A 269,846-nucleotide genomic window follows, 5' to 3' on the forward strand; every position below is an offset into this window, starting at 1 on the left:
AAATCTCTAAGCATTTGCTTATCTGTAAAGGATTTTATTTCTCCTTGACTTATGAAACTTAGTTTGGCTGGATATGAAATTCTGGGTTGAAAATTCTTTTCTTTAAGAATGTTGAATATTGGCCCCCACTCTCTTCTGGCTTGTAGAGTTTCTGCCGAGAGATCTGCTGTTAGTCTGATGGGCTTCCCTTTGTGGGTAACCCGATCTTTCTCTCTGGCTGCCCTTAAGATTTTTTCCTTCATTTCAACTTTGGTGAATCTAGCAATTATGTGTCTTGGAGTTGCTCTTCTCGAGGAGTATCTTTGTGGTGTTCTCTGTATTTCCTGAATTTGAATGTTGGCCTGCCCTACTAGGTTGGGGAAGTTCTCCTGGATGATATCCTGAAGAGTGTTTTCCAACTTGGTTCCATTTTCTCCCTCACTTTCAGGCACCCCAATCAGACGTAGATTTGGTCTTTTTACATAATCCCATACTTCTTGCAGGCTTTGTTCATTTCTTTTTCTTCTTTTTTCTTTAGGTTTCTCTTCTTGCTTCATTTCATTCATTTGATCCTCAATCGCTGATACTCTTTCTTCCAGTTGATCGAGTCAGTTACTGAAGCTTGTGCATTTGTCACGTATTTCTCGTGTCATGGTTTTCATCTCTGTCCATTCGTTTATGGCCTTCTCTGCATTAATTATTCTAGTTATCAATTCTTCCACTTTTTTTTCAAGATTTTTAGTTTCGGCTGGGCGCGGTGGCTCAAGCCTGTAATCCCAGCACTTTGGGAGGCCGAGACGGGCAGATCACGAGGTCAGGAGATCGAGACCATCCCAACATGGGCTAACATGGTGAAACCTGGCCGGGCGTGGTGGCTCAAGCCTGTAATCCTAGCACTTTGGGAGGCCGAGACGGGCGGATCACGAGGTCAGGAGATCGAGACCATCCTGGCTAAAACGGTGAAACCCCGTCTCTACTAAAAAATACAAAAAACTAGCCGGGTGAGGCGGTGGGCGCCTGTAGTCCCAGCTACTCGGGAGGCTGAAGCAGGAGAATGGCGTGAACCCAGGAGGCGGAGCTTGCAGTGAGCTGAGATCCGGCCACTGCACTCCAGCCTGGGCGACAGAGCGAGACTCCGTCTCAAAAAAAAAAAAAAAAAAAAAAAGATTTTTAGTTTCTTTGCGCTGGGTACGGAGTTCCTCCTTTAGCTCTGAGAAGTTTGATGGACTGGAGCCTTCTTCTCTCATCTCGTCAAAGTCATTCTCCGTCCAGCTTTGATCCGTTGCTGGCGATGAGCTGCGTTCCTTTGCAGGGGGCGATGCGCTCTTATTTTTTGAATTTCCAGCTTTTCTGCCCTGCTTTTTCCCCATCTTTGTGGTTTTATCTGCCTCTGGTCTTTGATGATGGTGACGTACTGATGGGGTTTTGGTGTGGGTGTCCTTCCTGTTTGTTAGTTTTCCTTCTAACAGTCAGGACCTTCAGCTGTAGGTCTGTTGGAGATTGCTTGAGGTCCACTCCAGACCCTGTTTGCCTGGCTATAAGCAGCAGAGGCTGCAGAAGATAGAATATTGCTGAACAGCGAGTGTACCTGTCTGATTCTTGCTTTGGAAGCTTCCTCTCAGGGGTGTACTCCACCGTGTGAGGTGTGGGGTGTCAGTCTGCCCCTAGTGGGGGATGTCTTCCAGTTAGGCTACTCAGGGGTCAGGGACCCACTTGAGCAGGTAGTCTGTCCGTTCTCAGATCTCAACCTCCATGTTGGGAGATCCACTGCTCACTTCAAAGCTGTCAGACAGAGTCGTTTGCGTCTGCAGAGGTTTCAGCTGCTTTTTATTGTTGTTGTTTAGCTGTGCCCTGTCCTCAGAGGTCTATTCTTTTTTTTATATATACGGAATTTCACTCTTGCTCCCCAGGCTGGAGTGCAATGGCTTGATCTCGGCTCATTGCAACCTCTGCCTCCTGGGTTCAAGTGATTCTCCTGCCTCAGCCTCCTGAGTCGCTTGTATTACTGGCACCCTCCACAACGCCTAGCTAATCTTTTTTTTTTGTTGTTGTTATTTTTACTAGAGATGGTGTTTGGCCATGTTGGCCAGGCTGGTCTTGAACTCCTGACCTCAGGTGATCCACCTGCCTCGGCCTCCCAAAGTACTGGGATTATTCAGAAAGTATTCTTATGTTGTGATTATAATTTTGCATTCTTATTCATTTCCTTCTGAATACTTTTTTATATTTCAGTGTAGTTTGTAGTTAAAAGCTTAATGGGGCCAAGATGACAGAATCACCTGAGGCCTGGAGTTCAAGACTAGCCTGGGCAACACAGTGAGACCGTATCTTTACACAAAAATATTTAAAAATTAGCCAGATCTGGTGCCACGTGCCTGCAACCCCAGCTACTCTGGAGTCTGAGGCTGGAGGATTGCTTGAGCCCAGGAGTTCAAAGCTGCAGTGAGCTGTGATTTTGCTGCTACAGTCCAGCCTGTGTGACAGAGTAAGAGACCCTGTCTCAAAAATAAAGAAATAAATAGAAGTGTAACGGATGCATAACGTTTCATTCACTTACTCTATTCTTTTTTGTTTTTGTTTTTGTTCTGAAATAGCGTCTCACTCTGTCGCCCAGGCTGGAGTAGTATAGGGGTGGGATCTTGGCTCACTGCAACCTCTGCCTCCCGGGCTCAAGAGATCCTCCCAGCTCAGCCTCCTGAGTAGATGGGACCACAGGTGCGTGCCACCACACCCGGCTAATTTTTTGTACTTTTGTAGCGATGGAGTCTCATCATGTTGCACAGGCTGGTCTCGAACTCCTGAGCTTAAGCGATCTGCCCACCTCGGCTTCCCAGAGTACTGGGATTACAGGCATGAGCCACTGTGCCTGGCTCACTTACTATATTCTAACCTACTTAGTCATGTCCTTTATGTCTACGGCACTTTTTTTTTTTTTTTCAGGCTCTCCAAGTTGGAGTGCAGTGGTGTGAATCATAGCTCAACTGCAGCCTCAAACTCCTGGGCTCAAGCAATCCTCCCACCTCAGCCTCTAGAGTAGCTAGGACTACAGGCACGCACCACCACACTTGGCTAATTAAATTTAAAAAAATACTGTAGAGACAGAGTCTCAGTATGTTGCCCAGACTTGTCTTGAACTTCTGGCCTCAAGTGATCCTCCTGCCTCAGCCTCCCAAAATGCTGGATGATAGGCGGGAGCCACCGCTCCCAGCCTATCTAACAGCATTTCATATTGTGATTTTTCCTCTGATGATAAGTGTCAGAGAGCAACCAATTTCCCTTTTAAAATTACCATACTATCCAAGGGAAAGGAAACCATGTCCTATGCACAAAGTTTTACATAACAATGTTCACAACAGCATTGCTCAAAATAGCCAAAATTAGAAATAATCCAAGGGCCATGGCTCACGCCTGTAATCCTAGCACTTTGGGAGGCTGAGGTGGGTGGATCACGAGGTCAAGAGATTGAGACCAGCCTGGCCAACGTGGAGAAACTCCATCTCTACTAAAAATACAAAAATTAGTCGGGCGTGGTGGCACGCACCTGTTGTCCCAGCTACTTGGGAGGCTGAGGCAGGAGAATCACTTGAACCTGGGAGGCGGAGGTTGCAGTGAGCCGAGATCATGCCACTGCACACCAGCCTGGAGACAGAGCAAGACTCTGTCTAAAAAAAAAAGAAAAAAAGGAAAGAAAGAAACAATCCAAATGCCCATCAACAGGAAAATGGTAAATAAAAATGTGGCATTTTCTTACAAAGGAATATTGCTTAACAATAAAAATAGTTAAACTACTGATACATGTAACACCATGGATGAATCTCAAAAACACTATGCTGAGCAAAAGAAGCCAGATATAAAGGAGCTTATATACTGTACCGTTCTGTTCTAGAACAGCCCAAACGAATCTATAATTTTAGAAATCAGATCAGTGGTTGCCAAGGGCAAAAGAGGGCAATTTGACTGCAAAAGGGTATGAAAGAACAGTGAAGTGGATGACAATGATCCAGGTTGTCATTGTGGTGGTCATTATATACACACATATAGTTGTAAAAGCTGCAAACCTAAAATGTGTGCATTTTCTTTTATTTATTCAACCTCAAGAAAGCCGATGTTTTAAAAACCCTCCTCCCAAACATGACAAATCCAAAAGCACTAAGGATTTTGAACGTCAATTTGGCAATGCACAAGTGAGTCTCCTTATCCCCATCCTCATCAGAACAGAAATGTCCCTTTTTTTTCCTTTCTTTTTTGTTTTTTTGCCAGCTTGGTTTATTTTTTGAATTTTCGTTGCTCTAATTTGAGACTTGAAACAATGATTGGAGTTACCAAGAGGGAAGAGAGCAGGTGAGAGAGTGGGTGGATCGGGGAGCTGGAAGGTCTGTGCAGCTGGAGCATGTGATAGGTCGGAGTGGCCAGACTTTATGTTGAAGAGGTTGGCAGGAGACGGAGCCTGCAGGGCATGAAAGCCAGGCTGAGGGGTTCACTAGACTTAGGAAGTGTTGGAGAGAAATGGAAAGATTTTAAAAGGGGTTGGAAAGACATAACCAGATTGGTTCTTTAGAAAGATCGCTCTGTCTGAATGGGAAGAATGGGGAGGGCAAGGGTAGGAGAGTAAAACTGAGAAACCAGTTGGAGCTGATGCAATGGTTCAGGGGTGAGATGATGGGGACCAACTCCAGATACCACTTATCTATCAATCTGTCTATCTATCGATCTATCTATCGATCTATTATCTATCTATCTATCTCTATATCTGTCATCTATCTCTATCATCTATCTATCATCTATCTATCTCTATCATCTATCTATCATCTATCTATCTGTCTATCATTGATCTATCTCTATCATCTATCTATCTATCTATCTATCTATCTATCTATCTATCTCTATCATCCATCTATCTATCTATCATCTATCTATCTGTCTGTCTGTCTATCTATCTATCTATCTATCTATCTATCTATCTATCTATCCATCTATCTATCTATCTAAGACAAGGTCTCACTCTATCACCCAGGCTGGAGTGCAGTGGCACGATCTCAGTTCACTGCAGCCTCCGCCTCCCGAGTTCCAGCAATTCTCCTATGCAGACTCCTGAGTAGCTGGGATTACAGGTGTCACCACCACACTTGGCTAATTTTTTTTTTTTTTTTTTTTTTTGCATTTTTGGTAGGGACAGGGTATTGCCATGTTGGCCAGGCTGATCTTGAACTCCTGACCTCAAGTGATCCACCCGCCTCAACCTTCCAAAGTGCTGGGATTACAGATGTAAGCCACCATGCCCGGCCCAGATACCATGTATTTTGAGGAGAAGCTGAGCATTGTGTGGGGAGAGCACCATCATTAGACCTGGACTACTGGGGCCCCGGGATTTAGAGGGCCCCACATATCACACCCACCTGCACACCCACACACACACAACAGTTTATTAAATAACAGATAAGCACCTCTGTCCTTTGGGATCTGGTGCCTGGTACTGGCACAGTGGGATCCATATCGCTAATCATTCTGTTTCACAACCAGCACATATAGAGGAAACAATCTCTACATGTGGCACTCGACTCTGAAAACAACAGGTCAAGTGTCCTCATACTTCGCAGATGATGCCACCGCAGACATAGGAGACAGACACTGCTTCAAGAGAGGATTTGAGCGAACTTGAACTCAGAAGTAAGAAAAAAGACAAATTAACATTTTAACTCTTCCCTTTCTGCATAAATGTCAACAAAAACTCTTGTTTTGCCAGAAACACTGAAAGTCTATTTTCTTGCAATGTGTGGTTAGAGAGCCTCCTGAGTTAGAAATAAACACTACTTGCAACAGTTGTACATGGTTGCTGAGAAACATTTGGCAATATTGCATCATTATTACTCCTAAATGTGTGTGTCTGATGTCTTTAGAATGGTGTCCACATACAGCCTGAATCTAGTTATTTTTATTTTTATTTTTTTGAGACAGAGTCTGGCTCTGTCACCCAAGGCTGGCGTGCAGTGGCACAATCTTGGCTCACTGCAACCTCCATCTCCTAGGTTCAAGCAATTCTCCTGCCTCAGCCTCCCGAATAACTGGGATTACAGGCACCCACCAACGCGCCTGGCTAATTTTTGTATTTTTAGTAGAGACGGGGTTTCATCATGTTGGCCACGCTCGTCTCAAACTCCTGACCTCAAATGATCCGCCCACCTCAACCTCCCAAAGTGTTGGGATTACAGGTGTGAGTCACTGCGTCCGGCCAATTGAATCTGGTTCTTGATATGGGCATTTAGAGGCTGCATGCTAGCCTCGTGAATAATTTTTAGTTGTACAACTCTTTTGGACACCATTTAATTAATTAATTAAATTTCTAAAACTTAAATGTAAAAATGGCAGTGTCATTTAAAATACTTCTGATTTATAACATTCAGGCATTTAGGCCAATGGTCTGGGGTCTCCATCTGCTCGAGCGCAGAAATCCCAGGTGTAGCCTGCGCAGGGGAAGGGTGAATAAGGAGAGCTACTGCCTTCCAAAGCAGAGCTGAGAACTGTGAATGCAATGCAGAGGCACTTCCGAGTGCCTCTCCTCTGCGAGAGTCAGTGGTCTTCAGTGTCCTCACTGTCCCTCAGGCTGCCCCTTGGGGATCTCACTCTCCACCCGAGACTATCCAAGAAATTCGTCCAAGCTCATCCAGCACCTACCCTACCACCGTACAATTTTCTCCATCTCCTAACGTTTCAGATATGCTTGAATGCGTCTAAAGACCGAGGCTTTAAGTAGTCCTTTCTCGCTTGTCTGGCCTTATCCTCCAACTGGCCCTGGCGGAATGTCAAGAGAAGTTAGGCAGGAACGAAAGAGAGAAAAAAGGCCTCAGGGCAGGCAGTACAGGCTGGTGGTGAAACGCAAGTTGCTGAACTTCTCTGCGCCTCAGTAGCTCTACCTGTAAAATGGGAATAATAGTGGTACCTACTTCACTGGGTTGTTATGAAGATTAAATTGGTACATAGTTGTAATGCTTGGTTTTAAAAAGTTTTTAAAATTTTTTGGTAGGGATAGATGGTCTCACTATGTTGCCCAGGCTGGTCTCGAACTCCTGGGTTCAAGTGATCCTCCCACTTCAGCCTCCCAAAGTGCTGGGTTTATAGGCGTGAGCTACCACACCCATAAAATGCTTGTTAAATAAAATAAATTTGCTCGTAAGGGTCTTCTGATTATAATAACTATCGCCGTCAGTTTAACCATCCCCCAGACAAGCTGGGATGGGGGGGAAGGAAGACTCCTGCATTGCATGTGTACTTCAGTGATTGCAAGCTACATCCCACTTTTAAAGATATCAAAATGTGAAAACATGTCCATCCTAGGCTCAAGAAAATAGGACATTCCCCCCATTATGTAGAGGAGGAAAGAAGTGGCCCAGAGAGGTGAGGCAGCATGGGAAAGGTCACACAGCAGGTGAGCTGGAGGGCATCGGGGAAATGCACCTGTCTGAAACACTTTATTTCCTGAAGAAGTCACATTCCACCTTTCTTCATTAAGGCCAGAGCCAAGGTCTGTGTAAGACCAACTTGTGACCTGCTTCCACATATACATAGGCTGAGCAAATTGTCCCCATGGGGAACTTTGTGGCTAGGCTGAGGAAAAGACCCAAAAAGATTTTCTCAAGTTCAAATCCTGTTTTGTGATCTTGGGCAACTTAAGCAACCTCTTTGAACTTCAATTTCCTCATCTGAAAAGCCAGGGTTACAACATGTGTCCCACAACATTGTGCATGAGATGAAAACATGGGATCACATGCACGAGATCGCACCTAGCATGCCACCTAGTATGCCGTCCGGGCACAAGACATTGTAGCCATTATTATTCTGAATGGTGCTATTTTTGGGTTGAACCATATGAAACTGGGTTTTACAGGTCCAAAAGCAATTGGATATTATTTATTTCATACAGGTCACTCTACTGTTATTGAACAATAGTCCTTTTTGTGGCTGGCAAGAAAGGCAGAGCATATCGGCCCCATTTTGCAGAGAGAGAAACTGAGGCCTAAAGAGAAAGAATGACCTACCCAGGGCCATGTCCCAGTCAGGAACTGGAATCTGCCTGCAAGCCTCTCCTTTTCTTGCTCTTCTTTTCTTCACTGTCTCAATCCTGGGCTGCTGGCCATCATAGATTGTGACCATAGCTAGGGTTTGATTCATTGTGAACAGGGCAAACACAGGCTGGCCTGGGCTTTCCCCTGGAGCTGGCCCAGCCTGGGAAGTTCACCTGGCTGTTTGCTGACACTCAGTTGTGCAACAGGAGATTGGGAACTGTGGGTACTGCCAGTTTAGGAAGAGTTTCCTTCTGTCCCCGACAACCTCCTATCTGCCCCTGATGGGAATGAGCTGGCCCAGCTCCAGCATCCTCACTGGCCCTCCTGGGATTGGAGACCAGGCCGAGAGTCATGAGCATCACAGTTCTAACGTGGCTCCTCTTGCTTTCCCTCTCTGGCCCTTCTTGCTGGCTTTTTCAATCTCTACCCATGTCTTCCAGGCCTAGCAGATGCTGCTGAGGCCCACAGAGCTCTGAGTGTAGTGCAGACCTCTCTCCTTTCCTCGCAGCGCAGGCAGCTGCCTCCTGGAGGGATGGCTCTGCTCCAGGGCCCCATGGCAGTCAAACCCAACTTGCCAACTCAGACCTCTGCTCATCTGTGCAAACCTGTGACTTGTCATGTTCCCAGCTCCATACCACAGGCCTCCTCACCCTTTCCTGTAGCATGGGACCACTTATCATTCCCAAATGCACAGGGCTATCTTTACCTCTGGGCCTTGGCAGGCACTGTTCCCTCTCCCCCAAGTACCCTTCCCCATCTGGCTCACTTCTATTACTCCTCAGCTTGAGGAGTGTGATGGTTAATTTTATGTATCACCTTGACTGGGCCACAGGGTGCCCAGATATTTGGCCAACCACTATTCGGGGTGTGTCTGTGAAGGTGTTTTTAGATGGGATTAACATTTGGGTAATCCCATGGGTAGACTGAGTAAAGCAGATGGCCCTTCCCAGCGTGGGTGGGCTTCGTCCAATCAGTTGAAGGCCTGAATAGAACGAACAGGCTGAGTACGAGTGAATTCCTTCTGCCTGACTGCCTTCAAGCAGGGACAGGTTTTTTCCCGGCCTTTTGGACTCAAACTGAACCATCAGGTTTTCCTGGGTCTCGAGGCTGCCAGCAGCCAGTCTTAAGGTTTGTCAGCTTCCATAATTGCATGAGCCAATTTTGTATAATAAATCCCTTAATATAGCCTATTGGTTCTGTTTCTCTGGAGAACCCTAACACAGGGGGTCACCTCCTATCTTCCTCCTGCTTTCATCAACTATACCCCCCACTTTTCCCCCTCTCAGGCACATGGCCTCCCCATCTCCAAGCCCCTAATCACACATGGCCCAACCCCTCCAGCTGCATCCACAGGGCTCAGAGCTACTCAGACATGCTGCCAGATCCGTGCCCGTACCTCCAGTGCCCACACACAACTGGGCATGGGGAAGGTGCTCTACAAACTCATGTGGAGGAAATAAAGATAAGAGTTCCTGAAGGCAATTGTTTAACAAGTGTGAGTACTGAAAGTACTCCATAGCTGTAGCAGAGAACTAGGTGTGTTCCTTGCTCTCACAGAGCTTGCTATTTATTTATTTACTTATTTAGAGACAGAGTCTCACTCTGTCACCCAGGCTGGAGTGCAAAGGCACAATCTCGGCTCACTGCAACCTCCGCCTCCCAGATTCAAGCAGTTCTCTTGCCTCAGCTTCCTGAGTAGCTGGGATTACAGGCGCACGCTGCCATGTCCGGCTGATGTTTTGTATTTTAGGAGAGACGGGATTTCACCGTGTTGCACAGACTGGTCTCAAACTCTTGAGCTCAGACAATCCACCCGCCTTAGCCTCCCAAAGTGCTGGGATTACAGGCATCAGCCACCGTGCCTGGCCTCTCGCAGAGCTTTCTATGGGGGAAAACAGACATTGCAGTGACAACTTTCCCATCTACAAAATGAGAAGCATTCTTGAACAGCTAGGGGTGACAATGTATGCCAGACCTCAGGAATGGGCCATTCTGGCTCAATTCTATTTCTGATTGTCAGGCAAAGAAATAAGAAGAACATTTGTATTGCCCCTGCTTCCCAAGTTTTTGAAACTATTTTCCAGCCTTAGGAAGCAGTGCAGTGCAGTGCAGTAGTTCTTGGGACTTTAGCACGCACCAGAATCTACAGGGGCCTTGTGAAAAACGGATTGCTGATCCCATCCTTGGAGGTTGTGATTCAGTAGGTTTGGGGTGAGGCCAAGAATTTGCATTTCAAAGGAGCTCTCAGGTCTGCTAGCTCTAGGGTCTGATGCATGTAACAGTGCTGTTAGCAGTCATGGGTGTGAATTACAGCTTTGCCTTTCTCCTTTTTTTTTTTTTTTGAGATGGAGTCTGGCTCCCTCCCCCAGGCTGGATGCAATGGCACGGTCTGGGCTCACTGCAATCTCTGCCTCCCAGCTTCAAGCGATTCTCCTGCTTCAGCCCCCCAAGTAACTGAGACTACAGGTGTGTGCCACTACGACTGGCTAATTTTTGCATTTTTTTTTTAGTAGAGACGGGGTTTCACCATGTTGGCCAGGCTGGTCTCAAGTTCCTGACCTCAGGCGATCCACCCGCCTCCAACTCCCAAAGTGCTGGGATTACAGACATGAGCCACTGCGCCTGGCCTGAATCACAGCTTTGCCTTGGCCTCACCTGTGATCACGGGCCCTTCCTTGGGCTTCGGTTGCCCTCTATGTAAAATGGGAGGGTGGGCACCAGGCCAGGATACTCAGATATGTATACATTTAAGATAAACAACAAATAAAAAAGATTTTTAGCATAAGCATATCCTCAAAATTGCGTGGAGCATACTTGTACTAAAAAGTAGCTATTGTTTATCTGAAATTCAAATTCATCTGGGCATCCTCTATTTTTATTTTTTAAGTCTGGCAACCCCATCTCCCAGACTCACACCCACTGACTTCTTCCGTGGCAGGTACTATTGTGACCTCTCAAGAATATGACAGGCAGGGATCACTCCTTTTGAAGCATTATTCACAATAGCAAAGGTAGAAATAGCCCAAAAGTCCGCCAATTTGGCTCAAATGTCCATCAGCTTATGAGTAGGTAAACAAAATGTGGTTTATCCATACAATGGAGTATATTCAACCATAAAAAGAATGAAGTACTGATACACGTTACGACACAGATGAATCTTGAAAACATCAAGCTGAGTGAAAGAGGCCGGGGTCACAAAAGGCCACATACTGTATGATTCCACTTGTATTAGGTTGGTGCCAAAGTCATTGCGGTTTTTGTCATTTAGAAGTAATGACAAAAAAACCGCAATGACTTTGGCACCAGTGTAATATAAAATGTCTGGAGCAGGAAGAGCCGTGGACACAGAAAGCAGGCTGGTGGTTTCCGGGGGTTGGGGGAGGGTGTGACTGTTAAAATGGGTACAGGTTTCCTTTAGGGGTGATGAAAATAACACAAAATTAGATCATGGTGACACTGCACACCATTGTGAATGTACCGTCAGGAGTGGCAAATTTTACGTTACGTGTAATTAACCACAATCATAATAAAAACAAATTGCTCATGTTAACCTCAATGTACCTCCTCCCTGTGTATCAGGAGTTGGATTGTGTCCCCTCAAAAGATATGTTGAAGTCCCAGCCCCCTGCACCAGTGAATGTGACCTCATTTGGAGATAAGGCCTTTGCAGATGAAAGTAAGTTAAGGTGGGATCATGAGGGTGGGCTCTAATCCAGTATGACTGGGGTCCTCATAAAGAGAAGATGGAGCAGAGAGACACATCAGAACACATGTGACCACAGAGGCACAGACCGAAGTACTGCAGCTAAAAGCCAAGGAATGACTGGGGCTACCAGAAGCGGGAAGAGACAAGGAAAGATCCTCCCCTTGAGGCTTTGGAGGGAGCATGGCCCTGCCAACACTTTGCTTGTGTGAACTTCTGGCCTCCAGAACTGCGAGAGAGACTGTTCTGTGTTGTTTGAAGCCACCAAGTTTGTGGTATTGGTTACAGCATAAGGAGGGCATCCTCTGAGCATCTCCTCCCACTCCCTGTCCCAGCCCAGCCAGAAACTTCCCCCCTGAGCTTTGAGAAGCAGCACAGGACCACAGGTATGTCATTCCATTGCCTCAGTTTTAAATATTTATTTAAAATCCAGAGGGGAAAAGGAGAAACGGAACCCACTGGGGTTTTAATACACTGACATGTGGACAGACGTAAACGAGGACAGCAGGAAAACCCAAGAATGAGACAGAGGCCAGTGGATTCTGGCGGCAGGAGGGATCCGAGCGCTGAGATGAGGCCCGAGCTGCTACAAACATGCACTTCCACGCAGCGCGTCCAGGCTGGGGCGGGGGGGGGCGAGGATACAGAAGGGGGGACGGGAGAGGGGACGGGCCAGAGTGAGGTATTAAATAATAAAGATCAAATCCAATTCCCAAAGAGACACAACTTTAGGAGAGAAATACACAAACAGAGCCTTTCACATACATTTTCCCCTTCTATAAAAATAATTCCATGGTTAAATAACCTCAATTCCTAGGTTAAAATAACCTCAAAATCCAATTCAAGCGCCGACTTGTTGGCTGATGTAGCACAATTCAGAGGACGCTGAATGTCACTATGGTGTCGAACTCTGAGATTCCCATTATTATTCTGTCTCCTTGACCCAAATTTACACTTGGAGCTAATGACAATGGGTTTCTACAGAATTTAATGACAATGAAAAAGCAGGAACGATGATTGCATCTTGCAAGGACAGGCTCCTGGAAGTGAGGGCCTTGGAAGAGGTGATGCGGCTTCCTGAGATGGTTCCATGTTGATGCTTCACCTCCAAGGCTAGCCCTGACCCAACGCTGCTTTTGTGATTGGTTTCTTCAAGGTCAAGTCTTCACCCAAGACCTCTCCAGGGCACGCTTTCCAAGGCCAGCCTCACCTCCCTCCAGGACCGTGAAGGGCCAAGCCAACATGCTTCACACCCAGGCCTCCCTGCTGCCTTAAAAGGACAGACATTTCAAAGTCCATAAGTTATAAGGGAAATCTCTCTACTTCTGGTTTCTGGTAGGGTTTTTTTTTGTTTTGTTTTGTTTTGCTTTTTTTTTTTTTTTTTCCTTTTTTCTTTTCTTTTTTCCTCCTTAGCAGATTACCTGATGAGCACAAGGGCGATGCTAAGAAAATTGAAAAATTCCCCAAACTTTGTCATTTGGAGGAGAGAGAAAGATGTGGATGATACGCTACATCCAAAAGTTTCTCCAAAGTCTGTGGCAAAATAATGGTAGCACCTTCAGAATCTTAAATAGGGTTGTTTCTTTTTTTTCCTTAAAAAAAAACACATACACTATGAGAGACGATTGCGAGCACCAGCGATTTCACAGTGGGAGGTAGCAAACATGGGCACCCCCAGCCCGAGGATCTCGCCGCTTCCCACGCCTGGCTGCTCCTTCCCATCCTCTCACCTCTTTCCCGGGTGAAAAAAAAATAGTAACGCACCTTCTTTTTGTTTGTTTAAATAATATATATATATACTTCTGTCTTTCCTTTTCTCCTTTTTTCATGTCTCCTTTCTAATATTGCACATCAATAGCTCCCTAGCAGGGACCAGCTGACGAGATGCCCCCTTCCCTCAAGTTGGCTTGAATGTGGGGCTCTTTGGGCAGGAAGCTGGGGAGGGAAGGGGGTGGCCGCAGAGCTGAGAGGCCATGGGGCTCAGGCAGGTTGCAGGTCCAGCTTGCTCTGGCTGGCTCTTTGGTTGGTCTTTGGGGCTAAGCTGGGATCCATTGTTCCCAAGGATACCCTATCCCCTCCTACCCCCACCCACTTCTACCGGGCAGACAACAGCTGGGGTCTGCCCAAGGACTCTTGGGCAGGGGAGCTGCCTCTCCTGGAGCTATCTGCCCCTCGGTACCCTCCCCTTGCCTCTTCCTCTTCCCTCCTCCATGAGGCCTAGAGGGGCCAAGAGGTCAGAGGTCAGAGGAAGCACGCAGGTCCAACTTCCAGGCGGTACTGCTTCCCTGATGAGGCAGGAGGGAGGTTGTCCACACTGACGATGGGCAGCTGTTGGGGGTCTTGGGTCCGGAAGGTGAAGAGTGTCTGATGCCAGCGGCCGTCTTGGACCTGAAAGCGGAAGGAAAAGTGCACACGTACATCCATTGTGGTTCTCATCATACATCATGAGCATTTTTCCTTCCATCTTTCCTCACAATTTTTAACGGCTATACCATATTTCACTGTAGCAATGACCTATATGGCACATTTAGATTGCTTCCACTTTTTTTATTCTTATAAGTAACGCTGTCATGAACATCACTGTAACTAAACCTTTGTGCACATTCTTAATTATTTCCCTAGAACAAATTCCAGAAGGATTGTTCTAAAATTGCTAGACCAAAAAACAAGTACATCTCATATATATATATATATATATATATTTATTTATTAAATATATATATATTTAATATATATATATATATTTATTTCTTCAATAAGTTTTTGGGGAACAGGTGGTGTTTGGTTACATGAATAAGGTCTTTAGTGTACACGGTACCCAATGTGTAGTCTTTTATCCCTCACCCCTCTCCCACCCTTTTCCCCAAGTCCCCAAATTCTGTTGTACCATTCTTATGCCTTTGTGTCTTCATAGCTTAGCTCCCCCCAAAATAAGTACCTTTCTAAGGTTTTGGATATATATTAGAGCTGCTATCCAGAAAGCCTCTACCAATTTATTTTTTTCCAATAGCTTCATGCAAGATTGTTGGTTTCCCCACATCCTCATGAACACTGTGTGGTATTATTAGTTTTGTTTAGTCCTATAAAACTGATTTTTGTCTCCTCTCAACTTTCTGTCTTCCCTTCCCCTGACAACCCACCCTGTTCAGGGCATTTGAAAATGACCAAAACATACATTGAGAAGAAACTAGCCTGACTAGGGTGGTAGCAGGGAGAAGAAACATATCTTCTTTGAAAGAGCCTTGCAAGTAAGCATAACATCTACCAGCCCGAAGAATTTTTACCAGCCCAGACCTCCCCTCAGAGCTTCCCAGAGAGGAAAGTGAATAAAAACGGTTTTAGAAAACTGTTATATTACACAAAGATAAAATTATATCTATCACATTAATGTATTATAGTATAAAATGTTAGATATGATCTTATAATAGAAACACTCTATTATAGAAAAATTTCTAAAAAATAGAAATTTTTCCAAACAGGTGTTTTTCCAGTTGTCCCCACATGAGGGGTCTAGGAGGGGCTCTGAGAGTTACCTTGCAGCCATCCATGGACACCTCGGGCCGGAACTGACCCCCAGCTTCAAAAATCTGTCCGTTCCAGGCCCGGAAGCGCACGGCCTGCTTGGCTGGGGTCTGCCCAGTGCCCTCCTGCCACACAGTCATGTTAAGGCAGTGGATGGTGATATGCTGGGTCACCTCAGAGCTTAGCAGGTGCAGGAAATTCATCTGGACCCGGCTGATGGCAAACTCGACCTGTAGAGAAGCAATGGCAGTGAGCAGCTCAGACTGCCTGCCCCCTGCAACACACACACCAAGAGTTCCCTGCTTCTCTAACGAGGGAACAGGGATAGGCCCCTTCCGGGCAAGCATTTCCTGAAATGCTCCCAGACGTGTGCCCCCTTGATAGACAGGGAAACTAAGGTCTGCGTGAGCTGGTCTCACAGGTTCTTGGCTGTGTAAGCGGGAAGGGCCTGCCTGAGTCCAGAGCTAGAGCTTCAAAGGTCTTGATGTCATCTGATCCACTCCCCTACTGTATCGGGGGTCTTTGGGCTGAGCCAGGATCCAGGGGCTCAGCGAGGGAGAGGGTTTTGCCCAAGACTGAGAGGCTCATGGAGTGCAGAGGAAATAAGAGGTGCTTTCTAGACCCTTCCTAAGTCCCAAGACCCCTGTGAGGCGGGGTGGGGTGCTGCCGGAAATGGCAGACCTGAGAACAAACAACAGGGCAGGATTTACGGCTTCAGCGCTTTCCCACACAGAGCCAGGGCCTCTCACTGCCATTGTTTCTGATGGGGAAGGTGACCCAGTCGGGCATTCATGCTGCCAACCCAGGCGCCAACTCCAGCCTCACCCCTCTGCTAGGCAGGTTTGCTGCGTGACCCCAAAACCTTCGAGTCACCAGGGAAGAGAGCCTGTGGAGGCCACCAAGTCCCTGCTGGACAGTGAGCTCTGGCCGAATGGGCAGTTTCGAGTCTGACTTCCCTGTCCTGGCTGAGGGCCTGGCACATGATAGGGACCCAGCAAAGACCTGGCAGCTGGCTGGCTGCCTCTCCTAGAGATTCTCAAACTGCCAGTCTAACCCAGTCAGCGCAAGGCATCTCCCAGGGGGTGTGGCTGATGAAATGGGAGGATTCCTTTCCCCTGAAGCCAGAGCAGCTTCTCATTGTGGCATAAATTGCCCCCAAATTCAGAAGGCTTAGTGGAACTACAGACCCACAATCCACTGAGGACCCCTGTGCGAGGGAGCTGTCAGGTCCCACGTGCCACCTGCCTTGGTGTGTTGTTCAGTGACCCTCTACCACCTAAAATGCTCAGCCCAGAAACAGGCACGTGGCATGCAGGCACTGAACATGAGTTAAGTATCTGCATACACAATTCATGCAACATGCTTCAGCTGAACATCACGCTAGTTTTCTCTTTTATTTCACGCAGATGATTATTCATGGTTCCCCAAGCCAGGCCAGCTTGGCCAACTGCTCTGCTTTAGAGATTAGGCAGAAGATTCTATTTGAAGAAAGAATCATCAGCATCATATGACTCGAAAGGGTTTGGAAACCACAGATTAGTCTGACTCACTCCCAATTTATAGATAAGGAAACTGAGTCTCGGAAGGAGGAGAAAACTTTCCCAAGGGCATGCAGTAAGACAGGCACAGCTCGGAACAGAACCTGGGTTGGCTGTGGCCAGGGCAGGCTGGGGATAGAGAGAGACAGCCTGAGGGGCAGTGCGAGAGCTGATGGGTACCTTGGAGGCCGTGATGGGTTTGAGACACGTCTGTCCACCATGCGTGAAGTTGCAGGAGACTTCAATGGTGTCGGATGAGCAGCCAAGGTTTGGATCCACCCAGTAGGTACCTGCAGGCAGTGTGGGATGGAGGTGATGTACGTATCTGGGGATGAGCCCAGACCTTGGTTCTGCAGATGGACCCTGCATCTTGTGACCTGCCGAGCCCCAGGTGAGCATGAAGTCAGCGTGGGTGGGCAGAAAAGGGATTCCTCCAACCAAGAGATCGAAGGAAACCTTCTGGGCAGAGCTCAGAGCTGGCAGAGCCCCAAGAAGGGGGTCATAGGGCTAAGTACTTGCCTATGTTGCTACTGGGAGGTATCCATTTTACAGAGGAGACAACTGACATTGAGAGAGGCTGGGCCACTTGCACAAGGGACTGGGGATCATCTAGTCGAATGGATTCTTCAGGCCTAGGGCTCCTCCTAGGGCCGGCCAGGGGAGGGTAGGAGTCCGGGCTCCCACCCCATCGGGCAGCGCTGCTGCTCACATATGGCTCCCCACTGGCCTTCTCAGGAAGCCAAAGGCTTTGCAGCTCAAGAGTGGAACAACCGGCCATCTAGACCCAGCCGCTTGTACAGAGGAGGTAAGGGCGGCCATGGCTTGCCCCAGCTCACAGACCCAGTGTGAGGCAGGACTGACATTGGAACTCAGGTCTGTCTGGCTCAGCTTGTCCTTCACAGCACACCAGCTCACACATGAGAGAGGAGAGTCCTCATGCTCAGAAAGGGGGAAATCCTGGCTCGCCCAGGAGCCTGTGACAGGATGGGCCCGGGGGTGAGGACTCTTGTAGCCTCAGGGGCTTTTTCTGCCAGAGCTCTTGTCTCTTTGCACTGAAATGGTCATTCCCAGCATGTGGATCTGGGGGCTCTGGAAGGGTGAGACCACTCCTCTGTATTCCCCCCACCCCAGGAAGCACAAAGTTTGGTATATTGTGAGGCTCTGTGACTGTCGAGTGAATAAATGACTGCCAGTGTGTCTGTCTCACCGAGGACAAAAACTCAGCCAGAATGAGGCGGAAATCAAATACTCCACCTTCCCGAGCTCCCCGATGCCAGGTGCTCCCACCCCCGGCAGGAAGCTTTCTCACCATCCACCATCTTCTGCTCACAGTCCATGAGGTCCCTGCAGACCCGGGCGGGGTTCTCTTTGGTGCCCAGGGGCGTCTTAATGCTCTGGATGAGGTTGCTGAGGTAGTGTAAGGTTTTAAAGATCTCTCCTCCCTGGTCAAGCACCAGCCGGTCCGGATAGCTGTAACCCTGTCATGAGGAGAGGGTGGCCACTGGGACCTTAGGGTCCTGGTCCAGCCTGGGGTCCAAGCCTCCACAGCCCCAGTTTCTCATGACCTGGGAGATATCTCGGTTCCACGGTCATGGCTAGAGCAGGGGTTGGGCTTCTCTCTATTTTGCAGATAAGAAAATGGGCCAGGATGGCCGGGCGCGGTGGCTCAAGCCTGTAATCCCAGCACTTTGGGAGGCCGAGACGGGCGGATCACGACGTCAGGAGATCGAGACCATCCTGGCTGACACGGTGAAACCCCGTCTCTACTAAAAAAAAATACAAAAACTTAGCCGGGCGAGGTGGCGGGCGCCTGTAGTCCCAGCTACTCGGGAGGCTGAGGCAGGAGAATGGCGTGAACCCGGGAGGCGGAGCTTGCAGTGAGCTGAGATCCGGCCAGTGCACTCCAGCCTGGGCGACAGAGCGAGACTCCGTCTCAAAAAAAAAAAAAAAAAAAAAGAAAATGGGCCAGGGACAAAGTGCAGGAGGAGGGGCTATCACGATGGCTCAGAGGCTTGAAAAGAGCTCAGGGTCAGACCATGTTCTCTGATACGGGACAGGCAGAGCCCTGTGAATAAGGCAGGCGAGGGTGCATGGAACACTCGGCAGCGGCCCCCAATCTCTATCTGCAAAGCGGCCCCCAATCTCTATCTGTGGAGGAAGGTGAGGTGCTGGGGGGAGCTTACTTGGGAGGCACACAGCCCCCACTGGGCTCCCCTAGGGTGGGAGCCAGGGTCTCTGTGAGGCACCAGGAGACGGGACTGGGGCCAGCAGGCACAAGCGCTGGGAGGACTTCAGCTCAGAGAAGGAGCAGTTCTCCACTAGGGGGCAGGAGTGGACAACGGATGCTAAAGAGCCGGCCATTCAGGGTTACCCTGGCCAGAATTCTCCCTTAAGCCTCAGCTTCCAGAGCTACAAATCAGAGCTAAATAAACCCTTCTTCCACTGGGGGTGGCAGAGGTCACGTGTGTGTGTGCATGTGTGTGCACGCATGTGTGGACGTGTGTCAGAAACCAGCAGCCGCTCACCCAATCCATTTCTTCTGCCTGGACAGACGACATCTCCAGCCTTATTTGTACTCTAGCCAACGGGATGGAAGTGGAGTGATGCCAGCCCCATAGAGGTCTGGCCCAGAGACCCTCCTGCACAATTCTCTACACTCTTTTTCCCTGATGGTGCCTCCCCCTGGTGTGGAGTGACCTTGGGGGCCATGAGTGGGAGAGGAAGAGGGCAGAGCCCCTGGCAGGTAGCCGAGGTCTCTCATCAACACGCCAATTAACTTTTATGTGCATGAGAAATAAGCCTCTATTCTACCGCCAATGCAGAGTGGGTAGGAGATGCTTGATAAATGGAGCCACTTTCCTTCATCTTGTTAAGGATGTTGCAGATCAGCGCTCTCCTGTGCGGCATCACTGGCCTCTAGAGATGGAAGGGAATGCTTCCCTTTTCCAGCCGCACTGGATCCTGGGCGTCCCCCTCTCTTTCCACAGGAAAGAGTGGACCTCCCCGGATAGATGGTAAGGGGCTCATCCACGCTGTCCTCCACCCTAGACTGTGAGCCCTCTGAAAGTCAAGGCTGTGACTGGCCATCCATCTGTCTCAGCATCCAGCACAAGGAATAAGCAGAAATGTTCGTAGGCGGTCTGAGCTGGGGGCAAGTTCCCCATCATGTGGAGAAGGCAAGGCCGCAAAGGGGGCTCCAGACCAAGGCTGGACTAGAGGACATAGGAGTCCCTTCTCAGCCTGGAGTCTTGGAGCTGAGCTGACCACAGGCCAGGGTCTTAGCAGAGCCCCATGGGCTAACCATGAGCTGCTTGCTCCTGAAGAAACGTGGGGGTGAGCCCTGGGAAGCTGCTGTGGGCTGTGGGCAAGCTTCTCTGCCTGACTCCAGCCAGCAAGAACTCGGAGACTCTGAGAGGCCTCCGGGGAAAGCTCAAGGGCTCAGGGCCTCTTTCTGGCCTTGCTCTGCCTGCACTGGCCATGGGACCTTGGACTCACTGCCCACTCTGAGCCTCAGTACCAACCCCCATTTGTGGATGTGAGATGCCACCAAGACCAGGACTCTGAAATGCTCCATGCAGGCCACGTGGAGGGCACTGACCACACGTGGGGCCATTATCTATTTGTGTTTCTCCCAGGAAGGGATCCCGTGTGGGGAGAGCCCCTGGAGATACCTCTGGTCTGAGTGCTCCACTGGTGTCCATCCACGTCTGGAAAGCTACCCCAAGATCATCTTGTTGCTGGGCAGGGAAAAGACAGGGTATGCATCGTGGCCCCCCAGGGTTCTCCACACCCATCAGGCGGGAGCCCCAGGGCCACATTCCCTGGCAGGATCTTAGCCAAGTCATATGTCCTCTTTTCTTGGTCTTTCCTCTCTTTGCAGATAGTCAAAGCTGATCCTGCCATTCCCTCCTCAACATGGTTATAAGACCCAGTTTGAACACTGTGGCCTTGAGCCATGTATGTCTCTTTCCTCTCCCTCATATGTGCTCTGGCACCAGCCGCACTATAGTACTTCTAAGTTCCTAAATACCATGCTCCATCTGGCCATGGGGCCTTTGCTCATGCTGTTCTCATTGCCTGGAGGACTTCTCCCTCCCTTCAATGCACCATCTGGCTATCTCCTCTACCAGTGCTTCTCAAGGAGAGGCCATGATGCCCCACCAGGGGATATTTGGCAATATCTGGAGACAGTTTGGTTGTTCAAGCTGGGGGTGGGGGTACTACTTGCATCTCATGGTTAGAGGCCAGGAATTCTGCTAAACATCCTCCAGGACAGTCACTCACAGCAAAGAATTATGCAAATGTCAGTTGCACTGTCTCAGAAAACCTGCCCTAGACTCATCCTACAGATGTCAGTTGTGATGGGAAGCCTCTCCCGAAGCTTCTGACTCCAGGCTAAGACGAGGGAGGCCCCTTTCTCTATGCCCCCAGTCCCCATGTTTCTCCTTTGGCTCGCACTCTAATGGTCTAATATAACTTTGCACCCCCAATTGGCCCTGCCACTGGGCTTGGCAGAGACATAGCTGTGTTCTTGCCATGAAAACAGCAAAAGCCCAGGCCTGGGGTCCAGAACCGGGGACTCTGGAGCTACTCCTCAGGGTCACATCCCAGACCTGACACTTACTAACTGCGTAATCTGGGGAAAGCTACTTAACTCCCTTCCTCAGTTCTTTCATCTTGAAAATGGACCTGATAATAAAACTCCCTCACAAGAACTGCTGAAAGGGACACATGAGTGAATACATGAAAAGCACCTGTAACCCGGGCGCGGTGGCTCATGCCTGTAATCCCAGCACTTTGGGAGGCCGAGGTGGGCAGATGGCTTGAGGTCAGGAGTTCAAGACCAGCCTGGCCAACATGGTGAAACCCCGTCTCTACCAAAATACAAAAATTAGCTGGGCGTGGTGGTGCGCGCCTATAATCCCAGCTGCAGGAGAGGTTGAGGCAGGAGAATTGCTCGAACCTGGGAGGAGGAGGTTGCAGTGAGACGAGTTCATGCCACTGCACTCCCGCCTGGGTGACACATCAAGACTGCGTCTCAAAAAAGAAAAAGCACTTCTAATGGTGTCTGGCATTGAGCAAGCACTCAATCAGTATTAGTAGTGATTATTCAAAAAAAAAAATGCAAAATCCTCTAATTTTCTGTTTTTCCTGGATCTTTTCACTTTCCTTTCCTTGCCTTTCTTACTGATGAGAAGGACAAGGGAAGGCTGCAGAGGAGAGGCCAGAGCTGTCACTCTGTCTTTCAGGACGGTGCAGAGGGAGGGGCAGTGAGAGCAGGCATGAGGAGAGCAGAGCTTCTGAGTGACACATGGCTCAAGGGCTCCTGGCCCATTCAGTCTTTCCTCGAGGCCATGCCCTGGGACGCTCTCGGGGCTTGATGATAATAGTCGTCTAGCTACCGTGCAATAGTGAAATGTGGATGGACTTGTCACAGGGCTTGGGAGGTGTCATGCTCTCAGACAGTGCCACAGTGGCCACCAGGGAGGAACGAAGGGGCCTCAATCCGCCCCCTGGCCCGACTCTCTTTGTTTTTTTGTTTTTTGTTTCTTTTTGAGATGGAGTTTTGGTCTGTTGCCCAGGCTGGAGTGCAGTGGCTCGATCTTGAGTCACTACAGCCTCCTCCTCCTCCTGGGTTCAAGCGATTCTCCTGCTTCAGCCTCTCCTGTAGCTGGGATTACAGGTGCCACCCACCATGCCTGACTAATTATGTATTTTTAGTAGAGATGGGGTTTCACCATGTTGGCCAGGCTGATCTCGAACTCCTGACCTCAGGTGATCTGCTTGCCTCGGCCTCCCAAAGTGCTGGGATTACAGGCATGAGCCACCATGCCTGGCCCCAACTCTCTTTGGATTCACAATCTGAGATGTACGCACCCTTGCGATCAGCCTACGTGTACGGAGTACACAGGTAGGGCCATGAACCCAGTGGCTGGAGCATCTTCCCAGATTCAGTCAGGGGCATGTCAAAAACTTAGGTTTCCTGCCTCCTGGCCCAGGGCTCTTTCTGTTACTTCCAAGTCCAAGTCTCCATTATGAAGTGACAAAAGGACCTGGGCATCCCTAGACCCAGCTTAGGGCTCTAGCCACCAGGGCCAGAGAGGGCCAGTGACCTCTTCCCCCGAACTCCTCAGGCCTTACCCCAAGTAGGCAAAAGAGAATGTTTCCAACTTACCAATTGGATAGGACCCCCTGGAGGACCCTGCAAAAGAAGACAGTGGGTCAGTCAAATGACGCGGACAGTGTGCTGCAATCTGGAAGTGTGTCAGGAGACCAGGGAGGCCATCAAAGCATGCAGGACCTGCCAAGCTGGCCTCTGCTCTTCCAGAGGCCTGGTGGGCCCCACTGGGCTGGTCTATGCTTTTCTGGAGGCCTGGCCCCTAGGCGTTACCCCACGTAGGCAAAAGTGAATGTTTGGGGGATGTCCTATACTCTCCTAGGAGTCTTTGGGCTACAAGAAGCATGTGAACCCTGTGAGGTTCAGGGTCAAGGCTTAGTCTGCTGGTGAAGCCTTGAGTCTCCTTCAAAGAAACACCCCAGGAGTCCAAGATGCACCCAGCACTCAGTTACCTACCGGGGGGCCGGGCCGCCCTCTGGGGCCAGGAGGACCCTGGGGGAACAAGAGAAGAGGAGTGAGCCCTGGTCCACAGGGTCTTCATCTCTCCCCATCCCAGTCCCTCCTCAAGCAGACCTGGGCCCCTGGGACAATGGTTCCTCTGGCACAGACGGGATGACGGAGGTCCGGAGGGAGAGAATGTGCCACCGGGAGGAGAACGCAGGCTGCCCGCCCCGTGCCCTGCCCCACAGCCCTCATGCCCAGCCCACTCACCCTCGGACCTTGCAATCCCTGGAGGGAGACAGAAGCAGGGGAGAGAGTTAGGGAACCTGGCTGAGCCATGGCCCCACCCTGGTAGCCCACCCCTCCCCCACCCCTGCAGTGCTGCGCCCCTCAGCCCCAGCCCATCCACTTACCCAGTCCCCACGGCTGCCTTTGTCACCCTTCGGACCCTGCAACAAACCACGGCCTAGTGAGACAGGGCCCAGAGGGGAAGCCCCATTTCCAGATGGGGAAACTGAAGCTCAGACTGGCACTGAGTCACACAGTCAATCCGGAGCCAGGAGTCTTCCTGCCCAACCCCTGCACATACCGGGAGTCCCGAAGGTCCCAGGATTCCGAGGGGCCCGATGATGCCTTCCTTTCCCTAAAGGAGACAGAAAGGCTCATGTGTCCTTGTTCCAGGGCCTGGGGAACAGACACCGGGAAGCGTGTGGAGAGCGGCCCGAGCATCGCAAGGGAGTGGAAGGGAGACCAGGCCATGCATCTCCTGAGCCCCTCCTGTATGCCTAGGGGTGGGCTTCAAGAGTGGAAGGAGGGAAGGATGGGGGCCAAGCTGGCGGGAATGGCAGGAGTGAAGGTGGGAACCAAGCCTGTGGGCAGAGAGGACTCAAGAATCGAGGAGGATGAAGATTGGGCCTAGAACAATCATCTCTGCTGCGACAGCAGGAAGGGGACTCACCATCAAACCGGGTGGCCCCCGAGGACCCTGGATGCCTTTGAAGCCGATGTCTCCAGGGGGGCCCTGTGGGAAGCGGAGAAAGGGCTGTCTGTACTTGGCAGCCGCTGGGTAAAGGGCCCCCACAGCTCCCTCACTCCTAGGGTCTGCCAACCTCTGCCCTCCCTGTCAAGAGAGGCCTTACCTGAGAGGCCCCAGAAGGAGTAAGAAGCACCTACAATTATTCAGCAGGTACCAGCAGTGTGCTGGCTCGGTGCTGTGCGGCATATGCCTCTGGTCTTTATTTTTGCAAGTCTTCTACTGTCATTGCTCCCATTTTACAGATGAGGAAACCAAGGCTTAGAGAGACTAAGTGACTTGCACAAGGCACAGAGCAGGTAATCGTGTAACTGGGCTTGGAACCTAGATCTGCTGGAGTACTGGGGGATGAGGGTGTTCGTGCCTGACTCTGGCTGTGTCCCAGCCAATGTTTTCAGTGCTCCATAAATACTTGTTGAATGAATAAATGAATGAATGGGGTGGATGGATAGGACCCCAGAGGAACAGTGAGCACTGGGAGTCCGTACCTTAGGTCCGAAGAGACCTGCCATTCCTGGGAAGCCCATCTCACCAGAGTCGCCCTGCGGGGAGAACAGGAAGTGATGGAGCAAGTGAGGTCATGGCGAGCGTGTCCCGCCAGCCACCCAGGGCCTCAGGGCCTGCCTTTTCCCTCCCAGCCTCTCCAGGGATATTGGTGACTCCTCTGTGAGGCAATCAAGTGAGTGTGAACAGCCCACAGAATAGCTGCCAGTCCACCTGTGCTCCAAGGGGAGCCTGTGATCCGTCAGATGAGAAAGCAGAGCCCGGCTCAGGGGTTCCACAGGGGAGGCTCTGCCACACTCAGGAGCTCCTGTCCCAGGTCTTCAAGGGACAGAATAACAGGACCCGCAGCCTCCTCCCACGGCCCTGAAAAGCTCTGTTAAGGAAGGATCCCCTAAAAATAACCCAGTTCGCTGAGGGCCTGTTATGTGCTGCATGTTTTGCCTGTACCACCACACTTCCATGCTCCCACATCAACCCAGGGACACACCATATCCCCTGTTCACAGATGAGGAAACAGGCTCAGAGAGGGCAGGAACTTGCTGAAAGTCACACAGACACCATGTTGTGGACTGCGCTAGATTCAAACCCAGTGTGAATAACTTCAGGAACCTTTGGCCTCCTCTCCTGACCTCTGCTCCCAATCTTGCAAAGGGTTAAGAGAGCCATTGGCAAGGGGGGATGCTGGGGCCTGAGCCAAGAAGGGAGAGCTGGGGCCCCCTGGGGACAGAGGAGCCTGCCATTCTTGCACATTCTTGGGACTTGGCCTTCAAGCTCATGAGCAGAAAGCCATCAGTTAGAACCTCCTAGCCCTTGTATTATAAGATCAGGAGAAGTCGCCTCCCTTTCCTGAGCCTCAGTTTCCTCATCTGTAAAATAGGATACTCCCTCCCAAAGGGGCTGGAAGGATGCAATGAGACCAGGCAGGTCAAGACCCAGTGCTGAAGGAGGTAGGCTGAGGGGTCAGGGTTCAAGAGGGTCCCATTTAATCTAAATTCTACCTGTTCATTTTTAAAAGATAATAGCTTAATTGAGCTATTGGTGCTTCTCTTGGTGGCTTTGATTTGTCTTATAAATGCTTATTGGATATTTGTGTATCTCCTTTGGGAAAAAAATGTCTACTTGAATACTTTGTCCATTTTAAATTTGGATTGTCTTTTTATTCTTGAGTTTAAGGGTTCTTTATATATTAGAGATACATGTTCCTTATCAGATATATGATTTGTAAATACTTTCTCCCCTACTGTGAGTTTTTTCACTTTCTTGATGGTGCCTTTTGAAGCACAAAGGTTTTTGATTTTGATGAAATCCAATCTATGTACTTTGCTTTTGTTGCTTGTGCTTTTGGTGTCATAGCTAAGAAACTAACACAAGTTTATAAAAATGTGTTTTTATGTTTTCTAATAGTTGTACAGTTTTAGCCTTTACATTGGTCTGTAATTCATTTTTAGTTGATTTTTGCCTGTGGTGTGAAGCAGAGGTCCAACTTACTTCTTTGGTATGTGATATGTGACTGTGTGATCGTCTCAGCACTGTTTACTGAAAAAAAATTCTTTTCCCATTCAATTGCCCTAGCACTCTTGTTAAAAACAATGGACATAAATGTGAGGTTTTATTCCTGTCTTGATTACTATACTTTGGTAATAAGTTTTGAAATTGGGAAGTGTGAGTTGTCCAACTTTGATCTTCTTTAAAGATCAACATTTGGGTATTCTGGGCCACTTGCATTTCCATATGAATTTTAGGATCAATTTGTCAGATTTTGTGAAAAAGTCAGCTTGGATTTTGATAGGGATTATATTTAATCTGTAGCTCCGTTTGTGGTAAGTACAGCCATCTTAACCATACTAAGTCTTCTGATCTATGAATATGGGATGTCTTTGCATTTATTTGGGTTTTCTTTTATTTCATCAACATTTTGAATTTTTCAGTGAACATGCCTTGCACTTTTTTTTTTTTAAGATGGGGTCTTGAACTGTTGGCCAGGCTGGACTTGAACTCCTGGGCTCAAGAGATCCTCCCATCTCAGCCTCCTGAGTAGCTGGGACTATAGGCACATGCCACCATGCCCAGCTTCTTTCACTTCTTTTGTTAGATTTATTCCTATTTCATTCTCTTTGATGCCATTATAAATGGAAATGTTTTATTAATTTCATTTTTGAATTGTTCATTGCTAGTGTATAGAAATATAATTGATGTTTGCATGTTATATATGTAAACAACATTTTTTGTGTATTGATCTTATATCCTGCAAACTTTGGTTTATTAGTTCTAATCATTTTGTTCAGTACAATGTTGAATAGAAGTGGTAACAGTGGACATCCTTGGCTTGTTCCTGATCTTGGGGGAAGTGTTCAGTCCTCTACCATTAAATATGATGATACCTGTGGGATTTTCATAGATATTCCTCATCAGGTTAAGGATGCTCCCTCCTGTTCCTAGATTGTTGTGTTTTTTTTATCACGAAAGGGTGTTGGATTTTGTCAAATGCTTTTTCTGCATCTATTGAGATGACTGTATAATGTTTGTCCTTTATTTTATTAATAGTGTATTACATTGATTTCCAACAGTTGAACCAGCTTTGCATTTCTAGGATAAATCTCACTTTGTCATGGTGTAGAATCCTTTAGGCATATTGCTGAATTTGGCTTTCTTCGTATTTTATTAAAGATTTTTGTATCTGTATTCATAAGGCATATTTGTCTGTTGATTTCTTTCTTGTGACACCTTTTTCTCGTTGGGGTATCAGGATAATACCGGTTTCACAGAACCAGTTGTGAGATGTCCTAACTGTTCATTTTTGCACTCTGATGGCTGTCTCCTATACACCCATCAGGTGCAAAGAAGGGGTAATTTTAAAAACAGTCTTACTAAAGTGAAACTGAAGATGATAACTGTACTATTTAAATTGTATAATCTGATTTGTTTTGACATTCTGTATACACACTTATAATTGTCACAGCCAAGACAATAACATCCCATAGCCCCAAAGTTTCCTCACACCCTTTTATAATCTTTCTTTCCTGCCTACCCTCCCATCTCCAAGAACCACTGATCTATTTTCTTTCCAGGCAGATTAGTTTGCATTTTCTATAATTTTATATAAATGAAACCACACAGTCTATACTATTTTTTATCTGAGGTCTTTCACTCAGCCTAATTATTCTGAGAATCATCTATGTTGTTGCATATATTAATAGTCGATCCATTTACTGATGAATTGTATTTCATTGTATAAATATACCACACTTTATCTAGTCACCTGCTGATACACATTTGAGATTTTTTCCAATTTGGGGCTATTATAAATAACGCTGCTAAGCCCCTTCAAGTATACTCTTTGTGTGGCCGAATGCCCTTATTTATGTAGGGTAAATATATATGAGTGGAATGATTGGATTACACAGTAAGGATATGCTTAACTTTCAAAGAATCGGCCCAACTGATTCCATAGTGATTGTACCACTTTAAATTCCCATTATCAGAGTGTGAAAGTTTCAGTTGCTCCACGTCTTTGCCAACACTTGGTATGGTTAGTCTTCTAAAACTCTTCACTATTCTAATAGGTGTGCTGTAGCATCTTACTGCGGTTTGAATGAGCATTTGTCTAATGACTAATGATATTAGCCTTTTTCTCATGTGCTTATTTGCTATCAGTATACTTTTTTTGAAGTGTCTATTCAAATCTTCTGCCCGTTTTTAAAAATTGGGCTGCTTATTTTTATTATTGAGTTTTGAGAGTTCTTTATAGGTTCTGGATACAAATCCTTAATCAGATATATGATTCAGAAATATTTTCTCCCAGTATGTGACTTGTCTTTTCATTCTTTTAATAGTGTCCTTTGAAGAGAAAAAGTTTTAAATGTTGTTGAAGTCTGATTTATCACATTTTCTTTTATGGGTCATGTTTTTGGTATCATATCTAAGAAATCTTTGTTTTATCAAGTTCTTGAAGATGTCCTTCTATGTTCTAGAAGTGTTTTAATTTTCAGTTTTACATTTAGATGTATGATCCAGGTTGAGTTAATTTTTGTACATGTTATGAGGCATCACTTGTCTGGCACCATTTGTTAGGAAAGACTATTTTGTACTTGCTGAATCATCTTTGCGCTTTTGTTAAAAATCAGTTGTCCAGGCTGGGCGTGGTGGCTGATGCCTGTAATCCCAGCAATTTGGGAGGCTGAGGTGGGTGGATTACCTGAGGTCGGAAATTCGAGACCAGCCTGACTAACATAGAGAAACTCTGTTTCTACTAAAAATACAAAATTAGCTGGGTGTGGTGGTGCATGCCTGTAATCCCAGCTACTTGGGAGGCTGAAGCAGGAGAATCGCTTGAACCCAGAGGCGAAGGTTGCAGTGAGCCAAGATCGTGCCATTGCACTCTAGCTTGGGCAACAAGAGTGAAACTCCATCTCAAAAAACAAAACAAAACAAAACAGTTGTTCATATATGTATGGTATATGTCTGGGCCTTTTATTCTGTTCCTTTGATCTATTAGTTCATTTATGGCAATACCACAGTTTCGTGATGGCTGCAGATTTGTAATAAGTCTTGAAATCAAGTGCCATTAGTCCGTCAACTTTGCTCTTCTTTTTCAATGTTGTTTCAGTTATTCTAGGTCCTTTATATTTCATATGTATATTAGGATCAGCTTGTCATTTTCTACATGAAAACCTGATAAGTTTTAGATTGGAATTGTGTTGAATCTATACACCAATTTGAATAAATGTGATATCTTAATATTGAGTCTTTTGACATATGCCCACAGTATATATCTCCATTTATTTAAGTCTTCCTCAATTTCTCTTGCCAGTGTTCTATAGTTCTCAGTGTACATATATAGTTGTCAGATGTATCTCTAAGTATTTCATGTTTTTATGCTATTATAAATAGTATTGCTTTTTAGATTTCCATTTCTTATCATTTGTTGCTAGTGTACAGAAATGCAATTCATTTGTGCACATTGATTAGTGTATAGAAATGCAATTCCTTTATGCATATTGCTTAGTTTATACAATCACAATTCATTTGTGCATATTGATCAGGTGTCCTGTGATTTTGTTAAATTCACTTATTCTAGTAGCTTTATTGTAGATACCAATGGTTATTCTACGTAGACAATCATTTCTTCTACAAATGAAACGTTTTAATTCTTCCTTTTTGATATGAATGCCTCTTATTTGTTTTTCTTGCCTTATTGCCCTGGCAAGAATTGCCAGTACAATGTTGAAAAGAAGTGGTAAGGACAGATATCCTTGACTTGTTTCTGCTCTGCTCCTTGGAAAAAAGCATTCAGTCAATCACTATCAAGTATGATGTTGACTAGGTTTTTCATGGATGTCCTTTATCAAGTTGAGGAACTTCTATACCTAGTCTATTGAGAGTTTTTATCAGAAGTGGAGTTAGATTTTTGTCAAATGCATTTCCTGCAACTACTGAGATGATCAAATGGGATTTCTTTTTGAGTTTGTTAATATAGTGAATTATATTGATTTATTTTCAAATGTTATACTATCCTTGTGTTTCTAAGATAAACTCCACTTGGTCTTGATGTATTATCTTTATATATTCTTAGGTTCGTCTAACTAAAATTTTATTGAGAACTCTGGTAGCTATATGTATGAGGCATATTGGTCTATTGTTTCCTTTTCTTGTAATATCTTTGTCTGGCTTTGACATCAGCCTCAAGGAAAGAGTTGGGAATTATTTTTCTCCTCTTCAATGTTCTGGAATAGTTATGTAGAATTGGTATTATTACTTTTTTTCTTTCTTTTTTTTTCTTTTTTTGAGATGGAGTCTCTCCCTGTCGCCCAGGCTGGAGTGCAATGGAGCGATCTTGGCTCACTACAACCTCTATCTCCCAGGTTCAAGTGATTCTCCTGCCTCAGCCTCCTGAGTACTGGGATTACAGGTGTGCACCACCACACCCAGCTATTTTTTTTTTTTTTCATATTGTTAGTAGAGACAGGGTTTCACCATATTGGTCAGGCTGGTCTCGAACTGCTGACCTCGTGATCCGCCCACCTCAGCCTCCCAAAGTGCTGGGATTACAGGTGTGAGCCACCACACCCGGCCGTTATTATTTCTTTTGTAAATGTTTAGTAGCATCTACCAGTGAAGGCATCTGGGCCCAGAGTTTTCTTTGTGGGAAGCTCTAACCACAAATTCGATTTCTTTAATAGATATAAGGCAATTTAGGTTATCAGTCTCTTCTTGAGTGACCTTTGGTAGTTTTGTCTTTCTTTTTTTTTTTTTTTGAGACGGAGTCTTGCTCTGTCCCCCAGGCTGGAATGCAGTGGCGTGATCTCGGCTCACTGCAAGCTCCGCCTCCGGGGTTTATGCCATTCTCCTGCCTCAGCCTCCTCCTGAGTAGCTGGGACTACAGGCGCCCGCCACCTCGCCCGGCTAGTTTTTTGTATTTTTAGTAGAGACGGGGTTTCACTGTGTTAGCCAGGATGGTCTCGATCTCCTGACCTTGTGATCCGCCCACCTTGGCCTCCCAAAGTGCTGGGATTACAGGCTTGAGCCACTGCACCTGGCCAGTAGTTTTGTCTTTCAAGGAATTTGTCCATTCCATCTAAGTCTTTTTTTTTTTTTTTTTTTTGAGACGGGGTCTTGCTCCGTTGCCCAGGCTGGAGTGCAATGGCGTGATCTCAGCTCACTGTAAGCTCTGCCTCCAGGGTTCAAGTGATTCTCCTGCCTTAGCCTCCCAAGTAGCTGGGAGTACACGCACCTGCCACCACGCCCAGCTAATTTTTATATTTTTAATAGAGACGGGGTTTCACCATGTTGGCCAGGATGGTCTCGATCTTTTGACCTCATGATCCGCCCACCTTGGCCTCCCAAAGTGCTGGGATTACAGGCATGAGCGACTGCACCGGGCCCATTTCATCCAAGTCTTTAAATTTATTGGCGTAAAGTTGTTTATAATATTCCCTTATTATCCTTTAAATTTCTGTCATATCTGTAGTGACACTGCTCCCCTATCCCTGATCTGATATTAGTAACTTCTGTATTCTCTCTCTCTCTTTTTTTTTTTTAGTTTCCTGATAAGTCTGGCAAGAGGTTTATCAGTTTTACAGATCTCAAAAAGCTAACTTTTGATTTTCCTTTTTTTTTGGGGGGTGTTTATTTTTGATCTTCTTTATTTTCTTCCTTCTGATTACTTTGTTTTAAATTTGCCTTCTCCAGCCCCAACCCTGTTTCTTAAGATGGAATCTGAGACCATTTATTTGAGACCTTTGTTCTTTTCTAACACAGAAGTTATTACTATAAAGATCTCCCTATATATCAACAGCATTTCGCCAATTTTTACATGCCCTTTTTTTATTTTCATTCAATTCAAAATACTAACTTCCCTTTTGATTTCTTCTTTGACCCATGGGTCATTTAGACATTTGTTACTTAGTTTCCAAATATTTGGAGATTTTTCAGATCTCTCTGTTACTGATTTATAATTTAATTTCATTATGGTAAGAGAACATTCTTTGTGTGATTTGAATCCTTTTAAATTTTTAAAGAATGTATTGATAAAATATTTATTTATACTATTAAGTAAATTACTTAATATTTATATTGTTTATATTACTAAAATATTTTATTAATAAAATTTATTGATTGATTTTAAGGTTCAAAATAGTGTCTGTCTTGGTAAATGTTCTGAATGAACTTACAACGAATGTGTATCTTGCTGATATTGGATGTGGTGTTCTATAAATGTCAATTAGGTCACGTTGGTTGATAATACAGTTCAAGACATCCTTACTGATCTTCTATTTGCTTCTGTTCTACCCATTAGGAGAGAAATATATTGAAATCCTTGGGTATAATTGTGATTTTGTCTATTTCTCCTCGTAGCTTTATCAGTCTTTGCCTGACTATTTTGAAGATCTATTGTTAGATGCATAAACATTTATGATTCTTACACAATTTTGATAAGTTGGCTTCTTTGTCATTATGAAAATACACTCTTTATGACTGTTAGTAGTCTTTGCTCTGAAGTCCGTTTCATCTGATATCAAAATAGCTACTCCAGCTGTTTGGGATGAATGTTAGCACAGTATGTCTTTTTCTATATTTATCTTTAACCTACTTGTATCTTTATATTTGAAGTGGATTTCTTATAGCAGTAGATGTAGTTGGGTCTTGCTTTTTCATCCACTCTGACAATCTCAGCTTTAACTGGGGTATTGAAATGGCTTGCTATGTGTTTTCTATTTGCCCTGTTTATTCTCTGTTCATTCTTCCTTCTTTTTCTAGGCGGGGTGAGCTGAATGTAGCCTCTGGGACGGGGATGAAGGCAGCAAGGCACAGAATGAGCACTGGACTGAGAGTCAGCAGAGCCCACCTTCTGGTTGTGATCACCCTCTCCTCATTCTGAAGGGACCACTCAGATCTCTTTCCTCAGCCTCCCCCACCACCTGGTTGAGGGGTGGCAGAATGGTACCTGGTACTCAGATTTCATCCCCTGTCACAGAGCAAGGAGGTGGCATCTGAGTCAGTGTGTTAGTGTGTGTGAGTGTGCATGTGTTTGTACATGTAGGTGGATGTGAGTGTGTGCATGCTTGTGTGGGCATGTGTATTCTTTGGGGTTCACTCACCGGCTGGCCTTTGGACCCAGGCTCCCCCTGGTTTCCAGGGAGCCCCGTTCTGCCCTCCGTCCCTCGTTTGCCAGGGGGACCCAGCTGTCCGGGTAACCCACTCTCACCCTTAAAGAAACACAAAAAATCACCAAAGTGGGAAGGGGTTCTAAGGGAGGAGGAGGTGGAGGGGGCCTAGGGCAGCCAGAACAGTGATTCCACAGGGTACCCGAGATTGCAGAAAGCTGGGGCAACAAATGGAGGCCTGGTGGAGTGGGGGTGACAAGACTTTCACCTCCCAAAGAGGAAGGTCTCTGCCTCTCCCCTCGCATTCTGGGCCCTGCCTTCCCAGCTCCTCTCCTGCAGTTCCTCTCCTCCTTATTGCTTTTCCCCAACAGCATGCAGTTCCCTCCTCCAAACCTCAGCTCACACCCCTAGAATGCCTCCTCCCCATTTATTTATTTATTTTTATTTTTTCAGACAGAGTCTCGCTCTGCCGCCCAACCTGAAGTGCAGTGGTGGGATTTCAACTCACTGCAACCTCCGCCTCCCCAGTTCAAGCGGTTCTCCTGCCTCACCCTCCTGAGTAGATGGGACTACAGGCACCTGCCACCAGCCCCGGCTAATTTTTGTATTTTTAGTAGAGACGGGGTTTCCCCATGTTGGCCGGGCTGGTCTCGAACTCCTGATCTCAAGTGATCCGCCCGCCTCAGCCTCCAAAGTGTTGGGATTACAGGCGTGAGCCACTACGTAGCCACCTTTTCCCCTTCTATTCTCATTCAAATCTTCTCTGGGTCAAGGCCATCGCTCCCTCTGCCTCCTATGTCTCAGAGGGTTCCAATCTTTCCTCAATTAAACCTCGAGCCCAGGAAGGGCAAAAACCACATCTGAGTCATTCATCTACATCTCCCCTTCAGAGTCCAGCCCTTGGCTCTAACGGATTCATGGCGGCCCCCTCCTCCCACGCTGCACTGGGAAGCTTTCTAAGGATGCCTTGGGGATTCCGGCTGCAAGCAACATCTGTTGTTCCACAAATGTCCACGAGAGGGCGCCCGTGGACAACTCAAAAACCATACTGGTATGGGCGGTATTTATAGTTACCCCAATGAACTATCAGTCTAGTTCAAGCTTGGGGCAGGACCCCCGAGAAAGGTCAACAATATGGACTCCATTTTCACACAGGCCCTGGGACATGGGTGCCCAAAGGGTCGGAACCACTAGAGTCTGCATCAAGGCAGGAAGGGCAGAGGGTGGGTAAGTGGATTAAGAGGTATCTGACCTTGAATCCTGGGGGTCCCTGTGCTCCAGGTAAGCCGGCCACACCTGGATTTCCTCTCTTCCCAGCAGGGCCCATGGGGCCAGGGTCCCCATCGTCTCCCTGCTCCCCCTGTTAAGAAAGCAGGCAGAGGAGGGTCTCTTGTGTTTCATGAAATAGCCAAGGAAGCAGATGGCTCAACGCCTGGGTGAACCCTGGGTGTAGCTGGAGGAAGGGGTGACACTCCAGGATGGAGGTCAGACGGCCTGTGTGTGACGTGGCTGGACCAGGAGGAGCTGAGGATTGTGAGTGGGGAAGGGCGGGATTCTGAGTGAGGAAGGAGCGGACTAGGAACCCTATCCACCAGGCAGGGGAGGAAAGGACGGTCTTTCTGGGTGCTGACATCCAGGAGAGACAGTCAGAGGGTCCACACTCCCAGGTGCCAGGGGATGAGACGGTTGCCCACCCCAGGGAAACTCCTGGATAGTTGGTTCTGCCCATCCAAGTTTCTAAACGGGCTCCTCTGGCCCATGGCCTGGGGGAGTTCCCCCACACCTGGTCCTGAATGGAGCCACCATCTGTTAACACTAAGCCCCACTCACCTGCTGTCCCACTTGCCCGTCCCTGCCAGGAAGCCCATCTGCTCCAGCGATGCCCTCGAGGCCCTGTCTCCCCACCACGCCCCGGGGCCCTGGCAGCCCCTGCAGGCCCTGGTGGGTACATAAAAAGCTGGTGAGGGCATTTGGTGGGGGAAGGGGGAGAGGGTGGGTGTGGGGGCGGGCAGGGAGGCTGGCTGGAAATAGCAGCCGTAGTCACTCACCTGGACCCCCCTCCGGCCTGGGGCCCCCGCCTTGCCTTGCTTTCCCTTTGGTCCCTGAAAAATCAAGGGCCACATGATGGAGGCTGTCTGGTAGAGGTGTGGGATGCTAGGGGCTCTGGAAGGAGGGACTGAGAGGATTGTGGGCCTCTGGGTGAACACCTGATGCCAAAGATGTGCCCAAGTACTCTGGCCTGGAAGCCTGGGGCCAGGGCTGGCCTTGGAACCTCCCGGGGCTGTCACTGAGCCTGCTCTGGGCCCTGGTGTCCCCTCATTGGCACTGGCAATTTCCTGGGAGGAGCCAGAGGCCACGGCTCCACCGGATCCTTTAGAGACTGGGTATCACTGAGGCGTGCAGGTGAGGGGTGCACCCGGGGGAGGGAAACAGCATTAAGAGGGCACTGGCCCAGCCTGGGGTCTGGGGGAAGGCAGGGGCCCTAGGGTAGAGGCAGGAAGTGGCTCCTCCTCAAGCACCCTGTCTCTGCCTCCTCTTCCTCCAGACCCCCTCAATTGACTTCTCCCAGTTTTCTCTCTACAGTGTGGTGTGGGGGAGAGAGAGGCCAGCTTTGGCTCTTGACTGCCCTGGGTTCAAGTCACTCTGGTTGGCCTCAGGCAGGTGGCTCCCCTTCTGGAGCCCCGGTGAAATGGGGCTAATCGTCCCTCCTCCCTCAGGCTATTTGAAGGGAGATGGGGTCATAGCCAGAAGCAGCGTGCCGGGCTCCTGGTGGGATGCCCCCCCCTGCCCTGCCCTGCCTCGCAGCCTCTGCAGCCTGCATTTGGTTTGCTGTGTGACTGTGGGTCAGGCTTCCCTCTTCCCAGGACTCAGTCTCCCCGCTGAACCCCCGGCCCTCTTACCTCTGCGCCTTTAGATCCTTTGGGTCCCGGCCGCCCCCGGGGTCCCGGATGCCCCTGCAAACCAAGGTGAGATGACGCAAGGCAGCCCCAGGATTCTCTCCCGGGGAGGGTGGCCAGTCTCCGCCTGGAGGGGGAGGGGTGGGGAGGGGTTTGGGGGTGCAGGTTCTGGGGGTATCCCCAGGGTCAGGGCAGGAGAAACAGAAATGGCTGCCCCAGACCCTCCTGCAGGGAGGGTCCCTTTAAGCTTTAAAGGGTCCAGTTCTTTCATTCCCACTGGCCGCCCCCCCCCACTCAGGGCGGGAGGCAGGGTGGGACAGGAGGCACCACTCACGGGTTGGCCCTGCTGGCCTGGCTTTCCACGGAGGCCTTGCACACCCTCCTGTCCCTGGAAGCCAAAGAGAGACAGGTGAGGGGGGCCCATCCTGCAGGGGGCTGGGAGGCAGCACAGAAGCCTGGGAAGTTCTTGTTCTTTCTAGACGTGTGTCATCCCCCATCTCCCTGACATGCCTGATCCTGCCAGCAGGTAGGAGCTCTGATACTTACAGGGTACCCAGGGTCCCCCGGTTCCCCGCGGTCTCCTCGATCACCCACAGGGCCCTGAATGACAAAGACAACAGCAAAATTTGGGCCACCAGGTGCCGAGGATGCCAGCCCTGGGCCCTGTTAGCCATGCCCTCTGCGGAGCTCTCAGGGACCTGGCCCCTGATCGGCCCACCCCTCTCCATGCAGCGGGAGGCCCAGATTCCACCTAGGACTCCCCATGGTCCAAGGAGGGAGGGGGCTTACCCGATCTCCAGGTGGCCCAGGGGGCCCCTCGGCCTTGCCGTCCTCGCCCTGCTCCCCCTGTGGACACAGAACCAGCTTTAGGGCAAACCGCCTGCTCCTGGGGAATGTGGGGAATTCCAGACAGAAAGCGCCTCGTCAGAGATGAAGTCTAGCCTGCTTAGGGTTACAGATGGGGACGCAAACTAGAGAGGAAAGGGTAGGTGTGTTCGAGCCAGACCCAGGCTGGTGTGGAACCAGGACTGTGGAACACAGAACAGTGCTTTGTGCCCTCCAGACGCCCTTGAGCTGTAGGATCCTGCAGGAAGTCAGGGAGCTCAGACAGCTGGGTTCACATCCCGGCTTGCAAAGGATCAGCCGCGTGGCCCTGCAACACGTCCCTTCCCATCTTTGAGCTCCTCTCCTCAGCTGGGGAATAGGGGAGCAGAGCGGAGTGGGGTGGGGGGAAGGGGGCAGCGCGTGATGCCCGTCAAGGAGTGGTGAGGACTCCATGGAATGATGCGCGACGCCTGGCAGGGAGTAGCACCAACTCCAGCAGCTGGCACGCATGGGCACTGCTCCGGGCCAGACACAGGCGGACTCATGACATCCGCAGCACAGCACTGTGAAGCAGATGCGATTGTTATCCCAATTCACAGATGAGGACACTGAGGCTCGCAGAGATGATGGGACCTGCTCAGAGTTCTTCACCCTCTATCTGAGAGTCCCTGTCTCCGATCCTTGCTGGGAGCAACCAGCTTTGGGGTGAACCTCCTACCCTCCATGGTAGCCCCAGGTGGCACTTGGCAGCCAGTCAGCATGGGGGTGTATCCATAAGACAGGTTGCTATGTGCAGAGCGGGACTGGAGCGCGTCCTGGTGCTGTTCAGAGGACTCGGTGAGGAAAGGCACAGGAGCCCTCAGCAGGCTGCTGCCCATGTAGCAGGGGCTCAGCAGATGGCATTAAAATTGCCGTAGCCGGTAACAATAGCAGCAGTGAGACTGTGTCACATGGACATGGCCAGAGATGGGGGTCGGGTGGGGAGCAGAGTTTAGAGGTGAGATCCTCATGCCATGGCCACCCCAGGCCTTGGTCCACCCGCAGGACAGGTGTAGACGCCACCTTTCAACTACAAGGAAGGTGTAAGTGGAACGGCAAATGGCAGAATCTCAGGGCTCAGAAGACTCCAGCCCCAGAAAACTTGTGTCACTCCTCTGGGCACAGGGCTCAAGCCAGGCACCCCTGGACCCCTTTGTTCATAGGGACTGAAATGGAGCCGGAAGAGGCTGGACAGAGGCAAAGCGTCCCTGGGGCTGGGACACATCCCTGGCCGGAGTCAGTTCTAAAGGTTGGTGGTGATCAGCCACCAGCCTGGGGCCTCTGTGGTTCCTGTGGGTGGAGGCTGCAGGCTGGCAGGGACTAGGCCTGAGGTCTAGAACCAGCTGTACCCAGAGGGGTGGCCCAGGGAGCGGGGATTCCTTCTCGTCCCTGCCCACCCTCTATGGTTCTTTGATCCAGTGCTCAAGTCCCACTGTGGACAGAGGCAGCTGGACTTGGGGACTTTGGGGAAGGGGCCTGCCTGTGTCTACCCAGCATGTTCCATGTGCCAGGCATTTTGTGAGGTTTGTTTCATCCAATCTGCACAGTAACCTATGCCGCTGGGACTATTGTCCACACTTAATGATAGGAAACTGAGAGGAAGGTCTTAGCCAAGGCCACTCAGGAATCGGGGCAATCTGGGCCCAAAGCCCAGACTGGATGGGCTTGGATGGTCGGGGGCCCTGCCCGCCCCATCCTGGATCACCTATACTGACGCCCCGCAATGTGAGTGTAGTTTGGGGATGCATTTTTTCGCACCAGAAATCTGGTAGGATACTGTCCCTCCCCTGTCCAAGTCCCAGAGTCTCATCCCCTCTCTCTGGCCACCAGCTTTGTAGTGAGCTCACCCCCACGGTGAGCGGGGGTGGGCGGTTCAAGTTCAAGGCGTATGGCTTCCTTATCTCGGGTCTGCTTTTGGTTAGGGAAGTAGGCTCTGGCATCAGACAGATGGGGTCTAAATCCTGGCCCTGCCACCCTCTTACTACAGATCCTGGGCTAGTCTCTGAGCCTCATGGGGACTCAGTTTCCCCACCTGTCCTGTAGAACAGTGGTATCTCTGCACTGGGGCTGCGGTGAGGATTACGGGAGGAATGGCAGGGAAAGAGCTCTGCATGTGGGCGTGTGCTCAGTGTCTCCCCAGTAACCTGCTCTCTCCTCCCCAGCACCATCCAGCTTGTGGCTGGCTGTTCATTCATGGGACTCGCCCTATTTTTGAGACCTCTAAGGGCATCATTCGCAGCCTGTAGCTCAGGGCCTGGAACACACTACATCCTCCATAAATACCTATTGGAGAGCTGGAGGAATGAACGAATCTGATAATGCCTTCTAAGTCAGAAAAGGCATCTGGCTGACGTATATGTGATGCCCCCCCCAACCTTGGCCTCTCATTCCCGAGGACCTCCCACCTGATGAGGCACTCAAGGCTCAGGGAATCCTGGGGACCCCCCAAGGCCCCTGCAGCCTTAAGGCAGATTTGATGTCAGGGTCCCATTCTCAGCAGCCACAGAGACTGCTTCTAGAGCTGCAGATGGCCTGGAGCGGAGGCCTTGGGGCGCACCAGGGCCTCCTTGTTTCAGGGTCTGTGTTAACCCCTTCTGTGCCAGCGCTGGCAGGCTGCAAGGGCCCAGGAGGGACCCGGGGTACTGAGTGGCACCTTCGGTGGCTTCCTGTGGAATTGGCTGGGGGGGGGTGGCCCTCTTTGATGGCTGAGCTGTCCTCCTCCAGCAGGAGGAAGGGGTCAGCTGGGCAGCACGCCGGGCCAGTGTGAGTCATCAACAGCAGGATTTAGTTAGTGGGGAGCTGACTCAGCAAAAGAAAGGCGTGCTGGGGAGGCAGGGGGCAAGCGGAGCATTCCAGCTGAGCCAGCAGGGGAGAGGGGGAGGAGGAAAGACAGAAGGGACTCAGGCGACGAAGGAAGGACTCAGACACATGGGGCCAGCTGGGTATTGCCTTGGACGTGACATGGCACCAATACCTCGGACCTTCTGGCACTCCTGGCCCTCCACATCCCCACCAGCATGGTGGGGCAAGGGCCAGGGATCAGCGAGGATCCTTCCAGTGATTTCTCTCCTCTACTGAATCTTGAGCCAAGGGGTGGGGAATGAACATGCCTTCTCCTCTGCCTTGGTGGCTCCTTCCTTGACCACTAACCACTGGGGCTCCTCACTCTCCGTCCTAACCCTCTCCTGCTCAGCGTCCTCTCCCCACTCTCGCTGGGTGATCTCATTCACGGGCAAGGCTTCAATTCTCATGTCAACCCAGATGATGGAGTTACAGTTTTAGTCATTACCAGATTGATGTCCATTTCTGCTTCTTGGTTATAAGCCCCGTGAGGGCAGGGATTGCATATTTTCATTCCAGCACTGGGTACAAAGATGACACCCAGCACATACTGCTGAATGTGGATCTGATGGCTCCTGCCCGCTGGGCACGGTGGCAGGGACACCAGCCTCGGCTGCTGCAGGGGGTGAACCCCCACAGGCTTCTCCAGCCATGGCTACCCCAGGGGCTTTCTCCTGCTGGCCCCGGAGCTGACCTCAGCCTCAGACACGAGGGTGCAGCTGCTTCCCCCACAGCAAACACCCACCTTTTCGCCTTTTGGTCCAGGAGGTCCGAGGGGTCCCACAATGCCTTTGTGTCCCTGCAGGAAAACAAGAAGGAGGTAAGTCAGAATGAGGACTCAGGAAGGACAAAGGACGTGGACTCTGAGATGGGGACACTGGGCTGCAAAACTGGGTCCCAGCTCTGCCCCAGCTGGCTGTGTGGCTCTGAGTAAGTCTGTGTCTGTCTGAGCCCTGGCCTTCCAGACCGGCCATGCTGGTCCCAGACACACCCCAAAGGGGTGTTCCAGCTTGGATGGTCAGGGGCCCTGCCCGCCCCACCCTGGAGCAGACCTGGAACGGTATCTCGGGAGAACCAGCTTTGTCCTCCAAGCCAGGACCAGGGACAGGGGCAAAATGCTTGCCTCAACAGACCTTCCCAGGCTTTGGCTAGGCCTGCAGGTGCGGACACCCACCGTGGGCTCCTCGCAACATCCCTCCAGGTCCTGTCTCGCCTGTTTTCCTCTCCCTCTCCTCCCCTCCCTGCTGTGTCTCTACCAAACACTGGATCTAGAGCCTCGAGGACCAGAGCTCGGATTCCACCTCCAAACTGAAGTGGTCAGGCCTCGTGCACCTCTCTATCCTCCTGAGCCTCGGTTTCCCCTTCTGAGTAGGCACCGTACCCCTCTGAGCCCTGTTCTCTCCAGATGTGTAACATGGGTTTGGCTCAGCCATGTCTAAGAAGGTGCCAGACTGGATGCAAAAATGGTCCCTTCCCCAGACAGCAGACAAGGCATGCAGAGCACCCACCCCAGGCAGGAAATACCCAGGAAGGCTTGGGGTGGCTCATTTTGATCTGGTGGCCCCAACCACACCTGTCCCATCCATGATCTTCCACCCCCACCACAGCTCTGGGCCCAGGGCTCCCTGGGGCAGGTGAGACCCCACATCTTCAGTGTCCCAGGGGTCAGCCTTCAGCCGGGAGGTGGTGGGGCAGAGGCTGGCGTGGGCCTGTGTGTCCAGGCCTGCAGGACAGAGTTAGGGGGTGGGGTGAGGTGATATCTGCTTACATCATAACCAGCCAGTCCCGGTTCTCCTTGGGCCCCCATGCGTCCAGGAGCACCCTACAAGAGGAGGAGGCCCTCGTTGGTATGGAGTGTGGCTCTCACAGCAGGGACACAGCAGTCTCCCTGCAGGCTCCAGCCCCGCTCCACCCAGCAGCCTGGCTTCCAGGCTGCCCATAACCAAGGTGTGTGAACAAGGCAGAAAGCCAGTGACATCATCCCTCCTCCCTGGAAATCCCCACCCCCGCCCCAGCCCTCCTTCTCCTGGCTCCAGTGGTTCAAGACAGCTGATTGCTAAATTCTCAGGACTTTTACAAGCCAGTGAAACAGAGCCGTTATTAACAATTCCATTTTATGGACTTACAGTTAAATTAATTTTACTAAAAACCAAGATAGAGGATACTCAAAACTCATCTCCTCCTAGCCGTTTTACTACATTTTCCTCCTCCCTACTCTCATGAAGTTATTTTGGTCTACTGCATCTGTGCGTGTTGGTGGAAACACTGCCTAAGGGAGGGCTGCTGTGTAACTCCAACCCACTCTGCATTCAGTGATGTCATGTCAGTGGCTTGAAACCAGCCACGGAGGGAGCATTTACACTGCAGAAACTGGCAAATACCACAAACCAGCCTGGTTGCTTAACCTTACACACAGCCAGCTTGGAGCTGCTGTGTCACCCTCTTCAGCCTCCTTCCCTTGCTTCCGCCTGGGGTCTTCATGTCCTGCAGGTATCAAAGCCCTCTGGGCCCCTTCCTTCAGGGCAGCCCAGCAATGCTCTGGGACACCCCCAGAGTCATCCAGGGACCTGCAGGAGCATTGCCCTGTTCCTCCCGAATCTATTTCCAGGGAGAAATCTCCTTGTTTGATAAAAACAGTCCTAAGAATCGGGTCCTTTCTCCCCTGATGCTAATAACAAGGCTTATTCATTTGGGTCCATAGAGGGCTTCAGGGGACCCACACACCCCTTCAAATTGCAGGAAATATTCTGTGTGGTGTATACTGTTCCGGAGGCGGGGCTGCAGCTTCTGCAGGTTACCAGAGCGATTCATGATTCAGAGAGGTGGCTGGGACAGCGAGCACCAGGTGTTCAGCTAATAGCTAGGGTGGGTGACAGCAGCACAGAGAAGCCTGGTGTCTCCTTTCCTGCCCTTGGTTCCCTCTAGTCCATATCTTACTCCCCGACCCCAGCGAGAGAGTCCTCACCGTTGGTCCCAGGCTGCCCCGGGACCCTTTAGGGCCTGGAGTGCCAGGGGGTCCGGGGTCTCCAGGGACGCCCATCTCACCCAGCTGTCCTTGGTAGCCCTTGGCGCCCTGCAACAGGAGGAGAGACAAGCTGTCACCAGGCCCCAGCAGGACGGAGGGGCCAAGGAGGGGAGGGACTGGGGACGGGATGTGGGGGAGGGACGTGGGCCCATCGAGGCAGAAGGGGGCACCTACCTTGGCTCCAGTGCGGCCCTTCTCGCCTTGCTTCCCTGATTTTCCTTCAGGACCCTGAAGAGAGAGGAGGGAAAGAGCAAGAAAAAGATGAGAGAAGAGAAGACATTGAGGCAGATTTGCAAGGTGGTCAGACTGTCGGCTCCGGAGGCAGATGGCCCGGTTTGAAACTGATTCTGCCACTCAGTACCCGTGTGACCTTGAGCCTGACCTAACTTCCCAGGCTCAGCGTCCTCTGCTGTGTAGTGGGGACAGTGTCACAGAACTTAGGGATTCGACTTGGCGATGCAAGAACGTGCTGACAGCGAGGCCTGGGTGCAGGGGTGGACGCTGGGTGTGGCTTCTGCAATGGCTGGCTTCACTGTCGTCATGGTTACTGTTAGGCATCCAGGGGTGTCCTACAGGGAACAGCTCTCTGCACTGAGCTCTCTCCAGCGCCAAGTACTGTTCCACCCTCCCAACGACCTTGAACGTTAGGCCCCAATGAGACCCGCTTCCAGTTGAGGCAGCCAAGTTCCCAAAGATACAGTGACTTTTGCCCAGGGTCCCAGCTGCGCCTTGCAGGCCCTGAATCAATCCCAGCTGTGTCTGGCTCCATGCCCAGGGCTCTTTCCACCCCCTGGCTCATGGTCCCCATTGATGACACGAGGTGGCAAATGGAGAGGATTTATAGGTTCTTCCCTATCTCTGAGATGTTGTGCGTCACTTGTGAGCAATTCCTGGGGCATGTCCCTCGCACAGGCCCCTCCTCTCTCAGGCACTGGGCTGGAGGAGCCTCTTCACAGTAAGGAATTGTGCTGGAAAGGTCAGCTGCCTTCTCCCACTTTCCTTGGGGTCCCCAGGCCATTGCCTCTGACAGGCCACTCTGCCCCTGCCCCACAGGGCTTCCCAAAGAGATGCTCTGGCCTGCCCTGCCCTGCCCTGGTGTTGGGTGGGGGGGGCCCGCAAATTCAGCTTTGTGTCTGCAGTTGTCAGAGAAACTGCACAGCAAGGGTGAGTGAGTGTGTGCAAGTGTGAATGTGACAGTAAGAGACAGACACAGAGAGAAAGAGAAGAGAATCAATCCCGGGCCATAGGTCGGGATGGAGGGAGTGAGGCAGGCAGCGTTTCTGGCCTAGAAAGGACTTCTTGACTGCAAGGCTCAAAGGATCTAGAAAGAATGTCTATGCTCTTGGTAAGCACTAAGGAGCTGCTTTGATGTAATCCCTCTGGTTGCATTAACGGAGGCACCAGATGTAGAATGAAGGAGGTGATGTCCCATTCGGGAATAGGTATTGTACTTTAAGAAGAGGCACTGACTAATTGTGATAGAAGAGGGACAGGAAGAAGAGGTCCTAGAGGAACAAGGAAACATCTGGACCAACCCAGAGGACTTGGTTCCCGTCTGCAGATTTCTGCAGCTGTTGTGGGGGCAGGGCCAGCCATGTTCTCTAGGGTGGCCAGTGCATGAAAATTATGGGGCAGCTGGCTTTGATTCAGCACAAGGGAGAAATGTCTGCTCTAAAGACATAACGCAGCATCAGTTATGATGCCAGAAAAGATGATGCTATCCCAAAGGGACACGCCACTCAGACCACCCTGTGGTCCTCAGAAAGGCAGGAACAGTGGCCTGGGAAGGACCTCAGCACAGACTGCCTGCATCCCAGTGCCTGAGTCCACATGTACCCCTGGACCAGTCCTGCTCTTTCTCTGAACCTCAGTTTCCCCACCTCTAGTATGGGACTAGCCCCGTGGCCTCCAGCCACATACAGCTACTGAACACTTGAAATGTGGCTACTCTGACTGAGGAACTGAATTCTTAATATTATTTAACTTTAATTAATTTAAAATTAAATTTAAGGCCGGGCACAGTGGCTCACACCTGTAATCCCAGCACTTTGGGAGGCCGAGGTGGGTGGATCACTTGAGGCCAGGAGCTCAAGACCAGCCTGGCCAACATGGTGAAACGCTGTCTCTACTAAAAATACAAAAATTAGCCAGGTGTGGTGGTGCACACCTGTAATCCCAGCTACTTGGGAGGGCCCAGGCACGAGAATTTCTTGAACCCGGGAAGTGGAGATTGCAGTGAGCACTACTGCACTCCAGCCTGGGTGACAGAGTGAGACTGTGTCTCAAAAGAAAAAAAAAAAAAAAAGTAAAAGTTGACACACCCAATTATGTTGTTACAAAACTTGTTTGGAGTAACTTGGGTATATGAACCTACATTTTCAACTGTAAATTTTATGAAATCTCAATACAGATCAAGTATTTCCAGTGAAATTTTATATACAATGAAAATCTAAACACAGATCAGGTATTTCCAATGAAAATTCACATCTGAATTGAGATGTGCTATGAATATATACTACACACTGATTTCAAAGACTTACTACAAAAAGAGTGCTAAATATCTTATTAATGATTTTTATATTGATTATATTTTGAAATGATATTTGGATATATTGGGCTAAATAAACTATATTATTAAAATTAATTCTTTTTTTTTATCTGAGACAGGTCTTTCTCTGTTGCCCAGACTGGAACACAGTGGTTCGATCTCAGCTCACTGCAGCCTCAACCTCTGGGGCTCAAGTGATCCTCCCACCTCAGCCTCCCGAGTAGCAGAGACTACAGGCATGCACCACCACGCCCAGCTAACTTTTTAATTTGATTTAATTTAATTTTTGTAGAGACAAGTTCTCAGTATGTTGCCCAGGCTGGTCTTGCACTTTTAGGCTCAAACAATCCTCCCACCTCGGTTACCTAAAGTGCTGGGACTACCGGCATGAGCCACCGCACTGGCCCTTAAAATTAAAGTTACCTGTTTCTTTTTGCTTTTTAAAGGTGGCTACTAGAAAATGTAAAAGGAGTGGCTTGTATATGGCTTGTATTTCATTTCTATCAGACAGCACTAGGCAATCTCAAAGTCTCCAGCTCTTCTGGTGATAAAACACCCACAATCCCTATAACCCTCACCACGGGCCATGTGCTGTGTTCTCATTCTACATAAATGTTCGTTCAATTCTCACCAGTGTTTGGAGGAAGGGATTATTGATCCCGTTTTGGAGCTAAAGGAACTGAGGCTCAGTGAGAGGAAGCCCTCTGTGGGCCTCCCAGCCAGGTCAGAAGTGACACGCAGCTCCTCTACTTCCGGGGCACCTCTCCTTCCAGGCTGGTCATGGTCAGGCAACGGGGAAGGCATGTCACAGTGACTGGTGGCATTTTCCAGTGCACTGAGGTGGCTGCAATGGCCGACTGATCCCTTGCAGAAGGCAAGATGAGTCAGTGCTGAAGCATCCGGTACAGGGGCAGGGAGACGGGAGGCTGCGTCTCCCCCAGGACAGGGCACCACTTGCTGGGACGTGCCCTCTCCGGCAGAGAGCATACATACAGTGGGTAAGGCTGTGGGCCTGGAATGAAGATTTCTGCTGGGCCCCATCCATATAGATGCATTTCTGGAAAGGCCCCAGTGGCTCATAAAATTCTATTTTTAAATACTCAACGGTTTCCAGGCCACAGAGTGGGAAGTATTTATCCTGATGCCAAAGAGACTCAAGGCCCCTCACTGCCTTATCACTCAGCACACACTTGGCCTGGCCTAAGTGACTCTCTTTCCAATCCCGGCATATGAGAAATGGGAGTGATGGCAAAACATTGACATTAACACAGCTACCACCACCACACCACTACTACCATCATCATCACCATCATCATCACCACTGCCCACACCATATCACCACATCATCATCATCACCTCCACCCCCACCACTGCCATGACCACCATCATCACTTCCCCACCATCATCACCACCATCACCACTACCCATCATCACCATCACTGCCACTATCATTAGTACCACCACCACCATTATCACCACCATCACCACCACCACCATCACCATCATCACTTCCCCATCATCATCACCACCATTATCATCACCATCACCACCACCAACACCACTGTCATCGCCATCACCACCACCACCACTACCCCCGCCATCATCACCACCACTACCACTATCATTAGTACCACCATCACCATTATCACCACTACCATCACCACCACCACCATCACCATCATCACTGCCCCATCATCATCATCACCACCACCACCACTATCACCATCACCACCACCAACACCACTACCCCCGCCATCATCATCACTACCACCACCACCACCATCACACTCACCTCCACTCCACTCCCACCCCCACTATCACCATCGCCACCACCATCATCACTGCCTCATCATCATCATCATTATCACCATCACCACCACCAACACTACTATCCCCACCATCATCACCACCACCATCACCATCGTCACTGCCCCATCATCACCATCACCACCACCACCACCATTATCATCACCACCACCACTATCATTAGTACCACCACCACCATTATCACCACCACCATCACCACCACCACCATCACTGCCCCATCATCATCATCACCACCACCACCACTATCATCACCATCACCACCACCAACACCACTACCCCCGCCATCATCATCACTACCACCACTGTCATCACCATCACCACCACCAACACCACTACCCCCGCCATCATCATCACTACCACCACCTCCATCACCCTCACCTCCACTCCCCTCCCCCTGCCACTATCACCATCGCCACCAGCACCAGCACCACCATCACCACCTCATCAGAGTCACCACTACTACCACCATCATCACCCCCATCATCTTCATCATCACCACCACCAACACCATCATCAGTACTACCACCATCACCATCATTATTATCATCATTCCACCACTGCCATTGCTGCTGCCCCCACCCACACCATCCACTCACCATCACCACCAGCCACCACAGCCTCTAGTCACTTTGTCCTCTAAATTTATAAAGACAATCTTTTATATTTCTGGTGCATTTTATAACATGCTTTCCTATCCTGAGTTTTACTTATTCTTTATAGATAAGAAAACCAAGGCTCAGAGAGGGGCAGTGATTTGCTCAAAGTCACACAGAGAATGGGTTGCTTGAGCCAGCCAGAAACTCAAGTTCAACCTCAGGACTCTGGTTCCATGACTTTTTCTGCCATGTGTTCCTGCCCATTCCACAGCCATGATACTTAACACTCACTAAAAAAGGGTGCCTGGAATGCTGGAGCTCAAAGTGATCTTAGCACACATTCCTTCCAAATCCTCCAAGGGCAAAACCAGAGAGGGCAAGGGGTGGGTGAAAGGTCGCAGACCAAGTTCCTAATGCAGAATCTGGGCCAGGGCCCCTCCTGCTAAATTCCCCTTGGCCCACTTCCCCGCCGCTGAGTCAAGCCCGGGGAAAGCCTCCTGGCTGACTCAGCGCCCTCGTATTCTTCTCTAGTTTGGTGAGTTCATTCTGTTGCAGCTGTTTACGGGGATTGGCAATTCAGTGCTATTTTTAGGAAACAAATATTTTCCCACAACCATAGTTTGTTGCAGGCTAACTTGGATCTGTCCTAGGTTAGTCATGTAAACACTTCAGGGGGGAAAAACAGTGTCAAGAGCAGGCCCGAATCGAACTGGGCTGCTTTGCCTAGGTAACATCGGTCTCTCTGATTGAGGGATGAAGAGCGAAATGGACACCCCAGGGAGACTGGGATGGCAGCAGAGGTGTGAGTTCTCACCACCTGGTTGGCTCAAGGTAGATGCCAGCAGGCTTACGCATTTGGGCATTTTGTCTGCAAGGCCACCTAATCCACGGGTCCCAAGCAGTTCGACTGAACCGACCCAGCACTCCTGGGTCACACAAACTCTGCTCAACCGTACAAGACTACCACCGCCCCCCCACTACCAAGTCAAGTTCCGAGTCATCAGTCCAGTATTTGCGACACTCAGAAATCAACCTTCCACCTGCCTCCAGCCTCATCCTCATAGACCCACAGCCAAGCCCTGGATTCCAACTCTGCCAGAGCCCAGGGGCAGTATGTGTAGAGTCATGCAGGCCTAAGTTCAAATTCCAGCTTTGCCATTTGTCACTGTGTGAGCCTGGGAAGTTTCCTTTACCTCTCAGATTTTCCCAATCCTCAGGGGTTGCTATCAGCATCAAAGAGGGAACCTTCAGGAAAGCACTGGGCAACTTGTCTATACACGTTGAAACCTGTCTATACACCTTTAGTCTCGGAGCACCTGGCCCAGGGAAGATGCTTGTGAGTGTTTGTGGACTGACTAAGTACATTTCTGTTAGGGTAGAAGAGCAGAGCTGCTCTGTCTTCTTAATCAACAAACAGATTTTGGTCACCTCTTACGTGTCAGGTCCGGTTTTTTTTTTTTTTTTTTTTTTTTTTGTGACAGAGTCTCGTTCTGTTGCCAAGGCTGGAGACAGTGGCATAATCTCGGCTCATTGCAACCCCTGCCTCCCAGTGTCAAGTGATTCTCCTGCCTCAGTCTCCTGAGTAACTGAGACTATAGGCATGCGCCACCATGCCTAATTTTTACACTTTTAGTACAGACAGGGTTTTACCATGTTGGCCAGGCTGGTCTCCAACTCCTGACCTCAAGTGATCCGCCTGCCTCGGCCTCCCAAAGTGCTCAGATTTCAGGCGTGAGCCACTGGCCAAGGCACTGTTAAAGACGTAAATGAAGGCCAGAAAAGGTCTTGGTCTTCATGGAACCAAGACATACACTGAAGGTTATGCATGTCCCTGAGGGCTCATGGCCCAGCCTGGGGGCAGGGATGGCTTTTTGGAGGAGGTGATGTCTATGGTGATACCTAAAGGCCAAATAGGACTAAAGCAGGTGACAGGAGAGTGAGGAAAGGAGAGTGTCCTAGACAGAGCACGGACAAAGGCCCAGGGGTAAGGACCACAGCTTGTCCAAGGAACTGAAAAAAGTTCAGTGTGTCTGGATATGGGGGATGGACGAGATGAGGTCGGCAGGGGCCAGGTTTGCACAGGGCAGGGGAGCCGGTAGGATGAGTCACAGATGTTCTGCAGAGCCATGGAACGTTAAGCAGGGAAGGGACATGGTCAGATTGGTTCTCTGGCAAACCACCGGGTGGAGAAAGGACCACAGCAGAAGATCCTTCAGTGGCACTTCCAAAAGACCTCCCGCCCAGCTGCCTGCACAGGCATGAGCGTTCCGGGTACCCCAGAGCCCCAGGCGCTGCAAGCAGCCTGCACACTCACCCGGACACCAGTGACACCAGGGGGGCCGGGGGGCCCGTCCTCACCCATCAGCCCTTCCTGGCCTTTCTCGCCATGTTCTCCATCAGGCCCTGGGTCTCCCCTGTCCCCCTGGGTGGCAGGGCATGAGGAGGGGAGAGAGACAGAGAATAAGTTAGTTGCCAAGTGCATCAGAGGCCCCAAACTGCAGGGCTCCATTCAGACATCCACAGCCAACTGGCCCCTAGGTTCCCGACAGGTCCCTCCACTGCCAAAAAGGCAGGGTGCTGTGACTCGGCTGCCGCGCTCAGTGTAGCCTGAAGCTTGCACAGGACGCATCCCAGACTTAGAGGTTCCCACGTGTCCCTGTCTGGGCCTGGGCCGGGAAAGGCAGAGTGACTCAGAGATAAGCCCAAGTCCTGACTGCACCCACCCCACAGAGTTCACAGGAGACAAGGGCAATTTGTCCCCAACTTAGACACATTGGGAGAACAAGAGTCTTATGAAGCAGTTTTTTTTTTTTTTTTTTTTTTTTTTTTTAGACAGAGTCTCAGTCTCTCTCCCAGAGAGAGATAGTGCAGAGGTGCAATCATAGCTCACTGCAGCCTCTACCTCCTGGGCTCAAGCAATCTTCCTGCCTCAGCCTCCCAAGTAGCTGGGACTACAGGCACATGCCACCATGCTCAGCTAATTAAATTTTTTTTTCTTTTGCAGAAATGAGCTCTTGCTACAAGAGAGCTTGAGCCCAGGAGTTGGAGACGGTTGCCCAGGTGGGTCTCCAACTGCTGGGCTGAAGCAATCCTCCCACCTCAGCTTCCCAAAGTGCTGGGATTACAGGTGGGAGCCACTGCGCCTAGCTGAAAGAAATTTTCATCAAGCAAGAAAATTTACCCAATTCTCCCTCTCAGAACCACTCTTTCCATTTTTCTGAGCTGCATTTTCAATCCTTGATGACACAAAAACAGTGAATAATAATAATAAAGGGTAGGTAACAGTTTGGATGGTATGCACCTGACTCAGGGCAGTGAAGCAACTGACCCAAGGCAATGCATTGGTTCCAGTAAACTAAGCTCTAAAGGCACAATCCCACTGGACTGCAGGTCTCCATCTTTGTTTGTTATAGTTACTGCTTTGCTCTATGGTGAACGTGCCCTCCCGCTGCTCTGGGCTCTGCATGGCGATCATTCTTATGGGCTGCAGAATACTTTCTCTGGGGAATGGGATGGAGCTAACATTTATATGGCACTAACCATGTCAGGACCACAGTCTGAGTCCTTCAACATTTATTAACTGACTTAATCCCCACAAAAGCTTTCCAAGGCTGGTCTGCTTTTAGTCCCATTTTACAGATGAGGAAACTGAGGTAGAGCTAAATCAAGTCATCTGGCCCAGAGGCCCACAACTGGCTAGCGGTGGAGCTGGACTTTGAAGCAGGATCCTGAGCATGCCCTCTTTACAGCGACAGGGCTGTAACCAAGGTCATCTTGGGGCTTCGGGCCTTTGGGGCACCCGGGGTTATTTCCTTGGAAAGGCAACACTTGGCATGGGTTTTTTTTTTTTTTTTTTAGATGGATCTCATTCTGTCACCCAGGCTGGAATGCAGTGGCCTCCACCTCCCAGGTTCAAGCGATTCTCCTGCCCCCGCCTCCTGACTAGCTGGGACTACAGGCACACGCCACCACGCCTGGCTAATTTTTGTATTTTTAGTAGAGACAGGGTTTCACCATGTTGGCTAGGCTGGTCTCAAACTCCTGACCTCAGCTGATCCACCCACTTCCGCCTTCCAAAGTGCTGGGATTACAGGTGTGAGCCACTGCACCAGGCCGGCATGGGTTTTTTATGGTTTTGAAGCAATCAGTGTCACTCTAAGCTTGCCTTATCTCATCACGGTAATCTTTGTGTACTCCGAGAGAGATTGGGGGCAGGTGCGGTTCCAGGATGGGGCATGCAGGATTCTAGGATGGGGCATGGGCCGTCACCCTCATCAACCTTGAGCAGAGGAGGTGTGGAATGCAGCATGGGCATGGCTGCCGAGAGGCGGCGTCCATCAGAAGGTGGTCTCCATCAGGGCTGGCTTAGCTGTGACTTGTTCAGGGAGACCCATGGGAGAGGACATGAAGTCACAGGTACGAGGAGGGATGGGCGAGAAGAGCAGGCTTGGAAAAGCATAGTGAGTCTTTACCAGTTCTGTCCCCCAGTGCCAAGCTTTACGAGGGACACTGATAAACTGGTGTGCATCCAGAGGAGAGACAGCACAGGAAGCAGAGGAAATGAAGCTGGAGCCTGGGGTTGGGCCCTGCCCAGAAGAGAGGCTCAAGAGCGAGACTCATGATTGCTCATTGCTGCAAGCTGGGCCTGCTGGGGCCCGGGCTCCGGGGCAGGAGGCGGGTGTGAGGGAGTTGCTGGGGCAGTTTCTAGCTCAGTTGGGCAGATTTTGCAATGGTGCGGTTCAGAGATGGCACAGATAAAGGCAGGAGACTCCGAGCTGAGGCGTGGGCCAGTGCAGAGCAGATCTGGGCACAGAGTTGTACCTAGATCCCTTCCCGCTGAGAGCCTCAGCTTCTAAGCACAGGCTGGCATGAAGATAGGGGGCTGGCCCGGATAACTCTCCTGCAGACTCCCCTGGCTCTGGGATTCCATTTCTGGCTTGTCGTCCTGGCCACCTGTTCTCCTAACTCTCAGAGGCAGACAGCCTGTTCCAGGAGGCTGGTTGGGTTTTCAGCAAAGGGCCTCACCTGGGCTCTGCCTAAGACCACCCTCCAGGGGTTAACTGGACCCCTGGAGTGGACGTCCTTGTGAATTGCATGCAGAACAGGCTCTGGGGGTTCCTGTAGATGCCCCAAATCCTCAGACATCTGTCAGTGCTCAGAAGAGCCTTGCAAGTCGCCTTCCTTAACCCTCTCCAGTTACAGATGGGAAAACTGAGGTGCAGAGAGGTGGAGACTCCCTGATACCACCGGGTAAGTCAGTGCTGTGTGAACCTGGGGTTCTGGCTCCTTCTAATTCCAAGATTTTCTGCTCAGGGGACGATGCCTCCCTCATCTCTGGGGTTATGCTGCCTAAGTTCAAATCTTGCTACTGCTACTGAATAGTGGTATGACCCTGGGCAAGTTTCCTCGTTTGTAATATCAGAATCAAAGGATTACTGCAAGGATTGAAAGAGATAAACCACGTAAATAGCTTAGCAGCGTGTCTGGCACGTGAATGCTGGATCAAAGCTAATTATTATTGGTCACCACTACCATCACCACCGTCAGCTGGACATCGGCAAAGAGCTAACGGGTGTAAAAGCACTCCATAAACTATAAAGTGCTGTGCATATTCAACACGCAGTTTTCACCACGAGGGGTGATTCCTGGACAAACACCTTAAGAAAATGGGTCTCTCCTGGGATTCATGTAAAGATCGGGGAAGACGCCGTGCATTTGAGCACAAGGACTCAGGTAGAATTGGCTTTGAAGGAAGGGAAAGAGGACGAAGCCAGGGCCAAAAAGCCATGCAAGGTGGAGGCAGAAGACTGCACGAGGCACCGAGGTTGGAAGACCCCCTCCCGCCCACCTCGGTGGACATTCCAAGAAGAAAGGTGGCCGCCCAGAGTGGAGTGAGGAGGCTGCTGCTTCGTGCCTCGGTTTCCTCATCCGTCCAGTGGGGATGGTACTGTATCAAGCTTGGGAGAGTTGCTGGGAAGATTAATTATCAAATGGGTTAATTCACATAACGCCCTTCGGGTCAGTGGCACTGGGCACGTGGCAAGCGCCCAAAGCATTTTAGCCATGACCTTCATCAGCATCACCACGCAGTGTAGCAGGCGCTGGCAAAGGGTGTGGGGGGGCTGTCAAATGCTCCGGGTCTTAGGACTCAGCTGTACCCTAGGATGCAGCAGGGCTGGGGGTGAGGAGGCAGGTGGATGACAGACAGAGGGCGCTCTCGCTCTTGCAAGAAAACGTGAGGAGTCAGCAGGGGCTGGTCACCAAGGCACCCTGGGAGACCGTGGTGAGGGCGTATGAGGGTGGGCGGAGGCCTGTGGATGGGGAAACTGAGGTTCAGAGAAGGGGTCTGCTTCTCCAAGGTCACCTGGAGAGTAGGTGGGTGACAGGGGATACCCCAACATGGCCCTCAGGACCCTGGGCTGGAGAGCTGACTTGTGAAGGGTGACCGGCCAGCCTCGGGAAAAGCCCATGTGTGGGGTCAGAGCGGGACCCGAGACGGAGGCCAGGGACTGGCCTGGCTGGAGATGGGTCTGGAGAGTCAGAGGGCAGTGCCCACCTGCCCACCCGCAGTTCAGGTGAGCCAAGGTGCCTCTTCAGAGTCCTGACACTTGTGGCTGACAGGAGGCTCTCAGGGAGACGCAGGGTCGAGGTAAGCAGCAGGGGCTTTGGCACCTGTGAGCTGTGGGTTTGAATTTTGGATCCTCACTCACAGCCATAGGTCCTGAATATATCTCTGCCTTCCTCTGAGCCTCAGCCTTTTCGCCTTTAGAATGGGTGCATGGTACAACAGAGCGAGCAGATTTGGGTCAAACAGGCCCAGATTTGGGTCCTGGATGTGCCAGTTGCTAGTGGTGTGTCCTTGGGCAAGTTGCTTCACCGCTCTGAGTCTCAGTTTCCTCATCTAAAGACAGAACTCCCATTGCCCTATGGATCCAGCTGGTACAGGGCTTGGTGTTGTACCTGGTATGCGTGTGACTAATCCTCCCTAAATTGTGACTCATAAGTCATTGGTGGTAATTACTATTTTCCTGACCTTCTAGGTTATTTGGAAGATCACAGACACCAAAGACCCTGGCTCTGGGCCTGGCGTAGTGCCGGTGCTCAGGAATCACCCTTAGCCAAGAGAAGCTGATATTTTAAGAAGGGTAGCAGGAAAGACTGCAAGGTGGTGATGGTCCTGGTCCCACCTGAGCAGGTAGTGCAGAGGGCAGGGTGGGAGGTGGCCGCTGGACACTGCTGACCCTTCCCCACCCTGCTGTCAATGGGAGCTGGAGGTCTCATCGCAGATCTCCACGGGAACACAGTGCTTCTGGGAGGAGACTTAGGTCTTGGATGGGAAAGCAATGCCCTGCCAGGGTCCCCAGGCCCTGCCCTAAAAGGGCACTTACCTTCAGCCCATCAGGTCCCATGGGGCCACTGTCACCCTCGAGGCCTGGCTCTCCCTGGAAAGGGTGAGGAGAAAGGGGAGGAGATGTTACTGGGGAGGAGACCCCGGTGTGCTTTTCCTTTCTTCCCCCTCCCTGGGGCAGTGCCCTGACCCACGGATCTCCAGGCAGTGGGACCCTGGGGGCCCTGGCACACAGGGGCTGAGTTAGCAAATGAACAGGAAGGTTGAGGTGACCACCCTCGGCTCTCCAGAAAGGGGAAACAGACCCCCAAGCTACCGACAGCTCCCTCTGCAGGGTGGTGTGGGGTGGGGGCTACATGAGGTCACGAATTTAGAAGGTGCCTGTCATGGATTTGTCCTGGACCTCATCTCTAGGCTGGTTGGCGGGGCTGCGGAGTGGCCTCGTAGTTAAAGACAGGCTTTGACATCAGCCAGACATCAATGCTACTTCTCGGTTTCCCATTCACTAGCTGTTTGACCACAAGCAAACTACTTAGCTCTCATGGGCGTCTGTTTTTTCATCTGAAAAGTGCGGCTGACACCACCTTCTTCAAGGGTTGCCGTAAGGCGCGGTGTGAGCGCCCCACACCTGGCAGCCCTGTGAGATACTATTACTGGAGCTGAAGCAAGCCTTCCTGGAGCTCCTTGGTGGAATCCCACTTCTCAGATGAGGAAAGGGAGGCCTGTCTTTCAACTCTTCTTCCCAGCAAGCTCGGGAATGACAACAAGAACACTGAGTCCCTGGCTGACCCTCAACCAGGCTGGCCCTTCCAGCTCCAGAGACGCCCCTGGACAACAGTTCTTGAAATGGCCATCAAATTAAGTTTGGGTGTCTCTCTGCTTTTAGAATTCATCACTGTTCAGAGTCTGAGCTGGAAAAGGCCTCAGGAGTTGTCAGATGCAGGATGGCAACCATGTACCAGCTGGGTGGTCTGTGATCCTCTTGTACCCATGGCAGGTATCACTTATCAACCCGCTGGAATGCAAGCTCCAGAGACAGGTCTCCGTTACTCACTGCTGTACTCCTTGTGCCTCGAGAAAAGTGCCTGATACACAGTGGGTATAGGATGCATGCTCATCATTCTCTTTCCTACCGAGCCTCGAAAACCTCAGGATCCTTCTTTCTTTTTTTTCTTTTTCTTTTTTTTTTTTTTTTGAGATGGAGTCTTCCTCTGTCACCCAGGCACTATCTTGGCTCACCACAAGCTCTAACTCCCAGGTTCAAGCGATTCTCCTGCCTCAGCCTCCCGAGCTGGGACTATAGGCCACAAAATGCATTTTGACTATAAAATGCCTTTCTCTACACTGTGGAAATGCTGGCCTACCAAGACAGACTGGGCGAGGCTATAGAGGTTCATGGTCTATTTCTGTAACTGAGGAAACTGAGGCTTAGGGAGATTGAGAAAAGCCCGTCTCTTCCCCTGCTGTGCCCACACACCCTGGGGGCTTTCAGGAAGAATAAATCGCTTCAACTTACCCGTTGCCCAATGAGGCCCTGCTCCCCAGGGGTGCCCAGGGGTCCAAGGTCACCCTAGGAGAAGCCGAACAAAAGTCCATGGGGGTGGGTAGGGCCAGCCCCAGCCCTCGCCACCCCTTCCTGTTTCCACCTGCTCTGACTTGGGGTGTGGGAGGAGGAGATGGGGAAGGTCCTTCTTCCCAGGGACCACAGAGAAATCGTAAAGCACCAACCAGAGCTCCTGTTTCAAGTAACCTTGTCCACGGGCTTCTTCTCCCATGCCAGGACAGGAGGATCATTACCACCACCACCACCACCATCATCCTATTAATAACTAACTGTACTGTTCTAAGGACTTTTTTTTGAAACAAGGGTCTCGTTCTGTCACCCAGGCTGGAGTGCAGTGAGGTAATAATCACAGCTCACTGCAGCCTTGATCTCCCAGGCTCAAGTGATCCTCCCACCTTAGCCTCTCTCAAGTAGCTGGGACCACAAGCATGCGCCACAAGCATGCCCGGCAGATTTTTAAATTTTTTGTTGAGATGGGGTCTCGCTACATTGCCCAGGCTGAGGAGGTCAGTTTTTATATTAACATATTTGACTTTCAAGACAATCCTGCAAGGAAAAGTATTCTTTTAGAGGTGAAGCATCAGAGGCATTGGGGGAGTTCAGTAAGGAGCCCAAGCTCTCACAAGACTAGTCAGTGACAGATTCAGGATCTGAAGCTGGGCAGTCTGGCTCCAGGAGGCTTGGATGCAGCAATGGCAACTATGTGATTTTACTCTTCCTTGAGACTTGCAGAGAAACCCAAACGAGGAGGAAGCCCTAAATGAGCAGGAATAAAAGTCACCTGCCCCCTGCATAAAGGCCCTAAAAGGGTCTTTCTTATTGGAGAATTTTCAAGCTATATTCCCTGCTGGTGTCTAGGGACACAGAAGGAGGGCAGAGCTCTGAGCCTCCAGCCCTGCTCCGGTGGAAACAATTCCACTTCTATCAGTTTTCTGTGTGGGGTGGTTTTCTTCACTGGAGTCTGAGCAAAGGATTTTGGGACTAAGCCAAGTCTGACAGCCCCAGGCCTGGTCCAACCCCCTCTCTGAATGACAGGGAGACTTAGGCACAGAAGCGGGTGACTGGACTCAAGTCTTACAGCCCCTCTGCGGGCTCCCCTGGGTCCTGCCTCAACAATGTCCATGGGCTAGCCAGCATCGCTCCTCAGCTCTGGGGCCTCCGAGGGGAACAGCGTCCTCTTCCAACAGCAGCAGAATGGGGAGGGGGTTCTCCCAGAGCCCAGGTATCAATAGGCACCTGTTTCTTAGCAGGTAATGAGAGGCACTGGCACTGAGATGCAGATGGTATCACACGAGGCCAGGAGGTACAGCCACCCCAGCATGGAGGCAGGGGCAGGTGCCTGAAAAAACATTGGCTGGCAGGGGACACTGGTGGGGGCTCCACACTCTACTCTGGCCCTGACCAGGCCCCACTCCCCAGCCAGGAGCACAGAGAACCCATTATCCCAGCCACAAGAAAGGCCCATTTCTCTTCCATGGAGAGGATGTGGCCACCAGCTGGGAGCTGGTTTCAACAAGTCATTTTTCTCTTCTTTCATCCCACCTCACCTTCATCCCAGCTTCCCCAGGAAGGCCCGGTTCTCCCGCTGCACCCGGCGGCCCCTGCAAGAAAATGCCATTGGTCCTTCCTAGAGCAAGAGCTGCCCCTTGGTTGTAAGCAAGGGGGTAACTGAGGCTCAGAGAGGGCAAGAGACACACCCAGGGTCACACAGCACAAGAGATGCAGAGGTGGGAGCAGCCTGTAGCTTCTTGGAGCCTGGAGCTGGAACTAGGGGGCTGGGGGTGGACCCAGGCTGGCTGAGCTTTGGGACTACCCAGAGGCTTCTAGAGCCTTCTCCCAACCCACGAGTGTGGTTTACCACACTAGGAGGCCCTTGGCAAGCAGAGGGAAGAAAATGATTCACATAAAGACGGGGGAGGAAACCATTGGATGCTGTGTTTAGGGCCAAGTGATTCTAACCCTTCTCTCTACAGCTGAGCCAGCATGAGGCGGGTGGGAAGCAGCCCTGAGTTATCACCATGGGCATGGCTGCAGCCCTTGCATAAACCCTGGGGCTTGGTTTTTCCCTCCGGATAAGGCAGGGGTGTCTGAGGCTCCTTCCAAGTTCCTTGCTACATGAACCTTGGGGGCTGGATCGACAGTCAAACCTCTGCTGGGGCAAAGTCCCAGGAAGGTCAAAGTTGGAAAGCATCCATGTTTCCAGTGATGCCCAAAGAGGCAATGCCAGCCCCCACAAGGGTTCTGGTACCTCTGCATCCCATACAATGCCCCTGGACTAGGAGCCCAGCTCCTCAACCTATGCCACCAGGATGGATCTACCTGGTGGTAGATCCTACCAGGATGGACGCCTCTCTGCCAGGGCGTCCACCCTTCTCTGAACTACATGGTACATGATCATCTCCCTGGGCCAAGACAGGGAATGGCAAAGAGGCTCCTGGGGAGGAGGGAAGGGAAGGGCTGATACATTCCCAGCAGCATCATGGGACGAATAAGGGTCTCTCACACTCACCTTAGGTCCCATCTCTCCTGGAGGCCCAACTGGCCCCTGGGGTCCCTGAGGGCCCTGGAAGACAGACAGACACACAGACAGTTGGGAGAAGCCAGCCTGGGCCCTCTTTGGGATCTGGAGAGGTGAGTGAGGGAGCTGACCCCCAGAACTGGGGACTCTGAAGCACACCCCTAGTCCGCCCCAGCCACACCGAGGGTCCTGGTGTCTGCAGCCCCCTCTTCACCACTGTATGTGTCATACTCCCTCCAACACAGCTGCACACTCTGCTATTCACCCACCTAAAGCCCAGGGGCCGTCCCTGATCAGAAACCTCCTAGCTCTCAGTCCTGCTCATCCGTCGACCCTGCCTGGAATGTTCTTCCACCTTGGATCCATGTCTGGAAACCCCCACCCCCCGCCAACCCACCGTTCAAAAGGGTGATTCCTTGGGCCTCAGGATGTGGGAAGGCAGCAGTGGCCTTGAGGATGCGAGCCTCCTGTCCTCCCCTGCCCTGTGCAGGAGTCATCCTCCTAGTGCCCTGGAGATTCTGTCCCCTCCCTGCCATCTCCTGTAGCACCACTCTCTAGCCTCCTCATGGGGCTCCCGGACTGTCCCCCTACACCTGTCCTTCCAGGGACATCTTCTGGAAAGCAAGTTGATCGGCCTTTCTGCCTCAAGCCCTTCCATGGCTCCCTGTTGCCCTTGGGACAAAAAGCATCCTCTCCCCGTGGCCTTGGGCGCCTGGCGCCTGCTGCCTCCTCCTGCCCTTTCCGAGGTCCCACTTTCCACTCCAGCCATGCTGGACTCTGTGGTTCCCAGTCAGCTTGTTGGTTTACTCTTATCTTCCCTCCCTCCCTCCGTCCTTCTGCCTTCCACTGTGCCAATCACTCCCTATACATTTTCACATTTCATCTTCACAACAGAATGGCAAGGCAGAGACAATCACCCCCATTTTCCTGGCAAGAAAACAGGCTGGAGGCCAAGTGAGCTGAGCCTCAATCCCAGAACTCCTGGCTTAGCGCTCGCCACCAACCCCAAGGCCTGGCCCACCGGTGGCTTAGAGGCCAGGCATGGTCCCTTTCCAACTCTTTCCCTTATCTGAGCACCTGGCCCACATCCCCAGGTGCCAGCGGCAAAGAGGCGGAAGAGGGAAGGAAAGGTTCTTACCGGTTCTCCTGGGAGGCCCTTGGTGCCTGGGGGGCCTGAGGGACCCGGGATGCCCTGCAGAGACAAGGCAAAGGTGACCTTAGGCCCTCCATGGCCTTCCCTGCCCTGCCTTGACTTCAAGCAAGCCATCCTAGTGCATTTGGGTCCTGTCCTCCCCCACCGGGTGACAGATGGGAAGGCTGAGACCCAGAGAAGAGGGGATGTGGTGGAGGGGCTTCAGTGCAGGGCGGGTGGGCAACCAGAACCTTCAGGGTTTCCACAGAAGGATAGGAACTTGGTAAAAGTGGTTATTATCCGCACCCCTGCCCCTACCCCACCAAAAGCCCCATGTAGAGAATTTCAAGAACTGGTGCTACTTACGGGAAAGCCTCGCGAGCCCAAGTGGCCTTGCTCACCAGCCACACCCTGGAAGCACATGTGGGGGTCATTACAGGCTCAGATCACAAAGCAGGGAGCAGGGAGGGGGCCTGCGGCTGGCCTGCTTGGCCTTGGCCTGACATACCTGCTGTCCAGGCCGGCCCGGTCTGCCCTGGGGTCCTGGAGGGCCCTGTAGGAAGCAGAGCACGTGAAGGTGGGAGAGGGTGCTTGGGAGGACCGTTCCCCAAAAAGGGAGCCCTCCACATGGGAGATAAAAGGAACCCATTTGAGGCCACGGAGTCTGGCCCCCTCTCTACGGCGCAGATGGGAAAACTAAGGCCTGACAAGGAGAGTGGCTCGCCACCGTCACCAGCTGCTCCAGGTGGAGAACCAAGGACCCCTTCCTAGGGATGGGGCTGCCAGAAGCAGTCTCGACTGTCAGGGGCCTGGTGGGGTTTGGGGTCTGGGGAAGGGGTCCGAGGACATGTATGATCTCCCTCCTCCTTTTCTTGCTTTCTCTTCATTGGGCTTGCAGTGGGGGGTCAGGAGGAGTGGAAGGGCTGACCTCTCAGAAAGAGCCCTGCAGCCTCCATGGGGCTCCCTTCATTGTCCCTAAGGGGCGTTGTTCTGAGGAGGTGTGAGCCTTGTTCGTGATTCCTGCCCCAGTGTTGGAGGAGTGAGGAAGGGCAGGCCCTGGGGGTCGGTACCTTCAGGCCCCTGGACCCTTGCTCCCCAGCTGGTCCGTCCGGTCCTCGGGGGCCCTGGAATAGGAAAAAGGGACTAGCACACCGGACAGCAGGGGTCTCCCTCGGGCCGAGAACCAGGAGGGCGGGGCTGCTCTGAGCCTGGGGCCATCCCCTGCACAAGCCCTGGCCCCCTCCTCCTCCCACTTCCCACATACTCCCCACTGAGGTGGTCACCCTCGTGCGGCACCTTCGAAACAGCTCTGCAGAGGCCGCAGCATGAGTAGACTCAGCTAGAGGCTGACGTTTCCAAAAGGGGGCTGGGGCACTAATAGCCCTGTTCAGAGAGACCTTGGGGGTCACCCAGCCCATCCATTTCACAGACATGGAGACTGAGGGCCGCAATTGAGTTACACGTGGCCACGTCCACACAGCCACCTCTTCAGACTCTGCTGCCACGTGCCCTTCCCAGAGCACACACGGGGCAGAAACAGGTATGTGAGTCACAGCCCTTGGGGGAAACTGACAGAGCAGGACTTGGGAAGAACCTGCATGTCCTTCCCAGATGCGTGGAGCAGCCCTGTCTCTGGCAACGAATGCAGCCCCGTTCACAGAGGAAGACCTGCCATGAGGCAGGGGCAGGCACAGGGCAAGACTGTGCACGAAGGGGTGGGAGTCAGGCTGCGGCTCCCCGGAGCCCTGGGCTCAGGCCTGAACTCTGACACAGGAGTCTTGGTCCCTGATTGCTGGGAGACCCCAGGGGCAGGTGGAGTCCACCCCCTACCCCACTGCACGGATGGGAATACTGAGGCCCAGCCAAGGGAAGTGACTTAGTTAAGGTCCCTAACACATTAGCTGCTCTCATCCCCCATGTGGGCTCCACCCACTGCCCCATGTGTGTCCCTCCAGGGGCGCTCCCACAGAGACGCAGATGGGCTGGGGTCTCCTGGAAAAGACCCGTGGAAAACAAAGCGGGCTGTGTTCTCTAGAGGGTCTCAAGCGGTCTGTGTTGGGAGGACAGGAGTGTCCTGTGGAGGAGGCCGGCCCATCCTGGCCCAGGAGCCCAGGGGACCAGACCGCAATACTCCCCCAGATAAAAGGAACTAGAGAAGTGTCTAGGTGGGGGAGGATGGGGAATGAGAAAACTAAATGAAGAAAAATCATTTCAAAATAGAACAAGGAAGGCCAGATACAGTGGCTCACGCCTGTAATCCTAGCACTTTGGGAGGCCGAGGCGGGCGGATCATGAGGTCAGGAGTTCGAGACCAGCCTGACCAACATGGTGAAACCCCATCTCTACTAAAAATACAAAAATTAGCTGGGTGTGGTGGTGTGTGCCTGTAGTCCCAGCTACTTGGGAGGCTGAGGTAGGAGAATCGCTTGAACCCAGGAGGCGGAGGTTGCAGAGAGCCGAGATCGTGCCACTGCATTCCAGCCTGGGCAACAGAGTGAGACTCCATCTCAAAAAAAAAAAAAAAAAAAATTCAATGAATAATTGGACCAACAAAGTGAAAATTCCTCTTCTCAGCTGCCTGGAGCTCCCTATGCTTCAATCCCACACTGCAGCCTTAAAGAGCACCCCACCGATCAAATAATCCGGGAACAGGGAGCTACTGGGCAAGGCCAGGGCTCAGCTAGGAGATGCTGTTCTCAGCATCCCCAAGCCCAGAGCCTGGGGCCCATTGTGGGGTCCAGCCCTAAGCATTGGGCTGCTCAGAAAATGTGTCTGGGGACAAGTGACTGCTCCTCCCTGAGACTCAGTTTCTTTTTTCTGAAATGGGCACAAGAAATCTCTCCCTCAAGACAGGAGGCGATGCCCACAGGCAGCTCAGTGCCTGGCATGCAGAAAGTGCTTAAGAATGGCTAGTTCCATCCCTGCCAGGCTCTGCAAGAGGAGGCGGCAGGCTCCCCAGAGGCAGGGACATAGGAGTGGCTTGGGGAATCTGGGCACAGTCCCTTCCTCAGGCAGTTCATGCTATGCTGTGCAAAACCAGTTGAGAGTTTTCACAGATTCAAGCTGAGGTTTGATGAACTCCTAAACAAGCCATCTCTAGTGGCCATTACTGGGCTCAGGTGCTAGCCCTAGCCTGTTGCTAGTTTGCTGTGTGACCCAGAAAAGGCCCACCTCCTCTCCAGGCCTCAGTCTCAGGCTCACATGGACACTGTCACACCATGTTATTAGACTTAACACCCGTGATCCATGGGCACAGGCCTGGCGGAGCTGGAGCCACATGGGGTGGGGCCGTGTCAGGTCATGGGAGCCGGGACAGGGGCTGAGCTGATGGCAGATAACTGAGCCCTCCTGAGGGATGATTTCTGACTCTGGGCTCTGTCTCTCACTAAGACATACACCTCCCTGGAAAGGGATAGCTCTGGGAGGGGAGTGGAGGCTCAGAGGTGTTGAGGGCTTGGTCTGAATCCCATAGCACCCTATTTATCCCAGGAATCAAAGGCTTTCAGGGAGAAAAGTTAAGTCATTAAAAAATAAGAGAGCAGAGCAGCCCCCGCAGGAGCAGCGAAAGCTGTTATCCTCCTTTTACAAGGAAAGAAACAGGCTCAGGATGGTGGTGAACTGGCCTATGGTCACACAGCTAGGAAATGAGGGGCCAGAATTTGAGACCAAGTCAGGAGGACATCCATTTTTTTCACCACTACCTGTCACTGTTTTTCAGAAAGGGAATGAGCTCCCTGTCACCGGGAGTATACAAGTCAGGGCCCAGAGGAGCCTGCCAGGAAGGCTGCACACTGGGGCGTGGTGTTGGAGAAGACAGTGTCTAAAATCCCTCTTATCTGAGAGAACTCACTATCCCAGCAGAGCACCAGGGAGCCCGGGAGAAGCTGGCCTGGCTTAAGAAAGAGGAGGAAGCAGTAGTGGGGCCACCAGTCGCCCTGTCTCCCCAACTCCACAGGGCAGAGAGAGGGACGAGAGCAGCCATACACTAACCCTTGCTCTAGGCCACTCAACAGTTCATCCTGCAAATCCCCCAGTCCTGCCGCCTACTTCCCTAAATGAACCCGGGCAGGCCCACTCCCACCCTGCCTGCTGGAGAGAAGCCTGGGTTTCTATCAGAGCCATGTGTCTGCTCTCCTGTATCTGCTCCTGAGGAAGATGTCCGTAGGCAGGTTGGGGGCTGCCCTCCAGCCAGGCCTGGGGTCAGGCTTGGTGGGGAGGAGCTCCTGCCTGGGGCAGAAAATCTGGCCAACCACAGCTCTTGTGAAAAAGGGGCCAATGAACAAGCGGGAAGAAGCGCGCGCCATCACGTGCTGCTGCCCTGCAGCCGGTTCAAGGTGCTCAGGAAGTGACTGAATCTCCGAAGCCAGCCCACCAGCTTCGTTCTGTTCCTCACCCATTTTACGGAGGGAGAAGCGAAGGCTCAGGGAGGGGAAATCAATGGCCCAAGGTCCAAGATCCAAGAGGAAGAGCCTGGATTCAGGCAAGGTCAGCTAAGCTCTAACACCCACAGGCAGGAAAAGGGTTGGCCCGAGGCACTGCAATCTTGGGGTCCTGATGACCCCCTCAGAAGGAGGAATTAAAGTCTCTCACCTGAGCAGGTGGGAGAAATGCTCTGAGAGGTTAAGAAACCGGCCTGGGGTTCCACAGCTGGGAACCGGGGGTGCTGAGACTTGCCGTAGGCCCATCTGACCCCAGAGTCCTCATTCTTTTCACTGGGGCTGGTGGGCCCAGGTTCTAGTCAGCATCCTCACCAACAACAGAGGACGAGAGCCTCCCTTGCCTCTGGCCATGAACCCTCAGTGCTCATTCTTCCTCAGGTGGGCGGTGGGGGGGGCGGCACAGGAAAGCAGGCAAGGCCTTGCAGACCTCCAGGCCCATTCCCCTTGGCACATATGGGGAAACTGAGGCACAGAGAGCCACAAGGCCTTGCTAAGGGCACAGGGCAAACCAGGAGCTGATCAGGACTTGCCCAGAGTCAAGCTCTTTCACAGGCACGGTAGGTGCCTCTGTAGGTTCCCCACCCTCAGTCACCCCATCTAGGAGGTGGCGAAGGGCAGCCTGGAGGTGGCGAAGGGCAGCCTGTTCGGCAGGAGACCCAGGGGGCTGATCTCACAGGTTGTGCATTCCTGACAAACCCAGTGGGGAGAGGGACTCATGTTCCTGATGCTCCCCTCCCGGCTGGGGAGACTTTGACATGGTTGGAAGTCTGGATTTCGGAGCCCAGTGAGTTGAGGGGATCTCAGCCTCGCACCTGAGGCAAGGCAGGGGGCTTGGGCCCATGCAGCTCACCCTCTAGGGAATCCAGCTTCCTGGGGCAGGAGGGGAGGTACAGAGGATCTGGATGGAGCCCGGCTGCCCTTGGGCCAGGGCCTGTTTGAAGAGACCCAGAGGACATGGACACCGGAGGGACCCTGCCGGGCCAGAGGAATGCCTTTTAATCTTCCCTCTTCCAGGCCGGCTGCTCAGGCCATCTGGTTTGGGGGAAATTGTAAAACCACTTGAAATCCAGCCAAGAGGAGAATAATAATCACAGATCACCCATATGGAGCTTGGGTATCAGGCCTGGGCTGCCGGCACTACCTGCATCATCTCTCTTTCTCTTTACAGTAAGGCTGCATGGCCCCACGCCTGTATACCTATTGGTGGCAGACCATCCTGTCAACCCTCCCTGTGTGATTAAAAATAAGGCTGAATTCAGTATGCAAATGAGCCAGATTCCCTGGGTTCAAATCCCAGCTCTGCTACTTTTTAGCTGTGCAACTTGAGGTAAGTGACTCAACCTCTCTGTGCCTCTCTGGGAGTGGAGTGGAGGCTTGGAGGTGTTCAGAGCTTGGGCTGAATCACATAGCACCTAGTTTATCCCAGGAATCAAAGGCTTTCCGGGAGAAAGGTTAAGTAATCCAATAATAAAATCATAATAAATAAAATAAGAATACAATGGGAATGAGAATAGCACCTACATGACAGGGTAGTGTTGAGGATTAAACGAGTTAATGTGTGTGACAGACAGTGTCTGGCATAGAGTAAGTGCTGGCGATTACTCCGAGCGACGGTGCTCAGGACAGCCCTGTTTAAAACCCCCTGCAGCCTCCCACTGCCCTTGGAATATAGCTGTGGCTTTTGAGGCCCTGCCTCGCTTGGTGCCTGCTAAGTCCCGGCCCCATCCCTCTCCCTCGTCCCTCTGTTGACCCTGAGGATCCCTAAACATCCACCTCCTGTATCACCTTCGGGCTTTCCCCTGCCAGTTCCCTGCTGGGAAGCTGGCATCAGCTCAAGCACTGCCCTCTCCTAAAGTCCTTCCTTAGTACCCTGCCCAGGTAGGGTCCTCCTCTGGGCTTCCAGTACCAGGCTGGTACTTCCTCCGTCCATGTGCTGATGACCTGTATTTTATCACCTGCGTCTGCCAAGTGGTTTGATTCACTTGTTGACTGACTCACAAGGGCAGGCAGGAGTCATGTCTGTCCTGTGCACCACAATACCTGCAGAGCCTCCAAGTGTCCACCACAGTAGGCGGACACACAGTAGGCGCTAAATAAGTGCTGGTTGAATACATGAATGAACAAAGAGCTGGTACCAGAGAGCCCGACTGTGCCTGGTGGATAGCAAGACTCAGACATGAGTTGGAAAGAGGGGTGGGGTCCCGCCCGCAGAGCCAGGTCCAGGGTGAGCCTGGAACCTTGCCTCGTGCTGCAAAGGTCACAGATCCCAGAGCTGGGCTGGGGGCAGAGACCAGGCAGTCTCTGGCAGGTGGCCCTGTTCCAAGTGTGCCCTCTCCCACTGGCATCAGCCCCCAAGAGCTGGGCTTGACTTACCCGACGTCCCTTCGCTCCCCTCATGCCTGGTGGGCCTCGAGATCCTGGAGGACCCTGGGAAGAGGAGAAGGAGTTTGGAGAAGCCCCTTTTTAGGAAGTGAGAGCACATGGTGGGGCTGGGAGTGTGGGGCAAAGCTTGAAGGCCTGCAGCCCTCAGACAGGCATGTTCAGAAACTGCCAGGGCCCCAGCAGCCTCCACATGGCAGGACTGAGCACCTGGCTCATTGGGGAAAGCAGCAGGCGAGCTACAGCCTCAGACACAGCCAATGCCCTGGGCCATAGGGGGATGGGCCTCAACCTTTCCTAGGAGTCTGGGGAGTGGGGAGAAGGCTCCCTGCATAATATTTTCTTCTCCTTTTCCTCAAAACCAATAATGAGAAGATACGATGCCATTCATTCATTCATTTATGTATTTATTGAGAGAGGATCTCGCTCTGTGGCCTGGGCTGGAGTGCAGTGCACCCTTGAGCTCCGGGGCTCGAGTGATCCCCCCACCTCAGCCTCCTGAGGAGCTAAGACTGCAGGCATGCACCACCATGCCCAGCTAATTTTCTCATTTTCGTGGAGACAGGGTCTCACTATGTTGCCCAGCCTGATGTCAAACTCCTAGACTCAAGTGATCCTCCTGCCTCAGCCTCCCAAAGTGCTGGGATTACAGGTGTGAGCCACTGTGTCATCTACAATGACATGTATAACAAAAGGTCTCCTCAAATCCTCGTCTACCTTTCTCTCCCCCATCACAAAGGCGAATCTGGTGACCCAAGTTCTGTCCCTCGCCTCCACCCTGACACCCAACATTTTCCTGAATATTTTCCCCCAGGGAAAAGAGGAGGAGGAGGAAGAACTGAGAACACAGGCCCGGGGTGAGCTTGGGAGGCAGAGGGGGCAGAGTGGGAGAGGATCAAGAAGGAGAGAAGGAGGGGGAGAGGCAGAGGCAGAGAAGTGGGTGGGGTGGCATGAGAGGGGAGCAAGGCCCAGCCACAGGCACATGCGCAGCCATCTCAGTTTTGATGAACAGACAAGAGGAGCAAGAGAGGCAGGTTGAGAAGGCGAGGAACCAGGGCCAGTTTAGTTCTTGGAATTCTCAGCACCTGGCCTGGCACAGGTGCACGACAGGCACTCAGGAATCTGTTGAATGATCAAGGAGCACACGAACTGAAGAGGGCAGAGGGCGGGAAGGGAGGGAACGCAGGAGAAGATGGGAAGCAAGCCACGCCTCTGCCTAATGTCTCCCCCGCCCCCACCCCAATTCCAGGCCCAGCTTAAGAGACCTCAAGCGGCAACTTCATCCAGCGGCCAGCCAGGACCCTCTGCCAGCTCCAGGAGCCTCCCAGCTCCTGCAGCGATTCTCGGACTGGGTGTGCTTCTTTTGCAAGGCAGAGCCAGCCTCGTCCCTCCTCTGAATACCAGGGAGAGGCCCAGCCCCATTTGGGGCCTCAGAATGAACTCTTGATGTTCCCATTTCCCTCTCCCCATGGCTTCCAGGGGTGGGAACCCAGCCGCTATCACCCGGCAGACCCTCCAACAGCTGCTGCGGAGGGGCTGGGTCCCAGGCTGACCGTTCGTCAGCAGAGCAAGCAGGGTGTGGACCCAGGCTTGGCCCCATAAAAGGCAGATCTGACTCCTGGATGGTGGAGAACACAAAGACTGGGTGAGAATGGGCCATTTTATAGAGTGATCTCAGAGCTCAGAAGGCATGCAATGCACCACTGGGAAATTTTGGGAGCCAAGTCTCTACATCAAGGCATAGATTCCTGAAAAGAGCAGGCTGTAGCACTGGAGAACCTGGGCTCACATGCCAGTTCAGTCACTTACTAATTGTGCCATTTTAGGCATGTTACTTCAACTCACTGGGCCTCAGTTTTGTCATCTATAAATGGGGATAGAAGAGTCCGTACCTCCTAGATATTCTAGAAGATGAAGTGACAAAGTCCTCAGGAAAAGGTAGCTGCCTGCTCTTGCAAGGCAGGAGGAGGTCAGAATTGAATGCTAGACCCAACTCTGGTCACTGGGTGACCCTGGGCAGGTCCCAGAGCCTCAACCCCAGCCCCAATAATGGGGATAATAATCTTGATGGATCTCAATGTGCTATCAGACAACATGGAGGTGAAAGTGATTGATAAAGTGGGAAAATGCCAATCAGGTGCGAATAACATCACCAGAAACGTCACTTTTAATGGTAGTAGCCTTACTAATAATAGTGGCAACTATTATCTCTAACAAATAGTTATTACCACTCATTAAGCCATAGTTACGCAGGAGGGTTACGAGGCCCCACATCATGCAGTGCACCATTTCTCATGACAATTTCATACTGCAGGTGGCATCATGCTGACTTACAAATGGGGAAACTGAGGGTCTGAGAAGCTATGAATGTTGCCAACAATCCCGCAGCTGGCAAGTCGGGGAGCCAGAATTTCACCCCCAGGTATCTGATTCTGAAGGTGGTTTTCTGGGCCTCTGTGTTAGCCAGCTTCCCCAGTGTTACTGGGGGCAGCTTGCTGGCCAGGAGGAACCCCAAGAGACCCAAGAGACCAGCCCCATACCATAGTAGACGGGGGCCATGGCAACCTTGGGATCAGAAAGCAGCAGCAAGTGACCGTCTGATTTCACCAAGCCTGAGCCAACCCACTGAACAGGGGGAAGCACTGAGGAGATGGGGCGGGATGGGAGGCGAGTGGAGCCAGGGGGGCGACGGATTCAGAAGAGGCCTCCGCCGCCTTCTCTGCATCGGCCTGAATATCCCCACTCTTTCCCCATCTCCCACCGGCCTTCCATTTTGTCCCAGTGACTCCTTTCCCAGCTTTCCTCCTCCCACTAGACAGATGGGGAGACTGAGGCCAGGACGGCTGAGGTTCAGGGGTGCCGGGGGTAGAACTTGATGATGTACCCCCAGCAACCTTGCACTCATGCTTCGGCCCTACTCTGAGCACCCCCCATGCTGAGGGCTCCAATCACTCCATCTCTGACCACTGGGAGGGAGGCTGGGCCCTTGCATTCCAAGCTGGGTGCCTCGGCCAGCCGTGCCAGCCCCCCGACCAGAATGCTGGTCCTCTGACTCCCTGCTTCTACTCCAACAGTCCCACTTCCACATTGCCAGCTCCTCCAGTCCTGGGCCAGACATGACTTTTCCTTCTTCTCATGAGCAGGGCAAAAATATGTCACTGGGAGCCCAGAGTGCTGGCTTCTGCTTCCAACTGTGCTCCTCAAGAACGTTCCGACTTGTCCAAAGAACCATGAGGATGGACAGAGTCCCCCCGTGCTGGTGCCTTCTCCTCTGGATGACGGTCACCTATATCCAGGCCTCTCACCCTTGGACTAGTCCATCCCTCTCCCTCCTCAGCCCCTGGTGTGGCCTGGCACAGAGTAGGTGCTCGATAAAATCTGTTAATGATGGAGAAAATGTTTATACTTGACAGCCCCCTCTAGACAGTGAGAGTCTTAAGAGCTGGATCTCTTTCTTACCATTTTTGTACCTCCAGGGAGGAGCGTATGCTAGCACACAGTAGGTGCATGAAAAAGTGTAGGAGCTGAGTTGGCCTTGCTTCCCTAATCATAGTAGAGAACAGGTTTATGCGAGCTTCCCTTGGGTTCAAACCATGAAAGGCTTCCGGGTCCTTCCTCATCAGACCCCAGGGAACTCCTCAGTCTGGGCTTTGGAGACACCCAGGCAACCTGAGCTCATTGCTCCTCAACCCCGCCTCCGGATCTGTGCCTGGGCTGGTCCCTCTACCCCCACACCCTCCCCACCTCCCCGAAGCCTACCTCGGACTGGGTTCCCAGCCCTGAGCCCTGGCTTTGGCTGAAGCAAATGCCCTTTCCCAGTTTCCATCCTCCATTGGCAGAAACTGAGGGATCTGAAGCAGGTTCTACCTGCTCCAAATGAGAGCAACTCCACCTCTACCCTCTGCACATCACCCCTGGGGAGGAAAAGGGGCTCCTGAACTTGAGTGCTCCTGGCCGCACCCTTCCCCTAGCTCTCCCAGCCTCTCCCACCACTCTGCCTTGAGAGCCTTAGGAATATCCCTGCTTCCTCAGTCGTCACGAGAAGCCCAGGCCCCTGAGGACCCTCAGCTCTGTTTGTCCAGCATTTCTCATCTTCGTGCCTGCTTCTTCCATAACAGACATCACTTATCTATCTACCCTGCCCCCCATACCAGACTACACGCTCCAAAGGAAGGGCCCATTTTCTGCCTTTCCTGCTGCCACATCCCCAGCTCCTGGAACTGCCGAAACCCCATCTCTACTAAAAATACAAAAATTAGCTGGGTGTGGTGGCACACGCTTGTGATCCCAGCTACTAGGGGGGCTGAGGCATGAGAATCTCTTGAAACCGGGAGGTGGAGGTTGCAGTGAGTGGAGATTGAGCCCCTTCACCCAGCTCCTGAAACTCCTCACAAGCACTTATCGCTCAGCAACTGCAGAGTGAATGAGTGAATGGGCAAAAGCAATAATGCTGCTAATAACCAAAATGCTCCCAAGGAACAGACACCATTAGCCCCATGCTTCCATTTAACCCCACGATCACACTATCATGACCATGATTATTTTTTCTGTTTTTCAAATGAGCAAAATTCAGGCTCAGAGAAGTTAAATGATCTGCCCCAGGATTACAGTCAGAGAGTGGTGTAGCTGGGATTCTACCCAGGTCTGTCTGATTCTGAGGCTTGAACTCCTAACCCTTATTCTTTTTCCCTCTTCTCTTGTCTTCTTTCTCTTCTCTTCTCTTCTCTCTCTTCTCCTCCTTCCTTCCTTCCTTTCTCTTTCTTTCCCTTTCTGTCTTTCTTTCCTTCTTTCCTCCTTTCTTTTTCTTTTCTTTTCTTTTCCTTTCTTTCCTTTCTTCCTCCCCTCCCAGCCTCCCTCCCTCTTTTTTTCTCTTCCCTTCTTTTTTTTTTTTGAGACGGAGTCTCGCTATGTCGCCCAGGGTAGAGTGCAGTGGCCGGATCTCAGCTCACTGCAAGCTCCGCCTCCCGGGTTTTTACGCCATTCTCCTGCCTCAGCCTCCTGAGTAGCCGGGACTACAGGCGCCCACCACCTCGCCCGGCTAGTTTTTTGTATTTTTTAGTAGAGACGGGGTTTCACCGTGTTAGCCAGGATGGTCTCGAACTCCTGACCTCGTGATCCGCCCGTCTCGGCCTCCCAAAGTGCTGGGATTACAGGCTTGAGCCACCGCGCCCGGCCCTCTTCCCTTCTTTCTCTTTTCTTCCTTCCTTCCTTTTCTTTTCCTTTCTTTCCTTTCTTCCTCCCCTCCTGCCCTCCCTCCCTCTTTTTTTCCTCTTCCCTTCCTTCTTTCTTTCTTCCTTCCTTCCTTCTTTTCTTTTCCTTTCTTTCCTTTCTTCCTCCCCTCCTGCCCTCCCTCTCTCCTTCCTTTTCTTTTCTCTTCCCTTTCCCTTTCTCTTTCTCTCTTTCTTTCTTTTCTTTCTTTTTTCTTTCTTCCTTTCTTTCTTCCTCCCCTCCCTCTCTCTCTTTCTTTCTCCCCTCTTCCTTTCTTTCTTTCTTTCTTTCTTTCTTTCTTTCTTTCTTTCTTTCTTTCTTTCTTTCTTTCTTTCTTTCTCTCTCTCTCTCTCTCTCTGTCTCTCTCTCTTTCTTTCCTTTTTTGAGACAGGGTCTAGCTCTATCACACAGGCAGAGTGCAGAGGCACGATCTTGGCTCACTACAACTTCTGCCCCCTGGGTTCAAGCGATTCTTGTGCCTCAGCCTACTGAGTAGCTGGGATTACAGGCATGTGCCACCACACCCAGCGAATTTTTGTATTTTTAGTAGAGACAAGGTTTCGATCTTGAACTCCTGGCCTCAAGTGATCGGCCTCCCGAAGTACTGAGATGACAGGTGTTAGCCACCACACCCAGCCACCTAACCCTTATCTGACAGTGGTTTGAGCTTAGGGATCATGAGGGCTTTGCTTACCTGGGGTCCAGGTTCTCCAGGGGTCCCCATACCACCTGGCATTCCAGGATGACCCTGCCAAGAGAGAGAAGAAAAAGGAGGAATCAGCTATGGAAGGTGCCCCTTCCTCCTTCAGTCCCATCTCGGTCAACTCAGCCCCAGTATAAAGCCAGGAGGACAGCAGCTAGGCCTCCTGGACAAAGAGGGAGCTGGTCATTCTGAAGGTCCTGGGTAAGCGGTTGGTGGAGGACAGCAGAGCTGTCACTCAAGGCTGCAACAGGAGAGGGCAAGAGGATGCAGACTTACTCCTTACCATCGACCCCTTGGGTCCAGGCACGCCTGGGGGTCCCATCATGCCACGATCACCCTGTGATGGAGACAGCAATGCAGGCAGGTCACGGCTATGGCTGTGGGGTGGCTCTGTGGGAGGCAGGTGCAGAGGGCCATCCAGAGGCTCAAAGAGAGGTAAGGGTTTGCTCAAGGTCTCTAGAGGGTCCCTGCCTAGTTCACGGCCACATCACCCAGGTGGGGATCTGGGATTTCACTCAGAGGAAGCCAAGACCTCTGGCAAGCCCCGGAAGGCCTCAGCATCCCCTGTAGCGGGCCACGCAGTGAATTTCCCTCCAAGGATGGTCCTGATTAAGGAAGGTGCTAATTACATTGTCCCCTTTGATCCTGGCCCACATCATGTTGGTCCTTATTAGGCCTGGCATCCCCTGGGCTAGGCTTGCTGAGGCAGAAACCGCAAGAGAAGGGGTGTCTTTCACTCTCCTCAACCCCTTTCCAAACCTAGATGAGATGCTAGAGAATCAGAGACATAACTCATTCCCTCTCGAGCAATCCAGACACACTGGGCAGAGTTGGCAGAAGGTAGGTGCTCTGGGTTCGAATCTTGGCTCTGTTTTTATGAGGCCCTGTTTCTTGTATCTGCCCAGCCAGTAAATATTTATTGAGCACCTACTATGTGTCCAACACTATCTGCAAGACTCTGAATATACAGTGGTGAGCAGACCTGCTCCCATGGAGCAAGGCACTCAGAGGGTTGTAGGAGACACAGTGCAGTGAGGGTGGGGGTCATGGTGCTAAGGTGTTATCACTGGGGGACTTGACCCACTGGGGGCAGAGCTGGTCAGGGAAAGCTTCCCTCGAGAAGTCGCTCTTGACCCAAGAGCTGAAGGATAATGAAGAGCATCTGAGCAAAAAGGGTGGAGGCAGATGGGGATGGGAAGAGTGCCTTTGGCCAAGGGAATGGCACAGGCAATGATTTGTAGGTGAGAAGGGACATGGGACATTTGAGCAAGAGCAGAAGGCCAGAGTTGGCTTTGATGTTGCGCTATCATTATATAAGATGCTACCACTGGAAAAAACAGGGTGAAGGGTACTATTTTTTGCAACTTCTTGTGAATCTGTCATTATTTCAAAAGAAAAAGCTAAATTTAAAATTTCAAGACAAAAAGTTGAATTTAAAAGGAGGAGGAGCAGAAGGGGAAGGAGGAGGAGGGGGAAGCGAGGGAGGAGGAGGGGGAGAAAGGCAGAGGCCTGAGGGTCTGGGCCACATAGAGTGATACAGTGAGGCACAAGAGGAGCCTGGAGAATTAGGCGGGGCCAGACTTGGGGGGATACTTCCTCCCTCTGGACCTCAGTTCCTCCATCTATTCAATGGGAATAATATTGGTTCTCCCAGAGGGCCTGCTCTGGGGATCGGATCAACCCATACAAAGGAAGGCAAGTGCCTCCAAGGCCCTTGGTGGGAGCTGGGAGCCAACAGGAGGCAGAGTGTCTTAGTGAGCAAAGCGTAACTAACCTTTGGCGATGAACCTGGTTCAAATCTGAGCACTGCCACTTATTATCTGGGTGACCTTGAGTAAGTCACCTCCCCTATTTGAGCTTCTGTTATCTCATCTAAAACAAAGGCTTAGCAAGGCAACTTCATCCTTCCTCTTTGTAAAAATGAATCTTTTCCTCCCTGCTCTCGTCCACCCCGGGCAGGGCCAGTGGGCAGCCGTGAGGAGCTCAGGTCACACGTATTCGCTGGTTGTCACACAAAAGTCTAACTGTGCTTGAGGCTGATGACAGGAGGGCAGGGATGGAACCCCAAGGGATGCCAAGAAAGGGAACAATGGCTCTTGGCAGGCTCAGAATGCCAGGTCAGGAGAGAGGCTAGGGGAGGGAAGTCTGAAATCCCCAGGTCAAAGGGCCTCTTCACCTTTTTAAAATTTCAAAACACAAGCTCTAATTGTTCATCTGATCCCCTCAATACCACTTACCTTTTCTCCCACGATTCCTGGCTCCCCGACCAGACCAATGAATCCCATAAATCCCTATGAGACACATTAACGAAAGCAAGAGAAACAACGTGAATCCGGGGACCCAGCCTGCCTGCTCCTTCCCTTGAAGCTCATCTCCCAGCGGTCTCCCGCCCGTGCCTGGTCACCCAGCCAGCATGCGGCTGTGCCGGGGAGAGCGCTGCCTCTCTCTGGGCACCATTCTGACTTCCCTCACTCCACCAGATGGTTCTGATTTTGAAGCCAAGCCGTGGGGCCGCTGCCAACATCCCTGGGAGCGCCACACATTCTTCCCGCGCCAGAAGCAGGCTGGGAGGCTGCCACGTTTGGAGAGCTGGGGTTGGGGCGGGGGGTGGCCCTTAAGCTGAGCTGGGAAGAGGCCATCTGTGCCCATCTTTCGGGGCTCTGGGGCTGTTTCAAAGAGTGAAACAAACCCTCTGGCTGGGATAGAAATACCGTAACAGCCTCCGCCAAGAGAACTGATTGGAATCAGGGAGGCGGAGGCCTCTTTACCGTCTTCTGAAAGGCCGTCTTGCCTGTTTCTGAAAGGGTGCACACACAGACACACGCTGTGGCTCCCGCTGCTCTGCTGAACTCCGCTGGGTGACAACTTGCCTCTGGGTTCCAGGGGGTCTTTCTAGGTGGCCCCAGCCCTTGCCATCTCCCTGAGCAGGCAAACACGCACACATGCAGCGAGGGTGGACAGCCAGGAGGGGTCACCGAGGAAGGCCCACCAATTTCTTATTCAGGCCCTACTTTCTTCCCTGCTAAGGAAAATGCAACTGAGTGGGGAGGGCCTTGTGTGGTTCAGGAGTGCAGAAGTGGCTTTGGAAGAACCCAGATTTGCAGCCAAGAGTGAATTAGGAAAGACGGAGGGATGAGTGGATTTCTTCCACAAAATCCGCTCCCTGTCCCCCAAACCCTGGCCAGAGTAGAATGAGACCTTGGGCCAGGAATAGGCCAGAGGTTGTGTACTCAGGCAATAAAGCCGGTCCAGCTGTCAGTCAACTACAGTGAGAGCGTTACCTCTGAGATCCACACTTTCTTATCTAAAGACAGTTTTAAAGTGGTCACTTCAGCAAGGGCCACACGTGTCTTGCTGCTGCAGCCTGGGACGGCAGCTCTGGTTGTGTGGCTCCAAAGACCATGCACCTTCCCCTCCAGCCCAAGGCCTCCAAAGCATGTGGCTGTGAACAGGGCCCAGATCTCCTGTACATCCCAGCTCCACCCTGGCACTACACATGGTGGGTCCTGGGCCTGCCTCTAGTTCCCTGGGCTCAGAGACCTTTCTGAAGTATAAGGTAAGAGGGATGAGGTACTAGGTATGAGGTCACAGCTAACATGTCACAGAAAATAATCAAATATTTGATTTTTGCAATAACTTAATTTTAAAAAATTAATTAGAACATTTTCCAAGTGATAGCAATATTATAACAGCTTGAACATATTGAGCACTTCCTGTGTGCCAAGCCCTGTACCAGGCACTTTATGTCACTGTCATTCAGTCTTCAGGTGTGTGGGTTCTGGGCAAATCAGTCTCTCAGAGCCTCATCTGCAGAATGGGGGACAATAAAGGTACCTCCCTAACTCCTGGCGCTGTTCTGAATACGGGAGATGGCGCACGATGCGTAGAGGTACTTCATACATGTTCGCTCTTTCCCATCCCCTCTTAATTTATTTTACAAGGGCACAGGGGTAAGACAGAGGCCTGAGCTTCCCACAAGGGAGCAGTCAGACATTTAGAGGATGCCGAATGAAGGGAATAAAAACTGCTCTGTTAAAAGGCCCCTGCCTGATTGGCCCAAAGAAACAGAAATTTCATAGCTACTTTAAATTTATGAGATGTTGGGTCCTGGAAGGCAAGCAGGTCATAAACCTCAAACAAGAAGCCAAACAGGATCCTAATGAATAAGAGCCATACAGCAAGTGCCCCATCGCCCAACCCGCACCCCTGAGACCCCCCTTGGGGTACCGTCCCAGAACATCCTGGCAGGCCTGTTCTTGAGGCCGGTCCAGAGAGGCCAGGCCCCGAAGTCCAGGCAGGTCAACGGAGAAGCAGCTCTGAAAGCTGCGGGCATGGCTGGCTCCTCTCAGGTTGGCAAGGCGGGCACAGGAGGAGGCAGCATTGTTGCCCACAGCGGGCACTGCACAGGCGGGATCCGGGTCCCCAGTTTTGGGGAGGAGGCTAGCCTGGTCCTCACATTGCCTACAGATAAAGGGCCATTGTCTGCTATGGGAGGTTTTCTTTCTCCTCTCATATGCTAGGCCTTGGGGATACAACTGAGAATGAAAGGGCTATGGATGCTGAGCTGCACTAGACAGCTCAGTGTGATGTGTACTCAGTGTGATGTGTTTACATCCTGGACGGGGCGTCTTGAAGGCAAGACCCATGCCCCGTCCCCAGCACCTCAACCAGGGCCTGGCAAGCAGTCTGTGCTCTGTTAGAGACATGCCAGGGCTCAGGAAGTCAGCGAGTTTTCAGCCCTCGAGGCAGGCATTGGGAACCCAGCAGACCTCAGTGTCAGTCTTGCCTCTGACAGTGATGTTACTGCCTGTGAGATCTTGGACAAGTTACTTAACTTCCCAGAGCCTCAGTTTCCTCATTTGCAAAATGAGGATAGTAATACTGACTGCCATAGACGATTGCGTAGATAGCATTTGGCACACAGTCTGGTACCTAACAGGGGACTAATGAATGTCACTGTTATTGGGTCGTTGCAAAAGTAATCCCAGTTTTTGCCATTATAATGGTAAAAACTGGGATTACTTTTGCACCAACTCAATACTATGATTACAAGGAGGTCCCGTGGTGTGAGCTTCAGAACTTTCCCAGGGATCCTCTGATTCTGCAGTGAACAGAAAATGCCTGCCCTTTCACTGTGACCACATGGGGTGGGAGCCAAGGGAATGGCTGGCATGGTACCTCCATGTGCCTTACAGCAGCCACAGGGTTCCAGCTCTGCCTCCTTCCTGCTACTGTCCAAGCTGCCTGGGCAGCAAGCTGGGCGCTCTGCTGACCAAATGAGCCTGGGCTGCTCCAGGCGAGGTTCCCACCCCTCCTGGGCCTGGTTCTGCCACTATCCCACTTGGTGATCTTGGTCAAACCTGCTTCTCCTCCATAAATCTCAGATTGCCAACATGGAATCGAATCTGGGGGTTCTAAACCTGGGGTCTCTGTCAGACTCTATGAACAGAATTCAGAGGGTATATCAACTTGAATGGAAAAAAATTAAAACTCTTATTTTCATGAACCTCTAATCGAAATTTACATGTGCCTCAAATATGAGTGTAGGCAACAAACCACAGTAGTATTACAAGGACCTGGGACTGTCCCAGAAAGTGACATGTCACATTACCATCATTGCTGCAGAGATCTCAAAATACATCACTAAGGCTTGGCATTACTTTAAAATTGAGGCCGCTGTTACACTTGCTGCTAGAACTCATTATTTAATGCATTGCCAAAGAAGCATATATATGACTATATTAAATGTTAACATATTTTCATAATTGCATTTCTATATAATCAGTTTCCTTTGTTTTTAATTTTAGGCATTTACAAACTCTATTCTGAGAAGGGGATCCTTGGGCTTTTCCAGCCTGGCAGAGAAATCCAAGGCACAAAAAATGGTTAGGACTCTTAGATACAGTGATTTCCAAGGATGTTTGTGTTCTGACTTCCAAGACCCTGCATATCTATTTCCCGAGGGCCCTACCATTAGCATAACTATGAAATTGAATTTGCTGATCAAATTGCCCTTTTTTTTTTTTTTTTTTTTCCAATCAGGAAATATATCCAGGCCACGGCAGCCTTTCCAAACTCCTGGGCTTCCCACAGAATGCGCTCGAATGTCACTGGAAAGAGTTCAAAAATCCAGGCCTCCCCCTGCTTTAATTCCTTTCTTCCCCCAACAGATGTTGCAGGCCTGGTGAGGAAGCCCATCGTGTGTGACTCTCACGCCACTGACAGGGTTTCGCAGTGCGGCCAAATTCCTCTATGGCCATCCCGAGCATCAGTCGTTCCAGCTTGAGGAAGCCCCTTCCAGAAATGAGCTCCATATTTAAAGGAGTGGAGGAGATGAACACCTCTCCACCTCTGAGCCCTGAGGTTAAGCTTTCAGGAGGCCCCAGGGCTGGGCAGGAAGGACTGAAGCTGTCCGTCCGCCCATCACTCAGAGCTGTTTCTCTGGACTTTAATTGAAGGTCGTGATCCTCAAACCTCCATTTTAATGACTAGCTGCAACCTCTTCTCTTCTTCAGACCTTGACCAACCAGCCAGAGCCACTGGTTTGGATTTCATCTTCTATATAATTTAGGGATGCCTAGACCAACGGCCTTTGGCAAGTGGTAACACTTCTCTGGCCTTTGGCTTCCTGATCTATAAGCTGATGGGAACACGAGCAACGACTGCCAAGGGCTCCTCCAGTTTTAACGTCCTGGGGGAGCAGTCACATAACCTCTTTGGGCAAATGCACCAAAAACCTGTGTGTAGAGTCAGGCTGTGGGAAAAAGCTGTCATGACTCTGATCTACGCCTTTCTCATTTAGAGGCTTCCCTGCTCTGAGGGTCACCGTCCACATCCATCAAAGGGGTAGAGGACTGAACCTTCCTCGGGAGTTGTTCTGAGAATTACACGAGGTGGTGCCTGGAGGGTGCTGGGCAAAGGGCTTGGCACAGAATAAGGGCCCAAGAAAATGGAGCCACTCATTCAGAGACCGTTGCTAACTAACCTGCTCTCCCACAGGCCCTGGCCGACCAGGATCTCCCGGTTCCCCCTGCAAAGAGACAAAGAGGAGGATGGATTAGGATGGGAGATGAAAGTCTAGACCTCCTGGGGAAGTCCCAGGCCTGCTGGCCTTAGTTGCCATTGGTGGGGATGAACCAGGGATCTTATCTCCAGTGTGTGGTCTTGGAGACCCCCAACAAATGGGGCAGAGTCAAAGGGGTACTTGGACAGAACCTCAAGCAGACATGACTCTAGTCACCCACTCCCTCTGAGGGGGCCTTGGCTTACTCAGCACCCAGATGTATATGTCTCATCTAGGTCCTTCAGAAGCCCACTGCATTTTGTGGAGGTGGAAAATGAGGCCCAGAGAGGTGAAGTGACCTGCCTGAGGTCACACAGTGAGCCAGAAGTAGGGCTACAACCGAAACCTTGGTCTGCCCGGTTGAAATGCACATTCCAAGCCAGATGCGGTGGCTCATGCCTGTAATCCCAGCACTTTGGGAGCCCGAGGTGGGCAGATCACCTGAGGTCAGGAGTTTGAGAACAGCCTGGCCAACATGGAGAAACCCCGTCTCTACCAAAAATACAAAAATTAGCTGGGTGTGGTGCTGCATGCCTGTAATCCCAGCTACTTGGGAGGCTGAGGCAGGAGAATTGCTTGAACCCAGGAGGTGGAGGTTGCAGTGAGCCGAGATTGCACCACTGTACTCCAGCCTAGGTGACAAGAGAGAGACTATCAAAAAAAAAAAAAAAAAAAAAAAAGAAATGCATATTCCCACTGCATCAGGCTGTCCTATCACAGGAAGAGCAGGGACATGGGACGTCAGGGCACCAGGGTCCTAGACCTCAGCACACCAGAGCTCTGCTACCAGCTCACAGGTGGCTGGGGTGAGTCCCATCTCTGCTCTGGGCTCAGCTGCCCCAGGTATAAAGAAGGGAAATCAGACTCATTTTTCTTCAAGGCTCTGTCCCACTTTCACATTGGGTGGCCTATCTCGGCCTTGTCTGTCTGTTTTGTCCCATGCTGAGGTGGCTCCTGCTCCTCAGGCGGCCACAGCGCCCCGGTCTCCCCACAGCAGACCTGTGGGATAAATCCACACAAGCGATGTCACCACTCCCACCACAGAAACCCAACTGGTATCTGAGGGAGAGAGGCCGAAACCTCAGACGGCAGGACATGAGCTCGGGACTAGCCAGGAGTTTGGCGCATACAGGGATGTGGCTTACTGCGAGCCCGGGTGGAGCCTCCTCCCCCTTCAGCTCCTCTCCGGACCTCATGAAAACTGGAGGGGCCAGGACAGATGCGTGGGCCATTTCCCCAGAAGGGAAGTAGCTGTGGATGACCTGGGCTCCCCCGGCTCTATCCTAACCTCCTGTGGGTTTGCCCATCTGTAATCTTGACCCGATAATCTTTTGCCCAGAATGGCTAGGAAACTCCAACTCAAGGAGAGTCCTTGGAAAACTATTAAGTGAGGCTGCCCATGGGCTGAGGATCATTACTGTCCCACCTTGGGCCAGGTCTTTTTTGATAATATTTTTTAAAAACCCTATTAATATATGTACTATCTATTTACTATGCAGAATAGGGAAAATATAGAGGTCCACAGAAGAAAATGAAAATCTCCTATTGTCCCACCACCCAGAGATAATCCCTGTCCACTTTCTAGCCTCTGCTCTATGCGTAAAGAAACAGGGTGCCATGTTGGCCAGGATTGTCTCAATTTCTTGACCTCATGATCTGCCTGCCTCAGCCTCCCGAAGTGCTGGGATTACAGGTGTGAGCCACCGCACCCGGCCAGCATGGTGAAACTCTGTCTCTACTAAAAACACAAAAAATCAGCTGGGTGTGGTGGCGCACGCCTGTAGTCCCAGCTACTCAGGAGGCTGAGGCAGGAGGACCGGTTGAACCTGGGAGGTGGAGGTTGCAGTGAGCCGAGATCGCACCACTGCACTTCAGCCTGCAACAGAGCAACTCCGTCTCAAAAAAAAAAAAAAAAAAAAAGAGAAAAGAAAATAAAAAGAAATGGTGCAACCCAGCCCCTGCTACAGGCTCACACTTGAGTATTTCCTTTTATAACCTGTTTCCTCCACCACCCCCACCCCACATTCAGACATCTTCCCATCTTGTAAAATAGCCCAAAACACCATCTAGGGTGGCTGCACTATATCCCACTACTTGAACAATCCCCCACAGTTGGACACTTAGGTTATGTCCATTTTTTTCATCTTTTACCAATACTTTGTTCTAAATGGGGACCAATTTTTTTCTCCCTTTCCATAACTGGTCATGGGATTTGGGGTTTGAATTGGGGCCTGAATATGTAGGACCCCCTCTTTCCTCTTGTCCCAAAGGATCTCCAGGTCCCCTTACCTTCACGCCATCCAGGCCGGGCCTCCCAGGAAAGCCCTTCCTGCCAGGCTGACCCTGCAACAGAGAGAGAGGTAAGTGGGAGAAGCTGGGCAGGGGCAACATTGCTGGGGTCCAGGAGCCCCAAGGACCTGGCATAGGGTCCTGTATGTGGCTGTAGAGCCACATACCCTGGTGGCCAGGGGCATAGAACCCTGAGTCCACCAGGTGGCCAGCCGTCCTGGAATGTAGGCAGGGTTTCCAGCTGCGTGAACTCCGGGAAGCCTCCCCCATCCCTGGGCTGGTCTTCCTGTTGTAAATGAGGATGATGACACCTGCCTTCAGGGAGTGAGGGAAAGGAAGGAACTTGGCAGATGATAGGGGGCACAGGGAAGGGAATGGTTTATGCAAGTGGTCCTCAAAGTGTGGCCTGAGGACTCCAGGGGTCCCTGAGACCCTTTCAGAAAGTTCACGAGGTCAAAATGATTTTCATAATAACACTAAGATGTCATTCGCCTTTGTCACTGTCACTCTCGTGAAAGTAAGTGGCATCATCCCGAGGCTGCATGGTGTGCGATATTGTCAGTGGGCTGAATGCAGAAGCAGAGCTGAGAAGCCAGCTGACTTCTATGAAGCCAGACATTAAAGAGATCTGCAAAAATGGTAACACAACGCCACTCTTTCCACTCAATTATTTTGCTATGGAAAATAGAGTGAATTCTCCTAAACATATTATTTTTATTAACAGGAAATGAGCTTATGATTAATCTTCAATGAATGAATAAATACATTTAAAGTCTCTTGGTTTTAATTACTAATCTCAGTAGATGCAACCCACACAAACAAAGGTCTTTGGGTCCTCCATCATTTTTAAGAGTGTAAAAATCTCTGGATACCAGAAACTTCATGAACTGCTGGTTTATGCAATGGCTGGGATCAAAGGGGGTGTGGGACAAGTGACTTCGGAAAGGCAGCTTGGAAGAGTGCAGAGGGCTCGGGCTAAGGGCCCAGGCAGGGCGTCCCCACTGCCTGGCTGTGAGATGTTGAGCTAAAGCCTTCACTCTCGTTTGCCTCTTCTCTAATGAAACCAAGGAAAGCAATCCTGTGTCATGGGAGAATCAAGGAGAATAAATACTGACATGAAGCACCTGGCATATAGGGGGTGGGCGGTGACAGTCAGTTTCCTGGCTCTTGTCCCTCTCCTTTGGGTCTGTCTTAGTTCTCTCTCTGGCTGGTACAAGGCCCTCACTGATGACTTCCCTCTGGAGCACTGACCACGTTGCCCTGCCTGTGCACAGCTGGCTCAGCTCCCATGAATGCCACCTACCCCAGGCCAGTGATACTCACCTCCAAGCCAGGGGCCCCTGGTGGCCCCATGGGTCCCTCATCTCCCTAGAATTGGGAGACACGAGAGAGGAAAAAAGGAGAAAGTTAATCCAGTTGGACTTGCAGAGATCTTGTCCTGTATGGAGGGAAAAGGATGGACGGAGGAGAGCCCTCCTGGACAAAGAGAAACAGTATCCCTGGCCCACTTGCCTGTCCCCACTCAGGGCAGAGGCTCCACTGGCCATGGCCTAAAGGCCAGGCTACACAGTGACTTCCAGTGAATGGCGACTCCATGGAAGTCCTGGGCATCACAGTTAAACCCCATTGTGTGCTGTGAGGAACAGAGCCTCAAACTGCAGTTCAAAGACATAGGCTCTGAGTTTTGCCATTTGCTCAGTGGCAGACCTCAGCCTCGCTGTGTTTCAGTTTCCCAGAGTGGAGAAGATCATCCTCAAGTATAGTAAGTGGCTTCAGCTGAGCTCCTGGAGCTCAGCAATGATGCCTTATTCTTTCTTGCAGCCACCCCCAAGCATCACTCGGGATGGTGCAGTGTCTAGGGGGTGTTTGGTGAATGAATGAATGAATGAATGAAGACGTGAACAAGTAGCAGGCATACATCTTGAGTGGTAATGTGAGTATATACAGAAGCACGTGGCTGGTGCCGTTCCCTCCTCTCCCCTACTTTCCCGCTTCTGGCCCATGAGACTCTCCTGGTCCCCCCCAATCCCCACAGGCTCAGGGAGCCTCCGAATTGGCTCCTTCTGGTATGCCAGGCCTGACCAAGGGGCTCCCTCCAGAGCCACTCCCCAGCTCCTTTCCCCCAGCTTCCAGGAAAGCAACTCCACGTGGTGGCTCCCAGAGCCAGCGCTGGGACCCCGCCAGACCCAGAGCCAGCCCAAGAAGGGATCCATGTCAGCTGGATGCCCGCCTGCGGTTGCGGTAAATCTGGGCTTCCCGCACCCTCAGCCCAGGGCTGTGTGTCACGGGGGCCTGGCGCCTGAGCTAAGGTAAGTGGGGCACAGGAAGGCTAAGGATGGCCTCATGCACAGGGCAAAATCAGGGGCCCACCCATTTAGTGTCCACCTGGTGCTCCAACAGCCCCATAGAGACCCTTCCCAACCCACTTCATCAAGTGCATATAAATAAGCAGATCGATGCTCTGCCACTCACTAACTGTGCAAGTCAATGTAACATTCTGGAGGTGCCCCCAGGCCACTCCCAGGAAGCACAGTTGACAGCACAGGACGTATGTCATGGGCTTTGGGTTCAAGCAGACCCGGGTTCCCATTGTGGCCCTGCCTGCTACTAACCATAAGACCCGACTGAGTCTCTTTTCCTCTCTGGGCCTCAGTGGCTTCATCTGTAAAATGGGGCTGATAATTCCTACTCCCCCATTAATGTCCTCATAAACTGCTACTGTGAGCATGGCATTGGCAGTAGTTCTGGGAAAGAAAACTCCAGGGTGATGAGGGTGCAGTGGAGGGAGGGTGCAGGGAAGCCACCCTGCCAGGTGACAGCAGGGCAGAGAAGGTCCCTGGAAGGGACCTTCAGGGGAAGGTCCTGAGTCTGGGGAAGCCCTGGGTGGTGTCCTGGCTGAGGGGGCTCCAGCCCCAGCTAAGGCCTTCAGTACCCAGGACAGGGCAGGCTGGGGGCTGCAATCAGGCCAGGATGGGCAGTGGAGCGGGGCCAGACAGTCTCACCTCGGGCCCCAGCTGCCCACGGGGTCCCGGCAGGCCTCGGGCTCCAGGCTTACCCTGGGGAGAAGGGAACAAAAAGGGAGAATCAGAGGCGGCACCTCCATCTCCATCACAGGCTGGCAAGGCACCCCCTGCTTCCAAGGCAGACAGCCAGCCCTTGAGGCCTGTGGTTTCTGCAGAGCTGTCTGCTCCTCCAACTGGAGCTGCCCTGGGCAGGTACTTACCTTCATGCCTTCTGGGCCGTTGTCGCCAGGGGGGCCGATGTCTCCTGGGAATCCCTGAGGGGAAGCAGAGAGCAGGGTCACCCACGGAGGCTATGAAGGGAGTGCTACAGGTATGCATCTTGCAGGGGGACTGACTGGGTTTCCATCTTCTCCTGCTGGGATGGGACCCCAGGCAGGTCAGTTAACCACCTTGATCCTACAGTCCTCAGTTCTAAAACAGGGTGCGTGGTTCCAGCCCTGACACCTCAGAGAGTTGCTGAGACAATACACCGAATGGTGCAGGAAAGCATTAAGGTTGTGACACAGAAGGTCACACTCAAGGTCATTATTTCTCAAATCCGGTGCTGCTACCGGGTCAGAATTATGGGTGTCTGGGGACATTGTTCCCCAGAGGCAGCCATGCCTTGCCCTGAGAAGTCTTGTCTTTTGACTGCAGTAATCCTGCAGAGAGGATGATTTTCTGGGTTTGCTGTGACTTTGAAAGCATTGAAAAGCGCTGATTTAATTAACGTCAGCTCCAGTCTTTGTAAGCTGAAGTCCTTCCTACATCTTGGCCACATGTGTTAGACTCTGCCCCACTCTACCCATGGGGGCTCCCTGCTTCCCGATGAGGGCTATTCTCCTAGGATGACTGTACAATAGAAGGTTCTTCCCGCACAGAGCGGAATCACCTCCCTTCCCTGCAATATCCTCGTGCTCCTCCTTAGGGTCCCACAGAGCACAGGGACTCCCTCTCCCCACAGTGGTCTTTGCACAATTTGGAGACCTGTTACGCGGTTCCCAGAGCCCTGCCCTCCTCCTGTGCGACCCTGAGCAAGTTCCTTAGCCTCTCTGGGCCTCAGCTTCCTTATCTGTAAAATGGTGCCTGTAACACCTCCCTTACAGGGCTGTTCTTAAGTTTAAATGGAACCGGCAAAGTTGCAAGTGCTCAGTAAAAACTGCATCCAAAATGATTTTGGGTCCTGTACCCTGGGAAAAGAACTCTGCCTGGGGTGGGCCCATCTCTAAGTGAGGCCTTGGTAGTCAGGATGCTGAGCAAATCCTGATGCTCACTCGCATCTGACCCATTGATGAGTGAGAGATGATTTGCCCGGGTGCTGGAGAGCTGGAGCTCCCTCCCATGGTCTCTGGGAAAGAAGCAGGCAGGGTGCTGACGCGCTTATCAGCTTCCGCCTTCAGCTGAGCAGAGCTATCTCCCGGCTACGGAGTTGGCCAATCAAAACAGAACACAAAGATGGGAGAGGCTAATGGCTAAATTGTCCAGGGACCCAGGAGAGGGCCAAAGCAGACCTTATTTGCTCTTACATAGCAGAGCGACCCTGAGGAAGCCACTCTCCTGCTCTGTGACTCAGTTTCTTCAACTGTAAACTGGTTGTAGTAATATCTCCCTCATGTGCCTCTGTGGTGATTCAGAAAGTTCTCATCTCAAGGACACTACACAGCCTCCTGGCACCAGGAGGTGCCTAATAAATGTGAGGGAGCATGCCTTCCACCCTCATGGGCCAGAATGCTGGGAAAGCCGGACTCTCAGAAAAGCCTTTTTCCAGTGACCAGAGGAGGGAATTGGGGCCATGGAAAAGAGGCCAAGTCCATTTGTCTAAAGATAGGACTGTGTGGTGGCCAAAGTCAACACAGTGGAAAGTCAGAACTTGTAGCTTTTAGGAAACATTTCCTCATCCATCCGAGTGATAGCAGAAGTGATCCTTGGAAGGGTCCGGCCTATCCACAGAGCCACACTTTTGTCTTGGATGCAGAGACCTCATGGGTGAGCAAGACCTGGAGGCCAGTGATTTGTGGGTGGGGGGGCTCCAACTGGGGTTGGCCTAGGTGCCGATGATCCTGAGAGGGTCAACAGCCCTGGCTCCTGCTCAGCCCAGCTTTCTAGACACGAGACGCATGCTAAAGGGAGTGGGGGTAAAGAGAACCTGGCCAGCTTGCTTCGCTCCATTACGTGTGAATTCCGAGTTGATCATTCAGGTGTAGCCTACCTGTGCCAATGATGACACATATCGGAAACCCTCAGGGTCTCTCCTTACTCAACTAGAGTTATTATATGAATTGCTAAATCTATCCTTATTTCTCATTCTTCATTCAAAAGTCCGAATTTTCATTTACCTCTTGCTCCCCATACCGGGAAGCTCTGAGCCCTGAATCGTTCCAGAGTGGCTGTGGGTGGTTAAGAAAGTTCCAGGGCTTGGAGAGGGAACTCTAAGTGGAGAATGTGGGAAGCTCCTGTGAGGGGCCCAGACAGTGGCGCACAGAGGGCTTTCATGAATCACAAAGCTGCGGTGGCCACAAAGTTGGCAGAGGACTCTGAGGCCAGCTTTTTGTCCCTGTTGACTTTTGAGAGCCCCTGGGTAAGAGCAGAAGAGCAGAAAGGGAAAATAAATGATTGCTGATCTAGGAATTTCTCCTCTCAGCCTCATCTCTCATATCCTGCATGACCTAAAGCAAGTCTTTCCCCGTCTCTGGGCCTCAGTTTCCCAGGGACGAGACCGAGTCCCAGCTGCAGCCAGACACAGAGAAATGGGGCATCACATACCTCGGGTCCAGGGGGCCCGGGAAACCCAATGGATCCTTTGTCTCCAACTTTGCCCTGTGGAAGAGAAAAGGTTGCAGGGAGGCAGGGGTGAGGGCCCCACCTTCCATGAACCCCCCGCGTTACCCCCCTGGCTGTGGGTAGTTGGAAAGTTCAGGAGCATGTGCATAAAATCTGCCTGGACAACTAGAAGGAGCTACCATTCAAACTCTACCTCCTGCACTTACTAACCATGGGACCCTGGGCAAGTCACTTCAACCTTCGGAATCTTAGTTTGCCCATCTGCAAAAAGGGAACAATATTAATTCCCTAACTCCTGGGGTAGTGGGCAGCCTTCAAAGAAACAAAGTTCAGAAAGACACACAGCGACACGCAATAAATGACAGCCATTGCTGTTATTGATAACATCACTACCGTTTACAAGACATCAGGAACCCCAGATCCTCATCAGGGTTTTGTCGGCGAATGAGGCCTGCCTCTGAAGCTGGCTGAGTTACTGAGCCTCTCACAGCGTCCTCATCTGTGAAATGAGCAGATCCCATTCCTGCCCTGCCCTGCCCTGCCCTGCTGCCCCCAGGAGCTCTGCTGCAGGAGGAAATGAGGTCTTGGAGGTGAAGGTGTCCCCGGCCACGTTCCGTGATCAGTCAGAGTGTGAGATTCCGGGGTGCTGGAGGAGCAGGTACTTACCAGAGGCCCTGGCTTCCCCCGTGCGCCGGGGAACCCTGGCAACCCCTGGCTCCCCTGGAAGAGATCCAGAGCAGGCTGGGGTTAGTGAGGAAGAGAAATGGCCAGGTGAACAGCCGCCCAGTCCTCCTGCTGGTCCCAGGCCCAGAGAATGCCCGCCTTGGAGGAGGATGAGCTCCTCCTTCCTTCCTTTCCCTGCTGCGGGCTCGACTTGGATCACACCTGCCTGACACCCCTATAGGCTGGGCCCCAGGAAATGCTAATGAGAAACAGCAGCCCCTGTCCTCACCAGGAAGAATCAGGGACCCTGAGGCTGCATGCAGGCTCCGCAGTGCCTCTGACGCCTGGGGAACTGTGGAGACTGGGTCCAGTAGCGGAAGAGCCAGGCCTGCTGTGGTTCACAACCCGGAGATACCAAGGCTGGGTCAGGACAGGCCAGTGAGGAGGGAGGGAGAGGAAGAGGGAGAGCTGGCCAACATCTGGGCCTCATTGACTGGCCGGGAGAGTTCCAGATGTGGCCACATGATGCCAGACACAGGCAAAGGGGAGCAAGTCTCAGCAGGCCCACAGCTGTGCTCTGGAAGTCAAGGCCACCTCAGTTTGATCCCGTAGTCAGTATGTCATTTTGTAAGGCCAGTTACCTTATCCTAAATATTCAAGATCAAGGGCAGGACCCTGAGCCCAGCTCCATCAGGGCAGTCTGCAGCCTTGTTCTCAGGGAACTCACTGTCCGGCGGGGACTCAGCACAAGTCACCCAAAATCAGAGGAGAAGGATGGCACCACCAGCGAGGGGAGGACATGCCTCTCAGGGCACTTAGAGAGGGAAATGGCCACTTTCTGAGCAGCTGGGGAGATGGCCTCTGAGCAGGGTGGCGTGGAGAGGCTGGGTGGAGGGGTCCCAGGCGGGTAGCAGTCTGTGTGTGTGTACAGAGGCGCACAGCAGGCGGTTTGGTGGGGCTGGAGTGCAGGGCTGTAAGGGGGACAGCAGGAGTGTATCAGAGAGATGCACTCACTGGGGTCCTGATGTCTGGTTAGGGAGCCAGGGTGCCATTCTGAGAGCAATAGAGAGCCATGGATGGTGTGTGAGCGGAGAGCACAGCTTTGCCCTCAGAAGAACAATTGGGTAGCAGTAAGTCACTGTAAAGTCGAAGGAAGAGATGACAAGTGGATCAAGGATGGAGAAGACTGGATTATTTCAAAGGCAGCCGTCTCACAGGTGGGTCCTGGCTCATGATGGGCCCTAGGAAGGAAGCCAGGACCAGGGAACAGCAAGGCAGGGGCAGGGGCAGGGGGAGGGGAAAATCTGATGCAATTACCTTGTCTCCTTGGAATCCGGGATCTCCCGACACACCTGGAACCCCTTGTTCACCCTAAGTACACACCAGCAAAGAAGGTTACAATGGAGACCACATGGGCTCTGGAAGCCTCCCCCACAGACCCCCTGGCGAGGTACAGCTGTGCCGAGGCTGTTTCCCAAGTCGGATCCAGTCAGCAGCAGCCTTGTGAAAGGAAAGGACGGGCCCCTGGCGAGGAAAGCAGGCGGTGGCGGGGGGAGGTGAGCTGGCCGATGTGCAGACTTGCCTGGGGCTGCTGGGATGGCTGGAAACGCCACTAACAGAAGCTAAGCTGCCCACTGCCCAGTGTCAACTGGCCTTGCCTGGGGAACTGACGCAGAGCAAATGAAGTGTTTGATCCTTCAGCCTCTTCATCATCAACTGGTATTGTCACACAGGGGTGAGGGCAGCGTGTGCAAGGGCCTCACACCAGTGTGGGTTCGGAGTGTTTGCGTCTGCTGTTTGATATTTTTCACCATCAGACTGAGCTGTCACTTCCTCCTCCTGTGGGGGTTTCTGTGCTAGCAAGCAGCTTTGGTCTTTTTTTTTTTTTTTTTTTTGAGATGGAGTCTCACTCTGGTTGACCAGTTTGGAGAGCAGTGGTGCGATCTTGGCTCTCTGCAGCTTCGACCTCCTGGACTCAGGTGATTCTCCCACCTCAGCCTCCCCAGTAGCTGGGACTACAGGCGCGTGCCACCACGCCCAGCTAATTTTTATTTTATTTTATTTATTTATTTTTAGTAAAGATGGGGTTTCACCATGTTGCCCAAGCTGGTCTTGAACTCCTGGACTCAGATGATCCGCCCGCCTCAGCCTCCCAAAATGCTGGGATTACAGGCGTGAGCCACTGTGCCCGGCCGATCTACTTCTAATTAACTATTTTAATCAGCTATAGCATGGGAAATCAGATTTCCTGGCTTGTTAAGACTATGTGTAAACAGCGAGTAAATTGGTCTTGACTTAAGTCTGGGTGTTTGTCTTCTAACACGAGGTACTGCACAGGCTTAGTGACACTGATTCTGGCTGCTGGAGGCCTCTTCTCCTCCCTCCCTGTTTTTAGCCATGTTCTGAATGGGCAGTCCAGATTGGGAGCTGCTTCCCCTTAGGGCGGGAACCACCTCACACGGCCCTCACCTCACCCTATCCAGCCCTCCACGTTGGACATTACTGACACGCTGTCGGCCCCAGGATTCAAAATACATTTACAACCCTGGGAGCAGGAGAAAGAATGGGGAGAAAAATCCAGGAAAATGGAGAACCTTAGAAAACCCACACATGGCTAAGGCCATGACCTAACAAAAGAACTTCCTTAATAGAACAAAAGTCAGAATTAAAAAAAAAAAAAAAAAAATTTTTTTTTGAACTTACTTTGTTTTTTCCAATTTGGAAAATCCTGTACAACATCCTGGTGTTTGGGGAACCACAGGACTTTTTTTTTTTTTCTTTTTTTTTTTTTTAAATGTCCAAGAGAGGAGTGAAGGGGTGAAAAAAAAGAGTGAAAATAGAAAAACAAGGAAAGTTTAAAAGGCACCTAGGAAATCAGAACAATGAATTTGAAGGGAGCTGGGCTCGGAGCAGGAGCTTTGCTTCCAGAGTGCTCCTCCAGGCTGAGAGAGGGAGCCAAGCGGTTGTAAGTGGGACTGAGTCCAGGATGGGTCATGGAAAATCTGGGATTTGAGGCAGGAGCAACCTTGGAACATGAAGGGATGGCTCTGTCATCCCAGGGTAGGGCCAGGGGACACGGATGTGTGCGTGGCTGATCGGAACACAGCCTTAAGGCTCCTCTCCACCAAAGGAAAAGGGGTTTCTTTCTCCCCCCGCTCTCTTTTTTCCCCTAAAGACATTTGATTTTCTTAAAAACTATGGGCATGAAAATAATTTCCTCCTCCTTTTTTTTCCAGAGTTTTCACCTCTCTAAATGTCCCAGGCAACTCCCATCAGCAAGCCAGCCGAGTTCCATGTAACACATTTATTTCCATGTTCCTGAAGCAACACTGAGCTGAGACCAGCTCCGCAAAGGGGCCTATAAAAAGCTCACTGCCTACACTCTCATTTTCCCCGGCTTCCTTTCTCTCTCGTTCATGACTTCAACATTTCCAGAGCGCTGATGTCTCAAACCTTGGGATAAACAGGTAGGTGTGGGGAACCCCCCGTCTCCATCAGAAAGCCCCTTCAAAGAGGGAGGGCTCTGGCAGAGGGGTGTAGCAGACAGCAGGGCAAGGGGCGGGCAGAGGTGGGTTGTGGCTAGAGGCTTGGGCATGGCAGAAGGAGATGGAAGAGGTAGAAACAGGTAGAGAAAGGACTGGGGTTGGCATTGCACCCAGCTGGCTACCCAGGGATAGGTTTGCATAATACAATCTGGATATGTCCATTTTCACCCAGCAATTCTAATGTTCTAAAAGTCCAGGGGCCTGCAAATCTCTTTCTCTCTCTGGGTCTTGGTTTCTCCAGCTGTGAGATATAGGCACTGTGAAATATGAACTTCCCAGAATCTCACTAGCTCTGACCTTCTGACCTTAGTTCTGCTTAACAGTTGAGGTCTCTGGAGCCAGGTAACTCTCTACTTACCAGCTGTGTGGCCTCAGGGAAGCTTCTTTTTTTGAGATGGAGTCTTGTTCTGTCGCCCAGGCTGGAGTGCAGTGGCGCGATCTTGGCTCACTGCAACCTCTGCCTCCCAAGTAACTGGGATTATAGAATCAAGCTATTCTCCTGCCTCAGCCTCCCAAGTAACTGGGATTACAGGCGCCCACCATCATGCCCGGCTAATTTTTGTATTTTTAGTGGAGACGGGGTTTCACCATGTTGGCCAGACTGGTCTCAAACTCCTGACCTTGTGATCTGCCTGCCTCGGCCTCCCAAAGTGCCGGGATAACAGACGTGAGCCACCGTGCCCGGCCCAAGCAAGCTTCTTATTTCACAGTGGGTAGGAGGATTAATGGGTGGGTCCATGTGGTGCACTCAGATGGTACCCAGCATGGCACCTGACCTTATGACTCAGGTGTAGGGGAAAGCAGAGGTACCTAGAGACAGGTGCGGTGTCAACTGACCACAGGAGGGACTGAGCAGCAGTCAGTCCTTCGGATGTCTCACGGATACTTGGAATGTTGCCCTGAACCCCTCCTGCACCCCCTTTGGGGGTCCTGGTTTGCCAAGGGTCTGAAGAAGCTAGGCAGGAAGACAGCCACAGAGCAGGGCACAAGTGCTGGGCCCTGTGTCTCTGGTATTCAGATGCTGCTTCACTCTGGGCCCCCAGGGCCTGTCTTCCCACTTCCAACTCTGGTTTGGCACAGGGTGAGATAGGAAGAGCTCAGCAGCAGGGCTGTACAGAGGACACATGGCAAGGGTAGCCATCCCCATGGCAGCAGGAGAAGCGGGTCAGGGGCTCAGAGTCGCATTTCCAGTCGGCACGCTCTCTGGGGTTGGGTTCCCAATTTCACGCCAAGGTGGTCTATGTAGATTTGTTTCCTCCTGTGCCCTCACTGCCACACTCCTTGCTCTGTGGCTTTGCCTTCAAAGCACAGATGCTGGCCTCAGCTCTACTCTCTGGATTCAGAGCCCTGTCTTGACATACCTGCCCTGCTTGCTTCTGAAGACACGACTCTGTAGGATTGATCTCAGAATCTGGAATGTTCTTCATCTGGAGACCTCCACTAAAGTGCTGGAATAAACTTCATAAAGATCCTTATGCACTATCTGCTGAGGTTTTCGGGTTCCCAGAACTATCTCCCTGAGCCCCACCCAGAGTGACTAGGAAGAAGCTGGGGAGCACAGATTTAGGGGAGGCAAGAGGAGAGGCAAGAAGAGTGCAGGGGAGTGGACCTGGCGAGAGATCAGCAGCAGCCTCCGGGCGGAGAGGGGGTTGGCATGCAGAGAAACCACAGTGCAATAAGGGAGTATTCAGATCACCTTATCACCTTTCAGTCCGGGCTCCCCCACGCTGCCCATCAGTCCCTGCAAGACAAAGACCCAAGGCCAGCTGTGATGGAACTCTAGGCCACAAGAGTTAGGAGCCCTGGCTTAAACGTGACTTGCTGCCAGACCGCTGCTCGATCCCCCAACCTCAGTGTTCACATCTATAAAAGGGGGCAAATGACTCCCATGTCACAGGGCAAGGGTATGGACTGAAGGAGCTATGAGAAGAGGCAGTGAACCACAGCACTGCAGACAAATCCAGAGGAAGAAGGCACTGATGGAGAGGGAAGGGCATGTTGGTGAAATTGGGTCGTCCCTGGGATGTGGTCTAGCAGTTTTGGCCTGCCTTCCTGCTGCACGCCCTTCCCACTCAGGGATGGGCTGAGTTCACTGGTTTACATGGTAGTTTCTGTGGCCCTGGTGATGTCCCCTACTGGACTTCCAGTGCTCTGAAGCCTGGAACCATGTCAGCTCGAGGAGGGTGCCTGGCCTAAATGACATACAGATGATGCCTGGCTCTGGGGCCAGAGCTGACAGCTCCTGACCTGCCCAGCTTCCTCCTAGCAGCACTCTGAGCATCCTGCCATCCTCCCTTCTCCTAGTATCATCTAATGTCACGCTTCCTTCTGGGATGAAATGGGTCGGGGGTGCCCACTTGGGATGAGGCCTGAATTGGGGGATGTCCCTTGCTTACCTTCATGCCCTTGGGTCCTGGGTAGCCAATCGGACCCAACACTCCCAAGTCACCCTGTGGGGGAAGAAAGAGAAGAGGGTGCTGTAAGCAGTGACCCACAGGAGGCTGGCCTGGGTGGTGACAACAATCCCCAAGGTCCGTGGGGCTGGGCTTCTGAAGACACGACTCTGTAGGATTGATCTCAGAATCTGGAATGTTCTTCATCTGGAGACCTCCACTAAAGTGCTGGAATAAACTTCATAAAGATCCTTGCCCAAGCTCATTTCTAGATGGCTGCCCCTTCCCTATCCCCATTCCTTTCCATATTCAATATTTTTCTCCTCTGATTCTTTACCCCGGATCAGGGACAAAGGGCTTTTCATTTGACTATTTTGGATCCTCAGGCTCTCTCTATCTGTCCCCCCGGAGCTGCTGTAAGAGTTAAAGAAGGCATCAATGGGAGTTCTGACTCCTCCGGCTACATGAGGGGAGGCACCTCCTGCTTCCCAGAGGCTTGGCTATCTCTGAGGAGGGCAGCAAGTAAGGAGTGAGGCTGTTGATTCCAGAAATCCCCAGAGTTGGCGATGGACCCTGTGGGACACTACAATCAGCTGGTGGATCCTGGACCACAGGTTGGAGACCCAGCTTCAGATCAGATCAGCCGGTCTAAGGTGAGAAAAATGGAGTTCCCAGACCTGAAAAGCCAAGTTCCCTTCACGACTGTGGAGTTTGCAGGTGACAGCTCAGCCTGGCTGAGTGCTGTCCCCACGATGCCCCTCCTGGCCTTTCCACAGCCTGCCTTCCTTCCTCTGCAAGGAAGGCTCTGGAAAGCACTCAACCAGGCTGAGCTGCCGTTTGCAAACTCCTGCAAACTCCACACCGTCCCTCTGTCTGTCTCCCCAGAGGCATTCCACTGCACAGGCCCCGTGGCCCTTCCAGCAGGAGCCAGGCAGGAATGTGATTTTTCATTCTCTGTCCACCCAGTGGACAGCAGACCACTGGGTCCCGCTCTCCTCTGGGACTCACTCATTGTGTGAACCGGGGGAACTTGATGTCTCCACGCCTCAGTTTCCTCATGTGACAAGTGAGGACGTACAGTACTGTCTACCTGCCAGCCTTGTTTCCAGGAGTAACTGATTTAACATGTAAATACTTGGCAATGTCTGGAGTCATTCTTGGTTGTCACAACTTAAGAGGTGCTATTGGTATCTGGTAGGCAGAAGCCAGGGATGCAGCTCAGCATCCTGCAGTGCAGAGAACAGCCCCCTGCCGCAAATAACCATCCAGCCCAAACGTCAGTAGTGCCAAGGTCCAGGAATCCTGGTACAGAGTGAAGAAGCGGCTGACTTTTCTCTTAACCAGCCTATGCTTTTCCCCTCAAATCTCACTTCTGCCCACTCCATCACTCTCTCAGCCACAACCATAACATTAAGTCCGCACTCAGAGAAAGGCAGACCCTGAAAATACCCTCTTCTCTCCCTTGTCCATCCTCCGTGACTGATATGAGCGTCTGGCTGCTGTGTGGTTGCAACGTGGCTGACCTCTCTGAGCCTCTGTTTCCCACTACCTGATCAGGCTCTATGGAGTGCTGGCAAGTGCTCTGAGGTGGGGGCACAGCTCTGAAGCACTGGAGGAACAAAGGCTGCCCCAGGTCGCCAGGCTCAAGAATGGGAACTGGAGTTCTTGTCTGAGCTGCCTGGAGACTGTCTCGGAGGGAGGCCAGGCAGAGAATGAAAAACCACATTCCTGCCTGGCTCCTGCAGGAAGGGCCAAGGGGACTATGCGATGGAATGCCCCCGAGGAGAGAGACAGACAGACAGACAGACTGTGTGGAGTTTGCAGACGGCAGCTCAGCCTACCTGAGATGATGCCGATTCTCACTCTCCCAACCCCAGAGCAACAGGAGTCTGGCCTTGGCGCTTCCTGGCCTGTGTGATCTTGGGCAAACGCTTCCCCTTTCTGGACTTTAGGATTCTCATCTGATTGGATTAAACAAAACCTCCCAGCTGAGTCTTTGCTAAGAAATTCTGCTTTCAGGCCCAGCGTGGCGTCATGGTTCACGCCTATAATCCCAGCACTTTGGGAGGCCTAGGTAGGAGGTTTACTTGAGGCCAGGAGTTCAAGACCAGCCTGGGCAACATAGGGAGACTCAATCTCTACAGAAAATATTTAAAAATTAGCTGGGCATGGTGATGCATGCCTGTGGTACCAGCTACTTAGGAGGCTGAAGCAGGTAGATCTCTTGAGCCCAGGAGTTCAAGATTACAGAGAGCTATGATAGCGTCACTGAACTCCAGCCTGGGCAACAGAAAGATACCCTATCTTAAAAAAAAGAAAAGAAAAGAAAAATAAAGAAATTCTGCTTTCAGGTCCCATCAAATAATCTCACTGAGAAAGTGAGGGCTCAGTTTAACGGGTGTTAATAATAAGCAAATGCCAGTTGCCAGCACTGTGCTAAGCACTTGACCTGCCTTAACCCAGTAATTCCTCCTTCAAGATCAGTCTACTACTGTCCCCATTTCATAGATGAGGAAACTGAGGCTCTGAGAAGTTAGGGCTCCAGCGAAATCACAGAGCCAGGGCACCTCTGGGATTCACACTAGGCAGCCTGTCTCCAGAGCTTCTAGGCTATTCTGAGGTGGTCTCTGGAGAGGAGGGAGAGAAGCCGGATTGGAAGGGAGGCCAGGTCTCTCTGCAGAGAGCCGCATGTCCACAGGTCCCTCTGGCTGCTGCCTCTCTCCTTTCCTGGACGAAGGCAGCCAGGGTGGCCAGCCCAGAGCTCCCCGTGATGCACAAATAAACAGAGCGGGCTCTGCTGGAGGAGTCCTGCTCTGCTGGGGGCCAGGCAGGGTGGCAGCAGAGGGGCCGCCAGCAGCTCGGGAACACAGGCTCTTTCTTCCTCCCTCCAGGCCTGAAGTGGCTTGTTGTGTGGGACTCAATTCAGTACAGGCCGGATGGTCACCTGTGTGGGTCCTCGGGAGTCACAGCACAACACCCCATTCCCCAGGTCCTGCTCGCTGCCTCTGCAGGCCTCTCCGAAGGGGTCTGTGTGTGGTGGGGGCAGGGACCTCGCGTGGGCATCCAACCCTAGGGGAGAAGGAATCTGGCAGAGAGACCCCTGCCTGCAGGCCACACCCGGAGAAGGTGCCAGCTTGCATATGGCAGGTCCCCCTGTGTTGGTGGGACCCCCACATTGGGCTACAAAAGCATTTCCGGGAGGAACAAAGAAAACTCCAGGCCAGCATCCCCCGAGGGCAGCTTGCAGAGCAGCCGTCTCCTGTGTACCAGACGCCCTCCAGACCAGCTTGGCCAGAGCCACTCAGAATGTCATGTCCCCATGAGAAAGAATAATGAGTAAGGCTCTTAATTTGGATCCTGTTTCCACTTTTCTCTAAGCTCCCAGACACCGCACGCCACACTGTGCCCTTCTCACTGACTCCCACCAACAACACAATCAGCCCTGTCTGTCACCATTTAAAGAACGCCCACTGTGTGCCGGATGCACGCTACCCACTTTGAACCCTCCTTAACAATAGCTAAATGTCACTCTGGGCACCTTTGCCATGCCAGGGACGATGCTGGTGGCTTGGACGCTCACCAGCTGCTCACAGTAACCCCAGGAGGTCAGCACCACTGTCAGTCCCACTCCATTTTACAGATGGGAAAACTGAGGCTTAGGGACAGGTGACATAACCTGCCTGAGATCGAGCGATAAGCAGGGGGCAGAGGCAGGACCGGAACCCAGGTCTGTCCATCCATCTGTCTGTCTGTCTGACCCCACAGTCCATGCTCACAAGGTCTGAGTTGGCTGTTGACCAAAAAAAACAAAAGAAAACCACTGACGGCTGCCTTTCCTGTTGCTATGTCTCACCTGAGACAGGGCATCAGGTCAAGTTGGAGACTCGGAAAAACGGAGTTGTACTCCCCTGACTGCCAGCCAGTGGATGCCCGGAGGCTAACGTGGGGAACATCCGGTGCCCATCCTTCATGACAGTTGCTCACACATCTCGCCTTCCTGCCCTGCTCTTCCTCCTTAGCTGTGACATACTTAGCCACTGACGTATCTCCCCAACCCTGGCTCAAGCTGTTTCCTATTCCCAGAGTGCCGTGCCCTCCGCTGGCATTGTTCATGCCCATTTGTCCTTGGGCCTCCAGCACTAACATCACTTCCCTGACCCCAAGACCGGGTCATGCCCCTGCTGTCAGGCCTCAGAGCCCCATGCCTCTCGCTCAGGGCCCTTGACACCGGCCATCCTTTCTGCATGTGCCTATAGGGCCACCGCCTGTGCTGCCTCCAGACCAGGGGCAGGTGCCTGCTCTGAGGACCTCACCTCTGTGGTTCCAGTGCCCAGCACAGGGTACAGCTCTGAGGAGGTGCTTGGTAAAAGTGGCTTAATGATGGTGAAAAAGAAAGCTAAACATGCTCACTTATAATCCCTCTGAGGACTGCCTTTGAAGGCCAACAATGCCAGGTGGGTTAGGGACAGGGAGCTGGAGCTGTGGCCAGTTCTAGTTGCTGTGTGGTCTTACTAAGCACCATCTCTCACAGGAGAACAGCCCTGGCACTGCCCAGTCCATGCTGTCACACACCCGCTATCTCTGTTCAGCACAGAAGTCTTGAGGAGTTGGGGATGTGGTGCAGCAGTGGAGAGTGTGAGCTGTGACAGGCCAGGTCCAGCTGATTGGCTGTGTGACCTTGGGCAGGTGCTTCACCCTCTCTGAGGCTCAGTTTCCTTAAGTGTAAATTGGTGGCCCCACTTCCTACCCTCAGAGGGCTGTTGTGACAATTAAAAACTTGGCACAGCGTTGGGCACAAGAGGATTTGTTGCATGCCAGGTGGTGGGGTATCTAACTTTGCTTTATAAACAAGGAGACAAAGCCAGGTGATCGTTTAGTGGCAGAATAAGGTGGACAAATCCATTGCCCCTCACATGCTGGGTTTGTGGCCAGATCACATGTTCTTTGGGTCTCATTAAATCGTGGAGGAGCCAACATTTCCTCTGTGTCACTCTGAATAGAAAGGACAGAAATCGTCTTTGTTGAGCGGATTCTGGAATCAGGCACAGTTTTCTTGAGGGCCTGCCAAAGGGTTTCAGTTACTCAAAGAGGGCTGTGTGGAGGCCCTCTCACCTCTGAGGCTGCAGGGAGCCACCGGTGGCTTATTGGAATTGAGGCATATGGACCCAGGTGACAAGCCCGACACTTCCACTCTCTAACTGGTGACCTCGGCTTCGCGAGGCCTCCCCAGCCCAATGCATGCGATGCACAGAGCAGACGCTTAATAAATGTTAGTTTGTCCTCTCACGCCCTTCCTCCCGGCTGCAAGGACCCGGGGGACGGAAGGAAGGTTTGGCTTCAGTCTGCATGCAAATTGCTTCAACTGACTAGACAGAGGCATTGAATAAATCTGAATTTCCACTAAAATGATTATCAATACGTGGAATTCCCATTTGCTCAGCTAAAAACCCACATCCTCTGGAAAACCGTAGGTGACTCACAATCCCTCTTCCTCTTTAACTCCTGGTTAGAAAATTCCTTTCCTTTCCAGCTCTCTGGGGAGACAGTTTCTTCCCCCAGGCACAGAGGCTGCTATTCCCAAAAATCCAGGGGGGAAGGAGGCATTCGCTCGGGGAGCAGAGGTGATTTGATGGGCTGAGGCCCAGCCCTGTGACCCCACAGTCACAGGAGAGAGGACATTTCATCTTGGCAGCGAAAAGAATCTAAAAACTGAGGAAGGAGGCTGAAAGTGGCCAAAAAAAGACACAGCATGAAGGGACCACAAGGCAGAACAAATCAGCTCTGGGAAAAGGGGGTACCATGAAAGGCAGAAATGGCCCAGGGCTCTGCCCCCAGCACAGGCTGCTCAGAAGCAAAAACAGGAGTGCCCTGGACTAGGACTTGAGATTCATGGCCTCCATCCTCACCTGCCAGGTACGTGACCTTGACTAGGGGCCTCAGTTTTCCCATTTGCTGAAAGGGTTTCTCCTAACAGACACTGCAAATAGTGTTTCCAGACTGAACAATTAAAATGACAGGAACAGTGAAATTTGAATGTCAGATAAATAATGAGTGACATTTTACCATAAATGTGTTCTAAATACTGCATCTGACATTCAAATTTAACTAGGTGTCATATTTTATCTGGCAACCCTAACAGTGGAGCGCAGCAGAGTGCAGGTAAGAATGAGCTTTGTAAAGAACCAGGAGGTCCCAGCACTTTGGGAGGTTGAGGCGGGCAGATCGCTTGAGCCCACCAGCCTGGACAATGTGGCAAAATCCTGTCTCTACAAAAAGAAAATACTAAAATTAGCTGGGCGTCACGGTACACACCTGTTGTCCCAGCTACTTGGGAGGCTAAGGTGGGAGGATCACTTGAGCCCGAGAGGCAGAGGTTGCTGTGAGCCAAGACCGCACCACTGAACTCCAGTCTGGGAGACACAGTGAGACTCTATCTCAAAAAAGGTAGAACCAGGAGGGCTACGATGCTATAGTCCAAAACCCCAGAATCTGTGTTTATTCCACTAAGCAATATTCTTGCTCCTTTCGGGACCCAACCTAGTGAACGCTGGGATGATGACAAATAGGAACATGTGCCAAGGATGACAGACAGGATATGTAAACATCCCTTCAGAAAGGCTTTGGGATTGGAATTGTTTAGAGGGAGCCCTGGGAAGCACAGACAAAGACCATTTTACACCTCAAACAGCCTCACTCAGGGACAGTGAGGACGACTTGGGTTCGATCCACAGGAAAACACTGAACAATGAGAGCTGTGTAGAATGGACTAGGCTCCCAGAGAGGGAGGGACTTTTTACACTGGAGGTGTTCAATTTGGAGTTTAATCACCATATGACCAAGATGCTCCAGAAGGGATTCCTGTTGGGCTTAGAGAGAGTCAGATTAGAAGACTTCTAGAGAGTTCTCGAATTCCCATGGCAGATATTTCTTTTTCCAAAGCATTTAGGTCAATGCCTTGTGCCAAAGAAGGTGCTCAGCAAAGTCCTACTGAATGGACATCAGGGATGACAAATTTATGACTCATGTGTTGACACTTCCTCAACCCCAGCCAAGGCAGACATCACTCATCAATTGCAGCACTCTCTCCAACCAAGTTCCAATGTGACTGTGAAATTTTTCTCAAGTCAGTAACCAAGATAGCTGCTACCGGGTGTAACATATCACATGTGTATGTAATATAATAACACCAACAATAGCTATTACTATCATAACTAGTACTTCTTGAGTGCTTGCTATATACTAGGCACTTTACATATTTATTTATCTACATCCTCACTCACAACAATCCTCCAAGTTACGTACCAATATTGTTCCCATTTTATAAACGAAGAAACCAAGGCATAGGGTGGTTAAAAATTTTGCTCCGGATTGTGATTAAATGAGTGGTAGAGCTAGGAGATTTGAACCTAGGCAGTCTGGTTCCAGAAACTGTCCTCTGAGCCACTGGACTGGAACGGACTGTGTGTTTCTGTGGTTCTGATAAGAGTGGATACAATGATCCCATTTCACAGAGGGGATCCCCGAGGCTCAGGGAAGTGAGGCCAAGGTGAAGTTCAGTCAGTAGGTAGCAAAGCCAGGATTCAGACACAGAGGGCTCTCACCTTCTGCCCACCCCACCCAGGTTCTGCTCCCACTCACCTGAGCAGGCACAGGTGGCCATGGGGACATTTGGACCATCTTCCCAGGACTGGCCTCCCCTGAGCGATGGGGTCTCCTGCCTACCTCAGGGGCCTCCTCCAGCCTTTCCCTGAGCAGAATTTCTCAGTACAGTTGCTGGAGTGGTAAAGCTGGAAGCTCGTTTGTCAAGCCAGCAGATAGTTTACCTGTGTCCCTCCACGGGCCCCCAGACTCAAACCCCATGAGGAATGACCCAGTGGACAGGGCGGAGGGGGCATCAGACTATGGGAACACTTGGAGTATCATTTCCCAGGCTCTGACCTCTCACTGGCCCCTGGAGCTGGGCACAAGGTTAACACTCACTCCACTGAAAGCCCAGCAGGGGCCCTGGCTTTGGTTAGAACCACTCCTCCAGGCCTACGCCACCTGGATGGAGTCAGGTCAGACCGCCTCCCACCTCCTTGTGTTTAGGCTCTGTCAGCCCTGGGCATTTCAGGAGGTAATAACAAGAATTATTATAACAATATTTTCCACTAGCACTTACTGGGTGCCAGATCCTGTGCCAAGGACTACACATGTGATGCCTCCTTTAATCCTCACAGCCACTCCAGAATGATTCTGCTATCACCTCTATTTCACAGATGAGGAAACGAGGCCCAGAGAGGGTAAGTGGCTTGGCCCAGGTCACACAACCAGGATATGGCGGGCCTGTGACTTGAACCTAGGTGGCCTGGCTCTGAAGTCTGCTTGGAGGAAAAGAGTGCAAAAGACCACCCTGCCGGCTACCTCCTCCCTCTGGACCTGGAACACCTCACCTGTCAAATAAGTACGCCACCACCACTTGCCCACACCTCCTTGCAGAGCAATGGCCATGCACGCAGCAGCTGTGAAAGTGCTTTGGCAATCTCGTGCTCCAAGCGCTCATCTCATTTAACTAATAAGGAAACAGGCTCAGAGAAGGTAGGTGATCCACCTGAGGCCACACAGCAGGGCTCTCCTCCCTCAGCCCGCCCACCCTTCCCCACTCACCTTCCCCACCCAGGTTGGTCTCTCCTGGCCCCCCAGTCCCTCCGGAGGTTTGATGAGAAAGGGGCCTTTTCAACCCCCCTGCAGGGCCTGCTCCTGGCTCCCCACACGCTGGCTCCACCCTGAGTCTCCCCAACACCCACCCGCTGCCCCAGGCATCGGTGTACTTACAATGAGGCCGGGGACTCCAGGGGGGCCTGGCAGGCCCAGTTCTCCCTGCAGATAGACAGACACCAAGGTGGTTACTTGTCCCATCTCCCTCCAGGGCCCCTCCCTCCATGTCATCCTCCACACAGGCACCTGGTGGGGTCTTTCAGAGCTGAACTCTCCTTATTCCTGACCACAGGCTCCAGGGACTTTCCTGAGTCTGGCCTGGAGTTTGGACCACAGCCATCCCCTCTCTGCCATCAGCTTTCCTCGTCTGTCAAATGGGGAGGCCGGACTTCCAAATCCAGTATCTTCCCATTGTAAGCATAAAGGAATGAGCGGAATCGCGATCATGGTCATACAGGTGTGCATGGTGCTTGACATTTCACGCTCATTTTAGAGACAGGAAAACTGAAGCTCCAGAGGTTAAGTGATTCACCCAAGGCCAGGTGCAAGGAAATGACAAAGCCAGGAGGACTCCAAGCTGAGAGCCTCTAAGCTGACCTCCTTCCCTTTCTCAGCCAGGAGGTGCTGTGGCCCTCGGAGAATCCTCCCCAGCACCCCACACCCTCACAGGTCCTTCTTCCAGGGCCCCCCAGAGGCTGGAAAGAGTTCTAGCCTGGGAGTCAGGAGACGAGGCTGTGTGTGTGATTTACCCCCCTACACTTCAGTTTCCTCATCTTAAACATGAATCTTCCATGGCCCACATGAGAAATGACAGGTGGAGGGGTTTGAGTCAAGTTCAAAATGGAAAAGTGAGAATGTCAAACTCCAGGGCTCTAGACATTGTGATTAGTAATGAGAAGTAAGCAACAGCCTTCGCTTCAAATGAGGGGAAGAAACGGACATCAGGTCTTTTCTGTTCCTCTATGCCAGGAGCATAAAGACATCCCTGCCACTCCCCAAGGAAACTCGCAGAATGATACTGCATATCGCTAACAGTTACTCTAACAAGTGATGTATTGAGGGAGAGGCTCTGATTTCCCTCCACCCCATGCCTTTGCTGGTGCCCCTTCCTCCACCTGCAATGTCTCCCCACCTATCTCCTCATCCCAATGCAAATGTTACTTCCCTGTTCTCTTCTCCAAAGAGTCACCTGGGACCTCTTTAATCCCACCCATCCCACTGCCTGTTGTGTGACAGAGGAGAGCAATGGCCCATGAACACCTCAAGGTCAGGACTGTACCCCAGATTACCCAGTATTTTACACAGCCTCGCCCACTGAACCCGTGTGATGAGCGCAACACCTTGGCTGCCCTCCTTTCATTCTCACAACAGCCTTCTTTTTTTTTTTTTTTTTTTTTTTTTTTTGAGACAGTCTCACTCTCTTGCCCAGGCTGGAGTGTAGTGGCGTGATCTTGGCTCACTGCAAGCTCCACCTCCCAGGTTCAAGCAATTCTCCCCCCTCAGCCTCCCAAGTAGCTGGGATTACAGGTGCCCACCACCACGCCCAGCTAATTTTTTGTATTTTTAGTAGAGACGGGGTTTGCCATGTTGGCCAGGGTGGTCTTGAACTCCTGGCCTCAAGCGATCTACCCACCTCGGCCTCCCAAAGTGCTGGGATTACAGACGTGAACCACTGCACCCGGCCTCAGGCTGGAATTGATTCCCCCAATTTGCAGACAAGGAGACTGAGATTCAGGGAGGTGAATGGATTTTTCAAAGCTCACACATCTGACAAGTGGTGCAAGAAAATTCAAACCCAGGTCCGTAGGGCTCTGAGGTCAAGGCTTAATCCCCAAGGGAGCCTGGCTGGGTCAGGCTCAGGGAGCATTTGTGGAACTGAATTAGCGCCTAATCGGGTGCTGGTTATGAATGCAGCAGCCACCACTGGAGAGGGCACAGCTGGCACAGCTGCTCAGGCAGGAAGCCCCAAGGAGAGATGGGGGACCATGAACACCTTCTCCCACCACGGCCTGGAGCCGGGAAGGGAAAGACAGAGTCGGCTCCCCAGGGCAGGCTGACCTGGCTCCTCGTGGAACAGAGCCTGGGCCTCTAATTATTTACAAACTCTATAAACATGCCTGTGGTGGAGATTCCTTTGGAACTCAGCTCTTCCTTTTCTCCAAACACGGCCTGCAAACCGTTTGCTTCCCCAAGCCTCTGCCGGCCCATAAACATTTCTGATGCTTTGTAAGATGGCAGCAGCCGGGGCTTCTCCAGTGGGGAGTGATCCATGAACCTTCCGAAGTCCTGGAAACGGGGTGCAGCCTGGAGCTTTGGACCCAGGGGCTCAGTGGGCTGGGGACTCTTACGGGGGGCGACAGGGCAGTCACAGTAGACAGGAGCCTAGCGTTTAGAGACGTCACGTAATTTGCCCAAGGGTGCCCAGCTGGTAGTTGACAGGGCTGGGATTTGACCCAGGTCTGTCTGACCCTAAAGCATGGACTCCTAAAATGTGCTGTGTGTTCACTCGGAATCTCCTGTTCCCAAGGACTTGAAATACTTACAGGGTTTCCATCCAGTCCGGGAGGGCCTCTTTCCCCAAAGACTCCAGGAAACCCCTGGAGGGCATGAGAGAGAACAAACATCTGTAGGTTAGTGTTTTCACCTGCAGGGTGGGCTTTGATCCAGACCCCCAGGGGGGACACAAGGACAATGTCCAAGCAGTCTCACTCCTTGGTCATGGGCAGACAGTGGAGTCCTGAGGTCACCCCTACCATCGACAAGCACCTGCGCATAAAGAATTTCTCACGGGTCCTTTTCTTTCTACTCAGTCTCTGAAAAGAAAACGGTACCCAGCTCCCCAGCATGAAAATGCCAATCCTCTGTTCTGAGACCTGGTCCTGATGGAATGGGAAGGACACAGACTAGGGGCAGGAAGCTGGATCTAGGCCAGTTTTAAGAGCCTCTGTTTCCCCACTGGTCAAGGAGGGGAAGGTCTCTGTTGCATTTCCCAGCTCAGACCTTCTCTGATTGTGGCATGTTCTTCAAAAGCCACCCAGTGAAATCATGATCCCCATTTGACAGATAAAGGAAGCGAGGCTGTGAAAGAGTTAAGTGGCAAGGTCACACAAAGTCACACCACCAGTGAACACGAGCACAGCCCCCACAGGTGTTTCAGCAGCTCAGAGAGATGCTGAGCTGCCCGGCCCAGGCAGGTCTGTCCCTCCCGCCCCATCCCTGACCCCACTCTGGAGGCTGCTCCAGCTCTGGGGAGATAGGCAGCTGGAAAAATATCAGCTGTGAGGACGCCTTCAGGGGCCGGGGACAGAACTCCATTCCCACTTCAAAAGGAAAAGAAAGTCCTCAAGCTTGGAGTTGGGGGAAACCTGTTCTCCTCCCCTCCTTGAATTCAAATCATTGTTTTTCCAGGGAAATGTAATTTAAAAGAAAAAAACAAAGCACATGTTTTCCTGACCAAGTGAATGCTGGAGCTATGATTCAAATGGTAAACATTCCTCACAGAGGATCATCCTGTTTTTGGTTTCTAATACTATTGGAGGAGTCCAGTGAGCACACTAAACCCAAAGGACCAAACCTATAAACAAAACCCAAACCAGAGTCTCTACTGGTTAGGCAAAGACACTTTGAACTGTGTGTGTGTAACCAGGTGTTTAGCCTGGCCCTGCCCCGCAGCCCTAGTCCCTTCAAATCTCTCCTCTGCCAGGAAGTCCTCTTGGGTTGACATTCACCCCACAGAAGGTGTGGCTTCATTCAGACACCAAAAGGAGGAAATGAGAAGACGATAATGAAATTGAGACCAAGCTAGTCACTTCGCATGCAAGACTTCATTTGCGTTTGATATGTATCTTTGAGGGAAAAGTTATTGGTCTCATTTCACAGACGGGAAAATTGAGGCTCGGTTAGGCAACATCACATGGCCAAGGTCATAAAGCAAGCAGAGCTCAGGTCCACCTCTGGAGTTTGGCATGTTCATATGAGCTATGCATGTGCAAAGCCTGGTATGCAGAGGCTGCTCAAACGTGTGTCCAACTGGTTGCAGAGGGTGGCAGAGGAGTGTGGCAGAGGAGGGTGTATGCATGTGTGTGTGTATCCAGATCATGTCTTTGTGGGAGCATATCTGACCTTCCCAAGCTTCCTCCTCCCACATCTTTAGGGGCTCACCTGCCAAATTCCAGTCTCACCTAAACCAGTCCTTCTTGGTCATGCTGAAGGTAGATCGTCTCACCTCCTGGGACAAGAATCAGCCAGGTGGGCTGTGGCCAGGGGAGCCTTCTTCCTTTTTTTTTTTTTTTTTTTTTCATGATACAGGGTCTCATTCTGTCACCCAGGCTGAAGTGCAGTGGCATGATCACTGCTCACTACAACGTCTGCCTCCTGGGCTCAAGTGATCCTGCCGCCTCAGCCTCCCAAGTAGCTGGGACTATAGACGCACACCACCACGCCTGGCTAATTTTTGTATTTTTGGTAGAGATGGGATTTCTCCATGTTGCCCAAGCTGGTCTCGAACTCCTGGGCTCAAGCGATCTGCCTGCCTTGGCCTCCCAAAGTGTTGGGATTACAGGTGTGAGCCATGGCGCCCAGCCAGGGGCGCCTTCTGAAGGCAATGAGTTCTCACCTGTGGCCTCTGGACTTTGGGGTAGAAGGACCTGGTAGGAGAGGAAAGCAACTCCTTGAGACAAAGGGGATATTGTCTGGTTGGTCACCTGGCTGACTTCACATGGCCTACAAGGAACAGGACTTGAGTAGTCCCTGCTCCATTCTCCAAGTCCAGCATGTGGAGATGGCCTGCGGATGAGCCCTGGCTCTCCTCCAGGCTGGCTGTCTGAACTTGGGCAGGCCCCCACACTTGACCCTCTGTCCTGCTCAGGTTGAGGGTGTGTGATCTCTAAGGACGCTTTAGGACCCTGTGATGCCCAATATATTCACATATAGCAGCCACCAGGCAGGTCTCAGACCCATGGGTCTGCATTCAGAGGCCCTTCCAGGCTGGCTCAAAGACTCCTCTCAGGCCCAGCTGCTGGGCCAGCCTGTCCCATGACAGTCCTGACTGCACCACCCACGGGCCTCTTGGGGCCTCAGTTTTCTTTGCTGTGAGGATGAGCTGACACGCCACATGGAGGGTGCCTCAGTGAGGGTGCCTCATTGCCACATGGGAGGCCACAGCCCCGTGAGGGAATGTCTCTGAGGTATAAGCAAGGGAGAGACGGTCATCAGAATTTTGAGTCAATTTCTGGAGGGGAGTAACCTCTGCAGACAAAATGCAGCCTGAGTCTAACCAGAGGGCGATGATGGTGGGATGAAACAATCATAACAACAGTAAACTCCAACAGCGTGACCACCCAACAGGTCCTATTATTGGCTGCATTTTCGAGATGAAGAAACTGTGATTCTGAGAGGTTAGGAAAAGTTTCCAAAGTCACACAGCCCTGGCGTAGCAGAGATGAGATTCGAACCCAGGCAGTGTGACTCCAGAACCTGTTCTCTTAGCTACAACTGGACACTGAATGAAGAGATGGACTAGAAGCAGCCTACAGGCTCTCAAAGGGCTCATTAGAGTCCTGAGCTAATGTGCAAAAAGGAATGGCATGATTGATGCTAAGGACTGGTTCTGCTTGGACATGCTGAGGGCCTCGGGGAGGCACCCCCGTCTCCATCTTCAATCTTCCTTCCAATGGAGGGGTCAAGCAGATGACCTCTAGGAATCTAGGGTTTGTAATTAAGAGCATAGTGGTTGGAAAAAAGAGCTTTAAAGGTGCTGGAACAAATCTTTGATTGGAACAATCAGGTCTAAGGATGAAAAGACCTGAGATGTTCTTGATGTTCACCACCTCATTACACCAATGGGGAGACAACACACCCAAGACCCCCCTCACCCACTACCTTGCCTCATCCCTCCACTACTAAGTGGCAGAGCCATTTCCAGCAGTCACCCCAGACCTCCCTGGGTCTTAGAGCAGCGGCTGCTGAGCTGGATGTATAGCCCCCACTTCAACCCCATCTGCTTCCCTCTCTCTGGCCATGCCTGCGTGTGTAAGGCGACCACATGGCATGCATGCCCAGCCTGGCCAGCAGCAGGGACCTTCCTCCACATGCCCGAGCTCCTGGCTGCAGCAGGCTGGCCCCAGGCCCAAGGAATGAGCTCGGCTCCCTGCCGGGGCCCCAGCCACGTGGTTTCTCTACTTTCCCAGGTCGGGCCCCTCTGGAGAACTGAACACTTCGTACTTGGAGCAGAACAAGGCCCAGGAGGAGATAGAACAAGGCTCAGGAGTGAGACTCTGCATTCTCTCTTGGCCACAACAACTCAGAGGAATAGAGCTGAGGAAGGGATGGTCCTCGCCACCACATCCAAAGCGGGATGCCGTGGAGAACGCAGAAGGCCATCTCCTCCACTCTTCTGCCTCCAGGAAGTGTCCGCCCCAACGTCTGCTCCGAGGGGTGTGATACAGGGGCAGGGAAGCAAGGAACATCTAGAATCCAAAGTTCCACTCATGCTTCTAAGGCTCAGGTCCCTGGTCTGCAAAACAGTCAGCACTGTCCCACTCACCTGGCAGGGCTGGGCTGAAGAAACGGTGAGATGTTTCTAATCCAACCCCTGGTCAACTCTAATGTGCCATCACTACACTAGTTAGGGTTTATATCAAGAGTGGGAATATTTAGTAACCTCTAGAAGGAGCCCGCAAAAGGATCTCGGAGAACTTCTATCAGGTGGACATTCTCCAAAGCCTGGAAGTTCCTGCTTAAGTCTAACCTGCATCCTTCCTACTGCACTTGAAGCAGACATATTCTTTTCTAGGTGTGCAGGCTCCAAGTGTGCTGACATGGAAAGACCCCTTGAGGTTTCCCAGCACCCTCCTCTCGTGGTCTAAACACGTTTTTACCCTGCTGTCCCGAAATCCACTAGGAAATCTACTCAGGAAAAGTCACCTCAGGGAACAAGGAGAAGACAGGAAGGCAGAGTTCTCTCCAGGATTCCAGGGGCACCAATAGCCTGGGTCAGCTCTGGCTCCCATCTGGGTCACTGGAGACCACACCCCCAGCTCACAGCATCACCTCAGCTAAGAACCTTAATCTGCTTTGGCCTCAATTTCCCTACTTGGAAATAGGAATTCTCTGTCACTTGGCTGCCTGCTCCCTGTAATCTGAGAACTGGAAAGAGCCATGAACTTGAAGCCCAAATGCACCGTGTTAGAAGCCCTGCCTCCTCCCAGAGGACTGCGTGGCCTTGGGCAGGTCCCAATCATCCCTGAGCCACACCCCAGGGAGTCAGTGCCAGGGCTGGGCCCTTCCAGCTCTAAGCTTCAGGGTCTTCCCTCCGGACTCATTGCACGAGGCCAGTCTTGGCAGGCCTGGCCAGCGGCTATGAGAAAAGCTGTGCGTGGCGGCCTGCCTCGCGGGGCCATCCCAGCGGGCTTGAAAGTACATTTGGATAAGACAGGTAGGACTCACTGCAGCATCTTCCTAGCCTGCTCGTAGAGACCCTTGGCTGGGAAACATGGCTCAGTCTCTCACTGTGAGTGACACTGAGCCATGTCCAACAAGCCAGGACAGGCAGGAGAAACCCATTCAGCTCCAGCCAAAGCTGGTAACATTTTCTATCTGGACCCCTCCTCAGAAAACCACAACACATTCTCTTAGCAGGAGGTATGAGGAAGGCTGAGAGCTGTGGACCAAGCTTTCCTCTGGAGGTTGAAGATGGGAGCAGAGAGAAGAGGGAGCCCTGTGGAGAGTACCCTGTCCTGGAAAGCAAGTGTTCTGGGTTCAAGTCTTGACTTTGCCAACAACTTGCTGTGAGACCTCGGGCAAGTGTCTTGCCCTCTCTGGGCTATGTCTGCTTATCTGTCCAAAAAAGAGTTTGGGCCAGGCCATCACGAAGGTTCCTATAGCTCTGATGTGCTTTGACCACCACTGTCTCTTCCTCAGCTCCCGTTAGTAAAAGACTCTCACACATCGCCCTTCCAAATTAGATACTGAGGAGGCCGCAGGCATGGGCCTGAGGTTTTGCCTGCTGGGGAAAGACCGACTACAGCAAAATCATCACCAGCCCTGCCAGAAATGACGCCAGCTGCGATCTGGCATGAAAGAATTCAGCTCATTCCCCTGTCACTTCCTCTTCTTAATAAGTGCCTAGAAACTGCCCGGCCTAAAGCTTGGATAAGGAGGAAAAACCACTCGTGACGGGAGCCCCCAACCCCACCATGTAGTTCAAGGGGTTGGGAGCACCAGCAACAGAGGGATGGCCCTAAAGACTGTCCACGGTCTTCAGGCTGAGAGCCATGGCGGACTCAGAGGCCCAGCGGAGACAGAGACAAAGCTGTAGGGACTCAGCCGATGTGAAGTCCCATTACATACACATTAAATCATATCTGACACAGATCTTGCCGATTTGCTGGCCACGGCGGCTGGAACAGAGTCGAGGGTATTTTCACAGCTCTCAAGGGTATTGCATGAGCCTAGGGCTGAAAAGGTGTTTCTCTCCACCCACATCTGACACCCCGGTGCCAGGGAACACACCTGTCATGGAGGTCAGAGCCTAGTCTTAGAAAGTTAAAGGCAAAAAAGCAAGGAAGCAGACAGAAGTTCTCAGTCGGGCAAGGGTTCAGAGGGTCTATGGACAAATGGCTTTGACAGTCTAAGCCTCAGTTTTCTCATCTGGAAAATGGGTATGATCAATCCCGCCTCAAAGGTTCACTGGGAGAATCGCATGTGGTTCAAATACTATGCACCACCAAGGGCCTCAATACACATTGCTTCCTTTCGCTTGCAGGGGCTTAGGGTGGCAACCATGCCCTCTTCTGGTTATTCATCCTGTTTATTGATCGTCTCTACCCTTAAAATTTGAGCTTCATGACAACAGAGATTTTTGTCTGTTTTGGCTAGTGTTATCCCTAGCGCCTGGCATAGAATAATATATTCAACCAATAATCTTTGGTGGAGTGAGGAATGAATGAGTGGCCTTATCTCACACAGGCAGGATAATGGGACCTCAAAACTGGGACTGCCTTCTAAGCCAGGCCATGAACAGGGTGACTTTCAGCTCCAAGAGGAACACAGGAACACGGCAGGGAGAAGGTGTATGAAGGGGCTGCCGGGAGGGGAGATGAGGAGGATGCAGAGGATGGGGTGGAAGGGGGAAACTGAGGCATGGCCCTGCTGACATTCCTTGTTGTGTCCGGTTGGAGAAGAGGCCATGACATGCCCAGGCTTTCCTGGGTTTTGCCTCTTCCATGCTCAGGAGACTCCGGACCCCAAGCTCTAAACAGCTGCACTCTGGCACTGGAGTTGAAAGCTCTGGCTGTGTTCTAATCCAACTCTGACACTGAGCAGCCATGTGACCCTGACCTCATCATTTATCTCTCTGAGAAGCGATCTCATCTGTAAAGCAGCAATGCCTGGCTCCTCGGATGCGTCTGAACAAATCCCCCAAAGGTGACCCTGGAGGCTGGCCTGAGTGTTGGGGTAGGGCCCAGCTGAGATCACCTAAGCAAGTCAAATGCTTCCACTCTGCAGCTTAAACCATGGGAAACCAGACCCAGCAAAGGTGAAGTCATTGGCTCAGTGTCACACAATACAGAGATCCCCTCAGCCATTCAGGAAATAGGAACAAGGGCTGCTCCATTTATTGAGCACTTACTAAGTGACAAGCACAATGATCTTATGAGCCATACTATTGTCCCCATTTCTCAGAAGAGAAAACTGTGGTTCAGAAAATTTGAACCAAGCCTGCTCCTTCCCCAGGGCCTTTGCCTTGAAAGCCACACAGCTTCCACGCCACCTCATTGAGAGTCTTCATAAAGCGAGGGAGACTTTCTGGACTAACTTATCCAATATCCCAACCCCCAAGCACTCCCTGTCTCCCTATCCTACTCTCTCTCAGATTCAGCACTACCTAACCTTCATTTAATCGTTCATTCTTCCATTTCCCCATTCAGTGACTGTGCATCTGTCTGTCTGCCCCAAGAGAGTGGGAACTCTGTCTCATGCACTGCTCTGCCCGAACGAAGCACAACGCTTGGCCCGTAGCAGGCATTCAACAGATATTCATGGGATGAACAGATAATCACTGGATGAATGAATCGCCTTGCTTAAGGTCACGCTGGCTTGAGGGACAACCCCAGGTGCCAGCCCAGCCCTCTCAGACTCCAGGTCCTTGCCCTGAAGCCGGGAGCATCAGGTGCTGCTCCTTGCCCAGGTCTATGTGTCAGGTGTTGGACCTTAGAGAAGACTGCCTGTCTGGGCCACAAAGGGGTCTGGGTTGGGGGCGGAGGGACCTCCTCTGTCAGTTCTTTGAGGCCAGGACCTGTTTCTTTCTTTTCTTTGTTTTTCCTCTTTGGCCCCCAGAGGGCCCAGGTTAAAGGCTCCAACAGTTAACAGGCCCATCAGTGGCAGAATCACAGAGAGGCTGCTCTGAGCACTCTCGAATGCTCCAGGCCTCCTCTTCATACTCCCTTCCTCACCAACCACCAGCGATGGCAGGCCCGGACTTGGGCTGACCATGGTTCCTAGTCAAGGGGTCAACCTGCAGGGCAGTGGCAGAGGGACCCTGGATATCTCACTCTGCCTCTCAGAGCCTCAGTTTCCCCCTTCTCAATAACTGGAATGAATGACCTTCCTTCCAGGCAAAGAGTCTAGGGAACCTATTTTTATAATATGACTGCAAACTGGGGACCCTGAGAGGCTGCCTCAAGCGGCCACTGAGATCAAAGACCCCGGGCATAGACCAACTGAGTTCGAATCCTGGCTACATTGTTTACTCCTCCTGAAACCCTGGGCAAGTGACTTAATCTCTCCATGCCTTGGCTCTTTCTCCATGTTCTGCACAGGTACAAACAAGGGGCAAACAATTTCCTCCCATGATGGGGAGTCATAGAGAGAGCTGGTGGATTGGGGGTCACTGCTGAGCCCCTCTTTGGGTCATGCCTGTGTGGCCCTGCCCATACACCCCATTGTCCTCTGGCCTGGTGTATGCATGAGCAAACTGGACAGAGCAGAATGACACCCAGACAACGTGGAGACTGAGTGTTCCCTGAGATGGGAGCACAGTCACCTGGCCTGGCCAAGGTCCCCCGGTCACAGCAGACCCACAGACACAAATAGACAGAAGCCCCCAGACACGGAACTGCACTGGAGAGCCACTGCTGCCCACACGGAGAGAGGAGCCAACCCCAGGGAGGCCCAGAGCCCACGGAAGCCCCAGTCCCAGCCGGGCCCCAGTCACGCTGTGTGCCAGCAGCAGGTCCTGTGGCCAGGCAACCCCACATGCGGCCCCCACACTCAAAGCAGGGGGAGAAGCAGAAGATGCCAGGCAGCAGGTGGCCAGGGCAGCGTGGCCGTGGGAGGTGGGGTTCCCCGCTAGAGTCTGCGTAATAGACACGGAAAATCTTTACCGGCATACCCATCTTGCCCCTCTTGCCAGGAACACCAGGAAGGCCCTGCAGGGGAGAGACAGGGTAGACGTCAGGGCAGGATGCCAGCAGGGACAGTCAGGCTTGCCCCAAACCAGTTCAGAGCCACCCATGGCAGGAAGTCACAGAGGGCCTGCAATGTGCGCCATTTGCGTGGCAGCCCCAGTGACATGCATGTCAGACGGATGGCAGGGTCAGGGTCTGTGGTGACCTAAGAGACAGAGAAATGCAATGCCAGTGTTCCTGTATTCAGCAGATGCTTCATAAATGCCCAGGCTCCAGCTGTCCTAAGATTCTCTATACCCAGCTTATGGAGGTTACAACTGAGTTCCCATAGATACGGGCTCAGGTTGGGAGGGGGCGGGGAGGAAGGTCCCAAGGCCACCACCCCAAGGGCTTCTAAGGGACCTCCAGGCTGGGCCAGGGGTCCGTGAGAAGCTCCCACACCATCTTTTGGACTCCTCTGACTTTGATACTTGATCTGGAAGGACAGGGATCTTGGGAAATCTTAGCACCCACTGCCTGTCACCAAACCAGCCCCACCACCTTCCCCAGACAGCTGCTCCGCCTGGGAGTCCTCAGCTCTTCAGAGACCTCAGGGCCCAAGCAGAGACCAGGTTTCCAGCCCAGTCTCCCCTCCCCACTGTCCTCACCTCTACCCCAGTCCACTGCCCCCAGCCAGCTACAGCCACACCATCTTGTTCTCAGGCTGCTGGAATTCCTGCCACCTGCTCTTGCTGTCCCCACCCCTCACCAACACATTTTCCTCAAGTAAACCAACTGATCTGTCTAAAAGAGGAATCAGCAGATGGTTTCTGGAAAGGGGCAGATAGTGAATATCTTTGGCTCTGCGGGCCATACGGTCTCTGTCACACCTACTCAACTCTGCCATTGTAGTGAGAAAGCGGCATTGACAATATGTAACCAAATGAGCAAGGCTGAGCTCAATAAAACTGTTTGCAAAAACAGACAACTGGCTGGATTTGGCCCATGGGCCACAGTTTGCAGACCCCTGATCCATACTATAAAGTGGGCCTGGTGTTCATTGGTTGCAAGTCCTCAAGAGGCTCCGCATACCATCAGAACAGAGTCCCTTTCCTGACCTGAGTCCTGGTCACCTAGGACATTGCCCCAGGGCCCTCTCCAGCTTCAACTCCTACCACTCTCACCCTCTCATGCAGCACTTTGGCGGTGTTGATTGTTAAACTCGCCAAGTTACCGTAAATCCCTGACTTTGCACATGCTGTTCCCTATGCCTGGAACGCATCTGCCTTGACTGGTCCCCTTATCAGACTCCTACTCAACTCAAGTGCACCTCCTCCAGGAGGAATTCCTTGATTTCCCCAGGCTGGTGCCTGGCAGGTCCTGCTCTGCTTAGGCAGGGGTGGCTGGTGGATGGTGAATAACCAAAGAAGCAAACTTACTCGCTCTCCATCAGACCCTGGCAGGCCGAAGAGCCCTGGGAGCCCAATGTAGCCCTAGGAAAGAGAAGAAGTGGGGTCACAGAGGTCAAGCGGTGAGGTGTGGCCGGCCCAGCCTGCCCCAGCCCACCCACCACTGCCATCCCACATCCCGGCTCCTCCTCTTCCTCCCCGATGGCAGTGGCAGCTCCGGTGGCTCCTCGATGACATAGGCCTTGAGGCAAGTGTATATGCCCATGGACTGCATGGTGCTGGCTTCCACGATGTAGTCCAAAGGCACATACCCTCACGCCAGGGAAGGGCGCGGGCGCTCGCCGACAGGAGGCCCGCCCCGCGCCAGGGCTCCAGGATCTGCAGAAGGAAGCTCGCGGCTGGGTTAGATGCTAGCATGGCACCAAGCCCTCCCCACCCCCAGGGATGCTGGCAGGTGCCCGTGGCTCCTGCCACGTCTCCTCCTAAGTCTTCAAGGTCCTGGATGCAGGACTTACATTCACCCCTGGCCGCCTGAGTGATGGCATTAACTAACAGCGGCTACGAACCCGGAGTGCCAACATTGTGCCAGGCACACGCATGCTACCACTTTAGACTCTCACAAGGACCCCCAGATTGTTATCACCCATACTGGACAGATAAGGAAACTGAGGCTCTGTAGATAAAGCAACATGACTAGTCAGTGGTGGAGCTGTGAATTCTCTTCAAGGAATTCCTAATCAGCTCAAGGGTCACCTAAGTCCAGCTGACTCCGCAGCCGGGGCTCACCACCATTCTGGGGTTCTTCCCCAGGGTGACTCTCATCTCCTCCCTCCCAGCCTTTCCTCACTGTGTCCCCTCCACCAGGCATGTCCCTTCCATCCCTCATGACTTCTGAGCCAAATCCTTCAAAGCCCAGCTCTCATGAGCTCTCCTTGGGCAAGCATCCCTGATACCCCAAGCTAGAAGCAATCTCTACCCTCCACCCCAATGCCATTTTTGCACCTCGGTAGCATCCTTCTCCACTTTCTCCCTTGTATCTTCATTATTTGTGTTCACGCTTCATGTCCTCATTAGTCTGGGAACTTCTTTTTTTTTTTTTTTTTTTTTTTTTGAGACGGAGTCTCGCTCTGTCGCCCAGGCTGGAGTGCAGTGGCGCGATCTTGGCTCACTGCAAGCTCCGCCTCCCGGGTTCACGCCATTCTCCTGCCTCAGCCTCCCGAGTAGCTGGGACTATAGGCGCCCACAACCGCGCCCGGCTAATTTTTTGTATTTTTAGTAGAGACGGGGTTTCACCGTGGTCTCGATCTCCTGACCTTGTGATCCGCCCGCCTCAGCCTCCCAAAGTGCTGGGATTACAGGCGTGAGCCACCGCGCCCGGCTAAGTCTGGGAACTTCTTAAGGGCAGCGACCTCGCCCGGGGCTTCTGCCACTATCTGCATGCCACTCTTTGTGCAATGATTTCATAATAACTCTAACCAAAGCTAATGTTTATTGAGCATGAATGACAGGCCAGGCCTGCTGTCAGTGCTTTGCATATATTAAAGCATTTATTCCATCCCCGAGGAAGTGCTATGTTTTATTAATTATATATATAGAGAGAGAGGGAGTCTCACTCTGTCGTCCAGGCTGGAGTGCAGTGGTGCAATCTTGGCTCACTGAGACCTCTGCTTACCAGGTTCAAGCGATTCTCCTGCCTCAGCCTCCTGAATAGCTGATCACAGGTGTGCACCTACTATTTACTTTTGTAGAGATGGGGTTTCGCCATGTTGACCAGGCTGGTCTCAAACTCCTGGCCTCAGGTGATCCACCCACCTTGGCCTCCCACAGTGCTGGGATTACAGGCGTGAGCTACCGCGCCCAGCCACGAGGAAGTATTATTACTCAGCCCCCTGTAGAGGTAAGACCATTTAGGCCCAGAGAGGTGAAGTAACTTGCCTAGGACCACACAGCTGAAATGTGGTAGAACTGGTATTCAAATTCAAGTCTTCTGAATCCCGGGCCTGGGCTCCTAACCACTCTGCATACTGCCTTCCCTCAAACAAGCAACACAGAGGCTCACAACCATCTCTCCTGCACTGGAAGGCCAAGAGGCCACTGAGCCTCCTTGTTGGCATCCAGCATGATTAATATCCATAATCTGAAAGAGTGCCATTTGCTACCATTCCAAATAGGGCTTATCTCCCAGATTTACAGGTGAGAAAATCATTGGCTCAGAGAGGCCCAGTGACTTGCCCAAGGTCCCACAGCTAGCTGAGGGCAAGGCAGGTCTCAAAGCCTGTCATCCCGATTCCAAAGCCTGCCCTCTGCCTACTTCAGAAATATGAGGCTGGTGGTGGCAGGGTTGGAAGGACAGCTTGAGTGACTCACTGCTCACCCAGGCTGCCCATCCAGGGCTGTGCGGCCTGTAAGAGACAGGAGTGCTGGGGCCGGACCAGTCCTCTCCTCCTATGTGGCTTTGAGATGCCACCGGCCTGGCAGGCAAGTCGAGCAATGCCAGATGTCAATAACATGCCCTGTCCTTCTGGCAGATCAGGAGATCAGGACTGGGGCTGGACTGAGAAGACCTTTCTCCCTGGGTTTAGGGGGTCCCTCTGGGGGCACAGCCCATGGGAGCAGCAGAATAAAGGAAGAGGTCCAGCATCCTGGGACAAGAGCCTCCTCAGGCCCTGCCTATCACAGTAGCCTCCTGGGGAATGCACCTACCAGCCCCCACTCCCGCCTCCCCATGCTCTCCTAACAGCCACCAGTCTGCTGCAGGGATTAGGGCTGAGACTGCAACCATTCTGTCCTCTCCCTCCTGCCAAAATATAAATAGCTTTGGCTCAGGAGCAAAGGATACATGATCTGTCCTGACCAAGGACTGTGTGACCCCATTCCTGAGCATTCCTTGAGAGGCAGCAAGTCCAGGCCTCAGAACACCTGGGTCCTCATCCCAGATCCACCTTATGCATGCAGTGTAAGCTGGGGCTATCCAGGCCCCATCATGAACCCAGTTTCTTTGTATGTAGAAGAGAGGATTCCATCACACCAGCTTTAAATCTTTCCAACTCCATTTACCCCATTCAGTCCACCCAGAACCTTCTCTGTCTTCCCACAACCCACATGGGAGTCCCCACCTGTTGGTCCCCTCCTGAGCTGTCAAGTCAGCTTGACATAACCAGGCTACAGGTACAGATGGACATCATGACCATGGTAAAGGTAGGCAAACTGAGGCTGATCACTACTCAGGGTCTGCTCCATGGGGGCCTTGAAGAAAGGGGAGATCTGGAAGCTCCACCAGGCTGCAGGCGTAGGTAGCATTCACACACCGGGTGCCCTCCAAGAAGAGTGGATCCCCCCAGCCCTCAGTTGGGAGCAGGAGGGAGGTCTCTGAAGATTCGACGACAAGCAATTCAAGTGGCCCATACTGGCTCTCTTGTAACTTGGGGATGAGCCAGGAGACACAGCAAACAAATGCCTAGTTGTTTGTAGCTGGACTGTGGCCAAACCCCAGCACAGTCTTTGCTGCCCAGACTTCTTGGCCATGGGGACCAAGCAGCTTACCTGGCTCAAGGGTCTCCCATCACCCAGCCCTCCTGCTGCCCCTCTGTTGTCCGGGAGCGCTCAGGTGGGAGGGCCTTGGCTCTCCTTATAGTTCTGACCTCCCATCAAGCCCACTGGCGGGACAGGTGATGCTCACCTAGAACCCCACCCATGTGGCACTGGCCAGGAACCACTTACCCTGCTGCCTTTGGGGCCGGGATCTCCTACCGGTCCAGGTAACCCCTGAAACACAAAACACAGAGGGGCAAGGACATATGGAGACGCTCTACCTGCTGCCAATCCTGGGGTGAGTCCTTCCTCTTTGGGGCCTCTGCTGCTCTCTTTGTAGAATGGGGGTGAGGTTAGATTAGCAGTCTTTGGCCTGACCCCCACATCCCCAGGATCCCAGGGAGGTGGCTGGTGGGTAGGAGGGATACTGAGTGGGAGGAGCCTCTGGAGCCCCAGCCCCACAGAATCAGACCTCCTCTTACTATGCAGCCTTATCCTGTGCCTGCAAAGACAGGCTTCCTTGGTCCAGCCCCCTGGAAAGTCCCCTCCTTAGGGTCCACCCAGCAGGTGCAGCTCCTTGGCCCCCAGCCCACCGCCTCCCTCTGCCTCGGGGCACCTGTGGCCATCTCCACATCACCATGGCCACAGAGCTTCCAGAAGCCATATACTGCACCTGCCTGCCAGGGTAACCTTTGGCCCCTGGGCTGCCCTCAGGTCCTGGCTGCCCCTGCAAAGGAACAGAGAGAAACATAAGGAAAGACCCTGCCCGGCTCTGGGTCTGGGGACCCTAGGAGACTGGGGCTGGCAATGAACAAAGAGAGGGGCAGGAACGTGAGAGGGAACAGCAGGAAGGGTAGGGCCCCCAAGCCCACCCCTCTGTGAAACCAGTCAGATCAGCTCTGAGGGACAAAACCCCCTCTGCTTGCAGCCCAGGAATAAGAAATCACTGAGGAGGCCTGGCTGGTTCTCCCATGCTGGCAGGGCTGCTGTTTGACTTGGGCCAGGCCAGCCAAAATTCCTGCAAACCCCGTGGTGGCGTGTATAATATCCCCTAACATCGCCCGGAACAGGCCAGCTATTCATGGCTCCAACTGGCGTCGCGCGGCTCATGCCAACATCAGGCCGGCATGGACTCTGGCTCTTTTGGGCAAATGTGGCTGGGGGAGAGAGGTGGGGTGGGCTGGAGTGGGCTGGAGGCCCCAGCAGGGTGAGGGGCAGAACAGCCTGGCTCTAGGCTGGCTCACAGAGCAGGATCTAGGGAGGGGGCCAGAGACAGGTAGGGGCTGGGAGGAGGGACAGCGACCAGGGCAGGGCTGAGGCTGAGGCCCTCACCTGTTCTCCGGGGTGCCCTGCCGGTCCAGGATAGCCCTTGTGTCCCTGTAGGGGGAAGAAGCTGCATCAGGCAGGGAGGACACATCTGGGCCTGGAAATTGCAAGGGCCCAGCCTCCCGGCCTGCTCTGTTCAGCACCGTATGTACTGTGTCCAGGATGGAGCGTGCGCTCAGTAAGCGCTCCCCAGATGGATGCAGATACCATGTGACGGTTCGCATATTCCCAAGGTTTTCTCTCTGCTCCCAGTGGCTCTTAGGCAGAGGACATCATGGGGGTCATTCACTGCTCTGGCAGAGGTGGTGAGACGAACTGGAACAGAGCAACTGTGACCAAGAGACGGTGTATCGCAACCATTCCTTCTGAATCCAGAGACAAGGTGAGACCATCTCTCAGGTATGGATTTGTCAATGGAGGAGTAGACTGAGTAGGACTCAGGTCTGGAACGTGCTGAGCAACCACATCGCACGTGATGCTGGGATTCCCTCCCCTGTCAGGACCTGCCCCTTCTCATAAAGCCCCCATCACAGGCCTTGACCACATATATTAACCCAAATAGCTGTTTCCCTTCTCCCACTGGCCCCAGCTCCTATTCCAGGGAGGAATAGGCCACCCAGATACTAATGAGAAGGACTCTGGCAACGCCCCAGTACCAACTTTGACCCTCTGTCCTGATGGCCCAAAGACCATGGTGTAAGGCATGTCCAGGCCAGGCCTCTGGGTGGGTGGAGAGAACCAAGCTGAGTGTGTGCTTTCAGGTGGCACGAGATATAATCACCTGAGCCATTTCATAAGAGTAAGGAGGTTTCCAAAGGAAACCTCACACTTCAAGTTTCCATCAGCTGGGGGGGCTTCCACTGTACACAGGTTAGCCACACTTATCCATGTTAGACCCTTTTATGCAGGGAGCTCTGGGATTGGTTTAGATACTGTCCCTAACTTACTATGCAACTTTGGGTGGGTACTATCCTTCTCTGAACTTCAGATTAGGGAGTTAGAACTCTGATCCCCTTCAGCTCTGATGTTTTAGAGGCCCAGAGTCTGAAGACTCCTCCAGAGTCTAAAATACACACACCAGACTAGGACACACACACGCCCGCATGCACGCTCAAACCTGTAGACCTTCTCTATGCGCTGCCATTTACCCAGGACTACATGCATAACAGATGACTTCATCTACTCCTTCCAACAGTCAGATGAGCTGGGGTGGGGGGGTGACTGTCATCTCCATTTCACAGAGGAGAACACTGAGTCTCACAGAACTGAAGATGCCTGCCCTGAGTCCCATTGCTAACAAGCCACAGGCACTCACTACCAGATCCTTCTGACATCTGGAGCCACACTGGGAACCTTGCAAACATCCCCAGACATGTGCAGCTCCATGCACACGCACAAACACACACAGGCATACACACTCAACACCCCCCATCGGCCCCCAGGAGGTGGGGACTCTTCATTATAAACAGCAGAGTCAGTTTGATCTAAGAGGTCTGGAGAGTTTACAAGCATTCTTTCTGCACCTATTCATGTCTCAAGAGCCCTCAGTGACATGATTGCATCTCAGATCCAGGGGCCTATGGAGATTGATGCAACAAGGTTGGGTGAGATTCTTCTAGCTGGGGCGTGTACTCTTTTCCCCAGTGGGCAAACCGGGGCATACAACCTCTTGTTTCAGACCCATCTGGATTCCAGTGCTGCTCTACTAACTGGCTGTCTGGGTGACCCAAAGCCAATGACTTCACCTCCGAGAATCTTGTTTTCCTCAATTATAAAATGGGGCTACAAAGTTGGAGCAAGGATGGCAGGATAGAAAGTGTGTAAAGCGCAGTATTTGGCATTGGATTCAAGGGTGCTGTAGAGGTTAGCTGCTGTTATAATCTTCATTTTTCATTCATTCAATAAACATTTACTGAGTTTTCATGCTCCAGCCCCGTTCTAGGCACAGGAAGAATGAGACAGACAACATTCTTTGCCCTAAAGGAGTTTACATTCTAATTAAGGAGGTAAAAAACAAAGTGAACATAAAAATAACATCTGGGCTGCAAGGAGAGAGGAATGGGGAGTTGCTCAGTGGGTACAGTTTCAGTTTTGCAAGATGAAACATTTCTAGATATTGATTGCACAACAATGTACCTAATGCTATCGAACTGGACACTTAAAAATGGTTAAGATGGTAATTTTACATTATATGCTTTTTAACCACAATTAAAATAAAATCCTTTCAGAAACAGGCAGAAAATGTCTAGTAGTGATCAGTGCTGTGAAGAAAAGGAAGTAAGTTATGGACAGAGAATGCAGCACTGGGGAGGGACGGTGAATAGAGGATGGGATCAAGGAAGGCTGCTCTAAGGAGATGAATGGGATGAACACAGGGCCGGCTCCATGGACAAAGGCAGTGCAGGCAGAGGGAACAGCAAGTGCAAAGGGCCTGAGGCAAGAACGCCCTTGAGTGGCTTGGAGGGAACACAAGAAGGCCTGTATGACTGGAAGAGAATGGGCGAGAGAGTGAAGGATGGGGGTGGTTGGAGAAGCAGGAGGCCAGAGCATGCTGGTGGTGATGTGATGCAAAACCACAGAAGCGCTTTGAGCAGGGAGGTACCGCGACAAGATGTAACTAACAGCCATGATCATCATTTTTCCACCTGGAGCTTGCAGATGAGGAAGAACAAGTGAAACCTTTTCCCAGTGAAGAGCTGAATGGAGCCTTGCACTCTTGGTTGTGTGACTCTGTATGGGTAATTATCCTCTCTGAAGCTCACTCTGTCATATTCTACCTGCCTGCAAAGATCCAATGGAGTAACAGGACAAGAACCCCAAGAGAACCATAATGTGGGGTCCAGGGGGCCCTTGGCCATCACCAGCTCCTGTGGCTTCATCTGCAGTCACAAGAACCCTGCTGAAAACCAATTCTTCAGCCCCCATACCTCCCCACAAAGGAAGCAGAGGCATTTCTCCAGTGAAATCCCAGGAGAAGATTTCCAGTAAACCCTCTTACTCAGGATGCAGCTAAATGGAAGTGAATGACCATCACCGGCAGGCACGGTGGCAGGCCCTATGCCTGGCTCAGCACTGAAGCCTTCATATTTCAGTTCACGGACTCCTTGCTATCACCCCTAGAAGGCAGAAATTACCATACACATTTGCCAGTTGAGGAAACTGATGTTCAGAGAAGTAAAGAGACTTCGTTGAGGCCACACAGCTTTCTAGGGGCAGCGCCAGGCCTGTGACTCCAATCCCCCACATCCTTAGCCATCAAAAAGCATGGGATGAGACACGCTCACTGAGGCCTAAGGCCTGCCTAGAAGAGCCACAAAGCCACTCAAGGAGAGATCCCCTTATAGATGCCCTCCCTGGAATGAAAGTTTCACATCATTGCAGCATTATTCAGGCAGAGGTCGGTCATGAAACCCTGGAATAACTGAGTTGAAAGGGACCTAAACCATTAGTTTGGCAATCTCCTTTTTCATTGGACAGACTGAGAAACTGAAGCTCAGAAAGGGGAAGGGACTTGTCCAAAGTTACCTAGCAAGTTATGGCCAAGCCAATACTTTTCCCCGGACTCCAGACCCACTGGGATATACAATTTCTAGGTATCTCTTGATCAAGGGACCCTGAAGGGCCTTGAACATTGCCATGAACACCGCAGTTTCTCCTGGATGGCCAGGAGCAGCAGAGCGAGCATAGCCAAGGTGGGAGGTAGGAGGCAGGAGGTGCTTATGCTCCCTGGAAGCATCTTAACAATGTTTACCAAGCTGGGGCCGGCAAATAGCTCCAAATGACAGGGCCCCAGACCTGCAAGAATCTAAACCATTATCTTGTGCTGCGCCCCACCAATTATGGGGCGGGTGCTGACCGCAAGGTGGGCCCGTGGGCAGTGACTTTCCAGTTTGTGATCGGTGCCTGACTGGCACTAAGGGAGAGGGAATGTTTCGGGGAGCTCCAGGGACCGTGGTGTCTGCAAGGGGCCTCTGGCTGCCCAGCAGGCGGGTCTCCACAGGACCTGTGTTTATAATAGAACTCGGTCTATATTTTGGTTTGGGAGCCAGATTAATCATTGCTTACAATGCGCAAGGAGAAACCAGACATCACCTCACTGTTGCTACAGACCGTCTCCCCGTCTGGCTGGGCTGCTTTCTGGGCTTTGGGCAGGGAGGGGAGGGGTCCTGTCCTTGCCTGGGGGTCCTAGGGACCAATATGTACTCAGACATCGGCTGTCCACCCAGGCTCCACCTTGGCCTGAGCAAGGCCTCAGCTCCTGTTGTAATTGAGCTGAAACTCACCAAGCTTGCTTAGCTCTCTGTGAATCTCTGCTGAACTTCCCTACCTCCTGGGCAGCCCACACCCCAAACTGGGCCATCAGCAGGACATAAAGAATCAAAGAGTGAGAAACATATGACTAGAGTAGAGGGTCTTATTATGTGATGCTGGACAAGGTGCCTCTCTGGGCCTCAGTTTCCCCAGCTGGCCTCTCCAAGTGTCCTGTGGGCTCAGAAACTGTAGGATTCCAAAGTCTGTGGCTAGTCTAAAAGCACAGTCCATCATGACACAGTCAGGTGTCTGACACCAAACTCTGCTCCGTGGATACCTGAGACCGCTCCAGGCAAGAAGGTATATTTTCTGTATGGCTTATTCATTTATCCAGTTGTTCCTTCACCAAACAAATGTCTGCTGAACCCCAGCAATGACCAAGACCCTGTGTTAGGCACTAGAGATACACCAATGAACAGAAAAAACTCTCTACCTTCTAGAAGGGGATGTGGGCATTAAATGCATTTTAAGTGCAATGAAGGAGAATGCTAGAAGAATATAGATGCACCCAGCCACAGGAGGCGGCATTATAAACTGAGGCTTGGGGGAGGAGCAGGGCTTGGACAGGAGACACAGGATGGGATAGGAGGGATGCCAGTGGGTATGGGCTGTAGAAGCAGGGGAGCCTGGAGAAGTTTCTCAGGGGGAACTATATGGAATTGGGGGTACCACACTCAGGCAGAATCGGGAGTTCACAGAAAGGCTGGAGATCGTCTCAGGTGGCCTCAATCACATTTCCCCAGACACACTTCCAGATGACCGCTGTGCTCTCCCATTTTATTACAGCTTCCCACAGATAATGGCCAACTCAGGCAGCATTCCTGCTGGGGGCAGGGTGGGGGCAACAGGAGGGAACTGAGGGGAAATCAGGCTGGAGAGAAGCAAGTCAGGTTTTGATTTGAGTAGCAGTTTTGTTCCATGCATCATGTCTATCTGGGGCAGTATGGTAAGAAAGATTCAGGGGCTGTCTCGGGGCTTGGCCAGAAAGATCAATTCGTGATGCTTGCCAGAGGGGAGGAGCGAGGGAGGTGAATGTGGTCAGCACTGCGCTAAGCCCCAGTGGGGAAACAAAGATGAACGGGTTGGGTTCTGTCCTCTGTCCAGTCTAAGCAATGTGTCGACACTAGTGGGTTGCCCACTAGCCCAAAGAGGCTGAGAAGGGAGGCCAAATGGTCAGAGAAGGGAGGGGTGACTTCTGCCTGGAGGTGCTGGGGAGTGCTCTTGGAGAAGATGCTGTTCTCTAAGAACAGAGCCAAGGGGCAGCCACATGAGGATAAGTGTGGAGGAGAGTGCATGCCTGGGGAGGGCACAGCAGAAGCAAACACAGGGAGGCAGGAAGGCCCAGGGTACACGGGATTGGATGGGGCCAGGGTTTCTACACAGCAGGGGGCAGGGAGGCAGGAAGGCCCAGGGTACATGGGATTGGATAGGGCCAGGGTTTCTATACAGCAAGGTTTCTCAACCTTGACTTTGTGGGCTGGACACATCTTGTATGTGTATGGGAGGGAAGGGTTATCTTGTGCATTGCAGGATTTTTAGCAGTATCTCTGGCTTCTACTCATCAGAAGCTAATAGCACCTCCCTCCCAGTTGTATGTAACGGCCAAAAATCTCTCCAGACATTGCCAACTGTTCCCCAGGGGGGCAAAATCACCCCAAGTTGATAATTACTGGTCTCTAGGAAAGAAGGCAAGATTGTTAGATGACAGAGAGCATGGGAGGTGCAAATGGAGTTCTGGCAGCCTTCTTGGCTAGCGGAGGGCGGTTAGCTGGAAACTAGCAAAATGACTAGCACTACCAGATGGGCAAGACCTTCTTCAGATGCTTCTCTTCATGATCATGATCACTATTCATTCATTGCATAAATGCATACAAAGTGCCTGCCGTGTACCAGCCCTGTGCTGAGTGCAGGGATATTCCATCTCATTTAATCCTCCCAACCACCTCATGATGCAGCTGAGGCCCAGCAAGCTGAGGCGACTTGCCCAAGCTCACACAGCAGGAGAGCGACAGAGCAGGGATTCCACCCAGGTCTATCTAACCTGGTTTGCGTGTCTTCCTCACCTTGGGAACTGGCCAGCAAAGTCCTTCCACAAGCATCTCAGGCAGTGGCAGACAAACAAACCTTCTCACGCAGGCAGGCTCTTTTTAACTGGATGGACACTGTCTTGTCTGAGAAACTGTTTCAGTCAGCCTTGTGGTGACAGAAAGGGCCTGAGGGTCAGAAGACCTGGGTTCAAATTCTAGCCCTGCAGCTTAGAAACCCATGGAAGGTATTTCCATTAAATTGGTGCCTCTCATTCTTCGCTGCAAGTGGGAACCACCTGGAGGCCTTTTAGAGCTACTGATGCCTGAGTCCCACTCGGACCAACTGAGCTAGAATCACTGCGATGGGGCCTGAGCTCCCTAGCTGGGAGCCACTGCTGTAGACTGCAGTCTCCAACCAAAACTCCCTTTCTCTTGCTGATTTTTCTCCATAGTCCTTTCTGTCTTACAGTGTACCTTTTATTTTTACTGTTTTTCTTTGTATTATCTGTCTCCCCACCCCCAACCAGAATGCAGGTCCCAGGAATTTTTGTCCATTCAGCTCAGTGGCTGGCACATTACAGGCATTCAATAATTCCTGTTAAATAAATGAATACATAGGATTATCCATGTTGCCTCAGAATGACACAAAAATTCAATGTGCTGGTGATCACGAAGAGGAAGCTGACCTCACCTCTTATCCACTCACCTCCCTTCTCCTCTCAAGGCTTCCCACAAGAAATAACGCAGAAAAGCCACACTACAGGATCAGAGCCAAGTGGCCGCTGTTGTCACCAAAGACGTGGGTGATAGGAGAGACCACCTACAATGGTGGCCCCAGGCACATTGCCCATGGCAGTAGTTCTCTTCTCTGATCCCTGCCACTGGTCAGGGGTCTCTGCCTTGGGACCTGAGCTCCCCGACGCTTCACCCAGCACCCTCTGTGAGTGGGTGACGCCAGCCTGCCACACACCGAACTCTATTGTGCGTGTCTAGGCCAGGGCCAGAGGGGAACTCAGAGCAACTGGCTTTGCCAAATAGTTTTCCAGCTGCACAGTGGCTCTTCGTTAACTTGGAGAAGCTGCCTCTCCCTGCTCAGGTGAGCTGGTTCCTCTTGGTTGGGGGTCCTTGGCCCCCTGGACATCTGCTTAATGCAAGGAGCCCTGGCACCCCGGGCAGGAGCTGGTTCCAGTCTGGTTTCCCTATCTCCTGTCACCTCTGCTAGGCTGCCACCCCCATGCAGAACAAGACCACCAGAGACTGCTTTATGAGCTGGGACCGGAAAGAGCCTTTTCCACTCACACCTCATCCATCAGAAAGCGCTAGAGCCCAGAGGGGAAGGAAGTGGGGAGTGCGAGTCCCTCTGTGTTCTCTGAGCCAGAAAAGACCATATTTCCCAGCTCACAAACAGCCACTGCTTCCAGGGTAGGCCTCTCAGGTTGGAGGTATGGCCTGCTCTGGCCATGGGGAAGGGAATGAGGGAACAAGATCCTGCAAGGCCCCCTGTGTCATGGGGCTCTCAAGGCAAGAACTGGGTGGAGCTGGGAGACACCCCAGCTGTCTAGATAAGAGCCAGATGGCCTAGAGAGAGTTCAGCTGTGGCCACAGCCGGGAGCCAGGGCAGAAGCTTAAGAAACAGTGGTAGGCCGATGCATTCACCAGATAATCCATCAGCAGTTGGGGATTTTCTTGGAAAAAGCAATTGATCCTTAACCTGCATTGCCTTCCCCCCATTTCCTGAATACCTGCTATGCACAGGCTTCATGCTAGGTTCAGTAGGAAGAGCAACAAACCAGATTTGCACACCCTGGTTGGTGAGGCACACCTGGTAGCTCAAATTAACTAAGCCAAGACAGCTTAAGTGTCCTTGAGCAGAGAGGATCCTCCTGGCCTGAAGCTGAGTGCTCCAGGAGGACTCCCGAGAGTAGGCACAACTAGAGTAGAGTCTTGAAGGAAGGGAGACACAGGCTGGAGGAGTCACAGAAATCCAGGGGGACTGTAAGCTACAGACCCACTACCTAGGAAATGCCAGTCTTTTCCCCACACAGGTGTTTGGACAGGTAACTCCCCAGCATGGCTGAAATGGGGATGGGATGCGGGTGACATAACAACAGCCAGGAAGGTACAGAGAACCCACTGCCTCTCCACATCATTCCCCTTCCCCTGCAGGGCATCAGCGACGGCCACATAGTAGACTCTGAGAGCTCATTGACTTGCCCAAGGTCACCCAACCAGGAAACGGCAGAAGGGGGAATAGAACCCAGGTCCAACTGACCACAGGGTCCACTCCCTCAACTTCTCTGCTCCAGGCCTTGCTCCTGGTCACACAGCCCCAGACTGTGCAGGGTCAGAGATGGGGATCATTGTCTCCATCTCATGTAGGAGAAGGCTGAGGAGCAGAGACAGGACTTGCAGGCCCAAGGCAACTCAGCCAGTGGGCGGTGGAGCCAGGGCCAGCACAGGGTACTCCATCACCACAAGCTTTCTTGAAGGTGGTCTCCCTGGGAGCAGCTTGGCCCCCAAAAGGAAGTACAGCAAACCAAGGATACTTCTTATGCTACCTCATTAACCACGGTGGGAGGCACCTACTGCAAGCCAAGGGATTCCCTGCCCCCAACAGGCACAACCCTTGGAAAGCTCTCTCCCATGTGCCCTGTGCCCAGGGGAGCTGGGCTGGGGCTGGGGAGAGGCAGGTGGGCCCACAGCTCTCCTGCCTGAAACCTGGCTTGCTAGGAGGCCCACTGCACAAGGCAAAGCGTCAAAACCAAACAGTACCTTTCGTCCCGGAGGTCCTGGATTCCCGGACAGCCCAGGCAAGCCCATGTCGCCCTGCAAGACACAGACAAGGCGGGTGAGGCAGGAACACGGGAGCAGAGACACGCTGCTACACTACAAAACTGGAATTGTAACTTCCAATGGCTGGTTATTTCCAAATGAGATTCATGGAGTACTAGAGGCCTCAGAGGAGACTCGGGTGCTGCCCAGCAAGAAGAGTGGGTGGTGTACCCCGCCCTTTCCCCACTCAACTCAGCCGCTCCGTCTGATCTATTTTATATACTGGGATTCAGCAGAAGACACCACTTGAAGAACGGGTTCCGATACTAAAACCATGTTTGAAAACTGTTCCAGAGGACATGTGCCTTATCGGTCCCATATCAATCAGTCATCTCTCCCTGCAGTCCTGAGACACCTTCTCATTGCTGGGCATGCCGCTGGCCAAGCAGGGGGACATTTCTGCCACCACCCCAAGACCTGAGAACAGGCCACGCAGGAGCAGGAGAGAAGCCTGGGCTCCCGGGTGCCGATCTCATTTTGCCACTTACCAGCTCCATGACCTCCAGCAAGCCACCCCTGCCTGGGCCTCCGTTTTCTCATCTGTAAGCTGGGCCCATCTGCCCTGGCTCATGGGGTTCTGATGGGGGTCAAGTGGTGGTATATGGGAACACTCTCCTGGGACCCTGGGTCACCCAGTAAATACGTGCTAAGGGCAAACACCTAGCAGTGAGGATGTGAAGCAATAAGCCACCCGTGTCTTGGGGAAATCAAAGAAAGCAGCCAATTCTAGGTGCCTTTAAGCACAGGAGGCTGGGCTGAGAAGCAGTGTTCAATCCGTTGGATGGCTCTAGGGCTGTGTCCAGAAGGAAGCCAGGCAGACCTGGGCATTGCTTGCAGGGTGTCTGTGCCTAGAAGACTGACACATTGGACAATCTCATGTGGAGTTCTGGGCTCCCCTCTTCCCATCTGTCCTGCACTCTCTCCAAGTCCCTTGCTCAGTTTATGGGGTGGATGCTTCAGAGATGGATGAAAGCCTTTAGCCAAAGTGTTTTACCTTCTGCAGGCAAACCTGGTTTCATAGCCCTTCAGAGTTAGGGAGCCCTGAATCTCCAGCCTCCTAGAAATCCACAGACCCGTCTGCTGGAGTTAACCTCAGGAAAGGCTTTGAGTGTCTATGGGAAGCTTCCTGGCCATGTGCTACCAAGAAACTTCTGGATGCCCACGGTCACCTAGCAGGCCCTGCAGAAAGCCATGCAGGACATTAGGCAAAAGGACATCCACCAAGAGTGTGTCCATAGGAGAAAATCTTTTGTCAGTTGTGTTGGCTGCACTTTGGAAAGAAGGTGGCTGGGAATAACCTTGGGTGGGTTTGGTGTTGAGAGAGGCTAAAGGGCTTCAAGGAAGAAAACCACACCACACCCTGACCGTTCTAGATGTTCCCACCTCACTGCCTCTGCCATGCACGGCCTCTGCCAGGACGGCTAGCTGCAGAGTGTGGTGATTTCACTATTGTCCACTCCCCTCTTCCCTGAGAACTGGGGTCCCTGGAAACCTACCTTTGCCCCATCGTGGGCCTTTCCTGGTGAGAGCCCTGGGTCCCCTTTCTGTCCCTGAAACAAAAACAATTCCACTTTGGCCACCAAGTCATCTAGAGAGGATGTCTGTCTCCCCACAAACTCTGCTCAAAGCCCCGCTCCCTTGCTTAAATGCCTTCCCATCCATCCTCCCACTCACACACCTCCAGAGGGTCTTCTCCAATTCCACGACTCCCCTGCTCTAACACCTTCCATAGCTCCCCCTGACTGCAGGGTGACAAAGTCCAAATTCCTCCTTCTGCTATCCCAAGTCTTCTGTAATCCAACCCGTCCCAGGCATCCTATCTAGACTCTGCTCTCCTTTCAGCAGCCAAACCCACAGAGAGGGTCCCTCTGCTCTATCCTCAAACCACAGCCCACTCCCCAGCCATGTCCCACACTGTCCTGCCACCAGGCTGTTGCTCAGGCAGTCACCTGCACCTAGAAACCCTTTCTCCAACCATCATTAGCCAAACTACAAACATTCTTCAGTTCACAGCTGGAATGTGTCCTCCACATCCTACTTATAGAGCTCTACGCCCATCCTCCAGGTGACCAGTCTCTGCCTGTGCACATGGCCAGGACTATCTCCTGGCTTGTTCCCCTGGGGCTCTCAGGGATTTCTGAGAGACATGTCCAAGAGGCATGTCAATACTTTTTGATTTTCCAGAATGTTGATATCCATCTCATTGGTTTCTACATGAGGTTCAATGCACGAACAGCCACTTACACGTGTGTACGGCCCTTCGCAGTTGACAGTATCCCTCGCCTCACTAGATTCCTACAGTCTAGTGAGGCAAGGGAAGCATTATTCCTCCCATAATATATTTGGGAAAACTAAGGCCAGGAGAAGGAAAGGGACTGTCTAGGGCCTCAAGATGAGGCATTGGCAGAGCTGAGATTATAACCCTGATTGGTGACTCCCAGACCTGCGTTCCGGGATGCCCTGGCTCCGGCTGGGTTAGAATAGGCAGTAACTTGACGAGAAACTGACAAGCAGTGAGTCCCCAGTCAGAGGCAAGCACTCTTTGTTCCTAGCGTAGGGACAGTCCCTGTCGCACAGATCCTGGCTCCAGAGAGCATGGGGCTCAGGAAAAGGGCCCACAGATTCACCAGCCGCGTCTCTCACGGGGTGCTCCTAGCTGCGGCTCCTCTCCTTTGGCCAAACCTGATCAGATGACTCAGGAAACAGCCCTGTGGAAAGTTGGTCCACCCTGTGTCACCTTCTAAGAGGTCCTAATCTTTGTCCCCATTCCTATCCCACCTTGAGCCCTCTCCCCTCCCTGCCTCAGCTGGGCCCAGAGTCAGAAGTCCTGGACCTGCCAGACTCACAGTGGGACCTCAGGCAAGTCACTGCACCTTCCTGAGCCTCAGCTCCCTCACCTTTAAAATGGGGACCACACACGCACACCCGCGCACACACACACACACACACGCGCGCACGCACACACATGCACGCGCGCACCCAAACACACAAACACACGCCAGCTTCCCAGGTTTCCAGGCAAGGAGCCAGTGGGATAATGACCGTGACACATGGGAGGGGTGGTTTGGGCAACTTTAATTAATCCCCACTTGGTTCTTTTCTTCGTTAGAACTCAGATGTTCCAAATCCTGACTCGGTCACCCTCCACCAGATATCACTGCATTCTGAACTAGAAAGTGCCTCTAGGAGGGAAAGGAATGAGCTTTTGCTGCTCACCTACTATGCACAGACACTGAGCTAGCCCCATTCTGTGCACCAACTCCTTTAGTCCTCATAGCACCCATTTGTTCCAAGGAAGGACAAAGGCAGGTTCAGAGAAGCCAAATCCCAGCCTGGGCTGGCGTTCCCTGGCAGGGAAGAGACAAAGGCTGAGTCTGTCCCCAGGCTAGGTCTGATTTCAAAGCCCCATTTGCAAATGGGAGACTTGGGTGCTTCTCCCACACTCCCCCTTCCCCCAGCTACCCAAGGCTAAAAGTCCCCAGAACCCCAACTCTGTCCACCTGGGCCCTTCTAGGTCGTATCTTCTGCAGAACCTCACCTCTGGGATTCACCTTGCACTGCAGCTGCTCCTCCTGGACCCCCTCCCACCCTGGGCTGTTCAGAAGCCCAGCTCAGTGCCTTTTATGTCCATGGTACAAGGCCAGGCCGAGGGCTACCGAGGATTCCAATGGCCAAAAAAGGACAGCAGCTCTTTCTCAGCCAGCCTGTGCCCACCTCGATCTGCAGCTGATAGAGGAGCTGGGCTTAACCAGCTTTCAGGACTGGGCCTTCATGTATCCTATTCTGTTATCTTACAAACAAAGGAAACTGAGATCCAAAATGATGACTTGTTCCCTTGCCCAAGGTCCTTTCCCAGGGCATTTTAGTTATTGATGGATTTCTCTCTGCATTCTCAGCAGCCAGCACAGTGCTTGAGATGCAATGCCTGCCTGAGTATGATACCTCCAAGTACAGATGCTACAAGCCAAGTCTCAAGATGAACAGAAGGCAGGGAATGCCACAGTGGGGAACAGACACACTCGTGACCATGAGGGGCAAACCAGAGAAACCGGTGATGATGATAAACATTAATATTTACTGAGTGCTCTTCTAAGCCCTGGACACATATTAACTCATTTAATCCTCCAAATCCATAAGGCAGCAACGATTACTATCCCCCTTTTACAGAAGAGAAAGCTAAGGCACAGCAGGAATAAGTCACCTGTCCAAGGTCATACAATTTGAAAGTGGGATTTAGTCATTCTATTACAAAGATACATGCATGTATATATACATTGCAGCACTATTCACAATAGCAAAGACATGGAATCAACCTAAATGCCCATCAACAATAGAGACTGGATAAAGAAAATATGGTACATATACATCATGGAATACTATGCAGCCATAAAAAGGAATGAAATCATGTCATTTGCTGGGACATGGATGAAGAAGCCATTATCCTAAGCAAACTAATGCAGGAACAGAAAACCAAATACTGTCTGCTCTCACTCATAAGTGGGAGCTGAACAATGAGAACACATGGACGCATTGGGAAGGAACAACATACACTAGGGCTTGTCGGCGGCAGGGGAGTAGGGGTAGGGAGAGCATTAGGAAAAATAGCTAATGCATGCTGTGCTTAATACCTAGGTGATGGGTTCATAGGTACAGCAAACCACCATGACACACGTTTCCCTATATAACAAACCCACACATCCTGCACATGTGGCCCGAAACTTAAAATAAAAATTAAAAAAAAAAAAAAAAGAAAGTGGGATTTAGGTTCTTGCAGTCTGGTTCCAGAGCCTGAACTCTTTACATTTTGATATACTGCAGATGAAAAACTACAATCCAGTGGTAAGGGGAGGATAGGAAGAAACTGGAGAGAACTTCACCTAAACAGAGGTAAATCCTTAAAGGGAGTTACAGGTTTTGTAAGTTGAGGCTGGAAAAAGACCAGGAGGAACCAGATGAAGTGGCAGCTCAAGGGATGCTCAAGGTACCTCTAAATGGGTGAAGGTATGACTTCTGGGATAGAGCACACTATATGTCTTCCCAGCCAGGCTCCTGCAAATCTTCCAATAAGAAATATAAGTTATATACAAAGTCAAACTAACCATTTACACCTTCACAGGAACAAGAATCTTGTTGTCAGACCAGCTCTCCAGCCAATGAGCTTGTGTGACCGTGACAGAGCCTGTGTGACCTTGAGCAAGCCACTTTCCCTCTCTGTATGTGAAATGGCAGACTCTGCCTGGATTAGTTAACAGAGCCAGGTGGTACTAGAAGACAGATGGGAGCCTTAAGTGCCAAGAACATAGCAGGAATGGGAACTACGGTGAACACCTTTCCTGCAGGTTGGGTTGGGAAACAGAACAGAAGGCTCGGGTGGCTGAGGCCCAGAGATTGGGTGAGACAAGGGAGGAATAAATCACAAAAGATTTGGAAATTCTGGCTAGGCATGGTGGCTCATGCCTGTAATCCCAACACTTCAAGAGGCCAAGGAAGGAGGATCACTTGAGCCCAGGAGTTCTAGACCAGCCTGGGCAACAAAGTGAGACCATGTATCTACAAAAGCAAAAAATTTAGCTGGGTGTGGTGGTGCACACCTTAGTCCCAGCTACTTGGGAGGCTGGGTGGGAGGACTGCTGGAGTCCGGGAGGTTGAGGCTGCAGTGAGCTCTGATAGCACCACTGCACTCCAGCCTGGAGGACAGAGCAAGACCCTGTCTCAAACAAACAAATAAATTAATGAATATTGAGAAATTCCGGGCTGGAAGCCTCCTATATAAGCCATCCTTGGTCTCAGTATCCAGCACAGGGCCTGGCTCAGAGAAGTCATCATAAAATGTTTCACAAATGAGCAAATGAGTGAACAGAGTCTCAAGAGACAATGGTAGGGATAGGAATGGGTCAAATCTGGCTCCAGCCCCAGAACTTTCTCTGAATTTTCACCAGGCCTCCCACTGTCACTACGACTATTTTCATGGGTCTAGAAGTTCTGGACAATGCAATAAGGCAGGAAAAATAAATAAGAACTACTAATCTTTGAGGAAAATGAGACAACAATATGTTCTTTTCTGCAAATAATATGAATACCTATCTATAAAATCCGGGAGAACCAACTGAAATACTAATAGAATTAATAAGGCGATTTAGTAAGGGGATGGTTATAAATTAAATATAAAAATAAAAAAATACAAAAATTAATAGTTATTTTCACTAGATGAGAGTTATCTAGAAAATACAATGGGGAGAATATTCCATTCATGACAGCAGAAACTAAGTATAAACCTAATAAGAAATGTACAGGGCTTATGTAATAAAAACCATTAAAGTTTACTAAGAGACATTGTAGAACTTCAACCAAATAGGAAGACATGCCATATTTTTAGATAGAAAAATATAATATTTTAAAGATGTTAATTCTTCCCAAATTAATATGTGTATTTAATTACAATTCCAGTAAAAAGCCCAAGCGTTTTTTCAAGGAAATTGTTAAGATAGGCATAAGGTTCATCTGACAGAATAAATAGCCAGAAATGTTTTAAATAAAGAGAAGAAGAAGGACACATAGTACAAAGATAGTAAATGTCATATAATTGGCATTTTACTAGCATAAAAATAAATAAACAATGAAACATAATACAATGGCTTGTATTAGATCCTTGTCTATTATAGAGTAACCGGTGGAGGAAAGATGTTTAACAAGTGGTTAACTATTGGAGGAAAAATAATGCTGGAACCCAACTTCATTTCCACCACCCCCATTAAGATGAATTCCAGATGATTTAAATTTTTTAAGAGTACAAGAGATATTATGAAATGACAAGGAATATAATTGAATACCTATCTGATCTTAAAATAGGAAAAACATTTCTAGGTATAAAAGCAAAATAAAGAACCACAGATTTTACAGATCAATAGAGCCCTCCTGAGATTATCTGACATATTTTTTAAAAGGATAACATTTCTATTCGTGAAAATCATCATGAATACTCTTAAGAAGCAAACAACAAACTAGAAAATATTTGTAAGGTGAACAAAGCCTTAATAACCTCAAAACAATGCTTACAAACCAATAACAAATGGCAACATCCCAACCTCCCAAAATAAACCAACTCATAAGTGGTGAAGTACAAATGGAAAAGAGATTTAAGAAAAACATACATCTCATAGATGATCAATGAAGTGAAAATGATAATAAATTATCTTCTTTTAAAAATATCTTCCTTTAATGCTAGCAGGAGCATAAATCAGTTTAACCTTTCTAGAAGGCAATTTGCTAATAAAATAACAGCTAAACATTCATATGTCTCTCATGTGCAAGGCATATGATAAATCATTTGCATATATGTGTATATTGCATGTGTATGTATATACAAATATATCTTGGTATATGTCTCGATATATGTCCACATATACATATATAAATACACATACATGCATGCACATACACACACACATAGTGAGGTATGAACTATGATCTTCCTTGTTTTACAGAAGTGGAACCCGAGGCCCTCCGAGTTTTAAGTAACTTGCCCAAAGTCATGCAACCAGCAAATGGTAGTGAGGTGGGAGATGAGACTTGACTCTGGAGGCAGGGCTTGGACTTGGGACCTAACTGAGGACCAGCTAAAACAGGCATGAGGTAGAATCACCTTTCCATAACACCTGCCCACTAGTGTGCCATGTTAGTTTACCATTGTTATGACAACCTGAAAGTTACTGCCCCTTTCCATGGCAATGACCTGATGACCTGGAAGTTACCACCCCTTTCCTAGAAATTTCTGCATATTCTGCCTCTTAATTTGCATATAATTAAAGGTGGGCATAAATATGACTGCAGAACTGCCTCCGAACTGTTACGGTCAGCACACTGCCTATGGGGTAGCCCTGCTCTGCCTGAGCAGTCACGGAGCTGTTCTGCCACATCAATAGAGCTGTTTTCTTCTACCATGAGCTCGCTCTTGAATTCTTTCCTGAGTGAAGCCAAGAACCCTCCCAGGCTAATCCCCAATTTGGAGCTTGTCTGCTCTGCATCAGTAGAGCCAGGATTCAAACTTGGGCACACTGACTCCTGAGACCACATTAGCAATTCTGTTTTTGATGAACTTATCCTAATGAAATAATTGGAGATATTCTAACATTTATATACAGTCATGTTAATCAAGATAATATTTGTATATTAATTCAAAGTGGAACTGATTTTTTTTACAAATGGAGTAAGTTATATAAAGCTGGGATATTAGTGTTGATAGAATGCCATGAAGCCATTAAATCATATGTGATGGATGCCAAGTGGCTAACACAGGAGAATGTTCACAATAATTGTTAAGTGAGGAAGGCCAGATACCCAGCCACAACAAAGTGGATCCATACTCACATATATGACACACACAGGGAAGACCAGAGAGCTGTGGAGTTAGGGCTAGATTGTCGCCTTGAGGTCAGACAGCCGAGGGTTTGAATGCTTGCTCTGCCACTTACCAGAAATGTGACTCTGGGCAAGATACTTGGCCGCCTTGGACCTATTTCCTCATCTGTGAAATGGGGGTAATAATACCTGCTCTGCAAAGTATATAAAGCTCTTGACCAGGGCCTGGCCCAAAGGTTGCTCAAAATGCTCTCAGAGCTTATTACTGGGCAGGACCACTACAGGTAGCTCACTTTCTTCTTGATATCTTCTGAACTTCTCCACATTTTCCTTGGGTGGCTGAGGCCCAGAGAGGGGATGAGACAAATGAGCACTAAATCACAAAGGATTATAATAGTCTGGGCTGGAAGCCCCCTGTATATTCCATGTCTGATCTCAAGTGCCCAGCACAGGGCCTGGTCCAAAGGAAGGAACATTAGAGGAAGAGGAAAGGTAAAGCTCACACCAGCTCTGCCAGCAGCCACCTGGGCCATGGAGCCTGCCCTCTGCTGACCACTTCTCTTTCCCAGTGTCCAAGGGCCATAGTCATCCTGGCTAGTTCACTGCAGACCAAGTGAACCAGACCAGAGACAAGGTGGCTAGCTGCCCAAGAGTGGGACCAGGAGCCTCATGGCCCAGTGCAGGGAGTACTGGTGGGGAGCACTAGCTTCCCTCTCCAGAAAGAGACCCCCACCTCTGCCCTAGAGCTCCTCATTTGCACCAAGGACCTGCATCCCGCCTGACTCCACCATGGTCCAGCATCAGCACCCTGCCCCAGGGCAGCTCCAACCCTCCTACTGGCCACCAGCCAAGCTCTGCTTCTCAAATGGCCTAAATGACATTTGCAAACCTCATCCGGTCATGTCAAGTCTGCTGAAATCCTTTTCAGGTCTTCCAGCTGCTCTTTGGATAAAGTCCAAAAATCATACCACCAACTGCCAGGCCTGTTGCCCTCGCCAGCCTCCTCCAGCCCCTTTGCCTAGTTGTCCACTATACTTCAGACCTTGGTTCAACCTTCCTGCCCTCTGAGAAGGTGTCCCTCACCTCCTGGACAGGATCAATCCGCATATCGTGGGGTCTCTGAGCACCCCGGGCCTCTCACGTGGAGCCCTAGAGACCTAATCATGGTATAAGTCTGCACTTGTCAATATGGTTGGCTTGTTTTTCTTTCTCGCTCATCTCTACACTCCCCAAGGGCAGGGACCATGCCTGCCTGTGTCCCTGATAGCCCCAGTGCCTCACACATGCCGACAGCTGCCCCTTCTGCAGCACCTGCCACGGGTCAGCACCGCTCTAAGTGGAAACACATCCTCTCAGGGTCCTAGCTTCTCTGCCTCATTCTCAAAGTCCTGGATCCAACTCTGTGCTGGAGCTGACGAGCTCCCTTTGCTGCTGGATTGGAACATGGGATATGTGGGTAGATAGTAGATGGGCAGAGCCTTGGGCTCTGGAGGAGGAAGATGGGATGTAGCCTGGCTCTGGCCTGTACCAGCTGTGACACCCTGACAAAGCTCCTTCTGGAAGGCAAACCCAAGGATCTGAAATACAGTCCCCCCACTGCCCAGCCATGATCCAGGCAAGGTCCCTTGGCCCTCTGAACTTTCACTCTTCTGCACCCTCAGGAGGGATGAGGTCCCTCACCTCAGGTTTCTCTCTTTCTTGGTCTTCCTCAAACCACCCATCTCTCCCACCCTTCAGTGTAGCAGAGGGATCATCTTCCCACTAGGCCATAAGCACCTGAAGGCGGAGATGCACTGATGGGATGACTGCATGGGGCTAATCCAGTTCTGTGCCCCCAGGGCAAGCCCTCCCGGGTGTTACTGATTTATCTGTCAACAGCCCATAGTGGGTGCTCAATACACGTTTGTTGACTGAAGGAGGATGAATGGATGGGTGGCCCCAGACACCATGCACTGAGGTTCCACAGTGCTCTGAGCAGGGCCAGCAGGAGGAGCTGATGGAGTGTCTGCTACCACAGGAGCAGGGAGTGAGTCTGGCGGGGGGAGGAGACAGGCTCCACTGGTCCCAGAGCGGGCTAGGCAGGGGCAAGCCTGGCCATTCAAAACAGCTGCTGATGCTCAGCATCAGGGGCCAGCACAGGCCTTGGGGGAAGCCAGCCCTACAGTCCCACCAGGTCACCTCCCATCCCAAAGGGGATCTGCTGAACAGTGAGGACCCTAGGACCCTCTTCCCAGGGTCCCACCCATTCATGCAGACACACAGCTTTCTCATCCAATCTCAGCCAAGTCATTACTCCCATCCAGGGAGGGCCTCTGCTTTAACCTTTTCCTGGCCATGCCACAGATCAGCCTAGGGCCCTGGCCCAGTTACCTGGGCCTCCCACCTAACCAGCCTCCCTGGAGGCCCCCTCTGTTCACCCTTGGCCTCAGGGCCAAGTGTCCAAGCAAAGGGCAAGATGTTTCCCCCTGGCATTTTATGCAAGTCCCAATGAGAGAAGCAGCCTCTGATTCCAGTGTATTTTATAGAACCTACACCCTTGTCTGCTATACACAGATGTAAACGGGAGTCCTGTCCGTGAGGCCCCGAGTCCGTGGTTCCCAGTCCCACGTGGTGGCAGGAGAACTCACTTGCTAGGGAGAAGCCTCAGTGGCCACACTCAGAGATGTGTCTCAGAATGTGAGGAGAAACAGCTGGCAGGCCCTCCTCCTACCACGGCACATCTGTTAGCAAGATTGGGGTGGGCTACCATGGTGCTGGCACTGAGGTCCCACAGTGCTCTGAGCAGGGCCAGCAGGAGGAGCTGATGGAGCATCTGCTACCACAGGAGCAGGGAGTGAGTCTGGGGGTGGGAGGAGACAGGCTCCACTGGTCCCAGAGCAGGCTAGGAAGGGGCAAGCCTGGCCACTCAAAACAGCTGCGGATGCTCGGCATCTTGATGTACCCATGGCCTCTGCAAAGCGGAAGTCTCCAAATGAGTTCCTGCCTCTCTGCCTGACCCGTGGGAGCAGCTTCCGCTGCCATTTCCTAGACAATGTCTTCATCGACCCGTGCCTGAGTTTCCCCATCTGTAAATGGGTACGGTATCTCCACCCATCTCTTTAGGTCTTTGTGGGGATCAAATGAGACCAGCCACATCAAATGCATGCACAGTGCCTGGCACACAGGAAGGGTTCAGTATATGGCTGGTACTATAACCAGTGTTCGCCCTGTGAAAGCCCAGAGCACCTCCAGGCAGCTGCTAAGCACTGGACACCTGAGGCCTCCACTGCCTGCCTTCCAAAAAGGAACCCAGCCCAGCCCTGGACTTAGAGTCACAGATCTAGAGGGGCTGAGGTCAGTGCTCCTGCACTCTGCTCTGTCCCAAGACTCTGGCACCACAGATCCATACGCCCAGGACTACCACGTGAGACCTCTGTCCAAAGCTCCCAGGCAAGCTGATGGGCCAGAAGGAGTCCTACTCCTTGACTCAGGAGAGCTGGGCTTTAGCGGCTGCTCAGCAGCTCACTGTGCATGGCCTGGAGCCAATCAGTTAAGGGCTTTCCTTAAGCCATTTAACCTTTGCAGCTGGGTTATCAAAGAATGGCCCTGGACCCGGCCCAACCAAAGCCCAGGGGTGCACTTCACCTGGTTACCCCACAGATGACACAGGCTGGGTTGGGAGGCCCCTGAGCCAGGAGCCCGTCTGCCCTCCACAGCTCCTTTGGCACAGGCACTGCTCTTAGCTTCAGGGACTTTAGCATCTTCCTTCCCCTCCTCCTATCTCTCCAGCCATTCCGCAAGCTTTCTTTTCCCATGACCTAAATGTTGCTGGCTCTGGCACTCCTCTTGGTGCTCTGAGTTTCTCACTTCCAATGCAGTGCCCCAACAACCTTGCCCTCTGCCAGAGCTCCAGGAACAGACAGAAGAGCTCAGCAAGTGCTGTTCCCATATCATCAAAGCATCAGCCACTAAGGTCTCATCAAAAGTGAACTCGAGTATTCCAAGAAGACTCCCTGGGGGAAGTGGCATTTCTGCGCCAGCCTCCCGCTGGCTCTATCTCCAGCTCAGAGCAATCCTGAGTTCCATAATATCTGTCCATAAATGATCACTTGACCGGGCTACACGTTTCCACATGCAACATCATCTGAGCCCCCTCCTGGGACCCAGTTCAGTCCCCAAGGCTAATATCAGGGAGGTAAAAACTGTCTGGTGTTTGTAACTGTCTCTCACCTTGCACCCACCACCATCCTTTCCACTCTACCTCCTCCCACACCCCTGAGTTGGCCCAGACTAGCCTCCTTTCTCCCCTGTATCACCCCCCTGGTCTCCCGGCCTTGGCTCTGGTTCCCCACCCCCACTTCATCTTCCTCATGGCATCTAGTGAGCTTTCTAAAACGTGATCTTTCCACATCCCTCCCCAGGATGCATCTTACAACACGGTAAGCCTTATGTTCTTAGTCTGACATTCAAGGCCAGCCTTCCCTATTTAGCAAGAAATCACCCCTCTGCCCACTGCCCTGAAGGCTCTGGGTTCCAACTGCGCGACTCCCCCAAGTCTCTCCCAGCCGGAAGCACTGTGTCTCCAGATCAGGCACAGGGCCCAGCCCTGGAAAGGGGTCCAGAGGGTGATCCTGGCTTGGGTGGGAATCCCCCTCAGTGCCCCTGAAGCCCTCCCACCAGGCGCCCCTGGGAAGCACTTCAAACATGGCTCCAACCCCAGCACCCACCAGGCGCCCCTGGGAAGCACCGCAAATATGGCTCCAACCCCAGCACCCACTCCGTGGCCACATCTCCAGCAAATACTCACTTTGGCTCCAGGAGGGCCGGGGAGACCTGGATTTCCATAAGGCCCAGGAGGACCCTGAAAGAGAAAAGAAACAAAAACAAATAAGGTGACAAAAAACAGGGGCCATCTCACCTCTGACTGCAATGCCTGGCACCTTCCCTACACCCACTGGTTTATTATCTTCTCCCCAAACCAAGCCCTAGCAACACTGTCGTGGCCACTCAGCCTACTTTTGGGAGCACCCCCTCCGTGCCTGGCCCCGTGGGAAGCACATCCCATGTGCCATCTCATTTGATCCTATTAACCGGGAAGGTAGGTCATATTGTTATTACTATTTTGAAGACAAGGAGGCTGATGTTCACAGAGGTTTGTAACTGTCTCAGATCACCCAGCTGCTAAGAGGCAGAGCTGGACCTGGATATCAGAGCACAAGTCCTTCACCCCTAAATTTTACCTCCTCTCCACACTCTCTTAGCCCGGCCCCGTCAGCCCTTCCCAGCTTCTTCAGGCTCAAACCACTCTTAACTATGCACTTCCCTCCCATGTATCTGGTACTTTCTCTCCTCATTGCCTTTGCCCATGATGTTCCCTCATCTGGCAGCATCTTTTCTCATCCATCTCCTCTGCTTAAAACCTGATCCATCCTTCATGCCTGGCTCAAAGTGCCATCTCCTCCAGGGAACCCTCTGGGGCTCCTCCAGCTTCAAGTGGACTTTTATTTTTTAGAGGCAGGGTCTTGCTTTGTGGCTTAGGCTAGAGTGTAGTGGTATGATCATAGCTAACTGCAGGCTCAAACTCCTGGGCTCAAGAGATCCTCCCGCCTTAGCCTCCTGAGTAGTTGGGACTCCCAGCATGGGCCACCATACTTGGTTAATTTTTAATTTTTTTTTTTGTAGAGATGGAGTCTTGCTACATTGCCCAGGCTGGTCTCGAACTCCTGGCCTGAAGCAATCCTCCTGCCTTGGCCTCTTGAAGTGCTGGGATTACATGGCAGCTGGCCCCAATTGGACTTTTGTATGAGTCTTTGGAGTTGAGAGCTCAAGAAGGATGCATTTGACCTCTTGTGAACAAATGTGCACCTCTCCCATGGCTACAACATGTGATCAGACCCTTAAACCCCTGCAAGCTCCAAGCTTTCAAGGTCTTCCAGAGACCACAGAGCACCTGGGAACACTGGACCCAGAGAGTCCAGGAGGCTTGGTCAAGGTCATACAGCAGAGTTGTGGCCAAGTGAGATCAGGGTCCAGGGCCTGGTGGTTTCAAGTCCAGAGTTTATTCATGGTGCTGGATTTTCCCAGTCCATATCCAAGTTCCCCTATAACAGCTGGGTCCTGTTACGTCCACTTTCTCCAGCAAGAGCCCTGGCCTAGAGTCTTCCAGCCCAGTAATATAAATAGAGCCCTAAGAGTCGGGTAATACTTGAGGGTTTTTGTCTAGCAGGAATAATCTGGGGCATAGGAGGTGAGGAGAAGCACCCCAAAGGGTCCAGTGGTCCTCCCCGCCCAGTCAGCCTCTAGGCACACTGCCCTCGTCCCTGCCCCTCTTGATTCATAGGGCTAACTGTGTGTGAACTGCTTTCTTCTTCCCTGTGCTCTGAGGCCAGCTTCCCAGCTGCAGCCTGTCACATTCCAACCAAGGCACCTCCCTCTTCCTCTCTTCCTTGATGCCTGAACTGGGACCCTCCCCTTCTCCGAATGCACCGGGAAGGAACAGTGTCCAGAGCACACTGAGCCTGGGGAGTTTCTCAGTGCCACTTGTGACCCTCCTTCCAAAATAATCAGCCCTCCTGCCCTCCCCTGCAGTCCACCAAACACTGTCTCCTGGCACGCGACAGAACCTGGAAGCATCGAGACTGGGTCCCAGTTCTGAGCCCCACTTTGCAATCCCCAGCCTCGGTCTCGCCCTCTGTTCTGTAAATGACTGGGACCCAGCAGTCTCTAAGGAATCTGGAACACCCCCTGATGTTCACCCCAGCCCAGGCTCGTAGGGTCTAACCAGGTCTAACCACAAGCTCAGTGGGAACTGGACAGAGTTTGGGAGGGGGTGTTGAAGGAGGGGTTCGTGACACCCAGTTCCACCAGAGCCAGGCGTGGGCTGCACAAGGTCAGGGGTGGCTGCCTCTCCCCAGTCATGCCCCCAGCTGCCCCATAGATGGTGGGCCAGAGCACTCAGCTCCCCCATCTGCAGCTTCTGAAGGTGGGGGCTTCCTGTTTCCCTGCCCCCCCACCGTCCCCACCCCTCTCCAGCCTTGCAGAGAAACGAGGCACATAGTTGACTGAAAGCCAAGCAGACTGATTCTATAAATGCTGCAGCCTAGAAAGCCAGGTGGGGGAGGCTCTGGGATTCCCCGACATCCCTCCATGGGCTGGGGGAATATGTGGAGGTAGGAAGGGGCAAGACACAGAGTTTTGGGCGACCTCAGGTAAGAATGCCCCTCCTTAAGCCCCTCCAGAGCCCCCATCTGTGCAGAGAGGAGCTGGGATTGTTTAATCCAGCATTCTACTATCTTTGGAATTTTATAATACATGGAATTTCCAGTCTAGAAACAGGATGATGGTACGGTGGCAGGCGGCGGGGCTGGGGTGGCTTGCAGGGAAAGAGCCTAGAAGCGTGTCAGGAAAGTCATTCACCCAGAGCTAGGTGGAAACTTAGAAACGCCTTACCATGACCCCAGGCTTTACAGATGGGGAAACTGAGGCTAGGAGGAGGGAAGGGACTTGCCTAAGATTCCACAACTTCTTGGTGGAAATATTCTTGACTCTTAGATTAAAACTCTTCACCAGTCATTTGCCCAGCACCTGCTGCACGCAGGGCACTCTGCTAGGCATCATGTAGGACAGAGAGGTAACCAAGGCCTATCTCTGAAGGGGCTCAGGTGACTACCCAGAAAAATAAGCACAATAGATGCTTAAGATGGTAGGCTCTGGGCCAGGTGCAGTGGCTCACACTTGTAATCCCAGCACTTTGGGAAGCTGAGGTAGGTGGATCACTTGAGGTCAGGAGTTTGAGACCAGCTTGGCCAACATGGTGAAACCCCATCTCTACTAAAAATACGAAAAATTAGCTGGGTGTGGGGACATGTGCTTGTAATCCCAGCCACTTGCGAGGCTGAGGCAGGAGAATCACTTGAGCCTGGGAGGTGGAGGTTGCAGTGAGCCCACATTGCTCCATTGCACTCCAGCCTGGGAGACAGAGCAAGACTCTGGCAAAAAAAAAAAAAAAAAAATTGGTAGGCTCTGGAGGCAGACTACCCGGGTTCAATCCTGGCTCTGCCATTTACTCTCTTTAACTTTATCTGAAGTAACTAAACCTTTCTGAGCCTCGGTTTCCTCATCTGTAAAATGGGAATAGATTGAAACCTATTTCTCAGGATGGCTGGAAAGGTGGAATGAGATCCTGCACATGTGGCTCAGCAAACAGAGTTCAGTGGTCAATGAGAGCTTTGAGAAAATGGGACACGCCATCCAGAGGGAACAGGGGAACCACTGCGGGAGTTCCAAGAAGGGAGTGGTCACCAGAAATAAAGGTGATGTTTGCTCTTAGACATGAATGGAGGAGAAGTTTACAAAGGAGGACAGCCAGAGCAAAACTGCAGAGGCTGGGGGGCTCAGGAGGTTGGGGAAGGGAGTAGGCTGCCTAGGTCAACGGCCTCATCCTGGTCCCAGGCTGCACGGTCCCATGGGCTAGCAGCCTCTGTGATATCTGTGTGGTCCCCAGGGGGCACGTGCTTCATGAAGGCTCTGAAGCCAGGAAGAAATGCCGCTTCAGATGGCAGATTCCAGAGCCCTGGGCCCAGGGAGCAGAGGGCCAGGTCTGGAGGGAACTAAGGCTTGGGTAATTGCATAACCAGAACCATTCGCTGGGCTCAGAGCTAAAAATATGCCCCAGGCAGCTATCTCTGCCAGGGCCTCACCAGGCACCCAGCGTGGGAAAGGCTGATTCAGCCTGGGCACAGATGCCGGGTGCTGTTGGTCTCAGCCCTTTAAGGGAAGCAGGTAGGTCTCCCTCTAAGGGGATCTCCAAGGGTTCCAGCATATGGGTAAGAGCCTGGGTTCCAGTCCTGGTTTGGCATTTCCTACTCAGTTTCCTCATCTCTAAAATGAGAATGATCACACTGTCCCATGGGAGCTTGGGGTGGGCGTGAGAGGTCAAATAAGGCAGCATAAAACAAGGTGCCAGGACATCACATAGGAGCTATTTTATTTTCCCTCTGGGGCTCGGGCTAGCTCAGCGAGCCACTGCAGCCTGCCAAGCCCGGCCTCTCTCCAGCAGGAGGAACTCAACTGCTCCCTGGCACGGCCCCTCCAGGTACCTATGTCCACACCCCTACCCCAGGAGAGCCCTGCAGAAACAGGAAGAGGGATGCAAGGGCCATATATTCCCCAAGTCAGCTTTTTTCCTGGACAAACACTGAAGTCCATCAACCGAGGGGATGTGATCTTCAGGCTTCCCCACCTTCCCCACCCCAGGCTACAAAGGGTGATATCCCCAATGGACAACCGAGACCTACAAGAGGTCATTGCTGTTCCATGCCATATCTGTCCATATAGCATGCCTGAGAGCCCTAAGTCCACTCCAAATGGATAAAGCAAAATATGGGTGCCAGAGATGGGGAGGGAAGAACCTGAGGACACACAGCAAACCTGAGACCTCGGGGGCAGTGAGACGCAGGCCAAAAGAGCCAACAAGAGTTCCAAAGGACAGCGTGAGATAACTCACCCGAGGCCCACGTGCACCAGGGATTCCAGGTAGCCCAGGCAGCCCAGGGGGACCCTAAGGAAAAAACAAGACAGACAGCATTAGACAGTGCCTCATTGGCAGCAGAGAATGGGCTCAAGCAGTCATTCAACAATCCCGCCTGCAGCTGTGGGCATGGATAGTCCACGGCTCAGAGGAGGAGTCCCCTGAGGTCCCTTCCCTGAGAAACTCATGCTCTTTGGAGCTTCTGGGCTTTGGTAGCTACTAGTCAGTCACTGAAGCCCTCATCATTTATCACCCAGCTAACTTAGGGTGTCACCTCCTCCAGAAAGCCTTCCCCAAGTTGGACAAAGTCCCTTCTTTTCCTCTATTTTAAAGACCACTATCTTACTTGGGGAATTATCTGCTTAGAAGCCTGTCTCTCCCATCAGATGATGGTCTCCTCAAAGGAACTAAGGGGATATGAGTCATATTTCTATCCCCAGGGCTCAGTCAAACATTTGATAAAATAAAACAGCCAGAAACCTCAGAGCTCAGCCAAATTCTCTGCAGAATCAGAACAGAGAAGGGACTTGGCCAAGGTCACACCAAGTGTCTCTGCCCCACAAAGAGGCAGCACAGCACACAGAGCACGGCGCGGGTTTTTGAATCAGACGCGCCTGGGTTCAGATCCCTGCCTGTCACTGACAAAATGCGCAAGTCTTTAGCCAGCTTATGCCCATACAAACGGAGGCAATAAAACACTCCCCATGGGATTCCAAGGATGACATGAGAGATGATAAATGTGTAGCACAGTGCCTGGTACGTAACCGGCACTCAAATGTGCTATCTGTTCCCATGGCCACAGCATGGTCCAGCCTTCATCACCGCTCCCCAAGAACCTGCAGCAGCCCCCTCAGTGGTCTCCCCGCCTCTACTCTCTCCTCCACTCCCTCCCTTCTGCAGTCCTCCTCTACACAGCCTCATTCACCTTCCAAAAGCCCTCCCCTGCTCAACAACATTGAAGAGCTCCCCATTTCCCCCAAGTGAAAGACCTAACGCTGAAGCTCAGCATTTAAGGAACATCTGTGTATCCTCATCTCTTTTCTCTTTAAACAGGAAGGGAGGCAGCCGAGCAGACTTACTAAACCATGAGCTGGTCTTTGTTCAAATCCTGTCTTTACCACTTAATAACGGCAGACTTCCTGCAGTTCCTCCCACTTATCTGAGTCTCAGATGCTCCCTGTTAAGATGAGTCCAACAACTACTGCTGCATCTACCTCGAAGGAGTAAATGAGGATTAACTAAGCGCCTGATGTGAAGAACTGTGCCTGAAGCCTTCAAAGGAAGCCAGGCTTTCGAGGATGTGTGAGGCCTGGGGAATTCATTTGTTTCAAATAACCATCAACGAGATTCCAGGTTTCCTGCCCAGAGTTAAAATCGGTGTTGAAAACCCAGTCCGGTTTGGCGGGTAATTAATCCAGATCTCACGCTGGGCAGCCTCGGCTCACAGTTCTGGCCTGTGAACACCACGTGCTTGCTCGTCCATGAATAAAAATCAGAGGAGAGATCCAGACAGGCAGATATGGGTACCAAGGTCACTGGGCAACAGCCCTGAGCAGAAAGAGGAGGGACTGTTTTGTGACCTCGGGTAAGTCCCAGCTACCTCTGAGCATCTGGGGACCTCTGGCCAAATTGTTGGCAGAGCTCAATGGCTGGGTACAGGAGTTGTCTGGTTTTGCAGGTTCTGGACTCTGGGTGCCAGTCTTACCTACTTCCCCTCTCCAGCTGTCTCTGAGCAATAGAGTATGGTGTAACGCCAAGGGCCTGGGTTCACATAGGGCACCCCCACCCCCCTACTTACTAGCTGGGTGGCTTTGAGCAAAGCTATTTCCAGGCTCCAAGCCTTTGTTTCTATTGCTGTAAAATGAGGTTAATAATAGCACCTAGCCGACATATAATCTATAACAAGTGCTAATCCTGGTGTCTGGCACCCAGTTAATGCTCAAAAAAATGTTAGCTGTTATTTCTGTTAAGCAAGCTTCTGGAACGTCCTCAACTCAAAATTTTAAGCCACCCTCCTTCACATCTGTTTCTAGGGGACAGTAAGAGATGTCCCTTCTTAGGAGGCCCTCCTTGACCCAACTGTCCCAAGTGGACCCAGAATTAAAGAAAAAGCAGGGGGCTGAGATGAAGCACACTGTAGGTATACCATACCATTTCAACAGATAAGAAGCCAGAGGGAGGTTCAGAGAGGTAAAGTGACTTGCCCAGTACCACACAGCTAACAAGAAGCAGAGCCTGGATTCAAACCAGGACCGCTGGAACTGTTCTCCTACCCTGCGCAGCTGCCACACAATCTTGGTCAAGTGTGACTCTAACTAGGTATGTGGCCTTGAGTAAGTCCCTTCCCTTCTATGGGCATCTGTGAAGTAAAGATCCTGGAACCTTCTTGGCACTGGCATTTCCTGAATTGCGGAGGGCCAAGGTGGGGGTAATTTCCTCTGCTACGTTATCAGGTCAAGAGGAAAAGCAAGATTCTTCCCATGTCACAGAGGAGAAGGCCAAGGCCCAGCGGGGTGAAGGGCTTGTCCAGGACTCTGGGGAGGAACAGGTTCCGTGGGTGCAGCTCCTTCACGGACCCTGGTGGGGCTGCAGCTGCAGAGGCCTGGACACTCCCTCTTGGCATGTCTTCTGCCCCAGAAATAGGGGCATCCAGGATAGAGTCTGACCTCATCCACCACATCTGCAGAGCAGACTCTGAGTGCCACTCAGGACCCAGGGTCCAGCGTGGTGATGTCAGCCCACAGGCCGACTCCTTGACAGGCCGGCCCCAGCTTCTGGCCTGGCCAATCCCTTCACTCCAGACCTTCAACCTGGGTGGGGACTGCCAGCTGCCCAGTGCTAGCCATGGGCTGGACCCTCCCCTACTCAGTGCCCACTTTGTTCGTGGCAAGCATGGGTGGGTGCCCCCTGGCCCCTCTCCCCTGATCCGAGACCCTGCCTGTTCTCTCTGCAGTGGAAAAACGCTGCCATTTCTTTCCAGGGCCTGAAGCCTGAGCGGGTGACTCTGGGATGATTCACGAGGCCGGGGTGGGATTTTCCACTTCACGCTGCAAACAACGGGGCCTCTGAGAGGGCCCGGAGCTGAGGGGGAGCAGAGCGGGGGCTCAGGCCTGCCTGGGGGAGGCGGAGGAGGCCTGGGCTCCAGGCGCACGCAAACAGAGCCATGGAAACAGCCAAGCAGACCCCTCGGGGCTTCCCCCAAGGGTCCTGGCCTCTGACAGCCAGATCTAGGGGAACCCCATCCTACGGAACAAGTCCACCCTTGTGTCCAGCTACAAGAGCCTCTGCCTGCCAAGCCCTGCAGAAAGAAACCAGCGCTAGCTGGCATGGCCCCTGGCAGTAAGCAACGAGAGGTTTTACAGGCCTGGGGTTTAGGAGACCAAAGTCCGAACCTAGGTGTGCAGCTAACTACCGTGTGACCCTGAGCAATGTCCTTTTGATCTCTACACCTGGACTCTGTGTCTGTAACCTGTTGGGGGTAGTTAGGGAGCCTCAAAGGGCTCTTCCATCTCTGATTATCTGAGCTCATGATTATTCCTAAGAATTCCCACAGGGCACCCAGACTTCCCCAGCCTCTGTCCTAGGAAGGACCTGCTGGAACAGAGCTTTTCGGCATCAATACAGCTCTGTATGGCCTTGAGTGAGTTACTTCATCTCCCTGGGCCTCCAGGCCTCAGTTTGTCCAGCTGTGAAATGGGAATATAATACCCATATTCTGAGATGGCATGTGCATGCTGGTTCTTCTCCATTTACTCCCCAGATCCATGCTGTGCCCTGGGAAGCTGACTTCTACAGATTGTACCCTGGCCTTCCTTGACCTCTAGCTTCCAGCTGGGTTTGGCCAATGGGAGACCCCAGAAAGAGAGTGCACAGAAGGGAGGACAGGCTATTTCTCTCCCTGTGCTCTCTCTGCTGTGCTATAATTTGGCTGCAGCTGTGTTCTCCCATGGCCCCTGCTTCTGTGGGGAGACCCCTGCTCAAGGTTTTCATTCTCACTAGGTTCTGGGAACACCTTTCCCTGGGACCTTCTGGTCTGGCTTAAAAAAAAATGGGGGCAGTCCTCCCCTAACCCCCCTCCTGTCTAGCTGACATGTGTCATGACACCCTTATCCATTCAGGCTCCCAAGCTGTCCCTGCTCCACCGACTAGCCCCAGGTTAATATTTTCATAGCACAGTTCTCCAAGCAAATGTGAGACTATGTCCAGACCCTCCCAGTTCTCTCAGTGCACCAAAGTCCCCACCTCGACACCCACCATCAGTCCACAATCACAGCCACGACAATCTACCAGGACCCAGGTTTCATATGTGCTTTACCTCCCGCATCTCACTGAATCCATGTAACGACCCTGGAAAGGTAGGTGGCACCGTATCCCCATTTTATAGAGGCAGAAACTGAGGCTTAGAGAGGTTAAGTGATTTGTCAAAGGTCACACAGCACCAGGCATCTAGAGGACATTCAGCTAACAATTGTGCAAAGAATGAATGGATGGCTGGATAAGGGAATGGTTCAAACCCAGGTCATCCCAAATCCTAAGACTACGTGCTTTTGCAGTCCACATGGCCTCCTCATCTCCCTGACAGCAGAGTTCTGGGTAACCTCAAGGAGCCCCGTCTGGGAGTCAGGATGACCTGCATTTCATAAGGATCAAATTCTTTCGTTCATTTCACAGATAGATAGTCACAGAGCACGTGCTGTGGGCCAGGCCCTTAGCTGGGTCTTCCCGATGGGACATTTGCAAAAAGTGCAAGCGTGGGCAAATGCCAGTGGCCTGATCGTGAATAAATAAGGCCTTGACTCGCCTCCTCTCAGGCGTGGGGCTTCTGTGCAGCTTCTGTGCAGCGCTGTGAACCGCGGCCTCCCCGCCCCAACTCACCCAGGGCCAAGCTCAGTTTTTCCATGCTCCCCCCTCTTGGGGCTCCCACAGAGCTCCCTCACTCAGCAGCTACAACTCCTGGCAGGCCTGGGCCCAGAACTCTGTCTCAGCCTCTGCCAGTTGCTCTCGTGCCCTGAACCCCGAGGAACAGGTTTGCACATGCAAACACAGCCACTGCACCTCTCTAAAACACTGAAAGGCCCCACAGTCATGTCTAAGGGGAGAGCTGTCCCAACACTTTATTTCAGTAGGAGACTGAGCACTGGGGAGAGGGAAGTATTTCCCCAAACTCACTCAGCAAACCTAGGTAAGATGGCCCAACCTACTTCATTTCTACTCCAGCTTTTTTTTGAGACAGAGTCTCACTGTTGCCCAGGCTGGAGTGCAGTGGCATGATCTCGGCTCACTACAACCTTCACTTCCCGAGTTCAAGGGATTCTCCTACCTCAGCCTCCCAAGTAACTAGGATTACAGATGTGTGCCACCATGCCTGGCTAATTTCTGTATGTTTGGTAAAGATAGGGTTTCACCATGTTGGTGAACTCCTGGCCTCAAGTGATCCGCCTGCCTTGGCCTCCCAAAGTGCTGGGATTACAGGTGTAAGCCACCACGCTGAGCCTCTACTACAGCTTTATATGCAAATAAAATTTATGCACATTTTCAGGCCACCATCCCCACCAGAAGTGGGAGCTATTATCATCTTATGTTCTATAGAAACAGGCTCAGCATGGATCAGTCACAGAGCTAAAAGGGGTGGAGCCAGGATTTGAACCCAAGTCTGCATGTCCCCAGATGGGGGACAAGGAAGCACTTCTCCTGGGCAGCTGGAGCTTCTGCTCTGCTGGGCTTAGATCCTGGATGTATATGGAGGTCAAGGGAAGACAGCAGAGGCCAGAAAGAATGGGAGTTCATTTTATCACATTCAAAGACGCCTCTTCCATTACATTATTCTGGTATCTGGTGAAGAAGTGACCAGGTTGCCATCTGCTACACAGTGGACAAAGATTCTACCAGCTTCCTGGTTCCTCCTGGAGTAAGCTATGTTCCAAGCTGGGGGAAGGTGGGGACAGGGGATAGCACGGGGCCTGAGGCAGGGATGTCCCCTGGGCAGGTTGGTGTCTTCCCCTTGTCCTCAGAAGTCAGGGCTGGAGGAGCAGAAAGAGCCTCGGCCCTGGCCAGAAGTCAGGGACCACAAGTCGCATCCCAGCTCCTTCGGGAACATGCTGGGTGCCTCTGGCCGGGCCCTTTATCTCTTTCTAACCCCTGTTGGATCATCTGTGGGGCAGGGCTGAACACACACAGACTGCCCTCCTCAACCAGTTTCCATGAGGTCCTAAAGGAGACACCGTGCCTGTGGAAGTAGCTCATAAACTTGATGGGTTATCGAATCAGAAGATTCTTTAGGCCAGGCACAGTGGCTTAAGCCTGTCATTCTAGTGCTCTCAGAGGCTGAGGCAGGAGGATCTTTTGAGGCCAGGAGTTTAAGACCAGCCTGGACAACATAGTGAGACCCAGACTCTACAAAAAAAGTGACAAAAATAGCTGGACATGGTGGCATGTGCCTGTAGTCCCAGCTACCTGGGAGGCTGAGGCAGGAGGATGGATTGAGCCCGGGAGATTAAGAATGCAGTGACTTGTGATCACACCACTGCACACCAGCCTGGGTGACAGAGTGAGACCCTGTCTCTAAAAAAAAAAAAAAAAAAAAGAAAGAGATTCTTTAGATTTTGAGTCCTTCCTTTGAGACCAGGGACAGGGACAGTAGTGACTCTTGTCTGAAGCCCGTCCCCCAGATCTGAGTCCCAGAGCCTCAGAGTGGACACTCAGGGCAATGGGATGGAATGTGCTAGTCTTGGAGTCTAGAGTCTGGAATGTAAACTTCAGCTCTGCCTCCTCCATGCTGCGTGGCCTTGGGCAGGTCCTGGCCCTCTCTGAGCGCAATTTTCTCACCTGTCCAATGAGGAAAGTTGAACTAAGTCATCCCCAAGCATCCACTGACTGACCAGGTTCACTTCAGTGCCTCCTCTTTTTCAAAGAGATTTGGCAGGAGGCCTCACTTCCTGCTAACCCAGAGCCCCGAGCCCCAGGAAAAAGTATTTGACTCAGACATACAGAGGACCCAAGATTCTATAGAATCTGCCCTGGGCCAGCTCCCCTCCTCTCTCCACACCACACACATTCTTGGGAGGGAGGGCTAGCCTCCTCCTCACGGCTGGGTTGTGCTGTGTGGCCAGAGTTGAGACCATGGACCTCACCATGTCCTGTCAGGAGGGGACAATTCCCCTTTTGACCTCACCACCATTGAGCCCAGCACACACACAGCGTGGGAAGCTGAGCTGTCAGGGCCCCAAGGCACCTGGTGCCAGAGTTGGCCTGGGTTGGCTGGAGAGGTGAAAAGGGTTCCTCGTTCTTTCCACAAGAAAGTGGTGGCTCCCAACTCTCTACGCTGCCAATTTCAGAACACTGAACTTGAGCAGAACGTTGACATAATTGCAAAGCAATGCATACAGTTTCCATAAGTTCGACAATATGGTTATAATAAAGGCGGACTCTCAGTCCCCTTGGAGACAGGCTGGATAAATATTATTCCTAATGATTATTAAAACTCATTAAGTGTGTTTGGAAGGCCTGGGAATTCCCAGCATCTGCCACTGTCTCCGCATTGCAGGGAGCCCTAACCTCAAACACAGAGCCCAGTGGGAGAGCCGGCTTCAGGAAGGAGAGAGAGAGGCCACCACACGGTGGTCGTCTCCAAGGCGGGAGAACAGAGCAGAGCCCTGAGGCTTCTGGAAACGCCATCCCATCATTCCCCACCCAGAGGAATTGGCCTCCAGCTGTGGGAAGGTCGTTGCCCCTGGAGACGGTCCCAGGCAAGCCAGAGATATCGACCCTGAGACCATCCTGCAAGTCGTGTTCTTTCTTCTCCCTTCCTCTTCCTTCTGGCCCACGCTGATCTTCCGCACCCCAAACTCCTACCGGGGGTTACAAATCAAACCCCTGCAGGCGCTGGGCAGGCAGGTAACATAAACAGGTGAAAGGACTGATCGGAAGACTCAGTCAGGAGAAGTGGGGACCAGCACAGACAAGAACAGACTTGTTCTAACGGGGTGGCTCAAGTGCCATTGCATCTCCCACTTTCCAAGAGAAGCTGGTTGCTGAGTCTTTTTATAAGAAATCTCTCACATTTTTCAAATGTTAGTAACTTATTGGATTTTTAAAAAAGGACACTGCACGTGCCAAACAAAACATATCCAGAGCTCCCCATGTGTGACCTTTGTCTGCAACTCTCAGACAAGCTGATGGCCAGAAGGACCCCTGCTCCATGAGCTGGGAGAGCGGGGCTTTGGAAGCTGCTTACTCACTGCATGATCTGGGGCCAGACAGCTACGGGCTTTCCTTAAGCTGTTCGACCTTTGCAGCTGGGTTAGCAAAGAATGGGCTTGGACCTGGGCCAACCAAAGCCCAGGGGTGCTCTTCACCTGGGGTTAACCACCAGACTTAAGTCTGTCCCAGTGGATCATGAATCTGGAGCAGAGTGAGCAATGATGCATTTAGCAGAGCCAGAGGAGCCAGGGGCCTGGCTGGAGCCGAGGATGTGCCCATAACCAGCTCCCTGCTCTAAGCTGCTCCTTTTCCTTCTTTACCAGGGGCAACCACTTGACCAATGCCCCAGTCCCCCACTGGAGCTCCACGCAGCATGCAGACCCCACTCAGTCTTACCGGCAAACCACAGTCTCCCTTGGGCCCCGGAGGCCCCATCAGCAGAGGGAAAGGCGTAGATCCTGCCAGGTGGAAGAACGAATAGCCACTGCTCGTGGGCCGGGGGCTGGAGGACAGGAATTGAGCTGGGGCCAATACCAGGGCTGAAGTGGTCTGCTGACTGGGCTGGGACTGTCTGGGGCTAGGCCTGGTTGTCAGATCGCTCAAGGGGACATCCCTGGCTGCCTTCCCAGGTCTGAGGGGGACGGGCTTCCGGGGGCTGCTCTCAGGTCCGGCTTTCTTTGAGGCTTCCGATCCAGTGGGCTTCTTGTTTCCAGTGGGAGCTGAGCCAGGAGTGGGGACGGCAGGTGCTGTTCTGGGAGCGCTGGTGCCCGAGGTTGGAGGCACCATTGTGGCTGGTGGCCGAGTCGTCCTGGTAGAACCAGGAGTAGGGGCAGGAGATGAGGATAAAGCAGTAAATGGGGGAGGTTTGTGGGTGCTGGTGCGGGCAGAGGCCGGCTTACTGGCATGGTTAGTCACCTTGGCCTCAGTTTGAGCTAGTGTGGGAATGGGTTTTTTAGAGGAGCTGGTGGTAGGAGGTAGGGGCTGGGTGCTGGGCAGTGGGGGCCTGGGCATTCCTTGGTTCCTCTGGATGGGCTTCTCTGCGGGACGGGATACTTTGGCAGGAACTGTAGGTACATGCTTCTGAGTGGGTGGGGCTGACTTTGTAAATGAAGGTGCAGCTGTTTTCTGGGTAGGATGGGGACTTTTGACGGGGACAATTGAAGTAGAAGGGGCTGAAGGCTTGGTAGGGAGGCTTTTGGGGATTTTGGTGGCTGTGATCTTCTGTGATGGTTGAGAGGCTGCAGGGCGAGGCGTTCTGGTAGAGCTGCCAAGAGAGGCTGGGAGCACAGGATCAAGTGTGTTACTGGCTGACAGCTTGGCAGGTGGGGTTTGGGCTGGGCCTCGCCCCGCGATATGCTGGTGAGGGTTTGTGGGGCTAGTCCTTTGGGGCTTGGTGGGAGTGGCGGGCACCACAGTCCCCTTGGGTCCCCTGCCTGCTGGCTGTGACCCCAGTGGTGTGGCAGTGGTCAAGTTCTCCAGGCCTAGCAGGGCGAGGTCAGACTGGAAGGTGAAAGGTCTGCCAGAGTCTTGGGAGAAGAGAGGCCCCAGTGGGGACTGGTACGTGTCAGCCTGTCCACACTGCTTCCTCAGGTGGGTACAGTAATTGTGAGCGACCTGCGTCACAGGGTAGATACTGAACTGGCACAGAGCACCTTCAAACTGGACTGCATGCGGGTTCATCTTCCCAAAGAGGAAGGAGCCCCCGGGGTCGAGTGCAGGGTCCCTGTGGAAAGGCAGCAGGACAGGCACCCGGCGCTGCCCGCAGGCGGTCACCAGAGTGACTGTGCGGCCTCGGAGCTCGAGGGCCAGGTGGTGCCAGCGCCCGTCGTGCATGTCGAGGTCGAAGGCCACCGAACGCCGGGACCCCAGGTGGACGACCGTCTTGCCGGGGAGGAACTGCAGGCCCAGCTGCAGCTTGTGTTTCTGGCTGCGGACAGCGAAGAGGAAGGCATGGTTCACCCGGTGGGAGCAGAGGCTCAGCACCAGCGCCAGCTCTGTGCCCAGGGAGGCAGGAATGACGGAGCCCGTGGGAGCCTGGAGCCGGGCCCGCTGTGTAAAGATGAAGCCAGACTGGAAAGGAATGACTCCCGGGGGTGCAGGGCTCCCGGCCTTCGTCCAGCTGAGGCCCAGCCGCTGGAGGACGTCCACATCTGAGAGGGAGGGAAAAGGGGAGAGGACACAGTCAGGACCTGCTCCAGCCCGCCCCACCCCCACCCCCTAAGGGGCACAGACAATGTGGACAGTCCACCCACAGCTACCTGGTCCTTTGTTCATTCATCTAAAAATAATGCCGCCCCATGGTGGTGGCTGAGAGGGCAGCGTTGGAACCATCCAGCAGGGATTGTGACCCCTTATCTGGCTGCATAATCTTGCATACTGGGGTTAAAAAACAGACTCTGGAGCCAAAGTTCCTGAGTTCAAATCCTACCTCTAACACTAATCTTGTGACTTTAGTGCCTCAGTTTTCCCATCTATTAAATGGAATAGTAACAGTCCCAGCCTCAGAAGGATGTAACAGTTACATGAGTGAATACATTTTTTTAAGTGCCTGGTACAAAAGCAGCACTTTCAAATAATAACTAATACTAAAAGTAATGATAATCACCAAATGCTCTTGCTGAGAGTGTTATAGGCTGCGCAACAGTGACATGTTATACTCCTTTTTCTCCACCAGGAAAGCCATCTCCTCCAGGAAGCAGTCCCATAAGTGAGGGACCAGGGTGACAAGAATAGACCTGTCACCAGAGCTTGGTAAAGGATGTCCCAGGGGTCTGACAGGTTCCACCATCTCCTCAGGGACCCACCCATTCCACTTCCCACTCCCAAGGTGTCTCTACCAGGCTACGGGGCTGCTATCTGCTATCAGAAGGGTGATGGCATTTCCGCTGACTCCTCCTCCTGCCCGCAGGGCTCTGGGGAGAGAAGGGGAAGCAATCAAAGCATCCCTGCAACCTCTGTCCTCTGGCAAAGTGTATGGATATCTGACTGTGGTCTGGCCAGGTCACATCCGCCCAATAATTATGTCAGCAGGGCTTGCCAGAGCAAAAGCAAAAGGAGGGCTTCCAGAGTGTTTATGGAAAGGCTTCCTGACCTTTCCCCTCCCAGATTATTAGACCCCTTCAGTCAGCTGAGCTGCCAGGGTCAGCAAAGCAGGCTCCTGAGCTCTGACTCAGCAGGGAAGGAAAAGCTGCCTCTGGAATCTGAGTCTGGGTCAGGTCCTCAGGGCCCTTCCCCTGAGCTCAGCAAGATAGGCCCTGAGTACTGAATGCTCTTTCCCTATCATCCCCTGCAAAGGTTGTGCTGAGGGTTGAATGCAACACTTGGCATTTGCTCCTCAGTTGACAACTGGGAGATGGATGGATGGATGGATGGATGGATGGATGGATGGATGGATGGATAAATGGATGGATGAAAGGATGGATGAGTAGATGGATGTATAGATGGATGGATGAATAAATGGATGGATGGATGGATAAATGAATGGATGGATGGATGAATGAATAGATGAAGGGATGGTTGGATGGACAGATGGATAGATGAATGGATGGATAATGGCTGGCTGGCTGGCTGGCTGGATGGGTGGGTGGATGAGTGAATGGATGGATAGGTAGATGAATTGGTGGATGGATGGATGGATGGATGGATGGATGGATGGATGGATAAATAGATGAAGGGATGGATGGATGGATAATGGCTGGCTGGCTGGATGGTGGATGGATGAATGCATGGATGGATGGATAGATAGATGAATTGGTGGATGGATGGATGGGTGGATGTATGTATGTATGTATGGATGGATGGATGGATGGATGGACGGATGGATAGTGGCTGACTGGATGGATGGAATGGGTAGGTGGATGAATGGATGGATGGATAGGTAGATGAATTGGTAGATGGATGGATGGATGATGGATGAATTAATAAATGGATGAATGGATGGATGGGTGGATGAAAGGGTAGATGAATGGATGGGTGGATGGATGGATGGATGGATGGATGGATGGATGGATAAATGAATGGATAAATGGATAATAGATGAATAGGTAGATAGACATATGGATGGGTGGATGGATGGATAAATGGATGAATGGATGGATGGATGGATGAATAGATGGATGGATAATGGCTGGCTGGATGGATGGATGGGTGGGTGGGTGGATTAACAGATGGATGGATAGGTAGATGAATTGGTAGATAGAAGATGGATGGGTGAATGGATAGATAAATGGATGAATGGATGGATGAGTGGATGAAAGGGTAGATGAATGAATGGATAGATGGATGGACGGATGGATGGATGGATGAATGGATGGATGGATGGATGATGGATAGATAAATGGATAGGTAAATGGATAGGCAGATGAATGGGTGGATAAATGGATAGAAGGACAGTTTCCTGGGGGAAACTGAGAACCTGAGTGCTGGCAGCATGTTATAATGGTTCTATAGCAGACTCTGGAGTCAGAAGGGCAAAATGTAGAGCCTGAGAAGACCAGCAGTGAACCTGGACTCTGAGCCTCAGTTCTTTCCACTGTGAAACAGAGCTGTAAAGAGCGCCTACACCATAGGGTTGTTAGGGGGATGATATGGTCATCTTCCACATCATCTTCACCCAAGCCCCACATTGAGTAACTCTGCTTGAGTCTCTTACTGACACTTGGACCTCAATTCCCTGCCTGTAAGACAAGAGAAACAGACCTTGAGATAGCACAGGTGTTGCCATGTTCTAAGAATTCTATAGCTCTGTGTTGCTGGTTCAGGTTGGCTTGAGTTTAAGACCCTTATTCTTCCTTAGGACCCAAGGGGCTTTCATTTCATTTCAAACTCCTCCTTCCCATCCTTTCTCCCATCTGTCTGCCCTCAGGTTCTAAGCTAAAATAAACTGCTGATTAAGGATTCTCTTAATGGTATCTGTTTTAATCACTGAAACCCTCTTATTATCATGAAATACTATTCACTATTATTCACAATAAACTGGGACTTAGAATGGGAGGAGCCATTTGGTTGGACAAGAGGTATGGGCAGGAAGCCACCTGGTCCTTCCTCTAGTCCCCACTCAACAACCCCTGGAGGGCTCCTCAGGCCTGCTCACATCCCTCTCCACACATGGAATTTAGGGCCAACCTGCACTTACCCAAAGACAGTCACAACTGGCTGGGCCAGGCAGCACGGGTGAGGTTTCCCCTATCCACTGGGTGGACTTCTAAGCTGACAACCAGCCAGTCTCCAGGTGTCCCCCAAAGACCATCTGCAGCTAAAGGGCAAAGTCTCAAACCCTGACACCTGGCAAAGGCGACCAGCCCAGAGCTGCCGTGAGTCTCTGACCACTGTGGGCACTGCAGGGCATAGGAAAGGGTTATTCTTGCCCGAATTTTTCAGGTAACTAATTAACACCAATAAGAAAAACTAATACTTGTTGAGCACTTACTATATGCCAAGTATTTTACAGGTATGATCTCACTTGATCCTCTCAACAATCTATGGAGCAGGTACTCTTTAATATCCTCACTTTACAGAGGGGGCTCGGAAGAGTCAGAGGGAATAACTTGCAACTCAAAAAAGGCACAGCCAAGGTTTGAACCCAGGCCACCTGACTCCGGGGTCTTTGTGCTTAGCCATGATGCTATTCTGCCGGGGGCCTCCCAGGCTTGTTGGAAAGCAGGGTGGACACACATCCAGCATCCCATCACCGGTGAAGAGATGGGGGACAGGGGAATAAATACAGCCCAACGCCAAGATAGAAGGAGCCTGCCAGCTGGCCCCCACAATATCCCTTTATTACATAAACCTGGCTCCACACAGCTCCAGCCTCTCCCCAACCCCCCGCCCCAGTGCCTGACTCAGGACTCTGGACAGCTGTTCACCTACTTTGTGGGGGAAACAGCAAGCTTGGAAAATATGACATTTGCACAAAATGTTGCTGGGCAGCAGAAGTCTCTTCCGGGCACAGCCCTGCCCTCCCAGGGGCCCAATCCCTGCCGAGTGGCCAGGTCAGGCCACAGGGACTCCCGGCGTGCCAGGCTGCCTGCCCCAGCACAAGGGCTGGGCGTGAAGGCGGGGGAAGGGCGGCTATTTTCAGAGGCACGCGGCTGCTTGACAAACAGATGTGGGAGAGGTTTCAGTTTCCCTGGGCAGATGTGGAGCCAGTCCATCGCCGCCCTGGCCCCCTGGACAGCCCCTTAGGGATAGGAGGGAAAAGCAGGATCTCACGGGAAGGGGAAGATGGGATCCCAGGCTTGGGCCATGACAGTTAATGCTTAATGCTTTGTTTTTTTAAGCAGTTCTTAACAGCACTCATTGGACAAACAGGGACAACCGAGGCTTAAAACCGGAGTAACTTACTCAAATTCTGCCCCAGAAACAACACAAGCATCCCCCTTCCGCATTTCTGCACTGAGTCTTTCCTACCCCTTTACAAAAACTTCAAATGTGATTTTGTTTTTTTTTTGAGACGGAGTCTCGCTCTGTTGCCAGGCTGGAGTGCAGTGGCGCAATCTGGCTCACTGCAAGCTCCGCCTCTTGGGTTCAAGCGTTTCTCCTGCCTCAGCCTCCCAAGTAGCTGGGACTACAGGCGCATGTCACCACGCCCAGCTAATTTTTGTATTTGTAGTAGAGATGGGGTTTCACCATGTTGGCCAGGATGGTCTCGATCTCCTGACCTCGTGATCCACCCACCTTGGCCTCCCAAAGTGCTGGGATTGCAGGCATGAGCCTGGCCTCAAATGTGATTATTTCAAGCCTAAAGAGAATTTGCCAATTATCATCTCCATGCTGCTGATGGGAAAACTGAGGCACTGAGTTCCGATTACAGGCACCGCTGTCTCCTACCCCTGAGTTCTCAGGCCCCTTCCATTCTCCTTTGTCTCCCCCTGGACAAAGAGAAGACAGAATTACCTTCAGGAGCTCCTTGGGTGGAGGCCAGGTGACAGGCAAACGAGACTAAGATCCAGGAGAAGAGAAACCCCCTAGAGACCAGGAGACACAAGCAGAGGCGGCATCAGCTTCCACCCGCTCACGCCCAGATCCGGCTGGGGAAGCTGGGAGTGGACACCAGTCCCAGTCTCACCCCAGTCCTGCCCACAGAAGGCAGGAGGCCAGGTGCAGGCTCTAGGACCCCATCAGAGCAGCAGCCCACTCTTCCCGGCCTCCAGGCACAGCCTCTCAGTGAAGACCTGGTTACATGCACAAACACAGCCTTGCTTTTCACAGATCGATTAGCCAAGGTCAGTGGGCAGGAAGCAGCGCACAGGAAGCCCTGCCCTGGTCATTGGAACATCTAGGGTCCAGCTCAAAATCTGATGCTGACTCAATGGGCAACCAGGGGCCAGCCCCTCCCTTTCTCCGAGCCTCAGTCTCCCCATCTGTACTACAGCCTCATGATCTTGAGACCCTTCCCCAGACCCCAGCCAATGGGCTGCAGAGCCAGGGGTGAAAGGTCAGTGGGAAGACCAGGCTGGTCTGCTTGGAAGACCAATCCCCACACAGGGCAGGAGAGAGGAGACCCCTTAACCAGAACCAGTGTGGGTGAAGGCAGCTCCTGACTTGGCTTTATCCTAATGGAAAGTGGGAGAAAGAAAACAGAGGGGATGAGGGGGAGTTAGACAAAGCCAGCTGCAAACCTGGCCCTGTCACTTCTCAGCTGTATGAACCCGCATGAGTCGCTCAGCCTCTCTGAGCCTGTCTTGTCTTCTACAACATGGGCTGATGTTCCCTATCTCGCAGGTCAGGCATGAGGAGTCAATAAGCTCATGCAAAATACTCCCCTAGACGGTCCCCGCTGTCCCTACACTCTGGGGCCAGGAAGGGTTAAAATTCTGCTCTGTGGCTCTTGCCAAGATGGGCAAAGGCAATGATACAATTTCACCTTCCTGTGGGAGCAGCCACCAGTGACACCCGAAGCCACCTGGGGTATCTGATCCCCAGGCAGGGAGAGGGGAGGGCGGCACGTGGCCAGAGACAGCCGGGGCACAGCAAGAGAGCTGTGTCAGGTGGGTGATGAGGGCTAAGGCTGGGACAGACAGGCCCAGGATGCATTTCCAAGAGGAAAGCTAGGATGGTGTGCTTCTGTGGAATCACGTAATCTAGGAAACCCGTTTGCCAGGGTTGATAACTGGAACCCTAGGTTCTTCCCAGACTCCCTGCGCACCGTAGATGACAGCTTCTGTCATTGTGGGGCATGGTGAAGACACTGGTGATTACATACCCACAGACATCCCTCCTTCCTGCTTGCTCACATAGGCATGGACTTACAGGATCCTATGTGAATCTGGATAAATCTAAGCTGATCCTGAGAATTTCATTTGCCATGCCAGTGACTGGTTTAGGCATGCATGTAAGACCCAGATGTGGTCAGTGAGAGGTGAGGGATGCCTGTTAGAGACCCTGAGAAAGCAGAGAAGGTTTTCTTCAAGCCTCCGTATGCTGTTGAGTAAGGACATACTGCTCAGAGCTGCTGCAGTCATTTTGGGTACATGAGGTAACAAGCCCCAAGAGCACGTGAGGATGGCAGAATAGAAAAATAGTGGGTGTCTGAAGACACTGTTGAGATGTTAAATTCACCAACCCTAGTACTGCTCTTCCTTGAGGCCTCTTGATATGGGAATAACCCCCCTTATCCTTTAAACTATTTTGAGTTGGGTCTTCAGTTACTTGCAGCATAACGTAAACCAGCTGAAACAGCACTCAGATGCCAATGATGGTCCCCTGATCGCCTTCTCCAGCTCTGGGCCTTTGCACATGCTACTCCCATCATGTAGACACTACTCCTTTGACTGGTCAGTTACTGCACATCCATTAGATCCCAGCATGGGTGTCGCCTCCCGCAGCTCACTGCACATGCCTCACTACGGTGGTTCTCACATGTGTGGTCATTGTCTACTCTCCTATTTCCCTGTCTAGACTAAGTCTCTAAAGGGCAAGGACACCCGTCTTATTCACTGTTTTGTTTTTTTTTTTTCATTTTGTTTTTGAGACAGAGTCTCACAGTGTTGCCCAGGCTAGATTTGAACTCCGGGGCTCAAGCTCTCCTCCCACCTCAGCCTCCCGAGTAGCTGAGATCACAGGCATGTGCCACCATGCCGGGCTTATTCACTCTTACATTTCCAGCCCCTGGCAGGCACATAGGAAGTGTCTAGTATATTTTTATAAGATGAATTAATATTACCTGGTATTATAGGACTCTGGACTTTAAAAAATGTCTTCCCAAAGCCTTAATTCCCCTGCTCTGACTTTTTCCAGAATTGCTCCGAGATAATCCTTGGTCCTTCCTCTTCATCCTCTCCAATCTGCTGCCACTGTTGGGAGAATGCCTTTTTCATGGGGCCAGGCCCCCAGCTCACCATGGGCAACGACTAAAGGTCAAAGTGTCAAGCTGCCCTGGGGTTGCCTGGGGAGAAGGCAGGGCCAACCTTTCTGGCATGACTTGCTCCCTTGAGGCAAACGGCAATAGCATGAGCCCTGGAGAGAAATAAAAGGCAGCTTTGTTTAATTAGACAAATGGAGAATACTGAGGCTCAGGGAAGGCAGGTACTTCCATCCTGGGCAGCGTCTGGGTTCATAACTCTTCAGTAGTATTTCCCACACCCACCAGAGACACGCTTTCTAGGAAATTGGCCAGATACATTAGGGAAGAGCTGTCCCCTGCATTCCAGTCTTGACAATCCGGAAAGCACACCTGTATATCAAAGGCTCTGAGAAATCCTGCAATCAACAAGTTGCCTGTACTTTCTGTCATTCAGCAGTTCCCAAACTGAAAACTCATTTTTTCTGTGAATGCCTTCTCAGAAGAGACTGCCCCTTGCCCTCCTGTGTTCCTGTAACCCCACTAATTTCTGTTCCATCTCCTTCCAGTCCCCTCTCTTCCTGGCCCTTGTCTGGCACCTGCCCTCACTCCTTGAGTCCTTCATCGGATTATGTCGCATACCAAACTTCTTAGGAAGTTAGGAAGTTTCCCAAACTGATAAAGAAAGGCAAGGTGGGGAAGAGAAGGTACAAAAACCATACATGTCCTTCTCGGTCGATTTCCCTAGCTACAGCTATACCAAAGTGACTACTCTGCAGAGAATTAGAGAATACATCCTTGTAATCCCTGAAAGTCGAGAGAAAGAAGTCTCACAGGAGACATGGAATCAGAATCTTCTTTTCAATTAAGCTTCCTAACACCGTGGCTTCCAACTTGAGGACGTTAGCCCTGAAGGCCTATTACAAAAGTATTCAGCCTCCATTCATTCTCCCTGACAAATGCAGCTGACCCTCTTGGAAATGGATTCTGTGCACTTGACTCATAAACTTGCCAAGTATAGAGCATGTCGGAGTGGGAGAAGGCCATTTAAGATCATCTAGGGGTCACATTCTAGTCTTCTCTCTCCCTTCTTTGCCAAGATGGGTAACTGAGGCCCAGAGAGGGAAAGTTATTTGCCCAAAGTCACACAGTGCTTCAAGTCTATGACTTAACAGATAGTCCTTTTCATTTGACAAGTCATTTCATTTGACAAGTCAAATGAAAAGGACTATCTGTTAAGAAATTGAAGCAGAAATTGAAGACTTCCAGGGACTTCCTACTTGCCAGAGACTGGAGCCCCAGCCTTCACCAGCAGGAACAGAGATGCAACCCAGGGAGCCAACGAGTCATCTAAGTCAGCTCCAGGCCTGGAAAGTTGGCTCTCAGAGGGAGGCCCTGCCGATTCTTTTGCTCCCGTTCCAATCCTGTTTAGGCTACTGCTAATCACGTTTAGTGCCTGTGCTGCCTCAGGGCTTTGCTCTTTCAGACTTCTGTTTTCACCACTTGCTTTGTGGGCCTTGGCTTTGCGAACCCAGGGCTCCAGAATGTCGGGAAGACCAGAGCACAGAGGCCAGGGTGGCCAGGAGGCAGCCGAAATGGGAGCTGTGAGGAAACATCGCACGGAAACATCGTCTGGCCACACAGCCCTCCAAGCAGGAAACCCAGGTGTTCCTATGCCCTGCAAAAGGCCCTCTGCCAGTGCACCAAATGGGACTACTCCTGGGTAACTACATTGCCAGAACCGGCAGCCTGCTTGGATAGTTTTCTTCCATCCTTATTACCTGGAAACCCACAGGACCTTGGAAACCCACACCAGCTTCAACTGTCACTGAGGGCTCTGAGCTGAGACCCAGGCCACAGAAATAAATGCACAGGGAAAGTGGCCCTATGGACACTAGGCTTGGCTGTTCACACATGGGGTAAAAGCTTAAAAGGGAGCTAACTGGAACTACAGCGCAGCAAGTCGGATGGACCTGTCCCACCTGCCTCCGTGGACTGGCCAGACCCCCTGTGCCCAAACGGCTATGCCTGGGCTTTCTTCACAGCTTCCACGTCCTCCATGGGAACAGAGACAGGTCATCGTCTGGACAGGATGCAGCCCAGAACTTTCCCATTGACTCACACACCCATTCAACATGAAGGGAATAATACAAATACCAGCTGCTGTTTATTGAACACTTATTACATGCCAGGCCCTGTTCTAAGCCCTTTACAAGCCTGGTCCTGTTCATCTTCACAAAACTCAGCCAGCTGGGAACAAGGTGCCAGTTTTGTGGAGGAGAAGAACAAGCAGCAGAGTGGCTCACCCAAGCTCGCGTAGCAGAGTTAGGATTCAAACTCGAGCCTGCCTGATGGCAAGGCTCGTGGCCCTCCTGTGGTGCCACCTGCCTCCCACGAACATGATTCCGTGTCTCACTGCTGTCCCTTACCACCAGTGGATATGGTACTCTGCATAGCCAAGCCAGACAGGTGGGTGTCAAGAGGGTCCCTGGACAGAGATGGAGGAGAGAAAATGCCAACAAAGAACAGGGGCAGTGTGCTCAGAAAGGGACAGAGACCACCAGGAGGCTGCTGGCTGCTGGGGGTCCGCAGGGCCGGTGGAGGCACAGGAGAGGGAGAATTTTCTGAGTACCGGGAGGAAACAGAAAGAAGCAGAGGCCAGGGATGTGTCCATAGACATGACATGGAGTTTGGTCCGGCCAGAAGGGTCCAGGGGCAGAGGCATGCTGGAAAGCAGAGGCATGATGGAGAGCAGAGGCATGCTGGAGCCAGAGCGCACATGATGGAGGATGACATGATGGCAAGGGAGGCAGGGAGGCAGGGAGGCAGGAGAAGGCAGAGACTGGGCCTCTGAGCAGTGTGGCGGCCCACTTGCCCAAAGCTGGAGCTCCACCATGGGGTGCTCGCCTGGCACCACTTTTCTGCCCAACTGCTGGCATCTACCCTGGCGCAGGGTCTTCTGGAGAAAATGAGTCAGCAGCGTGCTAACTGGTGCCGTGTATGTGTGTGTGTGTGTGTGTGTGTATGTGTGTTGTGGTGAGGGGGTGCAGGGCTGGGGAATCACAACCAGCCAGCTTTTTCCAAGACATGGGGAAGAAAGGAGGGGGTGTCATCCTGCGGATTCCAGCCCAGAGGGGGCAGGGCCCAGCTACAGCCCTGACAGCCTCTGGGGAGTGTCCTGGTGTCCTGGGGGCAGGATGGAAAGAGAGGAGCGCCGTCCACAGGCCCCGAGGGACTCCATGCTGCTGGCTCCCACACACACCCACACGCTGCGCCGGCTCTAGCACAGGCTCACTCTCTCTTACAAATCCTACTCCACACGCTGGGAATCCCAGTCTCTGGGCCCCAGCTCCGCGCAGCCGCTCCTGGGAGGGTCCCTGCCCCTCTCCGGCCCTGTCTCCCCATCTGTACACTGAGAGGTTCCGCACAGTGATCGCCCAGGGCCCTTTCTGCTCTGACATGCTGGCTCTCACTTTTTCTCTCTTACACACGTGAAAGGGACAGGAACCGAGAAGCAGGAAACAGACACACAGACTCAGGCCGACTCACACATACACGCGGAGATTTCCAGAAACGCGGGGACGTGCAGAGGCACACAGACACGGAGACAGGAGCAGAACCCGAGACCTGGTGACCTAGAAACTTGCGGACAATTTCACAAGAACAGATAGAAACGGAGACGTACAGGCTTGGGACCTGCAGACATCGAGACACCGGAACACACCGACACGGCCCCAAACGGAGACCCCCCCTCCTCCCCCAGGCATCCAAAAAGCCCCCCTCCGCACCCCGCCGGCCGCTCCAGGCGCCACCACCCACCCCCACCCCCGACCCCCGGGCTGTCTCTGCCCCCGCCCCAACGGGATCGGGCAGCCGGGCCAGGCGCGGCAGGGCGGGCAGCGCTCGCCAACTCTCGCCCGGCCGGGGGCGCAGCCCCTATTAACCCTTGGCGTCCCGCCTCGCGGGGGCGCAGGAAGGGACAGGAAGCTGACGTTCCGCTGGAAGCGACCGCGTGGCGGGGAACCCCGGCCCTCCCCGAGATTGGAGCAGCAGGAAGCTGGGGAGGGGGCGTCCCCGAGCTCGTACTCACCCCCCGTGCGCCGCCGCCGCCGTCGCTGTGCCTCGGGCCCCCCGCGCCGATCCCGCTCCCATGGCAGGCCCCTACTTCATGCTCCCGAGCCCGGGGGGCAAGTGTGGGCGCGCCCCATGGGGCCGCCAGCCCCCCGCCCAGCCGCGCCAGGCCGGCTCAGAGCGCGCGGCCCCCGCGCCCCCAGAGCAGCCCCGCGCCCAGGGGCGCCCGAGCAGGCAGGCAGCGCGGCTGGGGCCCCGCGGGCGCCCGCGCCAGGCCCATGGTCCCAGGAGTCCGGGCGCCGCGCTCGCCCCTGCCTCGCTCCTTTTCTGCTTCCACCAAAAAGGAAGAAGAAGCAAGAAAAAGAGAGAGAGAGATGATCAAACTTTTGGAGGCGGGCTGCTGGCGGTCCCCGGAGGCAGAGCAAGGCCGGGTGAGGGCGCGCGGAGGGCGGTGGAAGCTGCCTCCCCGCCGGCCTGGGGGAGGAGAGGAAAAGGAAGGATTTGGGGGAAATGAAGGCGATTTAAAGTCTCGGCCCGCGGTGTCTCTCCACCTTCCCTCCTCCCCGCGCCGGGCCGCCCTCTGCTGCCCCCTGCTGCCCCCTGCCGGCAGCAGCTAAGGATACAGCCTTAGCTGGCCCACTACAGCCCCGCTGGGACACCCGCCCCCCTCCCCCTTGTATAGATGGGGAAACAGATTCACAGAGAGGCAGGGGCTGCCCAAGGCTTCACGGTGATTTGATCACCGTTCTGAGATTAGGAACTTCTGACTGGTGAGGCTGGGGGTCCTCCAATGGGGGGTTGGGGTAGAGGGAGAAGGGCCAAATTCTACTCCTGGAAGAAACCCACAGTTTCAGGGACAGAGCTAGGACCAGGACTTGGTGTCCAGACTCCCATGACAACCAGTATCCTTACCTCCACCGCCCACCAAAAGTTTGCGCTTCCAGACTCGGAGCGCCCTGGAGAACACACAGAGTGGGCTTGTTAAAGGTTTGCCACCCTCTCTCTCCCTTCTGTCAGAAATTGGAATCTAACCGCACCCCCGCCCCCTCACGCACCTCCACAGAATCGACAAAAACTCCCTCGGATCCCATACTGGAGCTAAGAGCTGCACACCTTGGCCCCCGAGCAAATTCTCACGCCCACAACCCCAGTCCAGCCCTGGGACCACAGCTCCCCCCGCCTCTACCACCTCTTGCCACTCGTTCACGAGCAAAGTTACACTTATACGCCGGTGCACACACACACTTCCACACGTATCCACGCTTTCCCCAAACTCAGACACACGCTCACACCCGGTCACAGGCAGGGACAGCCACGCACCCTTCCTAGGTTCACACGAAATGCATCCTCAGGTATCTGGGTTCAGGCGCACGCTGATACTCTACACTCGAAATCGCATGCACATGGATGCTTACACAGGCACAAACGCACACTATCCTGGCCATATCGTCCCCGCACGTGTACACACCCCAGGTGCACACACGCGCGCACACCCTCACTTGCACACAGATCTCCGAGAGTGCCCACCGCACACGTGCACACACGCATTTACTCCTCACGCGTGTATCCACCTCCCCATACGCGCACACCTTTACGCGCGCGCACACACATAGGCACAGAACACTTCCCAACGCTCCAGGAGCCCCCAAGCACTTACTGGGTTCCTAAGTGCGAGCCTGGCCGGTCGGTCCTTCCTCCGGCGCCTAACGGCATTTGTATTCATGGGTCCCCGCAGCCGTGGGCGCGGGGGCGGGGGGGCGAGGTCCCCTTCCCTAAACGGGGCGCGGGCGCGCGGAGCGCAGCGGCACCGGGAGGGGCATGGGCGCGCGGGACTGCGCCGCCGGCCCGGTCCGCCTGCGCTCGAACTTCAGCCGCTCTGCGTCCACGGGCTCCAGCGCGGGCTCCGAGAGCTGGGGGCGGCTCATAGGTGCTGGGGCCGCGGCGCCCGACGGGCCTTTTGAAGTCTCCGCTGGGGGCGGGGAGGGGGCGCTGAAGGCGGCCTTTTAAACCCTGGCTGCAAGCGGGCTCCGTCGAGCAAGGTGTCTGGTTTCAACAAACTTTAGGAAAAGTCCCAAGCCGAGAGAGGGAAGGTAGGGGGGTTGGGGGAGCTGCATAACTGTGCGCTGCTTCCTGCAGAGGGCAGAGCACCCATGGCTGCCAGGAGGGAGGCCCGTTGTGGGACTGGGGAACTGGCAGGCTCCTGGCCGGCGTGTGGAGCCACCCCCGCCACCCCCACACCCCCAGTGTTGAACCAGAGTTCTTAACTTCCATGTGCACGAACCCCAGGGAGTGCGGGAATACCCCCAAACTATGCACAAATTGAGCATGTTTGTGCATTCTTCAGGGGAGAGGGGCCATGGACTTTCCTCCGGTTTTCAGAAGTCCACGGCCCCCTAAGGTTGAGAACTCCCTCTCCAATCATAACTGATGTTTTTTTAGTTGCATACTTGGCATCATGCAGACCCTGTCTTTATTTACATTTTAGATATTTTGTTCATTGTGGGGTTTTGAATTAATTTTGATGCTTTTAAAAGTATTGCATTAAAATATTATCTTGATACTTAGGGGTTCAGGGGCGCTGCTTTGGGCAATTTACCTCCACTGCTGAGTTTTCTTGGCATCTCCTGGTATGCTGCGTCTCTGCATGTGCCACGCCCTAGTCCAGACCCTGAACCACACAGTGCTGGGATTTAAGGGAGGCCTGCTTTTTTCTCTCCATTTACAGATGGGAAAGCTGACATAAACTGGTAGGTGGTGGAGGTGGGATTTGAACCCAGGTGACCTAACTCCAAACTTCTGCATCTTGTCACGAGGATCCAAATCTTAGTCCTTAAGGGCTCTGTGCAGATCCTCACCAGCCTCCCCAGCTTCAGATCCGGCCTCCTGAGCTCCAGTCTCTGATTCCTGCACCCACGCTCAGGTAAGCTTGGCTACTTCGATGCTTTCTCCATACTGTTTCCTCCCAGGTTCTCCCTCTGCCCCTTTTCTGCCTGTTCACAACCTCGTTGTTCTTCTAGGTGCAGCCCAGAGCTCATCTGACTCTGATGAGCTGCTCTGCCCTACACCGGGATTGCAGCACACATCACATGGCGCTGTCATTGTCAGATCCATTTCTGTGTCCCCGCACCCAGCCTGACACATGGAGCCTGGGATACGATAGATGCTCAAACCATTGGTAATTTAAGTAAGTTATTTGTTTTAACTCCTACAGTATGCAAACCCCTGTACAAGACTCTGGGGGAAAAGGGTCTGCCACTGTGAGGGACAAAAATGTCCACATGGTCCTGCCTTCCAGTCATGCACGCATTTGTAATGTGGGCAGGAGACATGCACAGCAACTTGGGGTAGGGAAGAGAGTCTGGATGGGAGACATCAGATATCACTATGTCATGGAGAAACCCCTGCAACTGCATAAAGATAAGATAATATAAGGAGAATGTGATAAATGCTGTCAAAGAGATGTAGATCAATTGAATTGTGAAGCTGATTAAGGGATGGAAAGAAACATAGGAAGGCTCCCAGGAGGAGGTGGTGGCATTTGGATCCTAAAGGGCGTGTTGGATAAATGTGCAGCCACGGAGGAGAAGGACATCTCCAGTGAAATAATTACAAAAAGGGCAGGAGGATAGAGGTGGATTTCAGGCAGGTTTTGAAGGAGGATTGATGAGGTGGGGCTCAGTGAGAAACTAGGGAAACTATCCAGTTCTCCCCACCGTATTGTGTGGGTGATGCCAACACAACTCACTGTCCACAAAGCCATTTCCAGGCAATAGGCTGCATATCCTGAAAGGTCAGGCAGGCAGCAGGTCAGTGGCTAAGCACCAAGGCCTTTCCAAATTTCACTCACAAATCTGAATAGGCAAGGCTTAGTGCCAGGGAACACTGCCTGCTTCGCCCAGGGCAGCCCAAAAGACCGTGAGAATGCCGTGAGAACCCAAAATGATTGAGGGCATCCTTTCTCAGAGCCTCACTCTGCCCATCTGTAAAATAGGTGCATCAAACATGATGATCTGTGTGGGCCCTTTGAGCTTGGAGGCATGAGACTGTTATTCAACAAGAAATCCAATTCTGTATGTGAATATTGAGGGCTAATTGCATTTTGCTAGGTGGGGAGGGAAATGAGGCTCAAGGCCTTCCAGGAGCTCATGGGCAGCTGGGAAGAGGAGGCATGGACACTGGGGAGAATTCCAAGGAAGGGACTTGTATCCTGCCTCTGCTGTCTCCCCACACCCAGTCTTCCTGCCAGGCAGGTTCCTGGCACAGAGCCAGTGACTGGGCATGAACTGTTCTGATGGACGTTGAATCTGGAAGACACCAAGCCATTACACACCCCGCAAAGGGGACAGGGCACTCAACAAACAGCCCTAAGGGGCCCATTTCTATGGAGCAGAAGCCAGTAAGCCTGGGAACCAGGTGGACAGGGGCTGCCAGGCCTCTGTAGATGCCTCAGGATGGGAATTCCTGGCCTGGTGGGGACTTTCAGGAACTAGATAGTTTGCTTCCTGCTCAAGGAGCTCAGCCATGGACCCATCGGTCTCTGTGGCACATCTGCCTTAGGACAAGCTGTGGTTGCAATAACTTTAATGGTGGGCACAGAGTAGATGCTCACGAAATGTTTATAAATGAACCACTCTAGATGAAGTCTTTTTTTTTTTTTTTTGGTAGAGTCAGGGTCTTACTTTGTTGCCCAGGCTGGTCTTGAACTCCTGGGCTCATGCGATCCTCCAGCCTCAGCCTCCTAAAGTGCTGGGATTACAGGCACGAGCCACCACACCTGGCGTAAGAGGAAGTCTTTTTTTGTTTGTTTGTTTTTAAAATGGAGTCTCACTCTGTCACCCAGGCTGGAGTGCAGTGGCCAGATCTCAGCTCACTGCAAGCTCCGCCTCCTGGGTTCACGCCATTCTCCTGCCTCAGCCTCCCGAGGAGCTGGGACTACAGGTGCCCGCCACCTCGCCGGGCTAGTTTTTTGTATTTTTTAGTAGAGACGGGGTTTCACCGGGTTAGCCAGGATGGTCTCGATCTCCTGACCTCGTGATCTGCCCGTCTCGGCCTCCCAAAGTGCTGGGATTACAGGCTTGAGCCACCGCACCCGGCCTAGAGGAAGTCTTAACCTGCGGGACAGAGGTTGCATACTGCCCCAAGTATCAGTCCACATCCATTTAACCACCAAGCTGCTTCTGAAGACCCACTGTGCACCAGATTGGGTTTTCTGCTCTAGAAGTGCTATGGTCTGAGGAAGGAGGCCAGCAAAGAGAAAGAAAAAAAAAAAAAAATGCAGGTCAGGAAGTCCTGCCTCAAATCAAGCCTGTTTAAGTCACACTGCAGAGCTTGGAGGAGAACTAGGGTCCTCCCACCAGGAGAAGAACTGGAGTCCTCCAGTCTTTCCGATACCCTGCACTGCTGTGGGCATACCAGGCTGGGTCTTTCTTTCATTTGGGGGCTCCACCCTGCATGTAGCAGAGGATACACACACAATACATGTCTAACCATGGAGTCATTCTTTTCCTGGTAGGGAGATGCTGTCATGCTTCAGGCCCTGAGCGGGCCACTGGCAAATACAAGCTGTGGTCCCTGCTGGATGGGGCTGCCATGTTTAGCTTCTGAAAACAACACAAAGCACAATGCCTGGCACACAGGAAGTTCTCCACAAGTGCCGAGCGAATGATGGAATGAAGGCCTCAATGAAAACATGAAAGAAAGTAAATTCAGCAGATTAGACCAGGTTAACTCCCCCGGCCATCTCCTTCCTCTCCTCCATGATGACCCTCACCCACCAACAGATATTTGTTGGGTACGTGCAGACCCAATGCATACGGAAGACCCGATTTTAGGTGCTATAGATAGATATACTGAAGAACATACACACAAAGCACCTGTCTTAACAGAGGAACAGGAAATACACAAATCTTTTCTATGACGTCAGGTTGTCATGAGTGCTATGAAGGCCTCTAAGCAGGGAGTGGAATGGGAGAATGATGAGTGGGGCCATTTTATTTAAATAGGAGCTATTTTATTTAAATATCACCTTCTCTGAAGAGGTGATGTTTAAGCAGGAAAGAAAGAATGGAGGGAAAGAAATGAGTGAGTGAGTCACGTTCAGCGGAAGAACCAGGGGAAAGCAGGAATGGGTCCCCATTGACTTTTCATTCCTGTAATTCCTCGGTTAAATGTAGACCATACATTCCCTGAGGGCAGGGGCTGCTCTGCCCTGCTCATGGCTGTATTCCTAGCACCCGGGACAAAGCATTTTGGTAAAATGAATTGAACTGAATTCCAGGCTGGAGAGTGAGGCAGATTCTAATAGTGTCTCTCTCACCCACTCCAGGCAATGCAGGCCCATTTCTCTCCCCAGGACAGGTGGCTGGAGCCAGTGCTGGCTATCCTCACGGCCCACTGCTCTCTTAGGGCCTGGGCTCTGCCTGCAGGACTACGTCACTCTGGCCTGGACTACATCACTCTACCAGAAGGAATAAGGGCAGAGGTCAAAGAAGCTCCCAGGCCACCACTGGGAGGGCAGCACCTTCTAGGCACATGGTCCCACCATCTGGGCCCTTCTGCCTCTTCCCCTCTCTGGGTTTATTTCCCAAGGGCTAGGCCAAGTGGCAGAGGGCTGTGAGATCCAAAGCCCACTTATGGTGGCCAACACTGACCCGGATGTGGGGCCCCATGAGACATTTCAGACCTGGAAGAACCTAAGGAGCTGCCTAGCCCAAATTCCTCATTTTACAGGTGGGGAAACTGAGTCTCAGAGACAGCGTTCATAATTTTCTCAAAGTCACACAAAGTTAATGGCGGGGCTGGTATGAAGAAGCAGGGCCCCCCACCTTTGTGTCTAACCGCAGAGGGTCAAACCTGTCTCTACAACCTTCAGCACAGTTAGTCATCCTTGGAAGAATTAGATCCATTTTCCAGATGTGAGCACTGTGGCAAGTTAAGGTCTCTGGCCTCTGCCCGGTAATGTGTCCGGAACCATTGGCTATACCAGACAAGCCCTTAGTGATGAGTTCTGGGTCACCCCCAGCAGCCCAGTGTGGGGATGAAAGCAATAGATGATTTCAGGCCTTGGCTCCTGTGGCCACCTCTGCCTAGAAATGCCCTTCCTGCTCTTCTTCACTGGAGTCCTGTCCCTCCGCTCTGCCATGCCAGCCCCCATCCTGCCTGTTACACCACACACCTATACAACAAGGAGCCCTGCAAGGCTATGGCTGTGTCATGTCCATAGAACCCCTCAGTAAATCTTAGATGGACAAAGGAAAGAAGGGAGGGAAGAAGCAGGGAAGGAGGGAGGGAGGGAAGAGAGGCAGAGCTGGGAGCGGGTTGACCATCATCCAAGGACATCCCTGCAACAGGGGCGGACACTGTTGTTGTGTCTTTGCTAACAGTTTCATCTTCATTCAACCTCTTTGTCCTTCAGTGGAGACTGTGTCCCTCCCAAACCCCAAGGGTTGAACCCTATTTGAACAAAGCCCAGCATGGTGGCCTCCTTCCTCTGGCCAGTGAGTGGCTTGGTCATGGACATAAGATACAGTCGGACCACTGAAATATGAGAAGAATTGCATATGCTGGGGCCTTCTGAGAAAGTTTTCCCCACCTTTTCAAGTGGACACAGACCAGCGACCTGTCCCTTTATGCCCTTTGGACTTTGTGGGATGAGATTGTACTGTGTGGAGAGGCTGCAGTCATCTTGCCACTGTGAGGTGACAAGCCCTAGGTCCACGGCCAACAGACTGAGGGTGGCCAAGAGGAAGGCAGAAAGAACAGGATCCTGGGTGCAGTGGCTCCCACCTATAATCCCAGCACTTTGGGGGGCTGAAGCAGGGGGATCACTTGAGGTCAAAAGTTCGATACCAGCCTGGCCAACATGGTGAACTCCATCTCTACTAAAAATACAAAAATTAGCTGGGCGTGGTGGTGCATGCCTGTAATCCTAGCTATCTGGGAGGCTTAGGCAGGAGAATCACTTGAACTCAGGAGGCAGAGGTTGCAGTGAGATGAGATTGCGCCATTGCGCTCCAGCCTGGGCAGCAGAGCGAGACTCCGTCCTAAAAAAAAAAAAAAAAAAAAAAGGCGCAGTGGCTCAGGCCTGTAATCCCAGCACTTTGGGAAGCCGAGACGGGCGGATCACGAGGTCAGGAGATCGAGACCATCCTGGCTAACACGGTGAAACCCCGTCTCTACTAAAAAGATACAAAAAACTAGCCGGGCGAGGTGGCCGGTGCCTGTAGTCCCAGCTACTCGGGAGGCTGAGGCAGGAGAATGGCGTGAACCTGGGAGGCGGAGCTTGCAGTGAGCTGAGATCCAGCCACTGCACTCCAGCCTGGGCGACAGAGCGAGACTCCGCCTCAAAAAAAAAAAAAAAAAAAAAAGGAAAGAAAGAACGGGGGGGATGTGCTTTTTTTTTGTTTGTTTTTTTAGTTTTTTTAGTTTTTGAGACAGAGTCTCGTTCTGTCGCCCAGGCTGGAGTGCAGTGGCGCGATCTCGGCTCACTGCAAGCTCTGCCTCCCGGGTTCACGCCATTCTCCTGCCTCAGCCTCCCGAGTAGCTGGGACTACAGGCGCCCGCCACCACACCTGGTTAATTTTTTGTATTTTTAGCCAGGTTGGACTGACGTTTCTCAAAACAAGTGTCCCTCATTGTTGACACCACTTTTAGTTGAGTTTCCCCCACTGGCAGCTGAAAGCATCCTAGCTTATATATCAATGTAACAAAAACTTTGGTCTGTACCAAATAGACCAGGGGATCCCAATGACAATGACAATAACAATCCCCTCCTCCATTCATGGCCGAAACAATGTCACGTTTAGCATTTTGGATTTTCATGCAACAACCTCATCAGGTTGACATGACAGATATCTGCATCTCTGATTTAGAGATGAATAAACCAAATCCAAATCAGAGTCTTGCCCAAGTTCAGTCAGCAGCAAGGTGACAAAACTGGGACTAGAACTGTGGCCCTAAGTCCAGTGTTCATTACAATATACCAAGACTCGTGTATGTGCGTGTGTGCACATGTGCGTGTGTGCGTGTGTGTGAGCACGCGCACGTGCAGGGGATGAGTTCCCTTCACAATGCGAGGAGTAACCAGTCAGCGTCAGCCGGTGATGGAACCACCTGGTGAATTTCAGAGTTGATAATTCATCCAGTCCAGTGCCTGGTTGGTTCCATGATGCGGTCAGTCAACTCCTATGTGGCAAATCTGCTGTCAGCCACATTGGAGAGTCAATTGTGTTAGAGAGACTTCATTCTCCCTCCTCCAGCTGCAATCTGCACTCCAAGATCTTGGCTGCCTCATTACCCCATGCCCAGACCATGCAATGTGATACATTACTGCTTGCGGCTAGTTCCAGGAAAAGTTGGATGCTTCTCCTTGTCACAAAATGAGGACAGAGGAGCCACACATGCGCACACACGCACACGCACACGCGCGCGCGCGCACACACACACACACCCCACTATGCCTCCCATCCAAGAAGCCATTTCTGCAAAGAGCTTTTCAGATGCATTTCCAAGTGTCATCATGCTAGAGCTCCTTTTACAGTGACTATTGAGAACAGCAACTCTTGAATCAGCTGAAGCCTGACTGTGTGGCTCAAATCACTCTCTGAAAGTAACAACCCTGCCTTCCCCACAGGCCCTCCTTTTTCCAGGCCCAGCATTCTCATTTCCTCCAATCACTCCTCATCTGATACCTCTTTCATATCTTCCATCATTGTCTTCTCCAAGGGCATTGCAGTCAGTACCCAACTACTGCCAAGTGACCACAGCAAAGCTCAAGGGTTTGGGTGGCATCTGGCTAGCACAGAGTTGAGCAAGACTATCACCTTCTCCCATATATAATCTATGCTCCTGTTAATGCAACCTGCGTGCATGTTAACTTTTTTGGCAGCCACACCACAACATTCACACTGAGCTGATGACCATTAGAAACCCCTAAGATTTTCTCATGTGCCTCCCTCCTCTGGTGCAGTAAAGTTTTGTCCCCCTGAGTGGAGCCCTTATTAAGTATCATCTATGCTTGGCTGAGCATGGTGGCTCACGCCTGTGATCCCAACACTTTGGGAGGCCGAAGTGGGCAGATCATGAGGTCAGGAGATGGAGACCATCCTGGCTGACACGGTGAAACCCCGTCTCTACTAAAAATACAAAAAATTAGCCAGGCGTGGTGGCAGGCACCTGTAGTCCCAGCTACTCGGGAGGCTGAGGCAGGACAATGGCATGAACTCAGGAGGCGGGGCTTGCAGTGAGCTGAGATTGCACCACTGCACTCCAGCCTGGGCGACAGAGCAAGACTCCATCAAAAAAAAAAGAAAGTATCATCTATCCTTTTAGCCTATCTGGATTAATGCTTATTGAATATGTTTCCCTTGTCTTTGTGGCTTACGGGCCTGTGACTGCATGACCTTGTTAAGGCATGAAACATGCTGATAAATAGTGTTGCTCTGAGGAGTTTCAGGGTGATTTGTGCCAACTTGTCAGCATTGTTTTCTAATAACAAGGGACTAACAATTTGTACCTGGCTTTCATGAGACCCATGGAGGGAACTGCCACTGGCGCTGGTTTCATAGCAAGAATATACCTAAAATGACCAAACGGGAATGAAAAACTTCAGGTGAGACTCCATTTGGGACTCCTGGGTTGTAGGTATTCCATACTCACGTCTGTGGCTTCTGATCCGAGCGAAGAAGTACATATTGGTATGGCCTTTCAAGGGAAGGACAATGGGGGCTCATGCCTGGCCTCTCCAGACCCCTTGCTATGAGATGGTCTTTAGCTGTGAAGCAGATTCTTACGTTAATGCAGTTGGAATGTTGTGCCCTTTTCCTGAAAGAACTGTTGGTGTGTACACATTGTCGTTTTGAGTCCTACCGGTCTTCTTTCAGTGGAGCCCTAATTGCTATCCTTAGGGCAGGATCCTACCACAGCCTCAGGTGTTTACACAAGCAAAATGGATATGACAGGCTGAGTGCAGTGGCTCATGCCTGTAATCCCAGCACTTTGGGAGGCTGAGGCAGGTGGATCACTTGAGGTCAGGATTTCGAGACCAGCCTGGCTAACCTGGCAAAACCCCATCTCTACTAAAAATACAAAAATTAGCCGGGCAATGGTGGTGCATGCCTGTAATCCCAGCTACTTAGAAGGCTGAGGCAGGAGAATCTCTTGAACCCGGGAGGCGGAGGTTGCAGTGAGCCAAGATCATGCCACTGCACTCCAGCTTGGGTGACAGCACAAGACTCTGTCTCAAAATATTTTTTTAAAAACTTTTTAAAAGGGAGATGACAATAAATACTCTAATAGGTGATCAGAGATGGGTGATAGCACTCCTCTCGCTCTTAGATTGGGTAATGTATTCATTGAGGGGTATTTCACCCCATCTTTTCTGCATTTTTTTTCAACCAGATTCTTATTTGGGGTCTCACCTATCTAGGTATCTAGAAAGAGTTATGATTTCATATGAAGCCCGTTGCCTGAGGCTGGTTGCAGGGTGCGGCCAAGCTGACACACAGTGCCACCTTACAGTAGCCATAGCACCTGGAGAGACAGACTCCCTTTACCTCTCTAAGCCTTTTCCTCACCTATGAAATTGGAGAAACTGACATGCACGTCCGTGGTAATTACTCATTTCTCCCAACTTCACCAGTCCCTGGAAGGTGAGCTATCAGGTCAAATCCAGATAATCTTGGCACAATATGCCCCTCAAGCTAATGAGATCTTCTCTAGTTGACTTGGACTGCAAAAGCACTTTCCTTCTCTCTTGCCGCCTTTGTGGTCAATGTGGATAGTAGCTAATAGCAGGCTACCTGGTGCAAATCCCAGTTTCCATCTCTGGCTCTATGGTCTTGGGTGTGTTGTTTAACTCTTTGTATCCAAGTTTCTCCACCATTTGAATTGTGATAATAATAGCATCCTCATCTTTGACACTGATATCTTAATAATAATATCTACCTTGTGCCTAGGATTTGACGATTAAGTAAGCTAATGTATATAAAGCACTTAGAACAGTATCTAGTGCATGGAAAAAGTAAAATAAATATAGGTTGTATTTATTACTACTATCGTTATTTTTGTTTTCTCAGATGGTTTAGGTGCCAGTGGCTTCGGAATAAAACAGCATTCTTGAAGTGAACAGCTGATGAGGACGTGAAATATTATGCCAAAGCTGGCATCGCACTGTTCTTTTTCCTGGATGAAAATCTCTCTGAGAATCATTTGCTCTTAACTTTGGTATCCTGGGGACTGCTGCCTTATCCCAGGAAGCCACCCAGAGTCTTGGATGTGTGGGATCCTTGGGACTTCATGGTAAATCTGCTCTAGTCCCACAGGTTAGGAAAATGAAGCCCAGGACATCTGGGAGCCCCCAGCACTTCCATAGAAATGGACCAAAATGCCTTCTCCAGTGGGAGAAACCTGGAATAAGCTCAAGAGGACAGACGGCTGAATTTTCAAAAATCGTGTGAGCTGCTGTTAAACAAGCCATTATTAAAACTTTAATTGTATAAACTTACAATTAGGTGAGTTACATTAAAAGTGATAAAATACCCCAAACTCATCTCTTTCAAGTTATTTTACTGTTTTCTATACGCTTGAAGTTATTTACATCTATTGTAAGTGTGGGGGGTGGAAATTCAATATAATGATATGCTACCAAGCACCTCTTCTCAACTTGGTGTTTAGTGATATCACCAAGGTAGCTTCAAACAGGCTGTGACGGGAGTATTTACACCTCAGAAATTAGCAAATGCTATTAATTAGGGCTCTTTTCCCCCAGAGACCCTGGTATTAAACATTTATTAGCAGCCGGGTGCAACAGCTCACGCCTGTAATCCTAGCACTTTGGGAGGCCGAGGTGGGTGGATCACCTGAGGTCAGGAGTTTGAGACCAGCCTGGCCAACATGGAGAATCCCCGTCTCTAACAAAAATACAAAATTAGCCAGGCGTGGTGGCGCATGCCTGTAGTCCCAGCTACGCGGGAGGCTGAGGCAGGAGAATCGCTTGAACCTGGGAGGTGAAGGTTGCCGTGAGTCAAGATTGCGCCATTGCACTCCAGCCTGGGCAACAAGAGCGAAACTCCATCTAAAAACATTTATTAGCTCATGCTGCCGTCTCTTACCTAGCCCAGTACTATGGACAATTCAGAAGCAGCTCCCTCCCTCCTTCTCCACTGGATCTACAGTCGAATCCCTTGAGCATAGACCCAGATCTTGCTCAATTTGGGGTCATCATTTGGTGCTGTGGCCTCCTCAAAACTTCCTTCTTCTACAAAATCACACATTTCAGCTACACTCAGCTCCTTGCAGTTTCTTAAATAAAATACAGGTTTTCCCATTCTTTTGGTGCTTTGCATATTAAGTTTCTTCTTTGGCCAGGGTAGGGGGGATGTTTTTTCTCTCCTTTTCTAGATCTTTATTCTGCAAGAGTCAGAAAGTATCTCCTCTGGGGAACCTTTCTTAAATCCCCCACACCTGGCTCATCCCACCCCACTGCAGGCTGCGTATAGCCATGTGTTGGTAAATATTTAACAGCCAACTTTCTGAAAACGGAGGGGAAAGTCCTGATTTTTAGCATCTGCCAATTTCCATGGTGTAAAGATGTCCATCGTGGCCAATTTTGAGCTAACAACATGCAGTTTTTGAGTGTAAATTTGGGAAGAGGCATGCCAGCTGGTCTGGGCCAATTCCAGCACATCACTGACTGGATCAGATGTGTTTTCTGTCTCACAGCAGCCACACCCCCATACAGCCCCCATAATACAGTGCCATGCCAAGCCATGTTGGAGCCTGAAGCAAAAGGAAAAATTAATAACACTGATCCTGTCTTCATTTAAAAGTTTGATCTCAGCCGGGCACGGTGGCTCATGCCTGTAATCCCAGCACTTTTGGAGGCCGAGGCGGGTGGATCGATTGAGGTCAGGAGTTTGAGACCAGCCTGTCCAACATGGTGAAACCCTGTCTCTACTGAAAATACAAAAAATTAGCCGGGCGTAGTGGCAGGAACCTGTAATCCCGGCTCCTTGTGAGGCTGAGGCAGGAGAATCGCTTGAACCTGAGAGGTGGAGGTTGCAGTGATCCGAACTCGCACCATTGCACTCCAGTCTGGGAAACAAAAGTGAAACTCCATCTAAAAAAAAAAAAAAAGACATTAAAATATTATTTATCTTGTTTACTGAGATTTTGGCACTACACTGAATTTGTCCCTGAGACGAGTATCTTATTCACCTCTTCTTGTCCTGGCCCTGACCTAATAGCGCATATCACTCTGTTACAATTAATTTCAGTGTAGCTATCTCCCCCACCAGCTTGTGAAATTTGAGGACAGGAATCCATTTCTGTGTTCCTAGGACTTGGCACACAGTAGGTGCTTAATAAGTATTGTCCAGTGAGGAAGTGGATGAGTAGATAGATGAATCAATCACCCAGTTTCTTTGCCCACAAAATAAGACACACTGATGAAAGTCATCCTTGGCTATTAACCAGGGAGAGGTGTTAGTTTTTGAGGTTTAGCTCTTCCAGTTCAGCAAAGATTACTCTGCTTCTGACCCATGGAAGCCAGCTCCTGTGCTGGGCATTTTGACCAGGGCTGATCTGCAGATGCCTCCAGCCTGGGGAAACAATGAAGCGAAACTGAGTCTGGAAAGTGGAGACTCCACCAGGACCAGGGGTGGGAAGTCACAGAGAGGCAGCCATCCCTGAGCCCCCAGGCCTCAGGAGGTGACAGAGCTCCTGTCTCTAGATGGGTCTTAGGAGATTTTCATTTGGCAGGGGAAATAGAAAGGAGATCCAAGCACTAGAAACTTCAGGATGGCTTCCAAATGTAAAATTTGATGGGTCATCTGCCATCTGAGGGTACCAGGACTTGTTTCTGTGTGTGGTCACTTCCTCACTCTGAAGACCACCAAAAAAGAGGTTGTCTGGAGATATGGCATCATAGGCTTTGCAGACATCTCACTGGACTCTGGTCTGCGTGGGTGTGGACGTTAAGAGGCTCTGTTTACATAAGATTGGCCATGACATCTGTTTTCTAAGCACTTGATATCTGTTGGGCCTCCTGTAAAGAGCTTTGCACATATTAGCTCATTGATTACTCACGAAATCCTCAGATGTAGACATTATTCTGCTCCTTTTACAGATGAGAAACAGAGAAACTGGCAACCTGCCCAAGGTCTCACAGCTGGTAACTGATGGAACTGAAACACTAACCTAGAACCATCTGATTCTACAGCCCATGAGCTTAACCACTCTACGCAATGAAAAGGAATTTCGAAGATGGGCCCCTTTCCAGCACTGGTGTCTGTAAACAGCAAAAATAGAGGTGGGAGTTGGCAGATGTAGTCATTTTTGTCCTTCTCTGAGCTGGCCTTGTCCGTCACAGAAGCCCCCAGGGTCTCTCTCCCCCCACCACCCACCCACTTCTCCAGCCAGTGTTCACAGGGGAGTTGAATGTCTCTAAAGGGAAATTCTTCCACTCAAAGACACTCTTGGAGGAGTCAGGAGAGAAGGAAGTGAAGAAGCGGTGAGCATCTCTCATCTGCCAGGCTCTATGCACACATTAGGGGTCCTTCTCACCCCAGGATGAGGGGGCAGGTCTTTTTCTCATCCTTATTTTAAAGGCTTGCATTGTTCAATATAGCAGCCACTAGCTACATGTAGCTACTTAAATTTCAATTCCTGAAAATTAAAAAAAAAAATAGAAATTAAGTTTCCAAGTTGCACTAGCCACATTATAAGTACTCAGTAGTCCTGGTAGCTACCGTGCATACAGTACAGATATAGAACCTTTCCATCCTTGCAGAAAGTTCTACTGGCCAGCCCTGCACTGTGGGAAGAGGACTCAGAATGACTTGCCTAGAGCCACACAGTGAGTTGTACACAGACCTGGGATGGGACTCATGTTTCTTGCTTCCAAAGCCTCTACTCCCAGAGCTTGGAATATATTTGCCACCGCCTGGCCCCAGAACAAGGAGGATTGTTTGCCTGGGATGGTAGGTCGACTTGGGAAACCAAATAAGAGATCAGAAGACTGCGGGTGAATACCAAAGTGGAGGAAAGGAGCCAGCTGTTCTGGAGGATTATTTTTATCCTGCCCAGATATCCTAGGGAGCTTCCCCCCTCCTCCCTTTAAGCTATTTTTATCTCAAGAGCTGGAATTGAAACACTGTCTCCCTTGGATGGACAGAGGGATCCACTAACACATCATCATTCTAGCACCAGGACCCCCCCTCCACGCGCCCCTACGCTTGCTTGACAATTTCCAAGGAGGGTTCATATCCATTCTCGAATGCTATTCTCATGCCAGTTCATGAGGCGACAGGGATAGATGGGGAGTACAAGCCCCATACGGCAGCTGGGAAAACTGAGGCTTAAATGGGTGCAGTGAGCTCTTTCAACAGCTCATATGTGTTAGAGCTGGGATTTAAACTCAGGCTTAGGTAGGTCCCTCCTTTCAGGGTGGGGAGTGAATTTCACAGGATGGGTGTCTGTCTGTCGAGTGATGGAAAACAGCCTGGTTTGTTTGCTGAACCTCACATCACCCCTTTCTGGCTGAGAGGGCAGATTGCTTGACATCCTTGAGCTTCTCTCTCCGTGTCCACAAGGCAGAGAATTCTCATCTTTCTCTTGCCTCCTCCACAGTCTTACTGGAAGTCTAGCCAGTGAAAAAGCTTTTGGTAAATTGAAAAAACACCCAATACCCAGAAAAAGACTTTTACTACTATCATTATCACCCTCATCTTCACTCTAAGCTGTAATCCATAATTGCATATATCTGTACTTGTATGCAGTCTCCATCCCTTTCCCCTCTTTGGGCCTCAGTTTCCCTGCCTGAAACCTGAGTAGTTTGGCCCAGAGACTCTCCATGGGGCCTTCCTTCCAGCTCCGGCTTACCATTTCTATGACCCATTCATTCGGTCAACAAGTGTTTATTGAGTTCGAGCAGCTTGACACGGTGGGGAAATGAAGGACCGGCCTCTCCAGAAGGCTCTCTGTCCAGGCTGTTTCAGCCACATACGCAAATTTCCTTGTGTTTTCAAAAGACAAATTATGGGAAACATGTTATTCACCAAAACACACTCGCCCCATCTCTCAGGGAGAAAAAAAAAAAAAATCCCTTCAGTCCCATCAAGAATTAAGCTAACATTGGGTAGAAACTCACCCTTGTTCCTCTGGGCATCTTTCCAGAGGCTCACGTCCGTGTTAAAAAAGGGGAAACTGTACGTGGCCGTGTCTCTCTGGGGCTTCTGTAGACCTGGTAAACAACCTGTGTTTGTCCCAGCTTCTGCCATCCTAAGAGGTCAGCCATAGCCAAGGGAAAAAAGCCCCGTTCTATGCTCAGCCTGTCCCCAGAGTGAGAAAAATTGTCCATAAATATTTTCATCTTCATGATTACCAAGGGAGTTGAGAGGAAGGCTTTGATTCTCCAAGACCCTGGACCCCTCCCTTCCTCTGGGGACCCTGTGGTCAAAGCTGACCTGGGAGTCCCATCTCTCACCCCCAAATTATAGGCTGCTGCCCATGCCGCCTGCCCCCAGGCGGTGGTGGGATTAGAGGTAGGACCACACTGTACCACCCCGGCCAGCCTCAGAACTGCTGGAATAGCCTCTCCCAGGCAGCTGGTTTCCTGCCCAGAGCTGGGTGGTCAAGGCAAAGGCAGGGAGGACCCTGAGATGGCCTTTGGGGGTGGAAGATTGTACTGGGGGCAGGGAGAGGGTCCCAGGATGGGGACTGGGAAGAGGCCTGGGGTTGCCATCTGGATCTTGAGTTGCTCTGCTCATCAAGGCCACGCAGAAGAGGCCCCGAGAGCACTGCTGACCTGGGGAGGGGTTTATGGCCCAGCAGATCCTTGGAGATTAATGGATTTGCAAGATCCAAAGGAAGAACAGCCAACAGAGGAATTTCAGTGATAGCCGCTGACAAAGACATTCGGGGTCAGGAATCTTGACCCAGAACTCCTAAAATCATCCCACACAGAAACCTCCTGTGTCCTGTCCTTCCTTTCTATAACCTCCTTGCTCTACCTTCTGGAAATTTCTAAAAGGGAGTGTTGCATCAGGGTGTCGATCCGACTTGAGAATCTTTAAGGGTCATCCAAGTACAAGGTTCTATGGAGTCTGTGGTTCCTAGATCACTTGAGCCATAAAATTTTATGCCAAAAGTGCTAGACTTCTAATGCCTTTTGATGCCAGAGTTCAGAAGCTCAGAAACCCTGGAATCCTGCCTGGTACTGATTTTCAGCTTCTATGATCCCGTGCTTCTGAGGCTAGGATTTCTGTGATCCTTCAACTCTGTGACCTATTTCAAGGCAGACAGGGATCTTGCACAAGGGGGCGTTCATTCCCGGCAGGGATTACGTGTGGAGGAGCCCCGTGTGGCCAGCTGACTGCTCCTCCAGCTATCATGGGCAGCATTCCATGGCCCAAGGCTCCCAGAGCCCAGCTCACCTCCTGACATTTTTTGGCCAGATACTCACTTGGCCCTCACCTAGCCCTGAGCAGCTCCCCACAGCCCACATCACCAGGTGTGGGCTAGGATGCTGCAGCAGCTGGCACCAATGCCTTGGCCTCTCTCTCTCGGCGTCCACTCCTATGGGCCAGGAGAAAGGAGGCAGTAAGTATGTCCCCTTGGGCTGTAATGTCCCCCCAGGGGACTCAGAATCCAAGAAAGCAGAGAAGGTGGGCTTGTCCCTGGACCCAGTCCTAACTGCTTTCATCCTGATGGACCCAGTGAGCACCAGAATAGCCATATCTGGGTGATTCAGAGGCCCTTTCGGCCTCAAAATTGTCAGTCCATGGCCTACCTCTGTTGGAAATCCCATGTAGAGGAGGTGTTCCTTTAGGTGAAGGTCTCTGGAAAGACCCTAATGTGCTGCAGGGCAGACAGGGACTCTCCATTCTTTTTTCATTATTTTATCCATATATTCGACATGCCTGAGAGCTAAATCTTAGCCCAAAACTCAAGGTACATGAAATACGACCTTCCTTTACTTCCTGCGGATAAACTAGAAATGCCATTTTGAGTTTACTTATCACCATGCTGGAGGAAATTCATCTTAGTCAGTATGGAGACGCCCTTACAGCCCCTTGCCCTGGTTATGCAAAAGTCCTGGGGTCTTATGCAGCATAGCACATTCTGAGAAGTTTCTCTGTCCTTCTGTCCCCATCTGTGGCCCCTGAGGTGCTCACTGGGCCAGACGTCCCTTTATGTCCAGTGACCTGGTGACATGTCTTGGACATAGGAAGCTCTACTGAAGCTAGAATGTCAATATATTGGGTCTAGCCTGCCTAGGAATGCCATGGAACATCCCCTCCTCTCCCGAGGTTTTATCTGAACCCCACGAATCTAAGGACCTGCCACCTTCCCTCTTCTCCTTGCTTCAGAGGTGCTCTGCCTCTCTTCTTCCCCTCTGGGACCCTCATCCTCTCACTGAGCTCACAAAAGACTTAACATCACACAGCTTTGGCTTTCAGCTCTTTCCAAACTCCAGCAACCAGAACATCTAAAGGGCTGACCACCTGCTGGCATTGGGGATGCAGGAAGCAGCACACAGATGAGCACCCACAGTCATCACCCCATACACAGTGATTTGCACATTATCTTGGGAGAGTTCTTGGAGCAGCTGCCTGGCTCCCTGCTGACAATGACACAAGTTGGGCCCTGGAGGAATGGGGCACGGCATGTGTGTTATGCCCTTCTTGCATTGCTATAAAGAAATGCTGAAGACCCGGTCATCTAAAAAAACCAGAGGCTTAATTGGCTCACGGTTCTGCAGGCTGTACAGGAATCATGATGCCGGCATCTGCTCGGCTTCCAGGGAGACCTCAGGAAGCTTTTACTCTGGTAGAAGGCAAACCCGGAGCAGGCACATGTCATGGCGAAAGCAGGGACGAGAGAGAGAGTGGGGGGTGAGGTGCCACATACTTACAAACAACCAGAACTTGTGAGAACTCACTCACTATCGTGAGGACACACTGAGCCATGAAAGATCTTCCCCTGTGACGGAAACACCTCCCACGAGGCCCCACCTCCAATGCTGGGGATTACATGAGATTTATGAGATTTGGAGGCGACATCCAAACTGTATCAGCAGGGGGATAGGTTGTGGGGTCAAGAAGGAGGTAATAAGATCTGAGTACTGGGGCCCTTGGGGAAATTAAAGTTGGGTGTAGCCAGGTGCAGTGGCTCATGTCTGTAATCCCAGCACGTTGGGAGGCCAAGGTGGGAGGATTGCTTGAGCCCAGGAGTTTGAGACCAGCCTGGGCAACACAGTGAGACCTTCATCTCTTAAAAAAAAAATTTAGAAATTAGCAATGCATGGTGGGCATGTGTCTGTAGTCCCAGCTACTTGGGAGGCTGAGGTGGGAGGATTTCTTGATCCTGGGAGGTCAAGGCTGCAGTAAGCCATGATTGCACCACTACACTCCAGCCTGGGTGACAGAGTGAGACCCACCAAAAATAAATAAATAGCTGGGTGTAGCAATACTGGCAAGGTGGGGTCTGGAAAGAAGATGGCATTTGGGGAGATAACTAGACTTGACTAGCTCAGCCATCCCCAGGGCTCTGCCTGCAGCCTTAGGAAAGGGCCCAACAACTGCTAGGGAGAGAGAAGGCCACACCTTCCGAGGAGCGGGAGGTGAGGGGTGGGAGACAGGGTCTGCCAGCTGTGCAAAACAGAGTTGGGAGCCCTGGTTTCTGGCCCTGGGTTTGCCATAACTCACTATGCAACCTTGAGCAAGTTCTCTCTCTGGGCTTGGCTCCATCTGTGAATAAGTGCATCGGTCGGGATGGTACACAGGCTTTCCCCTCCTGTACAGTTGGGTCCTGAATACCTGATGCCCATTACTGCATATCTATCTCCAACTGGCTGTCTGGTACCATCCTTGACTTTGGTCTTTGTTGAGTCCCTCCTGCCATCTTTAATAGAGTCGACCAAGGGCTGTTGTCTAAGTGGAGTTTGGTCTGGAATCACAGCTCCAAGATGGCTGGGGATGGGGTGGAGCACACATCCATTGGAAGCGGCTGCACCTCTTGGCTCTTTTTGTCCCAGCTGCAGGGGCCAGCCTCTCCCCTCACACACATAAGCCTCTGACATGCACACACACATGCAAACGTAGCTGGGCCCTCTGGAGGAGAATCAGCATTGCCTGGCAAGGAGGGCAGCCAAGGAACCAATGCTGCAGAGCCTGGAGGGCTGCTCTCAAGGCCTCTTGTTACCCCATAGCCACAAAGGCCCCTGTGGTCCAGCCCTATCAGACCTTTATAGCCCTATGACTCATGTCACTAGTCCCCTGCCTGAAACCCAAGTTGCCCAGTCACACAGCATCAGGCCCAGCTGTGGGCAATAATGGGAAAGAAGGAAAGAAAGAGACAGAGCGACTGAGAGATAAAGACAGAGACAGACAGAATTCGAGAGAGAGATGGAAGCAGAAAGGGAACCAGGAGAGAGAGAGAAGACAGAGATAAGGAGACAGAATCATGGAGAAGAAAAGAGGAAGATGGAGAAAGAGAGAAAGAGGAGTTACACAGAATGGGACTGGCAGAAAGATAGCTTTGAAAGGGAGAAGAGACTGAAGGAGAAATGAAGAGAGGCATGGACAAAGGAGAGAGAGAATACACGCGTGTGTGCGCACACACGCTCACACATACATTCTCATACACACACCTACATTCTCATACACACACATTCTCATACACACACACTCACACCCACATACATACATTCTCACACACACATGCACACTCACACACTCTAACACCCATATTCTCACATTCACACACACTCACACACTCCAAGCACAGACCCAGAGGGGAGATGGCAGACACTCCTCTAGCCAGGAGTGCCCTTCACAACTCAGCCAGACCAGCCATGACCCTCACGGCCCCTCAGAGGCCCTCAGACGCTGAGAGCCTGGTTAGCTCTCACCAGCCAGGGGAACCTGGACATCACACCTGTGAATGAGACTCTTTCCCTTCAGCAGCTAGGGGTGAGGGTGTTCCCAGGCCTTGGAAGAGTCTGTCCAGCTGCCCCTGCCTCTGGCTTCTTGTCTGACAGCCCCTCCCCATCAGGCACAGTGTCCCGGCCCCACCTCAGGATTCCCGTGACAGAGGACTGGGCTGTGGCACAGGCAACACAGGGAGAAAGGCTGGAGGCCCAGCAGACTGGAATTGCTTTTTCTGGGGTGCATCCCAGCCAGAGATTCGAAGGTCCCCGGCTCTGGGACAAGCAAGACAAAGAGACCCCTTAGGTCAGGACTCCTAGAAAGTTCCAGGCTCCATTCAACAAACATCTCCTGAATACATGCTAGGATCAGCCTGAGCAAGGCTACCCCCAGCTCTGTCATTTAGGCTTCAGCCCTCCAGAGCTTTGGGAATGTGGGCAGATTCTCTCACTAGGATGCTGCTCCCCATACCTGCGTGCACCTGTGCCAAAGCGAATGTGCAGCTGCTAGTCTCCAGGTGATGCCTTGAGAGGCCAGTGCCTGGGGTGGGGATCAGAGGGCTGGCTGTGCCTGCTGTGCAGCTCATGCCACAAACTCACCTCTCCCCTGTCCCCTTCCCTCTCCTGCTCCCCTTTGCTGCCCTCACCCCTCTCAGATTTTGTCAACAAATCCCACACGTGGTGGGTCATGCCTGTAATCCCAGCACTTTGGATCGCTTGAGGCCAGGAGTTCAAGATTAGCCTGGGCAACATGGCAAAACCCCATCTCTACAAAAAACACAAAAATTAGCTGGGTGTGGTGGCACACACTTGTAGTCCCAGCTACGCAGGTGGCTAAGGTGGAGGATTGCTTGAGCCCAGGAGGTCGAGGCTGCAGTGAGCCATGATTGCACCACTGCACTCTAGCCTGGGCGACAGAGCAAGACCTTAAATCCCACACATCTGAATCTCTCTCTCTCTCTCTCTCTCTCTCTCTCTCCCCCCCTCCCCCACCCGCCGGCTTTGTTTCTAGGAAACTCAGCCAAAGATGACCACCACTCAGCTTCAGTTCTTTCTGAAAACAGGGGTACTAAGGCTGACTCCTCAGGGCTGTTTTGATCATTAAATGGAAGGTGGCATGCAAACCACTTGATATGGGGCATGTCTGGCACCAAGGAAGCCCTCGATACATGCCAGTTGTCATCACCATCATCATTGTCATTATCACCATCAGCAAGCATCACCATTGCCTTCATCACCATTCTTATCATCACCATCATTGTCACCACCACAGAGGGACGTGGGGAAGCCGGGATAGTGAGCCCAGGCAGGCCCTTCTTCTGTCCCATGCTCTATCTCTGGCACAGTCATCTCCCATGAGCTTCATGCCCCTCCATCCAACTCCCCTTGGTCCTCCACAGCTGTCCTCTGGATACATCAAACTCAACCTGTTTAAGACTAAAACTGTCATGTCCTCATACCCTAAACTTGCTCCCTCTCCAGGGTGTCCCTCCCACCTTCTGGCATAACCATTTTACAAGACAGAAATCTAGAAATCATCCTGGATGTTCTCCTTTGTCATGAAAAGTTACCAGTCACAGTGATCTTCCTGTCCCCAAGGACAATAAATATTATGCCATTTGTTTACATTTGTAATGACAAGGACAGAGTCTGGAGTAGAGGTGACACTCAAGACATATTTGCTGAATGGATGAATGGGAAGCCTCAACAAGGAAGAACATCACTTGCCTAAAGACACACAAAGCATGGTGGATACAGGACCTCAGACCCAGGGCTCCTCCCCTCGCAGGTTTCTGTGCATAGAGCAGGCAGCAGAGCCATGGTGAGCCAGCCTGAGGCCCCTTTCCGGACAGTACTCTCCGGAACCCGGAAAGAGGACCTCCATCCTGGGCCCTTTGAGTCTCTGGGAAGAACACCTTCCTCCCAGCCCCGCCTCCTCCACTTGGCCCCCTGGAAATACAGAAGTAATGAGCAGCACCAGGAGAGGCCCGAGGACGCTCAGAGACTCTTTTGAGGTGCTGGCGATAGGCCTCTGGGAGCTTCCACACGCTTCTGAGTGATCTGTCCAGGTACTAGCCACACGGCAGGCTCCCCAGAGGATAAGGTATCTCCTTCTCTCCTTGGGGCAGATAAGCAGCTGCTGACCTTGCCTCACTGGCTTTCAGGACTGGAGGGACCTGGGCCACTTTCTGTCACCCATATGTGAAGATGGAGGCCCAATGGGCTTGCTCAAGGTCCCCCTGTGGTTTATCAGCCACACCTCCCGAAGTCAGAAATAATAGTCACTGCCATAGTATATTTGCTTAGCCCTTTTTCTAGCCCCAGGCACCATGTTAGGTGCTCTTTTAGCTACGATATGTTATTTAACTGTCACATCAATTCCAAGGCACAGGCCTTATAACCCCCATTATGAACATAGGGGCAATGTGGCAACAATGTGGCCTAGAAAAGCTGAGCCACTCACTCAAGGTCATGCAGCTTCAAGGCTCTGTTAGAACACCGGCTAGTCTAGCCATCTTGCTGTGACACAGGTCCCTCTCCCCGCAGATTTGCCCCTTGTCCTGGGGGCCTGGGCACAGGTACCCAGCCAGTGCTGGGGGCAGAGGCGTCCACAGCTCTCCCCAGCCGGCCCTCAAAGCCCCTTTCACAGTCCTGCTCCACACCCCACTGGGGAGCCAGACAAAACCGCTAGTGTTGGGATTATTTTTCTATTTCCAGATGGATCCGTTAGCTGGCTCCATCCAGGGCCTCCCATCACTGCGTGGGGGCCAGGGGCTCAGCGCCAGGTTAATATTAGGAGGCAGCAGGGAAAAAAAGGCAACCCAATGTAGCTCCTCAAAGAATTCTGGGCTGTTCTACCAGCACAGCCTCGAAGGAATATTCTTGGGGCATTTAAGGGGGCCTGGCAGCTAGGCAGGCCACCAGGAAAAAAATACTCTTTTTTCCCCCAAGGAAGCTCTTGAGTGTCTCAGTTTGGGCAGGGGGCCAGAACAGAGTCCCCTGGTGATCTGGGGAGCTATCTACTCAATGCTGAGCTGAGGAGGGTGTTGGTTAACTCCTCCAGGCAGTCACTCAACCAAAATTTACTGAGCACCCAGCATTGTCAGATGATGTGCCACACCCCGAGGATACCAAGGCTTCCAGCCTGGTGGAGCCTCATGGCCCAGTAGGAAGAGGGACTTTTGTGGGATAATCAATATATAAATAGAAACTTACAAGTGCTGATAAAGTGCTATGGAAAAGAAGACTCAGGTATATAGGATATTAGTCAGTCATTGGCTTTTTTTTTTTTTTAACCACCTAGTCTAAAAGTCTCACTTTTTCAAAAGAAGAAAAATAGGTATGACAGTGACTCTCCAGAACCCCAAAAGGGGACCAGAGCCAGAGCTGCACCCACTCCCTTTGACTGGTCCATGGCAGAGCAACACGGACAGTGATGGGATTCTGGTGATGGGGGAATATGTGAGGAAGATCTGGTGTGGGGAACTCATTGATTACATTGATTGAAGTCAAGTGCATGAGAAAGTTGTCGCCGAAGATCATGAAATCTGTCTAATGGAAACCTGACTCGTTACTATTACCAGAAACTATAGCCCATCCACCAATTTTTTTTTTTTAAAGCCAGGGTCTTACTTTATAGCCAGGCTGGAGTGCAGTGACATGACCACAGCTCACACAGTCTCTACCTCCTGGGCTCAAACAATCCTCCCAGCTCAGCCACATGAGTAGTTGGGACTATAGGTGTGCATGCCTGGCTAATTAAATTTTTTCTTTTTCTTTTTTTTTTTTTTTTGTAGATACAGGATCTCACTATGTTGTCCAGTATTGTCTTAAACTCTAGGGCTCAAGCGATTCTCCTGCCTCAACCTCCCAAAGTGCTGGGATTACAGGTATGATCCACCGTGCCCAGCCGTCATCCAGCTTTTGATCTCTGCCTGGACCCTTGGATGCCAATGCCCAGGAACAAAATCAGTGGATATGGACAAATTATTATAAGTCTAGATAGGAAGTTGGGACTGGCAGAGATGGGAGGTCCAAGGACCAGGTGAAGTCCCAGGGGCATTTGAGCTGAAACCATCCTCTCAGTCGGGGAGCGTTAACCATCGCCCCTGTATAAGATAGTCCACAGGATCTGGGGGGACTTAAGAGGAACCTCTGGAGGGAGATTTCCATTTATGCTGAGAAAAAGGGCCAAACAACGAAAGAGTGAAAATGGGAGGTGGTAAACAACCAGTACTGGAGGGGGAAGGGGGCAAGCAGAAATCAATGTCCCTGGTGGAGACTGGAGGGGAAACTTCTGGCCTGGTTAGGGAACTGGACCAGAATCCAGGGCCAAATGAGGTCTACAAATGTTTGTCACACTCAGGATTCTGGCAGGAGACAGCATACTCCAAAGGGGTCAGCTGAAAGAGCATTTAATGCTCCAGGAAAAATGACCAAGTAGCTTATAAATAAAGATGCTACTACTATTGATAATAATAAAAACTTTTCAGTGGAAATATTTAAGGCACGGCATCTACAATGGGCGGGGTTATGGGAACCAACCAGGGCTGCTAAAGCACCCTGGAGCTAATGACTGTAGCGTGGAGGGACAAGGGAAGGAAATGTGTTATACTGGGGCCAGGCAAGAGAAAGAGTCATGGAAGGGGGTGCCCGACAGGAGCTGTGGCCTCGGGACAGCAGTCATTACCAAAGCCACGGCAGGAAAGAGAGGAAGCATATACCCTGACCTTGCTCCTTTCCTACCTTTGGATTGGTCAGTGTCTCCCATAAGCCAAACCCATTCAGGAATCAGAGGCAACGAAGCCAAGTCCGGCAGTACCACCTGGAGAGGACAGCCTTCTGGGGCACAGAGAAGGGGAGGAAGGGCAGAGGGTGGATAGAGGGTGTGGTGTTTCAATGTATGTGCCCACTTGACTGGGCCATGGAGTGCCCAGATTAAACTTGCTTTCTGGGTGTGTCTCTGGGGTGTTTCCAGGTGAGATTAGCATTTGAATCAGTGGATTCCATAAAGTATATCACCTTCCCCAGTGTAGGTGGGCATCATTCAGTCAGTTGAGGATCTGAATAGAACAAAACCTGTAGGAAGGAGGAATTTCCCACCCGTGCTCCCACCACCTTTTCCCCTCCCTCACTACTTAAGCTGCTCATCTTTTTTGCCTTTGAACTGGGATTTACATCATCAACTCCCCTGGGTCTCCTAATTGCGTGAGCCAATGCTGCTTAAATTTCTCTCTCTATATATGTGTCTGTGTGAGATACACACATAGAGGATATACGTATCCTTTTGGCTCTGTCTCTCTGGAGAACACCAACTAATATGGGGAGACCAAAGAGGAAGAAAAGAATAACCAAAAGAGATGTGTTTTAATTGATTATCCAAACATATCCACCAGTTAGTTGGCCACAGGCCTCTGCACTCCCAAGTGTCTTACAAGGCCACGACCTAGTTTGTACCTATGCTCCTAGCTGACCCCGAGGCATTCAAGTTTGTGACTCCTGGAAAGATGAACTCAGATGTACCTTCCAAGTCACCCTGAATTCATGATTCTCAGGGAGGTGAGGCTTAAATGAAGATAAGAGAGTCACTTGTTTAACATGTACTAAGTCCCTGCTCGTTGTAGGGACCTGGCCGGTGTTCTGGGGACCCAGAGATTGTTAAGACAGACCTGTTTTTAACCTTGGGGAGCTTACAGCCTGATAGAGGAGACACGAGTATATTCATTGAACAAATATCTGCCAGTCTTGGTGATAGGGTTTGGATTTGTGTCCCTGCTCCAATCTCACAGCGAATTGAAATCCCCAATGTTGGAGGAGGGGCCTGGTGGGAGATGATTGGATCGTGGGGATTGATTTCCCCCTTGCTGTTTCTTGTGATAGTGAACTCTCATGGGACCTGGTTGTTTAAAAGTGCGTAGCACCTCCCTGTTCGCTCTCTTTCTTGCTCCGGCCATGTAAGATGTGCCTCCTTCCTCTTCGCCTTCCACCATGATTGTAAGTTTCCTGAGGTCTCCCCAGCCGTGCTTCCTGTACAACCTGCAGAACCAGGGGCGAATGAAACGGCTTTTCTTTACCCAGTCTCAGGTAGTTCTTTATAGCAATGCAAAAATGGACTAATACACCTGGTTAAAATATAGCAACAAGTAGCTGGGCACAGTAGCTCACACCTGTAATCCCAGCATTTTGGGAGGCCAAGGCAGGTGGACTGCCTGAGCTCAGGATTTCTCGACCAGCCAGGGCAACACAGTGAAACCCAATCTCTACTAAAATACAAAAAATTAGCAGGACGTGGTGGCCTGCACCTGTAGTCCCAGCTATTCGGGAGGCTGAGGCAGGAGAATTGCTTGAACCCCGGAGGCACAGGTTGCAGTGAGCCGAGATTGCACCACTGTACTCCAGCCTGGGCAACGGAGCGTGACTCCATCTAAAAAAGAGAAGAAGAAGAAGAAGAAGAAGAATACAGCAACAAGTATTGATTGCCCTGACCTTACATTCTAGTGGGAGACAGAAAATAAAGGAACCCCATAAATGTGTAATGTAATTTTATAAGTACCATGAAGAAAAACAAAGCAGGCTAAGTGGATTGAATATGAAGAGAAATATGGGGCTTGTTAACATTGTCAATTGCTATATATTAAAAAAAAAAAATTGTAAATTGAGGAGCACAACACAACAGCCAGTTCTATGCTCATGGATTCTATGGGTCAGGAATTTGGGCAGGGCACAGTGGAAGGGCTCGTCTCAGCTCCATGATGTATGGGGCCTCAATTGGGCAGACTCAAATGGCTGTGGATGACTGGGACAGCTGGGGCTAGAATCACTTGGAGGTGTCTTCATTCACATGCAGTAAGTAGAATAATGCCCTCCCCACTACACAGATATCCACAATCAAATCCCAGGAACCCGTGAAATATGCTACCTTATGCAGCACAAAGGATTTGCAATATGATTAAATTAAGGATTTTGAGGTGGGGAGATTATCCTGGATCCCCTGTATAGAGCTGAAGTAATCCTGAGAGTCCTTACAAGGGAAAGAAACAGGCAGAAAAAGAGCTGATGACAGAAGCAGAGGTCATAGACAGAGAGAAATCAGGAGATGCCACTCTCCTGGCTTTGAAGATGGAGGAAGAGGCTGTGAGCCAAAGAATGCAGGAAGCCTGCAGGAGCTAGAATAGGCAAGGAAATAAATTCTCCCTGCTGGCTCCTTGATTTCAGCCCAGTGAGACTTCTTTTGGACTTCCGACTTTCAGAACTGTCTGAGAATAAGTTTGTGTTGTTTTAAGTCACTAAGGTTGTGGAAATTTTTTATAGTAGCCCTGGGACGCTAATATGGCATGCTAGTCTGTTGGCTGGGATAACTGATAAATGAGCCCAGCCAGCACAGTGACCACAGCACCTACGCATGACCTCTCTGTGTGGCTTGGGCTTCCTCACAACATGGCAGCTTCAGAGTGGTTAGACTTGCCATGGTGGTTCAGAGCTCTGAGAACAAGTGTCCCAGCCAAAACTGCAGATGTTCCATGGCCTTCTATGGCACAGCCTCAGAAGTCCCATAGTGTCCCTTCCATAGCACACTGTCAGAACAGTCACAGCCCACACAGATCCAAAGGGAAGGGACAGAGACCCCACCTTTTGACAGGAGGAAGGTCAGAGAATTCAGAGTCATGTTTTAAAAGTCACCATGAGGTTAATCTAGCTAGGGTGGTCAGGGAAGACTCTGAGGAAATAACATTTGAAGAGCGCCTGGGGAAAGTGAGGGAAAGCAAGCAGAGAGTCCCACGGAGAGAAAACAGCAAGAGCAGAGCCCAGAGGTGAGAAGGGGGCAGGCAGATTCCAGGCAATTCCAATCCCTGTGACAAGTGATGCAGGCTCTAGGGGCTATGGGAACCCAGCTGAAGGCACAGAACATGGCCTGAGAGGGCTCCTGAAGGAAGGCGGGTCTGAGTAGAGGGCTGGTGACTGATGATCCTTGGAGGACTTGGCAACCCCTCTCCACTCCCCTCCCCACCACCCAAGGACTGGTGCCCACAGCACTTCTCACTCTGGCCCCACCAGGTCTGGGGCCTGGATGCCTGTGTCCCAGTCAGGTGCCCACGGCCCAGGCAGACCTTGGTGGTGGCCTCTGCTTCCTGGGAATTGGGTCGGCTCTCTTTCTGCATCCCCTGTCACCAGCCCTTCCTCACAGATGTTCTTTCACTGGCTCCACTAGATGAAGTCTTACCTAATTGCGCGAGGGCTCCACCAGCGCACTTTCGCATTAAGATAAATAGAGCCAGTGGGGAACAGGGAGGCAGTGTTCACAGGGGCGCCTGTCTCCGGAACCGGATACCCGTAGACCTGCCCAGCCGCCCAACATTAGGGGCCCAATCAAAGCTTTCTTGCCTTCGCAGCTACAGCTGAGGAAGTGGGAGGAGGCAGCCCCAGGTTCAGCCAGTCAGGAAGGAGCAGGAGAAAACCTTGCTCTGGTCCTCAGAGTCAGTACGGGAACTCAGGTCCTTCTAGGGGAGGCCACGGATTCCAGCCCCAGCACAGGGCCTGGTGTGTAGAAGATGCTCAAAATAATATTTATAGGAAGAGAGAGAAAGAAAATGAGGGCGAAATAAAAGAAAAAGAGAGAGACAAAGAAGGACAGAAAGAGAAGGAAGGAAGAAGGAAGGAAGGAAGGCAGGAACGAAGGAAGGAACGAAGGAACGAAGGAAGGAAAAGAAAGACAGGGGAAGGAAGGAAGGAAGGAGAAGAAAAAAGAAAGAAGGAAGAAAGAAAGAAAAAGCTTTTTCTCTGGTGCACAATGAAAATCATTAAGAATACAGGATCTTGCTTCTGTGGTCGTGGGTTCAAATCTTGGCTCTGACTTTACCTGACTTTCAAGTCATTTTACCTTTCTGAGCCTCAGTTTCCTCATCTGTGAAATGGGGATTATTGTACCATCCTTAGAGAATTGCTAGGAGAATTAAAGAGATCTCCAAAAAGGGCTGATGAAGACGCCGTTGGTGACTCACCTAAGCCCTTGGCATGGGCCAGGCATAGCTCTAAGACCACTAAGAGTCAGTGCATTTCATTCTCATGACAACTTTAGGAAGCATTTTACAGATGAGGAAATGGAGGCCAAGAGGAAATGGTGGCACCAATACCAGTGTCACTCTTGTTATATCCTTTAATGGGATATGAGTGCTCTGAAGTCAGGCTGCCTGGAATTGAATCCTGGCACCACCATTGACTGGCCCTGAGCCTCAGGTTCCCTAACTGTGGGTTGGGGGAGGGGGATCCGTGTACCATCTCACACAGTCTGTTACTGAGATCAGGATGAGCAATGCTAAGCAGAGTGCTTGGGGAGAGTACAGCGGGACGAGCCCAGCCATGGTTATCATCACCATGGCCATGTCTGTTGCTCTTCCGTACCCCAGCCAGGGTTCTCAATAGGACCCTGGCTTTGCAGGACCAGGCCATCTTCCCAGGCGAAAAACAGTTAACCAGGCTCCGTCTGTTGACAGGTAACTTAACTCCCATCTCCCAGAAGCAGAGGCAGAGGCTAATGCAGAGGTGAAGCTGGAACCCGAGATAGGCCCTGGGCCGTGTGCGCCCTAGCTAAATGGCCAGAGCTTTCACCCTGGCCCTTTCTTCTCCCGCTTTCCAGAGCAGTGGTCATTGATATGGTGAAATGAGATCGGCTTCAAGCGCAACTGGGATTGGGAAGGTATGGGAGGTGGGAGCGGGCAGGTTGAGGGTGTAACACAAGCTTTCTCAATGTCCCTCCCAGGCAACACCAAATCTGCCTTCCACATCCTTAGAGACTCAGAGAGGTTAAGGTCCTGGGCCTTATATGGCAGCCATTTGGACTTTCTGAACCTGAAGGTTCGTAATTCTAAATCTCTGTGACTCCTCGCCCCCATTGACCTGATCCAAATCACTTCTTAGGGGGTGGGGAGACTGATGGGGGTTCCTGGAGCCTTGTCTTGGACAAGGAGCCAGGCCAGAGCCTCCAGAGTGGGGAGGGCAGGGAGCCACCAGGAAGCAGGATCGGGTACCAGGCCTTGCTTCCTTGCCCATGGTCTGGGCCCTGCGGAGGATCTATTGCTCAGAGAAGGAGAGGAGGGCTGGCACTCCCAGGATGGGAGGCACTGGAGAGAAATTTCCCTGGGGGAGGTGGAAGCTGTCCCAGCCTCAGTCTTCTTTTCTAGCTCTGCCCGAAGCCCGCTCTGGCCCTCTCCATTGGCGGTCTCTGTGTTTGCATCCTGATCGTCTCTGGTGGTCTCCCTCTGCCCTCTCCCTGTCTGCCTTTCTCTGCATCTCGCTGTCTTTTTCTGTCCGCACCCCTCCCTAGTTCCCCTTGCCTCTATATCCTGTCTCCCTGTTTCTCCCTCCTCCTCTCATCCTCTTTCCACGCATCTTTTTCTGTTTCTGCCTCTCTGTGGCTCTGACTCTATTTCTCTCTTTTCTGAGGTCCCTCTCGCCCTCCCTGTTTCTGTCTTTTGTCCTCTCCCTTTCTCTTCCTCCTCCCTCTCCTCTGCCCTATCACCCAGATTCCCTGGGAGGAGATAAGGGACCCCAGGGTAAGAGAGTGACACAAACAGGGCTGGGAGGTTGGCCAAGTAGCCAGGGGTAGGGTGGGGGTGGGGGCAGCAGAGTGAGTGGACATGAGGCTACTTCGAGGGTCCAGGCAAGAGATAGAAAGGTCTGTGCCCAGTGAAAGCAATGGGATGCTAAAGGGAGGATGCTTGTGAGAAAGACTGCAAACGGGGGGCCTGGATGATGATGTGTGCTTGGAAGAAGGAGAAGCAGTCAGGGAAAACTTCCTGGAGGAGTGAAGGGGAAGGGGGATCAGTGTGAGGAAGTACAAGGGGATCATTTAGGCTGAATCCCAGGTCTGTCAATGGGGTGGGGTGGGGAGAGGCATGAGAAGAGGCAGGTGCTGAGACCAGGAGTCCAGGCTGGGGCCCGCTTGGGGAGGGCCTTGAATGCCAATCAAGAGTGTGGACTTCAGCCCATGGGACGGAGGTTTTTCACGTGAATCTGATGAAACCACATAACTCGCCCCAGACGAACGTGCATGCCTGATGATTGGCACCCAAGGCTTCTGGGACCCTCTGAAACACCTCCATAAGTCACAGACACCCAGGATATGAAGTTGGTTCCAGGCCCTGGGGAGCCATCAGAGGTTTTAGGGCTGAGGAGATGGCAGACGTGGAGCTGCACTTTAGGAAGGAGCTTATGCAGAGGTGCCGGCTTAATTTTGGGCAGAGAGACTGTGACAGCCTGGCCCACAAAACCAGGGCCTCTCCGTGTGTTCCCTTCTTCCTGGAGACCTGACAGGGCTGCTTGGGCCTCACCTAAAGGAGCAAGTCTGACCCCCAAACCAGGGTGGCGGCAGCCCAGGACACCCAGTATTACAGGGAGGCGCTCAAGTGGTCGCCTTGCTACTGCAAAAGAGCCTTGGTCCTGAGCACCTGGGCCTTGTCTGAAAGTACTGGAGCTTCACTTTGGATAATCAGCCCAGAAGACTGAGGCCGTAGCCCCTGCTCTGCCAGGCCCATCCCAGCCGAGCCAGCTCCTTTCCTCCCACCACCTCCTGCCTGTATGCCCCACTTGGAGTCTCCACCTCCTCCAACAATGTCTGTTTAGACAGGGAGCAGCCCCAGCACGGGTGCTGTCCTCATTCTACCAGCTGGGCCAACATGAAATTTGCAGTGGTAAGCTCCTCTGTCCCGACACTCCATTGTATAGATGGGGAACCTGAGTCCTGGAGACTTGCAAGACTTGCCCAGTTATTCCCCAGCAAGTTGATGACCCGGGCAGGCCACCTGTTTTTCAGCCCTAGGGCTCTTCTGCCTGTGCCTACAGGATGGTGCTCCAGCTCCTGAAAGGCCTGCATCCTGTCCCAGCCACGCCCTCCACTCAGGCTGCTCTGGCCAGTCACAGCAGAAGTCCTCGCCATTGCCGTAGCTGCCATTATGAAGAGCCTACTCTGCCTCAGACACTTGATATCAGGCAATCCTCCCAACAACCCAACATGTATAGGTGATAAGTTACCCCATCGTACAGATGAGAAAGCTGAGGCTCAGGGAGATTAAAGTAACCTGTCCGTGTTTATCCTGTTAGTAACTGATAAGACCCTGTTGTGTCCAACTATAGAGCCAGTTGTGCCCAACTGTAAAGCCCAGTCTTTCTCTTACACCACATCCCTTTCTCTTTCTGTCATACACAAGGGACTTCATTGGCTTGCCTGGAAGCCTGGAAGGCCCAGCAACCTGCCTTGAAGACCACATGTCCAGGAACTTTGTCTGGTACCCAGGAGACCAGCCTGGGTTTCTTCAGCAGCAGAGCCTTGGGGGAGCATGAGATGTCCATGAACCTGGTCTCCAGAGTTCTAGCTCTGCTATTGACTTGCTGTGTGACTGTGACCTCATCAACTTCCCTCTCTGGCTATGTCTCTGTCTCCTGCTCTGAACCTGGGGATCTGGGCTCCAAGCTCCCAGAGGGCCATGCCCAATCGAGTGCCTGCCATTCCTTGGCTGGAAGGAGATGCCTTGGTGCCCTCTGGTCAGAAGCCTTGCCAAGCAAGGGGTTTGGCATGCCATCTTTGCCTGCTCTGTTAGAGGGTGACTGTCTTATTCCAACAAGGAGCCACCCCTAGGGTGGCCCACTCCAAACCCCAGTGAGTCACTTGCAGAGTGAGGGGCAGGCGGGCGGGAGCTGTTTCTGTGGCTCTTGGCGTCCAGCTAAGCCCACGGGCCCACGAGCCCACGCTGGGCGGGAACTTCTGTCAACCACTGGCTCCTGTAAATCGCAGGGGTAGGACAAGGTGGGACTGTCGGCGGCCCCAGAGAGAAAGCTGAGCCTGTGTGCTCTGGGGAGGTGACCCGGGGGGACCCTGGGCTGCTGCTCGGGGGCGTTAATGAGCGCTCCATCTGGTGCCATCCTCAACCACTAGCTGACGCTGACACAGCATTTCGACCTGGAGAGAGAGAGCATGTGTGTTCCAAGGCTAGCAAAGGCTCAGTTTTTCCGATCCGGAAAAATCCGTTCAAAGAAGGGAAAATTGAGGATGAAGAGCCGAAGATAGCCTGATTCGTGTTTCCTCAGTCTGTAACTTTAATGGTTCGTGGGAGACTATCTCTGTCAATGTGGAGCTGCGGAGACCCAAGCTCAAAGAAGTGTGGGCCCCAGGAGGAGGCCCATGCCAGCGCCAGCATGGACATGCAACCTTTCCTCTCCCAGCCCAAGGCTCTGACCATCCTGCCATCCTGCCTCCCTCGGTCAGGGGCCAACTGTGCCCTTGGCCCCAGTGGAATGTGTACCCTGGAGTTCTTTGCCCCGATTTGTATTTAAGATCTTCCTTTCACTGAAACCACAGACTCAACACATATTTTTACTAGAAGGCATAGTAGGCAGGGCACCCAGAGCCCAGAGCCCTGCCTTAAGAGGATTTATTATCTTTTTCAGGAGACGGGAGGGAGCATAGACATGAAACCATAAAAATGATCATTGTGGCCAATGTGTACGTGGGACCTGGTGTGCACCAGGCACAGCTCTGATCTCAGGGATGTCCATGTATTAACTCATTTAATCCTCACAACAACCTATAAAGCATTGTCAACCTCATTTTTTAGATGAGGAAACCGAGGAACCTTAAGATTAAGTAACTTCCTCTTGATCACACAGCTATGAAGTTGCAGAGTTGGGTCTCAGCCTCCCAGGCAGCCTGATTCTTGAGTCTACTCAACCAAAGAAGACACTCATATGGCAAGTATTAATCCCTCTGTACCAGGCACCATCCTCAGTATTGGGGACCCAGTGGTGGAAAGAATAGACCAGGACTCTGGCCTCAAGGAACTTGTCATCCTTTTTTCACTCACTTATTCATCTACCTAGCCACCCATCCACCATCCATCCATCCATCCATCCATCCATCCATCCATTTACCCACCTACCCATCTATCCATCATCTATTCATGTATTTTTCTGCCTATCCATCATCTAACCAGCTATCTATCTATGTATCCACCCATCTATTCATCAACCTATCCATTATCCATCTACCATCCATCATCCATCCATCCATCAACCCATCCATCCATCATCTGTCTATCCAGTCAGCCAGCCATCATCCATTCATCTATCCATCCACCCAGCCATTCATCATCCATCTCTCTATCCATCTACCCACCCATCATCTGACCAGCATCCATCCATCTACCCATCCATCATCCATCCATCTGTGTCGATTTTTATACACTGTGTATCTCCCATACTTGGCATAGTACCTGGACATAGCAAGTCCTCGATCAATATTCACTAAAAGAATGAAGGAATGAAGACAGACTTGGGTCCCACCCAAGACCACTGGATTCTTGTCCCTTGCCCTTTCCCAGTCACAGCGCCATAAGGTAGTAAATGCTGCCGTGACCACCTTATGGGATTCTTGGGAGGCTTTAATGGCAAGTAGGTGAATGCTTCACAAACTGTAAAGGGCTCTAGGGGCATAGTCAGCGTCAGGCTACTGAGCTGGTGTGCAGGCACTGAGACCTGCAGAGCTGTGTCTCTCTCCAGTCTGGCTGGTGAGACCTGTCAGACACTTCCCCTCGACCTGCCAAGAGGCCCAGAAAGGAAAGGAAATTGACATTTAATGAGCATCCATGATGTGCCAGGGACCTTCACATACTTTAACCCTCTCTTCTCTTTTCTTGTACAAATCAAAGAAATGGAAGCCCAGAGAGGTCCACGATTTGCTCAAGGTCACACAGCCAGAGAATAGCAGAGCCCACATTTGAACCTCATTCTGTGAGCCCCAAAGCCTGTGCTCATGGTCCTACCGACGCTACACCACTTCTTAAAGGGGATGCTGCCAATTTTTCCCTAAGTCCCCACTGTTCAGGGTCACGCAGCAAGCTCCTGGCAGAGTCTTTTAAAATGCATTTCCATTTAGTTTTTGCATTGACTGTTTCCTTTTTGTTTTATAGGACACCCCCTAGCCCCACCACCACCTTTTATTTGCAAAGAAAAGCCAATGTAAATATTCCCTCCCACCCCGGTTAACCCTTGTCTGACAGAGGTGGATTCTCTGCAGCTCTCTGGGAGAGAGGATGAAAGGTCGCCTGTGCTTGCCTGGGCTTCCTGCAGGGCCTGCTTGACAGACCCTCGTGATAGTTCACACACACATGTGTCTCTGCCGCCTAGTGCCATGGGTGGCAGAAACCCCTAACTCTCAATTTACCAGCTTCTTAGGACCCTCAGCACAGACCAGCCTTCTAGCGTCCAAGCGTAAAGGAGACAGTCTTCTTGGAGTCTCTACCCTTGCACTGTGGGCTGGGACAGAAAAAGAAATGCCCTCAGCCACTGTTCCTGGGCCACCCACCGAGGGCCTGGCATAGCGCTGGGCACTTCACCAACATCCTCTCACTGAGTCTTCTGGAAAGGAGGGCTTGGTCTCAATGACCCCATTTTACAAATGGTGAAGCTGAGGCTCAGAGAGGCAAAGTCATCTGTCCAAGACCACACAGCTGGCCAGGGTAAAACTGAGCATAAGACATGGCCCTTGCTTATAAGTTGCTTTAAGTCCAGGGCTAAAAGTAAGACACTGTACATATGAAATGACAAGACAGCTCCTCAGGCCAGGTACTATCCTCAGTGCCGGAAACAATGACCCAACAAGAAACTGGTTGAAGCAAGTCCTAGTTCTGCTACACACTTGCTGAGTGACCTTGAACTGGTCACTCTCCTTCTCTGGGTCGAACATCTCAGTCTTTTATGCTCTTTCTTATGTAGCATCTGGTAAGAACGTACAAAGTAGAACTTCATGAGGGGGTGGGAGAAGATGGCTGAGGTTTGTAGAATAATACAGCATTATAGCTAAGAATTACTACAAAGCCCTGCTCCTACCATACAGAGACCCCCACCACCAGCACCCCAAGAGGCAAATTCTCAGGCAGAAGAGTTAAGGTAGACTGGGTTGGGGGACTGAGCAGAGGAGTTGCAAGCCCTGTGCCAGGCACCAAGGGGAGGAAGGGATGGCACGAGGCATTCCACACCGGTGGACAGGAATTCTCTCTGAGTCGGAACTCCAGTGGCTCCTCCCCAGCCTCTCTTCCCAGGCAGCCTTCACCCCAAGACCCAGCACCCCCAGTGCCCCTAGCCACAGCCCCCCACAGCAGAGGCTCCTCCTGGAGTTGGCTCCAGCTCCAGCAGGCCAGCCATTGAAGGCTCCACCTCACCCCTTTAAATTCTATTTTTTCAAACCACATTCTTGAACTTGGCAGATAACGTGGCAGCCCGACAAGAGCCCTATTTACTCGGAGAGCCGTGAATGGGCCCTTTATAACAAGCTTCATTAATATTTCTACCTATTGGCCAGCTCTCCGTTTCCTCCCCCTATACAAACAGATTCTCCACACAGAAAGACTTTTCAAATGCTCTTGTTGACTTTCCCCAAACAGGGAGGGCAGCCGAGCCGGCAGGGGTGTGTGAGTGTGTGTAAGTGTGTGTGCAGGGGAGGGGGCGGCCGTGGGCTTGCGCCCGCCAGGCCTTATGCAGGAAGGAAAGAGGCCCGCTATTCATGGGCAGGGGCGGGCAGCTCGGGTGAGTCCAGGTATGCCATGCCTCACAAAGGCACACTCAGCCCAGCCTGCCCAGTGAATTCCAGAGCCCTGGCCAGCGGAGGTAGACCTTCCCTTCTCAGCTCCTGCTGCCTGACCAGTGAACCCAGGCAAGTCCCTGACTTGCTCTAGGCTTCACGTCTTATTTTGTCAGTCGGGTCTCTACCTTGCTACTCAAAGTGTGGTCCATGCACCAGTGGTATCAGCATCCCCCGAGAGCTTAGGAGAAACACAGAACCTCTGCCCAGATTTGCTGTCCCTGAATTTGCATCCTAGGAAGATCCCTGGGTGACATGTGTGCCCTATCAACTTTCAGAAGCATCTGATCCACTCCACATGCCTCCTCCATCACGCCCCTGCCACCACCACTCTAGGGCCCAAAGGCCACAACGGACCTGACACATCATCGAGAAGGCGGCCATCAAGGCTGTTTTGCTCTCTAGTTCGACACCACAGGCCTGGCCCATGGTTGGGGCTCAGAAAATCAATGAATAAACAGAAAAGTATATTGTCCAAGTCCACAGCCTTGTGCTAATGACAGCAATTCTTCCTCTTCAGCATTTGAGAACATTGTGAAGGACTGCCTGTTCCATTGTTCTGAAGGTCGTAGAGCATTGGAAGAGACTTTCTAATATTGCGGCGGATGGGGTGAGCTCCCTGTCTTTTGGAGATACGCAAACAGAGGTGGGAGGACATGTGACGGGAAGTTGGAGGAGACACCATGCCCCATGTATAAAGAAAGTGCCTTTGGGGCTGAGAAAAAAAATCACTGCAGGGAATATGGTGTCCTCACTGAGCACACCCACGGGTGAAATGGGGGCCTCCTTGAGACAGACAGACCAGAGTTTCAACGTTGGTGATGCCTTCTTTAACAATGAGGACATGGACGAGGTGGACGACAGCCTTCACTTCCCTTCCATCTATTCACTCGATAAATGTTGATTCTATTTATTCGATAAATGTTGATTCCCAGTCACAGAGCCATAAGGTAGTAAATGCTGCCGTGACCACCTTATGGGATTCTTGGGAGGCTTTAATGGCAAGTAGGTGAATGCTTCACAAACTGTAAAGGGTTCTAGGGGCATAGTCATCGTCAGGCTACTGAGCTGGTGTCGAGCCCTCTGATGGACCTTGGGGACCTGATAGTTCATAAAATAGACTATTTTTATGGGGAGAGAGACAAACAAAAATCAATAAAAAATAAATATGGGCAGGGCGCAGTGGCTCATGCCTTGTAATCCCAGCACTTGGGAAGGCCGAGGACAGCAGATCACAAGGTCAAGAGATTGAGACCATCCTGGCCAACACGGTGAAACCCCGTCTCTACTAAAAATACAAAAATTAGCTGGGCGTGGTGGCATGTCTCTGTAATCCCAGCTACTCAGGAGGCTGAGGTGGGAGAATCACTTGATCCTGGGAAGCGGAAGTTGCAGTGAGCTGAGATCACACTGCTGCACTCCAGCCTGGTGACAGAGCGAAACTCCATCTCAATAAATAAATAAATAAATAAGAATGCCTGGGAGAAAGTAGAGGAAGGTGACAGAGACAAGGTGTGCGCATGGGAGATGGGGGAACCTATGAGGGAGGGGAGCCAGGGAAGCTGCCACTGAAAGATGACCTTTCACATTCAGACCTGAAGACAGAGGAGCCAGTCACGTGAGAAGCCAAAGGAAAGGCACCCCCAGCATGGGGACAGCATGTGCAAAAGTCCTGAGTTAGGAAACACTGGGCGCTTCAAAAGGGAGGCAGCGTGGTGATCGCATTCCACACACAAGTGGGAGAGGAACCCGTGGGAGGCGGGAATTTCCACCTTATAGAGCTGCAGAGGATGGATGGCACCCAATAGGTGCTCAGAGCAGGACGTGTTTGCTCTTCACTGACCCACAGGTCCTGATCAGAACTGCTGTCTGTTTCCATCTCCCGAGAACAGCAGGGGCAGTGCCTCAGCCTGGGGGCCACGGCCCAGGACAGGGCCAAGGAGCTGCAGGGGCTGAATGGGCCGCCTGTGTGCATATTGGCTTCGTACTCCTGCCTTTTTGGGGAGGGAGTGGCCTGCCCTCTCCTGGGACGCCCGCCCAGCTTCGGCTGGCCTGGGTGGCTTGGAGAGGAGTTCCTGACCCCCTGCCCAGGTCTCAGCAGCCAAAGGCCAGACCCTCTTGGGAGCACAGAGCCTGCCAGCCAGCCCACACCCTCCTTCCTCCTCCCTGGCCAGCGCTTAAGTACCAGGCTGGAAATAACCGGTTCTCTCCTTCCCTTGGGGCCATGGGTTCGCCCACCCTAGGGGCTGAGGTGGCTGGACAGGGAGTGGCAGGGGGACTGTCCCAAGAGAGACTTCTTGGAGTCTTCACCGGGAAGCTCCCATCCTCGGGTTAGTAGGGAGGAGTTGGTTCAATCCTGGATTTGCTGCTGTCTCTCCATGAGCCCTTCCAAAGCTGCCTTAGCATTCTGAATCTGGTTTTCCTTATCATGACAGTTGACCTGATCACCCCCTCTGAGGGCTGTTGTGAGAATTAAATAACAGATGTGTGAGCTTTGCAAACTGTGACGTACAATGCACACAGAAGACTTTGTGGTCAGGTCGGACAATTCACTTTGCATTCGAGGTCATGAAAGGACTGAATTCTAGCATCTAGTCCCAATTTCACCTCTTAGATAGACCACAGCATTTCTGAAAATCTCACTGTCCCCAACTGCAACATCAAGATCCTTGTTCCTACCTCAAAAGGTTATCATTAGAATCCAGTTTATTCAAACAATATGTATTAATCACCTACTATGTACATTGCTCACAGCATTCTAGACATCTGTAGAGGTAGGCCCCCTTTCCTTCTTTGACTTCAAATAATTCTTCCCAAAGGACTGAAGATAAGACAAGGCTACACTCATGAAGGCAGACAAAGGACAAAGGAGAAAAGTTCTAGATCTCAGACTTGGTCCCTGTCGTTAGGTTGCTGGTTGAGATCTTGGTTCAGTCTTTTACTGTCTCTATGAATTTGGGCAGGTTACTTAGCCTCTGCAAACCTCAGTTTCCCCATCAATAAAGGAGGGAGGATATTGTCAACCAAAAGTAAAATTCTAAGCCCCTTGCCCTCCAACCAGCTGGACTCCCTTTTCTCAGTCAAGGCACTCCAAAGTTCACCTGAAAGATTGGTTCCGTTATGGGAAGCAGAGGTCAGACATGTGTCAGTAGCCCTCCTTCCTTTTGGGATTCAGGAAAAGCCGATCCCCATTTAATATCAACACAGATCTGATAAGAAACACTTACAATGTATTATTTCTGAAGCCTGCTGCCTGGAGGCTTCATGTGCATGATAAAACTTTGGTCTTCACAACCTTTTATCATAACTCAGGCATTCCTTTCTATTGATAATAGCTTTCAACCAATTACCAATCAGAACATTTTTTACTCTGCCTATAACCTAGGAGCCCCCACCTGCACTCTGCTTCAAGTTGTCCCACCTTTCTGGCCTGAACCAATGCATAGCTTAATGTGTTTGATGTCTCATGTCTCCCTAAAATGTATAAAACTAAGCTGCACTCAACCACTTTGGGCACAAGTTCTCAGGGTCTTCTGAGTGAGGGCTGTGTCATGGGCCATGGTCACTCCTATTTGGCTCGGAATAAATCTCTTTTTAATAATAATTTTCAATTTAATAATAATTTTTAATAATAAAATAAATATTTTACAGTTTGACTCTTTTTGTCAATAATATTACGCCACAGACATCTGTGGCTATGATTTAAATTGTATCAATTGATACAGGGTGCTTAGCTCAGTCTTTGGCCCACTGTGTGTGATTCATAATGTTTGCTGCTATTAGGAGTAGCTGCAAATAGTATGTAGACATCATCATAGTAGTAGCAAAGTGGTAGTAGTATAAATACCAAGAGAAGCAATCGTGGTGGGTGTACTGCAGTAGAAATACTGGTGGTAGTATAGTAAGAAGTACTATGTTCTAGTCCATTTTCACACTGCTATAAAGAGACTACCTGGGACTGGGTAATTTATAAACAAAAGAGGTTTAATTGACTCACAGTTCCTCATGGCTGGGGAGGACTCAGGAAACTTCCCATCATGTGGAAGGTGAAAGGAAAGCAAGCACCATCTTCATAAGACGGCAGGAGAGAGGAAGAGTGAGCAAAGGGGAAGTGCCACACTTTAAAACCATCAAATCTCATGAGAACTCACTCACTCTCACGAGAACAGCATTGGGGGAACCGCCCCTATGATCCAATCGACTCCCACCAGGTCCCTCTCTCAACACATGGGGATTACAATTCAAGATGAGATTTGGGTGGGGATGCAGTACAGGCAGTAGAAGCAATAGTAGTAGAAGTACTGGTTGTGGTGGTCGTAGTAAGAAGTGCTAGCAGTAATAGTAGAAGCATTGGCAGGATCGTAGTAAAGGACTAGAAGGACGACGAGAAGACAGTGACAGCAATACTAGTAGAAGTCATAGTAATAGTAGTACCAAAGTGGGCATATGTGCCAAGGGAGGGAGGCAAGACTAAGAGAATCCAGCACCCCTTTAATTCTGGGGAGAAAAGAGAGGGTCCAGTTTATGAGAACTGGAAAAGAGAGGGATCTAAGTAGATGGAGCTGGCAAGGAGAAATGAAGGGTACAAAGCTCTAGAAAGTGGTGCTAATTAATCCACCTAAGCTGGATGAGAGGCTAGGACTCGGTCTTGGGATTGACGAGAGTTTCATCTAGTGTGTGGGGGGCTGTGTCTCCCCCTAGGGAGGCAAAGGCAGCATTTGCGCTCAGAAATCCCAGGTCCCTGGAGCAGGCAGGGCTTTTGACGCCTCTAGCCCACGCTCCTCCCCATGTACCTATGGCGACACTGAGGCTCTGGGCGCATGTTGCAGGGTTCTCTTGGGCAACAGAGCAAGGAATAGTGACTCCAGCTTGGGAGACGTGCTTCCCACTGCTCCAGAGGGACCAACTTTGAGGACTTGGATGCTGGACTTCTGTGGAAGTCCCAGCTCCACGTTCCAACTCCTTAGCTGCCAGAGCGGCAAGTCAGCAGCCGGGGCTGGCACCCATCCAGCCCTGGGAACTCGGTGTCCTCTCGGCAGATAAGGCGGGTGGGGCTTCCCAGGAAAAGCCTCAAGGAGGAAGCATCCCCACGTTCCGCTCATCCGGAAGAGGGAGTGGAAATCAGTTTTTAGCCAGGACTGTTCCCCGGGCTTCTGTCCTCTGAAGGCTTGGACTATGATTCCCCCATTCTTCCCAGCCTTCCATCCCACTAAACAACACTTCACCCTTTCACTTGTCTCACCTCTGCTGTTCCCTTTTGCCTGAAATGCTTCCCTTCTTCTCCTCTGCCTGTCCCAATTCCTGCCCATCTTTTCAAGCCTGTGCCAATGCTACCTCTTCCAGGAAGCTCTCCTGGACTCTCCATCCCTTGCTCTCTGGTCAGAAGTCTAGTTCCTTTCCTGGGCTCCCAGGAAAATTCAGTTCCAGCTGCTGCTGCTGTTGTTCAGTGTCACGGACATGCCCTGAAAACCTATGCAGTGTATCAGATAATCTTGGCCCTGCCTTCAGAGAGCTTAGAGTTCTGTGAGGCAGACAGAGGTTGACACCTTCTCCCCACCACCAAATGGGTAAAGTCATAGGGCTGGTTGGTGCGGGAGGCTGCAGGTTGTCAGAGGAGGGCTCCCAGCCCCAATCCAGGAGGGCTTCTTGGAAGAGGACCCATCTGTGTTCACAACCGGACAACACAGTGGGTCGTCAGCATCTGGGTGGAAAAACCTAGGAGAGAGAAAAGGTCTGGAAAACTCTTAAAGATCCCAAGGGCCCCTCAGGCAGGGTTTGTAGGCAGCTCTACTCTATTTGGCTCATTCTTTCTTGGTGAATTCCAAGCTAGCAATGAAAAGAGGGATTCCAGGAACCTCAGTGAAATGGCTCATCGGGAAGTTTGGTCCCAAGAGAAGGGTGGACAGCCTAGAAGGACACACACAATCCTCAAAATAACCACAAGGCCAGAACAGTGGCTCGCGCCTGTAATCCCAGTACTTTGGGGGGCCGAGGTGGGTAGATCACTTGAGCCCAGGAGTTGCAGACTGGCCTGGGCAAGACAGCAAAACTCCGTTTCTACAAAAAATACAAAAATTAGCTGGGCGTGGTGGCACATGCCTGTAGTCCCAGCTACTTGGGAGGCTGAGGTGGGAGAATCACTTGATCCCAGGAGATTGAGGCTGTAATGCGCCATGATTGCACCACTGCACTTTAGACTGGGCATAAGACCGAGACCCTATCTCAAAACAATAAAATAAAATAAATAAATAAAATTAAAAGCCCATAGGACCCAGGAAATTACTCTGTCGGAAACCATTCCAATACATATGCGGGGTTAATGACTTTGGACATCAAGAAAAGCAAAAAGCCAAGGTTGTCAACCCTGGCTATGCATTAGAGTCACCTGGAGTGGGCTGGGTGTGGTGGCTCAAGGTTGTAATCCTAGCACTTTGGGAGGCTGAGGCGGGTGAATTGCCTGAGCTCAGGAGTTTGAGACCAGCCTGGGCAACATGATGAAACCCCGTCTCTACTAAAATACAAAAAAATTAGCCGGGTGTGGCGGTGTATGCCTGTAATCCCAGCTACTCGGGAGGCTGAGGCAGGAGAATTGCGAGAACCTGGGAGGTGGAGGTTGCAGTGAGCCGAGATCATGCCACTGCACTCATGCCTGGGCGATAGAGTGAGACTCCATCTCAAAAAAAAAGAATCACCTGGAGTGGTTACTAAAGTGTCTTTACTAAAAGACAAAACCTGGCTTTAGGGTGTTTAATTTCCTCTTGTTGGACCATCATACTATCATCAAACAGATATTTAGAGGATGTGGCTCTGCATCAGGCCCTGTTCTGGTCATTGGGATGTGATCCTCACGCTCAAAAAGCTCATTGGCTCTCACCTGTAATCCCAGCACTTTAAGAGGCTGAGGCGGGTGGATCACCTGAGGTCAGGAGTTCAAGACCAGCCTGAGCAACATGATGAAACCCTATCCCTACTAAAAATACAAAAAAATTAGCGGGCCATGGTGGTGCATGCCTGTAATCCTGGCTACTTGGGAGGCTGAGGCAGGAGAATCACTTGAACCCAAGAGGCAGAGGTTGCAGCAAGCCAAGATCGTGCCATTGCACTCCAGCCTGGGCAATAGAGTGAGACTCTGTCAAAAAGAAGAGAGAAAAAGAGAAAAGACAGGAAGAGAGAAAGAGAGGGAGGAAGGAAGGAAGGAAGGAAGGCAGGCGGGCGTGGTGGCTTACGCCTGTAATCCCAGCACTTTGGGAGGCTGAGGTGGGTGGATCATGAGGTCAGGAGTTAAAGATCAGCCTGGCCAACATGGTGAAACCCCGTCTCTACCAAAAACTACAAAAATTAGCCAGGCGTGGTAGCACGCACCTGTGGTTCTGGCTACTCGGGAGGCTGAGGCAGAAGAATCGCTTGAACCCGGGAGGTGGAGGTTGCAGTGAGCTGAGATCGTGTCACTGCACTCCAGTCTGGGCGACAGGGCGAGACTCCATCAAAAAAAAATAAAAAGGGAAAGAAAGAAGAAACAAAGAGGGAGGGAGGGAGGGAAGGAGGAAGAAAGGAAGGAAGGAAGGAAGGAAGGAAGGAAGGAAGGAAGGAAGGAAGGAAGGAAGGAAGGAAGGAAGGAAGGAAGGGGGGAGGGAGGGAGGGAGGGAATCAACTGGAGTGGTTAAAAAATACAGATGCCCCGACCCCATCTCAATTAATGAGACTCTGTGTCTGGGGTCTAGGGTATCCAGGAGATTCTGGTGCCAGGGTGGAGATCCACTGGCTTAAAGCATCGCTCAGGATCTCCCAGAGAAGAAGGCAGGGCAGTGTGCAAGATGGTATGGAAACATGTTTCAACAGAGATGGTTAAACTAAGGCAAGTTGTGTATTTAAAAGTTCAACTTCAGTTATCCAAGAAGTTCAGCTCTGCAAAACAGCTCAAGGAAGCAGGCTGCTGAAAGGAGAGGATGAAGCTAGGGACTGGCAAGAGAAAGATCCCCACTCTGCCACTTGCCTACCTGCCCAAAGTGGTGCTGGACTTGGGGCAAGTTATTGAACATCTCTGAGCCGATTTCCTCATCTGTAAAATGAGGACCGTCATGGTGTCAGGCCCAGACTTTGACTATTAGTAACAATGAAGTAAAGAAGTGCCCATTGTTCAATAAATATTAATTCCCATCTTCTGACCCAGAAGGTTCCAGATACATGAAGGCACCATTGTGCAAAAGATGGACTTTAATGCCCCTTGACATTTTTACATAGTGACTTACCATTTTTAGAGGAATATATCCAGTTCATAGGTAAGTCATTCCCCGGTGAATGGTAGGCAGACATTGACTCAGGGAAAAGCTATGTATATTCCTAGAAGAAGAGCCAGATCCTGGAAATGACAGGGAGTTTCAACAACCCTGGAGTCCTTTGATTTCCCAACCAACCATAGAGGCTTGTTTTTACTAAAAGACAAAACCTGGCTTTAGGATGTTTAGTTTCCTCTTGTTGGACCATCATGCCATCATCAAACAGACATTTAGAGGATGTGGCTCTGCATCAGGCCCTGTTCTGGGCATTGGGATATGATCCTCATGCTCAAAAAGCTCATTGGCTCACCCCTGTAATCCCAGCATTTTAAGAGGCTGAGGTGGGTGGATCACCTGAGGTCAGGAGTTCAAGACCAGCCTGACCAACATGATGAAACCCTGTCTCTACTAAAAATACAAAAAATTAGTGGGGCGTGGTGGTGCATGCCTGTAATCCTGGCTACTTGGGAGGCTGAGGCAGGAGAATCACTTGAACCCAAGAGGCAGAGGTTGCAGCAAGCCAAGATCATGCCATTGCACTCCAGCCTGGGCAATAGAGTGAGACTCTGTCAAAAAGAAGAGAGAAAAAGAGAAAAGACAGGAAGAGAGAAAGAGAGGGAGGAAGGAAGGAAGGAAGGAAGGAAGGCAGGCGGGCGTGGTGGCTTACGCCTGTAATCCCAGCACTTTGGGAGGCTGAGGCGGGTGGATCATGAGGTCAGGAGTTAAAGATCAGCCTGGCCAACATGGTGAAACCCCGTCTCTACCAAAAACTACAAAAATTAGCCAGGCGTGGTAGCACGCACCTGTGGTTCTGGCTACTCGGGAGGCTGAGGCAGAAGAATCGCTTGAACCCGGGAGGTGGAGGTTGCAGTGAGCTGAGATCGTGTCACTGCACTCCAGTCTGGGCGACAGGGCGAGACTCCATCAAAAAAAAATAAAAAGGGAAAGAAAGAAGAAACAAAGAGGGAGGGAGGGAGGGAAGGAGGAAGAAAGGAAGGAAGGAAGGAAGGAAGGAAGGAAGGAAGGAAGGAAGGAAGGAAGGAAGGAAGGAAGGGGGGAGGGAGGGAGGGAGGGAATCAACTGGAGTGGTTAAAAAATACAGATGCCCCGACCCCATCTCAATTAATGAGACTCTGTGTCTGGGGTCTAGGGTATCCAGGAGATTCTGGTGCCAGGGTGGAGATCCACTGGCTTAAAGCATCGCTCAGGATCTCCCAGAGAAGAAGGCAGGGCAGTGTGCAAGATGGTATGGAAACATGTTTCAACAGAGATGGTTAAACTAAGGCAAGTTGTGTATTTAAAAGTTCAACTTCAGTTATCCAAGAAGTTCAGCTCTGCAAAACAGCTCAAGGAAGCAGGCTGCTGAAAGGAGAGGATGAAGCTAGGGACTGGCAAGAGAAAGATCCCCACTCTGCCACTTGCCTACCTGCCCAAAGTGGTGCTGGACTTGGGGCAAGTTATTGAACATCTCTGAGCCGATTTCCTCATCTGTAAAATGAGGACCGTCATGGTGTCAGGCCCAGACTTTGACTATTAGTAACAATGAAGTAAAGAAGTGCCCATTGTTCAATAAATATTAATTCCCATCTTCTGACCCAGAAGGTTCCAGATACATGAAGGCACCATTGTGCAAAAGATGGACTTTAATGCCCCCTTGACATGTTTACATAGTGACTTACCATTTTTAGAGGAATATATCCAGTTCATAGGTAAGTCATTCCCCGGTGAATGGTAGGCAGACATTGACTCAGGGAAAAGCTATGTATATTCCTAGAAGAAGAGCCAGATCCTGGAAATGACAGGGAGTTTCAACAACCCTGGAGTCCTTTGATTTCCCAACCAACCATAGAGGCTTGTTTTTACTAAAAGACAAAACCTGGCTTTAGGATGTTTAGTTTCCTCTTGTTGGACCATCATGCCATCATCAAACAGACATTTAGAGGATGTGGCTCTGCATCAGGCCCTGTTCTGGGCATTGGGATATGATCCTCATGCTCAAAAAGCTCATTGGCTCACCCCTGTAATCCCAGCATTTTAAGAGGCTGAGGTGGGTGGATCACCTGAGGTCAGGAGTTCAAGACCAGCCTGACCAACATGATGAAACCCTGTCTCTACTAAAAATACAAAAAATTAGTGGGGCGTGGTGGTGCATGCCTGTAATCCTGGCTACTTGGGAGGCTGAGGCAGGAGAATCACTTGAACCCAAGAGGCGGAGGTTGCAGCGAGCCAAGATCGTGCCATTGCACTCAAGCCTGGGCAATAGAGTGAGACTTTGTTGAAAGAAAGAAAGAGAAAGAAAGAAAGAAAGAAGGAAAGAAAGAAAGAAAGAAAGAAAGAAAGAAAGAAAGAAAGAAAGAAAGAAAGAAAGAAAGAAAGAAAGAAAAGAAAGAAAGAAAAGAAAGAAAGACAGAAAGAAAGGAAGAAAGGAAGGAAGGAAGGGAGAGAGAGAGAGAGAGAGAAAGAAAGGAAGGAAGGAGGAAGGAAGGAAGGAAGGAGAGAAAGGAAAGGAAAAGAAAGAGAAAAAGAAAGAAAGAAAGAAAGAAGGAAAGAAAGGAAGGAAGGAAGGAGAGAAAGGAAAGGAAAAGAAAGAGAAAAACAAAGAAAGAAAGAAAGAAAAAGAAAGGATGAAAGAAAGAAGCTCCTTGTCTAGTGGAAAGCCTGACTTTAGTATCCTCTGGGTTGGGGGTGGGAGCAGGCAGTTAGAGGAAAGAGTGGCAGCCCAGGAGCACCAATGGGTTACTATGGCTCTCCATCTCTCCCTAGAGTCTCAGCTCTCCCACGAATGCAACTGCTGCCCCAGCCTGTACTGGCCTCCTTTTGTTTTCCCATCTGTAAAATGCAGTAGGGAGCCAGATAGGAGTGAATTCAATGATCTCTGTATGGAGAATTTTGGGAAACGTAATGAGTCCTACGGCCTCCACTCGTGTTTTAATTAAAGATGACAGCAAGCTCTGTTGGGAAAAATTTCACAACAGGCCCTGGACCCATCTGGCTTTTCCTCTGCGGGGGGTACAAGTGGAGCAATGATAGATGATTGTCATGTGATACATGGAGAACCTCCTTCTTCGCAGACCTTCTTTCTCATCTCCGCTCCACCTCAATACTGTGCCGCGCTGCCTGGCAGGGTGAGTCCCAGACTGGGCTCGGCCTCTTCCCACCAAGACTTCGGTCTCTGTATCTGAAAAATGACGATAAGCCCTCCTGTGTAATGTGCTGCTGGGGTGCTGGAAGGAGCAGACAGCAGCGACACGGGGGCTCACCTGGGCCTGGTACAGCCTGGCCTCCACCCTCTGGGGATTCCAGATTTGCATCGGACAGTTTGGTCTGAGAGGCCAGCTTGGCCCGGGCGAGGAGAATGTCACCCTGCTTCTGGGTGCATTTGAGAGCAGCTTTGTGACAGCAGCTGATGATCTCCATGATAAATGAGTCCCTAAATGAATCCTCGCATCACGGAGTTGAGTGTTTTTTGTTAGCCCTCAGAGGAAGGGAGGGAAGAGAGATGGAGGCCGGGGAAGGACACAAAGAAGCACCCAGCAGGCCTCTCACCAGCCCCTCTGCCTCCTTCTGGGCTCCTTTCTTTCCTTCCACCCATGTTTGCTAAGCTCCCAGTGTGTGCTGGGCCCTGTGCTGGCTCATAGAGCTCAGGGCTGAAGCATCCGCAGTCTCTGCTGCCCAGCAGACAGGAAGAGAAGCTCAGTGTGATCAGTGCTGCAACGGAGGGGAGGCCGGGAGACTGTGGGGACTCAGAGGCGGGCTCTGACCTGTCCTGGCGGGTAGGGAGTGGCAGGGAAGGCATTCTAGGGAAAGCTTGCAGGGCGAGTCCACCCGGTGGAAGACAGCACTCCTGAAAGAGGGAGAACCACCGGCCCAAGCAGAGGACGGAAGCAAAGCTTTGGGGAGTGGAGCGCAGGAGGCAAGGGTGCAGGGTGGTGGAGACCACAGCCGGAGGGATCAGCAGGAGCTAGAGCCCGAATGGCCTCGAGTCCCAGGCTGGGAGCTCAGACACTCTTCAGAGGCCCGAGGGAGCCAGGGCAGGGTTTTCCCAGGAAAGGATGCCTGGGTTAACTGGAGGAGAGTGGATTGAAGAGGATGGACCGGGGGGCAGGGGGTTGGTGGGAGGCCCCCTGATTACTCGTGTTGCTTTCTTCACTCTCTCGGAGAGTGCATCTTGAGGGCCTGCTCGTCTCTCACCACGCATCAGCTGGTCAGCCCCTCCGCCGGGCACTGGCTCAGGAGCGAGCTGCAAAGCGCAGGCCCGCGCTCCACAAAGCTTCCTTTGTGAGGCGCCCGGGCCGTGGGGGCGTGGTGCTCTGCTGCCCTCTAGCGAGGGCTGGGGATGCGCCCTGCGGGGTGCCCAGCCGGCTGCTAAGGTCCCTGCAGGCCTTCCATCTGTCCTATCCTCAACCACGTCAGGGGAAGCCGAGACTTACTGCTCCTGAAGAAGGGATGCAGTCTGCAGACAAAAACAGGGTGAAGAGGAGAGGGGGTACACAGGAGAACTCAGCCCTAGCTGTGGGAACAGGGAGCACCGTGGTCAATGGGGGTGCCACTGGCTGGGAGCCCAGCTTAGCAGCTTTAGTTTCCTGGAATGAATAAGCCCAGACTCCGAAGGATGGAAGCGTAGTAATAGTGATGATGGTGGTGGTCACGGTAGAGATTTTGATGATGGTGGTGACGGTGGTTGCAGTGACTAAAAATGACTATGGCGCCTGCTGGTTAAGTAGGTGTTGGTGGTGATGGTTGAGTTTTGGTGATGGTGGTGATGGGGTTACGGTGATAGTGGTGGTAATGATGACAATGATGGAAGTAGAAATAGTGGTGGTGGTGATGGAGGAGGTGGCTAAACAGCTACTATGAACAGTCTGATATGTGTCTTTTTTTCTTTTCGTTTTTCTTTTTCTAGACTGGGTCTCACTCTGTTGCCTCTGCTGGAGTGCAGTGGTACGATCTCGGCTCACAGCCTCAACGTCTGGGCTCAAGTGATGCTCCCACTTCAGCCTCTTCACCCTGCTAATTTTTGTAATTTTTGTAGAGATGGGATTTCACCGTGTTGCCCAGGTTGGTCTTGAACTTCTGGCTCAAGCGATCCTCCTGCCTCAGCCTCCCAAAGTGCCGGGATTACAGGTGAGAAGCACCATGCCCAGTCTCATATACGTCTTTTGTTGGATATTTGCACTCATTTCTCTTAGGCAGAGACCTAAGTGGAATTGCTAGATCATGGGATAGGGATATGTTTAGCTTTAGTAGATATTGCAAAATCGTTTTCTGAAAATGGTTCACAAACATTTTCGTTTGAATTGTATTCATTCTGTTATGTGAGTACTTGTATCTCACTATGGTTTTAATTTCATTTCCCTGGTGACTAATTATGTTGGGCAATTTTCATATGTTTATTAAATATTTGGATATCATATTTTGCAAAATGCCAGTTCAAACCTTTTGGTCAGTTTCAAGTTGGGTTGTTATTCTTTTTCTTACTGGCTTGTAGAAGCTCTGTATATATTCTGGATAGAAGTCCTTTGTCAGATATACGTATTGCAAATAACTTTTCTCAGTCTGCGGTTTGCTTTTTTACCTCTTAAATGCAATCTTCTGATGAACAGTTTTTCATTTCAATGTGGTCCAATACATCAATTTTTTTTATGGTTAGTGCTTTTTTGTGACTTGTTTAGGAAACCTTTGTTTACTCTCAATGTCAGGAAAATATCATCTAGATTTTCTTCTAAATTTAGATCCACCATAAATTTTAAATTAATATTGTGAATGATGTAAAGTATGAAATCAAGGATTTTTTTTTCTTTCCCTAAATGGATATCCAATTAATCCAGCCCAATTTGTTGAAAAGAACAATATTCTCCCAACTGAGGGCAGCGCTTCCTTTGTCATAAATCAGGTGATGCTTATGGACAGATGTGTTGCTGGAGGCTGTTCTATTTCATTCGCTGGTCTTTGCACCAATGCCACACTGTCTTGATCACTGTAGCTTTACATTAAGTCTTGGGATCTGGTAGATTAAGTCCTCCAACTTTGCTCTTCTGCATTATTATCTTGGCTGTTGTAGTCTTTTGCATTTTCATATAAATTTTAGAGTCAGCTTGTCAATTTTCATTTTTAAAAGTCCCTGCTGGGATATTGATTGGGACTGCATTGAATCTACATATGTCAGTTTACGGGAAATTAACATCTTCACAATGCTCTATCTTCTAATTCATAAACATAGTAATTCTCTCCTTTTATTTAGGTCTTCCTAAATATCAGCAATGTTTTGCTCTTTTCAACATTTTATTTCAAATGCTTTTTATTAAATTTATTTCTAAGACATTGTGTTTTTTGATGCTGCTCTAAATGTTAACATTTTAATTTCCAATTGTGTATTTTATATGTAATTCACAAGTATATATAATATATGCATATTGACATTGTATCAGAGACTTTGGAGATTCTTAAGAATTTTCTATATACACATATGTCTGTGTATTTATGTATACTGTGAAAAATAACAGTCTTATTAACTTAATTCTTTCTTTCCAGTTTCTACATACGTTTCTGCCTTACTATACTAGGATGATGGTAAGAGAAGTGGAAGTTATTTTTATTATTAAATATGATATTACCTGTAGGCTTTTTCTGGTAAAGAACCTTTATTCAATTAAGAAATTTCCATAGTATTTTTAGTTTGTTGAAAGCTTTTATTTTTATAGTGAGCAAGTGTTAAATTTTACCAAATGTCTTTTCTGTATTTATTGAGATGACCATTCGATTTTCTCCTTTATTCTATCAATGTGTTGAATTACACTGATTGACTTTCAAATGTTCAAGCAACTTTTGAGTTACTGGACTAAATCCACACGTATTATGTATTTTCTATATTGCTGCGTTTGATTGGCCAATAATTATTTGGAATCTTAACAATTGTGCTCATGAGAGCTAAAGGCTGGCAGTTTTCTTTTCTTCTTATGTCATTGTAAGGATCAGATATCAGGGTTAGGCTGGTCGAATTTTTAAAAAAATGAATTTGGAAATTCTCCCTCTGGCTCTATTGCTGACATTTTGTCTAAGATTCATTTCATTACTTCCTTAAGTGTTTGGAAGATTCCCCTGTGAAGCCATCCAGGCTAAGTGCTTCCTTTGTGGGGAGGTTTTTAATTACAAATTCAACTTGTTGAACAGATATAAAATGATTCAGATATCCTACTCTTTTCTCTTATCCATTTTAGGAAATTGAGATTTTTAAGTGATTTGTTCATGAATTCACAAATATGGTCACGTTCAGATTTATTGACATAAAGTTACTCATAATATCTTCTATTACTCTTTTAATATCTGTAGGATCTGTAGTAAACTCCCTTTTTTATTTCTGATATTTGTACTTGGCATTTTCTCTTTTTATTTTCTTTCTTAGTTTGTTAAGCATTTATACAAGTTATTGATCTCATCAAAGAAACAAGTGTTGGCTATTGTATGTCAGCTACGGGTTTCACTGATTTGCGCTATTAGCTGCATAATTTCTTTCCCGCTTTGTTTGGGTTTAATGTGCTATTCTTTTTCTGGTTTCCTAAGATGAAAACTTCAATGACTGATTTTTCAATCGTTTTTTCTTTTCTAATATGAGCAGAGCTTATACATTTCTTCTCAGCATTGCCTAACTACATAGTTTACTTCCCTTATTGTTAATTTCAAAATATTCTCTAATCACCATCATTATTTATTCTTTGATCCAGAGGTCATTTAGAAGTATTTCCGTGTGATTTCCAATTATTTGGCAGCAGGGGAGGGAGGGCGGATTTTCTAGTTACCTTTCCCTTACTGATTCTAGGTTGATTCCTCTATGGTAAGATAACACACTCAATATTATTTTAATCACTCAAAATTGTTGAGGCTGGCTTTACAGCCCAACCTCTATTTTGGAAAATGTTTCATGTGCATTTGAAGATAATGTGTATTCTGCACATTATTGGGTATAGTGTTTTGTATATGTCATTTAGATCAAGTTGGGTAACAGTGTTGTTCAAATCTTCTATATTTTTACTGAATTTCTACCTGTTGTTCTTTAGTTACTGAGAAAGTTGGGTTAAGATTAGCATCTGTGGTGGTGAATTTGTCTATTCCTTTTTGTAGTTCTGTTATTAGATGGATACAATTTAAGATTATTATGTCTTCCTGTTGAATCATATAATATAATAAAATGTTTCTCACTGTCTCTGTTGATGCTTCTTGCATTAGAGTCCATTTTGTCTGATGTTAATATGGCTGTACTGCTTTCTTTTGGTTAGGGCTGGTGTGATACAACTTTTTCAATTCTTTCATTTTCAGTTATTTCTTTTCTTAAATTTGAAGTTGGCTTTCCTTTTTTTCAACATAGAAACATTTTGATTTTTGTATCCAGTTTGACAATGTTTGTCTTTTATTTGAAGTGTTCAGCCCATGTACAATTAATATACTTGCTGATGTAATTGGGTTTAATTGTATATTGTTATTTGTTTTTTATTTGTTCCATTTATTCTTTGTGACTTTCTTTCTTTCCCTTTCTTCCTTCCTTCCTCCCTTCCTTCCTTCCTCCCTCCCTCCCTCCCTCCCTCCCTCCCTTTCTTCCTTCCTTCCTTCCTTCCTTCCTTCCTTCCTTCCTTCCTTCCTTCCTTCCTTCCTTTCTTTTTTTGAGATGGGGTCTTACTCTGTTGCTCAGGCTGGAGTGCAGTGGCATGATCATGGCACACTGCAGACTTGACCTGGGCTCAGGCAATCTTCCTACCTCAGTCTCTCAAGTAGCTGGGACTACAGGCATGTGCCACTATACTCAGCTACTTTTTGTATTTTTTGTAGAAATGGCTTTTCTCCATGTTGCCCAGGCTGGTCTTGAACTCCTGGGCTCAAGCAATCCAGCTGCCTCAGCCTCCCAAAATGCTAGGATTATAGGTGTGAGCTACCACACCCAACATCTTTGTGACTTTATATCTCATTTTTTGTCTTCTTTTGAATCAGTCAAGTAGTTTAATTCATTTTTCTCTATTAGCTTCGTAGTTTTAACTCTTATTTTTACAGTAGTTATGTTAAAGATGTCACTATACATCCCTGAACTACTACGTCTACCTTAAGTTAGTACTTTTATCACTTCCCAAACAATTGAAGAACCAACGCTACAATTCTATGGTTTAACTCCATTCACTCCACTTATCCTTTATTCTAGTGTAATGTCTGTTTGCTTCTATATATATTATAATGGTAGCAAAAAGTTAGTGCTACTTTCTTTTAAACAGTCAAAATGATTCTCTTTTTTTTTCTTTTTTTTTTTTTTTTTTTTGAGATGAAGTCTCACTCTGTCACCCAGACTGGAGTGCAGTGGCACGATCTCAGCCAACTGCAACCTCCACCTCCCGGGTTCAAGCAATTCTCCTGCCTCAGCCTCCCGAGTAGCTGGGATTACAGGCACCCACCACCATGCCCAGCTAATTTTTGTATTTTTAGTAGAGACACCATGTTGGCCAGACTGGTCTTGAACTCCTGACACCAGGTGATCCACTCACCTGGGCCTCCCAAAGTGCTGGGATTACAGGCTTGAGCCACCATGCCTGGCCTCAAAATGAGTTTATATACATCCCATATTTATTCTTTCTGGTGCTCTTTATTTTTTCCTTTAGTTCTCATTCAACATGTAAAAAGTTTCCTTTAGTGTTTCTTGTAGTGATGATCAACAGAGGTGAATTTCTCAGCTTCTGTTTGTTTAAAAATGTCTATTTTACCTACATTTGTGAAGGATACTTTTGCTAGGCATATAATTCCAGTTTGATTTTTGTTTTTTAATCCCAGCATTTTAAAGATGCACTGTCTATTGTCTGTTGGCATCCATAGTTTCTACTCAAAAGTAGTTGTCAGTCTTATTATTGCTACTTTGAAGGTTATGCATTTTTCCCTAGGGCTGCTTTTATGGTTTCTTCTTTGTCTTTGTTTTTCAGCAGCTTCAGATGTGCTAGATATTTCTTTATCTTTAAAGTGGGCTACAAGGTTGCACATAACCAGGCTCCTATTACCTTTATAATCTTTTTTTTTTTTTTTTTTTTTTTTTTTGAGACAGAGTCTTGCTGTGTCACCCAGGCTGGAGTGCAGTGGTGTCATCTTGGCTCACTGCAACCTCTGCCTCCCAGATTCAAGTGATTCTTCCTCAGCCTCCTGAGTAGCTGGGATTACAAGCCTGTGCCACCATGCCTGGCTAATTTTGTATTTTTAGTAAAGACAAGATTTCACCATGTTGGTCAGGCTGGTCTCAAACTCCTGACCTTGTGATTTGCCTGCCTCGGCCTCCCAAAGTGCTAGGATTATAGGGGTGAGCCACTGCACCCAGCCACCTTTATGATCTTTTGTCTCCCACTCTTCCCTTACTGTGTTCCAACCACCCTGGCCTTCTTCCATTCCTTGAACACACACTGGTCATACTCCACCTCAGGACCTTTGCATTGGACATTTCTTCTGCCTAGGATAATCTTCTCCCAAATATTTGCATGACTAACTCACATTCTTCCTTGAAGTCTTTCCTCAAAAGTCACCTTCTCAATGAGGTATTCCATGACTATACTATATAAACAACAACCTGTTCCCCATCGCCAACACTGACTGATATTATTTCCATAGCACTTTTCAGCTTTTAACATGCTATGTAAGTTATTTATATGCTTATTTTTATTATCTTCTTTTCCCACCTCACTAGAGGGTAAGTTCCACAAGGGCAGGAATTTTTATCTGTTTTGTTCACTAATGTATGCATCTCAAGTGCCTAGAAATCTGCCTGACACCTAGGGGAGGCTTAATAAAAGCTTGCTCATGACTGTTCAATTAAAGGGTAGCAGATGTTTGCACTCACTGTTAGAGAAAAGAACCTGGACTTTGCTCCTGCATTTGTGATTCAAAGGACATCAAATCATGTACACATTCTGACCCAGGATGGGAAGCCTGGTGCACAAGTCCCCACTGACCAGCTTGAAACATATCCCCTGTTTCTGCACTTTTATCAGAATCCCTTCAAGGCTGGGCGTGGTGGCTCATGCTTGTAATCCCAGCACTTTGGGAGGCTGAGGTGGGTGGATCACCTGAGATCAAGAGTTTGAGACCAGCCTGGCCAACATGGTGAAACCCCATCTTTACTAAAAACACAAAAGTTAGCTGGGCGTGGTGGTGAGCACCTGTAATCTGAGCTACTTGGGAGGCTGAGGCAGGAGAATCACTTGAACCCAAAGGTGGAGGTTGCAGTGAGCCAGGATTACAACATTGCATTCAAGCCTGGGTGATGAGAGATAAACTGCATCTCCAAAAAAAAAAAAAAAAAATCCCTTCAGCGTGGCTCATCTCAGTCCAGCCTGAAGAGGGAACACAATCTGACTAAACCAATGCACACTAAGATGCTAGTGACTGATAGTCTTCAACACTTTCAAGGACTTTTAAAGGAGCACCTTGTTCATTTACTGGGTTTACTCCTGACAAAAGCAACTTGCCATAGCAAGCAGCATCAGGATGTACAGCTCATAGTTCTGGGTTTAAACTCTCAGTTCTGCCATTTGTTGCTTTCTCCTTAGGTAACCTTCCCTGCCTTTCACTGTTTTGTTCAGTTTTTTTTTTCCTCTGAAAAACAGGGATAGTAATTTTTGTCTTATCCACCTCAAGGACTCAAAAATATAATAGATTAAGGAACTTCAAAGTTGAAAGGGAACTTAGAGATCATCTAGGAATTTTTATTTTTGTTTTTAGGTAATTCTTTACAACTTTCACTTTCGATAACACTGTCTCATTGAAATCTCAGAACAACCATGTCAAATAGGAGAGAAGTCATTAATCCCTTTTTACAGGAAGGAAACAAGTTAAGAGAGGCCAAGACTCTGTGGCAAGTTAGTGTCAGAGCTGGGAGCAGTGGTACTTTGTTCTACAGAACTTTCCCTGTGGTCCCTGCTAGAGGGTCCTAAACCAAAAGGTCAACTGACTCTTTCTTATACATCTCCATTGCCTGGGGAGCTCACTGCCATCCAAGACAGCCCATTCTCCAGTAGGGTGGCTTTGATAGCTGGCTGTCATTTGTGGTGGTATAGAATGTGTTACATTGAGAAAAAGTGATTTTTAGGGCTTTCACCCTAATGTGTGTTTGGGGGCCAGAGAGTTTGCAGAAATATTCAGAGAACATACAAAGACAGCCAGGATGACAATAATAATAACAATGCCAATCTGATGGTGTCACATCCCTGTTTGTAATCCTTTAATGGCTTCCTGGTTCCCTGAAGAGTGAGTCCAGACTCCTTGATGTGCCCGCCATAAGCTAGGTCCAGCCTCAAACTACTTCTCCATGCCACACTCATCTCCCCCACCCCACCCTGGCCATCCTGACTTCTGTTTGCTTTGCCTGGAAAACCTTCACCTCCTCCCCACCCGCACTGCTCCTACAGGCCTCTGTACTCCCCCTAAAGGCCCTACACACGGCTGGGTTGTACTTATCCATCTCTCCAGACACACTGTGAGCTGGGAAGGGTCAGAGGCTGCATGGGGCTCCTCTGCCCTGGTGCCCAGCATGGAGACTGGCACAGAATAAGTGATTGCCCCATCCCTGCACACTCACAGACATCTCTGCTGTTCTCATAAGCCAGACCAGGAGAGGGTTAAACAATCATGCTGGCCTAGGATTAACTTTGGCATTAGAGAGGCAGGTGCCCCAGTGTTTTACCAGGTGCTTGGAAACCTGTTCTCAGGTCAGCTCAGAGACTCAATCCAGCCAGGTCATCCCTAGAGCTGACTGAGACCTGTGCGGTTCCTTGGGCCCTGAGCTGCGCTGCTGGGGGTGGGCGTGGGTGTGTGGAAAGAGTGGGTAGAGCCTGGTCCTGTGCAGGCTAGCTCTGTGGCCTTGGTTGAGTTCTTCCTACCTGCTTAGGTTTCCCCATCTGGGCACAAAGGAGGCGGGTCCGAGTGGTCCCACGGGTCCCTCTTGTGAGGACTGGCCAAGAGCAAGGGATCCTCAGACTCCAGAACCCCCTAGCTAGGGGTCCCCTCGCTTGGGAGAGACTTTCTCCACCGCAGGGGTGAGGAAGGGTAAATCTTTAACGAGCCAGCCCTGGGCAGGCTGGAGCCTTTCCGGATGGATGGCTGCCTGGGATGGGGGATGGGGTGGGAATGCAAGAAGTGTGTAGACAGTCCCAGTGTTGTGGAGAAGGGAGGGTATTGGGGGGAGTAAATAAAGGAGACGCGGGCGGAGCTAACTGCGTGTGCAGAGCAGGACATGGAGGAACGCGGGTCACCCGACGGGTAAGCAGATCTTCAGAGAGGTTCGAGGAGTCCTGAACAGCCGCTGGGTGCAGGTATGGTAACTCGCATTGCTGCCCACAGGGATCTCGCGCGAAGCCTGGAGCAAGGGCCAGAGGGGCCGGAAACGCCCATCCAGGTGGTGCTCAGGTGGGTATAAGTTGGCTAGGAGGCACCTGGGCGAGGCAGGGATCGATGAAGACATCAGGATGTACCATCTGCCCTTCTGTCGGACCCCAGGGTACGTCCCATGAGCGCGGCCGAGCTACGTCGAGGGCAGCAGAGCGTGCTGCACTGCTCAGGGACCCGGACTCTGCAGGTGAGGAACCCGTCTCTCTGTCTCCCCAACAAATCCCGGGGACGCCAGGTCCCTTCCCCCAGGCAACTTTGCCCTAGGCCCTACCCTCCCCCGGAGTGTTCCTCTCCCAGGTGCCCCACCCTCCCCAGAGTGCCCCTCCCTTCCAGGATGCCCAGCCCTCCGCCATGGTGCGCCGCGCCAACCCCTCCGAGTGCCCCGCCCCTTCTGAGGGCCCGCGCACCCAAGGTGCCCGCCCTCACCCAGAATGCCCCGCCCCTCCAGGGTGTCCCACCCTCCCCAGAATGCCCCGCCCCTACTGAGTGTCCCCCTTACCCCCAGGGCAGGGTGACCGCCCACCAAGTGCCTCATCGAGAGTCCTACCCTCCTCCAGGGTGCCCCGCCCTCCTCCAGAGTGCCCCGCTCCTCCTGAGTGCCCCGCCCCTCCAGAGTGCCCCGCCCTCCAGGGTGCCCCGCCCCTCCAGGGTGCCCCGCCCTCCTCCAGAGATCTCCGCTCCTCTGCCCTACCTGCGCCAGGTGAGCCCTCCAGGCGGGGGTCCCGAAGTGGCGTTCCGTTTCGGTGCGGTGCTAGACGCGGCGTGCACGCAGGAGGACGTGTTCCGGGCGTGCGGTGTGCGGCGCCTGGGGGAGCTGGCGCTGCGGGGGTGAGTGAAGCTTCGCCTCCGCTCCGCGCCGGGCCTGGCGGGGCCCCGACGCACCCCCAACCCCCACCCGGGGTAGCCGCCCAAGTCCAGCTACACCCTTGCCGCCCGCAGCTTCTCCTGCACTGTCTTCACCTTTGGCCAGACGGGCTCCGGGAAGACCTACACCCTGACTGGACCCCCTCCCCAGGTGGGCGAGCGCCGGCGGAGCCCTCACGGGGCGGGGCTGAGTGGGCTGGAAACCCTGGGGAGTCGCAGGCGACGCAGACTCCCAGAGGAAAGGGACTGGGACGATGCAGCCTGACCCATTTGTTTGCAGACGAGGACGCTGAGGACCAAAGAGAAGGGACTTGCCCAATTTGGAGCATTTGGGCTTCAGCTTTGGCCCCTTCCTAGCTCTCAGTTTTCTCATCTGTAAAATGGAAGTGACAGTACCGACTATGAGTTAAATGAGCCATTGCTTGGGAACTTGGCACGTTTCCCGGCGCACGGTATCATACATGCGCTACAGAGGGTAGTCATTACTGTGGAGATGACAATGGCTCAGTTGGTTTTGCCCCCAGGGGGAGGGGGTGCCCGTACCCCCTAGCCTGGCTGGCATCATGCAGAGGACCTTCGCCTGGCTGTTAGACCGCGTGCAGCACCTGGGTGCCCCTGTCACCCTTCGCGCCTCTTATCTGGAGATCTACAATGAGCAGGTAAGGGAATGCAAGGAATAGAAAGACAGCCCACGAGGAAACGGAGCGCTTCTTTCCAGGGAGCCTGGATCAAAGGGCAGAAGGGGCGGTGGGGGACTCTGTTGTCAGTAAGATCTGGGGGTGGGTGGACCCGTTTCCCCGTTTCCTCACCCTCCTCCCTCCCCTCCCAGGTTCGGGACTTGCTGAGCCTGGGGTCTCCCCGGCCCCTCCCTGTTCGATGGAACAAGACTCAGGGCTTCTATGTGGAGCAGCTGCGGGTGGTGGAATTTAGGAGTCTGGAGGCCCTGATGGAACTTTTGCAAATGGGTGTGTGCTGACCGCGGGGAGTTTTGCGGGGAGGGGTGCCCATTCCTCAATTATTCACTGAGTGTGGACTTGGGACCTAGACTGCAGCTGCAGCTTCAGAAATGACTCCTGGGGGAGGTGGGGAAGGACCAGTAAACTACAATTCAAAGACATGGCCCAAGGGTACACCCTGCAGCCACTGCCAACAAGGCCTGCTAATTCTGCCTTCCAAACTCCTTTCACGCTCTCTCTTTAGCCCAGGGCCTCCGCCTCAGCCATGACTCATTCTTGCTCCCTGGTGGTCTCTGCACCTCAAGGCTCTCCCCTGCCAATCCATTCTACTCTATGCTGCAGACCCCATCTCTCTTTGCCTCCAGACCCTCCACCCTTCCAGGACCCCGAGGATCAAGGTCATTCCTCTTAGCTTAGCCTAAAGGCCGTTCCCTTTCAGCCTCATTCTTTTTTTTTAAATCAAGTATTTATTGGACACACCTCCTTTGGCAGACACTGGAGATGCTGACTGTAGATTCTGGCCCCAACACTTTGCCACACCTCTCAGCTGATCTCGCTACCTCAGTTTCTCCTCCTTCTTTCACGAAGCCTTGGGAAAGATGTTTATAAAATGCAAATCTGACTGTCATTCTTCTGCTCAGTTTTCTCTATCCTCCATTCACCCATCTCTGCTACAGCAGGACCCAGCATCCCATCGTTCCCTGAACAACACCCACTTTGTTGCCTCCCTGCCTTTGCATGAGGCTTGCTCCTCCACCAGGATTCCTTTGCTCCTTTTTCTTCATTGGTGATGACCTGTTCTTCCTACCAGGTCCAGCTCCTGATGTTTTTCCCTTCCAGGTCTCAGCCGTCGAAGGAGCTCAGCACACACCCTGAACCAGGCCTCCAGCCGAAGCCATGCCCTGCTCACCCTTTACATCAGCCATCAAACTGTGAGTGCCCCAGCCTGGGAAGGTGCTTGTCCAGGGCCACCCAGCAAGAGTCTGTGTCTGGACATACAAACCAACTTGGGTGTGCATGGGGGGTACTAGTGGAAACCCTTGGCCCCATAACCTTGTGGCTTTGGTGGGGACAGTCCCTCCCAAGTCGCCATGAAGCTCTGACCCCTCAGGCCCAGCAGATGCCTCCTGTGGACCCCGGGGCACCCTGTGTTGGTGGGAAGCTGTGCTTTGTGGACCTGGCAGGCAGCGAGAAGGTTGCAGCCACGGGATCCCGTGGGGAGCTGATGCTTGAGGCCAACAGCATAAACCGAAGCCTGCTGGCCCTGGGTGAGACCTGGGGGCCACCAGTGTGATTTCCTGTCTCTCCTCTGCACCTGGCTCACAGCTGTCCACAATAGGGGATACCAGAGGAGTTGTAGTGCATAGAAGAGGGTTAAAGAGCTGCGATCCAGGAACCAGAGGCCTCATTCTGGCCCCAGCTCTGCTATTGACTTCTCCCTTCGTAAAACACTGCTTATGAATCTATAAACTCTAACGGTGTATGAAGTTACATGCTAATTTGGGAAATAGAACCACTCAACTGCAGAAGATGAGCCCTCAGAGACATTTGGCATGTCCCTTGTGCAGCTGGGAAGACTGAGGCCCAGTAAAGGGAAGGGACTTGACCTTTCTCCCCATCCCCACCCCAGGATAGCGAACCTGGAGATCCTCAGGGACTGGGCCCTCAGGATTCCTCTGTGGCATGCGTGCGAGATGCCCACGAAACTCCTCTGTGTTCAATCCATTTGTTAGAAGTTTCCTGCTGAGTGCCTGAGTACCAGGCCCTTTGCTGGGCACTGAGGGTCAGGGTATACAGAGCCTTCTCTGCCCTCGAAGAGTCCCAGTCTGGCGGTGGGGACCAATCTGACTGAGTCATGAGATCATGTGGAAAGATGGGTTTTTAGGGCAACGCAGGCCTGGGTGGAGAGCCCAGCTCTGCAGCCTCCCAGCCTGATGGCCCTGGGCAAGCAATGTAACCTTCCCGACTCTTGATGTCTCTCCCCAGGTCACTGCATCTCCCTGCTGCTGGACCCACAGCGGAAGCAGAGCCACATCCCTTTCCGGGACAGCAAGCTCACCAAGTTGCTGGCAGACTCACTGGGAGGGCGTGGGGTCACCCTCATGGTACTTAAGCGGGGCCTGGCAGGGAAGGTTGGGTCTTGAGGAGGGGGCCCCCAGAGAGGAGCACTCAGTGGGAGTGCACTCCCCAGGTGGCCTGCGTGTCCCCCTCAGCCCAGTGCCTTCCTGAGACTCTCAGCACCCTTCGATATGCAAGCCGAGCTCAGCGGGTCACCACCCGGCCGCAGGCCCCCAAGGTGAGTATAGGCAGGCACAGGCTGAGGGACAGGCGTGGAGCTGCTGGACGATCAGGCAGGAGTTGGAGCCTGAGTCCCTTGATTGAGGTCTTGGACTGGGTCAAAGCTGAGATTAGGATTGGAAATGGTGTCATGGCTGTGTAGGGTGAGGTCAGGGTCCCAGCCAGGGTCATGCCAGGTTTAGGGCAGGTCTAGGGTTGGAGTTTGAGTTGGAATCTGATTCAGGGTCTAGCTCAGTTGGTATCATGGTTAAGTGGGAATTGATCTGGGGTCTAATAAGGGGTCTTGTCTGGAATCATCTGGCCCAAGGTTTGGACAGAACTGAGTTTGGGATTGGACTCAGAGCTGAGTCCAGCTCAGAGTGGGGCCCTCCAGGACAGTGCAGTTAGGACAAGGTAACCCCTCCAGGCAGATGCAGCCTTGTGCCAAGATGCAAGGCTGACGAGTGAAGCATGGGCTGGATTTTAGGCCCCAGTTACTTCCCACACCTGGAAGTCCTTGTGCAGTGCACAACTTATACAACCATAAAGGTGGCCCTGGGCCTCTTTCCCTACAGTCTCCTGTGGCAAAGCAGCCCCAGCGTTTAGAGACAGAGATGCTGCAGCTCCAGGAGGAGAACCGTCGCCTGCAATTCCAGCTGGACCAAATGGACTGCAAGAGTATGAGCTCCCTGGAGGCAGAGTAGGATGGGGATAGGGTCTGGGGCTGCTGTGGATCCACCACCTCCTGCTTCCCTGCAGCGTCAGGGCTCAGTGGGGCCCGGGTGGCCTGGGCCCAGCGGAACCTGTACGGGATGCTACAGGAGTTCATGCTGGAGAATGAGAGGCTCAGGTAGGGTCCAGCCCACAGCCAGAAGGATGCTGCCCCCCCACCCATCACTGTTAAGCTGCTTCTGCCAAGCTGCCCCCTCTCCCTGTCCCTGGCTCCCCTATGTCCCACCTGCTTCCTGAGCTGGTGCTATGCTGCAATGAAGAGGAGCTGACTGATGCCCCCGCAAGCCCCATTTCCTACCCCTTTCTGGCTTGTGCTCTACCCTAGGAAAGAAAAGAGCCAGCTGCAGAATAGCCAAGACCTGGCCCGGAATGAGCAGCGCATCCTGGCCCAGCAGGTCCATGCACTTGAGAGGTAAGCAGAGCCACCAACTTGGAGCCAGGCCTCCGGACAGAGGGCAGCTGGAAAAAGGGATGAAATGCTTGAGGCTTAATGAAATGCGTGAGGCTGGCCTCTGGATTCAGACCAACTAGGTTCAGTTTCCAGCTCTGCCACCGACTAGCTGTGTCACCTGGGGCAAGTCATTTAACTTCTCACTGCCTGGGTTTCCTCTTCTGTAAAATGGGGGTCATCATCATGCTTACTTTATAGGCTTGTTTTAAAGATCAGAGAGAATGAGTTAACATGTAAAACCTTGAGAACAGGGCCTGGTACCTGGTACGGGATCCAGGAGTATTAGCTGGGAAGGGGATTTGAAAGCCAGCTTGGTGGTAGGGTTGGAGGCTGCAGGCATAGACCCCACTGTTCTTTTTAGGCGCCTCCTTTCTGCCAGCTACCGTCACCAGCAGGGCCCTGGCCTGACCCCACCGTGTCCCTGTGTGATGGCCCCAGCTCCCCCTTATCACGTGAGTCTCACTGCCCAGCCTGGAGGGGTGACAAGTAGGGACATCATGGAGCCTCTGACGCAGCCTTTTGCAGGCACTGCCACCCGTCTACTCCTGCCCCTGCTGCCACATCTGCCCACTGTGTCGAGTGCCCCTTGCCCACTGGGCCTGCCTGCCAAGGGAGCGCCACCTGCCCCAGGTAGGAAAGGCCAAGGTGGGAGTGAGGGAAGGCTGGGAGAACCGGAGCCCTTGATCTAGGAGTCATCAGTCCAGAGCCCCAGGGATTCCAGGGCTCCATGCTAGATCATGGGGAGTGAATGGCTGGCTTAGGGCTCCCTCTGCCTGGGTTTAAAATAGCTGTTTACCCTCCCTCCTCTCCACCCTGCCCTTTTTTAGGAATTCATCCTGTCATTCACTTATTCAATCACTCACATATTTACTCACTTATGGATTTACTGAATTGTACATTCACTCACTCCTTCAGTAACTCCCCAAGCTCCTTGCTTTATACCAACCTCTCTTCTGGGCTCTGAGGATTCGGAAATAGACCAGACATGGTTCCTGCTCTCAGGAGGCTTCTAGTCTCAGGAGAGGTTGGGAGAAGAACCACCTGCTGCACACAGAAGAAGGCGACCAGGACCCCACCCCTTTATGCCATCCTGACATTCTTGATACCTTGTGGGGTAGGCATAGCAGGGTTTCATGGCTAGCACCAGGTAAGTGGGACACAGAGAGGCAGGACTGAGGTCACCCAGAGTGCGCTCTGGTCTTTCCTGCAGGTGTTGGACCCTGAGGCCTCAGGTGGCAGGCCCCCATCTGCCCGACCCCCACCCTGGGCACCCCCATGCAGCCCTGGCTCTGCCAAGTGCCCAAGAGAGAGGTGGGTCCCTCCCTGGGACACTGAGGTCGGAGGGGGTTGGTCTGGGGAGCTCAAAGGCTCACCTCCCATCTCCCAACTCACCCTGGCCCAGGAGTCACAGTGACTGGACTCAGACTCGAGTCCTGGCAGAGATGTTGATGGAGGAGGAGGTGGTACCTTCTGCACCCCCCATGCCCGTGAGGCCCCCAAAGACATCACCAGGTCTGAGAGGTGAAGAAGGGAGAGAGGGAGGGGCCCCTAATGTTCTCTGTGATCTTGGGGTAGAACCCACCCTCTCCAGGCCTCATCTCTGAAATGGGGTGGGTATTGAGAAGTGGCTTCTAAGATCTTTCTACTTCCAAACTTGGAATTCTCTTTTTAGGAGCACCTGCATGCCCAGATGTATGCTGGAGCCCGTGGTGTATGGGGGTGGGGTGGGGGAAAGGGTGGAGGGCACCTACCCCCTGAGGCTTCTCTAGAGGATGTTGGGACCCAGATGGACCTCGGCGAGGAGGGGCCCAGGAGAGGGCAGGCCTTGAGTCTCACTGCTCCTTAGGTGGGGCCGGGGTTCCAAACCTGGCCCAGAGACTGGAGGCCCTCAGAGACCAGATTGGCAGCTCCCTGCGACGTGGCCGCAGCCAGCCACCCTGCAGTGAGGGTGCACGGAGCCCAGGCCAAGTCCTCTCTCCCCGTTGAAGGCCAAATGGGAACCCAGGAGACTGCTGTGTGACCTCAGACTGGGCTCTGTGCTCTTGGGCCTCAGTCTCCCCATTTGCCAAATGGAGACAGCAGCCACTCCACCTGAAGCTGGGCTGGGGCGGGGCCTGGGGGTGCTATTTAGGGGAGCAAGGGGATTCAGGAGAAACCAGGCAGCAGGGGATGAAGTACATGAATAAAGAGAGGCATCAGCTCCAAGTCTGGTCGGTTCTGTCCTCTGGGATTGTCAGTCACTTCCCCATGGGGAGTTAGAGAGAGGAAGGGCTAGGACTCTTGGCACAAATGTGTGTCCCCTTCCAGTCTGGAATATCCCAAGCTCCCATCTCCTTTCATGTATTTTTTTTTGAGATGGAGTCTAGCTTTGTTGCCAGGCTGGAGTGCAGTGACACGATCTCAGCTCACTGCAACCTCCGCCTCCCAGGTTCAAGCGATTCTGCTGCCTCAGCCTCTCGAGTAGCTGGGATTACAGACACGTGCCACCACGCCCAGCTAATTTTTGTATTTTGTTGTTGTTGTTGTTGTTGTTAGAGACAGGGTTTCACTATGTTACCCAGGATGGTCTCGATCTCCTGACCTCGTGATCTGCCTGCCTCAGCCTCCTAAAGTGCTGGCATTACAGGTGTGAGCCACCGCGCCTGGCCTCCTTTCATGTATTATACAAGTTTTGATTAAGCAACTGCTACATGCCATTGGGTAGGCGGGGGGCAATTGAATGGCAAGCATCTCCATGAAGGAGACGTGAGGGAAACTGATTTGGCCTGGTGCACAGGGAGATGGGTGGTCAAAGGGCTCACTCTGTGTCACCGTGGGTCCTGGTGCTGGTGGGGATCAGGAGGCCTGGCTTCTTGTGCCATAGATCTGCACTGGGACTTTGGGCAAGCCCTGTTCCCTCTCTGGACACTCTGATTTTCAGTCAATTAAGTGGGGGACACAGCTTCCTTCCCATTGAGTTCTAGTGAGGGTCAAGGCTGTGAGCAATATCTGGGGTCAAGGCTGTGAGCAATATCTGATTCATGGCATTAATGCCCTGTAAAATGCTGTATTCGTTTGTTCTCAGCACTGCTGTAAAGAACTACCTGAGGCTGGGTCATTTATGAAGAAACGCGATTTGACTCACAGCTCTGCAGGCTGTACAGGAAGCATGACTGGGAGGCCTCAGGAAACTTATCACGGCAGAAGGGCGAAGGGGAAGCAAGCACATCTTACCATGGCGGAGCAGGAGAGAGAGAGAATGAAGGGAGAAGTGCTACACACTTTCAAACAACCAGATCTCGTGAGGACTCACTGTCATAACAGCAAGGGGGAAATCTGCCCCCATGATCCAATCACCTCCCACCAGGTCCCTCCCCCAATATTAGAGATTGTAATTCAACATGAGATTTGGGTGGGGGCACAGAGCCAAACCATATACAGTGGGTCTGTGGTTACGGAGAAGTCCAGGTATGACATGAGGAATTGTGGGGAAGAGAGAGAGGGCCCATTATAGAGAGAGCTATGAGGCTAACCTAACTCTCCCGCTTACCGTTAGGGAAACAGACCCACATGGTTCCTTCATTTGTTCATTCATTCATTCAACAAACAACACTGATGGCTGGGTGCCTGTAATCCCAACACTTTGGGAGGCCAAGGTAGGAGGATTGCTTGAGCCCAGGGGTTTGGGACCAGGCTGGGCAACATAGTAAGACCCTATCTCTACAAAAAATAAAAAATCAGCTGGGCATGGCGGCACACACCTATAGTCCCAGCTACTCAGGGGGCTGAGGCAGGAGATCACTTGAAAACAAGTGGCTGAAACTGCAGTGAGCCATGATCATACCACTGCACTCCAGCCTTGAAAAACAACAAAGCAAAACACCGCTGGCATCAACTGCAAATCAAGCCATAAGGTGACAAGACAAACAAGGACCAAGGTGGCTTTTCCAGGGAGCTCACAGTGTGCTGGGGGACAGACAGACATTTACCACCTCACATGGGCTGGGGGAAGCCCAAGGGACTGTGGAGGCACAAAGGAAAGTCACTTGATCAGTGACCATTGAGGGGGTCAGGGAAGGTTTCCCAAGGAGGCCATGACTAAGGCTTGGAGGGTAGACAGCATTTGGTTCAAGGGAAGGTGGAGGGGCTGTGGACGCAAAGGTTACAGACCTCTGAGGTTCCAAAGGTGGTCAGGGCCAGGAAGGGCAGGGCCTTCCAGGCCACAACCAGAGTTTGGGCTTGTGCCAAGGGCAGAGGGGAGCCATGGAAGGGTCTTGAGGCATCACCAGCCTAAATTTGTATTTAGGTCACGCTGGCCACCTGTGGGAGGTAGCCTGACTGGAGACGGGGTACTATAAAGAGACCAACACAGAGGAGATGAGACACCTCAGCCAGTAGTAGCTGAGCTGGGCCTCGGGCTGGGCATCCCCTCAGACCCATGACCTGGACTTAGGCAAGGTCCGGGCAGGACGGCCTTAGCCACAGGCTTGGGGAGCCCTTGGGAGGCAGCAGGCTGAGACCAGAGGGCCAGCCAGGGAGCAGCTGGGGTTGCTGGAGGGAGGTCACAGCCACCACCTGGAACAGAACTCAGACTGGCCACTTGTGCTCCTCAGACTGGCCACTGTGCTCCTCAGACCTGGCCTGAGGAAATCAGGATCGCTTTACCCCACCACACTCCCCAGTGCAGGACCAAGCAAAGAAAGACTCAGTGCTCTCCCACCCATCATTCTGGAAACTAGCTTTGGGAATATACCCCCTTTTTCCTAGCGGAGTGGGGACCCAGAGATAAGAGCAAGCTGTTTCAAGGATACTTGAGTGTGCTGTGTGACTTGGGGCAGGCTGCTGGGCCTCTCTGGGTCTCCCCCACTGCAGGCCCTTGGCTCCTGAGTCTATGCAGGGCTGGTCCCTGAAGCTGGGAGTGGTGGAGTCCATTTGGGTTGGAGCCCCCGTGGCCAGGAATTGGTAGGCAACACTTGTGACTGGGCATTAGAGGTTTTCTACAGTGGTGGCTTCCTGGAAGGCCAGAATCTGTGGAGGCAGAGCCCAGGGACAGAAGGTGACAGCCAGATACCACAGCCAGCCGGACCAGGCAGAGCAGGCTGTGGTTCAGCCCACAGATGGAACCACCCAAGCTCAAACCCATGAGTGATCCTGGGCTAGTGACTCAATTGCTCTGAGCCCAAGTCACTTATCCCCAGAAGGAACACAATAACAGTACTTCTTTACAAAACTGTCTTGCGAATGAAATTCCCTGACATGTGGAAAGAGTGGAGCATGTAGCTTTGCCAGTTGCAGACAGTTTCGCCAAAAGCAACCTTTAGTCAACATGGCAATTTGATGGAATTGATGATCAGGTTAAAAAAAATTCATTCAATATATATTGACAGAACTGTTTAGAACAGAGCCTGGCATGTGGTTAGTGCTAAATACATGCTAGTGGTCTTTGCTGTCATTATTACTCATGGATGCTTTCAGTGCAAACATTCTATAAGAACCTGCTTTCTGTGGGCTAGCACTGAATAAAGCATAGGACTTTTACCCTCATGGAACATAGACAACAAACAAAGAGGGCAAAATACGTGGCATGTCAGATGGTGATAAATGCTATGGAGTAAAATAGAGCAGGAGAGTGGAGCTCTGTCGGGGCAGGGGTGCAGTCCTAAGCAGGGAGTTCCGTTGGAGGTGATGTTTGTACAGAGACCTGAACAGGGAGGTTGAGCCTGATGAGTGCCCTAAAGCCTTTATTTTCTAATATTGGCAATTTCGATGCCACATTAGCTTGGGTGGCTCTGCAGGTTTGTGCCTGGGCTCCTCCCCACTCCCCAGAACCCTTATCTCACTGCATTGTGGGCCTGCTTGCTGGGAGGTCCTCAGCCCCAGGCAGGGGAGGCCTTGGCACCAAGCGTGAGAGTGTGAGAGCTTTCCTTAATCGCCTTGGGAGGATGGAGGGGGACCACCCAGGGGGACCCTGGCCTCACTGGTTCATTCATGTTTGGACGATTCCTGCTGGAGCCAGCCACGATTTTCCAGTTTCCCGGTTCCAGTTCACACTCCAGCTCAGCAAAACCCCACATCCTTTTCCAGAAAGAGACATAGGACTCAAGGAGACTGGCCTTCACTACCCTTGTCTCATAAGTCATGCATCCATCTCTCAGTCAGTGACATAGTTTGGCTGTGTCCCCACCCAAATCTCATCTTGAATCGTAGCTCCCGTAATTCCTATGTATTGTGGGAGGGACCTGGTGGGAGGAAACTGAATCATGGGGCTAGGTTTTCCCGTGTTGTTCTTGTGATAGTGAATAAGTCTCACAAGATCTGATGGTTTTATAAAGGGCAGGTTCCCTGCACATGCTCTCTTGCCTGTCACCACATAAGACGGGACTTTGCTCCTCATTCACCTTCTGCCATGATTGTGAGACCTCCCCAGTCATGTGGAACTGTGAGTCCATTAAATCTCTTTTTCTTTATAAATCACTCAGTCTTGGGTATGTCTTTATTAGCAGCATGAGAACAGACAAATACAGTCAGCATCCTCCCTCTAGAACTGCCATACTTCTAGGATCCCTAAACCCTGGGGGAATTCCACAGGATCCCAGTAATGTATCAGGACCCTTCCAATTCACTTGGTGCTTATCGAGAACTTGTGGACTCAGAAGAACATTTCTTGAGCCCTGCAAGCTACAGGCCTTCTGCAGATTGCTAGAAGTAGGGGGCAGTTCTCTGGACCCCGAAACATGGTAGAGTTCTCAAGAACTGTCAAAAGAAGGTCTTCACTACTTCGGAACATTAGAATTGGGGGAAGCTGTTGGAAATCCTGAGACACTACAGAAATTTTCCAGGATTCCAAACCCCTGGAAGATTTTTCTGAAATGTTAAAACACTGTAGACAAGTTGGGAGGGATTCTCTAGAATCTTTGGCTGGGCGGGGATGTAGTGGGGAAGGGACATTCACCAGAGTTCTGAAGGCCATCCATGGGTTTCTAGAATGCTGGCTGCCCAGATCCTTGGTTGAATTTTCCAGATCCTTGGGGATCCCAACTCTTAGCCCCTTTTCATTGCACAATGAGGAGCATGGCAGAAAGCATTGCAGTTGGATGGCACAAGCTTCTGGAAGAGCACTCCTGTGGACACTTGTACTTAAAAGGCTATGAGGTCTTGTCTGGGGGGCCAACTCCCAGATAGACCCCAAAACTGGGAGTCATTGTGAGAGTTTGTGAAGACCCTCCTGCCAAGAACATCTTGCTGCTTCAGCCACACCAGCTTTCTCTCAGCATCCCAAATGGGCCTGCCTTCCCCCCCTCAAGGTCTTTCTTCTCTTTGCCTAATGACACATTTGCTCCAAATTCATATTCATTTCCAGCCCCTTCATGATAGGATTCAGCCCCTTCACGGCATATTCTTGTCCTCTTCCATGTCCTTTTTCCATTTCTGTCTTCTTGTTTAGCTTCCAGCGGCTCATCTTCCTGTATTTTAGGCAATCAAGCATGGCAGCGCAGGTTGGGCAAGTAGGGGCAGTCTTGTTTTGAACCACAGACTGGAAGCTACTGGAACTCGTATATGGGTTAGTGCTGGGGTTGGAGACCAGGACTGGAATCTGGAGACCTGGGTTCAAAGCCTGCCTTGGCACAGACCTCCTGTGTATGTCAGACAAGTCCCTGGCTATCACTGGCATCTGCATGGGCTGGCAAAGACCTTTGAGAGGACTTTTTTGAAAGTTGGGCAGACGTGTCTTTCTCAAGAAACTTCATCCAGCGTGTGGCTCCCCTGCTTATCACATGTTTACTAAGCCCCCACTTGAAGGCCAGGCCGCCTCTGCTGGATACAAGTGACACCAACCTGACCCTGCGCCAACGACCTCTTCTCAAGAAGCTTCCAACCAAGTGGAGGAAAGGACAAGCAAAGCGACAATCAGGAGGCAAAGGGATAAATAATAGCAATTAGCAAATTTATCTGGTGCCAGGCACTGCTCCCAGCACTTGCCGTGTGTTAACTCGCTCATTTCTCACAACTCTGAGAAGTAGGTACTGTCAGTATTCTCATGTTGCAGTGAGGAAACCAAGGCAGGAAGGGGCTCAGAACTTGCCCAAGGTCACGCAGCCAGTAGGTGGCAGAAGCAGGATTTGAACCTGGCTGGCCTTAACCACCAAGCCAGGTGCCACCCAGTGGGACCACAGAGGAAGTACAGGTAGAGGATCAGCTTCTATCCAACTTAGGAACCCCTGAGGACAGTTGGGGTGCTTTCCTGGAGACATTGTTCTCCACCAAAGCCCGGCACAATCCAGCAAGGCCAGACCACGCGGAGGCACTTTGATGAAGCAGAGGAAGGGACTTTCTAAACCTCCTCGCTGGTGGTGGATCCTTCATCACCCCAACACCAAAGGGATTCTTTAAAAACCACCCAGTGCCTGAGCTGGAATCTAGACAATTAGAAGTGCAGCCCTGCAGCCCAGCCTTTGTCCACGGGACAGGGCCCTGGGTGGACGCAGGACATCTCCGTGGTCTCCAGGCTACAGAACTTTGGGCAAACCCTCTCCCTTTCTCACCCTCTATCTGCTCAACATACCAGCTGTGGGAGGCTGGACAAAAGAGTGAATCTCTTTGAACCCCAGTTTCCTCCTCTGTAAAGTGGGGATAAAATTGGTTTACCCTATGAGGAGTTAATATATGCTCACAGCGGATGATGTGAGAACTAGAAGTGAATTCGTATAAACTGTTTAGAACAGAGCCTGGCACATGGTTAGTGCTAAATAAACGCTAGTTGTTATTGCTGTCATTATTACCAATGGATGCTTTCAGCGCAAGCATTCTATCATTTCTGTACTTGCAGGGGAGGAATTGTGTCAATTTCTGGACTCCCATTATTACAGACTCATGAACTTGTTGACGTCCAGTTGGGCTGGCTCCTTCCTCCAGGGAGACCCTCCTAACACAGATTCTTCCAGGGAAAGAAGTGGAAAGAAGGACTTTGTCGCCCAAGGGCAAGAGCCAGGGAAGAGTTCCCACTGCCCTTCCAAGGCAACTGATTCAGAGAAATCCATTTGTCTTCACTGAAGAAAGGCCGGTGGGAATTTCCAGAGAGCTCAGCTTGCCTTGTGGTTTCAGGAAAGAACAATTTTAGTCCTTTCAGAGATGCTGGGTTGCATCAACTCGGGCAGCCAGGAGTTGGGGCAGGTCCCTGGAGGTCCTGCTTCAATGGACAATAAAATTGGCCTGCAACAAGCAGGAATATGCCTGTGTCCCCTTCCTGGACACAGACAAGGCCTTTGGAAGTTTATTCTTTAGTAACCATTTCCTCAGGGGTGCAAAAGGAGCTAGATCCTGGGCCACAAGCTCTGTCCTCAGGGTGCTCTGATCTCAAAGACAATCTGAGCTCCACATATGATAAGGGCAGGAGTGCTTCTCCAGGCTAAGCCACCCACTCCTGCAATCAGGAACCTGGATTGACAACATCTAAGGACACCCCTGACCCAGGGCCAGTGTTTATTATTGACTAAGCTCTCTCCAAGGGGCAAAGACATGACATGCTTCTAATCATTTAATTCTCATACACCCCTATAAGCTCTTATTAACCCCATTTAACAGAAGAGAAAGAAAAGTGAAGTCACTTAGCTAAGATCAAACAGGTAGGAAAGGGTCACAGTCATGACTGGAACTCAGGTCTGTCTGGATATAAAGTTCAGCTGCTTAATCACCACAGCATGCTGGACAACGCCTTGGGAGTATTCCAGGCCATAACACACAGACAAACTCAAATTTGATGACTCAAGGACAAGCCACCACAGAACAAGGGGTCTTTGCTTTATAAATTTTGCCATTGAGTAGCCCAGTCATTCCTTCCTTTGCTCATTCACTGAACATAAGGTTAAGGGATTTTGGATGTGGTGAGTCCAATTTCCCAGTATCCCTCAGCTGTCTGCTTGGGTGGTCCTTCTTGGGACCTGACTTAAATCTCCCCCATGGTTCTGAGTAAGTCAATTAGCACTGTTGGCTGAGCACCTATTATGCACCCAGCACAGTGCTGGGCCCCAAGGAGGGAGAGAGGATCTGGACTTGGTACAGCAGACACTGAGATGACCCTTGGCTGGGGAAGGGAGAAATAAGCCTGACTTTGGCTATGAAGAGTCCAATGAAGGGAGACTCATCAACTCCAAGTGTCTAAAGAACAGGGCCTAAGTTCTAGCCAGGAGACAAGAGATAGGGTCAGCAGAGCGCCTTAAGTGTAACAGAAACAGATCTTGGTTTGAATTTAATGTCTGGGTGACCTTCAACACATGATCACCTGATCTCTTAGCTTCAGTTTCCCTATCTACAAAATAGGGCTATCAGCAGAATAAGATTTTTTTTTTTCTTCAACTTTTATTTGAAGTTCTGAGGTATATGTGCAGATCTGCAGGTTTGCCACATAGGTCAACAGGTACCATGGTGGTTTGCTGCACAGATATACCCATCATCTAGGTATTAAGCCCAGGATCCATTAGCTATTCTTCCTGATGCTCTCCCTCCCCACCACCCCACAAAAAGATTCTTTTTTTTCCTTTTTCTTTTATTTTGAGATGGAGTTTCACTCTTGTTGCCCAGGCTGGAGTGCAATGGAGTGATCTCAGCTCACTGCAACCTTTGCCTCCTGGGTTCAAATGATTCTTCTGCCTCAGGCTCCCAAGTAGCTGGGATTACAGGCCTGTACCACCACGCCCAGCTAATTTTGTATTTTTAGTAGAGGTAGGAGTTTCACCCTGTTGGCCAGGCTGGTTTCCAAGTCCTGACCTCAGGTGATCCGCCCGCCTCGGCCTCCCAAAATGTTGGGATTACAGGCCTGAGCCACTCCACCCGGCCTCCAAAAAGATTCTTAATAGAGGATTTAGAATGACATGCTCTTGCAGTGCTCTGCATGGACTTGGCAGGCAGTAAAAACTTAGTAAAATTATTGTAGCCTTTGTGGTCTGCAGCAACTGCACCCAATTCTAGTTCCACAGCAAAACTATTTTTTTGAAGGGCCCCAACCAAGCATCAAACTCTCTAGCAGGGTAGGGATGGGCAAGGTAGAGGCCAAATGTTTTATACTCAGCAGGGGATTTTAAGCAGGCTTGGGGCAAGGAAGCCTGGGCGCGAGCTCTCGTTGTACCTCTTTGAGCCTTTGCTCCTGGCCTGTCTCCATCTGTACAGAATAATCTCTGAGCAAACCCTGGTAGGTCTTTCTGGAAGTTCTCTGCTGCCCCCTGGTGGACAAGGGAAGTTCACACCTTAGTGCAGTTCCAGCTATGTGTGGAGTCCTTAGCTGGAGCGCACGCGGTACCAAGTGCCTATGATGACAGGAGTCCTACAAATCTACACATTTGGGGTGCATTTTCACAAGTGACCCTCATTCAGTTATTATTTCAACTCTGAAGCCATGAAGGGAAAGGACTGCCCTATTGTTCCCCAGCAAGCTACAAGGACTAGGACTCAAGTCTCTGGGAGGATTTGCTCTTTGGGACGGAGGTGTGGGGATGAGTAGCGATGCCTAGAAATCACAGGGCAGTGAGAACACCCCTCCACGCCACTGGTCATGGAGTTATGGGTGGTGTGCACCTCCTGCCACGCCATGGGGACCCTGAGTGGACAGGCTGTGACACGAGGCCGTGGAAACTGAACAAGGTCAGACATTGGAGGCAAGGCCTCCTGTCACGGAGAAAGTCACCTTATCATTCCACCATTGGCAGAGGAGGACTCAAACCTTGACCACACCCTCTGGTCTGAGTCCCAGTCAATGTCCCCGATGTCCCTGCGGGTCCAGTCACCAGGTCCTAGTGCCCTGGCCTGGCCCCTTCCTTTTTCCTGGAAAACCTCCTAAGGAGTTACTTTCCTGGGTCTCCTGCTTACGCTACCTCCTGATGGATCTCTCCCGATTACTTATGTGGTTGGCCTTGACTTCTGAAAACTCGCCAGCGCCCCCCCCCCCGTGTACTCCCAAACAACACCCCTTGGCCCGGCAACAAGGTCCCACCTACTGGACCTCAGCCACCTCCCCAGCCTCACTCTCACCACTCCCTTCTGTCCCCAAGCTCCAGACCTGTGGATTTATTTTTATTTTCTGGATTCCAAATGCATCTCTCTCCCTCTGTTTTCTTCCTCTAAGCCTTTGCAATTGCTGTTCCCTGTGCCTGAAACCCACTCCCGTCCCCCTGCACCCCACCCCCCCCCCGTGCGCTGTTGTCTGGCTGACTCCTACTCTTGGGTTCTGACTCCCTTGTCCTGGCCTCTGCTTCCCCGATCACTGAAGCAAACATCCTGTCTCATCGTCTTCTCACCTTGTCTGTTTCCCAATCCCAGGCCTTGAGGAAGCTCCGGGAGGCCTGTCATATGTCCATCCTTTCCCTAGCACCAAACAAGGAGTGCGTATTTGGCAAAAGAATAAGTAGACACAAGAATAAATGATGAGGGGAGAGCCTGGGTGCTACAGTCAGGCCTGTCTGGCCCCAACTCAGCCACACACTGGGTGACCTTGACGAAGTCCCATCCCCTCCCTGAGTCCCAGTATGTGCATCTGAAAATTGAGGTCTCTATTCCGTATTGCACTGGGCACCCCTGAGGCTCTGAGGTCTCCTGCGAGGGGCGAGACCCTCCCCCACAACCAAATGGTTTCAGAACCTAGCAATTCCCATGGACTCTTAGACCCCTGGGCCCCCTAGGAGGGCAGGGACCCCAAAGGCTCCATCCTCCCACCCCAGCAGCCAGAAGGGAAAGGGGGCAGAAGCTCTCTGACCACTGTTGGTCACAACCTCGTGTCCCAAGGTTAATTTTTAAAAAGCAGTCAAAAGTCCAAGTGGCCCTTGGCAGCATTTACTCTCTGAGTTTGCTCTGGTTAATAATCTCAGGAGCACAAACATTCCTGGAGGCAGGAGAAGAGATCAACGTCCTGGACTTCTCCTCTGGGCTTCTCCCCACCCCCAGGAGAGGCTGTGCAACTGAATGAACAGCCCTGTCCAAGAGAGGCTAGGACTGGGGCTCTGAACACACCTGCGCATCTCAGGCTTCCCACCTGGACGATGGGCCTGATAACCCTAGTCGTGCCGGCCCAACATGAAGGTCAGCGAGCCATCTTCATGCACTGTAAGCAGGCTTAGTAGGATGACTTTATTCCTATTAGTGGTTCATTGTTATTTATTCTTATACCAGGCCTGCCTCCTCCAAAGACAGACACCCTGAGCCACCACACAGGTAAGGCAGTGGACAGTTTATAGAACACTTCCTCACACATTGTCTCTCTTGGCCTCTTGACAGAACAAGAACTGTTTTCTTCAGTTCACAGATTAGGAAAGTGGTCTTTAGCGAGGGAACGCCACCCCCAACGTCACGCAGAAAGAGGAGAAGTCAGGGGTTTACCACCTCCTTGCTACCATCATTAACCAAAACCTCAAAGATTGAGAAACTTTGTGAACACAAGGAACAGGAAGATGACTGTCCCAGAAAGCTAAACCAAGACAGTAACTGTGCTTAAACTTACATCATGGCTTTGAGCTTCCTAGCAGCCAAAGCAAGAAGGGAATGCAATCACTGGCCAAGGTTAGGGTGACGGAGCAAAGGAAACACATTTATGAATAGAAGCACGCTTGTTCTGGATACCAGTGAAACAGGGATGTACTGACTGAACGTTACAGAAGAGACATGATGCACCATTTGTTTCTGCACTGACTACATGGGGGAATCCTTCAATTCTCACATAAGCAGGGGTCTTATTCTTGGGACTGCCTGCCTGAAGGGGTCATTCCCAGCTCTAGCAGAGAGGTGGCTGAGAGTATGGAATGTTCCAGGCCAAGAGCAGGGAGGAAGTAAGGACAGTAGCTTTGACCACTGGAGAAGGGAAATTAATAGGCCTGTGGTATTGCTGGCAAGAGTGTGAGCACACAGACAACTGACCTGGGTTTTAAAAAGTTCTCATTTAAAATCTTAAATGTAGGCTGGGAGCAGTGGCTCACGCCTGTAATCCCAGCACTTTGGGAGGCTGAGGAGAGCGGATTACCCAAGGTCAGGAGTTAAAGACATCCTGGCCAACATGATGAAACCCTGTCTGTACTAAAAATACAAAAATTAGCCGGGTGTGGTGGCGGGCACCTGTAATCTCAGCTACTTGGGAGGCTGAGGCACAAGAATTGCTTGAGTCCAGAAGGCGGAGGTTGCAGTAAGCTGAGATCGCACCACTGCACTCCAGCCTGGACGACAAGAGTGAAACTCCGTCTCAAAAAAATAATAATAAAAATAAATAAATAAATAAATAAAACCTTAAGTTTAATAACTACCGTATTAGTTTCCTAGGGCTGCTACGAAATATGTCTTCTCCCAGCACTGGAGGTCAGACACCTGAGTCCAAGTTTTCAGCAGAGCCACGTTCCCTTTGAAGGCTCTGGGGGAAAATCCTTCCTTGCCTTTTGCTAGCTTTTGGTGGCTGCCATCAATCCGTGGTGATCTTTGACTTGTAGCTGCATCCCTCCCATCTCTGCCTCCGGCTTCACGGCACATCTTCCTTATGCTTCTCTCTGTGTCCCTGTGTCTGAGTCTCCCTTGCCATTCTTTTATAAAGATACCGGTCATTGGATTTAGAACCCCTGTCATCCAGTTCAATCTCATCTAACTAATCACATCTGCAAATCAGGTTCCTTCTGCGGTTCGGGATGCACATGGATTTTGGAGGGGGTACTGTTCAACCCGCCACAAACACTCAGCTCTTATTCTATGCTGGGTACTGTCCTAGCACATTGCAGGTGCCCACTCAACAATGCTAGGAGCTAGGAGCTATTATGATCCCCATTTACAGATGAGGAAACCAAGGCACTGAGAGGCAAAGTGACTTGCCCAAGGTCACACAGCAGTGAGTGCCACTGTAGGCTGCTTGGCTCCCACGTCCATGGTCTCAACCGCGCCTTTCCCAGCTACTCCACTCCCGGCTGAGGGATTCTGGGTAGGTCGCTTCACTCTTGGAGACTCAACTCCTCTGTCTGTAAAGGGGACAAATAGCGCCTACTTCATAAGCTTGTTGTGGGGATTCCCTGGAAGCCCGTGGCACGTGTAAAGTGCCTGGTACACAGCCAGCACAGAGTAGGTGCTTAGTGAATGGAAGCTCGTAACAGTCATCATTCTTAATGTCTCTATTATTTGCAAAGGCTAGGACAAGCCTGGGGGCTGGAGAAGGAAATCTGGGGACAGGATACCTGGATTCTGGGCTTGGCTCTGCCCATAGACTTCCCTGAGGTCTCTGGCAAGCCACTTCCTCTCCTTGGGCCTCAGTTTTTTCCTGTGAGAAATGGGCCCAATCAGCCTTGACCTGCTGGCTCACAGGGCTGTGAGGTCCAGATGGTATGACTCAGCAGAAAGGCCAGGTCACTCCCCATCCTCGCATGACCCCGGTGACAGGTAGGGAATCTGAGGGGGACTTTTGGGGGGGCGGAGCCCAACCCTGGTGCCCCAGGGCCCTATTGCTTGACCAATGCCTCTTCTGAAGCAGCCATCCCGGCCTCTTGGTACTGTTGACCCCAGCCAGGCTACAGGGATCGATCGGAGCTGGCCTTGGGGCTGTAATTGGCCCCAGCCGAGCAGGGCAAACACTGAGGTCACCGACAAGCCACAGGCCCCTTCCCCAGCCTCAGTTCACAGCTACCCTGGGCAGGGAGGCAGTGGCCCTTCTGTTGCTAGACCGAGCCTGTGGGATACACCAAGGCAGAGGAGCCTAGAGCCATGAGGAGCCTCGGGGCCCTGCTCTTGCTGCTGAGCGCCTGCCTGGTAGTGAGTGCCGGCCCTGTGCCGACGCCGCCTGACAACATCCAAGTGCAGGAAAACTTCAACGTCTCTCGGGTGAGGCTGCTGCTGTCTGTGGTGGGGTGGATGTGGTGGGGTGGCTGTGGTGATGGGGACTCCAGGCAGATGGGCCCTGCTGAGCAAGTGCTGCCTGTCTTGGGGTCTCAGGCTTCTACTCAGATCATCTGGGATTATGGGATCCTTTGAAGGGACAACTCTATCCCCTGCCATTCTGTGGGCCTCTTGGCTGACATTCTATGAGTCAAACATCCTCACCTTCTGCACTGTCCTCGTGGGCTCCAAGGGGAATCCTTGTGTTAATGGGAACCCACTCCAGAGAAGGCTTTGTCCTGCCTGCCACTACTCTGCAGCCCCCGTGCAGGCATCTAGCTTTGCCCAGACCTCTCTGCCCACCCCACTCCCAGCCCTTCCTTCTCTAATGACTCCCCTCTCCCTGTAGCATCTTTCCCTTAGCTCTTCCTGCATCCCCTGCCACATCCGGCCTGACTGCGGACAGACACCTGGGGTGGCACGGGGTGGACATGTGGCCAGCAGCTTTCGGGTTGGGCATGTGGGGCTTATGGGAAGAGGTGGAGCAGGACAGAGAATGGGGTTGGGGGACATTCAGAGGCTTGGGCACACGGAGAGACCTGGACTGGGGCAGGACACTCTCCTGCGAGTGTGGAGTGCCAGAGCTGCCTTCCAACCCCCACTCTACCCTAAATCCCGGGGTGGCTTTGAGCAGACCCTTGCCCATCTTCGGTTCAGTCTCCATGTCTGTATAAAGGATGTCAGAACCTTCTAGCTGTGGTGTCGTGTGAGTTTTGTTTACTTTTAGGGATAAGGAAAGGTCGTGGCAGAGGGGCAATGAGAAGCAGGTCCCTGTGGCAGTCTGGGACACAAAGGACGTGGGGCACATTGACCTGTTCTGCAGGAGCCTGAGGGCTCCTTTAGCTGTCCTGTGCGCTTTCAGGAGGAAGAGGCAGCAGGCCTGTCCTGAATGACCCCATCGTGTTCATCACACTTCTGAAATACTTCCTAACATGGGTTTGTGGGCTGCCTTGCGAGGTGGGGCTACCCCATCACTGAAAGAGTAAAAGACAGGACTCCAGCTCTTGGGGAGCAGTGGTTGATGAAGCTATGGAAAGATCCCACATCTCGATAAAGTAAGCCCTTCTGCAGGGCAGGTTGGGACCCCAGTTGCACACCTGCTTCTCCGGGCTCGCTGTGATGCCTGGAACTCCACTCTTAGGGATCTGTCCTCCCTTGAAGGTGTGTGGCCTCTGATTAGTCATAAGACATTATCCCTTAAAAGGATAAGTCATCTCGAGGAAAAGGAGGAGAAGGAGGAGGAGGGGGAGGAGGAGGAGGAGGAGGGGGAAGAGGAGGAGGTGGTGGAGGGCAGGGAGCAGATGTCAGCCAGGTCTGCTTTGAGGTCTGAGACTGGTGCAGACTCCCAGAGCTCGCCTGCCTCCTAGATCTATGGGAAGTGGTACAACCTGGCCATCGGTTCCACCTGCCCCTGGCTGAAGAAGATCATGGACAGGATGACAGTGAGCACGCTGGTGCTGGGAGAAGGCGCTACAGAGGCGGAGATCAGCATGACCAGCACTCGCTGGCGGTGAGCATTGGGGTGGGGCCAGAAAGCTGAGAGAGACCAAGAGACCCACAACCTTCCCAGCCCCGTCCATCCTGGGAAGTTGCAGATGTCTGCTTCCAGCCAGGACCTTCCTGCTGAACCCCAGATCCCTCTACTCTCCTCCACCAGGACCGCCCTTTTCAGGTGTCCTATCTATTCCCTGAGGGCAGTGTGGCCCAGCACTGTGCCTGTTCTGCAAACTGCTCCTCCCCCTTGGGCACTCCTTAGCCCAGTGTGGGCACTTCAACTCCCCAGGGTCCCAACCTGGGAACTGGGCTCCTCTCTCCCCTGTCACCCATCATCAAGTCCTGCCCATTGTCCTCCTAAATCCCCCCAACCTGCTCACTTCTCCCTTCTCCACTGCCACCACCCTGGTCCAAGCCACCTCTCTTTCTTTCCTGGTTGTCTGCCACAACCTCTCTACTCTTTCCCCATCTCTGATCTCCACCCTTCCACCCCATCCACTCTTCACCCAGTAGCCAGAAAGACCTTTTGAAAACTCAAATCTGCTCGAGACCCTTCCATGACTCCCCACTGCCCTGGGAGTAAGATTCAAACCCTTGATGTGGCTTTCCAGGGCCCTCCCAGAACCCAGAACTCCCTGCCACACACTCTGCCATGTACTCTGAGTCTACCCATGTGGACCTTCTTTCGGTTCTGGAACTCTCACGCCTCCAGGTCCTTGCGCCTGATGTTCCTTTTACTGGGAGCACTTCTCCTCACTTCCCTGGGCTAATTAATTCCTGTGGATTCTTCGGAACTCAGGCTTCATGTCACCTCCTCCAGGAAACCCTCCCAGACACCCAGGTTCAGGTTACCGGCCCTTCTTTGTGCCGGAAGAGCACCTCACACATCCCCCCATGTGGTACTTCTCCCACTGACTGCATCTGCCTCTCGCCTGCCTGCCTGACCCACTCAATTGCAAGCTCCAGGAACCCCAGGGGATGGGGTCTGTTTTGCGCTCTTATGTATCCCTGGCATGTAGCACGGGGCTTGCCACATAGGTGCTGCCCAATAAGTGTCCATTGGATAAATAGTGCTCATGGTAGCAATAATAGCTAATACATATATAGTGCTTCCTCCAAGTTCTTTACATATGTGTCAGTTGATCCTCACACTAACCATGTGAGGTAGAAACTATCATGATCCCCATTTTATAAATGAGAAAACTGGGGCAAGAGAGACACAGAACAATACATGGATGAGTGCAGGAATTCATCACTCCAGCTCCTCCTGCGTCAGTATAATGTGTAGATTTGATTAAGGAAGGCGGTTTCAGTGCTATGGCACGGATTGGTTTCTTCTTCTCTGTCCCTCCGTCATATGGAAAATGGGAGTCTCTCAGGGCTAGTGTGAGGATTAAATAAGACCTTTGGAGATGTTCATTTCCAAATTAGAAAGCAAACAAAACCACACAAACAAAAAGACTCCCCAAAACCAAGGCATTTGGAAAGAGCCCTGCAGGAGGGTTGAGTGTCAGGACGATGATCTCTACCGGGAGTGACCTTCCTTTTGATTTGTTCATTTCTAGGAAAGGTGTTTGTGAGGAGATGTCTGGAGCTTATGAGAAAACAGATACTGACGGGAAGTTTCTCTATCACAAATCCAGTAAGTGGAGTGGAAGACATGCACACTCTCTCCTTTGCTTGAAAATACCTTGATGTCCTCAGCTCCCCCTGCCTCTGTAACCGTTCCTCCCATTTAGCTGAGATGTCATCTAGCCTTCCCCCAAACAACTCCTCCTCTTCCTCCTCCTTCTCCTCCTCTCCTCCTCCCCTTCCCTCTCTCCTTCCCTGCCCCCCCTGCTGCCCATGCCCGGAGTAGGGTGATGGTGCTGATTTCACCAGCCTTCATGTTTTCTTAGGCACCTCCTATCAGTTGATAAAAATTTAGTAAGCATCTACCATGTACAGTGGGCATGATGCAAAGTGAGAGAGGAATTTGGACATGAATTTATTTGTTAGTTCAGACAATGTTTATTGAATATGCTCTATGTGCCAAACAATTGTGTTAGGGCTGAACTTATGAATGTTTGGCTGGATAGATGGATGAAAGAAGAAATGATTGGTAACTGAATATATGTAAAGAATAAATGAGTCAATCAGTCAGTTGCCTAATAGGTAAATTAGTGATAAGGGAAAGAAGGAAGGAAGGAAAGAAGGAAGGAAGGGAGATGGATTGATGTATGGAGAGGATAGATGGATTGAGTGATGGTGGATGAATTAATATGAGTACATGGAGGATATAGATGGGTGAATAGGGAGAGACTGAATATGGATGAATTGATAAATGGAGATATGGAAGGCACGGGTGGACAGATGGATGGATGAGGAGATGATGTGTGAGTAAACAGGTGACAGACCTCCAGCTAGAACAGTCTTCTGACTACTGATCCCTTTGGTCTGCCTGCACCTCCCATGCAGAATGGAATATAACCATGGAGTCCTATGTGGTCCACACCAACTATGATGAGTACGCCATTTTCCTGACCAAGAAATTCAGCCGCCGTCATGGACCCACCATTACTGCCAAGCTCTACGGTAATGGCTTATTACTAGATGTGCCCACTGGAGTTAAGGGTGGGAGGACATTGATTTATGGACAGTGGAGTGGGTAAGGGCAGGGAGTTTTGCTTTTTCTTTCTGACAAAACTCCAGTTTGGAGAAAGGTACAATCATTGAGTCTCCCTGGAGGAGGTGAAATTCCCTTTTTTTGATCTCTAAAATTCCAGGCCCAGAGAGTTACACAGCCTCCAGGCCCTTAAAAGAACCAGTGGGGGCTGGGGGCTGTGGCTCACACCTGTCATCCCAACACTTTGAGAGGCCAGGCAAGAGGATTGCTTGAGGCCAGGAGTTTGAGACCACCTTGGGCAATATACTGAGACTGCATCTCTACGAAAAATTAAAGAATTAGCTGGGCATAGTGCATGTGCCTGCAGTTCCAGCTACTCAGGAGGCTTAGGCAGGAGGGTCACTTGAGCCCAGGAATTTGAGGCTGCAGTGAGCCATGATTGGGCCACTGCATTTCAGCCTGGGCAACAGAGCAAGACCCTGTCTCAAAAAAAAAAAAAAAAAAAAAAAAGGGATCGAGATCGAGACCATCCCGGCTAACACGGTAAAATCCCGTCTCTACTAAAAATACAAAAAAACTAGCTGGGCATGGTGGTGGGCGCCTGTGGTCCCAGCTATTCGGGACGCTGAGGCAGGAGAATGGTGTCAACACGGGAGGCGGAACTTGCAGTGAGCCGAGATCGCGCCACTGCACTCCAGCCTGGGTGGCAGAGGGAGACTCCGTCTCAAAAAAAAAAAAAAAGGGGGGGGGGGAAGAGTCCTCCGTGGGGACTCAGGAGACCTGGGTGGGAACCTAGGCAGGCCCTTCTTCCTCTTGGGAGCCTGTCTTTCCCTAAGTGTATCGAATAGATTCAACTGCATCAATAGTTTTCAAATTTTCCATAAGGGAAAATCACTGGGCAAAATCATTTCAGGCCCTTCCACTCCAGGCACCTGGTGGTTCTAGGTGTCTCCTCTGCTTCCTCCTTGCAGGGCGGAAGCCGCAGCTGAGGGAAACCCTCCTGCAGGACTTCAGAGTGGTTGCCCAGGGTGTGGGCATCCCTGAGGACTCCATCTTCACCATGGCTGACCGAGGTACATAGCAACCCCCTACCTCAATATCCTGTCCCCTCTTCATCCCTTGTGGGCCCCAGAGACCATCCCAGCCTCTGGGTCCTTACTATAATCCTCTGAGATAAAGAGGGGCCACAGCCTCCCCTCTGTAGTGAATCGGGAAGCCAATGGATTTGCTCCAAGTCTCACAGCTTATTCTTAGCAGAGCTTAGACTAGAACCCGTTCAGTGTTCATTCTACTGTCATGTGTCTCAGGGAGGTTGTAGCCAGAATCCATAGATACCTCTTCGGAGGCAAATAGTTTTGGGACTAAGAGGATGGGCTCAGGAATCAGAGTGTTACAGGATCCTTGGGGCATTGCTTTTCTGGCTGTAAACCTCTGTGGCTGGTGGTGCCTTTGCCTGAGTTTTGCTTGGGTCTGCTGGGCTTGTTCCACCCACTTGGCCTGGTAGATTATGCTATGCTTGGCTCATGCTACTGGCCTGGATCCCACACCTACAAGGGAGACTGCGACTCAGGCATGAAGCGGCAAGGCGTGTATGAGTGAGCGTGGGGTCCAGCCACTATAGTCAGACATGCTGGCTGCTGCCATGGGGTGGGCAGCTCCAGGTGCTGGCATGGGTGCCAGCACTCTGTAAGGGTGTGGCTGGACCAGGTGTACCACAAGCAGATTTCTCAGCTGGCACCAGGGAATGGAGTGGTGCCTGGAAGCTTGGAGATGCCAGGAACTGCGGGGCCCCAAAGAGGGAGTCACAGTCCTGGCTCGGGGAGCTCCCAAGTCTGGGCTCCCCAAAGGACCACAGCATTTCTCTCCTTCTCTTCACCTGCAATGTGGTGAGCAAGGGGCATGTTTCAGCCCTGTTTGTGTTACAGTTAGCCTTGCCATTTGATGGGTCCTAAGCTCTTGTCCTGTGACCAGAAAGAATGAGGTATGCAGACAAATGTAGGGTGAGCGAGATGAAGGGGAGCTTTACTGAGCAACAGAACAGCTTGGAGGGGACCTGCGTGGGCAGCTCCTTTCTGCAGCCAGGGTGTTCTGATGAGTGTTCAGTTCCTAGCAGAGCGGAGACCCGGGAATGGGAAGCTCCTCTCTGCAGGCAGGTCATCTGCTGAGGCTGCAGCTCTCAGCAGAGAGGAGGCCCTAGAGTGGGTGTCTCCTCTCTGCAGGCAGGTCATCCCATTGTCTCCCCTTGTCTCTCTGTCCTCTCTTTGAATCTGGCTGAGCCTGGGGTTTTCATCTCTGTCCTTTCCTCAAGTCTGGCTGAGTCTGGGATTTCTATGGGCGCTCTGTGTGCAAGTTTGTACTGACTGGCCCATGGGCAGCCATGGGTAGGCCCAGGGAAAAGCACCACAAGTTCCCCATCTGGTTCATGGGACTGGTGGCCCAGCCCCCAGGCTTCAGGCCCTTCCCGGCTTGAAGGTGGGGCTTCACCGGGGACCAGCCTCCTTCCACTCAGGAGCCTGTCTGCCTTCTGCTGCTATTCATGGCACCCAGGCTATTCATACCAAGGGGCGCCTCCAGGCCAGTGCCAGCTGCCATCAGCCCCCACTTGGCCTTCCTCTCATGCTTGTTGACACCCAAAGTCTGGAGGGGGCTGAGGCAACCGGGAGCTGGCATGTCAGCACTGCCCTGAGCGTGTGCACACCTGTCCAGGCTTCAGCAGCACCCTGGCTCAGACCTGCTCTTGCTCCAAGATAAAGCAGGCACCAACAGCAGGGAGAAGCCAGGCAGTGGGAGCAGTCATCCTGGAGTCTGCGGTGGGCAGGGGACCTTCCTGGGCCTCTGAGAGTGCAGACATGCCTAGGTCCACAGCCACAGCAGCGCAGCTGCTGCTGCACCTGGGGAGCTCCTGTCCCACCAACTCAGAAGGGGCAGGGCTCCCACTTGTGCCCAGCTCTTACCAGCTCAATGGGGTGTGCAGCCCCAGCCGCACCCCCTTGCAGCCTGGGGCAGGGGCTGTTGGTGGGCCCAGACCGCTCCCTCCATGGCCGCAGCACTCAGGGATGGCCTGAGGCTCCCCTTGCCTGGCTCGCAGCCCTGTCCAAAGGGTGCCTCCAGGAGTGGATTGTAGGCCCCAGGCCCAGCCATCCAGAGTGTCAGGCTTGGCGGTCACCCCAATGTGTGGTGGACCCTGGGGACATGGCCCCCGGTGGCTTCACAAAGAGCCTCCTCCCGAGGCACAGGAACCCGGTGCCCTCAGTGGGGTGGGCCTGGTGGCCGCACCACTGGCTGGGTCCCTGAAGTGGGTGCCACTCCCATTTCCTCCCCCAGGCCCCCGAAGCATAGCCCCAGCTCCACACCCCAGGCCCAGCCCTGTGCTCTGTGTGCAAGCACAGCAATGCCCTGGGCCCAATTCTGCCCCAGGTGCCCTCTCTGCCCAATTGTATTGCTCCCCTGCTGGCAGGTGACTCAGCCCAGCCCCACTGTGACGGCCCCCAGGGTGGCAGGCTCCAGGGGCTCCCAGAGGTGGGATCCGGGGACTGTCAGCCTCCTCCCCACGACCTCTCTGCAATGATGGTGGGCGAGAAAGGCAACATGGGGCCAGGGTCTGGAGTAACAGACCCTCGTGCCTCCCTGCTGCAGCTAGTGTGATGGCAGCGGACACTCCGGATGGCCCACTGCTGCCATCAAGAGCACCTGGATTCAAACTTAACTGTGTGGCCTCTGGCTAGTCAACCTCTCAGGGCCTCATTTCCCTCATCTGTATATTGGGCATAATAACACCTTCCTTAGAAGTTGCTGTAAAAGGCAATGCAATAATAAGCACAACAGCACTGTGCTCATAAATGCTCAGTGTTAGCTCTTGCTATTCTTGCCATGATGCCGATAAAATGATGCTAGTGGGGTGGGGTGGGGTGGACAGATGGTAATGATGGTTCAGTCACCAGTCCGTTGCTTTTCCAGTGAATGGCCTTGAGCAAGCCACGCAGGCAGGACCATTCACGAAGTGGACTAAGGCATGACAAGTTCCCAGCACGATGCTCACCAAAGAAACAAATCTGGGTCTAGGATGGCCCCTGAGCCTGGTCCTGTTATTCACTCCTCTCTCCTGCTCTGTGGCCTAGGTGAATGTGTCCCTGGGGAGCAGGAACCAGAGCCAATCTTAATCCCGGTGAGTGCCTGATCCCCCGACCCCATCCCACGCCTTCCCACCCCACTCTGCCCCAGGCATGCTGCACACTTGATCCTGCTGCAGAGGGAGGCAGAGTCATGGGGAGGGGTTGAGAGGAGGCAGTGATGGGCATGAGTGTTGAAGTCAGAATCATCTTGATTCTGCCACCTGGGCTAGTTGCCAATCCATCTGGACCTCACTTTTCTCATCTTCGAAACGGGATAATTACACTTACCTTCCAGGCTTGTGGTAGAATTTAATGACATACAGAAAAGTCCTTAGCACAGTGCCTAAAACTGTCTAAAAGAAGTACAACACTCAATAATGAAATAGTAATAATAATGAAATAATGATATTCAGTCCATGAAAATAAATCAATTGATGTTCCTAAAAATCAGCAAACCTGAGAACAAGCAGCTTCTCAGACCATCTCTTTTCCTATGTTGCCTTCTGATTTTGGGGCTTTCTTACGCTTCCCTTTTATTTTCCTGCATTTTGCCATATTGATTACACGTTCTTCATTCTCTTTTCTCTGATTATTTGGAAAATCATATATCCTATTCTACCGATGTATGTATGTACATGGGTATATGTGTGTGTATATCTATGTGTGTATATCTATGAATATATATGTTTATTTAGAAAAATATTCTTGAAAATTGCAAAACTATAAACCCCCCACAAAAAGACCAAATGTCCTTGTTCCTATGTGGAATTAACAGTTAACACATTAGGTATTTGTTCCTATATTTTAAAAGAAAATGACTATTGATCTTACAAAACTAATAAATGGTCATTATGAAGAATTAAAGGAATGTAGAAAAGTATAAAGATAAGTAAAAGTTTTTTTTTTTTAAATCTCACCACCTCAAAACTATCAGCAGTCACACAGTTTCTGGAATCTTGCCACACATATGGATAAAAGGACTTATAGAAAAAAGGACAAATGGATGATCAAATTTAGATATACTGTTATTAAGTGGGATTATGTTACAAGTGCTATTTCTAATTTTTAAAAGCATTAATTGTGGTTTTATTCGAATTTTTTGTTTAATTGAGACAGAGTCCCACTCTGTCACCCAGGCTGGAGTGCAGTGGCATGATCTTGGCTCACTTCAACCTCTGCCTCCTAGGTTCAAGTGATTCTCTTGCCTCAGCCTCCTGAGTAGCTTGGATTATAGGTGCCCACCACCATGCCTGGCTAATTTTTATTTTATTTTATTTTTTTTAGTAGAGACAGGGTTTTGCCATGTTGGCCAGGCTGGTCTCAAACTCCTGACCTCAGGAAATCCACCCACTTTCGTCTCCTGAAGTGCTGGGATTACAGGCGTGAGCCACTGTGCCTGGCCTTCTGAATTTTTTCTTAAGGAAACTGAAGTGGAGTTCTTGAACTTCAAATAAATATTTATTCACAAGAGGATTTATGTCTTAAAGATTCTTCTAACGTCAAGGTGGTAAAAAGACATTAAAGAGGCTGCCATCACTGTATATTTTTAAAGAGTATATTTATTGTCTCCGTGATTTGAAAGACAGACAGGAGCACTCTCTTTGAGAGTGAAACTCTGTGGCAACTCTTCTTTCTTCTGTCTTTTTCATTGTCTAGATCGATACCATTCCCGTCTTCTCTGTCTCCATAATCCCATCTTTTAGGAGTAGTTCTCTATTTTAGTGGATTCTGTTCTTACCTTTAGGGAATATAACCACAGCTTCTCTGTTCCTGAGTTATTTATTCCTATTATTCTCTTAATTAGTGCCATTTCTTTGCCAGGTGGTGTTTTTGAGGAGGGTTCATGAGTGTTTCAGTCCATGAATTCTCCCATGTTTGAGAAGGTCTGTCAGTTTCCTTCATATTTGATGCCATTTTGCTTGTTTGCAACAATCTCGGGTCGTGTGTTCCTTCCCTTAGAACTTTGCATATGTTACCCCATTGTTCTCAAGTGCTGATTATTGCTATGAAAAAGCCCGAGACCCGTGTGATATTTCTTCTCTTTGTAGGCAATTTGTTTCTTCTGTTAAGATGCCTGGGAAAACTTTATCATTAAAATCAACATCTTAACAAAACCTGTCTTGATGTTGAAAATTCGGTATAAAAATTTATTGGGGGTTGGGCGCAGTGGCTCATTCCTGTAATCTCATCTCTTTGGGAGGCTGAGGCAGGAGGATCACTTGAGGTCCGGAGTTTGAGACCAGTCTGAGCAACATAGTGAGATTCCATCTCTACAAAAAGTGTTTGTTTTTTTATTTGTTTTTTAAATTAGCCAGCTCGGTGGGTGGCACTTGTAGTCCCAGCAACTCTGGAGGCTAAGGAGGGAGTATTGCTTGAGCCCAGCAGGAGTTCGAGGTTACAGTGAGCTATGATTGTGCCACTGCACTCTAGCCTGGGCAACAGTGAGATCTTGTCTCTATTTAAAAAAATACATCGTGGGCCAGGTGTGGTGGGTCATGACGCCTGTATAAAAATGCAAAAATTAGCCGGGTGAGGTGGCGCATGCCTGTAGTCTCAGCTACTCGGAAGGCTGAGGCAGGAGAATCGCTTGAACCGGGGAGGCAGAGGTTGCAGTGAGCTGACATCGCACCACTGCACTCCAGCCTGGGTGACAGAGCAAAACTCCGTCTCAAAATAATAATAATAATAATAATTATTATTATTATTATTATTATACATCCTGGAATTCAATGTTCTCTTTTCATGTACAGATTATATTTCTTCTGTGTTTGAGGGATATCTCTCTTGGTATCATTGAGTTTATTTTCCATTCCCTTTGTTGGGTTTTGCTACCTCGGGAACGCTTGTTTTAGCATCTGGGAGCATCTTTGCCTTCCACATCTACTAGTTTCTCCCCAGTTGCTTTCATGTCTTTGTCTTTTCCATCTGCATTCACTGGGATTATTACCAGTCTCTCTTCCATGACATTCATTGCATTTTTAGCAGTCATTTCCTTCTGCAGACAGTCATTTCATTCTGTTCCTTGCTATTTCTATTTCTAATTTATTCACTGGCTCTGAATTTATGTTGTTTTGGTTCTCAATTTGTTTCTGTAGGCTCGGATTTCTTCTTTTCATCTTATTCTGTTGTTTTTGCTCATGCCTGTAATCCTAGCACTCTGGGAGGCTGAGGCAGGAGGATTGCTTGAGGCCAGGAGTCACGACCAGCCTGGGAAACATAGTAAGACCCCATCTCTACACACACACACACACACACACACACACACACACAAACACGTGCGCATAAATGCATGTTCTAATTAAGTAATTCTATAGCTTGAAGGCATTGAGGAATTTCCTTCTGTTTCTTGAGTTCTGTTTTCTTCTGGTGTCACAGGTTGGGTTCCCCAGGACCAACACCTGTAGGGGAGAAAGCATGAAGGCAGGATTGGGCAGAGGAAGCAGTCCAGCTGCGATGCAGTTACAATGCCTCAGCCAACACCACAGGGACCTCTGATACTTCAGAGATGTCCCAAGATGCTGCAAAGGGGCTGAGTCCTAATACCCCTGTGTTGATCAGTCTGGGAGGTGGGCATGACCTTGGGTGAGACGACTCCTTTAGCTGCCACAGTCCCCAGGCTGACCCCTGGGAGCTGTCTGACAGCAGCACCGTCGGCGACTGAGGAAGTACATCCATTGCTGAGGGGAATCCAAGCAGTTTATGAAAGTGTCCACCACGGTCAGGCTCTTTCTCTTATTCAGGTTATTTATTTTTTTTATTCACTTCCGAAGTGGGTTTGGGTAGTTTCTGTACCATTTCTCTTCATCTTGCTCCTTCTTAGTCAGCTTTATGCAGATTTTCTGTTTGTTCTGGTACAGTGGGAAGTGCCATTTACTCCTTGGCCCTCTTCCCAATAAATATGAGCCCACTCCCACCTCCCCCCAGCCCCATCCTACTTTAGTGTAAGATCTGGGTATTTTATGTTTCATCAACTTTTGTAAAGTCCAAGGAAATGGTGGGGGTGGCGATGGGGTGAGGAGCTGCCCCGAGGTGCACGTGCGTGTCTGAATACCATCTGTGTGTTTCCTGGGGCTGCCATAACAGAGAACCACAAATGGGGAGTTAAACAACATCGATGCGCTGTCTCACAGTTCTGGAGGCCAGAAATCCAAGATCAAGTTGCTGGTAGGGTTGGTTCCTTCTGCGGGCTTCGAGAAAGTGCCGTGCCTCTCCCATGGCCTCTGGTGGTTTGCTGGCAGTCTTTGGTGTTCCCTGGCTTGTTAAAAGCATCATCCCAATTCCTGCCTTTATCTTCACAGGGAGTTCTCTATGTGTGCGAATCGCCCCTGTTTATAAGGACACCACTCATATCGGATTAGGGTCCACCCTAATAATCTCATCTTAATTTGTTGCATCTGAACAATCCGATTTCCAAATAAGGTTACATTCTGAGGTTCTGGGGGGTTAGGACCCCAGTATATGAATTTTGGGGGACACAGTTCAATCCATAACATCCTTCCTCTGCTTCTGTTTGGAAGGACTGCTGAATGTTCTGGATGGGGCCCATTATCCCTGGAGAGGGGAGGCTGGTATGATATAATCCATCCCACAGCAACGTGTCCTGGAGCACTCAATTGCATAGCCCTGGAACTTTTACTGCTATTCCTCCCATTCCATGAACTCCGTTTTTGCTTTTTACTCCTTTCTCTCCAAAAGGCATTTTCACTACTCCTCTGTCAGGAAAGGAAAGGGATGGAGTGCCCCTCAATTTTCTCCTTCTGGATTTAGAAGTATTAGGAAAAATTATAAATCTGATGACATACCAGGCCTAGAGGTTGGAGGGCACAGCTGAGCCATTCTATTCAGTTCCAAAATGTCTTGTGTTTTTTTCCTTGGTTGCCAGTTTTAAAGTTTTTGGCTTTAAGTGGGACTCCTTTCTTTGTTTGAGTGATACTGATGACAATTTGGGGACTGGGGTTATGCTTTTAAACTCATTTTTTTGGCTAAATATTAGGTTTTGGGGGGAGAACTCTAGAGGAGAGTTTCAATTTGCTATTTTAATTCAGATGTCAAGTAAATCTGTATTTCTTTATCAATGTCAAGAATGAAACCACAGCTAATGACTCCCCTTGCAAAAGAGTGAAATATAGCACACTTCTATTTCCCCTGTTTCTCACCATGATTATCCTTTCAGATTTTTCCCCATACCTGTTTTTGTGGATATGATCGGAAATTGTTTACATTTTCTACCTTTATTTTTTTAAAAGAATTGTTTCTAAATATTTCCAGTAAATCACGTAACCATGTTAGCAATTATTTATTATTTAACTCTATATTTTATTGGCTTTATACCTTATCATTATTTCTTTGCCATTACATCTTTAATTTCTGGCATTTAGATTCCCTTCTCAATTGGTGGGACTATGTCTACAAGTAATTTTTTCAGGAAAGATACATGGGTGGCAAATGTCTAAATCCTTGCAAGGCTGAGAATGTCTTTCTGTGGTTTTATCATACGGCCAGTGGTTTGGATGAGTGCAGGATCCCAGGGTTACAATCTTTTCCCTCTTAAAACCCTCAGATATTGCTCTGGGGCTTCTGTCATTAAATGCTGTCATTTACTCTGAAGGCCACCAGGCTCTTTATTCTTTGTCCCTAGGAATGTCCAAGAAGGAGCTCTTCACTAATTTTGCCGGATTCCCCTTTTCCCTCTAATTGGGCAACTTGAATCTTTCTTCAACTCAAAAAAAGTTTTCTTTTATTATTTCTGTATTGATTTTCTCTCCTGGAAATCCTATTATGTGGGTTTATTTCCCATAGCATAGAAACTGCACTTCATCATCTCTATGGTGTGGTTAAATTCAACATCATTTTAATGTTCAACAATTTTCTACTTTCACATACTCATTTCCATCACTGTAGGCTCCTGTTATACGAATGTATGCCATCTTTTTTTGTTTGTTTGGTTTTGTTTTTTGGATGCATATCATCTTGAATTTCAGGGAAGGTTTAAGTGTTCTTCTGTTTCTTACTGCCATCAACCTGAATTCCAGAAGATCCAGAATATCTCCCATTTAGTGAGGGTATTTCTTCAGCCCAACCCAATTCTGGCAGCTGCAGTTTTTAACTTGTCCCACGACTTTTCTCCATTTCTCTATCCTCATCAAGGAAAGCCTATATGCCACCAGCTTAAGACTGGTCTGGAAGACAGAGAAAGTCCCTGACAGTTTTCACAGTGTTCTGTTGCCCCTGAAAAGGTGATGAGAAATTTTGAGATTACTACAGCTACCTTCTCAAGTTCCAGGTGTCACCTGTGGGCAGGGCTACTGCCTACTGGCCAGCAGTTTCCTGCTCATCTCTTCTATAATTGCCTTGGGATCCTGCCTCAGGGACTCTACACCCAGAGGCCCTCTTGACAGCTTTGGCAACCTGCCCTGCTCTGCAGTCCCCACCACCACAATAAGGAGTTAGGATCAGTTCCAGGGTCCCTTCTTTCTCTCTGGAATTTTTTTTTTTTTTTTTTTTTTCTGCAAGCAGCTGATGATGATCTGGTCAGCACTTCCTGTAAACCAGTTGCACCTGTGCTCTGCTGTGCACCAATGCCTTCACATCTTTAGTGTGAGGGTGCTGCTCTCCCCTGGTTTCAAACTCTGGGAGATACCCTTTCTTCATTACTATATTCCTTTAGGCACTTCAACTAGAAGTTGGATATGGGGCTGTTGTCATACCTCATGGTTTTGAATTTCACTTCAGATCAGAAATCTGTCCTCTGATGCCCATTCAGGAATTCAGGTTGATACTTTTGGGAAAGCAGTCCTTTAACCAGTCTAGGAGCTGTGTTCCTACCTACACCCTGATTCCCAAAGCAAGTTGTTCATGTATATATTCCAGGGTTACAGGAGACAATAATGGTAAGGGGTCTGCAACTGCTTCTTCTCTTTCTCTCCCCCGCAGAGAGCCCGGAGGGCTGTGCTACCCCAAGAAGAGGAAGGATCAGGGGGTGGGAGACTGGTAACTGATGTCACCAAGAAAGAAGGTAATGAGCACCTGCCTTTTCACCGCCCCCCACATCCCCCCCGCCATACTCCAGAAAGGAAGGGCCGACAGTTGACTCACGCTGGCTGCTGTTATCACTGCAGTCTCTTCATCTGTTAGAGACTCAAGGGCTAGACTGAGAAAAGGCAAATCAAGTACTCTGCACTCTGCCAGAGGTTGTGGGGGCAGAGAGAGGAGCAAGAAGCATGGTCCTGAGCTTGAGATCTGTCAGCTCCATGATGAGAAGCTGGTTCTTGCCCTGTCTGTATGACTGTGTGGCCTCCTAGCCTTGGTTTCCTCATCCATATTATGGGATAATAGCCTGTGGGGCTGAACGTCAGGGCTTTTGTAGAAGCAAGTTGGGGAGGGACATGGGAATGCTTTGTGCAGTTGACAGTGTTCATGAACAACTTCCTCTCCAACTTAATCAGCAAACACTGAACCCTGCTCTGCCCCAGCCCCTGTGCTGGGCACTGGGATCATATAGACCACTTGTGTCATTTTGGAACTTCTGGTCTAGTGGGGGAGGCATCCAAGGGAGAAGGTGATGGACCCAAAAGGAAGGGTCAGCTAAAGGGCTGGGGGAGCTGAGAGGTTGGTGGGGTGAAGGGATCAGGAGGACTTCATGGATAAAGGGGAAGTCACGCGGTGTCCAGGCATCCAGGTAAAGTTTTATGGAGGGTGGCATTCTAGGGGGCAAGGAACAATGGGAGCAAAGGCAGGGTGGGTGGGACTTGGTGAAAAGATCAGGCTGGCGAGTGTGGGTGCTGGTGAATATGTTATCAACTACTATTAGAGTTTGGGGGCAGACAAGACCAATACAGGGGGACAGTGGGCCTGTGGTTCACTGGTAACTCCCCATGACATGGAGTGGAACGGGCATTGGTTTTGGAGACAGGGTTTTGAATCTTAGCTCTATGTGATCCTGGGCAAGTTACTTCACCTCTCTGAGAGTCAGTTGGCTTATCTAAAAAGAGTTGATAATCCTTTTAGTGAAACTTAAATAAGATGGCACATATCAAGTGCCCAGCCTGATAATGGGTACACAGTCAACACTTGGTCAGTGCTGCTGGTCTGTCCCTCCCTAGATTCCTGCCAGCTGGGCCACTCGGCCGGTCCCTGCATGGGAATGACCAGCAGGTATTTCTATAATGGCACGTCCATGGCCTGTGAGACTTTCCAGTATGGCGGCTGCATGGGCAACGGTAACAACTTCATGACAGAGAAGGAGTGTCTGCAGACCTGCCGAACTGTGGGTGAGTGCGGGCCCCCACCCCTGTGCACTCTGCACCCTCAGGACCCTGTTCCTCCAGTAAACCACCTGTGAATTGGAAAGGTAGCTAAGATAGGGCATTCCACTGGCAGAACTCCAGGCAGTTTCCTGAAATCATAGGAATTCCACCTTTGGATGTGGAGGACCTCGGGCAAATCATTTTCTTTCTGTGGGCCTCAGTTTCCCCATCTGTCAAAAAGGGATGAGGTGTTCTAGATGAGCAGGGCCCTCTGGCTCCGCAGTCTCATGTATGTCTGATCAGCAGTCACAGGGTTTCTCATGTTCCATGCCTCTCTCCACTCCACAGCGGCCTGCAATCTCCCCATAGTCCGGGGCCCCTGCCGAGCCTTCATCCAACTCTGGGCATTTGATGCTGTCAAGGGAAAGTGCGTCCTCTTCACCTACGGGGGCTGCCAGGGCAACGGGAACAAGTTCTACTCTGAGAAGGAGTGCAGAGAGTACTGCGGTGTCCCTGGTGATGGTAGGCAGCCCTGCAGGGTGCCAGGCTGGGCTGAGGGGCTGTTGGAGTCGAGGTGGGAGAGCCCCGGGAGGAGTAGGGGTTTGGAGAGCTGAGTTCTGGACTCTGTTGTGCAGCCCATCTACTCTCTGAAATGGGGCCGAGCCTGGGGCCTTACCCCAGCTGGATTTGGGCCTTGGGGAGGTACTAGCCAGGCACTGGCAGAGGGTATGCAGGGCTGACTGAGGAGTGGTGCAGAGCTGGGTTCTAATTCTGCGCCTGCAACATTGAGCAAGTGCCAATCTGAGTGTCAGTATTCTCTTGTAAAATGGGACAAAGCACCTGCCTCCCAGCCTTCCCGGTACCTGACGCGGAGTTAGTACTCAGCTAACAGCAACTGCTACTACTAATGACGACAACGATACAATGACAGTAATAGCATTCCAGGGAACAGCAACTATTCAAGATGCTGGTGCCTTGATTTTCCCACTGGAAAATGGCACCTGCGGTAAACCAGAAGAGGAAAAAAAAAGCTGATCATTTCGTGGAATGCCCTTTGGAGATAAATCATCAGCAAGCAGAGGTTACTGGCCCCAGGCAACAGCTGCCTTCCCTCCCTTGAGTGTCCCTGCCCACAGACCCCTCCCTGAGTCTCTCTGTGTCCACAGGGGATGAGGAGCTGCTGCGCTTCTCCAACTGACAACTGGCCGGTCTGCAAGTCAGAGGATGGCCAGTGTCTGTCCAGGGGTCCTGTAGCAGGCAGCGCCAAGCAACCTGGGTTCAAATAAAAACTAAATTGTGAACTCCTGAAATTCTGTGTCCTCATTGTTCATCGTCATCACAAATGTAACAGGGTGGCGGAGGGAAGAAAAAGCCAGGGTGGGGCCATATGCAACCCCAGCTTTCCCCAGAAGTGAAAACTGCGTTGGAAACATAATAGAACTATCTTCAGTACGTGACACTGGCTATGCAAATTATGAAACAAATCACAGTTCTATTTACAATAGTGTAAAATGGGATTATTTTGTTTTGTTTTAATAAGGCTAGGAAAGAAAGGAGGACGAAGCTCTGGGGACTTGTTTCTGGGAGAGGTTTGATGGGTCATCAGTGACCCAGGCTCAGAAGAAATAATTGTGCCCTGCTGTGCCCAGGGAGCTCAGGGCAGACAGCCCACAAATGCCTGAAATAATTCCCCTGTCCTTTGCTGCACCAAACACCTCCCCAAGGTTTCACTTCGGCTGCAGCCACATCCCCAGAACCAGCTGCCTGGAGCTGGAAAGCCTCAGCTGTTTTTCTGCATGGCCCTGGAGAGCCCATCCCCTGGGACCTTTCCCTGGAAGGAGAGTGCTCACTGGCCTTCACCTTGTGTCCAGTGCAACTGCTGGACCCCTGCCCAGGGCCAGAAGCCCTCGGTCTGGGCTGGCTTCTCCTCACCCTTGGGAAAGGGAGTAGGTGGGCTGTCTAG

At 51.2% G+C, this 269,846-nt stretch overlaps 3 protein-coding genes, 1 long non-coding RNA gene and 1 other non-coding gene across 20 annotated transcripts; 3 read left to right on the forward strand and 2 right to left on the reverse strand.

Annotated features, from left to right (window-relative positions):
- Nucleotides 1–13,321: 13,321 nt before the first annotated feature.
- Nucleotides 13,322–170,263, reverse strand: COL27A1 (collagen type XXVII alpha 1 chain). Of its 8 annotated transcripts, none has more exons than XM_015117009.3 (61): nucleotides 170,082–170,260; nucleotides 163,606–163,676; nucleotides 157,108–158,861; nucleotides 148,489–148,542; nucleotides 143,791–143,844; nucleotides 132,143–132,196; nucleotides 130,587–130,640; nucleotides 121,483–121,527; nucleotides 120,824–120,877; nucleotides 120,340–120,384; nucleotides 116,650–116,703; nucleotides 115,208–115,252; nucleotides 106,367–106,420; nucleotides 103,941–103,985; nucleotides 95,130–95,183; nucleotides 94,430–94,474; nucleotides 90,506–90,559; nucleotides 89,192–89,245; nucleotides 88,508–88,561; nucleotides 85,966–86,019; nucleotides 85,745–85,798; nucleotides 84,066–84,110; nucleotides 82,743–82,796; nucleotides 80,376–80,420; nucleotides 75,628–75,681; nucleotides 73,674–73,727; nucleotides 73,382–73,435; nucleotides 67,474–67,527; nucleotides 61,732–61,785; nucleotides 61,170–61,214; nucleotides 61,028–61,072; nucleotides 60,668–60,721; nucleotides 59,521–59,574; nucleotides 58,559–58,612; nucleotides 56,964–57,017; nucleotides 55,488–55,541; nucleotides 50,414–50,521; nucleotides 43,303–43,356; nucleotides 43,069–43,176; nucleotides 41,872–41,925; nucleotides 40,849–40,902; nucleotides 37,188–37,244; nucleotides 36,945–36,998; nucleotides 36,733–36,786; nucleotides 36,402–36,455; nucleotides 35,550–35,603; nucleotides 35,332–35,439; nucleotides 34,754–34,861; nucleotides 33,496–33,603; nucleotides 24,883–24,936; nucleotides 24,320–24,382; nucleotides 23,951–24,004; nucleotides 23,775–23,810; nucleotides 23,632–23,649; nucleotides 23,377–23,412; nucleotides 22,978–23,004; nucleotides 20,474–20,539; nucleotides 18,112–18,280; nucleotides 16,983–17,092; nucleotides 15,276–15,494; nucleotides 13,322–14,130 (listed from the first exon to the last, which is right to left on the reverse strand). In XM_015117009.3, the coding sequence occupies exons 1-61, from the start codon at nucleotides 170,141–170,143 to the stop codon at nucleotides 13,984–13,986; spliced, it is 5,562 nt and encodes a 1,853-aa protein (XP_014972495.3). In that variant the 5' UTR covers nucleotides 170,144–170,260; the 3' UTR covers nucleotides 13,322–13,983. The 8 variants fall into 8 exon arrangements, with proteins under 8 accessions (XP_014972495.3, XP_077824370.1, XP_077824376.1 ...); XM_077968244.1 differs by having other exon boundaries at nucleotides 120,767–120,877; XM_077968250.1 differs by lacking the exon at nucleotides 170,082–170,260 and adding an exon at nucleotides 163,778–163,918.
- On the forward strand, nucleotides 18,832–34,091 carry LOC144335154 (uncharacterized). Its single transcript, XR_013405637.1, has 3 exons — nucleotides 18,832–18,962; nucleotides 33,155–33,248; nucleotides 33,955–34,091. It is a non-coding gene; the product is annotated as an uncharacterized LOC144335154 (long non-coding RNA).
- Nucleotides 116,849–116,944, reverse strand: MIR455 (microRNA mir-455). Its single transcript, NR_032534.1, has one exon. It is a non-coding gene; the product is annotated as a microRNA mir-455 (primary transcript).
- A 58,329-nt stretch (nucleotides 170,264–228,592) lies between the features above and the next one.
- KIF12 (kinesin family member 12) lies at nucleotides 228,593–242,021 on the forward strand. Of its 9 annotated transcripts, none has more exons than XM_077968252.1 (20): nucleotides 229,618–230,159; nucleotides 230,241–230,306; nucleotides 230,397–230,475; nucleotides 230,989–231,116; nucleotides 231,228–231,303; nucleotides 231,677–231,811; nucleotides 231,982–232,117; nucleotides 232,949–233,040; nucleotides 233,220–233,376; nucleotides 234,095–234,213; nucleotides 234,300–234,404; nucleotides 234,961–235,063; nucleotides 235,145–235,235; nucleotides 235,443–235,529; nucleotides 235,930–236,020; nucleotides 236,094–236,198; nucleotides 236,779–236,879; nucleotides 236,971–237,089; nucleotides 238,104–238,194; nucleotides 238,633–242,021. In XM_077968252.1, exons 1-19 carry the CDS (start codon nucleotides 230,134–230,136, stop codon nucleotides 238,154–238,156), a joined length of 1,869 nt encoding a protein of 622 aa, XP_077824378.1. In that variant the 5' UTR covers nucleotides 229,618–230,133; the 3' UTR covers nucleotides 238,157–238,194; nucleotides 238,633–242,021. The 9 variants fall into 9 exon arrangements, with proteins under 9 accessions (XP_077824381.1, XP_077824378.1, XP_077824379.1 ...); XM_077968253.1 differs by having other exon boundaries at nucleotides 236,971–237,080; XM_028834929.2 differs by lacking the exon at nucleotides 238,104–238,194 and having other exon boundaries at nucleotides 238,633–240,357.
- An 8,913-nt stretch (nucleotides 242,022–250,934) lies between these two features.
- Nucleotides 250,935–269,193, forward strand: AMBP (alpha-1-microglobulin/bikunin precursor). The gene is made up of 10 exons (XM_015117013.3): nucleotides 250,935–251,372; nucleotides 252,794–252,936; nucleotides 254,486–254,562; nucleotides 255,378–255,494; nucleotides 256,497–256,598; nucleotides 259,644–259,690; nucleotides 266,571–266,652; nucleotides 267,740–267,907; nucleotides 268,232–268,405; nucleotides 269,050–269,193. Exons 1-10 carry the CDS (start codon nucleotides 251,256–251,258, stop codon nucleotides 269,079–269,081), a joined length of 1,059 nt encoding a protein of 352 aa, XP_014972499.2. The 5' UTR covers nucleotides 250,935–251,255; the 3' UTR covers nucleotides 269,082–269,193.
- Nucleotides 269,194–269,846: the final 653 nt, after the last annotated feature.

This window comes from Macaca mulatta, chromosome 15 (genome assembly GCF_049350105.2).
Source record: "Macaca mulatta isolate MMU2019108-1 chromosome 15, T2T-MMU8v2.0, whole genome shotgun sequence".
Taxonomy (NCBI): Eukaryota; Metazoa; Chordata; class Mammalia; order Primates; family Cercopithecidae; genus Macaca; species Macaca mulatta.

Coding starts and splice junctions, on each gene's coding strand:
- COL27A1 (XM_077968244.1), bottom strand. CDS start 170,143: ATGGGAGCGGGATCGGCGCGGGGGGCCCGAGGCACAGCGACGGCGGCG. Junction 116,704..120,339: donor CCGGCCCCAAAGGCAGCAGG/GTAAGTGGTTCC, acceptor TCTCTTTCCTAG/GGCTACATTGGGCTCCCAGG. Junction 59,575..60,667: donor AGGGCCTCCCAGGAGAACCG/GTAAGAACCTTT, acceptor TCTGTCTTCCAG/GGCCCTCAGGGACCCCAGGG.
- KIF12 (XM_015117011.3), top strand. CDS start 230,134: ATGGAGGAACGCGGGTCACCCGACGG. Junction 235,530..235,929: donor CAGGTCCATGCACTTGAGAG/GTAAGCAGAGCC, acceptor TGTTCTTTTTAG/GCGCCTCCTTTCTGCCAGCT. Junction 236,199..236,778: donor GGGAGCGCCACCTGCCCCAG/GTAGGAAAGGCC, acceptor TCTTTCCTGCAG/GTGTTGGACCCTGAGGCCTC.
- AMBP (XM_015117013.3), top strand. CDS start 251,256: ATGAGGAGCCTCGGGGCCCTGCTCTTGCTGCTGAGCGCCTGCCTGGTA. Junction 256,599..259,643: donor CTTCACCATGGCTGACCGAG/GTACATAGCAAC, acceptor TCTGTGGCCTAG/GTGAATGTGTCCCTGGGGAG. Junction 268,406..269,049: donor CTGCGGTGTCCCTGGTGATG/GTAGGCAGCCCT, acceptor CTGTGTCCACAG/GGGATGAGGAGCTGCTGCGC.